The sequence below is a fragment of the Carassius auratus genome, chromosome 19 (genome assembly GCF_003368295.1).
Source record: "Carassius auratus strain Wakin chromosome 19, ASM336829v1, whole genome shotgun sequence".
NCBI classification, from domain to species: domain Eukaryota; kingdom Metazoa; phylum Chordata; class Actinopteri; order Cypriniformes; family Cyprinidae; genus Carassius; species Carassius auratus.
In genome coordinates this window covers 6,888,964-7,177,321 of record NC_039261.1, presented here as the reverse complement: position 1 = coordinate 7,177,321, position 288,358 = coordinate 6,888,964, and the positions used below count along the sequence as shown (strand labels likewise).

Here is a 288,358-nt window from a genome sequence, read left to right as displayed (position 1 = left end):
GTGGAGGACCAGGGATGTTGGTCTCTTATTTAATACACTTTCCCTAAAATATAAGCATTAAAAAATAAAATTAAAAAATCTGCTGCATGGTAAAATATAAACTTTTTGTTTTTAGTCTCTACATTACTGTAGTAGAAAAACATGTTTTACTGCATTTATACTTATCTATAGATTATCTAGCTAGCTAATATGTGCATATTAACAGCGTAAACATGAATTGACCATGCAACCATATAACGTGATACAATTTTAACAAATTAAATGTATTAGCAATCATAAATCAAAGAAGAAATTTATTTTAAATATATTTTACCTAGGTGATTATGATCACTCAAATGCGGTTTCGGGGTTTTTGACCTGCAAATGTGTGCAAATGTGTGCAAATGTGCATTTCGTCCGTCATTTACATTTTCATCAACAGGCTAACTTCGTTAAGCTGTTATGCAGGCTAGGGTTGCCAGGTTTCACACGTTTTAAGGGGAGTCCCCCATTAAAAATTGTGTTCCAGGTGGAAAATATACACGTTTTTTGGCGGGGTTCTTCTGGTAAATTTCACATTCCAGGAGTTAAATATCACGTTGTTGAGGTCGCTTCAATCCACATACTTGGCAACACTGCTGCTGTGGAACTTGGAACCATGAAACGAATTTGAAGTCCATAATATTCTACAGTGAGGATGATTATTCACAAGTGGAAGACATTCAAAACAATCAACAATCCTCCCATGAGTGGATGTACCAGCAAATTCACCCCAACATCAGATCATGTAATCCTCAGAATAATGGCAGACAACCCAAGAACTTCACTGCAGGCTCGACAGTAAAGTTCACTTACAGTGCAATTAATTAGATATGGGACAAGTATTGCATGTTTGGAATGCTTGACAAAGGAAAGCCTCTTCTATCTGAAAAAAAGCACTGCAGCATGGTTTGTTAGCAAAGTTGCATCTGAACAATCCATAAGACTTCGAAAACAATGTACTTTGAACATATGAGACCAGAGTGGAGATGTCTGGCAACAATGCACAGCAGCACATTTGATGAAAACCTAAGAGCATATCAGCACAAACACATCATACCAAAAGTCATCCATGCTGGTGGAGGGCTGTTTATTTTTGGCTTGTTTTGTAGACACAGGACCTGGACACCCCACAGACATTGAATGGACTATGAACTGCTCTGTATACTAAAGTATTCTAGAGTCAAATATGAAGCCATCAGTCTGAAAGCTTAAGTTGGGCCAGTATTGGATCATGCAACAGGACCCCCCATGATCCCAAGCACAGCAGCAAATCTACAACAGAACGGCTGAAAAGAAAAGAATCAAGGTGTTTCAATAGCCCAGTCAAAGTCCGGACCTCATCTTGAATGACAAACTGTGGAGAGGGCTGTGCATAAAATTGCATATAAACTGGAACATTGTTGTGAAGAGTGGGCCAAAATTCCTCCAGAATGATATGAGGGACCGATAAATACATAAAAAAAATAATTAACTCTAGCTATTACTGCTAAAAGTGGATCTATAAGCAACTGAATTATAGGGTGCTCTAACTTTGTCACACATAGCTTTCAATTTTGGCTTTATTTTTGTTAAATAAACAATGACACAGTGCAATATGTCTTGTGTTGGTGTTCATCTGAGGTTTTATTCTCCAAATGTTATGATCTGATAAGGAAAATAATAGGATTCATCAGGGTGTCCCAACTTTTTCCCATGGCTGTATACTGTATGTGTAACCTCCATATTACACAATAAACATCAATTATTCTCTTATTATCAATTTCCATTAGTCAAGTATGACAGTGGATTTTATATATATATATATATATATATATATATATATATATATATATATATATATATATATATATATATATATATATATATATATATATATATATATATATATATATATATATATATATAAACAATTTTAATTTGATTGCTTAATTAAAGAAACTCAGCAACATTTGCAAGGACAAAATAAGGACTTAAAACACCACTCCTAAAGCTCTTTCTGCCCTACGCTGTTGAGACATAAATATACTTCATGAATCAACCTACAAATGGCTAATTTACAGTCTTGGTGGATTGAACTGCAATAGGAGAAAGCATTTCGGCATGGAAAGAATCACACACACTTCACCTTTAAGCTTCTTAACCTTTCCCACTTATTTATTCCGCTTGTGTCTCAGTCTGCTTTAAAAATGCAGTGAGAATACTTTGATATTCATCATGGCAACAGTAATATGTTTCCACATTATTAATTTCTAATAAGGGTGACCCTGGAACGGGCGAGTTACTGAGATCACAGCCCTCCAATCTGAACTGTGCCCTTGAGATAGCCACAAACCTCATGTTGCTTGAAAGGAGCTGTCCATGTAATTAGTTTACTGCAATTTGCTTTGAATGAAAACGGGCAGCTAATGTTTTGAAGACAGAAGCTTTTGTTCCTGCAGTGGTCTTGGTATTCTTTGTCTTGCAGGAACACTTGTTTTTGTGCTGCTTCCTCTGCTAGAAAGGCACGTGGGTGTATCTAGTGTGTAATGAAGGAACTGATCACTCTGTAGCTGCCCTGTGCACACACCATCGCATACAACGCTGAGAGCGCTTTTGTAATTATTGCTTCCAATTTCTGGCAGCTGCACTGGTGTGGAGACAAGCTTTTAAAAGCCACTTGGACATTCTGTTTAAGGAGGAATGTAGCATGAGGACTGCTGGGGATCCCTTTTTTTTCATTTCTTTTTTTTTTTACTTACATTTGTCTGGTCCTATTACATTCTTATTTTCAATATTGTTCTCATTTTGTCTTGCTGCTGGACACCAAATCTCAAATCATATACTATTAATTATGTTTAGACCGCATACAAGAAGAAATATCTTTTAAGTACTGGTCACTGAAAGTTTCTTTAAGCAGCCAAAAAAAATTTTTCTATGACATCACTGTTAAAAAAATTATAAACTATTTTTAAAAGTGCAGTGTAAAATCATTTGTCCAAATTGTAAATAATTTTCAGTGGATCTTCAAAGTATGAATCCAATATACAATTTCAGAACATTCTAACTTTAAATATACTTATGAAGCAAAGCTGAGATACACTCTTAAAAATAAAGGTTCTAAATTGGCATTGATGGTTCTATAAAAGAACCTTTAACATCCATAGAATATTTCCATTGCACACACAAAAAAAACTTCCTTAGATGATTAAAAAAGTTCTTCAAACTAAAGTTTCGGTTAATAAACTGTTCATGGAGGTTCTTTGGGGAACCAAAAAATGTCCTTCAATGGAATTCCTGCAAAGTGAAGAACATTTCCATAGTCTTACCTTTTCCACTGCACACTCAAAAATAAAGATTCCAAAAATGGGTTTTCACAACAACGCTATTGAAGAATCATTTTGGGTTCTCCAAAGAATATTTCAGTGAATAATTTTTCGCAACGGAAAGTTTCCCTACATGGATCAATCAATGGCCAAAAAAGAAAAAAAAAGAAAAACAGTTATAAAGATTTTAAAGGGTTAGGTTTATCTACTAAAATATAAAGTGAAGAATTACTATTGAACACTGAATCAAAATAAGTTGAACATGAAACAATTCTCTGTTCATCCATAACACTGAATGACATCTGGAGAATGAAACCATCACATAAGAACCGAATGAAAAAAGTTTTGGAACAATGTGTTGATGAGTCCCTGACATGCCATCTCCACTGAGATCCACAGGTCACGTCAATAATACAAGAGTGACAAAGAGGCATATTGATCTTTATCTCTCTTCAACTGGCCTCCCCTAACGCTCAGTTTCCATCCTTCCCATATATCAGCTGCTTATATAGGCATATACATCAGGATTGTGCAGCATTTACAACTGCATATAAATAGTCATCCAATATCCACATCCTGACTGTCACCATTTGAAAAAATATGACCAATTCTAAAAATCCCTTTTAAAAGATGTTTACTCACATCTAACCAATACTGCAACAAAAACATCTATAATGCCCTTTATCTATATATCTGTTTATATTCATCTCACAAGCACCAAACAAACATTACAATAAGCCTCATGATCTCAGACTGCAACAATGCCTACGACAGATGCTTGCATAAAAACTCAATTCAGCTCAGTTGTGTAGTGCCATCTCTCCCTGCATTAGCCAGCCGCAGAGTGTTTAAAAAGCCCCAACGCCGCTTGGGTCCCTCCTGCCGCTCTGCTTTGGAATTACTGATATCAGGTGCATATTCATTTCAACTAGAATGAAGGGAGGAGAGATGGAGTGATAACGGCGAGGAAAAGGGGGAAAGAGAGGTAGAGATATGAGGAGAAGTGAATAAAGCGTGCATTCTAATGAAGCGCACAGTAAAACGGTGCGCATCCAGAGAGGTTGACATTTCCTTGACCTTCAGCCCTGGAAACAGCAGCAGACTGAAATGAAGAGAGTGCTAATGAGGATGACACTGAGAGAAATGGCTCCCTTGGGCCACATGCCAAACCCCCAGCACACCACCCCTCAACCCTCATAGCAGGGGACATTGATACGTGGCAACATGTGGAGATGTAATCAATGTTAAGACCTGGATGCTTGAGGAGGCAGCGCTTTATTTGAACTCGGATCAATAATTCTGATTTGAAAGCAAAGTGATTTGTCAAAAAGGATTCAGATTTCTGTTTGAGCTCTTCTTTAGCATTTGATTCAAGTTTGGTTGGCATGGGCCAGTTAGCTCCTGCTGGTAGATGCTGTAAATACACTATCATAATAGCAAAAGGCAGCTTTTTCTAAGGCACTCCAGCTGTGCATTATGATTAAATGATTAACTGTAAGCAATATGTTGCAATTTTGTATTATATCTCTGTGAATGTGTCCAATATTTCTTGAAAGCGTGAACGTGGACTCCCATTTAAGCTGATTACTGTCCACTGTCTTTGATGTCAGAGTGTTAATAGTGAAGTGCTTGGGGGCGTATAGTGGTGCTGTAGACCAATCAGTGTTATCAGGATGTCATTTTCTTACCCAATTATTAGCCACATGGCATTTACATGTCAGGTGACTGGCTCTAACAAAAAAAGTGTCCAGAAGCGAGTGAAGATGAAGCAAAGATGGCAGCATGCAGGTCATGTACTTCTGAGATGAATGGGAATGTTAACAGACAGATCTCAGATATTACAGACCTCCAAAGTTCTAAGAATGATCTGAAAAGCTTTAAGCCTGGCTCATGAATGTAAATTAGGTGATGTAACGTTCCTCTAGTGGTTGTAACTAATTCTCTGAAAAGCAGGTAAGTGGGTGTTAGAAATATCAGAATTACCCCTTACAGACTGATCGCTCAATCGATGATCATGATGATGCAACCGGTTGGAAGAGAACATTATTGGTCTTTTTTGTTCCTTCACACTGAAGCCAAGCAAAATAGAATTAGAACATCATTTAAAAAATAATTTTTGCCTCTGATAAAAGTTACAAATTAAAAGACAAAAATTAAAAACAAAAATGCAAAAACATCAGTGCTACAAGTGAATTTAAACATCATAATAATGAATTAATGGAATGAAATAGTAATGAATGGCATGAAAAATGGATATTGGGCATCACGAATCTGGCGCAACATCATGATGTCTATCAGCCAACTGTGATGGACGATGACATGTCTTTTTTTCTTCACATTTTGAAATCACATTGCAGTCAAGCAAAATGTTATTAAATATTGTTTCAAATATCATTATTGCCTCTGACAAAAAAAAAAAAAAAAAAATTAAAATAACAAATGTGAAAAACTAAACTTTAAACAAACAAACAAGGATCTGTTGGTGGTTCCTTGGTTTAACCTTGACTAGAAAAAGTCTAAAATAAGTTTATTGGAAACTTTAAGAAACTTACATGAATGTATTTGCATCCCTCATTAAGCACATTTACATCGGTACACAACAATGCAATAAATCTGTGATGACAAAATTTTGTTGGTGCTCAGCCCTCCATTGAAACAATGCACTAAGTAAACTAACAGAAAACCATTTCTGTACACACAAGAAATTAGGTTTAACCTAATTGCCTAATCTATGTAAGCCAACCAATCTGGTTTTAAAAATACGCACTTTCATATATAAAATATAAGTTATCTTTATTCACACGCGACTCTACTTGAAATTAGTGACTGATTAGGAAATATGGCTTGCAGTTGCAGAGCAGTACAGAAAACGAAATATGTCATGTGCCAAATTCATCTCCTTATGAAATAGACTCTAGCCTTCAGGCCTCTAGCTGTCAGTTTTCATTACTTTTATCATCTATTATTCACTCTGTTGTATGAAAATACATATTATCAGAGGTCTGAAGCAGGGACCATCATAGCTTCTAGTCTGATGGATTCTATTAGTTAACGAGAAATTGCAACATTTTATCAGTTTATTTTTACTTTTCCCCTCCTTTTAATAGAGAAAAAAATCCTTTGAACTATAACACAGGAACCTTTTAAACCAATTGAACAATGCACATCCACATTCAATTGAAAAGAAACAGGGCAACCAGACATCAACAACACAGCAACCTAAAAAAAGAACTTCCTGTCAACAGTCTGGAGTCGGCAGTGAAAATGCAATACAGACAGTGTCAAATACCATTGCTATTGTTTTGTCCTCGTATCCAATCCATCATCATTATGAGAGAAATAAGAGCAGGGTTGGGGTGAGAGAAAGGGAGAGATGGGAAATATTCCATTATAATTCATCTGAAAACATGCTGATCTCCAAATTTTCCATTTACATCTAGCAAGCGGGCACGCATGTCTGACTCCAAGGATCAACAAATAAAGCCCATGTGGGCAATCTTAAGCCATCACTTGGAGGGGCCCTGCAAGGCATATATGAAGCCAGACATGACAGAAAATCATTTAATTGCCTAAATGCGACACAAGCTCGGTACGCATAAGTGTGTTGGTTTATCACTGACACCATCCATGACAGATGGCATGTTTTATTGTTTGTCACGTAGGGGAATGTATTGTCTGCTTTTGGAAAAACACTCAGGGCTTAAATATACGCCTCTTGCCAGCTTTAAAATCATACAAGAGGCCTGCTTGACCTTGTTATCTGCAATGAGAACATGATCTGGTGTTTCATTGAAGTGGTAATTGCAGTCTTTGTCATAATTTACTACAGATGAACTGTTTTATGTACAATAATGTTCAGTTCATTACCAAGACTTTGAGAAAGGGGTTTCAGCAACACTGCCTGGGGATTTCGCTTAGCTTCGCTTTCTTTTTTTCTTTTGTTATTTATTAAAGCAACTGCACAGTTCACTTCCAAGACCTATTCATTTCAAAAAATGAAAAAAATAAAAACTTTAGACAAAACGGCTAAAACCATGTGGTTAAGTCTAATGTGGTTAAAAATAGTGATAAATACTTTAATTATTAATCAAATATAAATAATTAGTTACATATTATGGCTGCTCTCTGATGAATAGTAAACTCTTCTGTATAAATAAATTAAAAATGAAACTTAAAACAGCTGGTTTAAATTGATGCAAGTTAATTTATTCATCACATAATGATAAAAAGGTTTATGTTTATTCTGATTTGTCAAACATTTAATTGTTATTAAATTATTTGCTTTTAAAGATTAAATTTACATGAGAAATGTATAATGTCGAAGGTAACCAAAACTTTCAAAATGAATGGTATGGGCATGTCCAAAAATTATCCAATATAAACCACAACAGATACATTTACAAGAAAGAAAAAAGGTAATACTGGCCAGTAACCAGGATGATACCAGTATACTCTAAATCCCTAAAACAATGACAGTGCAGATGCAGATGGGCCTCATCCCAACAAACACGCTGACACTTTAATATCTGTTTTCCCTTCGATTCTTTACACTGAGTGGAATGGGTCTCTGCGTTGCCTGGGTAACCAGCTGTCTCCAGCACGGCGCTTCATGAACGGTCCCAAGAGCCGAGACCGGTCAGCCCCAGTCCCATCTTCTCCATGGTTACGTACCCAAGGTCCCCATTTAATGAGAGCCAGCCTCAGCGGAGAGATGGCCTACATGTCACAAATAATCCTATCTGAAGAGCACTGTGTGAGGAAAGGGGAAAAAGCCACATATTCAACTTATGTGATTCTGCCAAGAGAAGCGCACTGTTTCAATCTATACCAGTCCTCTCCTGCACGCCCTCCACATCTGAAGAACAGGGTCTAAACTCACACTGGCATATTCTTAGCTTAAAAAAGTGGGTATCTTTTTAACTATATCAGCAAAAAAACATTTGGCTTCACTTGCTTCTACTTTTTCTTTTTGAGCTTTTGATATTTTTAGAGCAGCAGTGATAAGACAGAACAACAATAGGACTGGAGTACCAATATTAGAACAGTAATAAAACAAAAAAATAGACAGCCAAAAATGTTCTGTGTCTCAGTATAAGACATTATTTTCATTTACATTTATTCATTTAGCAGTTGCTTTTATCCAAAGCGACTTACAGATGAGGACAATGGAAGCAATCAAAATCAATAAACGAGCACTGATATTCAAGTGCTATAACAAGTCTCAGTTAGCTTAACGCAGTACATATGGTAAGTTATTATTATTATTATTATTATATAATAAAAAGAAAATTGATATAATAGAAAAATAATAGAGCAAGCTAGTGTTAAAGGCCTTTTTTTGCTTTTGCTAATTGTATAATAAATAAAATAGAAAACACATAGAAGAAAGATTAGAAAAGCTGGGGTGTTTTTTTTTAAGAAAACAAGCAGCAAATGAATAAAGTGCAAGTCTAAAAGGGAATTTCTTTTTTTTTAAGAATAGAATTTGAATAGAAAGCTCTAGAGTTAGAGGGTCAAATAAAGATGGAAGAGATGTGTTTTAAGCCGATTCTTGACGTCTGTGAAAGAGATTGTGTGCCTCTTTGGGATGGCACAATAAAGTGATGTGCACTTAGCATGCAAGCTTCTAAAGGGCACATAAGTCTGAAGTAATGAAATTATGTAAAAATAAAATATCAAAAATGTATTCTCAGTGAAAACAGAATAGTAAAATTGCCTTTTCGGTTTCACTAACTATATTTTAAGAGTTTTTATATATGTTAATTATTATTATTTATTTTATTTTGTTTGCAGCTGAAGACACTGATGGACACATTATTTGCTGCATTTGCTGATAATATAACATAATACAATGTAATATGTAATATGACGCCGAATGTCTTTAAATGCATTGTTATTCATTTTGTATATCATTTGCTTCGAATGAAAGCATTTTAGTCGCATGAACTGTGTAAAACCATGATCATGAGATTCAGAATTTGAGAAGAGCTTCTTGTGCTTCAAAGGAAGAAAGAACATTTGAATGTCTGTCTGTACAAGGCAGTTCACATGATCAATGTTGAAAATGTATGAAAAGCAACTCAGAAAAAGCACAGAATCTTAAATATTTCCTTTTCATTCTCAACTTATCTTTTGTTTTCAAATTTTCAGAGTGGTTTCAGACTTTTGGCTCCCACTGTATGTGATTATACCTCAAGTAACACAAGAGGAAGGACAAGTTGAGGAAATTTAAGGTAATGACAGTCATTTCACTGAGTGCAGTGCCAGCAAAGTCTAAAATGAGCAGATGGGAGACATGTTTCTGTCATCTATACCTGTTGAAATGAGTAAATGACTGGGTGCAAAGTCTTGCATGGATCATTGGACATCCTTGAAATCAGTCCCTTCCTCTACCTTCATCAAAAATGTTTTAAACACTCTCCAGTTAATATATCTTAGACCTTTATCTCAAGAATCTGTTCATGGGCTCTAAGAATCAGATTTATCTCACAGGTTACAAACCAAATTGAGTTCCGGTTTAACTCGGTTCCCAATAAACAATGATTAAAGCCTAGACAGGTCATGCTAAAACGCCGGTCCAATTTTATGTCAATCCATTCCCTGTCAAGAAATGATTTATCCTTAGTTTGTCTTCAGAAAAAAAAGAAAGTGGCAGTAGGAAAAAGCCTGGTGGCATATTTCACAAAACTGCGTGATAACTTCTTATGGGGGTCATGGACAATCAGGACTTCCAAATTAATTTTGAAAATGTACCATCTTGGCTAACGATGTTCTTTAATCAGTGGAGGAATTTTATTTTATTTATTTATTTATTTTGCATGCAATATTTTTTTGTATGAAAAACTGTGCTCATCAGAGTATGCTAAACACTGCAAGGCATCATTTTTAAACATGAAAAATGTCCAATTCTGCCACAGTTAAACAGACAGTTCATGTCAGTCTCATCACAAATGGTGCACATTTATATCCAGAGGGGACCTCAGCACTGTCACTCTCCCTTTTTATCTTGTAATGGGGAATAAAAATAAACATTTGATTTTACAGCTCTCTGGTAGAGACAAAGACGATTGAGCAAAGGTTCAAATGAAATATGTAGAAATATAGATATATAGGTTTGCACATGCTTATGGGGCTTCAAAGGGTTGAGATGAGTTTGGCATTATAAAACATCCATATCCCATTTTCAGAATGACAGGTTTATTCAATTAAATTTCAAAGCAAATGTTTATGAAACTCATTAGAAGTGACAGTGTGATATTAGAATATGCCAGAATAAAATGACTCATTAGATGAAGCATGACATTATTACACCAGTTCAAAGTGAAGCTGCTGGCTTGAAGCACATTAAACTAGAAGCACACAACAAGGTCCTCATACTGGTGGTCTACAGCCATATACATCATCCAAATGTAGGCAAACTCGTATGGCTGAAGAATTAAGGATTCATTTTGCTAGTTTAAAATATATAAATAATTTATTATTTTTATTAATTTACAAGAAGTGTACAAACATAACACACTAGTAAATGATGCGATTGCTAGATTGTCAAGAGTTTTTAGAACAAAACCAGTTCTCTCCTCATGTAATACGACTTGCTCTCTTTCTCACTCTCATCTAAAATGGCATTTACTCATCACATTAGAGTGCATTACCATGGCTGTCCAACCACCTATTAAATAGAGTCATTCTGACCATTTCATCTAGTACCTATTTTATTTTATTTTACGATAGGCCAGCATTCCTCTCCAATCAGAAAAAAAGGTTCAAGGGTTAAATATCTGGCACATGCTGGGCTCAAATGAAGGAGAGTCCTTAGGGAAGCCAGGCTCATGCTACAATATTCCAATAAAATTCTTCAGCATCCAAGAGAGGACACTGAGGGAAAAAACACAAAGGGATTAAAATGAATGAAAACATATAATGTTTTCCTCAGCATTTATCTGCTTATTTCACAACAGTCTCCAATGTATTCATAACATGTAGGAGACTGCAAAGCCTTCTCAGACCAATTAGGTCAATTTTGTTCAGTTGTCCATGTTTTTTTTTTATCCAGCGTTTATATGTAAGGGTTTTCATCAGATGCAGATACTTGTGGCCAGATACACCAGGTTGACACATTTTAATTCTCTATGGCTAATTTAGAGCTTTACATCAGTCTCTGTTGTTCCGTTCTGTCAGGTTATGACAATTAAAGGCAATCTTGCAAGGTGGATTAAATTTCAGATGACTGCTCTGGCCAGAGGATTCCTCTAATCCTCTATTAAGACCCCTGGAAGAAAAGCTCGTCTTAACAAGGGATTTTCTGCCTCGGGCTCTTAAGATACTTAAACATAGGTTAAACGTTCAGGACTTTCAGTGGTAAATGGGCTATATAAAAAACTAATAAAAAAAAAAAACATACATACTGTAAATACACCACAGCACCTGCAATGACACATCAAGATTGTTCTGGGAACATTTGTTTTTGTTAAAGAAAACAAAACTACAAAAGAACTGGTTAAAAAAAAACTGTCTAGCAAGATTCATGCACTAATGTTGGGAAATGTTCTGTGTTGGTATATATGATCGGTGAGTATCATCTGTGTTTTATGCCAAAATCATTCTACTCCATCACAAACATAACAAGCTAACAGTTTATAATGTCAACTACATGTCAGTAAGAATTCATTACTTGCTAAACAAAATGATTGTTTTAATCCAACTTGAGTTATGTCCAGATCCCATTCCCATTTCTATCACCTCTGCTTTCCTGTCTGTAATCCTTTTCCTTAATAAAAAAAGTAAAAGAGTAAGACTGATTGATGTAATGAATTTGACGACAATCAGAAAGTCTAGTTAAAAATTATTGCAAGACGAATGTGACAGCTAAACATGGAGATGAGAATGACCAATCATTTGTTATAGGATTTCAAACCGTCTGCTGAGAAAACAGGCTGAGCATACATTATCTCTCCTGTGTGAGCTATTCCACAATTCATATTGCGACTGCATCACTATTATATTCTGTTACAGTACAAATATGCATTTAAAACTCAATATATTGTGTCCAGACTACAGACTTTCAAAAAAACACACACTTTTATGTACAGACCACTTTTTATGGATTTGTTTGTGTTTTCGAAGCTTGGCAGAACAAATGTTGGATTCCCTGCATGGTAATCAGAAGCTTTGACATCCTGCCTAAAACAACATAGGGTTGAGAAAAAATGACAATAATATAATAACTAGTGCCCATCATCAAGTACTATTGACTATATTGACTATATTCTTGAAATTTATGGGTAACTATAGTGTTCAATTACTGTTGTCTTCAGTTTTTTTTAATTTAGATACCTTCATGTATCAAAAAAATATCATCATGAAATAAAGTGAGTGTTTCCACATATCAAAACATTAATAAATCAAGACTGTCTCAGATGGACATGTTGCATAAGAAATCACCCACACATGCATGTCTAGTCTGGCACTTCAGTACATTTGCATTCTATCGTAAATGACAAGACATTTAAAACTTCAAACAACAAGCATCATATGCAACACAGACAAAAAGGACACTTTGAAGCTAGCTGGAGCTGTTGTTGATTTTGAAGGTAATCTGTACACAAGGGAGGATGAACACGGATAGAGAGGTATAGAAGGGAAGAAAAGGGACCGGGCTTTTACACAGTTCACCTGGGGGCCAGGAGCATCAGCTGGGGCTCTGTACTGCCTGAAGAGGAACGTGGTGCTTGGCCTTCTGAGGAATCACAGTCCCCAGCACACAGTGACACAAGTGGCTGCTCTCACAAAGAAGATTCTCTCATCTTCTGCCTAGAATGGGGAAAGACAAAAACAAAAACAACAGCAACAACAAAAAGTGTTGATGCTTCAGAGAAAGCAAGTTGAGTCCCAGTGGAATCAGATATACGAACAAACAAACTGCACGACTGTTCACATTTTTAACCTTTTGTTAATTTGCCTTTTGTATATATATATATATATATATATATATATATATATATATATATATATATATATATATATATATATATACATACATACACACACACACACACACACACAGAAGTGCAGAAGAAATGGGAAGGAATGAAGATCTGAGTGACTTTGACGAGGCACGAGGGCAACAAAGGCTACCCCATCTGGTCTGAGCCAACAGAAGACCTGAAGTCACACAAACCTTTAATGATAGTTATAGGAGGAATGTGCCACAAAACACAGCACATCATACTCTGCTGCTTGGCTCCAAACCAAACATAGTGCCTATGATGACCCCTGTCCAACACATTTTGGACCCTCTGTGACCTCTTCTTTAAAAATCCTAGAATTGCTAGTGCTTGAACTGAATGAATGACTTATTGAGCAAAACTTTCTTGGACATTTTTTCCCTGACATTTTATGTGAATATAATTACTTCACTAATTTAAGTCAAGATGACATAATTATGCTCCATTAGAACACTACTCAAATTGTCAAGAACTTTATAATATTTATACCAAACAATACACTGCATATAATACATCTATTTGGATTGCTGGATGGCCGTATGTAGTGTGTGTTTGTTCACACAGAAAGCCTTTTCAGAGTCAAGGGCTTACTCTTCATGTCAATGTGAGTCTCACTTCTCAGTCTGCTAAACTTAATGTCAATGAATTCAGATAAAGACAAACATGCATTTCTAAATGGTTATATAAAGTTATTTTAAGGCATGTATAATGCTAAATATACTATGCTATGAAACTAAAATAAGCGAAAACAGGAGAGACTTGACAGTAGCGGGTGTCAAGAACCTCCATTGCCTCTCAGTCTAATCAAAGCTAATTCATTTACTGTCAAACTCACTACAGCAGTTAGTACATCAATGTCTCATTCAAGTCAGGGAGAGAGAGAGATGAAACTTGGGGTGGGGGGATGAGATAAAACCATCATGATGCTATGCATTTAAAAGTGGATACAAATCTACAAAAAAAAGTAAATTTCTTATCAAAAATGTGGATGAGAAAAGACTATAAAATTAAAATAAGGACTAGACAGATACAAAAAAACAATAAATAATGGCATATACAGATGAAAAGTTATGTAAGATGAGGCATTGATTGGTGGAAAACCCTGTAATGTGAAAACATCCACCTCTTCTATTCACAATTAAAAAAAAAATGGTCTAAACAGGTCTAGATTTTGGAAATGGACAGAAAGTCCCTCACTTTGGTGATATAATCACCATTTGGTCATGTCCAAATCTGAAGATATACGTGGAATGATGTGAACATGAGCTGAGCTGCATCTCTATGTGTGTCCATCGCTACATTTTTGATATTTACAGAACATCTGGTGTTTTGGTTTTCAATAATATTAAAAAAAATTACTGTTTTAATTTATTTTTGATCAAAGTAAAATTTTGAAAACAAAAATATTTTAACAATATCAAACTTTTGAATGTTGTTGCATATGCCTTAACCCTGAAACCATGTAAACAATAAAAGGAACTGGGGCATCAATATAGAATAAAAATCCTAACTGCAGAGAAACACTTTGCTTCTGCATTTCCGAAAACCATAGATCACCAATAACATACAATCACAAAATGGGCAAGGATTCAGCGGTTAATACCGTAAAAAAAAAATTTGTCGGTGCAGTTACTGAAAGCTGTCACGGTGGTGTTTTGCTCCAGAATGCTCTTGATGACAGATTGAGACACTTCACACTATATCAGCAATACCCTCCAAAGCAAAGCACTTACTGCCATACGGTCACCGTTCTCCATGACCCCATGCAATGAATAAATCAGCTGCTAAAGATAAGAAAGCAAGCACACTTGGTGAGGTCAAAGAGTTCTACGCATTAAAGCACAATATAATAATCCTGCTGACCTGCTGCAGATGAATGAAATCAAAACAACAGAAGGAAATAATGTGCACTTATAACTATTATTTTGACATCTATAATTATTGAAAACACTGATGAAAAACATGACAAGGTACATGAAACCTTGACTCACAGAAAACGCACACACATACATGACAATGGCAGCATGCAGTACAGTATACTGATTTCCATTAGAGTCAAGGTTTTTCAATGCATAAAAAGATCTTGAAGGAATAATAAGAAAAAAGGAGCAGGCTTGTGTACTTCATTTCATTCAGCGCCACTCACAGTCATTAGCACGGCTTCTCAACTCTTACTGAGCGTAATTAATGAGGCCGAAGCCGGCGTGTGAATGACGACGCTCTCAGCTTGACGTTCGCTCCTTCCCTGCAGCAGCAGAGGTGCCCATGTCTGTCTCTATTTACACGAGCAAAATGCTAAATTCTAATTAGCTGACAGAGATAATTAGTATATTAAATCATGACGCTTTTTTCACTCTCTGACTCTTTCGACCGCAAAGTACATTTGCAGTAAACACATAAGTCTTTTAATCATGACAGACGTGAAAGGCCAAAAATAAATAAATTAATTAATAAATAAACACTCTATTGACTTCCAAAGCTCTGAAAGTCAGCGTGATGGCCGTCCCTCACACTATTGAGAACAGCTGGAATGCCGATGTCAGCACAGTGTGAGCCACAGGAGACATCACGCTTTAACTGAACACCTGTATTTTGAATATGCATGCCATTCAGACTATTTTTTTTTTATTATTATTTCAAAGTTAGAGAGTTTGCAAATATGCCTATTTTTTATTCTGCTAGAGTGTGACCCTGTTCAACTTAAAACGCATGGGGTTTGTCATTAAATTTGCTTTAATACATAATTTAGTTCTAAATGCACTGTGCTGGCAAGTTGCTCCACTGATAAAAAGCTACTTATTATCCATTTACTGTCAATTTTATTTATTTATGTATTTTTTTTTTTTTTTTTGAAAATCATGCATGTCCTCCTACAAGAGCAAAAACTAAACTTTTGAAAAAAAAAAAAATCCTACAAGTCTCCAGCACTAAATCACTGAAGCCTTTCACAGGATATTTATATAAAAGTATGCACCATGTCTTTTTATTGCCTGATATTTCAGAATTTAGAGGTATCAGTTTATATTGGATATATATATATATATATATATATATATATATATATATATATATATATATATATATATATATATATATATATATATATATATATATATATATATATATACAAACACACTATCAGCAAATATTTTTATGTTTATATATTTTACATATCTAATTTCCCATGTTTAACCCTCTGGAGTCTAAGGGTATTTTTGGGGCCTGGAGAAGTTTTGTCATGCCCTGACATTTGTGCTTTTTTCAGTTTCTTATAAATATCTAAATGGGTAAAGTCTAATCTCACTGTAATCAGAACAAACTGGCCTATAATAATATGTGAAATGCATGTATGTACATGATTGTGTTTTTGAGAAAAAAAATAGTATGCGTGGTTAGTGAAAAACTAAAAATGTTAAAACACTTGAATAAGGCCATAAAACACAAAGAACAATGGTTCCCGGGATTTTCGAGAACTGGAGCTTGTAGCCTAGAATATTTCTTTCTAAATGATGTGAAAATCATCTTGTTTACTCACCCACAGAAAACAATATATTGATTTAAATTTTGTATGTCACTTTTTGTTGGTAAAAGTCATATGCGAGAGGGCGTGAACTATATCATGAATATCATTGTGATTTACACCTGAGAAGACAAAGGCCTGCATAATGAGCTACATAATGAGCCATTCAGTCAGCTATGCCACTGAGAGGGAGGAGTTACAAGAAAGAATGTGAGGACAAAAAAATAAATGTATATATTTTTTGTTTATTATTTAGACCATTTAACTATCACACAAAATAACATTAGAAGTTAGCAAAAACATAGAAGACACAATCAAGGTGAAACTGCAAAAAAAAAAAAAAAGGAAAAGTGCAAAACAGTTAATTTTATAACATGGTTAAATCCAATCTTTAGAAAATGTTAAAATGAATGTACAATTTTCAAACTGTAACCTGATAAAAGTAGAAACTACAATTTTTTTATTTATTTATATTTATTTTTTACAAATAATTACAAAGAAATAACTTTTTTTCAGGTAGAAAGACTGAAGTAGTATTTTCTTGTAAAACATACTCATAATTTTTGTTTTATTTACAACCCCCTTTTTTATATAATGTACATTATAGTATTAGGATGTCTAATTTCAATTGTAGCAAAACAGCTGACAGTTTTACACATTTTAAACATTTAATATAAAAAATTTTTAATAATATATTAAAGAAAGAAAAAAATTAAAGCTTATGGCACCATGCTTTAGGACAAACAAACAAGCTTACATTTAGGTCATATTTTGCTGTAAATGTAGGGCATGTGCTGTCAGAGTGACACCTAAAAACACCATGCAGTTCTGTCCCAGATCACCCTGCACCCATGATAAAAGCACACAAATATCTGCTCTAATGATCCTGTGTCACCAAAGGAACAAGCAGGGAACCTGCACCAGTGCTCCACGGTGTCAGTGGGTTTTATGACAAAGAAATGGAATAGCAAACACGATAGCATATGGAGACAGTCTCATGTAATTAACCTTTTAACACAGCCACAGTCCGTTATTTGTCCAAGCTTCATTTATCTCAATCCTTGATCAGAGATCAAGGCAAATGTGACTTCGGTTTCCCGAGAGACAGTGGATACACAGAGACATGACACATGAAAGCTATAAGCTGACTTGTTAGGGATGCATACAGTACCTCAGGAGAAGAAGAAACCAGGTTAACCATATCAGATCGTGTAGCATTAGATCCCCAGACTAAACACGGAGGCGGATGCGAGCCATTCATCAGAAGTTACAACTTGCAAACAAATAAACGATGAATTTGAGCTTCAGCAGTTTCAGGGAAATAAATAAAGAACAGAATCTTCAAAAAGGGGTCCGTAACTCCTAGGGGGTCCATAGCAGTACTACAGGGGGTCCGCCTGACACAGTTTGATCAAACAAATTTTGGTGAAGAAATTCACGTTTTTTAATGTTTTTAGTTCTGCTCACCAAGTGTGTATTTATTTAATCCAAAATACAGCAAAAACAATAATATTTAAATGTTTTTTACTAAATAATTAAAATAACTGTTTTCTATTTAAATATATTAAAATGTAATTTATTCCTGTGATCTATTTATCTACTGTATCCATCCTCCCAATAACTGAATAGCTTAAAAATACATAAGCATCATAAGCAATTTATATTAACATGCTACATGTACTGTAGTTGTAGGCTATTTATTTTGGTGTAATTTCCAAAATTTGTAGTTTTAAAAGGCGTTTCTGATGAATCTTAACAAGACAGACAAATCCTATGACCCTGAAACTAAAATAATAGTACTGACATTACTCTTCAATCATTATAGCATATCTCACATTGACCAATTCCATTATCCAAAATCAAAAACCCCTGTACCTGCTAATCAAGGCATAAGATAATAGCAAGAAAATGTAGAAGCAGGTGTGTTAAAACAGAGCTAGAATATCCAGGAGCATAATTCATAACCCACATTCCTTAATAAACACACAGCATGGTTTGAAATATGTGAATTAACTGGATTGGGTCTGTTCCTTAGGACCAGAAAACTAGTCTTAAGTGTAAAGATTTATATATCACATGAAAGCTGAATAAATAAGCTTTCCATTGATGCATGGTTTATTAGGATTGTACAATTTTTGAACACAACTATTTGAAAATCTGGAATCTGAGGGTGCAAAAAAATCTAAATACAGAGAAAACACCTTTGAAGTTGTCCAAATGAATTCTTAACAATGCATATTACTAATCAAGAATTACATTTTGATATACTTACGGTAGGACATTTACAAAATATCTTTATGGAACATGATCTTTACTTAATATCCTAATGATTTTTTGGCATAAACATAAAACTGATCATTTTGACCCATACAATGTTTTTTTTGGCTATTGCTAAAAATGAACCCCAGCGACTTAAGACTGGTTTTGTGGTCCAGGGTCACAAATGCTATATTGTACAAAGACAGTCAATGACATCTTCCTTCCAGAGACTTTACAACACAATTTGGGGAGGATCTTTTCCACTCAAGAATTGCAAAGCCTCTGTAAATAATAATAATAATAATAATAATAATAATAATTTTCCTTTTTGGGTGAACTACCTCTAGACATGTGATCTCAATATGTTGGACCCCATGAGGCAAATGATTCTGTATAAAATAACACAGCATTACACACTGTATGGTTCATTTCCATGGCTCTGTCAGCACAGAACTGTACGCATCTCTAAACACCTCAGCGCTTGTAGCAAACTCACAGCACATCTGTTTAAATCCTTATTTAGCTTTACTGAAGTAATAAAAAATGAGTAAACAAATATGTGAAAAACAACTGATGAACCAAAGCACAAACGAATGAGACAAATCATGGAGGATTTGATCAAAGTGCTGACTTGCATATGGAATCAAGTATTTTTCAGAGAAAGCCCAAGAGCAGGATGCACCATCCCAGACCTTGATTTGAGAATGCTTTGACAAGGCAGGGTTTTTACACTCATTGCCCTCCATGTTCTGTCTCCCGAAGAGTGTGGGTAAAGTGATTTATTTCAAATTTAAAACAGCTTCTTCAAACAGCGCTGAAATGAAAATCTGGCTCCTCAGGTCTTTAACCCTGTCTGTTTTGTTCCGCTCAATTGAGGTGAGCCACTCTTCATCTCTATAGTACACTGGACACTATGACATGAAAAGGGACCCCGGCAGCCCTTAATTTCTACTTTATGTGAAAGGAAATTGCAAGAAATTCCCATCAACAGTGCTTCCTGTTGTCTAATGAATAATCAAGTACATTCATAAAGGGAAATAGAATATTTTTCTGGCTTTTTGCCCTCATATTTGAATACAATAATAGTGATGATTGATGGTAAAAAAAAAAAGAAGTACCAAACACTTCTAGTTCATCTCTAGTATTATGTAGTAATTCTAAGGACACAAATGCCAATGTTAATTGTTTTATTTGTTTTTCAATAACAAAATGCATTTATAAAAAAAAAAAAAAAGGATTTGTATACATGCATATGATATGGCTTATCAGATGTACAAATTTTTATGGAAATATGTGCAACTCGAGTGGACTCAGGTAAAATTTCGCCTGAGGGAAGAGCATGAGCAGTTGCTTTAGAGGTGAGAGAGAACGATGCTTTCAGCGTGCAAGTTATGTGAATTATTCACTCTTCACTTACATTTTCACTTACATTTTCACTTACAGTTTATGGCAGTGTTTGCAAGGATAATACAGCTAACTGAACAAGTGAACTACATCTAATTACATTTTTACACCTTTTGTAGCGTCTTAAAGAAATAATTCACCCAGAAATGTTAATTTGCTGAAATTTACAGATTGATCAGTGGAAAAGTGTGATGCAATGTTTGTTGAACGTGTGATGTAATGATACATTCCTCCAAATCTGTTCTGATGAAAAAAATAATAAAGAAAAGCTCATTTTTGCTTGAGGGTGAATACATTTTCAGCAAAATAATTTTTTATTTTTTTTGGTGAACAACAGCTTTAAGAAATAACAATTTCGAAAATGAAATGTATTTTACACAAGGTTATATTATGAACATACTCTAAGCATGCATGTCACTTGCCATGCATGTAATTTGCTTTGATGCTTTCACCCCAAATTAAATTAAAGGCAAGCTGTGGACCGCAAAGTCCAGAAAAAAAAATGCAATGGTCAATTTCCATGACACAAATATGTGGTGATGTATGAGCAGCATGAATATTCTAGAGACTGTGTTCATGGATGAGTAAACACAATCCTCACATCGCATTCCGTACAGCTGCGCTCTAATTGTAGCGATGTTCAACAACATGTGGCTCTATTACAAATTCATGGAGGACTGCTTTATCATACTCAGCATGTGTTATAATTGCTACGTCACATTGTGCAAAGCTTGAAGTGAAATGACCCGAGGTGATTTGAAATGGGTTCACTCTATCTATCGAAGTTTCAAGAGGCATTCAAACCACAAGAATGGGCACCTGTGAGGGTTCTTCAGGAAACTGCACCCAGCCTCTGAAGAGATGTTATATGTGATGCATACTTTAAAATTCTGCTCTCTCTTACCCCAGATTTCATAGTTCAATATAAAAGACAACCCAAACCAGGGCTCAACAATAAATAAAAAAATTCTGCAGACCAAGCTCACATTTTTACATGGCCTGGTGAAATTTTAACTGGCCAGAAAGGAAGAGGGAAAATTGCTTCATTTTATTTATTTATCTACTTATATAATCAATCTTTTTTAGTCCTTGTCTCAAGAAATATTTGCATCAACACAAAACCACAAAACGATGTAGTTTACAATGCCAGACCAGCATGTGGCGCTGTAAATCTGACACAGAGATACACTAAAAACGGAGAAGAAGACATAGACTATGCGCATAAACATTGTGTGTGGTATACAAACGAACATGGAACAATATATTTATTAATTTGTGTTAATGTTAGTTAATAATAAGACAATTGTACAGTGTTTGTTCATGTTTTTGTTGCTGTTACATGACGTAGTGGTGCCTGACTAGGGGTGAGATGTGGGTCGATGACATCATTTCAGAAAATCTATGGATTTGCTGTCAACATGAAAACGTGCATGCATTTAATAGAAACAACATCAGCAGCAGTAGTATTATCAAAAAATTGTTAATAATAAAGAATATTGGTAAAGAGATGTCATTGCACATATTTAAAATATACCATCTTTACCCCTACGTTGTTTCTACATTGATTTGGAGGTTCAGAGTGAAATTATGACAATATACTAATCAGTTAGTCTCGAATAATCACAGAAAATGTGATTACATTTTTTTTTTTGGTTGACAAACAAAAATGTTAACTTTTCTTTAACGTTTCTGTTGGTAATATTAATTCATTTTAATTCAATTCGATTCAAGTTTATTTGTATAGCACTTTTTACGATACAAATGATTGCAAAGCAACTTTACAGAAAATTAAGTTTCTACAATATTTAAGTAGCAGCTTATCAGTGGTGACTGTCAGTTTATGTGCATATGACAGGAATTTTCGTAAAAGTCAATTAAAGACGTAGTCAAATGGACGATTTACACTATTAACAGCAATTATTATATGATGCAATCACACTCATAGCCAAATTTGGTAGTTCTGTATGTTGTTTCAGGGTTAGCATCATCTGTTCTCAGGTGTTCTGGATCCAGACTGAAGCTTGTGTAAATTCTAGTTATAAAACAGAGAAACAAATAGACATAAAGAGACATAATTAGCATAGCTGTTGTTCCAGCCAAGTAAAATTCATTAGTTTAACCCAAGCTAAAGAATAATAATCAGTTTTTGATCAGTTATAACTGCAAAAACTGCTCTAGCTCTAACTCTAACCCTACACATCATTACCCAATGACAGGAAACCTCTGTAGAGGGCAAAGAGGTGGCATGACAGCAACATAGCATTGGCCCATCTGAGCAAGTGGCAGTTCTGTCAACAAGCCCAGCCTCATGCTCATCACTGAGCCCTATGAAAAAAAAAAATCCCCAAAATGCTGACTCCAAGCGTTCATCTTCACTTTATAGATGTGAATGTCATATCCTATCTGCCTAGGTGGGAAGTAAAATAAGACAGGAGCACTGTTCATTCGGCATTCTGCTGCCTTGGCACCTGTGGGAAAAGCAATCTGGCATCCCTCCATCACCACCTCTTCCCTATGGTCCCGGGTGTAAAAAGGTGTTGTCCACTAGTTGAACCTTGCCCACAGCACACAGTCAGAGGTGATGTGACAGATGGAAAAAAGCTGTTTATTTGGCCTGTGCTCAATTTTTGAACTGACAGTTAAAACCTGGCCCTGCTTCCCTGCTCCTGACAGATGTGGCCATTAGTTTTAACACACTAGCATACCAACCAGTTTAGAGTGGCAACATCTCACTGACTGAGGAGTGAGGGAGCTCTGATTGGAGTCAGACTCGCAGAGCTAAACTCCCTCACTGACAACAACAGGAAAAAACTCTAGACTTTCACTGAAACCAATGATTATGCACATTCGCCTGTCTTTTTCAGACTTAATGAATCAATAAATGGATGCAGTATTCTTCTGGAAGGGCAGTGAAGAATTATTTTCTGAAATGCATCCCAGTTCAAAACCATATCTTAAAGGGACATCTCGCCTAAAACTGAAAATACTTTATTCATTCATCTTAAGTTGTGAACCGTTTTTAAAGATTATTTGAATAGATTTAATAGACTCCAGTTATCAGTATAAATGATGAACATTCAAATTTTCGTAACTACAGTATTTAGAATAAAGTATTTTAGTGGCTAAAATATTATTCTTGTGTAGTACAGCTTCCTTTCACACACATATACTGCACATACACACACAGACAATATATATTTTATATATCACCCTGTGGGCATGATATATATCACAGACTAGTCAGACTAAGAAAAAAATAAAATAAAACACCAACAACAACAATGGGGATGAGTGATTCAGTGATTCACATAGATGGTCTACATCAGTGACACAGCACCAGTGGCTAGCAATGCATTAAGCTGACTTTTTATGGTTCAGAGCACAGGGCACCTGCTTCCTACAGAGGTTTCTTCAAGGCATGTTTGTACACAAAGTGACCAGTCGTCTAAAAGAGCACTGGGTGAATCATGAGGTTTAAGAGATCTGAGCGTCCAGGCTACTGCAGCCTTGGACACATCACACAACAAACATGCTCCACTTTCACACTGTCCTCCAACACAAGTAATATCCCATTTTCCTAAGGAAAACATTTATTTAAATAGGCATGTTTTTAAATTTTGTTTAATAGTCTAAAAACTCTTCGCAATTGAGTTTTCACAACTGATTAAAAATGTAGTATAAATTCACATCATTCCCACTAATTGCAGATATAAACTACTTTCTGTTTTTAGAAACAGACCAGACTAATTTCAAAATAGATTCCAATATTTTTTATTTCATCACACATCTGTTCAAATCTTTGTGGAAGTTAACACTGGATCCTGCTGTGAGGAAAATTAGCTTCTTTGACCACATATAAATATCCTGTCAAAAAAATGACTACTGAAGTATTAGAAAAGGTCAATGGAAAATTAAAAATAACAGGAAGTAACATTTCTTCTTCATGTCAAATCTAATTGCCCAAATGTCTAGTGCTTCCCATTGTGTAAGTTTTTATAAAATTTAGAGATACACACACTCAAAACTTTTTACTTTCTTTTTATACTTTTATAAAAAATATAAAGGTATATATGCATTCAAAAAGCAAAGCAAAAAAATACGATTAAAGTAGTAAAGATCTTGTTCCTTGCAGATATTTTGTACGTTTCCTACCATAAATATATCAAAGATTTTCAAATAGTTGTATCTCCGACAAATATACATCCTAACAAACCATAAATCAATGGGAAGCTTATTTATTCAGCTTTCAGGTGATGTATATAAAAAAATAAAAATAATAAATAAATAAATTGACCCTTTAAATTTATAATAAATTTTGTCACCAATTAAGATCAATGTTAATTACCCAATCAAGTTAGACATAGCATCACTAACTCTTAAGGCAGCACAGACAATGCATCCCACAATGCGCCAACCTTAAAAACACCAGGAAGAAACCGGCCTTTGGTTCTTTACACCAGTGTAATTTCCATATCTGTGCAGTTTTGCATGGTCTGCATGTAGTTTAGGCCTAAAGAGGAGTCATTACCACCAAATGAGCAGCGTTTGCATACCAAGAATGGCTTAAGGTGCTTGTTTTTATGCAGTCCTCTATCACTTCCTGTAATTGAAGACAAGCGTGCCATTTTCTTCTCATTTACAAGATAATTTGATGGAAGGCAATGTTATCATTTGGTGGGGGCGCACCACATCTGTTTACTTTTGCACAATTTTCCTGTACGATCCATCGCTTACTACGACACCGAGACCTCTTGCAATAAAAGAAATGTCAATGAAAAGAAAAGTAAAAGAATTAATCTGCCAGTATGCCTGGCTATGTGTCTCTAATTACCTTGGAAATCAAGTCAATATTGAATTAGTATGCAAATAGCCACACAGGATGAGACGCCACTTACACTGGCCTGATCAAAAGCTGGTTGTGTTGCGAAAGTAATTCACATTGAAATGCATATGCAGGAGGTAATCAAGGGCTACTACACCAGCATAAAGCATCAAGAGCAACAATTACAAGCACAGAAGGCTGACGAGGTCTAATTCGACAAAGCAATTGCTACAAGTTTCCTTAATTAACAATCACAAACGAGACACAGAACAGTGAGACAATTGATTTCTAAAGAGGTATTTGAATAGTGATTGTGAATGGGTCGAGGAGGCTTTTATATTTGAATTTGTAAGAAAGATGTCAATGACCCAAGAAGAAGCACTTCAGGATCTTTCAATCTAGCCTGTGTGTTTCTATCTATCTCGAGATTGAAAAATTCTGGATCCATTACTCTACACCAGAGCCAGTGCTCATTTCATTTCTTTGATTGGATATAATGACTCTGAAATCTCAACACGATAAGAAAGGAGAATGTAGCCGCCTCAACTCAGGAGAGAGTGTATGGGGAACTGTTAAGACTGTGATTATTGGTATGTGTTCATGGCAATGAAAAAAATAAAAGTGCCTTTTGTTGTCTAGGTTTATAAAAATCACAATGTCTCATTAACAGTTACAATATGCAACACCAACACAATCTGTGATAACACTCTTACATAATTTAACCATACACAGAATAATTTGTCTGCTTTGCATCTGTTGTGTGCTTAATGACACCACAGGAAACATTATGGACATTGAAATATGCATTGATCCATCAACAGCACTTTCAACAATGTTGATTACCACAAAAAAGTTGATTACCACAAAAAAGTAATCAAAATTATCATAAAATAATTTATTTTAATCTGAGTTACAGTTATTGGCTTGAAGTAAATGGATGGTGTTAATTCATAAACATTGAAATACTCAATAAGTATGTTAACATGATTTTATTGTGATTATAAAAAAAAATTAAATTATATAAATGAAAGAAGCAGAATTACTTCCATAAAAGGTGCCTCACCATAATCCTCATTTTTAAATAAATTATAGAGTCTAAAAATGAACAATCCGTTAATATGCAAGAAAATGGATATTGACAGCCATTCTCCTCACATCCAATAATAATAGAAGGTCTCAAAAGTGGGCTAAAAACATAGTTCAAGGACCTACAGTATGCAGATAACCTTTGAACTGTGGTCAATAACGGTCACCATAATCCCCTGAGCTACTTTAGAAACAGGTCATCAGATTGTAGCTCGCTCAATGCCAGACATCCTGGTATTAAGAGGGTGACGCCAACTCATGCCAACAGCAAACTGTGATGGTGATGATGATAATGCAACAGTGCAGTACTCCGGTAACCCTGTCACTTCTTCCTACATTCATGGTGAATTCCATCTGAACTCTGCCTTCCACTGACTGTGTGCACATATTTGCTGACGTAAGAGGACATGCTTCATACGGTCTCCCTCTCTAAGAGTAAAAAACATGTAATTTTTCACGGGCTGGAAAGCAGACACAGACTTCAAAAGAGCCACCTGGGTGTTTGTTGACCTACATAGGTAACCATATGGTGGGTTTCATACAGTAAATCATATTATGTTCAAAACCATGATGCAATATAGATCAATTCAGACATGTTCTCAGATCATTTTATCTTCTCCAACCTAGAACATCATATTCCCTGTACTCTACCTCTCTCTGTATTTGAAAATCTACAAACAACTTGTCTTATTTTTAGGAATTTGTTAAGGAAATATCCATAATTAACTAACTTACTAGCTATTTATTTAGATCTAGTCTGGAAATAAATTACAGAATTTGAACGCAAATGATCTGCAAAAAGTTTTTTACTTTTTTTGTTTTAGCTCAGGAATCTGAGGGGGCATGTTATTCTCAATAGACTTCTACAAATCAGTTTATAATTGTAAGTCATTACTGGTCTGTTGTAATATGGTCTGACAAATCTTTCTGAGCTGTTACTTATTTAGAAATGGACCCAATTAGAGGACACCGTTATCACAAGTGATGGTGGCTGAAGTGTATATTATTAATCTAGGCACACAGAAATAAATTTGCACGTTATTATTCACCAGACTGTTAATTATACAGAAATAAATAATGTGCATTCACAAGTCTCCACATTTACCGAAAAACAAGGAATTGCTGCACATTAATAATGTTGGAGTTGGGAAGAGCTTCTCGGAAATGATGCAAGGAGGTTGTCATCAGTTCACTGCACATCAGTCAGTATTGTCTGTCTTGTTTTCTGCGTAATGCTGCACGTTTTTATAATTTTTATAATGAGTCAAGCATGTGACAAGTTATGTGTGTTTTAGTTATTTAAAAGTAATACAAACTGAGCAAACATCTGGATTTTGCAGGACTTCAAAAAACGTGATCATTAGTGGGAATTAAAATCAAATAAAAACGACTTTTCGTACTTAAATATAAGAACTGCTATGTAGCATAATTCCTTAGAACAACTGTTAAAAAAATGCAACAAAAATCATGAAATAAAATGTTATGATATATGGGGTGATCATTTTTGGGTGAACTACTGTGTGCCTTTAAGACGCAGAAAACTGAGAAAGACAATGAAATGGTGAGGATGGTCACAAAGGGAAAAGTGAGAAATGGAGTTAGAGTGGAGATAGGCCAAGTGTGACTTGATACTGTTATCAAAATAATGGTACAACAAGATGTCTCACACATGCTTTTTTTCCTGCAAGCTGTGCTTGTAACACAACTATCTCCTGTTGTTATGGTCTTAGAAGACCTGTGGGGGTGACAGCTGTCAATCAAACTTCACCTCACCCAGGAAGAGTTAAGTGTGTTCATGGGTTTATGTGCATTTGAATGCACATGTGGGATAGATGCAGATTTTTTTTCTTTCTTTTTTTATTTATTAATTATCATGATTTGAATCTTGAATACACCAAGAGTAGCCTACTGTCAGGGAGTCAGTAACCACCAACTACGCTCACCAGATCCCAATCCCCCAATCATTAACCAACACCAACTGTGACCACTCATCAAGAGCACCATAGCCTTGCACTCCTCCCGTATAATCTTTAGCTTTATTCGGACGGTAATTGTTTCTCATAGGAACATAAGTGATTTTCACCATTTACAGGGGGTAGTTAGTGATTTAACTGTCGTCTGAATCCAGCAGAAATTTTTCTCTCACTATCCCCTCAAAAATCCCCGGCTGAATTATCTACTGTTTTTTGACAAACACCAAGGGCGTGTGTTAATTGAATTGCCTTCTGAATCTGAGTTTACACAAAGAAATCCTTTCAAAATTCAGTGCTTAAACCCTTTTTGAGCACTCCAGAACACTGTAAGGTACGTTACCTGTTGTACTTCAGTGTAATTTGCATACACGTTTATTTCTCAAATGCTGGAAAGTATTTCAAAGAACCGCCTACTTCATAACTGCTCACAGTGACAGCAGAAAGAAGAAAAGCACAGAAAACATTTGAAATGGGTCTTTATTATGGCAGCAGCAGGTATGCAATACAGTTTTAAAAGTTGTACTAGTATAAACTGATATATGCTACTTGATTATCACGTATAATTATGTACAATTATAGCACATATTTTAAACCCAGGAATTTCAATCGGATAATAAATGGGATTATATATTATACGTATACATTTTACATAAGTGTTTAAGTACATTTCACACAATAATAAGAATCAATTTGGGAAGTTTATTTTATTTACAGCAGACAATTGTGACTGGTCACGTGAGCAGCATGTTCGTAGGATCACAGAACTCACTCCTCCTCTGTGAATAGATTGCCATTCGAATTCATGAGTTTAATCACTCAGGTGATATGTAAACTTATTTTTATAGACGTCCACATGTGAAACAATTACCGTTCGATTCGGGCATTTGTCTGGTCTCAAAAATTGCATGATTAGTTCCCTGACTCTTATAGTACCTGCTATTACTGTTAGCCGCTCCATCTATCCACTCCACGTACCCCTGTGCTCCACTGTCTCCATGCTCCATTCTACTTGGATTCCTAGGATAAGGAAAATGACTCATTAACTCCCAGATAAGAAACAAGAGCCCTTGCAATTCCCTGTATACTACCCGGATTCGTTGTCTTGCTCTCACCTACCTGCCAGTGTTCAATAAACCTGCTGTTGTGTGCACTTGCCTCTGTGTCCCCCCAGTGTGTTTGCTTACAAGTAATCCTTATGGAAAACACACTGTATCAAAAATCTGAACAAATAAAGATAATGTCCTGGCAGAAAATTACCAGAAAATGTTATGGCAAGTTTTAATTATAAAACAAAACAAAATGCATAACTTAAAATGCGTGTAAAACCCCTTTGAGGAAAAAAAAATCCATTATTTTTACATTAATATGGTATATTTGGCCCTATAAAAGTATAAAACAATGTTTCAATTTAATTTGACCATGACTGTCATGAGATTGCTGTAACTGTAAATATACTATGCCAGTTCACAATGCTAAAAACAATCATTGTTCAGAGATTTCCATAGTATAATGTCCTATCAAGTTTTCTTAAATTTTTGCAGCCAGTATCATTATTAGCAATTGCCCCTTGATCTGAAACTCCTGCCGTCTTACTGTCTAATTATCATCCACCTCTAATCCAGCGGAAATGAGCAAAGTCGTAGTGCTCTCATTCTCTTATCACCAGGGCAGCAAAGAGCCAAAACCTATGCTTTAATTAAGGTGAAATTAAGATCAAACCTGTACAGTTCAGTATCATATCCATAAGCCAATTTAGACTGTGTTGGGCAGTAAGAAAGAAAGCTGCGAGCTCAGCAAAGACCAGACATTGTTTACAGGGAGCACCAAAACACATGCTAGGCCACATGGCTCCAAAAACGCTTTCTAACTTATCTCTATAACTATAATTGCTCATAATTCACTTGAGTGCTTTTAATGAAGGAATCAAACCTGCCAGGGTGATCGGAGTGAATTCGGTTACCCCCTCCTGTCGCGAACTTTCCCCGGGTGCCTTAGTAATTCTATCCATGTGCATCTCTTGTGACTGAGGCTCGATACACAAAGCATGACGAAATTCACTGGGTAATTGAAAGAGCACCCTCCGTTCCACAGAGAAGTTTCAGAAGCTTCCAGGATTTAATCAATCGAAGCGTTAAGTGCAATTCAGGTCACGCAGCACGTAGCACATCCTGGCCCACTTCGCCTTTGCCTCACACAACAGCTTTTACACGTGTTCTAGATCTTGTTTCGTGTGGTCAGGGGATCGAGGATACTCTGGGCACATGCCCTTTCTGACTTTCGAGGTCTAAACAATGGGACTGAACATGGATCAGAGGTTACCAGGGTTGGGAAAAATTCTAAATTAAAACAGTTGGCTTCCTGTCAGTTCATGAATTGGAATTGTAATTTATTTGACCACGTTCCAAATGAGTAGAAATTTGAATTGAAATGACAAGAATCCATATAATTAAATAGCATGATAAAATATGCTATAACTAATAACAACAACAATAGCATTCTGTGACATGTTCTATAATATTTTGTGAATTAAATTTTCAGCATCATTACTCCAGTCTTTAGTGTCACATGACCCTTCAGAAATCATTCTAATATGCTGATTTGTTATCAGTGTTGGAAACAGATGTGTTGCTTAATATTTTTTCTGGAACTTGTGATATTTTTTTCAGGATTCTTTGATGAATAAAAAGTAAACAACAAAAACACTTATTCAAAATAGTAATCTTTCCTAACAACATACACTGCCATTCTAAAGTTTGGGGTAAGTAGTTAGTTTTTAAAGAAACTGATATTTTTATACTTTTATTCAGAAAGGATGTAAATTGATAAAACATTAAAGTGCAGACTTCTTATATAGTAAAGATGTATATATTGAAGAAATGCAGTTCTTTATTTATATATACAGTGGGTAAAATAAGCATTGAACACATCACGAATTTTCTCAGTAAATATATTTCCAAAGGTGCTGTTGACATGAAATGTTCACCAGTTGTTGGTAACAATCCAAGAAACCCATATATACAAAGAAAGCAAAACAAATAAGTTCAGAAATTAAGTTCTGTGCAATAAAGTAGAATGATACAGGGAAAAAGTGTTGAACAAATAAAGAAAGGGAGGTGCAAAAAGGCATTGAAAACCAAGACACCATCTGAAATGTTATCAGTAACTAGAAAGCAATCCTGCCCCTTGTCAGTGGAAATCAATATTAGTTGGTTCAGTTCCAACAGATGGCCTATAAAAAGGTGTCTCATGACCAACGTGTTACATACAGTAAGAAATATTTCATGATGGGTAAATTTAAAGAGCTTTCTCAAGACCTCCGCAACCTTATTGTTGCAAAACATACCGATGACATTGTTTACAGAAGGATTTCTATACTTCTGAATGTTACAGTGAGCACTGTTGAGGCCATAATCCAGAAGTGGGAAGAACATAATTTCACCATAAACCGGGCACAACCAGGTGCTCTTTGCAAGATTTCTGACAAAGGAGTGAAAATAATTATCAGAAGAGTTGTCCAAGAATCAAGGATCAGTTGTGGAGAGCTTCAGAAAGATCTGTCATTAACAGGTACAACTGTTTCAAAGAAAACAATAAGTAATGCACTCAGCCACCATGGCCTGTATGCACGCTCACCACGCAAGGCTCTATTGCTGAAGGAAAAGCACGTTGAAGATCGTTTAAAGTTTGCTACAAAACAGTTAGACAAGCCTGTGAACTACTGGGACAATGTAGTCTGGTCAGATGAGACAAACAAAAATTTTACTCTTTGGATGCCACAATACACATCATGTTTGGAGGTCAAATGTCACTGCACATCACTCCAAAATATCATGGTGTAACAATAGCAAAATTCATATAATTGATGGAAGGATGAATGGAAAAATATACAGAGACATTCTTGATAAAAAATCTGCTGCCATCTACCAGGATGATGAAATGAGGGTGGACATTTCAGCAAAACAATGATCCCAAGCACACAGCCAAGGAAACTCTCATTTGGTTTCTGAGAAAGAATGTAAAGCTGCTAGAATGGCCCAGCCAATCACCTGAATCCAACAGAAAATCTATGTAAAGAACTAAACATTAGAGTTCATAGAAGAGGCCCAAGGAACCTTCAAGATTTGAAGACTGTTTGTGTTGAAGAATGGGCCAAAATCATGTCTGTGCAATGCATATGACTAGTTTCTCCATACAGAGGTGTCATGAAGCTGCCATTACCAACAAAGGGTTTTGTATGAAGTATTAAATAAATTTCAATACTTTTTCCTTGGATCATACCATTTTATTGCACAGAACTTAATTTCTAAACTTATTTGCATTGTTTTCTTTGTATGGATGGATTACTTGGGTTGTAACAGACACAATGTCATACCAACAGCACCTTTACACAAATATTTACTGAGAAAAAATGTGATGTGTTCGATAATTATTTTACCCACTGTACGTACATATGTATCACACACAAACCTACTTTATATTCTACTTCAGTACTTCAATTGTATTGCAATTCTGCATCCTCAATTCTCATGCTAATGCTCCGTGTCTAATAGTAGTACAATAAATGTGAGAGCAGAGACATTATACAGAATCTATAATTTTGCTAAGTAATAGCATTATGATTTCTCTACAGTCCTATTATTGTACACTATATTCTGTTGCACCAGTTTTTAAAAACTGAAGGATTACTCACAGAATTTAATTCATTTTTATATCCCACACATGCAGACATCCAATGAGGCTTGACTTGTTGTCTGAAGGTAAAGAACTTCACTGGTCATTTATTCAGGCAAAGACAATCAACCATAAAACTATTATCACACATTCTTGAAAGATATTGATTAAAGGCTGTTGTAAGTCATCCATCTTGATCACAGCCTGAAAATTAAATAATTCCAGTGATGGAGTTAGTGCCATCTACATTATTATACTTTAGAGAACTAATCTTACATTCAGGGAAAACTTTGAGCAACTGGAATGGCCTGTTTACAGTACAGAGCAGGTGACACTTAGAAACATTTTTAACATATTTTGTTGTTGTTGTTTTGGATAGAGTACATTGATTACAAGCAATTGAGAATCATTACAGTAATTATTTTATTACTGTAGTTATAGTGCCAGTAATTATGTAAAAGCTTTTGTTGTGCCATGTTACATCACCCACAAACCCTAAATAATTAAAATGGAAGCTCAATCATGTCTCAGTTCAAAACACTCATTCTCCATCCTTTCATGAAATTACTATTTGTTAATTCAGGGCTGATTCATTTTCATGTGCATTCATATTCATTTATTTTACTACTACAGACGCGTGTTGCGGGTGAAAGGGAATGAGATATGGGTCAGGGATTTACGCAGTGCATTTGAAAAGGAATAGGAGATTGACTCTGTATAGAGAGACAAGCTTTGACATCAATGCCTCCTGTGAAGGAAACTTGGTTAAAAAACATTTCAAAGGAAGGATGTATGTGTGGTGTGTTCACAGTGAGGCTAACAAATGAACATCAAACCCCAACAATTCTAAAAAATGCTCTTTTTGTCTTTTTCTGGTCATGTAGGGTTAACACTTGCTGAGTTTGGGTGAATCATTTGAGGATTTGAATGCCACTCTCTGTGTGTTGCAGCTTAAGGAAGCTTGCTGCAATATGACAGAATTGTTCGAGAAACTGTAAAGTACAATTAAAATTTGTAGTAAGTGCTTCTTGATTGGAGACTTTTTTTTTTTTTTTCACCAAAAGGCATATTTGTCAAATCAAAGTGATTAGAAATGTATGTTGCTCTCTGTGTAAAAAAATAAATAAAAATAAACTGCCTTGTTTTCCAATCTGATGCAAGTCAATGACAAACAAGACTAGTCTCCAGGGGTAATTGCAAGTAAGGAGCTAAAAGTAAAATTACATTAAAAAAGGAACTCAGACAGAAATGGGCTGTTTTCTTGGTGCAATACAGGTGTTTCCTGACTATTCTTCCTGGAGTCAAGGAAAAAAAACTTTTTGGCTAAAAACTTCAGGGAGAAAAATGTCTCCGCCTACGTTTATCTTACATAGATTCTCTCAGAAAGCCACCATTCCATGGGTATTCACTTTAAAGGTCTTTTTTTTCTTTTTTTCCCCCAAGGTATTCAAAGACCTGCTGCTTGGAGCAGGGCAAGCAAAGACGACGTGTGTAAAAGAAGTCTTTCTACCTTGCCAGAATTTGTTGAAAGGCACAAAACACTGGCTCTAATTTGAAAGAGCTCCACTCACTATATTGTTTTTCAAACAGAATTCACAATAATTGTTTTGCAAAGATAAAGTTTACTTCATACCATTTTGAAAATGATACTACTTAGTTACTTAGATACTACCTGTTCAATCGCAGACTGTCCACCTTAAGGACAGTGGAGTAAATTATACATTCTTTTATATTACACTAATGTCAATTATCAGAATTAATTATCTGGTCCTAGGTTTTGAAACTTTTAAATCCCATTCAGGTCTTTTACATCCGTTGATCGTTGAGCTCAAAATCTTTGACAGTAACAATTCCTACCTAGTGTTCATATGATGCGATTACAATTTTTCCTTTCTCTTTGGAGTGTTACAAGCTCGTGGTGCATAAAAAAAGATCTGTAAAGTTGCAAAGACTAAAGTCTCAAATCCAAAGATATATTCTTTCTAAAAGTTAAAAATTGTCCACGCCCTCCTAAAACAGCTCGTTCTAACACGCCCCCACGTCTACATCACTGTGTGGGAAGATTTGCATAACGCCACCCTAATGTTCACGCAAAGAAAGTAGGCTTACCTTTTATTCTTGCTGTTGACTCCGGCGCCATGTTGTGGAGTCGCTATGTGTTTCATTGTGAACGCAAAACTACTTCGTTTGGCCTTCCAAAAGAGGACGATATCCACTTCATCATGCCTAGAGCTGATCCGTGCTGGTCGTTGAGGAAATACATCAACTTTAGGCATTTAGTCTTATAGGCAACGCATAAAAAGACAGTATAAGTCACTATTATCAGTAATTATGTACCCAGTGGATGCAACAGCTGCCTCGTTTGTAATGGGTTTTATTGTTTTTTGTCCTGTGTTCTGAATGGGACACGCCATAACAGTATGGGGCATTACATTTCAGTCACCCGCTTGAGGCATTCGACCAATCACAACACACTGGATAGCTGGCCAATCAGAGCACACTTGGCTTTCCAGAACAATGAGCTTTGTAAAAAAGCTCAGAAAGGTGGGGCATAGATGAGAAACAATAATGTACAGTATATGGAAAATTGTTTTTTACCTTAAACTGTATAAACACATTTCATTTCACAAAATAATGTTATTTTTAACAACATTTTAAGATCCCTTTAAAATAAAAAATTCACTGAGTCCTCTCTGGCTGTCAGAAAAAGCCAAATACAGGGATTGTGAGCCCATGGTTTTGCTGTCAGAATGAGTGGCATTGAACCAGCTGTAAGACACCTTGATAAAACTTCAATTATTCTCACAGAACTGTGGCCTGAGGTGGTACATGCATCAGTTTTATGGTGAGGAATAGAAACTTTAACACCAATGATTTGGACCACAGGTATCTGATCTCAAACTATTGAACATGTCAATAATACACAAAAAGTTATTTATTTCCATGTATGTCACTTAATTTATATATTCACATTTATATATATATATATATATATATATATATATATATATATATATATATATATATATATATATATATATATATATATATTTATTATGTACACATTTCAATTTATCAGACGCTTTTATCCAAAGTGACTTACAAATGAGGACAATGGAAGCAATCAAAATCAACAAAAGAGCAATGACACGCAAGTACTATAACACTTGCAGTATACGTAGTAAGTTTATATATATATATATATATATATATATATATATATATATAGATATAGATATATATAGATATATAGATATATATAGATATAGATATATATAGATATATATAGATATAGATATATATATATATATATATATATATATATATATATATATATATATATATATATATATATATATATATATATATATATATATAATAAATACAAAAAAAAAACAGAAAACAGAAAAAGAATAGAGCAAGCTAGTGTTAGAGGCCTTTTTTGCTTTTGTTAATTGCATAATAAATTAGCAAAACACACGCGCGCACACACACACACAAACACACACACGGTTTAACTGTTATGTTATGTCAAATTATGAATATAGTATTATCAATAGCAATTCAATGCATTCACTGTAGTCAATTTAATCACTGTCAATTCAGAAATATTATAATTATTAAAAATTGTGAAATTATTAAAATTGTGAAATTTGTTCTACTTAGACACTTACAAAGAAAAGTAACCTTTGTGTCACCATGACAGAGAAAAAAATATATATTTTTATTATATGTTTTTACAAAAGGATGATGATGTGTGTATGACTTGAACACCCTCAGTCAATGAATGGGAAACACTGTAGTCTCATCATTGAAGTGGAAAATCTGCAGATTACATCATTCGAATTTCTGTAGGCTGGAATTATTTTAATGATATTCTAATGGGTCTTTTTGTGGCATCACAAAAACCCGGAATCCAAACAAGCTGTTTTTACAAAGATATATATATTTTTTATTTTTTCTTAAAACAAAATATCTCCCTTTGGAGTGGACTTTGAGATTTGGAACTTTGTAGATCTTTTTTATGCCCAAACTTGAACACTACACACGGACTAAAATTCAAAAGTGAAAACGCATAATAGGACCCCTTTAATAAGCAGGCTTTTGATCTTTGAATTCTGTTCTGTTTTAGTTTAAAATCATTCTCACTTTCAAGTGTCAGCCAGCATTTCACTTTGAGGCAAATTATTACACAGGAGAACAATATCTCTAAACAAAAAGCACCTAATCTTCTTCATTTGGCTCTTTAAAAGTGAGTCTTCCACAGGGATGGTGCATTAAGCCAGGTTTGACACAGTGTACAGCTCTGTCTGTGCTTTCGCAGGCTCTGTCTGCATGAGGCTGGCCTTATGCGCCCTCTGTAATTTTAGAGCTTTTCATGGACAGAGATGGTGAACAATGATGAAAAGCCACAGTGGTTTGCTTCCCTCTGCATCACCCCTGACATTCAAAGGTGCATTTTTTTAAGGGTATCAGGTGTTTGAACCCAAAGTGTTCTTAAAAGAAGTGCCGTGCTTTAACTTTGTAGTCACTTTACTAGGTTTGTCTGAATAAAATTTCAAACAATTCACAGATAAACAGTATCTTCTTTGACCAATTATCAATATGTAAAAAAAAAAAGAAAGAAAAAAAAGAAAGTCTGAAAAATCTGAAAAGAATACCATTTTTACCCATTTCTTTTTCATTTTCATGAGAGTGAATGGATACTGTGTTTGTCAAAACAATAATAATAAAAAAGCACCATAAAAGTATTTCAAAAATCCACCTTTGGTTTTCTACAGAAGAAAATCATATTGGTTTAAAATGAGTAAATGACAACAGAAAGTTAATTTGTGGGTGAACTGTTCCTTTAATCTAAGTTTAGGAAGCAACCCAATAAGCCTGTTTAATTAGTAAGTATACCAAAAGAATCTAATTTTTGCTCAATTTGAAATGTTTTATCCAGATATGTTTTTTTGTGCTACCCTCTCACAACCTTTATATGCATCAGTAATGTTTCATTTAGTAATATATTGTTTAAATGATCCAAAGCCCAGAGCTGCCAAATGATTGAATCTATTTTTAGTTCTCCAAGAGAAGGATGACTCACAACTCTTTAAAAACAGCACAGCCAAGGTTTGGTACAAATGCCAGCTCATTTAGTCCCCACAAACATATAATCCCCCAGTATGTATGCAAGTTGTGTCCTTTCTTTTTGATAAGACCATGATTTAACCTCTTATGATGTATTTATGCATGTGATAATATTCTAAATGATTGTATATTGAGAGTACTAAAGTGTGATGGACTGACTCCTATTTCACATAAATGCTCTAAAAGATTTAGAAAATATATTGACAACCAATAGTGCCATACAGTATTTTTTTTTTTTTTTTTTTTTTTTTTTTTTTTGGTGTGGTAGACTAAAAAACACAGAAAACCATTAAAAGTGGCCTAGAGGAATATGCAGAGCAGATAAATCAAATCATAAAAAAAAAAAAACTCTTGAGAGCCATCATTAGATCAACTGTTAATTGTTTCAGTGGCTGAAACCTCTGTTTTTATTCTATTAAGCCCACATTCTCTACAGATTTATTCATATGACACAAATGAGCTACCATCCTCCTCTGCGCTATTATCTGATGGGTGAAATTAAATGTCAGGATGTGTCATGTCACGCAGAATCGCCATCACTCATGACCCCAGACGCGGGCCAGAGTGCATGACCTCGGGGCTTTGATCAAGATAACCAAGTGTCCACTCCCCTTAACACAACAGCTTCAAAGAAAACCCATCCATTTACCCCATTTCGCCATCACTATACAGGAACATTTTGTGGTTCACTTTGAAAAGAGGTTCACCTTTAGGTTTTCTTCAAACCCCCTGAACTCCTATGATTCCTGCATTTATCGGAGCACTAAACATACAAATATAAACAACACTGGCTTCAAGGAAGGCTTTGATAAATCTAGCCCTGAGGGCCTGTTTTCATGTTCTTTTTAAACTCAACATGAAATCAAAATTGAACCTATTTACTTTCTTAACACATGTTCATGGTCATATTGTGCATGATACAACAATATATGGTTGCATGATACACAACAAAAACACTGATACCAATAAGTGTTAACAGCTTTCACATTTAGGCAATACAAGATATATAACATTAAAATGTAAAGAAAACTATTATTTAAAATGAATGTCTAACTTCTGCATAAATTAACAACAAAAGTAGAATATTAGCCAGTAACTGATGATATGGTGCATAAGAAACAGTCCCGCTCAAATGAATATGCTGTTTTACTTGTACATATGCCTTGTGGCCAGATTAAAACATTTAAATGGGTTGCAAACATGCTGACTTTCATAAGTCTGCTACACATGAGCCAAATCTCAAATATAACTTACTGACACTTCTGTTGGCAGTGGACAAACATCTTTGGTGCATGTTCACAAAGTGGCCCATTAATGGGTTTTGTAAAGAACACAAAAAAACTAAAATACTAATAATATGTTTTTAATTATGATACTGGGTTGTGTTCATTAATGATGGTTGCAGTAATGAGGGTCATGAAAGGCAAGACCCAATCTAAAACTCTATTCTTTCTAGGCAATGGCTCAAGGATGACTAAGATGTCATCGAACAACCTGAAAATAATTGAAGACGATGTAACTAATTGAAAATGCCACTCAAAGGGCCTTCCACTGATTAAATAATTACATAAAAAGATCGAGTGCTTGAAAATATTATTCATTATGCAATCTTCAAAGATGAAAGTGAGCTTCAAATGAACTTTTATCATGTACTTGCAGTAGCAGTTTAAATGTAATTTTTTTAATAGTATTTTTTAAATTCTTGTACAATTATCAAATGTTATGATTGCATGATGATGTAGAATATCTAATAAATACAAACAGTTTATGATGTGGTTTACCCAAGGTAATAATTGTTTGTAGACCGTTTTTAATTGTAATTTCACAATACAATGGGCTCATGTGTTTCTCACATAAAAAGAAGGGGTATCTACGCAAAGTAAACAAACTCAAACAGGGACAAATATATTGATTTGCTCATCCCTGATACAATTCCCTTGTAACATTTTGTTGTTTTAATAACTGGGTGACTAACATGCAAATGAAATCGGATGTCTCATTTAGCAGGCAAACACACGTTTGTTTATACACAGTGGTTTGAATGGGGCAGTATGTTGATAATACGATGCTGTGCTGGGAATTTGCACCAACTGGAGGAGGTATAAGAACAAGTGCATAAAGCATAACAAAACGTTTAAAAGATCTCCACAGAAAAAAAAAAAAATGCAAAAAGAAAAGAGAGCCTTGAGGGTATTATATGTGAATGAATTAGAATCAAATCCAGTTATGGCATGCGTGTCATGCCCTTTAACTACAGCAGAAGAAAATACAGTGGAACAACCAAAGACAAATGCTGTTTGTATAAAAGTTATCACACGCCGGTCTGTGAACTTCCCCTTGCCTTTGCCTTTATATAGTGTCAAAATAAAACATGCAAATTTATCTGACAAGTTTTATAGCATATTTTTTAAAAAGTCAAACAAGGCAAGGATGAGCAAATTTCATGTGGGTGGTATTTACTTGAATGAAGGAGTATGAAACCAGCTTCCATCCAAGCACAACGGAAAATGATATTGTAAACCGTAACCTACGACATGGTACAAAGTGTCGTTGCCAAATTTAGATGTTATCTTTTCCATCATCGCACAATTTTCCTGTGCAGTCACAAAGATGATATTTTCAGTAAAAGTATAGTTTCAAGGAATACAAGACTCACTTCTGAACCAATTTGGCATATGGATATCAACAGTTTAACACTTTTTTTTGTGAGTTAGTTAGAAAACAAGGACTAAAACTATGGAATGTGACAACGGTTTCGCTGAAGTAGCTTACTGTACGTATTGTACAGAATATGGATTAATTTGTCCCCTCTTACTCTATTAACCATTTTACTAACCTATATGACTTATAAAAAAGTTTTTGTGATTGTTCGATATGTACCTCCGTTTTGACATCACGGTTCGGTATGGTTTTGGTAAAACAGGGGGAAAAAACTAATCATAAAATTGCTTTTTTATTAAACAGTGGTTTACTGAACAAATTGATCTTTCTTTAAATACAATTATAAATACAATTTTATTTTGGATAAAAAATGTACCTCAGCTTATGCTCTAAACTATAAAGAACCCTTTTACATTACTATGAGGTTATAATTAGCAACAGAGCCCAAACTTAAATTTAACTACTATTTTTTTTATATATATGATTATCAATCAATTTTAAAAACAATTATGCAAAGATGTGAACTGCACATAATGCAGTTTTTAAATTTACTTTTAAATTCTACAATTTATATTTGTTTAAATACATTCATTACACAGTGGTCATCTTAACTTACTTCATAACAGAATTATTTAAAAAAATACTTAAAAATTACACACAAAATGTTTACTTATCACACAATTTGTGAAACCTGATGATCAAACACCACAACACACACCAAATCTGTTAAACCATGCACTAATTCTCAGACTTTGACTCAGTTTTCAATTTCATAAAACACTTTTTCCAAAACACATAACACAATTCTCCATGTAACACACAAAATCTAACAGGAATTGATATTAGTGACGTGACATACAGCCAAGTATGTTAACCCATACTCAGAATTCATGCTCTGCATTTAACCCATCCAAAGTGCATACAGCAGGGAACACACACACACACACACACACACAGAGCAGTAGGCAGCCATTTATGCTGCAGTGTCCAGGGAGCAGTTGGGGTTCGGTGCCTTGCTCAAGGGCACCCAAGTCATAGTAATGCCGGCCCGAGACTCAAACCCACAACCTTAGGGTTAGGAGTAATACTCTCTAACCACTAGGCCACGACTATGGTAAAGGTGTTTGCAAATGTTTGCTTTTGAGATGTGTTTGTGATATTTTGAATGCTTCATTGTGATGTGAGGCATTTTGAGTTTTCTGTGTGCAGTTCTTGGATTTGCAGTGTGTGACAGGGTGACCTGTCCCTGTTGGTTAGCGCAGCGCAGCACAGCACACACGCGCACACAAGCGCAAACACGCACACACACACACCCTCTTACCTCATCCTCCGTTCCCTGCTGGGGCATTGTGGGTACACACGCACGCCATTTGCACGCTGGTCATCATACACGCAAACATAGCCACTCCATTTCCATCCCCTTCAGAATCCCTGCTGCGCATAACAACATGCATACATACCTGAGTTGTGTTTGTTTCTGTTTCTATGTTTTATGTTTCGTCATGTTATGTTAATACATACCTGTGTTCGGTGTTTGTCAGCGTCTGTGTTGCCAGCCTTTCGCGTTGCTTCTCCACCATCGATCGACCGAACCCGAGCGCCACCCAGCGGCCTGGATAAATAGTGCCAGGACCGATGTGTGTGGCTGCATCGGCGCGAAGCAACCGGAAGTCGGCTCGTCCATTGTCTTGGTTCGTTAGGGGGGATAATGGAAATGTGTTATTATTATTATGAAAATGTTTATGTGTCTACATTTGTATTTGTTATTTTTGGTTTGGAGTTTGTTTCTGTAAATATTTTGGCTATTTTTGTGTGTATATATTTTTGTGATGTTGTGAAAAATGTACATACTCACCTGAAATACTTACCCACTAATTTATTCAATGGTTTTAATGGTTTTAACAAAAGGGGCGGGGCTTGGACTATAAAGAGGAGCCCCTAAGAACTTTTGGGGGTCAGTTAACCTGGCTAGCGAGCGTGCAAGTGTGGTGCCATGAGCAGTTTATCATTGGAGGGGTTTGCCTGGATATATATATATATATATATATATATATATATATATATTAGTGCTGTCAAAATTAGCGCGTTAACGCATTCGATTAATTTGAAATATTTAACGCGTTAAAAAAAAATAACGCAATTAACGCGGTTGCAGTTTTTTTTTATTTCCAGTTGTGGCTTATGTGTGTTCAACGTGCAAAGAAATATGGATAAGACCAAGGAAGGACTTTTAGACGGAAAGTTTCAGTATAAAACCGGATTACTCTTCAGTCTGCCACAAGAAACAGCAACATTAAAATCATGAACTCAAATGTCATTGTTTAAAAAAAAAACAATGACTGTAACAGTGCGTAAATCAGACCTTTCTGTAACGCTAACGTTAATAAGCTTAAACGAAAATAATGAAATAATTGTGTAGCGGAGTATTTTTTGTACACAGTGCCGCGAACTGTCAATCACTCCTGTGCGCGTGCATCACTGTCCTCCTCACAGCTGCAGCAACTTGCGCTCTCTCTCTTCATCAAGCTTTAAAACAAAAAGGGGACAAAAAGATCATATTGTCTTTGTGCATAGGCTATAGATTAATTAGATAATTAAATATCTAAATTTGTGCCTTGCCGTCTACGGTATTTTTTTAGAATTTAGAAAAAAGATACTGCAGCCAATGAGCAGCCAGCGGGGGCTGCAGGACGACTCAACCTCCGCAGACAGTTTTTAATGTTTATCAGACAATAAATACTCAAGATTTTGCTTTAGTATAACTCACAACGAGTTTCACACACCTTCTCCGGCCACGTTGAGTTGTTGACACTTAACAGTGGGAAAAGCGACACATGCGCTATTCACTTGTGTAACTTAAGGGTGAATGGGTAATGTAGTTTCTGCTCTGGGTGGGATGAATTAGGAAGCTTGCATTGTGAAGGGCGCTGTGAAAATCGGCAGTGCAGGTAAAAGATTAAAACCTCTATTAAAACAGATGTCCAAATGAGCGAACCGGTACGCTACAAGCACGTTCTGGGCGCATGGAGAGGTGGCAGTAAGCTCAAGAGCTATATTTGGAAGTGGTGGTACTGAGTACCGGTGTGTGCTGGCCCACTTAAAGCACTGGCAATGACTATACTTTGGAATTTTTTTGCAGTCCACTTAGAATTGAACATGGAAATCATTTTTGTTTTTTATTGGCATTGATTGTTTTGAAATTCAAATGGTACTTACATGCCTGTGTTTTTATTTCTGTAATAAATATGGCTTTCAAGCCAACAGTTAATTTGGAGGATATTGATGGTTTATTGCAGGTATGTTGTTTACATGAGAAAATCTGTGTTACAAGTTAAACAAAAATTCCAATAAACAATCATATTTTGAATTTAAATAGTTTCTTTGTCTTGAGTTTACATTAATTATTTACATTTTACATTTACATATCCAAAAAGTTTCAGTCTTTTAATTGCGATTAATCGCGATTAATCGCGATTAATTTAAAAAAATTGTGCGATTAATTAGTTAATTTTTTTTAATCGATTGACAGCACTAATATATATATATATATATATATATATATATAATATTATATATTATATTATATTATATATATATATATATATATATATATATATATATAATATTATATATATATATATATATATATATATATATATATAATATTATATATATATATATATATATATATATATATATATATATATAATATATATATAATATTATATATATATATATATATATATATATATATATATATATATAATATTATTATTATTTTTTTTTTTTTGTTTCCTTTTGTATAGTGTTTATTGTTTCAGTTTTCTTTGTTACTTTTGTATATAGCTTTTGGTCGTTTGTGTACTGGGACTGTTTCACCTCTCGAGCACTGTAAATATACATCACTTTACACCTTACATCTCTGCGAGTATTGCCATATTTTTATTTTTTATTTTTTTGGGGCAGTTTCGCCTGTGAAGACCCGTTGTCCCACACAGTGGTCAAAATAATGCTTTATTTGTTCGATATTCGCACGATACATCCCAAACCAGAAGACCCATACCGAAAAATGTACTGTGTTCCAGTAAATAATGACTGAATATTCATATTTCTTTCAAATTCAGTCTCTCCTTGTTTTCTCTTGCTCATCTTCAGCTGTTCCATTTAGTTGAACTCAGTATTCTAAAATAACTAAGACTTAAAGAGCAAGTAAGATGAAAACTCTAAGCTTCCTATCACTGTTTATGAGTCCTGTACATTAGGTTTAAATCCATCCAAGGTTAAAAAACATTGTCATTTTGTCAAAATATAATTTTAAAATTACCTCAATTCTCAGAGATCCCCAAACGGTTCGCGCGAAGCTGTTCAAAAGATTCAGTTTCCTTAAACCCCACCTTTCAGTAGCATACTGTGTTCTGATTGGTCAACTAACATAAGCAGTTTGGATTGGTTGTTCACACACACCTCCACGGTAAACTATGCGCTAGCATCTGTTTGGGGTGAATTAGGTCTTATTCCTCTCACCGCGAAGCAAACAGTAAAATAAAAAACTTGAACAGTCTCGCTGCTTTTTCTTCTGTGTGGATGTATTCAAACCGCACGCTTCAGTTTGAATATGAATAGCGTGTTCAGCGCGGGGGTGTGGTCACATTAGATATAACAGACATGAAAAACAGATAAGCGTTGTTTTCATATGGATTACTTTATCACAGAATATCTGTTTTCGGCAGCACTTGTTTAGTTTTAAAGTATACATGTCAAGCTTTCTATAGATATCTCATAGACAGCACACATACTGATAAGACGCTCGGGAGAAAACAGACACATAACTTCATAATCATACTTCGCGTTGTGATTCGGAGATGCTCGTTGTTCTAAATAAATTTGGTAATGAACCATCTTTTATGGCCAAATGCTTTGAAAATCCCACTGTACTCAGCGAGATTAGAAAAGCAGTCATCAGTGAAAAAGGGATTTGTTGTACTGCTCTGGTATTGTGGTGAAAATGAATTTTAGCCATTGGTTCTTATGATCTTCATTCTTTGGCAGTGAAAATTAAACAAACGGTCTCCTCGACATGATGCTGTCACACCAACCAGAGCGTCTGTGTGGGGGGTGGGGCAGGTCAGAATTCCGTTTCTCCCAACACGGTAGGCGGAGATTATTATGCAAAGTGTTCCTAGTGACGTACATAGAGATGGGCAAAAGATTTGAAATCTATAACGACTCGTTTCAGCGATTCAGAGTCGACTCCTTACTTTAGAAGTCAATAACTTTATAAATCGTGTACTTTTTGGTTTAATTATTTGCACATTGTTTACACTGATGGACAGCTACATCATACACTGTAATACAGGTAATTTTTGATTTCCCATCTGTGTGGCTCTTTAAATAAACATTTATACAAACTACATATATAAACATACAGTGACAAAAATCATACAACTAATAAAAAAAAAAAGGAAAACACCACAAAATTATGAAAACTTTTACTAAAACTAAAATGTAAACAGAAATTAAATGAATTGTTTAATGAAAACTAGTATCTCAGTCTCAATGATTCTACAATAACACTGTGATAGCCACCAACCCAGAACAGAGGTCATTTTCTTCCCTAGTGGTAACTATAATATTCAGCAAAACGTCTCTGCCAAAGCATATCCTAATTAGCTTCAGAAAACCATTCCGATCAGAACGGCCATGAGGACAAGCTAGAGTGAGACAAACTGAGGTCATTTTGGGTATCATACTCTTTTCAACTGCTGATTAAAATGAAATCTTCACATGCAGTTCCAATGAAGTGGTACTGTTGAGAAATTAAATTCAAGTACTTTCATTTCAATCCACGATAATGGTCCTTTCTTTTCGGCAAAGCTCATTATCGTATGTTAAGCAAACAACAATGCTGTGCGTCTAATCAAGCCGCCTCTGAGCATCAGGCATAAGTGTCATGTGTGCAAGAAGAGGGATGTGCGATTGATTTACTGTCCTCTTAAGGTTGGAACTTTGCATCTTATCTGAGATGCCTGTGGCTCTAAGGTCACTCAATCCATGTTAATCACGTGAATTTCCTGAAATCCCAACAGAGAACATTTTCACTTCAGCTAATCTCAGGCCTTTGGGAAATCTCATCATCAACTCAGTAACAGTGTTCATAGTCAGGAAGTAAATGACTCTGCTGCTCTGATAGCAGCCCCACCGTTGACTTCCTGGAAACACTGTCAATCAATTTCCTGTCCCTATTCAAATGGAAATCGTCCCTGACAGGTCTATTTGTTTATTTTATGAAAACTAAAATGCCAAAGAAAATAAGAAAAAGACCAAGCTAATTCCCCCAAATGGTTCAATAGCATGAACAATATGGGAAGTAACAAAGCAATATGCAGCATATCTGCTACCTATCAGTCCTGACCAAAAATAAACCCAACAAATTGTGCATGCCGGTCAAAAATTACTGGCGTCTATTTTTCCCCTACAACTTGCACACTGTTATTTTTATTTATTTTTAGCTGAAGCTGGTGTTAACTCACAAAAAGTGATGATTAATTAGTGCTTTTCACATAAACATGATGATTGATTTTATATTTAATCTATATGTCCACAGTTAAACCATACATTGATTTTAACTGAATATCAAGACCTCCATATGTCTCTGATTATCCCATTACATTATATTTCCTCTTCATAGACACAAAATGTATATGGGCTGCACAGGAATCTTTATTACCTTGCATTTTACTCATTAATTTGCCTATGACAGCACTGGATCACATCCATCCTGACAAATGAAAATCGATAGCCTGATCAGTCTGGTAATAAAAACCATAAAAGTTCTCTTTTTAATTTCCATATGACCCAGTGACAGCAAACTTTTTTTATCCTGACTCAAATTATCCTTGGTTTTTATAAGCATAAATATTCTGAATACATTTTTAGCATTCAATATATCACGAATAATGTGCCAAACAACAAGTTGGTGAAATTGGTATTGTAACAATGATAATTATGAAGTAAGTTATATAAGAAAATCACTCATCATGGTGAAATGTGTTTTTGTGCTTCTTAAGAACCTTCTTGTTGCCAAGCAGCATTTGAGGTGATGGAAATTTCTATAAAAAATAGTAACTGGGCATATATGAACACACAATGGGTTTGATTTTGCATGAAATGTTAAACCATCACTTAACATTTTGCCAAACTGCTGAGATAAAAAAAAAAAAAAAAAAATGTGCATGACAAGCAACATTAAAAAAGAAACATTACTAATTAAAAATGTTTTAAAAAATGATACAATTACTTGAGAAGTGAAATGTTTAAGACTTGTTTTCAGAGAATATAACATTGTTTTAGGTATGGTTGTTTTGTTCACTCAAGTGGCAAATCATAATACAAATAAATTAATGAAGTTTATAATGCTGCATTAAAGAATACAAAAATTCTTCACTTCCCAACTTGAAATTAAAAAATAATAAAATAAATCACTGAAATGGTAGAGCTCAGAATAACAAGGCAGACTGATCAATGGCAACTTCATCATAACTTTATTATTAGAAAAATATATATTCTAAAAAAAAAATAATAATAAATAATAATAATAAAAATAATAACTAATAATCAAGTCAAATTTACTTGCGTTTTTTTTTTTTACAATACATATTGTTTCAGAGCAACCTGTGACCTTCCTGCCTTAGTCACATTTAGCACATTAAGTAGTTTACATTTTGAGATGATACAAGCAGTTACAGTTACATAATACTCATGTCTTAGACTTAAATGGAAGTTTAGTTATTGTTTCTGGATTTTGTTCTTCTTCCCAGAGGAAAAATCAAATCTCTCAAAGTTTGTTTGTTGGTGCTCTTTATCAGCTTTTTGTTCAGCTGTTTTTGTAAAATTTTCTCTGGACATAATTTGGCTGGAGCTAAGTGCACAAGCAACAATAAGCAGGCTACATTTTCTCGGGTCTCCGTTTACTATTCCTTTACATGCAACATGCAATTTTCTCAGCCAGTGATGTCGGTAAATCGTGGGCTTGTGCAATTCAATAAAGAGCACTTAAAATGCTGAGTGGCTCATGAATTATTCAGAAAACATCAACCTGCATATCCACAGAGCCAAACCCATGTCTCAGAAGCAGAAGCCTGGACGTTCGTCGGAGCGCAGAGGCTCGCTTTCCAAGATCTATATATCTCTGCACACAGCAGCTGATGTGGCATGAAAAAGGTTCTGATCTCTCTACACTCAGGACAACCCCAGTCATCCATTGGACCTGACATGCAGACGAGCTGCTCTTGCTGCTTCAACACAGTTATTGTGAGAAGTGGTCTCCATGAATAAATCAGCAGCGCAGTGATCCTGCTGGCTCAGGACCAGACTCTGACTGAGAACAGGGACAGACTGGGGTTAACAGACAAGGAAGGAGCTCCTGAGAGGGGGAGAAAGTTGACAAAGACAAAGATAGAGATCCCTAATTCCCTCCTGCAAAAAATGTAACTAGGGATCTCAAATGAATAAAGATTTTACATCAAATGAATTGCACGCTAGGCATACTAATTAATTGTAATTACTCCCATATACTCACATATTCGGGGTATAAAATATGTATATAGTTAAATATGTGACCCTGGACCACAATGTTTTGAAACTGAGATTTATACAACAACTGAAAGCTGAATACATAATCTTTCCATTGATGTATTGTTTGTTATTGATAGACAATACTTGGCCAATGTACTATGAATGAACTTTTTGAAAATCAGCTATTTAATTTATTTATTTTTTTATTTATAGTTCTTAGCAACACATAGCTTTGATATTTACAGTAGGAGATGTACAAAACATCTTCATGGAACTTGATCTTAATATCTTGATTTAATATCCTAATAATTTTTGGCATAAAAGAAATATATAATAATTTGGACCCATTCAATGTACTGTTGGCTATTGCTACAAATATAACAGTAACACATAAAGTAAGACTGGTTTTGTGGTCCAGGAGTATTTTTATTTATATAAGCTGTAACTAGTAGAAGTGGGGAATTTTTTTTATAATCATTAAGAGTGTTTACACTAATTTTGTTGTACCTGCATGAATGGTCATGTGACATGCGTTTGTTTTTGTTTGTTTTGTGTGGACACAGATTGTTTCTGCAATGCAGTAAAAACGCCAGTGTAGACAAGAATCGTTTTCCTTTTAAACCATATGGAGAATGTCGTTTCAAAACAAAAATGCACTAGTGTAAACAGGTCCTTACTGATCCTAAGAAAAAAAAAATGTTGATCAGAAATATTGCACATTTAACACAACAATAATATTGTGTTTATTTTAAGGGCCATTTCATAGTCAATGCGAGAAACGCGAGCAAGCAACGCGAGCAACGTGCTTCCTTTCATAGTCTAAACAGTGAACGCAAGCGTGACGGGTGATGCGTGTATACAATAATGTCGCGTATCAAAAACTAGGACGACACATTTGGCTACGCACCGACGCATAATGGCGGCCGAAGCGTAACGATGCGTAGCCTCGGGGACGCGTATGCGTACAGATGCGTTGACTATGAAACGGCCCTAAGAGTGCACTTGGTGTATGTTGTCTGCCACTTTAAATACTTGGGAGCCTTTGACTCTTGGATTCTGGCTGCCTGTGAATGTTTTCATCATTCCTGAAAGTTATTCCAACTAAATGGTTCCTCTTTGTCTTTGTCATTGTTGCAGTGTGGAGCAGGGGCCCGTTCTTCATCGCTTAACAGTAATCTGAGATCATTTGAAAGATGCCAGATTTTCGAATCATGGTAACTGATCTCTGGCTAATTTTGGTTATTCAAACGAATTTGCGTATTTGATTAAAATATCTGGATGAAGTTGTCTAAGATTACTGTGCTTTCTCGTGTTCCCTGCAAAGGGCAGATGTATGGATACTCGAAACCCTGATCAGAAATGCAGTGATTGGTTGGTGTCAAGACAGCAACGCAAAGACATCATATAATTAAAAAAGATGAAAAGCTTGACAAATCTTTGGACCTTTGGAAGGAAACAGCCAAGTGAACGAAACTACATAAAACTTATAATAGATAAATGTCCTCTGTTTATTTATTTATTTATTTTTTTCATGATTCCCAATTATTTATATTCACGATTACTAGTATTTGTACAGGCTTTACAATTTTAGTTGAGTGCTCTTGGATTTTGTGTGACAGCATTAATTAAAGTGGCCAAGTATAGTGACCCATACTCTGAATTAGTGCTCTCAGAGGGTGGAAGAGAGCGCTTTTAGGGTGAAAGAATAATGATCTTCGAAGAACTAGATAATCCGAGATCATGCCTACTGAGGTAACTGAGATAGTGATGTACAAAGCACAGATCCCTGGTTTTCATGACAAAACCCACCCAAACGCTATTCTAGACCAAAACTAGCTCAATCACATCTTGCCTGTAAAAACCATATTCTAGGGGTGAAATATAATTATTTTCGTAGGGGTTCCCCTGGTAAAAATCGCATTCCAGGGGCTGAATATCACGTTTTGGGGGGGTTGCTTCAACACGCGGATATGAAAAACAACTCTCGGCAAACATCTTAAAATTCCCATGCCCAATTCCACGTGGGAAAACCACATACTTGACAACACTGGTGTGGACCCTATTTCTCACAGATTTAGAATGACTATTAAAACAACATAGTTTTTACCCTTGATGTGAACGGACTTTAACTCTGCGGTGCTGGTGTCATTGTCAGCTGCTGCCTATCTAGAGAGTTCAGTCACTTCTCAGTTAGAATGCCTTATAAGCAGTCTGTCAGCTACATTTGTAGGCAGCAAGGCAGCTCAGAAGGTTTTGGAATTGAGCTAAAGTGTCTATATAAAAACAGGAATAAACTGAAAGTTATTTGGTTCAGGAAAGAGAATAAATATCTTAAAGCAATTTATGCATATACATGCAAATGTAATGATGTTTACATACATATTTATGTGTGTACTCTGTATCGTTTACACAATGGAAATAGATTACAGTCATCCATTACAAATACAGTGACATTCAAGAGTAGCTCGCATCAACCAAGGCTTGTTTTTGACTTTATACTCACACAGTAGCCCTTCATTGTCACTTCTGTGACTATGTAAATGGAACACTTGAGGTAACTTTTGGCCAGGCATCCTTCCAGAGACCTTAAAGGTAATATGCCCATGAGAAAATCCATTCATGTAGTAAAACTACTGCTCTTTGATCTACCACTGGTGGATAGAGACATGACAATGCTTTATCTCCACTGCATGCTAAGGAGGCAATGTATCCATGGCAACAGGGAACACGTCAGATGATAAATTGTTTGGCACTATGGTGGTGAGTGCTCTACGACTAGAGCAAAGTTAAACCAAGATTTGTTTTTCTCATGAGACTTTACATATGTCTTTTTATTAAGGATATAGAAAAGTTTTCAAAGACACTGAAGTGGCTGTACTTATTTTTCTCATCTTAGTGTTATTTTAGGCTTATAGACCTCATTCCCTAGTGTCAACCTGGACAGTGCAATAATATAATATAATATAATATAATATAATATAATATAATATAATATAATATAATATAATATAATATAATATAATATAATATAATATAATATAATATAATATAATATAATATAACATAATATAATATAATATAATATAATATAATATAAAGTGAAGTTTTAAAACTAAAATAATACAAAGCAGAGTTGAAGATTCAATGCAGCATTTTTGATGTACTAAAACCACTTGCAATCCCAGAGATGGATCTTAATATCAGGTGTAAACAGTCAAGTCAAGCTCATGTGAAGCTCTCCGATGACCTTCTTCAATGAGTAGTTCACGTGAACTTGACTGCAACGTCAGATCATAAGGTTTGCTACTTTGCTTAAGCTGTCCTCCTATCTAATTCATAATTCAGGACACTTCTGGATGAGGGGCTTAAATAAGGATATTCTTGGAGAAATGAAAGACTCAGACATGACTAAAGGCTGCAACTCCCCTCATGTCAGATGAAGGATTAGAAAGGACCATGGACCTCAATGTATATTGACATGGGATTCCAACTTGTTGGGCATAGTGATAAATGCATACAGGATTAAAGCTGTCTGCGTGTTTGACCACATCTAATGACTAACCTTAATATTCTATATGTTTTAAAGAGACCATTACATTGATTTGCAGAAGAGATTCAAAGCATAAGAGGCATCCTTTGTAGTCTTTGTAAAACTGAACAAAGGAGTGAGAAAAACAGCGGACATGAGAGGACAAGGAAGCGAGCGACTGAAAAGGAAGAAGTCCTCAAAAGTAGAATTGTATGACTCAATGTTGTTTTCATATTATGCCTGCTACCATGTCCTCTGCTAAACTATAGTTCATGAAGGCATTGGGGCTGTTCATCACTGTCAAACATGAACACATTAAGAAACTCAGAAAGGATCACAGGCTCATTTCCATACATTTACAGACACTGACCTGAGCTAAACTGACACTGACAGTGTGCAGAGCATCTTTTCTCAGAGCTGTACACACACACACTCTTCATAGACTGCAACAGAGCAGAGGATGTCATCAGAGTCATTAACAAAGAAAAGGACAGATAAATTGTGTATTTATGAAAGATATCAATACAAATAATTCAGTGCAAATAAATAACCTGTTTGTTTACTCAAAACAGGTAGTTGTGAAATAAAATGTGAATGAGTGAATGAATGAGTGAGTCAGTGAATGAGCGAACAAGCAAAGGGACAAGCAAATTAATGAATGAGTGAATCAATCAATCAATGATCGAGTGAGTGAGTGAATCAATCAATCAGTGAGTGAGTGAATAAATTAATGAGTGAGTGAGTGAATGAATGAGTGAATGAGCAAATTAACAAGTGAATTAATAAGTGACTGAGAGAGTGCATCAATGAATCAATGAGTGAGTGAATGAGTGAATCAATCAATCAATCAATTAGTGAGTGAGTGAGTGAGTGAGTGAATCAATCAATCAGTGAGTGAATTAGTGAGTGAGTGAATCAGTCAATCAATAATAAGTGAGTGAGTGAGTGAGTGAAATAGATCTATTAGGCAATTTTTAGAATTTGGTAAATTTTGGATCAGTATAGAAATCAACATGTCTGTAATAATTACATTGTACTGCAAAAAATGTAAACAATTAAAATGAAGCTAAACATTTGAGTTTTCATCAATGTTTTAATTTATATCGTAAAACTGTTGTGTAGCACTTTATTTGACAAAAAAACGCATGTTTTATTTTAAAGGAATTTATATATTTACATTTGTATTTACAAAGACTGATTGATTGAAGTGGTGTAAATTTGATTATCAATGGTTTTGATGATTAATTAGTATTAACTCACAATAATAATAATAATAAGAAGAAGAAGAAATAAATAAATAAACAGTTTGGAAAAAAATGTAATTGGTAAATAATAATAATAATAATCATAATAATAATACATTTTAATTAATTTAACCTTTAAAAACAGAAGCCAGAAATATTGAATTTGTGAAAAACAAGTTTCACAGCGCCCTTGATGTAAAGTCACTCTTTGAGATATAAAGTCACAGTCATGAACCGATATGCCTCGCAGAGCCTTAGATGTCACTAAACTGAGCAAGACTTCAGTTACAGCAATCAGACCGGCCGTATACTTTAGCTGTACTGTAGAGCCCTAAAAGAGTAAACACTCCTCTCAACAAGACACCACAAGATGAATCAAAATCTTTGGACACCAGAAACACATATAAAACACTCTGCAAAAGACAGGGATTACATCCATGGTGATGATGTTCATAAATACAGCAATCTCACTTCAATAAAATGCGGACATAATTTATGTGCATTAATCCAGTTTACCCCAAGAGATTGTAATGGCACATCAATAAATCATCACATCTAGCGTCTCTTAATATCACCTCAAGAAAGCCTTCACTCTTGGCACTATTCAACATTCATCCACATTTGTAGTTTAGAAAGTAATGTGCTCTATGCTGTTTTCCTCTTTTTCGGTTTCATTGTTTTTTTGTTTTTTTTTTATTCCCCCTAAGGAGAAGCAGTTGGTTTGTCTTCACATGCGTTTAAGAAAATAAACCGTCTGCAAGAGAGCCTCCATTGAAATACATATTGCTTTATTCACTGAATTCACCATAAAAATTTGTGCTTTTTCTTTTGTGGAGCTGAATGCAAGGTTTTCATAGCAAGAATGCACAGAAATGAAATTCACTCAAAAGCCAAAGAAAACATCCTTGAAAAAGAACCAGTCAAAAACCAACATAAAGCTAGTTAACGAAGCAATAACACTGAAAGGGCACTGATTGCTTGACACAGAATCATCAGGTCACAGTTCAGCCAGCGATATACAGAAATGGAGACGATCTTTCAAGTGACAAGTGTAACATTCTCAACCTGTTTTATTAGGACACCAACATGGAAAATATGAAGACATATGTTTGACAATCCTGAAAAGAGTCAAAGCCGTCAAAATGAGCATTACAGTAAGTGCATATTGAAGTTTTCAGTAAATATTATATATATATATATATATATATATATATATATATATTATAAATGCCAGGCTATGAGAACCCATTTATCAGCAGATGCTATATTTGCATTAAAAGAAAACACTTTTTTTTTATTTAATGGGTCTATTTTTACAAAATTCTCACTAAGCTAGTTTGTCTTGACAAGGTCAGACACTTATGAAAACAGAAAAATATGGTTCTGACCTGGCAAACAATTTTTGTTGTTGTTCTTTTTGTTGTTGTTTATGAACATTTACAAGAATAATTGTACATCTTACTAAATGCAGTATAATATACATTTGTGGTGTGACCAGAGACAGGTCCGCTCAGCAAATAAATGGAGTGTAAACTCCTCCCGCGAACAATGCATTGCGAGAAAGACACAAGGGAGCATGAAACCAACCACAAATCACAGCAATTTCTGGAGAAAACACAAACATAGAGATTCAAGCCTGACCCTCTGACTTGTGCCCACCCTCAGATCCATCAACAGACTTCTTACGGGTGACACAGTAAACCTTAACAGCTGGAAACAAAGGTGAAAGATTATAACAAAGCCTTCATTTCATGTGGCAGGTGGGCGGAGTGTCGACAAGTAAATTACTTTAATTTATTCCCCTTTTAATTTGCTGCAACTTCAAGCCGGTTTAATTAGCGCTCCAGGGTCTGATCATGTGATCTCATCGTCCACAACACTTGCTGCTGACTCCGAGCTCCCACAGAGATCCAAAGCTCTAATTCATGCCTTCCGTCAGTTCCAACTTTGCTCTCTGATCTCATACAGAGGAGTCATATTCTTCCAGCGTGTGCGCCTCAGACATGTCAAGCACAACGCACAGATGCTGAGAGGATGTGTGTTTGCGGGGAAAGACTGAACATGTGTAACAACATGTGTTAGATTGCTCACTGAGGGGGTGAGAGGGGAAGGTAAAAGCTACCAACACTAGGTAGAGCAATTAGAAACAGTAGGAAGCTCACTGCTGGGAGAAAGTCATCCCTGACAAAAAAACTAAACAAAAGAAAAGTCAAACAAAACAAAACAAAACAAAACACAGAAACAAAAGAAAGTAAAGCAAAACAATAATAACAAAAACTAAAAAAAACAAAGCAATTTAATAAATAACAAAAAAGGAAAACAAAAACAATGGAAAACAAAACTAAAAAGCAATACGAAAAAAAAACAGAAAATAAAGCAAAAAACAAAACAAAAAGAAAACAAAACAAAAATTAATGGAAAAAAACAAAAACAGAAAAACATTTACATAAATTCAGCTTTGAACATTATTATATTATTTGACACAGGGCTTTACATACTCACTACTCATGGTGTGACTGTCACAGTTGTTGTTTCAACCGCTTACATTTACTGAAAACTGACTGGCCCGGTTACTGGTCTGTTTCTCTCAAACCGAGACTGTATGTTGGCATGTTGACTCATGGCTCTCACTGGGCTGTTGAGGGCTGCTGTCAGGGCTGCTGCTAACACTCCAACAGAGGCAGCACAGCGAATAGAGAATAAACCAAGGATATGAGGCTCAGGGTTATGTAAATATATTTTGGATTTAGCCCTGACTTTAACCCAAGATTTTCAATATCCTTGGTCAACATAATAAAGCATGCAGTTTATGATTTGCTAAAGATTACATTAAACAGTATTATTAAATGACTAGTGTTGTACGGATCAACTTTAAGTCATGACAAGTTACCTCATCTTTATTTATATAGTGCAGATTGTTTCAAAGAAATTTCACAGTATTAAAAAGGGAAGTAACAGAATCAATAATGTAAAATTCAAATACAAGGAAAACCCAAATTCTGATGTAAAGACAAAAGTGTGTTAGTATTCGTCTCTAGTCAGTTTCGTGTTGACTTATTTGCTGTTCAATAACTATGTAAAATTGATCAAATATGAAACAAGTTGAATTCAGAGATATTAAGCAGCTCAACTGAAGAGAGTTAGCTTGAGTCAGTTCAATTTGGATTCAAATCAGTTCAGTAAGTGTCTTGCAAAACTGGATTGAGCTAAGCGGCTCTAAATAAGGCTATCACAATAGCGTCCTTATTTAGATCAATTCAGTTCAAGAGTCATTTAAAAGCAAATATTAGATGATGACAAAAAAAAAAATTAATTAATTCAATTTAAAAAATGTGGGTAATGATTCACATCTATTTTTTTTTTTTTACTTGAGCAAATGAAAAATAAATAACTTGCCCTTAGGGAAGGTAAATGGAAATGTAAAGGACACGAGCATGCAATTAAATATCCAATATTGGATAACACTGTGCATTCCTAAATATTTTATTGATCACTATAGCTATTATTGCATATGGAGTCAAGGTGGAGCAAACGGCAAAAAAATAAATAAATAATAATAATCTGTAATATTAATACTGACACTGTCAAATGCTTTGTTTACACTGTTCTTTTTAGAAATACTAAAAAAAAAAAAAAAAAAAAAACAAGGAGGGGAAAAAATGGAAACCCTAATAAATCCTAAAGACCTGATTGAAATCTACAATAAGCCTGCTCTGATAAACATGTATTTGCATCTGAATGACTGAGAGTGGATCTCTTTTGTGTCACACACATACAGATGAGCTGATTCACTGTTATGGATCACACATTTTGATCACTCGGCTCCAGTCAGATATCATTCAGGTGGTCATCCAGATTTCACGGAGGCTCTGAATGCTGACCAACAATATCATCCTGTAATATAATAGCCTATAAGTGACAACAACTGCAGATAAACTGCAGCAGGCAGGCTCTGAGTGTGAAATAAATTACATCTTTAACCTGCAGTTTGATTTAATCTTGCACTATTGATCTTTTGAGATGCATTACAGAATTTTACACATTCAATCTCTGGTGAATGCAAGCAGATATTACACAAGTGAGAGATGAGGAGAAAACACAAAGAGGGAGATAAATGACCAAAACAGTGTAAAAATCTACAATCTCCCTCCTACGGCAGCTTAACCTCAACTTTCATCCAGCACCAGCCTTTTTAACCATATTGTACTGATTCAGATATTGATTTGCAGTATTGTCTTGATAAATTGCATGTTAGGAACAGAAGATTTCTATCCACGATTCCACAGTTTTGCACTCTGTATGTGGAAGTTTTAGAGGTCAGCAAGACTCTGGGGTGAATTTGGAAAGCAGGCAGGCAGCAAAAAGTATTTCATTTGAAGGAGTTTGTGTGAATTGAACACAGCAGCAATAAATCATCAAATGATGACCAAATAATGGAACAGAACACTGTAACTAGCAAATAACCATATGCATCAGAAAAAAATGTGCATGACAAACTGTCATCAGAAGCTTTTAACATGATATAGGAGGAGAACAAACATCCTCACTTAACCAAAAAAAAGAAAAAAAAAAGATTTCTCTATTTTGTATAGAGAAAAACAATTAAGGGCAAATTAGATGATGAGCAAAACAAAGTGCTGATTTCAAAGAATTCAATTTATTTTTTATTTTTAATACCCAAATATGGAAACGCAGAGCATTGTTCTGTTCAGTGTGTGAGACTCATGTCCTATAAGCGAGTATGGGAATTGGGAAGTCATGCACAAACTTTATTCCATTTTAACAAGTCGAGTCTGCTCACATTATCATTGTTTAGAATGAAACCGTGCCAGAAGAAGACAGCTGAAAGTCAGCACAATGTTATGAGAATCTACAAAGGCAAATCACAGCAAGCTCCAAAAGCAGCCAGCAACGTTTCTGACTAGAGACAAATTAAGTAAATTCAGTGCAAATTTAATATGGCTCATCATTTTCATGTTTTGAGCATAATGTAAACTTACTCATGCCAGAGGGACCAAAGTCAAACTCCACACACGTATTTAAAGAGCCAAGACACAGATAAGGAGAATAATTAGCTTTGGCAGAAACAGGAACTTCATTTTAGCAAGTCAAATTACACAGTCTCCCCCCAACCGTTTATTTGTTGTGCAAATCCAATTCCCTGTTAATTTTGGGCCTACTTGACTTTCATGAGCACATTCTTATAAATGTTTAAAAAAATGTCTGAATTTGATACACAGGATTCTAGATGAAAGACAAAATTAAACCGTCTCAGCGGGACAAATGACTAAGCCTAACATGTGTACATGCATGACTGAATCTTAGAGGAGGTAGACCGAAAATCTGGTTAGCTAATATTATATTATTTGTATTATTATTATTATATATATATATATAAATAACTACTCACCAGCTCTTTAATATTAGGTGTACTGATACATTCAAATTTGGTTTATCTTTGAAGAAAAGCCCCCCAAAATTCTACTAAAATGTATTTAGTAGAAAACAACAATGTTCAGAATTAAATATTTATAATGTTTGCATAATTACACATTACACAACGTCATGTATTCTCAAGTGAGAAACACATAGGATTTTAAGCTTAACACTGGACAAATCTTTATTTTTGAAGCAGAGATACTACTAAAGATTTTTTTATTAATACTATATTTTATTATGTTTATTATGAGTTGAATTGTATTAATATTTTATATAGTCATTTTTATTTTATTTTTTTAATTTAATTTTTAGCCATTTTTGTGTATTTGATCTTTTATACGCACACACACACACACACACACACACGTCAACATCTGAAATGTGTATCAAAACACAACTTTGATGAACGGTTTTGATCCACTCAAAATATTGAGGACAAAGCAAGCTAAAAAATAAAGAGTTTTATTTTTATCTCATTTAACTTTTATTTTATTTTATTTGAAGCAACAAATATTTTGGTAACACTTTAGAATAAGGTTCCATTAGTTAATGTTAGTTAACTACTTTTGTTAACATGAACTAAGCAAGAACAATCCTTCTACAGCATTTATAAGTCTTAGTTCATGTTAATTTCAACATTTACTAATGCATTATTTAAATCAAACGTTGTGCTTGTTAACATTAGTTAATGCACTGTGAATTACCATGAACTAACAATGAATAACTGTACTTTCATTAACTAACATTAACTAAGATGAATAAATACAGTAATAAATGTATTATTCATTGTTTGTTCATGTTAATTAATACATTAACTAACATTAACTAATGGAACCTTATTCTAAAGTGTTACCAATATTTTTTATGGCCTTATTTTTAGTTCCAGTTTTGGCTAACTCTAACCTATACATAGACCAAAACAAAGATAATTATAAATCAATTATATTATATTATATATTATTTTATATTATATTATAATGTATAATACTAGTAATAATTTATCATGCACATTCTATACATATATGTGTTTAAGTATATTCACGTTTATTCTTATATCTTAAAGATGATTTAAATTTTATTTAGTCAAAAGTCTCAAAAAACAAAATAAATCATGGTTATCAGTCATTAAAAACCACATCAGTCGATCACTAATGAATGAAAATAAATGTTCTTTTTTAAAGCATTTGTGTGTTGGTAGTTAATACTAGAGTGGATTAATCGCTCCAGGCAGATCTTTTATTTTTGCTTTAATCTAACATCCTTGGCTCCATTTACCTGTCTATTGTACATGGTGAAGGGAAAAACCCCTCACATGGACTCCAATCAGCAAAGAGATCTATTTGTGCATTGACATCAGCAGCTAGCGCATGAGGTGACTGAGAAGGGACTCACAGAGCAAACAGAAGCTAGCATTAAGCATTTAATTAAACTCCAGCCTGCTGACATTCTGCATTAGTCAGGCTGTCGAGATGCCACGGAGATAAATGAGTTGTGGATTTTTGAAACTTTGTTCATGATAACGTCTCATTAATACTCTGCGTAATTAATGCTGGCATTCAGAGTACGGGAGCCACTAATTACACCACTGCTTCTTTATGCACACCTGATGAAAAATGTGCAGCTGAAACACTCAAAACTGCAAAGCAACATGGGTTTGGTACTGAACATGGGTTACATGGGTCTCCCTCAACACCAAACATGTTAGGAACAGGAGTAAAGATGTTCCATTGCATCTTTAAAGAGTTAAAGAGTTACACTACAAACACGGCTGATGCCTTTACCTTGTTGAATAATCTTGTGGTACATTAAGCGTATAAAGACATTTCCTAGTGGAATGAATATTTCAAAACTTACAACAAAGTCGTTTTGCGTCTGCTTGCTTCATGTTTCTTGTTGTTTCTCTAGTGTAATTGCAACTATTGCTGATGTAACGGGACAAGAAAAATGTGTGGAAATCTGGAACTGCTTTCAGTAATATTGTAACGAAGTGGTTCTCTGAAGTGGTGGTAGTGGTTTTGCTTCAGCTGCGTTAGCCCAGGGCATTGATCACAGGAATACATTGTTTTAAAGTATATTAAAACAGTAAAACGTTATTTGAAACTGCAATAATATTCCATAATATTACTGAAGATTGTTTTCTGTATTTCTGATCAAATAAATGCAACTCTGATGAGCATAAGACACTTTTTTTTTAAAAGAAGTGTCTTATACTTCTTTAAAAAAAAAAAAAAAAAAAAAAAAAAGGTCCTAATACTGTAATTCAAAATGACAATTCAGACCTGAGCTCCAAGAGCAGCATATGAGATGTTACCTGGATAGTATGATTTTATTAGCTTTATAATAAGCAAGATGGGGCAAGTTTTAACAAGCTGTATGTGCAATCAACCTGGACCATGTCTTCTTTCGGCACACCTGAATTTATTGTCATTTGTGTGACAGACTAGTTACGCTTTACAGGGAACAATTAAGTGAAGGGCTGCCATGACAGAAACTGCTACAGGAAATTAACTCCTTGTTTGCGAGCAGACCCATGACTGAAAATATGTCACTTAATAGCTTAATTACATGATAAATTGACATTTGCTGCAAAAAAAAAAAAAAAAAAAAATATTGCTTTGTTAAATCTTGTCCTTTGAAAAGAATGAAAAATAGCACTGGAAATTAGAGTCACTACTTGTATATAAATGAATCGGGGACAGTGTCTCCTTTTACAACTAGACCCTGGCATTGTCAGTGCACTATTTATTAGCTCAGCTCACAAATGTCAAATCTATATACTGTGCAGTGTCACTAGCGCTTCCCAGTCGTTTTTCACTGGTGCGCTCATGGCCTCTGGAATCCCAGATAAACGGGTCATCATCTCATCCGGCCCGGCTCTTTCATCTCTGAGGTCAAAGAGCTTATTACCTCTCTGAGAGCTTTATAAATAACAGTACTCAAAAAGAAACAAATAAATAAAAAGAAAGAACGGAAAATACTGCTTGAGAATGAGTAGACTTCTCCTTCAAAACAGTATCAATTGTTTTTTCTTCTCATGACCTTCCACAAAATTACTGCAGTCAGTAGCAAAGGGATATATACTGAAAAAAAAAATGTTTGTATGGTAACACAAAAAGAATGTATTTCATGAAAGGACAGGCTATGACATCAGGATGCTCTGAGAACACTACCTCACGTGTCTACACTGAAAGCCATTGGGCTATTGCGATACAACAAAACTAGTTTGTAGGTTAAATAAATAGGTTAGTATTTGGACATTACACTCATTTATGGGTATTGTCATCATTTGGGCCAGTCCCAATTCCAACATTTGCTGTCTTGGACACTTGAGAGCACATATACAGAAAGCAAGTGTACAACTGCTCAAGTTGCATCCAGATTGACATACTTTATCATGCACTACATACTCAACCATAAGGGAAGCTGTGACAGTTGAGTGTATGGAAGTGTTCACTTTTTTTTCACTTAGCCTAATTAAGTGTATTTCCTCTGTATTTGAAGTGCACTCCCACATCTGAAAGCACACTAAATCCATTTACATGTTGTATCTAAAAGTACAAAGTATTGAAAATCGAATTGTACAAATAACCCTCAGTAAAAACTCGGACTACACTACAAAGTCATATTAGTTTGTGTCATAAATAATTACATAACATAGGCATTTGATTATTAGCATTATATTTACCAGTATTTATCATAGCTGCATTACTTTCACCTTTTGCTTAGCGTCTCATCTACCTGTGGATTTACAATAGTTATACGAATAACCGCGAACAAATCAAAAGCGGGACTTATAAAAAAAAAAAAATAACCCTTTACTTTCACTTTATGTCCATTTGGTTGAATCTATTTTTCGCCTTATTCACAATAAGAAATAACCCAAACCACAGTTTCAACAACACTGTTTACACCTGAATCATACAAGATTTAATGACACAAATGCGCGACCCAACAAAATAAACAACACACTGTATTATTTAGGCCTATCACCGCAGCAAACTGGCAATGGACACCTACCACAAGAGCACGTTTCAAGTAACAATATAAACAGTATCACGAACATTTAGCTAATTAAAGCGAAAATAGTCTGTGTTGTCTCACCTTGCAATCCGTCCAAGAAAATTGTTGTTTTGTTTTATAACTTGCTGGCTTTTTTTATACAATCATATTTATTTATATTTAATCACGCAATAAAATACTGTTTCTGCAGTGCATTGCACCCCCTGCTGGTCTGGCATTTAATGGTTTTCCCATGTGTTCTTGAACTGGTTTAGAAACTTAGAACAGGTAGAAATAGTTTCTAGATTTTTTTTTTTTTTTTTTTGAGAAGAAGAAGAAAAACAAATCTAAGTGCACATGAATTCGAAGCTGGTTACCTTTCCCAGTCCTCTTCTGTCTAGTGTGCAAACTCCAGCTTAGCTGTCTGACGCCTGTCATTCAGTGTCTGGGAGAGTTCAGGGCGAGTCAGGTCACTCATAAATCATTAATGTGCCGGCGGTGTGGCTGCTCCAACATGTTCAGATGTCTCGGTCTCTGGGGACGATGTGGCCGCTGGTGACTCATGACATCCTCAGATTCTCCTTCCTCTAGGTCACAAGACAACCTGGGGATGTGGCCGTCAGACACCCCAACCTGAAATGGGCTGATTCTCATCACTAATGAGGTGCTAATTACATAACATAGGTAAGGATGAAGAAGAAAGACATCCAGTGACCCAGTGTCACAAAGTTATCTAATTCTTAATTGCACACTGCAAACACATATAAACCTGTATCAAAAATGGAGAATGGTGCCGGGGGCACAATCGCAGCATGCACATTGCACTTGGAGCTATTTTTAAAGTGGTTTGCTGTTCTCTTGGCATGATAATTTTAGTCAAAACAGTGCCGATTAAAAATAAATGATCAGTGGCATGATACATTCTCAGTGTTTTCCCTTTGCGCTTATCCAATTCACAGTGATGTAACAAGCGCTGGAGAATTATTTCCATTACTCATTTTAAGAAATTAGTAAACATTTATGAATCTCTTTGTGCTGCATTATAATGATTTTCATGAATGGCCTATAACTTGTTTCAGCTGTCCTGTTTGTCTTAATTTAATATTTAAGATTCTGCAAAATTGTTACAAGCAGGGGAAAAATACTGACCTAATAATGATGATCTAAATTCAGCTAATGAATCCGAAGTCTCACATAGTCACAAGAAAATGTAATTATATTTTTAATGTAGAGATTCTGATGAATTGTTTAGAGTATACTGATTGTTGGAGAACTCAGTATTCACATAATGAAAATGATACTTTCCTATTTATAAGCATCCTAACACAACTGGAATCACTTATAATGTCACTGATCCAATAATTGTCACAACAATGAGTTAGATTTAGTTCTGTCATGATTAATTGATAGTGATGGCTATTTTATCTTAAAGTAAACAAGCAACTGTACAACTCTGTCCCTCAATATTATAATGGTACAACAGTTATTCCAAACATTTTAGATGTCTGGCAATGACGGAGCACTTAAGTGAAACTTTTTTCTGCTACCCTAGGAAAAAAGGCATCATGGACAGCCACATTTATAATGAAAAACCAGCTTGGTTTCCAGTGTTTCCAGCAGTGCAAATAGCAAAATTTTTCAGCGGAAACATAGAAAACAACCAGATAGTGCACATGCATTTGTTAAGCATGGATTAACCAGGAACCAGACATTGATACATCCTGGTATTCTATTATAGCACAGCAGCAATTACATTATGAATTACTTCACTGAAAGAGAACATTATAAAAAGAATATCTAAATTGTGCAACCAACTATCTCTGTATCTCAGATGACTCTTAAGGGTGCTTTAACAGCTTAAAATAGCTTACAAATCTTCTGTTTGTATATGCTTAAAAGAGATGGTTCCTGTCATTTCTGATCCACTGATGAATATTATGCATTATTCTGTTTCTGTATGCTGCTCTAATCATTACAGTTTTACCATTTCTGTTCTCTACTCACACCGCAAAATCTTAAAACAAACATACAAACTAGTAATGTTGAGTCTTGAAAAAGTGCAGTTGGATGTGGTCAAATTAGCCCATGCATCTGTGAATATGCATTCTTTGTATGAATTTGTTTAAAAATGCGCCAGCCAGAGCATTTAATCCTAATCTACTTTTCTAAAGTTTACGCTTTAGAAAGTCTGTCCTTGCTACAGTCACCTTCAGCTTGTTAACTGGGGCTGCAAAGTGGCTTTGGAACAATATGCATTGTTAAAAGTGCAACACACATCAAATGAATTGAAAAAAATAAAATTCTAATGGAGGTGTTTTAGGCCAAGGCAGCAGCTCTGGCCAAGTTTGTAATAACAATCTTCCAATATATTCACAAAACTAATTGTTGTTCATTCAGTGTTCTACTTCTCCAGACCTGCCTGGTGATGAATACGGCCTGAGTGAAATTAGCTAGTCCTCTGCAAAGAACGTTGATGGAATAAGTACAGCTGAAAAAAAAAAAAAAAAAAAAAAAAACCTGAAGGGCACTGAACAAGGTGCATTGTGTATCAATGAGCAATGGCACTTTAGAACGCCTGCGCAGCCGGACAAAGGTCAGTCGAGTAGCCGTGTTTCACCAAGATAAAGGCCTGTGCACAGCGTACATAATCATCCTGTTATGATAAAGCCCACTGTGTACAATTGTCTATTGTGATTTAAATTATAAAAAGGCAGAAGATAGGAATATCTTCACTTGCACTTGAGGAGGCAAAACACTTACGGATCTCAAAGTTATTTCTTCTTATCGGTGAAAGAGGCAATGTCCTCACCGTCCTGCTAATTGATAGGTATGTACTGACTGAGTTAGGATGTCGACCGAAATAAAAGCAAAAATAAAGAGAAGAATAATATTAGTTGCGATGTTGTTGGCTTACGACAAGATGTGTTTCTTTATTGGTGCTTTGAATAAACTTTGAGTGGGATAATTGCCCACAATCAGAACTTATTGCAGTTTTAGTGTCAAAATGTGCCACAAGGCTGCAGACCAATCTTTAACATTTTGCCCAGGAAAAGTTCTGTTTAACTAATATTTTTTACCTGAAGATAACTTGGAAATAGGACGTAATTCCAGGCAGCTCTCCTGACCGCATTCTCTTGACCGCATTACAGTTCTATATCACTTCGCATAGTTAACTGTAATAACGGTCATGCAGTTTGCACAAAAAGGTATTGTCAGCGCTGCCCTGACGATTTTATCAGTTGGCCTATATAGTGTAGCAACTTAAAAGCTACACATGACCTATCCCACTAGCGAGTGGTAACCGTAGTATAAGCAGAATAATAGACTCCGGGCCGTTAAATTATTAGAAAAATAAAGCACACCCAAGGTGTAATGGCCAATGCAACGGCCTGTCGGCAATTATTCCTTACATATACAGTTTATATATATATATATAAAATGTCCAAACCAGCTTTATCTCCACCCCAGATGACCTGAGGAGACGTATATAGGATAAAGATGTTTGATATTCAAGGACTTCCTCCATCTTTGATGGAATATTGTTTACATGCAAAGCGGCCTGTTTTGGCTGATAGATAATCGAACTGCTCACCAAGGGCACAGCGTTGATGAAAACTAAGCAAGGGAGTGGGGAAAAAAAGCATCATTGGCCTTGGGTGCAATACACTCAAATCAAGGCGTCAAATCAAGTCTTGTAGAGGGTGAAGAAGTGAGTATGTGCAATATATGGAGAAGGTATAAAACTAGTAGCCAGTCTGCAGCTAGAATATGTTGGAAAGTTAATGGGGACTGAGGTTGGTTTAATCGCTTAATTGGGAATAGAAATTGGTTTGTCTATCAATTGATTTGTCCAGAACTGTTATCTACAGAAAGATACACATGCCCAAGGCACAGTCTGAGTACTTGACCACACATGCTGGACAACAGCAGCAAGCAGAGATGAATGATACTGTCTGATCTTTGTGCTGGCGGCCAAGATTAAATTCTGATTGTGATATTCTCACTTTCAGATCATCTGCTACTGGCCTCAAGCAGCCAAACTTACAGTCAGCGAACTTTGACTACCGCTTCCACCATCAATAAAGTTGTATACATACGTTTAGTTTATCATTAAATACTAATATATTCTTAAATATTTATATTATTAATCCAATTATTATTATTTTTTTTTTTCATAAAATGTTTAGTTCCAGACCTTGATTCTGATTGGCCAACATCTGTTTTATTCACGGTAAATCTATGGCCACTTCACCCAATGGTTTTTGTATCACTTCAAACCCTTAGCAACGTAAACAAACAATATAGATTAAAACTGGTCCATGTATTATGTATTTCTGCTAAATTAACTCTGTATTATTCATATAGGCTAATGAATTATAAGTGACCCCTGCTGGCATTATATTGCATCATTCCTTTTTAATGTGAAGGCCACATCTTTCCCGCTGTTAAAGAAACTCTAAATGTCTTAGCAAGCTTCTTCAGCAGGGTTTTATAGAATAAAGTATGTAACTCCAAGAGTCCAGAAACCAGACAACTTCTCTGGCATCAAAGACTTTCTGCCATAAAACCCCAGACTACGAAGCACCTCCATGTGAGTGACAGTTCCTCTGCCAGTATCCCACAGTGAGCAGAGCTGACCAGCTACATGCCCAGAAGATTCCTGTGAGGGTTGCTTTCAAAGATTCACTCTGTCCTGTCTCTTCAACATCCACTGGCCAAGCACACGGAGGTCAGGGACCTTTCCTCGAGGTTTGGTTGGCCTTTGACTTTGAAGGTGAGTAAGGGCAGTTAGTGGGGAAAAAATAAGAAAGCGCAAAGGAAAAATTGCAGCTATGAAGACCTCCATTTGCAGCTGTCACTGCAAGAGAACTTTTGGAGAAAGGGTTATGGCAGTTGTGGATCGCATTCATCCTCACTTTTATCTCAAAGGAGTGTTTTGAAATAGAATCAACTTGCACCGAAAAAGCAAAATCAAAAGAGGAGAAGTCACTGTTCATGTCAGATGGCCTTTTCGACTAGTAACTGAAGGCAAAAATCTTTATCTACCTCATGTGGAAAAGATGATCAATTCTTTGAGTGAAGAAGAGGCAGAAATTCTTCACTATTTACTGAGAGAGATCAAAATCGAATTACCACCTTTACCTTTAAAGGTTTCAATACACGAGTCTTCATTTTAAAACAAATACAAATTATGTAGCTACAAATATTTGTTTTCTCCAGGACTTTAAACTGACATCCTGCTGCCTACAGTCAGCCTTGCCCTGACTGACTGTATGTAATGAACCCTTAACCAACAGTCTTGTAGGACAAGAGACAAAACAATTGGATGGCGATCAATAGCAGTTCCATACAGCACTGCGAGAGGTCAGAGGTTTTTTTGGATTGTATGTAATGTGACACAGCAAGCACAGGGATACTAGAATCCTCCGACTCCAGTTCATCAAGCATCAAAAGGTTAGATCTAGCTCTCCAGATTGAACAGAATAATCAATAGACCTGGGCAGAGCTGGACTGCTGGCCACTGGATTGAAATGCTATCTTAATTGAAATAGAAAACGTTAATGTATATCTAATATATTATCATGTGACACTGGAGTAACGGCTGCAGAAAAAATTCAGCTTTGTCATGAAGGGAATGTATTACCTTTTCAAATGCATTATCACAGAAAACAGTTATTTTATATTGTAATAATATAATATTTCACAATATTGTTGTTTTTATATATTTTTTTCCCTACATCAAATGCAGTTCAAATTGCGGTTAATAAAATCAATGAATCTTAAATTACAAGAAAAAAAAAAACATGACACAAAAAGGTACACAGAAAAGTTGCTAAAATGTTTTATTATTTTATCATCATTATTATTATCATCGTCATCATTATTATTCAAGTTTAGATGTAACAGACATCTTTGCCATCTTTATCGAATCTTTTTGCATGTAAAATCCTACCACACACAAAAAAAGAAAAATAATAATAATAAAAGTTAAGGTGGCAGCTGAAAAAAAAAAAAATCCTAAAATCATCATCTATGCACTTTAAATGCAGCAAGTGTAAAAACAATAACATTCTACGAATAATGGTTAAAACATTTACATATTTATGCCCTTTGCCTTGACCTTGGCTAAACAAGCTTCCAGGCTCCATCAAATACTCCTTGTGTTTCAATATTACTAAGACCTTCAAACATAGGCAAGATCTCTTTCATTAATTATAATGCAGTACCTGTACTTAGCATGCTAATAACACATTTCATCTTTCTTCTTTTGCAACAGAGTAACTGAAGTGCAAGCATTAACATTTTTCAAATTAAAATGAAAATTTAGACAAAAATAAAGAATCTTATGTTATTTAATACCCAACTGTATAAATGGTTTATTGAAAAGCAACGCTCTATAATGATTTCAGTTATTGTAAGAGGCATTTGCAGTTAAGCAGCGTTGTAAGGCTAGTTTCTGAGAAACAGTAAGCGAGAGAGCACAAGTTAGACATTTTGAGTCTCAAGCTCTCCCCCTTTTCCCCAGTTCATATAAATAATGTCTGTATGAAGTCAGACTAGACCCAACTCACTGAACCTTTGACCATGAAAAGGAGCAAGTGTGGAGAAGTACACATGGGAGCACAACAACAACAGCAAAAAAAAAAATAAAAAAAACCCAACAACAACAGACATCTCAACGTTGCTAGCAAACAAAAACAGAATCTGGGAGGTTCAAATATTTGAGCTTTTCCTATTCAAATAAAAAAGAAAACTGTGAAGATGCGTGAACAGCTTTTAAATACATCAAGCGCTTGACTTGATAAGGTATGTTCGGCTCATTTCTGAGCTCATTATTACTTCAAAACATGTTTTTCGGTCACTCAGGTAGACAGTTGTCCACTCCACATGATAAAAGTTGCAAAAGGAGCACAAAAACCAAAGTACAGCTGGGTGAAACAACAATATAAATAACAATGTTATGCCTCTTTGAGACAACAGCCATCGAAAGGCACCAGAAACACCTGCAGTTATTAAGTTTTATCAACAGTACACTGAATAAAATTGTTAAAAAAACAAAAGTCAAAGGTGTTTTCAACTGCTCTTTAGAATTGAAGGTGGAACAGAATGAATTTAGACTGGCGGAAAGTTATTATCTTTAGCACTGGCTCCCATAAAATGACCAAATAAAGCACAGACTCATCAGTTTCCCTTGAATGTTCAGTATCAGAAGAGCAGGAGAAAAATGCAGGAAGACTTCAGTCCAATACAAGCTTCTTCATCAACAACAAAGCACAAGTACATGGTAAGAAGAGGCAACAGGAAATGACAACGCCTGGAATGAATAGTGCCCTTTTGTGGCCAAAAAGAAAGAATGAAAAAAAAAACAGTACTTTTGTTTAATATTCCACCTTTGGAGGAAAGGAAACTGAATTGTCTTACTGTTTTCATGAAAGGTGTTCTTCATTATGACGCTTCCTTATGACGTTTGCTACATTTGCAAATGTAAACGTTTGTCAGAGCCAAACTCAAGGCCCTTATTCAGATGTGAGTTCAATGTTGCATATCAACATCTCATGTAGAAAATACTTTGTACAATATATCAGGCACTGATAATATGGTTTTACTATTAACAACCTAGAAAAAATTATTTTTTTTGTATTCCTTCCCAAATTTCTAGATTAGAGAATTGCATCCCAGAAACTAAGGCAGCAGCTTAAAAGTTTTGATGGAATTCTGTGACTGAAGTTACCTAACCCTATAACTTCAACACACACAAAAAAGACAAAAACTAACAGAAAACCATAAGACATTTAGTATAATGTTAACTGGAGACGGAATATAAACTAATGTTGTCTACTCAGCCATACACATTCCCTGAGGATGCTGGATGTTTGTTTGAGGACAGCAGTCATTTATGCTGTTGCCATAGTGACAGACGTCTGCCACATTTTCCTACACTGAGCCACACATGCAGAAACACATCCTCATTTTATCAGAACCAGGTAAGAGAACTTTCCATAAATCTGCGAATACACACGATGACGAGAAACAAAGCATTAAATTGGAGTATATGTACCTTGCTTGCTGAACTGCCTTGTCGAAAATTAGATATCTGGACTAACGAAAAAATATCTAGATTGAATAGCTACATGTACCGATGTCTTCAAAAAGCAGTCTTTGTTCGATGAAAGTATACGTGTGTGTGTGTGAGCTTTCACAGAAATGCTATGCTGACTGAAGTTTCTTGCATTTTCTGCTTAGGCACCATGATCAGTCTTGGCATATTTTAAGCAAAAAAAAAAGTTAAATGCATTCATTCTTACAAGCGCTCGCTTTCCTCGCTACTCTAGTTGTGCTCGGACTGCAGGTTTGTAAAGCTCATTGGTTTGAGGGGTTGGCGTTCGCCTCGGGGGCGGCCCGATGGAGGCCTCGCTGGATGTGTGTTGTGAAATCGTACTTATCAGCGCATGCATGTAGGCAGATACTGCACTGGAAGGGCCCGCCGTCACCATGGCAACTCATGTGCAGGGCGTACATAACCTCGTCCAGAAAGACAATGCCACAGTGGGCGCATTTGCTCGAGATGTCATCTTGCGTGGCCTGATCAACCATCTCCGTTTGGGCCACTTGCGAAGTAGGGCGCTCCTCTTCGGGTTCTTCTGAGCGTTCCATCTCCTTCTCTCTTTGAGAAGCGGGGCATGCCCATTTCTCCTTGGCGACGAGGGTCCCGTTGGGCGTAGGACTGGGTTTGGAATGTTTCATGGCCAGGTCAAGAGGCGTGTCGTTTTCGGGTCCAGAAGGGGTTGGTGGGGGGAAATGAGGCGGTAAGCCGAAGGTAGGGTAAGGCACAAAGCTTTGGCACGGATTGGGAAGGCCAGCCACGGGGCTCAGGTAGTGGCCCGGGTTGCCCGGCACAGACATCTTGTACTTAGTCCAGAAGCGCAACCAGTCCGCTTCATTTTGCAGGTCATTGTGGAGGAAAGGTAGGCCGAAGAACGGGTACTGGTACTTCTCGATAGGGCTTCCAGGAGGGGAGTAGCTGGCCTGCTTCGATGGACGCATGTACTTCTCAATAGGGCTGCCCCGTTCAGAACCACCCTTGCCATCCCCTCCCTGGTGTCCTGCACTGTGCCCGTTGCCCTCAGCCCCGCCGTCCGCAGGGCTCTTGTGCATATGTAGGGGTGGCATGCGCTTGTGGATCTCCAGCGTCTGGTTGACGAGGAACGCGTGGGTGGAGCGGGGGCTAGGGTGACTTTTGGGTCCTGAGGAGCCGTAGGCCTCGTATTTACCCAACTGCGCTTGGGCCTCAGCACGTGATAAAGACCCATCAGATCCTGCTTCTTCAGTCCTCCTCTCTAAGGGGCTGCCGTTGAGACGCTCCTCACTGTTGACACGCTGCTGCTTGGACCCCACCTGTTCAGATGGTACGGGGTCAGGATTCAGGCGCTTGCGTGTCCGTCGACGGATGATCTGCTCGCCGTTGTTTTGCTTGATAATGTTCAGCGGTCTTGGGGTCTGAAAAAGAGACATGCTAATTATTACAATTTGAAATCACTGACGTGATGCTTATTTATTTATTTAATATAAAGTTTTAGTAATTTTAGTAAAATTAAGTTATTTGCCATTTCTAATTTTTATTTATGCATTTTAAGTTTACATTTTCCAAATAATATTTCTACTTGATTTTATTTAAGATTTATTTCATTAAAAATGGTTTAATATCATGAAGACAAAATATTTGTTAGAATAGAAACCTAGTGGTTTATGGAAGGCATTTTCTGCCAAATTTAAATAAATAAATTAAATGATTAAAATGAAAATTAAAACCAGATTAACGATTTCATTACAGAAAACTGTACGCAAAATATGTGACAAAATTGAGAATTAAATTAAATGATTTCATTTTCACAGTTACATCCCTGTCAAATTGAAATATAAAATGCAATTGGTGATTTCACATTTGATTTTCAATACAGTCTAGAGGCAAGACTGCCAATATTAAAATGAAAAGCCAAACGTGAAAAATAAACTACAAATGCAGTTTTTACAAAACTCTTTATTAACGCTCACGCAATAATGGTGACACAATTCAAATTTAAATGTAAATTTTACTTTTCATTTTAACTCCTCTTTTATTTAAGTTTTCGTTTTCATTTTCAAAGACAACCTGCATGCAAATTATATGTTAATGAGTGGGTGTGGCTCAATTACGCTGTTTCGTGGAGGAGCTCAAATGGCGGTTATGGCCAGTATAGCAGCAGAATTAAACCAGCTAGCAAACATTTCGGATGATGATGACTTCATTTTGCTACGAGTTGAATCTATATTGGATACACTTGGACATTTTGCAGCCGTCACAAACTCCGATGTCGATCCTCGAGTTATAATAGTCTTAGTGAGGTTGTGCATTTTCCGGGGAGTCTCGTCGGCCAGTTTGGTAAAATTGGCAAGATATTCACAGATTCGACTTTTCCGGATCAATAACTCGCGAGCAAAACGTTTTTGGTACACGAATTATGCCTCTTTTTACTCGTAGTGATGTAGTAAACGAGCTACAAGCGAGTTTGCCTGAAACAAGCTTTCTTCCGCTCTGTACAAAATACGTTGATCTCAATGCGCTGGCGTATGAGAGACAAGTCCTAAGGGACCGTCTGCAAAGTGCGAAACGCGAAAAAGGTTACTAATAAAATACTCAATAACTTCACAGTAACACACTGTAGTGTCACCAAATTCAGTTCACACATCACTGCTCTCCTGCTGCTTATACTACAATGTTGGTTTTAAAAATAGTTGCTTTTGCACAATTTTACGATTTTTTTTATTATGAAAACGTCAATAACGTTACTGTAACACACTGTACTTTCACCAAATTCAGTTCACACATCACTGCTCTCCTACTGGTTATACTACAACACTTATATTGAAAATAGTTGCTTTTGCACCATTTATATGATTTTTTTTTATTATGAAAAACAGTTAATAACTTTACTATAACACACTACTTTCACCAAATTCAGTTCATACATCACTGGTCTCCTGCTGGTTATTCTTCAACAATCATTTTGAAATTAAATGATGTTGCACATTTTGTATTATGAAAAATAATTAATAACTTCACCGTTATGGAACATAATAGTTAATAACTTTAATGTAACACACTGTACATTCATCTGATTCAGTTCACACATCACTGCTCTCCTGCTGGTTATACTACAACTTTCATTTTGAAAGTAATTGCTTTGGCACAATTTTCATGCTTTTTTATTATAAAAAATAGTTAATAAATTCACCATTATTGGACATAATAGTTAATAACTTTAATGTAACACACTGTACATTCATCAAATTCAGTTCACACATCACTGCTCTCCGGCTGTTTATACTACAACTTTCATTTTGAAAGTAATTGCTTTGGCACATTTGTTATTACTTTTTATTAAGAAAAAGGTAAATAACTTTACTGTAACACACTGTATATTCTTTAAAATCAGATCACACATCACTGCTCTCCTGCTGGTTATACTACAACACTCAAATTGAAAATTATTGCTTTGACAAATTTTTTTATGATTTTTTTAATTATTAAAAATAGTTAATAACTTTACTGCACTGTATATTCATCAAACTTTTATTAGTGTTTTTATATTCAAAACAAGTGCTGTAGTATAACCAGCAGGAGAGCCGTAATGTGTGAACTGAATTTGGTGAAAGTACAGTGTGTTACAGTAAATTTATTAACTGTTTTGCATAAAAAATCATAAAAAATGTGCCAAAGCAATTACATTCAAAATGAAAGTTGTAGTATAACCAGCAGGAGAGCAGTGATGTGTGAACTGAATTTGGTTGAAATACAGTGGGTTACAGTAAAGTTATTAACTATTATGTTCAATAATGGTGACTTTATTAACTATTTTCCATAATAAAAATCATAAAAATGTGCCAACGCAATTACTTTCAAAATTAAAGTTGTAGCATAACCAGTAGGAGAACCATTATGTGTGAACTGAATTTGGTGGAAGTACAGTGTGTTACAGTACATTTATTAACTATTGTTCATAATTAAAAAAAATTCATCAAAAGTCTGCCAAAGTAATTCCTTTTAAAATCAAAGTTGTGGTATAAACAGCAGTAGAGCAGTGATGTGTGAACTGAATTTGGTGGAAGTACGGTGTGTTACAGTAAAGTTATTAACTATTATGTTCAATAACAGGTGAAGTAATTAATTATTTTAAATAATAAAAAATCATAAAAAATTTGCAAAAGCAAATACTTTCGAAATGAGTGTTGTAGTATAACCAGTAGGAGAGCATTGATGTGTGAACTGAATTTGGTGAAAGTACAGTGTGTTACAGTAACGTTGTTGACGTTTTCATAATTAAAAAAAATGTAAAATTGTGCAAAAGCAACTATTTTTAAAACCAACATTGTAGTATAAGCAGCAGGAGAGCAGTGATGTGTGAACTGAATTTGGTGACACTACAGTGTGTTACTGTGAAGTTGTTGAGTATTTTATTAGTAACCTTTTTCGCGTTTCGCACTTTGCAGACGGTCCCTTAGGACTTGTCTCTCAGACGCCAGCGCATTGAGATCAACGTATTTTGTACAGAGCGGAGGAAAGCTTGTTTTCAGGCAAACTCGCTTGTAGCTCGTTTACTACATCACTACGAGTAAAAATAGGCATAATTCGTGTACCAAAAACGTTTTACTCGCGAGTTATTGATCCGGAAAAGTCGAATCTGTGAATATCTTTGCCAGTTTTACCAAACTGGCCGACGAGACTCCCCGGAAAATGCACAACCTCACTAAGACTATTATAACTCGAGGATCGACATCGGAGTTTGTGACGGCTGCAAAATGTCCAATTGTATCCAATATAGATTCAACTCGTAGCAAAATGAAGTCATCATCATCCGAAATGTTTGCTAGCTGGTTTAATTCTGCTGCTATACTGGCCATAACCGCCATTTGAGCTCCTCCACGAAACAGCGTAATTGAGCCACACCCACTCATTAACATATAATTTGCATGCAGGTTGTCTTTGAAAATGAAAACGAAAATGAAAACTGAAATAAAAGAGGAGTTAAAATGAAAAGTAAAATTTACATTTAAATTTGAATTGTGTCCCCATTATTGCGTGAGCGTTAATAAAGAGCTTTGTAAAAACTGTATTTGTAGTTTATTTTTCACGTTTGGCTTTTCATTTTAATATTGGCAGTCTTGCCTCGAGACTGTATTGAAAATCAAATGTGAAATCACCAATTGCATTTTATATTTCAATTTGACAGGGATGTAACTGTGAAAATGAAATCATTTAATTTAATTCTCAATTTTGTCACATATTTTGCGTACAGTTTTCTGTAATGAAATCGTTAATCTGGTTTTAATTTTCATTTTAATCATTTAATTTATTTATTTAAATTTGGCAGAAAATGCCTTCCATAGTGGTTTGGCATGACTTTGTTTCATAGGAATTAATAATTTGTTTAATATATATATTTTTTTACTTAATATATTTTTGTTGAGAACAATGAACAACTAATATGTATATACTGTATTTAAGATGCAAGTTATTTTTATTATTTACCTAATAGCTAAACCACAGCCATCAAAACCATGTGAAAACAATGCATTTCTAAGGATGTAGACAGGTTTCTGAACAAAATTTTAGTGTTGGTGTTAAATATATACATATATACCCGATTTGGGTATGGTTGGGTACAATAGCCATGTTTGTGATCCAAACAAACAAATATTCATGCGCTCTCCCAAGTGTCGGTGAGACTGGACCTGATCTATTTACTGCCTCATAAAAATGGTCTCTGATCTAATATTGTGATTTCAGTAGAGTGATTCATCCCTTCTGGGACTCAGAGGACACACTCCTGTAATTAGGCTGGTTAGCATAATAATCTCCCATCAAATGGCTATTAATTACTGCTTTATTTTCACAGGACTACGTAAACCTAGCTCAAAAATCAAGACACTACATCGAGTGTACAAATATAAATGAGTGAATTATAGAAGTGACTTTCAGCTAGACTGTTATCAATTGTGCTACTTTACAAGAAAAAGCCAGAAGTAACAATATGCTCCTTCTCATTTCTCATCCTTTAGGTCTACACTAAAATGGAAACTACTGTGGTTGGTGAGATGTGAGATATGCATATTTCCTTAGGTGGCAGACCTGCAACAGGAGGGAAAGAATGGAGCACTTGTCTGTAATCTATTTTTCTGAGCTCAGATTCCATCCGGGTAGGCAGTGGCTCGGGGGGAAACTTCAGTAAGATGATGCAACTCATCTAGCTACACTGCCAGACACATTCTTCCAAGTCCTCGATTGATGCAGAGATCACCCACGACTCACTCGGAGCCAGAGATAATTGGCAGAAGAATCATGTCGCTCCCCTCTACCACCATCTTCCGACTGCTTGTTGACTTTGAGGTAAAGGCACATCGAGGGAATCAATCATGTATGGTAGCCACTGGCCTTAGTAGCACCCAGATCCACCGTCATGTTCCTAGGCTAAGGAAAGCAATCTCTCTCAAAGATGGGGAGGCTTGGGAAACCAGAGTGTTTCAGTATGACAGAAGGAATTTTTTTTCTCTGGCAGCCATTTTTTCCCCATAAAAGCTGGAAAAATTATTTATGCAAAAATATAACTCCACCTCAAACCTAGCCTTCGGCTTCGCACCATACGTTCTGGGGAAGAAACATGAGATGTGCATTTTCAATAATGTTTGGCCACTAGGGACTGGAGTTCAATCTAACACAAATCGTACTGTGTTGCTTAAGTTCAGTTAATGCCTTGTGATAGATGGTGTTAAAATAAATGTGAGCACTCACTCTTTGGAACGTGTCAGGCTGGCTGGCTGTCTAAACAGAGAACGGGGATGAAAGTCACACAAAAAGAAAGAGTGCCCTCTACTGCTGGACCATGTCAGGCCCTCACTGCACACTACAGAAAGAGGGCATTCCTCCCTGTTCTATTTTTTTCATCTTCAGTCTAATTTTGAGAGGATTGTTATTATTTAAAAAAAAAAAAAAAAGAACAGTGCTTGATTTATCAGTTGGCTATGAGTTCTTGACTTTTCTGTTTCAAATATCAAACCAGACAAGAGACATAAAAGTCTTTAAGACTTTGATTATATCTACTCCCTACTACAAAATTACTAGAGGGGATTAAGTTTGGTGGTATACAGTATTTTATAGTACGAAGAAAACCAGAATACGGAGTTAATTCTGAAAGACTTGTCTTTAAAAAAATAATCTATAATATACATAAAAAATAAATGGTACATGGCACTAAATGTGCATGACAACACCAACTCAACTCCCCTCCAAAAATAATACAAATAATAATAATATGATAAATGCACACAGCACAAATGGAAAACTAGTTCTACAAGAAGTAGCAATTCAGCAACTCTGGGTATCTCTCTATGTATTTATATATTCTATTTTTGAAAGTTTGAGCACCTAAGCTAAAGAGTTTTTTTTTTTTTTTTAAACACTGAAATGTATTAAATGCTCAAAGGAGCCTGGAAGACTGTGCTGTCCGTGAATGAAACCTTGTTGCTATTCCAGCTATTTCTTTCAACATTTTGGGCTTTCTTGTTCCAATGGGTGGTCAGAGTTCAGAAGCATCGAGTACTTTTTTGGAGAACGAACGACATATTCTTTCTGCATCCCAAATAAAAAGTTCCACGATGATGAATCTGAAAAACGGAGGCAGCCGCGAGTTTTATGTCGGGCATTGACGCATGGCTACGGCGCATGTCGGGTCCTATTATTAGAAGATAAACTCTGAGAGACATTTATTATTGCAATGTGTTCTGGCACGAGGAGCCCAGACCTCCATTTAGGGCTCTCTACAGTGTGGTTTTATGAGGTGCTATTATGAAATGATTTTTGTACAGCATATAAAACTTTTTATTCAAAAATATAAAAAAATAACTACTGGAAACTGACTGCCAGGCTGACATGAAGGACACAGTCTCCGCTGGCCTGCGTTAGAGCACCATCAGTGAAACAGTCACTCGATTATTTATTAAACCAAGAACCTGAAAGACTGAGATACCTTCTACATAACAACCCCACTGCTTTAACTCGGCTGCCGTAGATGACTCCACATGTTATAACAGAAACCAAAAACAGAAACATCAGGGAAACAAATGCTGGAGCCAATCGGCAGTGATTCGAAGGATCCAGAGGGCTTCATCTTTTTTATTAGCTTCTAGTGGAGTGTGGCATGTACACAACCTGATGGTCCACTGCAGAAGCTACTTTACAGTGAAAGAGCACAGAGAAGAGAGACTCAGTCCACCGCTCGAATGTCTATGCTTTAGATCATCGCACCACACAGCTGTAAGTACCATCAAAGGTGAGCACTGAGCTAGAACTAATAAAATACAGATCTATGCTATTGCTAGTTTTGTATACAATATGAGGGAAATACACATTACACCAGCACTGTAGGCAGTCATTGTACAAATGTTAATAAAGAGATAAGCTCAAGAAGAGTAAAGTTAGCAGTACTCATTAACAGGTTTAAGGTCTTAACAGATTAAATCCAAAATGACCAAAGATTTTCATACATTTCACCAATAGTGATAATGCCACTTTGCCGCTGTTACCTATTTTCTGTCAGCTATCAAGAATAACATTTTAAATGCATGATTCTTTCTTTCCTGTGCTAATAAAGCCCATTTGAACACACCTTTCAGTGGTTTACGTCACTTCTGTATAGCCGGTTAATTGGAAATCTGCACACTTTTTTTTTCCCCACAGACATCAAACGTCGAACTAAATACAAGATACGGGTTTGACAATTAGATAAAATATACATATTCTAACAAACACATAAAGGTAATTACTTCCACTTTTGAAATGACAATTATACAATTAATTTATACTAATAAATATATTTGGCACACAAAATGAGATGAGGGAGAAACTATATTATTTGCCATTTAATTAACAATATGAGAAAGTAGCTGAACAACAAATCATTCTGTCTCTTTTTATAAGTCACATGTGAAAGAAACAAAATAAAGGTAAGTGCGCTTTATTTTTGGCTAAACATTTTATTCATAAACTTTTCTAAAATCCCTTATAGGGTTATGTTAATCAAAACAGTCATGAGCTAGATCAAACCAAACTAAAACTTGAAAAAAAAAATTCCCAAACAGGTTTTATCATTAGCTAGCTCCACACTTGAGAGCTGCTTTATAACAGAAAATCAAGTCATAATTTGAACTGAATGCAACACTGACTGTGTTTAGTATTCATGTCATGTTTAGTACTGTAAAGCTGCTTGATTTAAGGATATCTATTGCATTGTACTGTTATATAAATAAACGTGACATGACTGGACTTTACTGTCGAGTGCCGAACTTCAGAGTTCGTGTAAACATCCGCATCGCTATAATCAAATGTGTTCTTAAGTACTGCTTTCACATCGGGGTCAGTTTTTGTTGTGCTTATTTTGTTATTGAGAGGAAAGTGCACAATATATATTTTCATATTCATCCAAATGCTGCTCAGCAACCTCAGATTTGGATCTGCTCTGTTTGCTCTGAACTGAAGCACTATCTTCTCTTGAATTGCATCGGGAGAGCTGAATTACCGTCTTGCGCTACAGCTCCACACTGGTCAAACCGCGTTATTGCAGGCTCTTAAAAAAAATATATATTTGTAAAAAAAAAAAAAAAAAAATGTTCCCATGTTGTCGATTATGTGGACTATTCATTTATTATATATATATATGTGTGTGTGTGTGTGTGTGTGTGTGTGTGTGTGTGTGTGTGTGTATATATATATATATATATATATATATATATATATATATATATATATATATATTTGTGTGTGTGTGTGTGTATATATATATATATATATATATATATATACACGATTTTTGAATAATTAAGATATAAATATGAAAAGATATGAATACTTTTATCCAGCAAGGCTACATTATATTGATAAAAAACTGCTGTAATTAAAAATGTATATTTCAAATAAATTATGTTCTTTTGAAATGTCTATTCAAAGTATTCTAAAAAGATATCAACAAGAAAATCAGCATATTAGAATAATTTCTGAAGAATCATGTGACATTGAAGACTGCTTTGCCAACACTTTTTTATATATATTTTAAAATAGGACACCATTTTAAATTGTAATAATATTTCACCTGTAACCAGTTATCGCCTGTGTGTCTGATTAGGCCTGAAGAATAACTGAAGCCACTGTGTTCCACTCACATCAAATTCATCACCCCTTGGCTTTTAATATCAGTGTGATCTCAGTAGTAAAACTGTCAAGAATGGTTCCCATTTCCCTTAAAGTCATGGCCACCCCACTTTTTCTGTCCCAGGAAGCCAGAGCCAAGACTGATGCGAGCATCAGTACAGCTGCTGCATCAATGCATGATGGAACTCCCAACATAAATGTCAAAGTTAGAAAAACTTCCAGCGTGAGGAAACTTATTTACTCCAGACAGTGTTTAATGTGGGGCAGTAAATAGAGCATACAGTATTTTAGAAGCTCGGCTGTGAAGCTTCCATTGATTGCAAGCTCTCTGATGAAGCAGTGCAGACAGACGGGCAGATGTGAGAGCCTGTGTCGGGTCAAGTTAGCATGACTCAAGCCACCAGGTGGCATGGCCCCTGAAAGAGCCTCTTGTGGTCTGGGCCCTGTGGTGGCTTAATGCCTTACCCCAACCGACCACACTGATTCAGTTGGCCCCCTGTTTCCAAGCTTGTGCCACCCAGGCACTAGTCCTGATAGCCCGAGGCCACTGAGGCACAGAGCGCTTCCAACATTGCATATCGAGAAAGGAAGAAACGTAACACTCACAGACTTGACCCAATTCTGAAGGAGCTCCAAAGATTAGAATGCAAAATCAACGTTAAGTCCAGCAACAGGCCCGAGCACAATGCTTTTTCTTTATCTCCGGCTTAATTACTCACATGTTGTCGAGACTGTTTACCCATGATGTTTATCCAGACACCATTTCAAAGGAAATAGAGGAACACTAGAACACTTTCAAGGCTGCAGATGAAAAAAAAAAAAAAAATGCTAGTTCAGATCAAAATTAAATTGGGAGAGCGGAGAACTGAGGCGATAAAGCAAATCAAATTAAGTCATTTAGTGGCAGAGTCCAGAAACTAGTAGTTTCATTTCTTTGTGCACATTTCACACAGACTGAAGAGTTAATAAAATGATCATTGTATAGTCACAATTTATGCTTTTATAAATATCATATTTAAATTCTTTTTTTCTTTTTTTTATAGTTGATATTATTCGGATAAACAGAAAGCATGCGTATGTCCAAAAGTAAATGGAACAGTGCCTACTCACTTTTTGCATACAAAATTTTTGCTATTTATGTCTTTAAAGACTTATAAACTATGAATCAAACAAACCAGCTATTAAAGAAATGACAAGATTACTGTTCATATAATGTTCACATAATTCAAAGTGATTTTTGTTTTAGAGCAATTTGCTTATAATGGGTCTTTGAATGATGGACACTTCTTTGCAGAATTATGGGTAATGCAGTTTTTCACAAGGAAATCTCCTGGAAAACTGAATGATTATTTGATTTAAAACCCTGGAGCTCAAAAAATTCTTTAAAGGCGTACAAGTTATCATTTAAAATCAATACCCCTATGGAGAAAATGAATGGGATTTTTACTTTAAGAACCAGAATATTACACTCTATCGAAAAGGAGATTTATATATATATATATATATATATATGTATATAGGGTTGGAATGGTAAAAATTTTTCATGGTTCGGTTTTTTTCACAGTTTTAGAGTCATGGTTTTGGTACGGTTCGTTATGAGTTGTTTATGGAAAACCTATATAAAAAAAAACAAACAAACAAACAAAAATATTATTCTATCTAACTACATGCAACAGCACAAGTAAATACAATAGCGTAAAGACACAAATAAAATAAACAGTGATTTTCTTTTTTTTTTCTTTTTTTGAAGAGGTCTAGCATTACTTTATTCAATTTCTGTACTTAAAAACTAATCAAATGTTAAACAGCATTGCATATCGGACTATACAAAATAAAGATCATTCTTTATTAAAGTTACAAAAGCTTTTCAATCAAGAGCAGTGAGTGATTTCTTTGTTGTTGCTGTTTGATTAATATAAAGACTGTCACTTTAAGAAAATGCTCTGATTAGTGCACTGATACAGTTGGTCTACGTTCAGCCGGCTATGTCTGCTGTGGGATACTTACCAAGACGGGCATTTTGACATAATTGTTTTGTGAATTCGTTCATTTAAACAATTCTTCAGAGAGAGCTTAATATTTGCGCACTTTCCGAGGCGTGGGTTTGCGCACTTTGGATGAGCACACGCACAAATCTTCTCACTGCAGACGCAGGCTTGCGTCCTTTGGCTCTTCATTTTTTTAAGTGACAAAGCTTAAATGAGTTTAGTTTCAACAGATATCAACATGCTGTTCAGGTCTCACCTGTGCACGTGCATTATTGATGACGGAATAAATGACTGCTCATATTCCAGCATTAGACATTTGCACTGAACAAAAGTTCATGGTTTGTCCAAGGTTTTTTTTCTTTTTATCGCTATGTTATAATGTCTAGGATGCCAGAATGTGCATCCATCAACAGAAATGTATATTAGCTGAACCCTGTTTGTTTCTATGTGTTATTTATAGCAAACCATATTACATATGCTTACTAAGGTTTAAGTTGAACCGCGTCCTGGTTTTTAAAAAAAATATAAATATAAAGGAATAGTTTACCCAAAAATGAAATTTCTGTCATAAATGTCTCCCTTTCTCCCTAAATTTATCTTTTTCTCCCTTCCAAGTTTTGACTTTCTGAAACGTATAGGCTTTGGAATACAATAAAAGATATTTAGCAATTCCCAAGCTTCTTTTCTACATACTATGAAAGTGGATGGACACTTAAACAACTATAGTTTCCGCTGACTTTATTGTATAGAAAAAAAGCAGATTACACGTACTTCTAAACATCTCTTTTTGTGTTCCACAGCAGGCTGTTGTTGTAAATAAGAGTGTGTTCTTAAGTGATTTGCTTGGTTAAAGGTTAATAATACTAAGAAATTCATACGGATTTAGAACATGAAGGTGAAAAAATGTTAAAGAAAGACTCCATTTGACTGGGTTTTAAGGTTGTGACAGTAGGCATTGTGTTTCTGGTTTTAAGGTCAAGTGTTTGTTAGGACTGTGGGAAGTGGGGCTCCTAGCTGGTGCAAAATTACTTCCATAGGGCCATTAGCTGGCTGCAGGGCTGAGGAAGGCCAAAAGGGCTCTTCCCCCTGGGTCCTCGCCTGACAGCGTGGAAATGAAACGATCAAACTGGAGCTGCTACGCTGTCACCTCTCCGTTCGTTTTTAACTCGGTTTCTGAGATTTGTGGGTGGGCTGGCGAGGCGTTCTCGCCATCCCTTGCACTGATGTTTTCTTAGTTCCCCCCTTACCGAGTGCAGCTTCTGATAGAGGCCACACGCGTTGCACACGTAGCCGCCGTTGGCATTCTTCCTCCACAGTGAGGTCTTGGTGGTCAGACAGTTGGCGCAGAAGACCCCCGAGCCCCGCCGTCTCTGAAATCATAAAAAAGAAATAGCCAAAATGAGCAAAAAGAAGCAGGCTGTCGAGAAAAAAAGAGGGATGAAGATTCATGCTCAGCATGGAGACGGAAGGTGAATGTAAAGGAGAAAGCAAGAAAAAAAGGTGGAAAAAAACTCTGCAAGGTGTAGCTGGATATGGCAGCTCTGATGGTGAGGGACACAATGTGTCCAATCAGAAAACCAGGATGAGGCACAATTAATAGAACCAAGCTGATTGCAACACTAATTAACCTTCCCGTGATTTAAAGGCCTTGTAAGATAAGATACCATGTCAGTGACACACCACCAACTTCAAACTGGGTCACCAGCACAGACCTGACATACAAATCTTGATCTTTCAATAAATGTCTCATCTCGAACATATGTATGATGTGAACCTTTAAATCCATGGCTGGAGCACAGAATATCTAGTAGCTTGAAATATGGCACTCTACTGTGAGAGAAGGGAAAAAAAATCAACTCAAGTAGGAAAAAAAGGAGAGAGATATAGCCACATGAATCATCCACCGGGAACGGACAGAACTACAAGTGAATCCCGCGAGTCAGCCGGGGCAAATCACAGGAATTATCTCGATTATGGTCCCTGTAAAACTCATTTAGCCTTATAGAATGTGTACGATTTATTTAGCCTAACTTCAGACGGCTTGAGCAGGGAGCACATTTCTCCTGCCAGAAAGGTACAATGCTCCTAATTGTGCTCTAATACATTTAGAATGGAAAGCTTTCTGCAGACATAATTTTGGCTTCGAGTCGGTAGAGCTTTTTTGGCAGGGAAAGGGCACTTGATTCATCGGGTGTTTCACAACGTATCAGTAAAAAGATTTGGGCCGCCGCCAACTTCCTATAGGGTAATTTTTCCATCCAGATGCGCCATTGGAGGGCCCTGCATCAGCTAAACTAATTATGATCTCACCTTCGCTGATGCTTGCTCACTCTATGGTTCGACATCTCCCATTAATCATAGATACGTAGAAAATGAATGTGAAAAGAGAATGAGGGACGGTAGCCTGCACAACCATAAAGAATAAAAATGATGGCAATAACTTAATGAGATGGAGCAATGTTTTCCATGAGCTATCAGCAAATGCAAAGTCACTGCCCTTTGCAACTGCAGAGCATCATTCTGATGCAAGCAGCATTTCAGGCAGAAAGGGAAGGATCTCGCGTCCTTATTGTGCACATAAAATGGTTGGTAAACTCATTGAAGGTGCATAAACACCTTTCTAATGGCTTGCTGCAACAATAATAACACTATCTTTACATTAAGCATTATACTTAACCAAATCAATAGTTTTATTCTTCACAAAAAGTACTGTAGCACTACCATATTATGTTGATGGCTTTAGATGGTAATGCATTTAAATATTATATGGGTACTTCAATTAAATATTTAAATGTGTAATTCTTAATCCGCAGGCCTACGACTTAAAGGGATAGTTTGGAATGGAATTGACTTGAATTTGTCACTTTTAGGTGAACTGTCCCTTTAAGACCGCAAGATGTGTGGCATGTCCCACAACACAAACCCACAATACCTTGCTGGAAGATTATCTCAAAATCGAATTATGGCTCATTTACGTCAGAATCAGTGCTTTCTTACAACCTTTAAGCGAGAATGTATATATTTTCTGATCTCAGTGGGGTTTTTAGAGGGCCACATGCTAGTCCTGACAGTTTAGACATGATTGATGGATTTATTCTTTCCTATCCTGTTCTAGCGTTACAAGCCAAACAAAGTGTCCGTCATCAGCTTTGTGGATTTCTCTCCCTGGCCTTCTGGGCTCCGGAGCCAAATCACTCACACGTGTTCCCTCCGCCTGGCCCGCAGACCTTCATCGTACAACAGCCGCAGAGAATTAATATACATACAACCTACACACTGTGTGAACACAACTGATAATTTATCTTGTTGGTCAAATCATTCATTTGTGCTGGGCCTCCTGTTTAGCCATCCAGAAAGCTTATATGGTTATGTGTACAGTGGGCCAAATGCTTTGGATTTAAAACAATATAAATCAAAAGCTCTGACTCTTAGAGCCGAAACTAAATTGGAATGAAAGGCTGATCATGTGTGCATCTGACTCTGGTGTCCACCAAAATACAGAGCCACACATGTACAAAATTATTATAGAAATTAATATAAAAAAAATTCTAAAAGAAAATTTTATATATATATATATATATATATATATATATATATATATATATATATATATATTTTTTTTTTTTTTTTAATTATTATAAATTTTTTTTTTTTTTTACAAAAACAAAAGCAAAAATATACATTTTTTAATAATAAATCATTTTGGGATTTATGGTTGAAAAAGTTAACTCAGTCTAACATTACCAGGTGTTTTTTTACCCTTGACGGTAAAGAAATAAATAATTAAAAACAAATATAGTTACAATTAGAAAAAACTCCATTAAAATCTGAAACAATTCCAATCAAATGTTCAGTGTCATTAAGTTTATGTTCATTGTAAAGACAAGGCTTCATATATTAGGTTAAATGTACTGAAGGTTTCTTACAGGAAACTCACTAAATAAAATATAAAATGGTGAGGCTGACCATGTCTGCTTGACACTGGTGGCATCTAGTGTGCTGGATAACAGTAAGAGCATGATACCGCGATTCAACTGAACCAGCAACTTACATTAACTACCTACTTGTTAATAAGCAATCAACTATACACATAAACAAGGTACAGAGATTCCAAAAAAAACTTGTTGGACTGATATTAGGCCAAAATGATTTCCAAAACAATCCAAAATTAGGCAACTAAAGGAAAAGTATCTAAAGGAAAAATACACAAAATATGCAAGTTATAGTGACAGCCCATTACATTTCAAGTAGGAAGGCAGGATCAAGTAAAAGAGGGATTGTCAATACTTTGAAATGTGAATGTGTTTGGGAGCAGGTTGTGGGTCAATTACACAGGAAAACCCAGAAATAGTTCTCTCCTGTTGAATGGTGCACAATACCAGACTTCCTTTTCAATTATCACCTGGACCAGTCTGCCATTTGTAAAAACGAATGTGTACCTTGCCCTGCCAGGTTCTGTTTTTTTTTTTTTTTTTTTATCTCTTTCTCCCTCCATTACATCAAAAAAAAAGAAGAAAAAAAAGGACAACTTGGCCAGAGAAAAAAAAAAAGAAAAGAAGAAAACGCACATTTGACTGGCTTGCTGCAGCTGCTTACCAAAGGAAAAGGAGGGGAGGCAAACGAGAGAAAGCCCTGATTGTCTTTGTTTTCCCAAAGTGTGGGGTGATTTTTCTCGCCTGCCATGTCTGGCTGTGCTGTGAGGTGATGCATTGTTTTTTTCCACGGCCTAGAGGGGCCGCAGAGAACCCAGGCCCTGTCTGTTTCCTGGCCTGTTCCAGTTTATCACTGTATCTGCTCTCAGCGCTGCTCCTGCTATCTGGTATCCGTCACTTCGCAAGGTGCCATGCATTATCACGCAGCACCGTCACTGGTTAAAACACCACTAATCATAATCAAAACTTTGTGCTACCTTTCATCTGCAGTCGGGATGAGGTGTAATAATAGGCTGGATTATGTATTTTTTGGGATCATTTATTTCCATATGGCGAGGGCTACAACAAAGGTACACGTACAGTTAGCGCGAGGTTAGAGGTACTTGCAGTAAACAACAAAATGGCTCTTCTTGTTTGCATTGCGGGCTGTGATAAATGACCCTGCTGCACTCTGGTACTTTCTGTGGGTGTAGCCTGTGCATTCTGTTTGTGCGTGATTGATTACGCATGCCTAACACTAGGTGCTCTAGGGAGTTGGACTAATTCCGTCCTGGTGAGAGGAATCTGAAGTAATTAGAGGCAGGACCTAATTACATCTATTTATTTAACGAGCATGTTCCCACAATCCCATAAAGCTCTCCATTAAAAGCTTCTAGTCTCAGGTGAAAGAGGCGGGGAAGAAACATCACACCTTTCTGTCTTAAGCCCATTATGGTAATCAGCTGCTCTCAAGGTTTTTGCAACCGGTTTCACAACCATTGCAGACTCTCGGTTCTAAACAATGCGGCGTCTATGAAAAATGTCAGCGTTAGAGGTGAAAATAATAGCTTTCAGCACCAGGCCTCTGCAACGTCAATCCTATAGTCGGTTCTGGTGAGGTGGACAGCAAAATCATGCCTAAAAGCAGAGACAGTTAAAATGATGAGGGGAAGCAGGGGATGCTTGGAGACTGACACAAATCACAGATGTAATATGTGAAAATAAGGGCTAATAATGCATTTGGCATGCCGTGTGGATGTAAAAGAAAGGATTTTTTGGTTTAAAGGGGGCGATTTGCACACAAAGCCGGTGAAATGAAATTACATGTAATTCACTTAGGCAATCCGCGGGGCCTCCTACATTAAATAAACAATTATTTAATCAGCTGTGGGGAAATTAGGTGAACCCCTACTGACAATTTCAATTTCAGAAATCCTGCATCAACTTTTCAAGGCTCAGGCAGTACCATCGAAATGCCGTTGGCAAACATCTGGATACAATCGCAGACATATCGAACCATCAAGTCCTATCTTTGGTGGATGTTATACCGGGTTTACGCAAATCCGAAGTCTCTTGCTGAAACGGAGTCGTAATTATATAATTGAGTTTGATAAATAAGGTTTAACATATTCTGTGAAAGCTTCATTTCTCCTGGAACCTGGGAGGCCATTGTAACATTCCCACATCGCATTCACATTCACACACTCTTCTTGTTGCTCTCGGAATGCTTCACATCAGGATGAAGTCTTTAAAAAGCAGTAAGGATGGTCTCAAACCATCTGCAGTCAATCGGAAGGTTATTTAAGCAGTTTACGTGTCAGAGAACACTTGTCACATTTCTTTCACTACAGGGAATACTTCTCAGGGTTCTAGTTTTGAAAGTCTATGAAATTAAAATATCTTAAAATTTTAAGTCTGTTTGAGATGAGATACCTCATAGCAGTGGGTCTAAACCAGTGGCCTGAGGCCCGATAGGGGGCCACAGAAAACCCCCAAGGGGGACTTAAGATTACTTATTTAAGACAAGACAAAACAAGCATTAAAATAAGCAAAAACAAGATTTATTTTGATTCACTTCTTTATTTGAACAACCAGGGTTTTAACTGTCTTGGCAGACATTGATGTACTTGTGATTTATAGATTTTTTTGTAGATTTGATAGATTATTGATAGATAATTTTTGTAATGAATACACATTTTTATATGCATTTTTATGCTCTAAAATATTTTACCAGGAAGAAATTGTAAGAACTATATATTTAAAAAAAAATCTTAATGGTTAATCCTTTTCCAGTAAATAATGAACTACTGGAAAAGTTATGTTATTTTTTTATTTCATTGGGTATAAAGTGTAGTCTTAAAACTTCCGGAATTCTGAAATTTGCAGAAACCGTGAGTGCTTGCCTTTCTATATTGTTGCAGACGATGGGAGGTATTGGAATCAAAAAGGTTGAGTACCACTGCCAACTAGCCCCAATATCCCATGTGTTAAATATGTTAGTTGTGAATTGTGCACTGGGAATGCATCTACAGGAAATGAAAGACAGAAATTGAGAAAACTGTCAGCTTGCCAAAGCTGACCAGTTCCCTCTGCCCAATTTTAAGCCACCAGAACTCTCTGAGGAGATGGGCTTCAGCTTTCCGTTCAAAGACAGCCCTTCTGTTATCTCTATCCAAATCCCCATCCACCCTCTTTGTCCTACCCCTGCATCGCAACGCGGCGTACCCCGCTGATACATGAGAGCCTTGGCTTTCTCTCCAAATCAGATTGATTCGAAGGACATGATCAAAGACAGACGGGTATCTATCTGGAAGTGTGAAGCGGAGATATCCATTTGCACTCAGAGGGCTTATGGTTGTAGTCATGAGAGCAGCCTATTGTACTACAAAAATCAAAGGTCTCCCTCCTTCTGGTGCAAATAGAAGGCGGTTTTATGTATTCTGGAATAATCTATTCCAGAGGCCGAACAAAGCCCCGGTCTCCCCTTACTGCTACAAAGGCATTAGGCCTTTTGACACTATCGCTACACCCATATCCCTTATCTACGTCTTCCTTAGATATGTGGTATCCTCTTCTGAGAAACAGTTCCGAGGACACATCCTGTCTCGGTGACAGGAGAGGAAATCCGGATACGTTGCAGCTGGCCTCTAAATGTGTCATCGGTCACCTCCATAAGGTCTTCTTCAATGCTGTTTGTGTCGACTCGTCCTGGGATGTCATAACATGGGGCCAGCTGACCCGAAACAATAGTTAAAGTGACTGACAATGACGGGCAGGAAAGAGAGCAAAGAGTTCAGGCATGACTTTACCAGAACACCTGCTCGTGTGTCACAGAGGCTAGTGGGTTTACTGGCTGATGCTTATCTAGAAGCATTTTCTAGGATCATCAAATCAACATATATTGAGATAAAACAATAAATTCTGGTCTTGGATCAGTATTTCAGTATCAATGATCATCATAAAAATTCAATGACCTACTTTGTGTTCTTCGATGAATTAAATGCTGGTTTTCAAAGTGGGTAAACAATATAAGACAGTTTCTTTGGTAAATTCTTAAGGTTTTTTTGTTATACATGTTTATTCTGATAATGTATGAGGGCATAACGTCAAAAATGTCAGTGGAACGACTGTGCTGCTTTTAAAATTAAGAAAAAATCCCATTAAAATAACTGAATTCTTGAACAATCTTTTGACAAACCCCAAATAGAATAAAAAAATATTGCTAAACAAACTATATTATTTGTAGTTTTATATATATTTTATAACCTTATGAAATATAATGTGAATGTGTGTCCAAATGCCTGTTTCACACCAAGGACGATAACTATAAAGTCATTGTCAATTTTAAAGAATAGCAGAGTTCACACCACAGCTGTAATGATAAAGGCACAGAGAAACAATATCGGTGGACTTGCTTCCAGGACTTTTTTTTTTCCAGCTGATGAACGATAAAATAATTGACACCCAATCAGAATCCATCCCGCTATAACTATCTCGAGTATTTAAAGCATGACACGCGTGTACGCTTAGAATAAACTGACAATATCGTCCACTGGTGTGCATGCTAATATTGTTATCTTTATAGTTCTTGGTGTGAACAGAGCTTTATACCATGCTACATGTTTTAAAGAATATATATCTATCTATTTTTTTTTTTTTTGCGTCTCATAACCACTCAACCACTCATGCATGCTATTGACCTGTATTCATTTTCATTTGACCTTTAGCCAGCTAACAATTTTGATGGATTGAGAGGTATCTTGTAAAATAAGACTTCACCATGGAAAATTTTCCAAATATTTCCTACAGGCCTTGGGACAATAATCATTTTTTCTTCTTCTTCTTTTAATTCTTCCCCAAACTTTGCAAAATAAAGACTGTGGGAACTGCCACTGGCAAAACTCTGGCACACTTTGCTTTAATAGTGTGTGCTGTAATATTGTGTAGAAAGAAGGACATAGAAACCTCAATTCACCTTGCCCTGGAGGGGAAACACAGGCCACAGAGACATGTGAAGCTGTCTATGTGTGGGAGAGAGACAGTCTATACTACACAACACTCGGCACCTGAATGTGAGCCGCTCCGTACACTAACAATGACAGCCTTTTTTCCACTCAACTAATGTTTCTCTGTGTAAATTTCACATAAGCTTGCTAAAGTAAGCTGTGGGCTGCTGTACGTTTGTGGCTATGCAATAAACAAGTTACGAGAATGCACTGTTGAGAATGACTTAAGCTGAAAAGAAGTAAACCACATGCACACTGAGGTAATCACACCTAGCAAAAGCACATATAAACTCTTGCTTTCCATTTATGTGCAATTAAGCCAACTTGAAAATACTCAAAAATATAACCAGAGCTTTTCAGCTCATATCGGTTTCGCTGTCAGACATGGAGCATCACAATAATTGCCCTGTTACTCAGAACCCAATATTTTACTGTGCTCAGAGAAAATATCAAATTCACAAGGATAACACTCATACGCTTCACCTCAGAGAAGTCTGGCAAATGTACCCACTCGAAAGCAGAGAGAAAGAGAGATTATGTTTGAGATTTTGTAGTGTAGGCAGTCACTGTGTGGGATCTGATATAACAGTGACACCATTTCACTTGATAAACATGGCCAGATCTGGTCGAGACAGCTTGCTGCTCTTGGTTCAGATGTTCAGGGTAGGCGACAGACATTACGTTTAATATAAAACTGACTTTTGGAATGATTTTGGAGATTTGAATGAAAACATCAGACTATAATTAACGGCAATATTTGCATTTGTCACTCACCAGATGGTCTCAGTGTAATTTGTAAAATGGTCTTTTATCAGATTTGCATCATTATATTATACAACATTGTATAATGGGACACATTAGAATAAATCTATTTGCCAACTTTTAAGAAATATGTATAATGAACCTTTCCCTGATTGTACTTTAATTACTTAAAAAGCTTTACTTTTATTTGTTCTCTTACTTTTCTGAATTTCATCTCTTGGTAATCATCAACTTTCAAAACTTACAAGAGTTATAAAAGCTATTTTTATAACTATGGAGAGATAATTTTTTCTTTAAATAAATCTCATCATAAGGCAGAACTGAGATGATGTTGAATAAGATATTAACAAATATAGCTTTTTACAGGCATTAACACAAAGTAAACAAAACATATTAAATTTAAAATTTAATAAAAAAAAATTATTTGAAATTCAACTTATGCATTTAGCAGACACTTTTATTCAATTTTTGCCTATCGTATGTTCCCGGGGAATCAAACCCCCAACCTTGCGCTTGTCAACACAATGCTCTACCACTTCAGCTACAGGAACACTAATAAAATAACATATAACTCCTCATTTCATACCAATTAAATGGTAATATTTATACCTTAAATGTAAGGTTTTGTAACAACTAACAGGGAACTTGCGATAAAAGGATCAGCGTTTTTTTCTTGGTGCAGCTAAAATAACTTCTTCATCGTGAGAAATAAACAACTGTTAAAGCAATCTTAATTTTGCCCTTAATTGTCTTTTTGAATTCAGTAGAATATGTAACATTTATTTGAGATCATGACTGCCATATATATTTTTTTCCTTGAGATGAATTCCTACCTCTAATGTTGCAAAACAACATTATGTATGTTTCCATCCAAAGTTGCAAATTAAACTTGCACGCAAAATTGGAATGTCGTAAATTTTTTTGCAAATAAAGCACAGTTTCTATCCAATGAAAATCATCACTTCCTTGATTAACTTGCGCTAAATATCATAAAGAATATGTACATTTGCTGCTGTAGGAGAAAGGACTGTATATAATAGTTTTCGTATACACTAATTTACAAGCTTCAAAGTGTACAGACAAAATGGGGCCATGTTGTTTTCGGAGCCTACGTTGGAGTTAATTATAACGAAGCACTTTGACGAGACTGTGCTCAGGCATTTTAGAATGACAAAATTAGCATTTCAGATGCTGTGCAATAATTTCGATCTGTTGGTTTATCCAGTTTTATGCTGTCCCAAAGCAAAGTCACATGTATTTTGATGCGCATTACATAATTTATCCGGTAAAAGTGTTTCCATCATAGTTTATGTGCATGTTTTCCTTACAGATTTTATGTTTTCTTAACAGCTTTCTTAATTTATCTCACTTAGTTGAGCACATATGTTTTATGCACATTTTTTAAATTTATGAGCATCTTTTCATCCAGCGTTTTTTATGCGACTTCCCAAAGTGTGCATACAAATAGGTGGATGGAAACATAGCTATTGATAAAGCAATGCAAACAACCCCCTCAATAGAACATTTGCAGGAGACAGAAGATGTACTCAAAAATGACAGGAAAAACTGGAGAGAAAAAGGGCTAAAGAAGATGAAAAAATGATGAGCTGCGTGAAGGCAATGCCCCACTAAGCTAAAATTAGCAGTAGCGTGACAAAATCCAAGGGGCTCAGACTGAGATCCTCCATCAGGTTACCCAGAAATCATTCACCCACTCAAAGTACACAGGAAGGAACCATCAGCCAGCAACTAACACTAATGAAGCCTCCATGGAGCTTCCATAGTTCAGTGCCCATCAGCTCAAATCACTATACATCGACACTGAGCTCAGACAAAATGCTCCTGACATTACAGCAGAGCAGGTTTTATAAGAAAACCAAAAAGAACAAAAAGGCATGAGGAAAATTTCAGACATTATTTAATATTGAACGATGTTCATTGACTACACTGAGAAGTTGTTCTCTTTGTCTTTTGTCTGACTGGGTCTAGTGCAGCTTAGCAAAACCACTACGTTGTTTGATAAAACTAACACGATGTGTTCATTGCGCAGCTAGCCTGGGGAATGTTCGGAAAGTCTATTATTCGTGGGACTGGCTTCGCAAGAAGAGTGCCTAAGCAGTTTCATGGGTTGAAATTGCCTAGCAACCCTGGACAAGTGAGCTTTCTACATTAGCTGCTAAAGAGTGGGAGACTTTTGAGCTAGTTGAGTAAATTTCATTGTGCTAAATCTGGATAATTACGGGAGTTTTCAGGCACTACAGTAATGAATGGCACTTTGTTGTATTAAATCTGGGGCTAAATGGCTGGAATATGGCAAAGACCTATTGGAGGATGGGGGCCGACACCTCCGTCAGTCTGCAGGCAATGACTGAGATTCCACTTTAAGAACCTCATGAACCCAATCAAGTCATAATAATGCTCTGATTGAGGGGGAAGTTCCTGGAAGTGTGATTACAGAAATAGGAGGAGGACAAAACAGCCCACAATAGTTATTCCAATGTAGAACATTACCACATTATAATCTGATAATTTGCAATGAGAAAAATGCAACACAAAAAGAAAGAAAAGAAAGAAAAGAATTATGAACTAGAAAATGAAAAGTTAAAAATAATAGGGCTATCAATTTAGTATTTTAATGTGATATAATTAGGAAAGGGCTCAGTAAGGGTTTTTAATGTTTTTGAAAAAAATATTTTATGATCACCCTCTATATGATAATCAAAAATGCTTTTTTTAAGTATAGAAAGTACAACAGAACAGCATTTATTTGAAATATAATTATTTTCTAATGATGCAAAAAGTCTCCATCTGTCGCTTTTAATCGATTTTAATGCATCCTTGCTGAATACAAGTATTTCTTCTATCCAAAAAATAATAAAAAATAAATAAATAAAAATAATTAACAGTAGTGTATAAAACATATTTAGTAATGCATTATATTACATGAATTACTATTATATTATTAAAATGAACAGTGATTAGATTACTATTCAGATATAGTATAAATAAATTATTACAATTTGTCTGGTTAAAAATTATTTTAAGGTCTATTCCTTGCTATTAACAAACCTTTAACTATGACTTTGTATATAAATACACATTGACAAATTAACATTTAATCATACCTCCTGAATATATATTGACATATATTTATAAAATGTATATTAATTTCACAGATAGAAAAAAGAAAAAAGAGGAAATGGAAGTAAAGGAAGGGAAATGGAAATAGAGGATGAAGAAGTAAAGTTGGTCACCGCCTCTTGGCCATGTTCACCTTGACCCCGCTGGCCTGACGAGCTCTGATCATTTCCCAACACTGGGCTCCTTCCCCACCACTGAGCTAATCAGTGCAGGCAGGTCACACAGACCAGCATCCGCCAAACAGGCCAGAAGTGGAGGAGGAGAATCTATTTTAGGACACTATTCTGGGCCTCCACATTCAAAAAGACACATGGAGACATGAACGGTGTAATTTGTTCCCTTCCTTTCAACCATTATGGTTTAACTTTACTAGTAAAATTGAATCAGTCATATGTCCGAAAAGTTACAAAATCTAGGGCCTCTGAGCGGGAAATACTTTAGTTTTCTGTATAGTCACCAAGAATACCAAAAGTTTCAAATGCAATGCCAACCAAACTGTAGAAACAAACTATTAATTCACTGGCTCAAACATACAGATATGATGAAACCAGCTAAATCTGATTTAAAACAATAATACTACTCCATGTGCTGGACTGTTCTCAGGATCCAGATAGCGTTATGTTTTAATGGGTACAAGCAGTGCTAAAGTCCATTACCAATTCCATCTGGAAGAGTGTCGAACTACAGGGCCCCCATCCGCCCTCAGGCGAATTGAATGACTAGCCTGTTTCCAATTTTCACACTAACTTAAATATCTAAAAGACACCTACATTCAATCTCTTTCTCGTCTGGTGCAACCAACCCTCTTAACAAAGAAACAACACATTCAGCTAATTTTTTTCTGTGCCTGTAACATACTTTGTCTTGACCTTTTCCTGTTAGCTAGCATTCACGCAAACCATTGTTAATTACCTCTCCAAATGCTTAAATGCCCTGGTTTGCGCACTTTTAATTAAAGTAGCCACTGTAAATCCCATCTGAGAGCATGAGAGGCAGGAGATGAAGGGGTTTGGTGTGTAGGCATTTTTTGACACTTTGATATTTAAAGTGTTGAAAGTCAAGCACACAGATATTCAACGGTCTAGCACAGATGAGAGTCTTGACCCTTATTTATTCAGTAAATGAAATCCAATATCTATTACATTGAATATACTTTTATGTTTGCACCTTGTCATAAACCTGGCACTGAATAATCAACATATTAACCTCTGAAAAGTTACAAATACAGGATAAATCTCAATAATAGAACCAACAGCCAGTGTGTGAACTGCTGTCAGGTTTCATAAAGTGTGTTACTGACTAAAATAGTAATTTCACTCTCCTTCACTCACCCAGATTCACACGAAGTGACTTCTGCAGTCAGAGGAAGTCAGCGTGAACCATTAAGTGCCTTTCAGTGACACTAACACTCAGTCTAATGTGGCCTGTGGGAGCAGTGATTTTACCATTGAACCCATTGTTTCATTATTAGGGGCTAGTTTAGCTGTGCAGCTGCTGTGTGACCCAACATTGCTGGCTCAGTGTTTATCAGAAAGAGATAGATCACTCAAAAAATATTTTTATGTGTGGCTGGGAGTCACCGCACCCGTGTGGATATTCACTGTACTTCGGAATCACAGAGTCTACATCTTGGAAGTATAACCCCAAATAAGAATTTTCATCGATACTGTCATCTGAACAAGTAGGTAACATGTCTGCCACTTTTGTTCTGACCAACTGAGGGAATAATTAGGGATGCACCATTTACAACCATCATTAGGGATCCACAATTTACAACCATCAGCATATCGGCGACATAAGGAAAAAGGCAGATATAACAAACCAATGGTTTATTAATTAACTGCATGAAGGCACTGAGGTAAATAATGTCTGTTGCATAATCCTAGTGCTGCTGTCTGCACTTTAATGCTAATCAATTAACTAAAGACCAAAGATCGCACATTATTTTTAACTAAATAGCCTTTGTAACTTTGCAAGTGCCATGACCAAGACTTTAATGATGTTTTATTAAGTTTATTGCATCCTGTTTCACTCACAAAAAAACCCCCATACACATATATCAAATTACAACAGTAAACAAATATATAGAGATCTAATGCCTTTTTTTGGGGGGGGGGGGGGGGGGTGTGCTTAATAAACTGACCAAATTTAACCTTAATACCCAGACAGCTCCGCAGAATATAAACCCCCGTCAAAATAAGAGTCCTGCCTTAGTAAAAGAGATCCCATACATATTAAACTTAAAAAATGCGCTACCTAAAATGCGCTGTTTATTTAACATGCATCTTTGTTCTGTTGTATTTATGTAGGTCGTGGAATGTTAAATGATGTTATATCCATGTTCATTAGAAATTATGTGATGATGCAGCAGCAAAACTTCTAGTATAATGTAATGTAGACATTTTTTAATTTTGCTAATTTAAAACATGATCAAAATACGATCTAATTTGATGCCAGAATTTAAAATAAGAGAGGACGTGACAAATATTGGTATTAGAACAGGCCAATAAGTGTTTGTTAAAATCAGTACCGGCCCCAAAAATCCTATTGAATCATACCTAGAAATAGCCATTACAATAAATTGTGCTAACATTGGTGATTAAATCTACTGATTGCTTAGCTCCTATCACATAAAACCATGCAGGTTATTATCATTGTTAAACTTTGTTTTTAAATAGTTAACAACATCAGTAGTGCTACTTCGTGTGTATTATTAAGATAGATTTAAATGTTTTTACAGTATGATCTCTAATTGTCATACCATTCGTATTTAATATAAAGAAATTGTTCTTTTAACTCAAATATTTATTATTGTTCCTTATAACAGGTTCTCTTTATAATACAAATTGTGTTATCCCACGTATAATTAAATTTTAGTTATGAGTTTCAAAAATCCATATTCCTCTATGGATTACGATCAACCATCAAAATGATAAATTTAATTATTCCAGATGCTGTGAGAAAAGGCTGTAGATGATCCACTACTTGCAGCATCCTCACACGTGATATAGCCTACTAGCCAGGACAACTTCACTATGTTTACAGACATGACGTAATGATGCTGCAGCATAGTTGAATTTCCTGCAAAAACCTACTAGTACCACTCAAATTATAAGCTAACATTGGTGAATTGGGCTAAGGTAAAGAGATAGTTTTGAACATTGGCTGGTAATTTACTTGCTCGGAAATGTATTTTGGATCATTTCACGGACTGCGGCTTTAAACTATAACACCTGATTTATAGAAATAATTCTATAAAACAAACCATTTAAATAAATACAAAATCTAACAGGAATACAAAACAAGTTCACAAAGCACAAAATATTTGTGAAAAGTTGAAATTTTTGAAAAATATTTTGAAATTTTTGAAGTTATTTGTAAACACATTTTTATAACTTCAATCCATAAAGTATTTGAAGCTGAACAGCTACATATTTTGAGAATTAAAAGGGGCTATATCATGAGAGATCAAACTTTCCTTGATCTTTTGAAATAATAAAGTTTCATGCAAACAGTAATTTCAGAACTCCAGACGTTTTTGCCTAGTTTAAAAAGACTATGGAAATACAGCTGTAAAATTTAGAATGCATTTATTAAATATTATTACATGCATAAATGAGTGATCAGTCTTTTTATGAAACAGATGGAAGGTCTGAATGTTCTATAGAAGGTAAATCCTGATCGCAAGCTGTTTTCTGTGGTTACTGAATGTCGCTGATGAGAATTATGGGAGATGGCCATTCTCTGAGAATCTCTCCTATAGAGATGAGCACAGCAGCTGTGATCAATACATGAATTACAATTTTGTTATTTTTCTCTGCTCTTGAACACACTCTGTGGGGAGAGCGTGCTCATTGCATGCATGGAGTTGGGCTATGCCAGTGGGCTTACAACAAACAGGCATAGGCTTGAGCATGACCCGGTGCGCGTCGGTGGCTGAGTGGATCGAAGCCTATCTAGCGTGGGCAGTGATCAAAACAGCCGTGAAGGGAATTGATGCAAGTGGAGTGTCGGGTCACAGTGTTCTTTTTCCACAGAAGTCTTATGACAGTGAATCTTTGAACAAAAAGAATAACTGATTACAGAACTAGATTTCTGCTCTAATTATTGAATTCCGATGCATAGGATGACCCTCGATTTGGATGTAGAGGGATTGGGTTACTGATCTATTTCAGTTGGCAGTGCAAAGTGGAAGAAAAGACAATCTGAACTCGCCAGAGACCATTGAATGTGGTAAATGTCATCTAAATATGCAATATGAAAAACTAAGACAAACCCATTCTTTTACAAGTTTCATCTAGAAATCTAGATAATCTAGTTTTCAGTAACGCTTTAGATCAGGGAACACAAGTTCACTATTAACTAAGGGCTTTACCTCAATAAACTCCCAATTTGGTGCTTATTGATAGCCAGTAAGGTAGTTGTAGTAGTAGTTATGTAAAGTTAAGAATGTCAAACAATTTGCAGCGTTTACATGTTATTTTAAAGGTTTTTCCCATTATTTTAATTTTAGTATAACATTACAATACCATTAATATTTAACATTTTTTATAATTTAAAGAAGAAACCAGTTCGATGTATAGTTGATATTTGATACTTAATACTACAGAAAAGCACAAAGTTTTTCAGGTAGTGTTTTCAGCTTGATTATTTTCATATAAAAATATGGCATGCAATTGTATCAAACAATGGTGTAAATGTCATTAGGGCTGGCCCAAATAACATTTTTTGAGCTTCGAAACTTCGGTAGTAATCAACACCGAATATTCTAAGCTTCGGAGGGAGGGGTTGATCATATTCTTCTCTCTAATGAAGGTAAGAATCTGTTTGCATTTATATTATGACAGAACCGTTCATCCAATCGACTTCACGCATTGCAGGTGTGTTGCTGCAGACCCAAGCGAGTGCAGTGTTGCATTTTGGTGCAATATGGATGTGCAGAAGTTCAGAATTGATAAACTTTTAATCAACTACAGAACAGCGCAAGCCAGAAGCTGCGCGCCTCACTCAGGCAGAGCAATACTTAATATAGACAAATTATTATTAGGCTGGGCTACTGTACATTTTTTTTTTTTTATGGCTGCCATTTTCACAAGTATTTTCCAAGCAAATTAAGTGCACGTTTTTATCATGGAAAATTACTGATTAACATGGAGGATAAAAGCAGCTTGTTTTTTTGTTTTTTTTTACACCAATAATATACTATAGGCGTACTACTTACAGAACTCGATTAATTTTTCAAACTTGATATGATGTTGTGGTTGCCCAGTTTCAAATCGCCTTTGTCGTAAAATTTCAAGGGAATAATCAACCATTATGATTTTTGTCATGGTCTTGCAGCCCTACCCTCAAATTATCCAAGATGTTTATAAATTTCTTCTTTCAGACAAATCCGTTTGGAGTTATATTAAAAACTCTCTTTGATCTTTCAAGCTGTTTAATGCCACTCAGCGGGTGTTGCAGTAATTCAGTCTAAAAGAAGTTAAATAAAAATCTCCCATCCATTAAAAAAAGTGTCTCACACAGCTCCAGGGGGTGAACAGTCCTTCTGTAGCAAATCAATGCATTTTTGTAAGAAATATATCCATATTTAAAATGTAATAAACACTTTAATGTACACTGAAGTAGTTCAGGGCTGATGACGTAAAGAGGTCAGCATTCCACATGCGCTGGTGAGTCTCGCAAAAACCAACATTTGTTAACAGGAGCAAAGGATTGCAAAGTTTCCTTGCTTTAGCAAAGGAAAACCAGTCTTATATCGAAATCCTCCAACATTTTTCTTTACAAATCCTTGTTTTGTACTTCTAATTAGCGACCACTGTTTTGTTTTGATCTCTCCCCTGCGCTTCCACATTCATCACTTCTGAGTAGAACTTACACAAAAAAGTCGACCTCATACGTCATCCGCTCAGAACTGTTTCTGTGTGCAACAATGAGTGCAAGCTAGATTAAATTGATTATTACGTTTTAAATGGTTATTTTTCTTACAAAAACACATCAATTCACTACAGGGGGTCTTTGATCACCCCCTGGAGCCGTGTGGGTCACATTTTATTAATGATGGGCGCTTTTTATTTAACTTATTTTGGACTGAAGCAAGTCTGAAAGAAGAAAGTCATATACACCTAGGATGACTTGAGGGCGAGTAATGTATGGCCTAATTTAAAATTGTGTCTGAACTAACCCTTTAGCCTCCATAAAAAAACAAACAAACAAACATAAAAACATTGCAATTCAAGACCTCTATTGAATTCCTCCAAAAGAAATGGCAAGAGTTTTACTTTGTCTGCCAAAATGTCCTTCTACTAAGCAATCCCTTGTTGGATCCATCAACTTAAGTGGCTAATGTATGTGGAATACACAATTCTCTTCAGTCAGATCAATAACAGCTGCTAATAGTCTTAAATACTTTACAAGCTTTATTAACCTAACACCTACTTTATTTCCTTTATGACATGAGCTCTATTTCAGACATCATAAACCCAGCGGACACGTGGTCTGAATGTCTCTGATGCACATTAAGCATTAGGTGGACACGACGGACCAATCAAAACACACGGGACCAGCTCATTTCAGGTGTCACAGCTGTTGAAGTCACTGGTAAGAGACCTTGTGACATCACAGGACTCAAGGGACCTAATTCACCTTTGTAACGAGAGTCTGTCAAAATGCCAAACTTAATCGATAATTGAGTGAAAGGTCAGTGTGGCCTCTGAGCAGGATTCAATACTTAATTACCAGTGCTGACCTGCTGTATGAATTTGAATAGGTATTTAATGCGAGAGGAACATTTGCCACATGACATCAGCAGTAATGAATGAAACTTCCGCTATTTATTAATGCTTAAAGGGATATTGCACCACAAAATGAAAATGTTGTTTTTAATCGCTTACCCCCATGTCGTTCTATTTCCGTAAAAGCTACATTCGTTTTCGTAACACAATTAAGATATTTTGGATGAAAACTGGGAGGCTTGTGACTGTCTAATTTACTGCCAATAAAATACACTGTCAAAGTCCAGAAAAGTATGAAAGACATCATTAGAATAGTCCATCTGCCATCAGTGGCTCAATTGTAACATTATGAAGTGACAAGAATAGTTTTTGTACACGAAAAAACAGTTCAGTTCAATACTTCGTCTCCTCTGTTGTCTCTCCACATCACTGTAGTGCCATTTTGGAGAATATGAGCTGAATGCAAACTGCATACGCTCTCCTGTGTCAGCCGCGCCACAAGGATGTGCTATTTTCATTCAAATCAAAGTGTAAATACAAGTTAAAAACATATCCTTGTTTCACGACTAACATAGAATAGCGTACGCAGTTTGCGCTCAGCTTATATTCTCCAAAATGGCACTACGGTGATGGGTTTGGAAAGACATGGAGGAAAGTGATTAATGAAATTAATTGATTACATTTTCATTTTGGGGTGGAGTATCCCTTTAAGAAAACACAAACATGTGCATCATTAGTCAAATCTGACAAGGTCTATAGAAGGAGCAGGACTTTATGAGGATGTTAAAAGACAAATAAAGGGGTATGCAAAGCTTTAACCATTTATTAATTTGATTCCTGTTATTTTGTTTGGCTCAGATGTGACTTGTGTGTTTTCAATTGCCTTGCTGGATATCCCACTGTGAGCAATTACATGCATGTGTGTCTACTCCAGACAGTTTGACAGACTGGGTAACATAAGTAATTATATTTGGTCTATTTGTTGATGCTGTGTGTATATGTGTGTGTGAGTGAGTGAGTGTGTGTGTGTGTGTGTGTGTGTGTGTGTGTGTGTGTGTGTGTGCAGTATGTACACGGGAAGAGTACAACCTCTTTTAACATTTTTGAGATTTGAGATACTATGACTCGGCATATGTTTTATCAGATCTAGTCAACTTGAGAAAGGTCCGAGCAACATAAAAAAATAAATAAAAATATATTAAATTACATTAAATAATTGTATTGTCACACTTGTATTACTGTGAACATGTTGAAACCCATTTAAACAAAAAAAATAAAATAAAATAAGATTTTTTATTATTATTTTAGAATGTGATGGATTGCAAACTAAAAAAAGTTTGTCATCGGTGCCAAAACAGCTTCACACATTTGAAAGAACCTAACAACTAAACACCTCAAAAGAATACTACATTATAAATTCAGATTAAGATGAATCTTGTTTGAAGCCATTCAAGCATCCTCTCTAAAAGGATGTTTCTAATAAGGAAAACACTGACAACAACTAAGGCCACATTGGCAAAATTCTGATACCTTTTGTGCTGATGTCAGCCAACATCTGACAAAAGGTACGCCCAGTTTCAACAACAGATCACTTCAGAGCATGGTTAGGATGCCAGAGCATAGGCAGAAAACTCGAAAATCAATTTAAGTGTTTGGAGGCCACTGCCCATGCAAGAGTGGAGAGGAGAAATAGATTTTCTGCTTCTTGCAGGTGGCCACCTTGACATTTGCAGCCACTGCGAAACTGTGAGTAAAAGAGACGTGTTCTTAAAAAGTGCCTCAGGAGTGCTAACACCTCATCTTAACGGAATAGTTCACCCAGAACTGAAAATACTCATTGGTTAATCATGCTCATATTGTTCCAAACCCATATAACACATGACTCTCTTTGTAAAAAGTAACTAACACTTGGTGGAACACCTGCTTTTTTTGGTTATATGGAAGAAAGAATGAAGTGAACTTAAGAATGAAGTCAATTTAAGTGAACTTAAATTGTACTTTATGTATTTATATATTTAGCTAACACAAATTTGTCTCTCAAAATTATAATAAATTCTTTTTAAATATTATATAACAAAAACATTTATGTGTGTTTGTGTGTGAGTGTGTGCATTGAAAAATATGTGATATATATTATGATATACTATTATATAAAAATAAGATAAAAAAAAAACGGTATTTCAGCTCAGGCCTCTGTAGCTCAGTTAAATTGTTAAGTAAATTATACAACAGAATTTAACATAACATAACATTTAATAATATGTATTAGATGTTACACATTTTATGTACACATAAGAAATATGCTATTGCATAATATATTATGATTCAAAAATGAATCAGATGCAAAATAAATCATATCTGTATTTCCCAAAGCCTTTTCTGCTTAACGATTAAAGCTCATCTACATGGGTGAGTGACAATTTTCGTTCTTGGTGAACTATGTTAAGTAAAGAATGAAAGTTTTACTCGTTAATTAAACCAAGTGATATAAAAGGAGAGTGAGACAGAAGAGAAAGAGATCTGGCAGAGAGTCTCCGGATTTCAATTCCATTGTTTTATATCCCCTGTGATATATTCTTCATGAGAATAAAGACTGTGCTCAAGCATGAGGAGATGATGAGGGAGAAGAAAAACCCCTTAGAAATGAGAGCTGAGGGTTGCAGCTGCAGCAAAGCTATTTAGAAAGCATTGCGTCACTGCGAGAGGGGGCTTACTAGTATCAGACATGGTAAACCCATCTGATATTAATGTCCTATTCCTACACGCCCTACGCTGGGAAAACAGCAGCACTCGTACAGCATACAAACGCACTGGGATAATGACAAATGATGGGCGAGTGAGCTATGAAGCTCATATGCGCATGCTGCGGCTGTGAGTGACGTCTGACGCAGTGGGATAGCAACTGACACGTCGGAGAAAGGCTTTTATTTAACTCTAAATACAGTTTGTTGGGCTGTGGGCTGGCAGTTAGAGTTCTAAGCATGTAAAAAAAGAGGCTTTTAATGCAGAAGCCACAAGTTTGATTCCTTCATGTGTTATGGATCCATTCCCTTCCTTTTAATTTCTTGTATTTTCTGTTATTGCTTTATTAGCAAAAATAGAGTCCAGTTAAAGTACACACAAAGAGGAAGAAAAGTGTTCATTAGGGTTGGCACTCTTGTCCTTGTCATCACCGCCAGCTGTGTTAGGTCATGCCCTTTTGGTGGCCAACCCACTCCTATCATGTGCCAGAGGTGGGACGAGGGTAACAATGATTTGCCGGTCTTCTAGCCTCACCCCAAACATGGGCACACAGACCCAAAAACACAGAAGTGGTTTCTGCACATCTGCTGATTGACCTTCTAACTGGCAAAATACTTGTAAATATATACGACACAGTTTTGACTGAAAGTAAATGCCTGGACAGGAGGTTACAAGCTTAGTGCTTCACCTCTTCCACGGTGACTCAGCATCTCTGAGAGAGGGGAATCCCCCACACACAGCTTTCTTCTACCTGTTTATTCTCATTTCCATTCTCCAATTCTGTGAAATGGTGAAACTGTGATTCAGTGACTAATTTTCAAGGGGTTTCACACATGTGTGAAAGTTTACAGATGCATGCACACGTGTGCAAACAGTCACACCAAGAGTAGTGTGTCATTCGGAATAGAATCGGCTTGATAGAACTATAGAATCATAAATAGAATGACAGACAGACAGACATACGGATAATGTAATTCCAATTCAAACTCCAATCAAGTCGCCACATTGTCACTTTCCCCATGACACAGCCCTTCCATCTGTTTTGGTAAATGTTAAACTTTGGTAAACTTATTACCAGCTGCATGTTTTTTTTTTAAACGACCTTATCAGCTAATTCCATGACACAACCCAAACACTGAACATTGAAGAGTTTCTTTGCGCAGTGTGGCCCATGGAGAACATCAGAATAGGGATTGGTTCCAGCGATGTGCTCCGGCTGATAACTCTTCTCTGTCTGAAAGTGTTGCGAATGCAGTCTGCAGGCATGAAAGATGACTGACAGCCAGACAGATACATTCACGAGTGGCACGCTAGTTAAGTATAATGTCTGGGAAGATCATGAATCTGCATGGAAATCAAAGATTACCATGCTGATCACTCAGAGAAGCTGGAGCACATGTTGTGGAAAAAGGCCAGTTGGAATATCTGCCAGAACAGAGAGCTAAGTTCCGCGGCCCTCCAGGCGATAGTCAGAGGGGGGCAGAAAGCTGTGCTGTAGATGGAGACTCACAAAGAATACAAGTGTGTTAATACTCTTTTCTTTATCAATGGCTCCAGGCCAGAGAGGGAAGCAAAAGAGAAAAGGTTGGGTTTTGACTGTTTGAGCACATTTATGTGAGTTTTAAAGCCAGAGATAGTGAGCCGTGTCCATGTGAGAGAAAAGCGAGGGAGACAGAGAGTTCAGGACAGGCTCAGTAAGAAAGAAAGGCCCTTTTCTCTTCTTGTCTAGAGACGGCATCTTCGACAGGAAATGAACACAAGCCTTGACTGAATCAGCTGGTGCTCATGCCCACTCTCTGCTTTTCTGTTCTCACAAGAGGATACAAGAGCTCTTTTCCAAAACCTAGTGAGCTGCCTCAATTTTCTACTGCCTCCATAGACAGCATTCTAACCGTCATGGAAGATCATATGTGACTTATTTGGAACACTTCACGTAGGAATTAACTACACAACCGCACCAGAGAAACGGTCCTCTGGAAGGGAGATTAGACTCAATTGATTTCAATGGAAATCATAGACTTCACAATACCTAAATAACCATAAAACACAGTTTCTGTTATCACCATCAATGGAAACGAAATGAAAACTTTTCCATTAACTGAAATATAAAAATGAAACTAATGTGATTGGAAAAGCTGAAACTAAAATACAAGTAATGGCTCCAAAATTTATCCAAAGTTTGATTTGCCATCACTGAAATGAATTACATATTAAAATGCAAAATAATAATAATAATAATAATAATTGTGAAAATTTCCCTACTATGCAGGCAGCTCACTAGGTTTTGCACAAGCGGTAAAGTACTGAGAAATAACTTTTTATCTTTTCCCTCACCTGACAACTCTGTGAACCTGTCTGCCTCTCATTGTCCTCTTCCCTGTACATGAGAATGAGCATCTCTATCTCTCCTGTCACGCGTCATCCCCCCACTTCCTCTCAGAGCTCCTGCAGTGCTATTGAACCCACAACTTGAGGGCTATCAAAAGAAGAATAAAAGTCAGTGAATGCTGCTGATCAGCCAAGCAAAGACGTCCGAGAGCCTCTCGCTCTGCCCCCATCACCTCTCACATTCTCCCTCTCTTTTACTCTCGCCGAGCAATCCTGAGCTGGACACTTTCCAGGATCTGTAATAAAGTGCTAAGCAGAAGACAGGAAATACTGGAGAAGTCGAACAATGTTATGACAATACTTATAACTTTTACAGTTGGGGCCCAGCTGCACATCTGCATAGCATCAGGCTCTCACTGGCCCAGACAAGAGGAAACCATTTTTACTCCTGGCATCCAGCGCCTCCAAACAGATGTTATCACTTTACCAATAGCCTTGTTTTGTTGTCTTTTTTTCTTTAACACAGCACAAAGAAAAACAACACAAAATGGCCATTTTTCAAAAGAGGAAATGGGAGTCGTTGGCGTTCGGGAGGGTAGGGAGGGCAGCATGGAGAAACAGCATGATAGATTAATAATAGTTACCGTAATTGATTTAGCATGAAGGAATCTGGTATGATCTCCAGAGGGGAGGTAAGCGGCATTACCGCATTGCCTCACAGGAAGACGAGCTGTCGTGCTAACAGAACATGCTAAGCAGTGATACGTCTCTATGCACGAGAGCTACTCAACAGCCTGTGAAATTAGCCCGGCCACCCCACAGGTAGTCATCTGTGTGCGAAGATATCGCTGTTTCTTGACCGCAAACTAAAGTCAATAGAAACTTAAACGATATTTCTAGGTTGCAGTTTTGACTTTCTGTCAAACTGTCTTATCTTGTTATGCATGCTACATCCAAATGTACATACAAGTGCTTCCATTTCTACTTAGGGCGAAGCTTGAAATAATCAGGAAATAGCTAAGCCAAAAGCCACAATACAACAGGGAAATAAAGAAAAAAAAAAAAAAAAACAGAGCTCCAGGCTATTGCAGGTGTAAACTCGAGGTGACGGTTTGCTTTTGTCCCATGTGAACAACACAGGCTTCCAACTTTCTGCAAGTCTTTGGAAAGAAAGTTAATTGTTCACAATTTGACAGAGAAATGCGGAAGTCTGTTCCGACTTGGGTATAGTTGTTCTTCTGCTTAAGAAAGTGAATGAAAACAGCCTGGCTGTTGTCGTTATGTGATAATGAGTTTTTGTTAGCATAGCATGCCTAATCACAATCGACACCATGAGCCCATTTAAGAATGTTTTCTTGAACGTTTTTTGGAATAGCACTTTTTTGACTCCCCACGCAACAGTGGATATGCTCCAAATTCCAATTGAACCACAACAGACAGACTTTGCATATCCCTATCGCTTTTCCCTTCGTCTTTTATTTATCATTAAATACAGATTAAGCTTACGTTCACTGGGGATTTGAGTTAATTCTCGCTGCGCCAGCCTTTGCTACGATCTCTGCTATACCTTTCACTGAGCCAACGAGAGGAAATAAATCTAAATTATTCATTTACACCACAAAACTTCCAAGACGCCCTTGGGCTTGTAGGAAGAGACGCACGTCAAGATTGACGCCACTCACCTTTCTGACCTTCATTTACAAGATCTTAATACAGCAGCTCTACTGTGGACATACACAAGCTGTCAACTTCCTCTCTGGTTTAACTGCCGCCATCCGAGGAGGATTACAGGCTTAAACCCAAAAGAAGTCGCTTCTCCCTCCTGGTAGACACAAACCTGAGTGAACGGCTGCAACAAACCGACATTAAATGAAAAACAGTCCTTTGAGAAGCAAACTTGGATTGTGGAATCAATGAGAATGAGCCGATCTGAATGCTGATGGACAGCAGCTACTGTGTTGTTGTCCATATTTTGTTTCATCACTGGGAATAAGGCTTGTTATTTGAATTTTATCCTATTTTAAAGTATAACCCGCCATTTCCACAGAGGCGAGGCAAAAAGAGGGCTTATTTCACATGCAGAGCATAACTGTTTCATACGGACGGCAGGTTTTACAGCTCAATTTGAGAACAAGTGTTTCATTAGTAGAAAACAAAAAGCAGACAGCCTCCCTCAGTTTGTGAGGAACGGCAGCCAAATCAAAAATTGGGGTTAAAGAAGTTCTGCATAGCTGTCCAAAAAAGAAAAGAAAAAAGAAAAGAAAGAAAAGAGAACAAACTAGAAAAAAGAGAGGGAAATGAGGGGAGATGGAGAAAGCGATAAATGTGGCTACTTTTAACAAGACCTCCCAGCACCACATGCTTTAAAGTCCATTGTATAGTTTAGCCTATACTACGCCACAGTAGAACAACTGAACGCAGAAGTTCTCAGTGGGTGTTGCTTACATGCCCTACAAAGACAATCAGGCAACGTACATGTTGAGAAAAAATAAAAAATAAAAACCTAATGTAAGTAGTTTACACAAGAAAAGCCTGCTGCCATGATGCTGGAGTGTTGCTTTTCGCTTGCTAAGGTGTAGTTTAAAAACCATCTATAACCGAGATTATTATATATATTTTTAAAGCCATTCTAAAGCTAATTTTTTAAAGCTAATGTCAAAATTCAAGATCTTTACTGTCATAAAAAGATGCTGTATGCAAATTCACAATAAAACACTAATTTCAAGTAGATAAATATATTTAGGAAGCATAATCTTTTCTCTCTATCTATCTATCTATATTATTATATGTATTGTATACAAATACAGTGTAAAATACACCCAATATATTACATTGTAAAAATTACACAAATAATTTTGATATTTATTTAAATTCTGGGCATAACAATTTTTATGTTGTTAATTCATTAATTGATTATCTTTTTCTGAAAGCGTACACAAGCAATAATAATATTAATACCCCTAAAGCAAAAGCACAAGCACAGCTATTTAATTCAATATCACATTACATTATAACACATGAATCCAGTAATGCACATTGAAGGGGTTAGCAGGGTACACTCGTGTGTGTGTGTGTTCTGTCCTTTCACATGGTTTTAGGAAATGATGACGGCCTGGAGGAACCCCGAGTAAAGCAGACAGAACAAGAAAAAGCATCTAGGTGATAACGCACAGCTGTTTCATGTGCACACAAAGATCCTCGCAAACACTAGGAAGCTGCTGGCTTGCACACTTTTCAGTCTGCGTGACCAGACTACAGCAAAAACTGCTTACGACATCTGGTGACGGCTGAGGGACATCTGCTTAACATGAAATCCAGGGTGTGAGAGCCGAAACAAGGGAATGAATAGTGAGAGAGAAGGGAATGAATAGTGAGAGAGAGACTGAACGTCCGTCGAGTCCATTTGCCACCCTTAGTTTTTGAATACAATGGTCCTTTTTCTGTATTTGAACGTGAAAAGGGACAATGCTTCCTGCAGTTTACTTTGACAGACTGGAAAAGAACAAAGAAAAAAAAGGAAAACGGGACCAAAAAGAAAAATGACGAGGAAAAAAAAAAAGAGGAAGAAAAGTAGTAGTATGTAAGCCTATTAACTTCCATCCATCTGTGGGCTGTACATTACCCTCAGCTGCCCTGCAGGCACCACATCTACACACAGGAGCTTAAAGAGAAAAAAATGAGCCAGGCGGAACGCCGGAGAGCAAGCGTACAGTCTTTCCATTGAGCGAGGGCCTTCCCAATTTCCAGTCAGAGCTCATACACACATGTATCATTTCTCTGCTGATTAGGGAAGAGGGATGGTTTCACATTGAAGAGTTTAAGTGCAACGAACTTCCAGCTGTAGAGCCGATAAAGGATGATATAAAAATGCTGAAGCATGTTTTTCCCTGTGTTTTAATCTTCTCCTTCTTGTAATGTAACACTGGCTATGGGGCTTTCCCTTGAAGCTTTTATTTAAAACACATGTTCCCAGCTCTCCTCTTAAAAAAGCCTCCCTTATCTCTCCATCAATCTACAGACACTGGCAGATGCATTCTGAGCATGATGGAGGCCAGCTTTTACATTTGTGCGTGAGCGTGTGGGTGAGCATAAAGGACTTTGCGACTATGTAGGCACTCTATACCATATTAATTATTTTGTTGTGTTTGTGTGTAAATATTAACATGTAAACCCATACAATAAAATAATGGAATATTGTGCAGTGTGTCTAAATATACACTTACAGTAGGCACACAAAAAGTTAGGAATATATTTTTTTTTTAAGTTGAAAATAGTGTATTCTCCCTTTTATAATAAAATAAATTAAAAATGCAGTCAAATAAAATAAAATATTTAGAAATAATATTAAAATTATACAACAAATGATTTCTTAAAGATCATGTGACACTGAAATCTGAAAAGGCTGGTGAAAATTTTGCCATCAGCTTTGCCATTTCAGGAATAAATTAAATTGTATAATATATTAAAATAAAATAAAAATAAAAACGTTTTATACTATAATAATATTTCATATTTGTTTTAATTGAATTTTTGATCAAATAAATAAAATACTTATTTTAAAAACAAAAATTAGCTCTGCTTGTTTCATGAATGAGGCCCAATGTCCGTTCTTACAACAAAATTTCTTCTAGATTTTGTAGTTTTTGGTTTATTTTGTTCTATAATTGCCTCCATCCATCATATCCACCTTATTTTTCAACACAGAAATGTGTTACAGTACTTCCTGTAAATGTGCAAGGCTTCCAATTCATTAGCTGCCATAAATAATTAGAGTAACAAGGTGCAGAAAACAGTAAAAAATTATTTACCCTACAAACCAGTGTATGCCATGATACTACTTAAATAATAAAATGTTGTTCAAGTAAGCAAGCAAGACAATGGGTTATGAGCCACAGCCTCTGAATGCAGAAGTGTATGTAAGTTACTAGAATCAGTGACATTTAAATATTTGACACGTTGACACAAATGATTAAAACAAAGGAAACATGACTGTCAGCATGGCCTGTATGAAACAGGTATATTATTTAATAAGAAAACATTCAAAAAAAGAAGTTGATAAATATTGAGATCAAGAATTGATTGTGCAAATATGTTGTGACATTACCTGTGGACTGCACTCATAAAACTTCAATATTACTGAAGCAACCCGAGTCTCCAGGAAAGAGAAGGCAGTGGAAAAAAGAAAGAAACAAGCTCTAGGCAAGAAGAATAATTTCAGCTCTCCTCTTCAATTATTCATTTGTTCATTTTCCCCTCTGAACGTGTGTAGATAGACTGGGAAAGGGGCGGTAGGGCATGAGTGAAACAGAAAGAAAAAAACAGAAAAAAAAAACAGATATTATTTTAGAATTGCCTTAAGTACATTGCTATAGGATTATTATTGTAATCCAGGGCCAAGCATGAACCAAAAAAAAAGAAAAATCTTTACTGCCACAATGCTGGGATGCTGTGGATTGTTGCCAGGGTGTTGCGTCTGTGCGGTTGCATTGAATTTATACAAAATTATCAAGACTCCCACTTGAGTGGAACACATTAACGTCTACCATATATTTACAGCCAGTTACAAAAATATTAATGAAAGACGAACAGAGGCGAAGAACAGAATCAAATCTTTAAAACATACATTTCAACTGAAGACTGGAAGCCTGGAGAGAAATAAATAAGAGAAAGAAAGGCTCTTGACATGTCAAACGCATCCTCTGAAGAAACAGACACAGAGAACTTTAAAATGAGAAAATAATACGTAATATATCCTGCTCGAGAGGTCTGACAAAAGCAGTATTTCACTCAAATACCCATAATGCTTCTGGGCTCATGGGAGAGAGAACTCATTCAGTACTGCGTTAAAGGGATCACACAGTAAAAAGGTTTCATTATGTATCTTCCAGCACTTTGCTACAGACCCTTCAATTGTTAAAACTAAAAGAAATGAGATTCAGAATTATTATTGGTATCATTTATTAGTAAGTTAAATATTCAAGAAATTAATTACAATTAAATGCTACAGATAAATAGTTAATTATAGAATAAAAACATTTAGTTACTGTAACAATTCATATTTAAATTTTGTGTATATATTAAATATAGTGTATTAATTGAATATTAAATATCTGACGAAATATACAATGTATATACATCATATTTATATACGTGTAATATCTAATCTTCTAACTGATTTTGAATCAGTTGAGACAGAATCATTGATATATGTGTGATAGATGTATCTGGAGGATGTGATTGACTACAGTGGGCATTTTCATTCTGACAATGTTATGAGTGAGTTTAAACACCTCCAGATCAGAGCGCAGGGAGAGAATGGCCTCATCTGATTTCTTAGGGGAATGTAAACAGCGTTTTCAACAGCTAGCCTCGTCTGGTATCAATCAAGTTCAGACTTCATGACTAAAGGCTGCTTTTCGGTACTGATAAAATATGGCTGTAAGTTAATGTTGTGTGTGACAGTTGCGGTCAGAAATGTTGGGAGAAAAATGGGAGAGAGAGAAAAGAGAGACTGGAAAGAAATTGGACAGAGAGAAACAAAGATAGACAGTCAGAGCAAGGAAGAAAGGAAGAAAGCGAGAAATAAACAGACAAGCAAAGTAAGATGTTTCTCAGTTAATTGGACACAGATAACAGTATGGCTTTGGGAAGAGGAATACAGAGATATGTGTGTGTGTACATAGCCAGATGAGAGTAATGAAAGCAGTCAGAGTCTTGGTGCTGCTCGGCTGCTCTTTGTGCTCACTTTGAGCCCACACCACTGGCCTGATAATCCACCCGTTGCCATGGTGCTGGCCTTGAGGACCACCATTATTTCCCTCCTGCAGAATTTACCGCTTTGCACAAAGATGCACGCTCGGTCCCTCATCATAATGATTCCTCGCTAAACCAGCGATAGGAAAAAGCATACTGGGAACGAATGCTCATCAACGACTGGTGCTGCTGTTCGACAGCATAACGTCACACATCCCTGTGCTCTTTAAAAGCTCAGGGGTAAACACAGGAACTACACAGAGGGAGGATACAGAGAACAGCCAGGGGGGAAAGAAAACTGGTGCCAGAGACACGAGTTACTGTAAACGGATTTTATTTGGGCTGCAAATTGAATAAAATTGAATGTATGATTTAAAAACAACAGGGAAATATATGATATGAAATGATTCAAATGAATTCTATTTGAAAGTTTTGAACTAAAATAAAGAACTGAAGCATATCATTGAACAGAAGCTTATCACTGACCTACAGTTCATAATATATATATATAGTCTCTTATGCTAACCAAGGAAGCATTTATTTTATCAAAAGATTTTAAAAAACGGTAATATTTTGAAGAACTGCAATTTAAAACAGCTTCTGTTTGAATATATTTTTAAATGTTTTTATTCCTGTGATGGCATTTTGAATTTTCAACAGCCATTACTTGAGTATTCAGTGTCACATGACCTTTCATATGCTGATTTTCTGCTCAAGAAACATTTTTTTTTCCTTTCTAAACTGTCATGCATTTTTTTCTTTCACAATTCTTTGATGAATAGACAGTAAAAAAAAAAAATGAAATCTAAACCTTTTGCAACAGTATAAATGTATTTACTGTTACATGTGATCAATTTAATGCATCCCAAAAAATATTCATTTTTTTTTTTTTACTAAAAAAAAAAAAGATGTATGTGTGTTGTTTTATTTGTCATTTACTCAACTTTCAGCACAGTTGAATTGCATATATATCTTCAGTTTAATCCAGTGTTTGCTCTAGGGAACTTGCAGGAAATTGCATTTAACTGCCAGCAACTGCTGCTCCATACTGTATTGATGTCCATTTGATAAACAAAACTTGGATCTTAACACTTGAATGAGAGTATATGGAAGAAGAGACTATGATTTTGTTAGCACAGAATTGCTGATGCTTTAAATAGTCATGTATATGTATGCACTGTGAAAAAAAAAAAAAATCTGAAAATGACAAGACCACTTTGTCATATACCCTATAAATATAAAAAGGCTGCATATAAGTACTAAGATAATAATTTACACAATTTAAGGGGTAGATACAAAAGTAGATCAGATTTTTTGCACTTTTTTTCAGTTTTCCAAAAAGAATGCTACAATGAGAGTCAGAATGTAGAGAGGGAAGAGCGATCTTTCTAGCTGTGTGGCTAGTTGTGCAGAAACAGATCACAGTTTCTGACTCATCGAAAGCAAGGACAGACGTACTACCAAAGCCCACCGGTACATCCGTACACAGCAGCTCTCGCAAACCATCATATAGCTGAACTCCTGCTGGACATACCTATACCTGTCCTTGGGGAGCAGGATGGACCTGCTTCCAAAGCTAAAGAAGTCTCATCACATTCTGTCCCCATGCTGACCTGTGCTCCCCGGGCTCCCAAATGAGAGCATAACAAAGCTGCTAGAGGATGATTCACTGACCCCGAGCCTCTGGGAATGAGTGGGCACATGCCACATCGCAGATACTGAAGAAGAAAAAGGTCAGAAGGATAACGGACGTAAACGTAACCATTAGTGCTGACAGTTTTTGGAAGGGAGACATGCAAGGGTTTAAAATATAAAGGGTCTCTAATGATTGGAGAAAGCAATCTGTTAGCATTTCCATTCAACTTAATGACAGGTAAAAATGGGCTCTCTGGATACAAGCCAATCGCCTGAGGCATAGTGGCTAATTACTCTGGATTCATATTCATATCAGAATATTCAGCTACATTCAAACAGGATTTTTTTGGAATTAAATTATGTATTCACAGTATCTACCAGTCAAACAGTGAAAAAGCCTACCAAAAAAAAAAATAATAATTGATGAAAAATCATTAAAAACCATCTTATAGAGTTCCATTTTTCCCCTCTATTTTTTAAAGATAATTTCAGTGATAAGTCCTGTTATGCATGCATCTCATGACTGTTTATTGGATCACGTTTACATTGATCGTTGACGACTTGTGCTTATTCAGTTGTTAAGTGATGACTGTGGCGAGGGGGGCGTGGTTTAGCGGAATCCGCAACGGGAGAGAGACGGAGGGAGCAGAGCGAGGCGTAAGTAGGTCAAATGCAATTAACGAACACGTGTGTTTGATTGCAGTAATTGGCGTGGAGAGACCGGATATAAGCCGAGTCACCGCAGAGAGAAGGAGAGAGAGACACGCTGGGACCTCGTTCTGCACTAGGGAAGCTACAACAGTGCTTTAAAGTTATTGAAGTTATTGACCGTGTTTAAGCAATCGTTTGCTGTCTACGCCCAGAGGGCATCGTGTTTTTCTTATTTTGTATTACTGAATAAACGAGTGTCCCAGCAACAAGCCGACCCCTGCCTTCTTCCTTCCTATTGAGACTGTGTTGAACCTTGTTACAGTGGTTCCGAAACCCGGGAAGGAAGAAGAGCATCGCCGCCATGCAATCTCCGTCAGGTACGCCATTTGCGGACATCATCCAGTCGCTCGCCGGTCTTCATCAGGAACAACATCAACACATGCTGGCGATCAAGGAGGAGCAGGACAAACGCTTCGAGGCGCTCCTCCGGGCCCAGCATGAAGACCGCGAGCTATTCCGGAGCTGGGTAGACCGGGAGGCCCGGGCCACCCCTTCGTTTAAAGACCAGACATCTCCTCTGCCGCTCAACAAGATGGGGCCTCAGGATGACCCGGAGGCCTTCCTGGACCTGTTTGAAAAATCGGCAGAGGCTCGAGGGTGGCCCCCTGCGGACTGGCCCCTGCGGCTCATTCCCCTGCTGTCCGGGGAAGCGCAGGTGGCCGCTCACCAACTGCCAGTCCAAAACCTCCTGGCCTACCAGGACCTCAAGCGTGCCATCCTCCAGCGGGTCGGTCGGACTCCGGAGCAACATCGCCAGAGGTTCAGGACTCTAACCCTGGAAGAGTCTGGCCGGCCCTTCGTGATGGCACAGCAGCTCCGGGATTCCTGCCGCAAGTGGTTGATGGCCGACAGTAGCGACGTCGAGGACGTGATCGATCGTGTGGTACTGGAGCAGTTCGTGGCCAAGCTGCCAAGGAAGACAGCGCAGTGGGTCCAGTGCCACCGCCCGACGTCGCTGAACCAGGCCATCCAGCTGGCGGAAGACCAAATGGTGGCGTGTCCAGGGGTCGGCGACCCCTTACCATCTGCTTCTCTCTCTTCTTCTCTCTCCTCCCCTCCCCTCTCTCTCCCTAAATCTGTCCCTCTCCCCAGGTCCCGTGGGGGGCTTCCGTCGAAGCTAGCCCCGAGGTGGAGGACGAATTACGGGGCTGAGTCACCAGCAGGTCCCAGGGCTCCTCCCAGGGGTGGGACCTCGCCCATGGGATCCGTTCCCCAGGCCCCGGCCTCTCCGCTCTCTCCTCGCCAATCGCTTGACCTACTTCCTGCCGCCAGGGTGGCGGTAAAGTCTGGGCCGGCCTGTTGGCGTTGCGGGGACCCAGGGCATTTTATCGATAGGTGTCCGGTGATGGAAGTGGGGACGTTGATCCGGGTCCCCGACGCGCCAAAGGCTGCCCTCGATCAGGCTGGCTTATACCAAATACCAGTGAGTATCAGGGGGGGTACGAATTGGCCCGCGTTTAATGAATTATTGGGGTATTTATGTTCGGATGGCTCTTGGGGGAAACAAGGGAGGGATGGAGTAGCGGTTGCGCAGGTGGGAGAGGCTGAACCGGAACCACCGGAACCTGTTGCAGGGGAACCGAGTGCTCCCGAGCGGAACATCCTCCCGGAGCGCGATGATTTTCCCCTGGAACAGTCCCGCGATGAGACGCTAAAAAATGCTTTTGACCAGGTTCGCTCGATCGACGGACAGCTTCTCCTCCCTGACCAACCGCTCTCTTATCCTTACTTTTCAATTTTAAAAGATAGGTTGTATCGGGTGACCCAAGACGCCCAGACAAAGCAAGATACAACCCAGTTGTTGATACCTAAAAGCCGCCGGGAAATGCTTTTCCAGGCGGCTCATTGTAATCCAATGGCCGGGCATTTAGGGCAAGCGGCTACACTAAACCGTCTCATGGCCCGCTTCTTCTGGCCGGGCATTCACGAGAATGTGCGCAGATGGTGCGCGGCTTGTCGTGAATGTCAGCTGGTGAATCCACCGGCCACCCCAAAAGCACCATTGTGCCCCCTTCCATTAATGCAGGTCCCCTTCGAACGAATTGGCATGGACCTCATCGGGCCATTAGAGCGGTCAGCACGAGGACACCGCTTTGCATTAGTTCTGGTGGACTATGCAACGCGATATCCTGAGGCAGTGCCTCTCCGCTCTATTTCCGCGAAGAGTGTGGCGAGTGCACTGTTTCAATTAATCTCCCGGGTGGGGATCCCAAAGGAGATCCTCACCGATCAAGGCACGGCGTTTATGTCACGTACTATTCGCGAGCTTTATGAATTATTGGGCATTAGATCGATTCGAACAAGCGTCTATCACCCACAAACAGACGGGCTGGTCGAGCGATTTAATCGCACATTAAAATCCATGATTCGTAAGTTCGTTCAGGAAGACGCCAAAAATTGGGATAGGTGGCTAGAACCCCTCTTGTTCGCTGTACGGGAGGTCCCGCAAGCCTCCACGGGGTTTTCCCCCTTCGAGCTTCTTTATGGGCGCCAGCCCCGCGGGGTCCTTGACGTCCTTAAAGAAACTTGGGAGGACGGACCTTCTGCTAGTAAAAACGAAATTCAATATGTCATGGACCTGAGAACAAAACTCCACACGTTGGGGCGGCTATCCATGGAGAATTTGTTGCAGGCTCAAGACAAACAGAGTCGGTTGTACAACAGGGGGGCTAGGCTACGTCAATTTGCACCGGGGGATAAAGTGCTTGTATTACTCCCTACCTCTAGTTCAAAGTTACTCGCGAAGTGGCAAGGACCCTTTGAGGTCACACGGCGGGTTGGGGATCTTAACTATGAGGTAGCTCGAACGGATAGGGGCGGGGCACATCAAATATACCACCTCAACCTATTAAAAAAATGGTCTGAGGCGGAATCAGTGTTGCTGGCGACGGTAGTGAGTGGGGAGGAGGATCTCGGTCCAGAAGCGAGTTCAAAATCCCAATCTCTCGCTCTGGCCCCTGGAGGAGACCACCTCTCACCATCGCAGCTCACTGATATCAAGTCCATTCAAGCAGCCTTTGCTGATGTGTTCTCGCCCCTGCCTGGTCGAACGAATCTCATTCAGCACCATGTTGAGACCGAGCCGGGCGTGGTAGTTCGCAGCCGGCCGTATAGATTACCTGAACATAAAAAAAAGGTGGTTCAGGGGGAGTTAGAGGCAATGCTAGAGATGGGAGTAATAGAAGAATCCAACAGTGACTGGGCGAGCCCGATCGTCTTAGTACCTAAAACAGACGGCTCCGTGCGGTTCTGTGTGGATTATAGAAAGGTGAATGCTGTGTCAAAATTTGACGCATATCCAATGCCCCGGGTGGACGAATTGCTTGATCGGCTAGGCTCGGCTCGCTTTTACTCGACGCTGGATTTAACTAAAGGTTATTGGCAGATCCCCTTGTCTCCCATGACCAAAGAAAAAACAGCTTTCACCACGCCGTTCGGGTTACACCAATTTGTCACTCTTCCGTTCGGGCTATTCGGGGCTCCAGCCACGTTTCAGCGTCTCATGGACAAAATTCTCCGTCCGCATGCTGCATATGCCGCCGCCTACCTGGATGACATCATCATCTACAGTGGGGATTGGCAGCGACATATGCAGCATTTGCGAGCGGTCCTGAAGACGCTGAGGAGGGCTGGGCTCACGGCTAATCCGAGGAAGTGTGCAATTGGGCGGGTGGAAGTAAGATATCTGGGTTTCCACTTGGGTCATGGACAGGTGCGTCCCCAAATTGATAAGACGGCAGCAGTTGCAACTTGTCCAAGGCCTAAGACCAAAAAGGAGGTTAGACAGTTCCTGGGGCTGGCAGGGTATTATAGAAGGTTTGTACCTAATTTTTCGGATACTGCTAGCCCGCTGACTGATTTAACTAAAAAGGAGGCACCAGATACGGTCCAGTGGACGGAGCAGTGCCAGCAGGCTTTCACCCAGTTAAAAGCTGCCCTGTGTGGCGGACCGCTCCTGAATGCACCTAACTTTTCTCTCCCCTTTATCTTGCAGACAGACGCGTCGAACAGAGGGTTGGGCGCAGTCCTGTCCCAGGAGGTGGAGGGGGAAGAACGGCCGGTGCTGTACATCAGTCGGAAGCTCTCTAAGAGAGAGACGATGTACAGCACCATAGAAAAAGAATGTCTAGCGATCAGGTGGGCTGTTCTTACCCTCCGTTATTACCTCCTGGGGCGGGAGTTCACCCTCTGTTCGGACCACGCTCCTCTGCAGTGGCTCCACCGCATGAAAGATACCAACGCGCGGATCACCCGGTGGTATCTAGCTTTACAACCATTTAAATTTCAGGTGATCCACAGGCCGGGTGTACAGATGGCTGTGGCTGACTTCCTCTCCAGGAGGGGGGGGGGGAGGCTGCAGGCCGGACGGCTCCCCGGCCTGAGTCGGGCGGTGGGGGTATGTGGCGAGGGGGGCGTGGTTTAGCGGAATCCGCAACGGGAGAGAGACGGAGGGAGCAGAGCGAGGCGTAAGTAGGTCAAATGCAATTAACGAACACGTGTGTTTGATTGCAGTAATTGGCGTGGAGAGACCGGATATAAGCCGAGTCACCGCAGAGAGAAGGAGAGAGAGACACGCTGGGACCTCGTTCTGCACTAGGGAAGCTACAACAGTGCTTTAAAGTTATTGAAGTTATTGACCGTGTTTAAGCAATCGTTTGCTGTCTACGCCCAGAGGGCATCGTGTTTTTCTTATTTTGTATTACTGAATAAACGAGTGTCCCAGCAACAAGCTGACCCCTGCCTTCTTCCTTCCTATTGAGACTGTGTTGAACCTTGTTACAATGACGTAAGAAGCGCTGTTTCCGGGTCCAAGCCTCAACTCACTTCACTTGAGAATACGACCTCAGCAGCCGTTTATGAGCACTGTTTATTCATATTAATCATTTAAGCTAAACGCTTTCAAACTTAAGGTTTACACTACAGTCTCCCTGCTCACAGCGTCCCAAACACAAATAATTTTTTAATATTTTTTTTATATTTATATTTTCATTGTCTGGCTATCTGGGACTTCGGTATGGAGTTAAAGGTTAAGATTATAAATTTTTCGCTAATATTCTATCACATTGTGAGTTTATATTAGCACCTTTTGTTGTTTTCTCATGGTAACTGATAGAGCGTTTGGACACGGAAGCGCTACTACGTGACGTCAGACTTAACAAGCGAATACCTAGAGGCAGTAATATTATCTGTAGCTACTGTTATGTATTGCAATGCTTTTTTGTAACAACCCAACACATTTCTTAAACATCTTCACTTTGGGGATTTAAGCCCAGTAGGAGGTTGGAGGTTAACTTTAATAACGATGATTTTTTTGAACGTTCTCTTCAGGAATTCAAATTTCGTCTTTAGAAAAGAATGCAAGACACATCCATGAGAAATGTTTGCCAGGCATGCATGCATAATAAATCGCATTGTACCTTTCCTGTCGAAAAGCCATTCATTAATGATGTACACCTTTCTTTCAATAAATAACCTTTGCTTTCCAAACACAAACCGTTCTGGGATGAAATCTGGTCTACGAGAGTACCCAGAAACAGAGGGACAGTCCCAGCGGTGCTTTCTGAAGAGGGCAGCGGCACAGCTGCTAATCAATAGCAGTCACAAGGTTTAAAAAGGCTACAGTGGCGGAGTCACTTTGACCAGAGTCCGGCTGCGACAGAACCTTTTGTTTGAGATTTATCAGTGGGTAGCACGCGTCTGCGACCTCCAGTCACTTTTCCATGCAGGAAGGGAGACGGCAGAGGGACATCTGTAGGGAGTTAGCATTGAGAAAGAGGAGAGATGAGGATTTAGCCAAATTTCATTTCAGGATTTGTTGCTTTCCAGGCGATCTTTCTCCCTCTTGTGGAGAGAAATCTCTTGCTGGACTTCAATTCTATATGTTTTGGAGTATTAAAAAGGAAGGGCGGTCTATTAAATGCACAGCAAAAATACTTTTTTTTTGTAGCGTGGCTAAAAGTGCAGTTGTTTTGCAAAGCTCTTGGAGGTATTTTTCATCTGAAAAGGGCCGGGGAGATAAAAGTGCAGCTGGCAGGAGGGCTGCCAGCGCTGATCCTCCTTTCTACAACAATGAAGTTAAAAATAAAAAGCCAAGGACCAGGAGGGGCCGAGCAAAACCGGACTTATTTTTTCCTGCCGGATTTGCCAAGGGTCCCATTAACTGCAGGCCCATCTCCGTAACAAAACATTAAGCAACTCGCAGACACCAACCCACATGCATTTCATGAATTATCTATGATGTATCATAAAAATATAATCTATAACTTTATGCACACAAAAGAAAGAGACAAGCATGCTGAAACAGCAATCTGCTAGCCAAGCAGGAAGTTATCCCTGAGCAAATAGTCTGCGGTAGCCCAGGCCTACGGGCCAAGCTCAGCAAACACAGAGGAAGCTTAACATCTGTAGCCATGAACAACCTGTTTGTGAAAACACACAAATCCCTAATTAGGCCTCCATAAAAGTGAATATGAACACCACGTTTCCAACTTTCGTACTTTCCAGTGCTGCCCGATTCAGCGGGAGAGGAATGCTGAGAATCGTGCGCACATTTGTTCAGGAATGGGTTTTACAAGCTCTCTGAGAACTTCTGTTGGACGGCACCAATCTGCCTGCTGCAAGTGTGGGACTGTTAAAGCTGGCTTCCGGTATCTTGAAACACAGAGACAAAACTAGTTCACTGCAGTGTCTGTTAAGCAGCACACACTACATTTGAGGGCAGATCCCATGTCTAAAAGACAAAAAGCATAAAAAGTTTACAGTGCACATTAGGTCAACCAAAAAATAAAACTAAAGGAGAGCTCAAGTGAAAATGCTTCTAACTGAAATGAAATGCATTTATAATTTAATGCTAAATATTTGAAGTATTTTAGTAGCACAAAAATTGGCCAAAAATAAACTAATCTGGCATAATATATATATATATATATATATATATATATATATATATATATATATATATATATATATATATATATTTTTTTTTTTTTTTTTTTTCCAAATCTGAGTAAAATCAAATAGATTCAACTGTGCATTCAGACTTCTCCACTGCACACTATGGTACTGAATAATTTGCATACTTAAGTGCCATGGTATTTACAAATGATTTCAAAAGAATACCATGTTATTTTTTCATAAAATAGAAATAAATAAAAACTTTTGTTTTTGGACAGAGTAAAGAAACCGTAATATATTTTTTACCCTCAGTAAGTATAGGGTTAAAAAAATAATTTACTGAATGCATTATTGCATTGTTTTCTTAAAATCAGTTTAAACAGAAAGCAAATTAACTCTTGATGCGTCAAGTGTCACGCACAAGTAGAACAATATCCTTCAAGGACAGCTGCGTCTCTATTGTGATAGTTTGTTGTGTCCTTGACAGCACAAATCACTATTAAACCACCATCTCCACTTCACTCATGATCTCAAACAATACATGCAACGAAAGCATGCTGACATTCTCCCTCTCTCTAAGGTGTTTTCAGTCTTCCGAAGGTGAGGGCACAAGTTCTGCTTGGTCAGCCAAGGGTGTTGCCACGTCACAGACCGGCCTGCCAGTGTCATGGATTTCAGGGTTTCTATGGCAGCACTGGTTAATTCCCCAGGCCCTGCATGGTCTCTTTCTCATCAAGGCTGACACTTTCTCTCTCTCTCTCCCTCTCTCTCTGGAAAAAAAGCTTCAGCCAGGCCCTTAGCCAAAAGCCTCAGAGATAAGCTGCTAATAGGAAACATTCTACAGCTAATGCACACATTCCTCATTGAAAGCATCTTTTAATAACAAAAACGGAGTGCTTCCCCTCTTCTCGGTTTCTTTCGCCTTTCTCCTGTCTCCATGGCCCCTTTCTAAACAAAGCTACCGAGCGAGCGAGATAGCAGGAGATAAAAAGAGAACGGGCTATTTTCCTGATGTTGAGAAACGCACAGGAAGACAATCAGAGCATGCTGCTACCTGAAGAAGAATTGGTAGAAAAGCGTAGGTGTGGCACCTCGGCCCCGAGGCTGCGAGCGGTTAAATGATTACAGAGGGCAATGAAAGAGAAAGGAGCGGAGAGCAGGCAGCGATCTGCAACAAACGGGCAGAAAGTCAGGCCCCCGGCGTACGCAGACGCACACGCTCAACGGCGGCTTGTTTGTTTGATGCCCCGCTGCCACGTTTTTCCTGCAGATGCCAGGAGCGATCCCAGAAGCCGCCACTGCGCAGCGAACGGTCTCCACCGCAATCTGTGATTCAGCTCACAGATGTGCGGACAAGTATGAGTGAGAATGAGAAGTCATGAGAGCCGGGCGCCTGCAGGTCCATCTTGCTGTGATTATAGCTGCAGTCAGGTCTGACGTTGTAATTGCAACTGGCTGCGAGCTGTTTATGGGTAGAGAATCACACATATGGACTTGCCCCTTTCATTTTAGGGCTGCTGCACATTCTCCTGATTACGTCTCCTCCTCTCTCGCGCCCGTTCCATCACTGACACCATCAGCGCAGCCAAGCCCTTGATGGACGGCTGTGCTGCGCAGGAGCCGTTGCCGAGCGACGCCTGTAAACAATGGGAATGTTTCTGTGCTTTGTTTATTCATATAATGCTGAGAATCGTCGTGCCAAATCAGCTTGTGTTTTCTCTAAACAATCTTGGTGTGCTGTCATATCATGATACCTGGAAAAGCTGTCAGCGGATTCGCTTAAGATTACCTTACAATGCGACTGCCAAATAGTCTGCAGGCAAACCGCCCCCCCCCCCACCCTTACAAAGGCAGCATTTATGGCCCTTAATGAAGCATAACAGCCACCGTCAGCACTCGTGCTAACATTATGCCACACTTGCCTTAAATGCCACCTGCGCTGAGTAATATGACAAATGACACGACCAGGCATAAACATTTCTACAGTCCTTTTTTAGCAAAGCTCAGAACTGAAATGACTGCGCAAAGCTTTTTGTCTTGATTGACTGAAGGGATGGTTCACCCAAAAAAAAACTGTCATGTCAATCTAAACCAATATTAGTTAGTTTCTTCTGCCAAACACAATAAAGTGATTTTTTTTTTTAATGCATACAAGTCAATGGGGTTTTGTTTTGTATTTGTTTTTCCTTTTGACAAAAATGGTTGAAGGATTATTCACAATACTTTCTTTTCTGTTCAATGGAAGATTATTAAATAAAAGAATTAAATAATGCTAATTATTTAATTACAATATGTAATGTACCTTGAAGCTCAGTCCATACATGCGGAGCATAATCAGGAAAAAAAAAAATGCATAATCATTAAAAAGATGCATTTCAATTTTAATTAAATTGTTATGAATTGCATTTCGTATTTATTTACATTATTTTGTAAAATTTGCTTCTCTTTTTTTTTCAAAATAAAGCTGTACGTGTTTAGGTTTCTTTTATCTCTCAAGTGGCACAGATATAAAGTGGCCATTTTGAGCCTGGAAGTCTGTCTATCTGTCTATCTATCCGAGGATAAATATCTTTGGTAAATAGCTCCGAGGCTTCACTAAGGAATATAGTTTGGATCAAAGAAGCCATGTCTTCCTGTATAAAAAGCCTAGGCCACAAGCTTGCTTGTTTGTCTAAAACAATTAAGGTCGTTATGAGGGGGGTTCCTGACAAATAGCTACCAGCTGATAGTGCTTTGGCAAACTCCAGAGGAGGTTGGCGGGGTAGTAAAAAGCAGGGGGCCAGATCCTGAGACGGGGTTCTAAATTAATGATCGGTCAGGGTCTGAAGCCCGCCTAATCTTGGCCAATTGCTCCTTAATTATGTAAGGTACTGCCAATTTGAACTGTCGAGCAAATCAGGATCAGCATGCACTCATCTCCTCCCCTTGAATACTGATTGAGTCTGGTCATTATTCGGACGGATCTCATTTTCACACATGGAACCAATATGCCGGCCAGATGTTCATTTGCAGTCGGGTTCAGAGCACAACGACTCATCTACACGCAACGGCAGTTCCCCTCAACGCTATGGCTGTCGTCTCACACTCTAGACAGGAGTGAAGGACATGAAAGAGAAGGAGGGAGAGATTGACTGAGAAATAGGAGGAAAAAAATGTCTGGTAAATCCACTGTCAGGTCAATGACTTTTGTCGTGCACAGTTAAAACAGATGTCTCATTGCAGTCGGCCGGCTCTGGAGTTGGACCTTTGTGATCAAAAAAGCAAGCTTTGGTCAGCAAATCAAAAGCATAATTCATATAAACATTCAAATTATGCAGTACCGTTTTTTCTTCCTCTGTAGGTCATAAATAGCTCTGCTCGGATTCTGGTTTCAGGCTCCGCCTGCATTATTAGGGCCACCTGGCTGTTTCTGGCACCATCCAATGAGTGAAGCAGGTTTATCGAATGATGCCGCATATTCAGTTGATTCAGAAATTATCTGTAGTGACGTATTGCCAATCCAAATTTAGATATGCTCTTATTTTGGGTGATTAAGATATAAATGACAATGTTCACGATACAGGATGAAAGAGGAATTTTTTATAATCCCTTCAAGTCACCCTAAAACAGAAGGCCATGTGGTTTGCATTGCTGTTATTTTTAAGTAAAAAAAAAAAAAAAAAAAAGTTAATTGAAACAATGCTAAATTAAAATTAGTTAAAAAAATTAAGATATAAATGATGTATTGGCAACTAAGTTAGAGTAATAAAATTAATCAAACTGAAATAATCAAATATAGCTAAATAAAAAAATAAAGGCCCATTAAATAAAAAAATAATAAAAAAACACAAATTTTTTTTTACAAAAGCTATACATAGAAAGTTGTGCCATCAATTTAGTGCAATTAAACAACAAAAACAAACAAACAAAAAAAAAATACAAATGAGGAAAGAGGTTGAAAAAAGATTAAAAATTATAATATTGATTGACAGTCCTAGTTTTAACAGCTCAGGTGGCTCAGAGTTGAGAAATGGCCAACTTTGTACAATATCAGCTGAGATTCAAACAGCTGATGATACAAACTTACAGGTGTCTTATCTGTGTTTACCTCAAATTCAACGACAGAATGTTGCATCTATCTTAGAAACACCAGTTACCGCTGCATTATTTAGGGTGGAAAAGGATGAGACATGATTGAAAGTGGGTGTATGTGGGGTTTCCACCATGAGAAACTAGTGGAATCAGGACAGATGAGACAGATCACCTAACAGACCACCCCAAAACCAGATGTTTGAATACTGAGGGATGTTTACATTCGAGTATTTCATCCCACCTCAGCTTTCTGCACATTTGATCTATAAGACGGACATAATAAAAAAAATAAAAAAAAAATAAAAAAGGATTGGAAACATATCCGTCATGGGGCTGCAGATTTTAATGAGTGATTCATATAAAAAAAACGACGCATTACACAATTAAAGAATAAAAATAACTCTAACCGCCATCCTGTCAGTGAACAAATTATGCTTGTCGACGACATTATGGGCGCGCTCATGTGGTGCATAGCCTCTCCAAACCCAGATAGCGTTACACCCTCTCATTTTATATTTTGTTTGGGTTCAAATGTAAATGACGTTGTGGAAAGGTGGAGCTGGGGAGTGGGGGGGGGGGGGGCATGCAAAGTTTTATTATCACTGACATTTATAATCATTATAAAGTTTTTTTTTTTTGGTGAATGAAAGCAGACGTGGGTGGTAAGGAGGCATGTTTCTGGCACTGTTTAAGAAGGTGATTCGCTGCAGCTGTGGCTCCAACGTTTGAAGGGTGGGCACACAAAACAGCGAACACACTCCAACCTGCTACCACATATAGCAACATAAAGAGAACCACATTTGAATCTGGGCTTTCGTTAGAAAGATAGTTTCGCATAACATCAGGTTTAAATATCAATTCAGAACAGAAAGCCTTTTCTTTGCAGCCTACACGGCATACAGGTTCTGTGTGAATACACTAAACGAGGCGTGCGACCAAACATAACAGAAGGTGCAGTGTGCTTGACATAAGTGCCATTCAGACTCAAAGTCGATAAATTAATCGGTCATTGAAAAAAAGTTAAAAATGGCATGGAAATTCATATGGAGCATGGAACCAACGCTGGGTAAACATGTTATGAGCAGCTGGCCGTAACTGAAAGGACTTGATTTAGGATGGTGGAGAAGGATGTAATCACTGCAGACAGACACATGAGTGAATTACCGCCGATTATGTCTTGCTTCAACTTTAAACACAATCTGACCATTATGGGCCACGGAACAGCAAACTTTGCTCACAGCCTCGCCATCATTTCCATTCTACCTCCTGCTCAGTGCAGCCAAACCCCAAAAACAGGACGAATACACACACGCACACCGGCCTGGGCTGGCGTGGCCGGCTGGCTGCACAAGGGTGTCAGTTTGTTTCTGCAGCAGTCAAATTTCCCATCATTCCATAGACAAAAATAAACAGGGGCGTCCTGGAAGACTGTTGAAACGGCTCAGTGTATTCCGCCCCCTCAGACGGTGAGGTCATGCATGGCTCTCCGCTTGCCCACAGACTGTAGACTGCAGCAGGTAGTCGCATTCCCTCCCCTCTTTTTTTTTCTTCCCTCCCGTCCTTGCTCATAAAATGTGGCACTCTGTTACAGAATTCGTCTGCGAGATGCGGAGGAAGGTTTTCCACTTCCTGTCCCAGCAGCATTAGCACGGCTCTCGAACACAAATGGATGTGGAAACATAAACACACACTTGTTCGATGACAAACAAGCACTGACATAAACAAAAACTTGCTGAGAACAGCAATTAGAGAACAAAAGTCTCGATATTTTCTGTGTAAGCAGACCAATCAACCCATAAACTGAAACATTCAGTGTCGACAAACGCCAAACAGAGCACAAGCAGCCGAGATGCTGTCGGAGACTGATGTGTGCCTCTGACATTTCCACAGTGCAGGTTAGGAAGTGTGTCTTATCCTTGAATCAAACTTCACTGCAAACACTCACCTTCCTCTACAAGAGCGGCATGGCCACAAGTGGCCACTTGGGGATGTTGCAAAGACAAAAAGTGCAAAGCATTGCACGTGCGTTGAGTTAAAAAGCACAGAGATATCATGAGAAGATAATGAGGGATCTTATTACAAATGTAAAAAAAATGAGGAAACAATACAGCTATAAAAGTTAAACGGTCTAATTAGTAGTTCAGAGATGATTAGTTTTAATATTTGTAAAAAATACTCTTTTTCCTTTCGTTTATTCCACTGACGTCTCTAAGTACAGCATGTTCTCTTCTTTCTCTTTTCTGGCCAGCAGATTGTCACTCCGTTGCATCTCGCCCAGAACTCTGATCCACTCAGCACTGAGCGATGAGGAAATTAAGTGCTGCTGCGGCTGATACAGCGAAAAGAATGTTAGAGTAATGAGATGCAGGGAGGAATTTGTGATTAGAGCTCACTGATCTTTATAAGCTATTACTTATTATCACCAAAGGAAAATAACCTTGGTCATCTTTCTGCCAGCGAGGCCGACTTCCTGAAAGGGCAACCTACCCATAAGCCTGCCAAGCTTCCATTCTGCTATGAACAACTGGGCATAGAAAGCCTAGCCCAGTTAAATAAGATGGAAGGAAAAGAGCTCATGTGTTCATTATGTGTTGCCGACTAGAAATAATCTACAAAATGTTTTTTGATTGGCAAGATACGGAAACACTAAAATATAGTAAACTATGTGTTGTGCTTCTAATCTTTTGAGGTAAACTGCAACCTCACAAGCTCTCTAGTAACCCACGATCTTGTGGCATAAAAAAACAGCAGTGTTACAGGAATCTGAAGACTTCCAAAAAAAAGGTACACTTTGATGTCTGACAAGTTTGAAGCATTAAAAGCACAATTTTAGTTTTTTGTGCTAGAACTACAAGATATGTAAATAAATAAATAAAAAATAAACTAGTATTTAGAATAATATAAACTTGGCACAAAAAAAAAAAACGTTTAAACGCATAACTTCTAAAATGTTGATTTTGACCTTCTCAACTGTATCCAAAATAAATAAATAAATTAATTAATAAAAAAATATATACATATCACGGTTCGGTTCGGTACGTTTTAGATACAGCAAAAATTTGAAACATCTCAACTTTTCAGAATGCCGCAAGCGCACCACGGGTAATGTAACAAGAACTAACCAATCAGCTTCATCCTTTCCCGTAACAACGTTGAAAGCTCAGCCAAGATGAAGGAACAGCTGATCATAGTTGTATATGGATTGCAATTTTGAAATAAATTTAGTAGCAGAGCTAGCCTTTTAGATTTTTTAGCCTCTAGATTTTTAGGATTTAGGATCCATTTATCCTTTGCTGAAATTTCCGAGTCTTCATGGAGAGTGCACGTCATGGTTGCTTAGCAAAGGCAGACGCCTCAGGGGCGCTTCTGTCCGAGCGCTTTGGAAAGGAGGAGAATCACGCGCATAGCGTTCTCCTCGCATTTTTAGGCGCAATATGTGAACGGCCCCTAGTTCTCAGCGTGTACTGAGTGAGCGAGCGCGCGCCTGACTTGAGTAGCCTAACATAAACATATAAGTTTGTGTTTTTTTCTTGTTCGGGGTTGTCAGGGGCGTTGCCTGTTACTTCTTTTGGGTTACTGGGCTACCTTGTTGAACGCATATCATTATAGTTCACTTCTTTTTTTTTTTTTATATATAATTAATTAGTCCAACGAACGGTTCAATACGAATACGCGTATCGTTACACCCCTAATATATATATATATATATATATATATATATATATATATATATATATATATACTTTAAGTAATGTTTTTGACATTATCTGTTGAACTTCTATTTGACTGTTATACATCCAAACTGCTATTTATTGCCACTTTATCATTCTAATTATCAAAAACTAAATATTCAATTTTGTCCAATTTGTGCAAATATATATATATATATATATATATATATATATATATATATATATATATATATATATATATATATATATATATATATATGTACTTTAAATATTGTCAGTTCATGATACCTAATTCCTTAACTACTGTTATAAATTGAGAAGTCCTTTATTTATTTATTTTTTTACAAAACAAATAAATGAATACAAATAAATTTTCATTTAATGTTTATTTAATTTTCATTTAAAGTTTTATTCTGTATTTAGACCAATATTTTGGTAAAAAAGGTTGTAAAAACTACAAGGCTCAAATAAAATGAATAGAAAAAGCAGCTCATTTAATATTTAGTTTGACCTCCTTAGGTGCACGATCAGCACTTTTTAAAGGTTAAGTACCTAATTTCACTGACCATTTGATGAAAAAGAAAAAAGATAATGACTCTATTTTGTACCTTCTTTATGGAAAGAGTCCTATATGCCAGGTTGGTCTAAAGATTCTCCCTGTATCCTGTGGTGAGCACTCTAAAATGACAGACAGTGAACAAATTAAAAAAGAAAAGAAAGATGTTCTGGCTTCCTGCGCTGAAACTCACACAGCTGAAGGATCATGACAGGTCATGCAGGGAGGGCAGGTAGGGCTTCAACGACGACTCCTGGCCGAAGAGAAAGATTAGAGGGCCTAGTCATTTGTAAAATGTCATCAGTAATTACGGACTTATGATAATGATGATGATAAGCAGAAAAGATAATTCATCATTCGCCCTTTTTTTTTTTCTTCTTTTTTTTCTCCCAGTCCCACCCATCCCAATCATCTGCACCGGTGGGGTGGAACTACGTCTATGTAATATTCCTTCTCAGGACTGACTCCACACCATTACAAAGGGGATAGAGTAAAAGAAAAAGAAAAGGCTATAGAGAAGAAAATGAAACGCATTAAGAAAGAAATCCCAATGGAAATTCAATACATTGGAGTCCCAGAAACATACAGTGCGGCTTGTCAAAGCAGCTGTCACTAAATATAATTTGAGGCGAGCAAGCGAGCGGAAATGTAAACGATGGCAGACCTAATGAATTTCTTTTCAGGCCTGCCCAAAGTAGACGTACTGCTTATCACAACCCTTTCTCCTTGCAATGACTCATTTACGCTGTGCTTGCATTTGCCCGTACTTCCAGGCCTTTTTTGAACCTTTCGCAGTGAATTGAGTGCTATGGTTAAAGAACTTAAGGTGTATTTTTCACATAATAAATACACAAATGGGAAACACAACACAGAGATTTCTCTTCACTAGATGACTAGCTGCAGAAGAAACATGTGTTTGCAACAGTAAAGAGTAGCAAGGAACGAGCAATACTGAAAATGCAATGCTAATCTAGTGCTGCTTTATACAGGAATGGAGGAACCACAGCGGATCGGATGCAATTGTAAAGAACTAAACTTCCTCAATAACACACAAAATATGTGCAGTAGAATTCTTTTTGCAAAAAATAAAATAAAATAAAATAAAATAAAAAAGGTGATTACATGTGATTAACTATAGTGAGTATATTGTACACATTGATGCCAATTGTTTTGGAACCACAATGGTCAAATCAATGTTTTTGAACCACAGCCTCGAATGATCACAGACTGAATCACTTAATAGACTGGATGATTCAATGACTCACTCACAGACAGACTCTTGTCGCCACCTACTGGCATAAAGATTCACAAGTGGATCAATACAAACACTGTAAATTCCCAGTAATGGATACAATTCAAATAATTATAATCTTTGTAATAGGTTTTTTTTTTGTCTGTTTGTTTTTTGTTTTGTTTTTTTGCAGTAAACGCATTATTACTGATAGCTAAAGAAATTACTTTTAAATATTTTAAATAAACGTTAATAAAATACATTTTTAAAAACCAATGTTACACTTACACATACTTATTCCTTTCTAGTAAATGTAAAAATCTAACTCTAAAATATGAAATAAAGTCCTGCTTAATGTAAATATGATCACACTTTGTCTAGTTTTACCGCATAAATTATGAAACACCTTGATACTCCAAAAAATATTTAAGTTGAAAAAACCCTTCCCCTTCTGTTCTCGTATTAAGAACCATCTTATAAAAACAAGAATGTTATCCAAACAAGCCTTTGACCTAGATATGCAAAAAATATCCATGTGCAACATAAATATGCAAAACAGAATCTAATAGATCCTTATTGAAGAACATGTTTGTTGTAATCAAAGCATACTGCTCCTAAGATATAATCGCTCTTTGATTCTCAGAGAGTAATCGTGCATTCAGGGACATGTGGACACAATGTGCTAGGCGAAATGAATTGCTAGTTCCTTCAGTTATGTGCAGGTGCAGGGAAACCTGACTGAGAGAAATGAATTGGTATTTTGGGGATCAGCAGGAGAAAATGACACCGGTTGCTTGGCTGTTCTCACCTGGAGTGTTGAAAACCTCAGGGGGCTGGAAATGGCACGTCTGGCCAGGGGCTGAGACGGGCAGATTGGGCGACACTTCTTCACGTTGAAGGGGCTGCCGCGTCAGCACGATACCCAGAGAGAAGCCTTACAGTGCAGAAACAGCGCAGAAAGGTGAGGGAGGGAGGCTCCCCGGGGAGAAACCATCTGTCTACAGAACGGTACAAAGCATCTCACCCTCCTCACCTGTGCCACCAACCCCTCCGATTTCTGCAACTCCATGTCATGGATACACCAAAACAGCCATTCATTTATAATCTCCCACATTTAACCACACAACAGCTCCTCAAACACACCAACAACTTCACAGAACAGGTTTGGTAAACCCTGCTTAATGAAGGGGATGTCTGGCCCTTGGGTAATACAGCAGCTGTTGGATTTCATGTCATTGTGCACTTCCGCGCGTCACCTGCCTGATGTGCATGCTGCATTCCATAAGGTAATCACACATTTGTTAGCTGCCAGGCGCAGCTGTTTTGTGTTTGTGTGTTTGTTTAGAGGCCTCTGGCTCCTCCCCCTTATCCCTCGCTCTTGAATCGCAACCGGATGAGAGTCTTCGAATGTATTTCTGAACCAGAGACGTTTCCTAAATCCCAAAGCCTGGCACCTGGATTCAGCAGACTAATAGGTAAGCCGTCTCTTCATTAGGCTGTAAAGTAAAGCTAATCAGAAGCTACCCAGACTCCTCCTCCTTTCGTCCCTCTCTCCACCGTGTTCCCTCTCCTGCTGTCTATCCGTACGGCATGCTAAATGTGAACTAAATGCCTGGCTGAACTTAGCTGAACTACAGAGTGGGGGGAACTAGAGGTAGGGAAAAGCATGTGAAAAAAATGGGGAAAGGAAGGGAGAAAACAGTGAATGTCACCTTCCTCAAAGGCCCGATTAATCCGACACCCCACACAAATTAAACGGCAGATTGTATTCGTTAAGGAACAAAAAGGGGCTCCTGTCTCTTTGATGTGGGCCAGGCAGCACTGGACACTGGAATCCACAGTCAGACTTGGTGTCAGATTGGAATCAACACGGTCAGACTCACATCTAAATAGGAATCTGGGATGGAAACAGTTCCAGGGAAGGTGACCACACATGAAGAGAAACAAAAGGAAATGGGTGAAAGAAGAAAAAAAAACAGAACCGAAAGCCAAACGTTTGGTTTCACATACAGGCTTTCTCTCACATAATATGAGATCAAGCAGATCCTCACTGACCCTGTACTAGAGTTTTAAGATTTGGGTTATCGCTTCATTTGTACAGTATGTAATATAGCTTAGACTACATAAATGTGTGTGTAAAAAATCCATAAATTATTTGTATCTACTTCTTAATTAAAAATATATAATAAATAAACTAAATACATAAAATAAAATAAGGCAGTAGTAAAACAGCTACCAAGTAAAATCAGTGATACATTTGTTTACTCCTCAAAATCTAAACATATTCAAATAAAACAAAAGGTAATGAAGGCTAGACCAATGCAAATCACATCAATCACTATTCTATTCTATAGATCTTCATGCAACACTAGCATCCAATGCTATTCAGCGCTACAAAAATAGAGAATGAAGTCTGTAAGTCTAAGTACAGCCCACTGGGAGCAAAGTTCAGTATAATCCTCAGGGTTGTGGCTGGAGGCTTAATTAGGTAATAACAATATGACTATATTTAGAGATACTGAAGGGCAAAAAGAGGCAACATAAAATGATAACCGCATGATTAGTCTTCACAGATGAAAAAACATATTTGTTTGCTCCAGGGGTTGACCAATGCCAGCAACCAAGCACAGCGGGATATCAATCTGGGGCAATTAACGTGACCTGCAACTGGCAAGGGGTCAGCTGCAAGAAAAAGCGTCCCTTTTGAACACAAGCCTAAACAATGATTGTGGGTCAGGGTGTAGCCACAATGCACCGGGGGTGAGGGAGGGGGGTTAATTGCTGATCGCTGGACAGGCTGGAGAAGGCGCCAGCAGGCAGATTCTGGGTAGCATACAGGAGAACATTGGAGCAGGAGTAATGAGCTCTGACATGAGGCGACGCCGGTAACGGGCCAGCAGGCCGAATTCTGCCACAGGGGGAGAACGCCTCTCTATGGGTATGCGGCAAGACTAGAGGAAGCTGGAATTCAGAGTCAAGGGCAAACAGGCATTTTAGAAATAGGGAGGCATGCTGTTTTATCACAAAGTTAGACGTCAGAGAAAAGGAGAGTACTAGAGACTGCTTAAAATACAATGACCTTCTTAACATTAATGTACAGATGCATAAAGATTAGATTTAGTATTAATATTTAGATACAGAATTGAACAGTGCTTTGATATGCATTAAATACAATGGTTTCTATGTCTCACAACGGACAAAAATGATACAAAATTCTGCTCCACAAGAAAAGCTGGCATCCAGATTCCTTACCATTATTGCTCAATGAAGTGTTTTGAGGGAAAATTGTTTAAACATTAATGTCAAATATTCTTAAGGTTAGCCCAGTGTAGATTAAATCAATAACTATCAGATTTGGACACAAAACTGTAATAAAGTAAAAAATATATTAAAAAACATCTTTCATTTTCATTCTGATTTAAAGGCTAATTTTGTTTGGCATTTTAAAAGCCAAGTCAAGAGTACATGAATAAAAAACTGAATTCCAACTTTATCCGATTCTATCTACATTTACAAAGTTGTGGTAACTTAGTCATTAAGTGGGAGACTGGAAGAAGATGACAACAAGGTACATGATGTCGTAGGCGAAGCAGATTCTTTAATAATTTTAACTTTTTTTAATTAATGCAAACAACTTACATATGTTGGCCAAAAGCTAGAAACTAAAAGCAACTGTATGGAATATAATTTGAACTTTTAACTTTTGATCTAAAAGATGATGATGAACCAAAAATGTTTCATTGTTATGTGTTATTGTTAAGTCCAGACATCAAAATATTTTTTTTTTCTCCCACACAAGACGACGGATGATGTTCATGTCACTAAATAGATATTAAATTATCAAAATTGCAACAAAAACCAAGAAGAGCATGAAAGAAACAAGCTGTTTTCTGGTTTCTTCAAAAAAAAAAAAAAAAAAGGCAACTCCCAAGCCACACCCCTTCATCAGCACGTCTCCGTCAGAGTTATCAATCCTCTCTCGGAGACCGAGTGCTGAAACAGGTCTGTGTGAGGCTTGGCTCCAGACTGGGTTCTTCGGGTTCTTTGGTAAGGATCCCCTCCCTGGCTGAGCCGGGTTTCATAATACGATAGATGACTCACACGCCAAGTCATGGTAACTCAAAAAATATTGTGACGGACTTCAGATCCCTTCTGAGTCCCATTAAGCCCTAGCAGTCCCAAAAAAATGTTCTGATTCAACATTTCCTGAGGGCTAAAGCGAGGCTTCCACCTCCACCCCGGAGTTTTCATACACTCACTGACACGCCTAGCCTAATGACTTAACCACCGAGCGTACCACGCCCGGGTCTCTTCTCCTGCCAACCGTTTTCCAGAAACATCCAAGGAGGACGTACGGCTCGCAAACCCCCGTTCCCCTTCCTTTTCTTTTCTGGGCCAACGCGTTGCATCAGTGATGCCTTTTGGACGGGAGATGCACAGGAAGGAACAATTCCCAGCAAGGGCCTCTTGTTACTCAGAGCTCCACTTAGTATGTAGGCAGACAAGGAGGCTAGTGAGCGGAAATTATGTCAGAAAATTGCGGAAGAGCCACTCCTTCTTCTCGCTGTCAGCCAACGTGAAGATCAAAGAGGAACGTGGAGCTTTAACATACACATAAATATACAGAACACATTGCCAAGCTGTTGAATCCACACCATCGCACGACCTTGGCTTGGGAGAAAGACATGTAACCGCAGCCCAATTCTGCTCCAAATGTCAGACAGTGAATACATTACATAAAAAAGCCTTTGTAGATCTCTTGTTTTTACTAGCTGTGTGTCTTTAAGTAGTCTCTGCCTGTCATTTTTCCGCCTGCTCACCTTTAACAACTGCATGAAGAAATCCGGATTGCTACTCATATCATAGCGACACTAAAGACAATATATGTCCTGATTTTAATACACTCTTAACACATGCTTCTGTGCAGGCAAAGCCAGTGTGTCAGATTCACCATGTTATCCCACTGATGTGCCTGACAGAGACTGTGGCATATGGGAAGCCAGGTGGCACAAGCACAAATACATTGTTATAGATATAAGACAGCCGTTACGTACAGATCATTGTGTTATGTTTACTGTAACCAACAAGCATTTCATGATGTGTTTTCATCTTCTGAAACTGATGCAGATGGAAATTGACAGGAATTTTTAACCAGATTTGCATTTTCTGAATGCAATATTGATGCTTGAAAGGCTGCAGAAAGAATATGTAAACATTTGGAATCATTTGTGAATTGAATGTCACAGAGCCTCTTTGACAGTGTTATGATATTTCACCTTTGCCATTAAGGGTTAAATGTGTAGAAGGGCAATTAAAATTCTTATGCAAACTGAGTACTTGCAATGGAACTAAACATTACGATCACTGAATACTGAAATGTCAATGTAAATCAATAGGGGATTTTCAACTTTTTAAACTTTAAGGCTGAAGTATAAATGTGAAAACAAAATTAAGAAATAAAGATAACGAGTTTCAAAAATAGATATACAAAGTACAAAAAAAGGTGTGAGATATTGCAATGATTTCACTCAATCTTGAAAACTCCATGTAAAACAATTTGATTTTTTTAAAAGGCTTTAAAAACTAGAAATAAATAAATAGCCAAAAAAGTATTTTACAGAGATAATTTCTAATGGTGAAATTATTTATGAAGTTCAAATAAAGTCTGCAAATCAGACTAAAATAATTGTTTAAATTCATCACACAAAAAAAGAAGACAAAATGCAAACAAACTCAGGACAAACACCTTACTAGAATTTTTGAGTGGTGTCAATATAGTGACGAAAGAGAAGTAACAAGCTCTTATGTGAGTATTTAACTGAAATAATCCACCAGGCCAGATTAGGCAGTGCACTGCTTCCACACAAGGACTGTATCGGTCTTAACATCCATCAATGAGGTGTGCAGTGCAATCTGAATTCTGAGGATAAAGGGCACAACGCCAGCTGACATTCATTATTCATGAATCCAGGATCATGGGAAGAGGGCAGAGGTCTTGTTACCTTGTTTGTTTAAACAATCTTGTACTCCCCATTATATCTTTAAATTGGATTTGAGTGTTTAGTCCACGACGCAAAAAGTATATTTTCCAGTTTTTTGTTTGTCTCCTAGCATTGAGGTCCACAATGACTCTGTTATTGTGTCTGCAGCTCTCTGGGAAACTACCTCAATTAGTTTGGCCAGGCTTTTGAGCTGCAGAGGGTCTCTGCACATGCTGACTTCATTAAAACCTAAGTAAGGATGATCACACACACACACACACACACACACCCCAGCTTGCCGCTCAGTATGATAGTCACGCAGAAGTAATTGATAGCTCTTCACTGTCATGGACACTGCTTCTCCACCTTAAGAGAAACCCTGGAAGATGTTCTCAGGTCAAGGATGGCAACGCGAGAGAATTTTAGAACAGGTCAGTGTTACCAAAGTCCCTTTAAGGCGAGTCATGTCACTCAACTGCCATCTTTAAAACGCTTCTTAAAACGCATGCAAGTGCAGCTCAAATCTCTTTGAATGGGAAAACATCAAATTCTCTAAAACTGTTTCCCAAGCTTTCGATAAAATGTCATATTTGAAATCACCAATGAAATCTGACAACGACTACATGACAGATTAGGGCTGTGCAATAAAATCCCCTTCGATTGTGATGGGCATCTCGTCAGTAAAGATGGTCCTGTGATTAGTAGTAAATCACCATCACCTGCTTTCAGATTGAGCGTCATTCACTACAAAGAGTCGGAGTTCACTGACAAGCTAGACGATATCACTTTCAAAATCTAATGTGATTAATATGCGATTATGAACGAGATTAATTGCACAGCACTATCACAGATGTTGTTTATTTTGCTCAAATAGCATTAAAAAAAGACCAGCCAGTGTGCATGCACAGTCCTAGGCGCAGACCTCAGAAAGCTTACTGTAGCTATAGCAACAGTAATTATTCTGAGGTTGCAAAGCGGCCATATTGAGTGTTGCATTTTTCCCCATTCAAACCAATACGAGTGACACGTCTTGGGTATTCTATATTCTTTGTTGTTACGCAGTCAATACATCTCACAATCGTTGATCATGTTCATTAAGTTATTTGCTATTGTTATTTAATCAGCTATATATATATATATATATATATATATATATATATATATATATATATATATATATATATATATATATATATATATATATATATATATATATATACACACACACACACACACACACACACACAACATTTTGCTTAAAACATTTGAATATTAAATATATATTTTTTTATATTATTATTATTATTATTATTATTATTATTATATTTTACATAGTTTATATATAAATAAAATAGTACATAAAATAATAACAACATTCGCCATCTTCATTTACTATTATTATTATTATTATTATTATTATTAATAATAATAATATTAAGTAATACTTATAATAATTACATTATTTGATTATATAAATTGTATATTTAATTCTAATTATTATTGTAATATTTTATAAAAATATATATATATATATATATATTTAATAATGTACATAATTTGTTTGTTAGTTTGTGTAGTGAGGCAAGTAAAAATATTAGCAGAGCAAGTAAAAAAAAAAAAAAAAGACCTTGCAAGCAGAAAATAAATCCTTATTGTTCAGCTCGGTCACGTGGCTTAATAACTGGAAAGGATATTCATACATTTCTAAGAAGATTAAAAAAAAAAAACAGAAGTCCAAACAGAATGGACAGAAATAGACCATGACTTACCCGTAAGAGAGACTGTGACTCTTCCTTGGCACTCTTGCCCTCGGTAGAAGTTGGGTACTGCTGCCCGGCTTTCTCCACACCACTCGTCGGCGTCCCTGGCAGGTAGCCTTTAGCATCTGCACTAAGGCTGAAGATCAGTCCCGATGAGTCTCTAAGCATGGTCGCCCCCTTCTGCTGCTGCTGGTCTTTTACCCCAGCTGCCACAGCGTTCAGCAGACCCAGTGTGGCCTGGGGGAACGGGGCTGGGCTTCCTCTAAGGATCTCTCCTGCACGTTCTTTGGGCACCCACACCAGGCTCTGCACATGTTGCTCCCCACCTCTGACTGCACCGCCAGTCACAGGGCCAAGCGCTTCAACCCAGCCTTTTTCCTTCTCATCCTGGGCCTCACTCTTTACACCCTCTGAGCCGGGAAGCGGCTCGGCTCTGCTGGCCTCTAGAGGCACCAGGCTATAGAGTTTCAGATCACCTTTGCTCTCCTCTTTGATGCGGAGGGTTGAAGGGGCAGGGCAGCCGTTGGCCGGAGCAGAGGCTGGATCCACAGAGTCCTGGCAGTGGGCGGAGTTGAAGTGGTCCAGCAGCGCTGTGGTGTCCGTGGCAGTGAAACTACAATGCCGACAACGACAGCAGCCGTGAACTCTCCTGCACAAAGGATAAGAGATAGTCTCATCAATCATGACTTTTATCATTCTTCATGGATCAAACATTCTTTTCATATACTGCCATGCTATTTGGCCCCTAGAGAGCCATCTGAGAGACAAAACCCTAATCCACATCCTGAGTGTGTGTACTTTCTCCTTATCTGACGTCTCTGCCCCACTGAGCTTGGTCTGAATCTCTGTAATGTTGTGTAATTACAGTTTAGTCAGCTATTTTCGTCTGCATAATGCCTCTTTGTTCCGTTCCAAATACAGGAAACAAAGATCTGCCTCAAACTCTCCGCAAAGGAAAGCTAAATGTACAATCTGCTAACCTTTAGGTAAATAAATGTGACATTTTCTCCAGAAACACCAATGATTTTCTATAAGCTTGTACTTCCTGTTTGAAATCGACCACCGTCAAAGAAGTACGGGCGAGAGTACCCCACCCAAAAAACTATGTTTATTTTACATGCATCAGCAGACGTGCTTGGACAATGGCCATTCATTGATAGGTTAGGCTGTAAGTGCTAACTGTACCGCAATGGAGTATTTACACAGATTGAGAGGTTTCAAAAGCAAAAAAAAGTCCTTCGTGTTTAATGTTCAAGGGCAAATTAAGTTATAAATATCATTTGCCAAGATCATCTGTAAATTAAATAACTATAACAAAAATAATTTAAAAACACGCTAACATGCTCATCAAGTATCAGGATTTCAAATGAAGTTGTATAACTTTAACACAACGATTCCTCAAATCTAAGCAGCATTTCAAAAGTACTGTTACTAAGTCCACCAGAACTTTAATATTTGGAAATGGAAAAACATATACAACGTTTACAAGCTTTTGAAATTCGGGTTATGGTCGGGTTAAGGTCACTATTTGGTTTTCTGAAACATTCGGGATAACACGTTTACATGCGTGGGCAGAGAGAGTTACTCCTGTATACATGGAATGTTTAATCAGTCGCCAATATCCCGATGTAAACAGCGACGCACGGTTAGCGTCTGGACGTAAGACACAATATGCGTCATTTCCGATTCTTCTTCCTGTATCCAAAGACTCAAAAGACCAAGATTCCTTGCGAATAGAACATGCGCAGAACACACGAAATGCGTTTACAAGACCAAATATTCGGGTTAGAAAAGGGGTACCCCAGGTATATTAAAAACCGGGATATGAGCATATCCGGGTTTGGTAACACTTTAGTATAGGGTCCAATTCACACTAATAACTAGTTGTTTATTAGCATGTCTATTATTAACATATTGGCTGTTTATTGGTGCTTATAAAGTACATATAATGCATAACATCCATAATCCTACCCAATACCCTAAACTTAACAACTACCTTATAAACTATTAATAAACAGCAAATAAAGGGTTAATTGAGGCAAAAGTCATAGTTAATGGTTAGTTAATAGTGAGAATTGGACCCTAAAATAAAGTGTGACCCCGGGTTTTTGCCAGTGTTTACATGGCCGTGCGCGACCGGGTTATTGCTAATATCCCGGTTTTGAACGGGTTATTGGCTGCATGTAAACGTAGTCATTGTGATTATGCACTGCTTGATGCTTTGGCTTCTTTTATAATTATTATTATAATTATTATATAAAATCTGCCATTTAAGTTCAATAGTATTAACTTCTTATTTATAGAACCACTGCATAAAAGCACATTGTGCTCCTGTAATATTCCTTAAATACAAAACTAAGACTAGCCCAATAAAATAAAAATACAAATGACTTTAGACACAGGGTTAAAAGTATTCTGTGTATCTAGGATGATATATGAACACCGGTTCAAAAGTTTGTGGAAAGTCTTTTTTTTCTTCGTTTTGTTTTTTTTCCTGCAGGTATACCTTTGATTGATCAAAAACAATAAAAGACAGTGAGGGTAAATATATCTATAATGTTTCAAAAGATTTCTATTTCAAATAAATGCTGTTTTAAACTTTCTATTCATCATCCTGACAAAAAAAAAAATATTTTTTTTTCCTCAAAAATAAACAAAACAACAAACAGGTCACACATAAAATAGGATATTCAAAACTGACAAATGTAAATTTTCACAAATCCAGAATTCTAGAATAGTGACTAAACCTAATAAATGTGGCATCTAGCGGTTTTGCTCTTTCTTCTTACACTTTTTATCCATCCCAGTTTGACACAAAAGTGTCTTTGGGAAACAAAGCGGTGTCTGGTTGTATCATAAATGCCCACTAGAGCCCTATCCTTCAAGCTGAATCTCAGTGTAAGATTTTCCTTACTGTGAAAAAGACAAAGAAAAATTAAATTCAAGATCTGTTGCCCAGTAAACAGCCTCTCACGATCTGGCACTGTATCGAACCAGGATGAACAAAAAGCAAGAGAAGAAGAAAGAGAGCAAAACCGCTAGATGCCATCCTCCAGGCCCCAAACGAGGGACAGAGTGGGAAAGTACTTTTCATCATTGCTGCTGCCTGACTTTCCCAGCATGCAGTTCTGTAATTTGTTCCTCTTAGGTACACGAAGGCAGGAGCAGATCAAACATTGGTGCATTCCAGCGACCGGTGAGGTGTGAGAAAGTGTACCATCCCTTGCATGTACCCCTGATTACACACAACAATATCTCAAGAAAAAAAAAAACATTAGATACTCACATACAAATATTACTTTGGAAAGTCCCCCTCAAACAATTGCATAACTGCACATTTCTTTTGCTATATTTTAGGTCAAATTAATTTAAAGAAAAACATCTAAACATCTAGAAATAAATGAACATCTGAAGACCATATAACTTCTGTGAAGTTGTTTTATATGGACCAGTTACCGTAAGCGACAGACACACAGATACATTCAGTTATCATTAATCAGTACCAGACAAAACTAGCTCTCCCCCCAAACACCTCCAACCAAGACTCAACTGTTTTCCAACAAAGCAGGGGCTGCTTCCAAAACAAATCGTATTCTTTGGTCACTGACACGGAGCATAAATACATTTGTCAAAGCCTGCAACCCAGAACTGATTGTTTTCTGGCAACAATTCTGTAAGTAGAGAAGTTTTTAAACGGTGTAGTTGATGTGAAACTTTATTCTTCTATTCTTCTGCCTATGAAATGAAATAGTTCTGAATGATCATGTGTCAAAGACATTTAAAAATTCTAATTCAAAAAATCTAATTTTGCCATATTAATAACAATATAATAATAAATTGCATTTTAAAAAATATTGCATTTGCATAATTGCATTTTAGAAATAGAAAAATATTTGTTTTGTTTGTAAGTCTGCTGAATGATTAAATGGAAATATTTATACTTAAAATTAATGTTAAGATACGAAAAAAGAAAGTGGTAACAAAAAACACACAGTGAATGTAACAATACTCTTACTGAAGCTCATTTAAACACTAAGTAAATAATTAAATAAGCATACCTGATTTCTGTCAAACATCTGTTAATGTCAATCACAAATACAGTGCATTACTACAGTAATTATGACAGTTTCCTCAAAATGAGTTTTAATTAGCGCTGACAGGTTGTCATATTTCCTGTGATGTTAAGAAAAACACATTAAGGCCATTAACAAAATAAAGTGTTAATCCCAGCTGCATCTGCTTGATAATGAGGTACATGTAGCACCACTGAAAAACAGCAGACTAGATCAGTATGTTCAAGCTGAAATTCAAAAGTTGTCAATAGCAGTGTTGTGGGTAACGCGTTACAAAGTAACGCGTTAGAGTACTCTAATTACTTTTTTCCTGAAATGTGTAACTTAACGCGTTAGTTTCGTGCGGAAGTAATCAGTAACTTCGTTATTTTTTAAAAAAAGTAATCCGTTATTTTAAGGAAAGGAAAATCCCGACTGCAGCCTGCTTTTTGTCAGACAGTAGTCCTGTGCCACCTGCGGATGTACAGTATCAGCGGAGCCGAAGCTCTGTGATCGTAAAGTCAATGGCTGTGATGCGTCTGTGCCCTGCGCCTGACCCTGTGTGTGTGTGTGTGTGGGGTTTTTTTTTCGAACTCCCGGCTAGATAGCAGAGAGGACAGCGTTTGGTTTATGGAAGTACGCACATTATTTTCAATTTGTCAACGAAAAAGAAAAGAACATAGCGGTAAAATGCACACTCTGTGAGTGACACTTTAATAATAATTAGTTCGGCTATTAAGCGATTTGTCATTTGCCTGTGTGGCAGTGAAGGATTTAATTCGGTTTGTTATCATTTTTGTTTGACAGGCAGCTGTTAATTTCTGTTAGATCGTTGGCTGGCTGGTTGTTCATCATTTCTAATTGGATTTAAATCTGCAAGCCTGTTTAAAGTTGTGTTTACAAGTAAGCATACCTGTACTTTGATAACTGCATTATTTAAAGTTAAGGAAAAATCAGGAGTTATCTTGTGGTGCTCATAATATACAGTAGCTAGACTACCCGGGCTGGGTAGGTGAACATTTTGATTAATAATATGTTCTGTGATAATAAATAAATAAAACGCCATGTGGAATAGCCTATTGCTGACTGTCTATCCTGTTATGTTATTCTGCAGTGTTAATTTAGTCGGATGACTGACGTTATTCATTGTCGGGAGTCACGACTTCTAGGTGCATTTAAAGGGGCCGGGGGCTGTATCTGTCGTGTGTGAGCCGCTGCAAACAGCTTTTAATTTTTGGTAACGCATGAGTACTCTAACGCGTTACTTTTATGAATAGGTAACGCTGTATCATAACTGATTACTTTTAATTGATGGTAACGTTTTAACCTAACTAACTACTTTCCAAAGTAACTATACCCAACACTGGTCAATAGAACCAAAAAAAAAAAAAAAAATGTAAAGACGAACCGTAGAATTTTTGGGGGTTAAAAATGAAGAAAAAAAAATTATATGATGATAATAATAATAATAATAATAATAATGTTCAAATGATCCTGCTTTACCCAGATTTACAACGGCAAGTTTAAAATAATTATTTATAATTTAAGCTGTCAGGTCAGATTTTGTGGAATATGTCAGTCTTGCGTCATTTGTCTTTGTGAAATTACGTCACCCTGGGAGGTATGTTAATAGTTCTGACAGCATGTAACCGCAACAAATGAGCAACATTATAATACAATGGATCATTCAAAAAGGCAAACATCTGAGGAATCATTTGTTGTTAAAAAAAAAAAAAAAAAAAAACAACACTTTTACAAGCATAAAGAAAAGTGACCGAGCCTGTAACATCAGACTGGCATTTCAGAGACGCTGACAACATCATGGCGATGGTGAGAAGACTTCAAATGATTTAAATCAGCCTAGACATGGCCTTTTCTTGCTGACTTTTTCCCCTTGATTCCCAACTTTAAATACCAGGCTTTCAGTCATTCATTTGACTGGGTCACAAGAAACGGTAGCAAGAAATTTGTCTTTCACCGCTCTCAGACTGAAGCAGTGCAGTAATCACTGTATAAGGGCTCAGCATTCACCTGCACGGTCGGCAAAAATCATATCATCTTTCAAAACTGTATGAGCATAAGTACACTATCATTTCCTGAATGCTTTCAATTTAGTTGCAAACAGGTTATAGATGAACTTTTTTTTTCCAGTTTCAATTTGCAAAGCATCAAAACAACATCATCGATTTAGTGGGGAAATACTTGAAAACATGAAAACATGGGTGAGAACCTATATCGATGTCAATAACAGCACTGAGTGGCAGTCATTTGCGCTTGTGAAAATAAAGCCCTTTAGCTATGCACCAGCACACCCACTCAATAGTACCATTTTACAGGACACGGAGCAGAGCAGAAGCGTTAGCGTCACTGTCCCCATGACATTACACAGGAAATGGAAAAATAGGTACAGAGCGGGCTGCTACTTACCTGAACAAATGACAGAAAAACTGGTTGGAGAAAAATCACAGCGGGGGTTAAAGTGCGAGCTCATCGGCTCATTCACTTTCAAAAAGGAAACAATGAGCTCTCATTACCAAAAAAAAAAAACTAAAACAAAAGGAGATGTGAAGACTTGTTCAGAGGACTGTTGCTCGTTACAAATAAACAAATGCACTTGCACAGTAAAAATTCACGCAGCTATTTATTTCAATGCGAATTATGGATGCATTGTATGATTTTTACATTTATCAGTGTCCTTCCACACTCAAAAATGTATATTATGCTGTAATGGCAGGAGAAAATATAAAATTTCTGGTTTTAGTCTAATTAGTGTCATGTAAACAAGCTACAACACATTAACATGTGACCAAAAATGATACAGGTGGAAATATGGCAAATTTGTTTGGCTGAAATCTCAATTTTAGACTTTATTTTGACTGGTTTAATTTATCACCTGAGAACATGATAACCTAAAAAGCATACCAAGTTTAATTACCCAAATTCAAATTAAGATTTTCATTTCAGTTTTCAGCTAAAATTCACTTCAGAATATCACTATATCAGATGTTTAATTCTGTAAAGGTGAAGTGTGTAACTTTTGTAAAAATGTACATTTGGGGTGGGACCTTTTATTAAAGCAATGCATCAAAATACGTGCAGACATTACACACTTCACCTTTCAAAGTGACTCCCACAATCAGGTGACACAAAGTTTGTGACACAACCAGCATGTCCAAAATCCAATACAGTGTTCTTGCCATTTCAGCTCCTGCACGTAAAAGGTCTCCCTTTCCCGAACTGGAGGGCAGCGAGATATATTGAGTGTGCACTGGATCGGGTGGGCACGAGGTGTGGGAGGCTACGGCATCAATATCAGGTTCACGTTCGTGGTGGGTGGGTTGCTGTTTGGAGACTAGAGGGTAGGATTCTGCTCATAAATCTACACTATAGCAAAGTATTCAGGAGAGACACACACTGGAAATATTATGTATCAGTGATTCCTCGGACCACACAATCGTTCGCACGCACTCACAGAGGTCACCGAACGATTCCACACAATGAAACCAGATACCATGACACAGATGTTCATACAATAACACAGAAGACACAATGCTGAAAACATGCATGCAGTAGCCACACATTCAAATCTGGTGTACTTCAAATGTTTACAATATTCTCAGGCTGCCCGTAAGCTCGGTGAGAAAGAAGTGTATGAGGGGAAAAGTAGTTTAAAAACCAAATCTGACATGCATATTTTCGATCACACAGACACACACACACACACAGTTTGGTCTGAGCTGAGAAGCAGGAGCTCTCCAGGGAGGTCATACAGGTCTGATTTCGGCTCTCTCCTCGCCGGGTTCCAGGCTGTGGGCTCGGAATACAAACAGCGCCTTATTCAGAAAGGCCGCACGCACAGGCTGAAAACACTCTGCTCCACGTCCACCTGAAACAACCAGCCCCGGGCAGCTGGATCATGATGGACGTCACTCAAGGCTCAAACGCATAAAAACCTTCACACATGTTCCCTAGGGGACAGGTGGGTGTATGAAGTCTGAAAATTCAGTGTTTCCTGACAAGAGCGCCAACTTGACAAATGATTACTCTGCCAAGATCTTTGACAAGGCAGATTAGATCGTCGATCATTTAACAACATGTGAAACTGTGCAATTACTGAAAAGGTTTAAATAGCAGAAAAACATGAGTGCAGTTATGCACGAAGTCTTTGTACTATGACTACGTATGTGTGTTATTTTATGCATTTAGACTAAAATACGGATTGGATAAATTTATTCTTAATCAAAATAGGTTTGCATAAAAAAAAAAAAAAATATTCAAATATTTTAATGAATTGATTTTCATTACATTTGGTTCCACTGACTTCTAAAATAACGGCATTCTTTAACAGATGTGGATGAAAAGATGTGGAAAAAAAAACTCACTAAATCACAAGGTTGGTTAAAGTTTTTTTTTTTTTTTTACTATTGATTTCTAATATGTTTTTTTCTGTTCTGCTGCTTGAAATCTAAAAATGATCTGATCACTTGCAACAGGTTGCTTGGAGTAAAGAATGCAATAGAAAATTCAGATTATTGTTAATAAAACACAATCATTAAAGTTAAACAAGCATGGCAGCATTTTAATGTCACAGTAAAATAAAACTAAATTGAGAATACAGTCATAATGTTATGAATGTTATGAGAATATGTATGAAATAAAATTTATTGGGAAGAAAAATTCAGACAGACGTGATTCAGTTTACTGTTCTCCATCACACTGAGGTTACATTATCTATGACTTTTTCTCTGGAACTAAAACACTATCATAATTTAGGAACCATAATCATTAAATTAAATTTGGTACCAGAATTAATACTTGTAAAATTTTAATAAATAAATATTTATAGAATTTGTCAGTGGATTTTATTAAGCATAAAATACTTTTAAATACATATAAACGCAAAATTTATTGGATTTGCAAGATGCTGCCGTATTAAAGTTTTGTTATTGGGTTCATTTTGCCATGTAAACACCAGTAGTAAAATTGCTCCGAAGAGGTTCTTGCAAATAATATGGCAGAATATACTATAATATCAAACATATGTGGCATTGAGGTGGTTTGGTGTATTTACACAACACTTCTATTAGATTTAGCAAAGTGCCTTTCTGTTCTCTTTCTACTGTGCCAAACTCAAGCGGACATATGGATTTCAGTGGTGCGGTAAACTCATTTTTATCAATAAATTCAAACCAGCACATGTAGACATGCCTGTAAACTCTGGCAGAAAATGGAGAGTAATTGAGATCTTATGTGAAGGTAAAGCAGAGCCATACTCATCCGCGCCGTACATAGTACACAGCTGGTGAAAGAAAGAATACGGAAAGGTATAATAGTTTCCCACATGTACACACTTAAGTGCACACACACATGCAAACAAACACTAAAGTGCACAAATTTACATGCGCACCTGGCCTGAAGACAAGCTAAATCAAAACCAATGAGGGACTGCTGTAAGAAAAGTTACTCCCTGACATTTAGCATTTTCAGTTTATTCAGCTGTGCAGCTCGACTTCAAGTAAAGTGAAAAGAAAAAAAAAGGAAAACCTGTTATCTATCAATGTGAAAGCAAAACCGCCAACACAGACACAAATGTGTAACACAAGCTTGCAGGCTATAATCAACAGCTGCTTTTACTGTCCAATGCTATGTCTTTTGCTACAATAAAAAAATATGAAAATATATATATAATATCAGTGTTATTTTAGTGTCATTGAGATACTATTATACTTTTAATTAATATTTTGAATCCGTTTTTATTTTTATATTTTCCATTTTCATTTTAAAGTTTATTTAATTTAATTTATTTTTATTGTTAGTAGTTTATGTTTCTATAATGTTTTTTTTTTTGTGAATTGAATGAATTGGATTGAAAAATCGTGAAAGCAAAGCTTTCTGTTTAACAGTTCACTCTGTCCAATGGTCATTAGCTACAATATAGTAAATTTAACTAAAATATCAAAATATTAAATAATTGAAAATATTATAAAAGGCTCAATATTATGTTTAAAATTGTGAGTTAAAATGATGCATTAGTTAATCCAGTGCAAAATATTTTTTTTTTTTTTTTTTTTTTTATAAATACACATCCCACCCTTAAGACCTCTAGATATGGTTCAGGACCCTCCAAAAATTGAGATCTACCTCTCCTCAACAAGCAACAGAATTTGAGGTATCATTCATGTTTGTAGCAAAAACAATGCAGAATGATTCACATATTACATATAGTTTTAAAAATGTTAGCAATAAATCCAGTAAAGGAGCTCAAAAAATAAAGTGATTTGTTATGCGATTTTACCTGTAGTGACGAAAGATGTCCTCCTCCACTTCAGTGAAGAAATGGCACTTAGTGCAGGCGTACTCTCCAGGATGGTCCCGTCCTGTCCCTGGCCCTGCATCCCCTGATCCCTCCTCCTCTGGTTTGACTTCCAGTAAGGTGTGCGAGGTGTGGGTGCTGTCATAGTGCAAGAGAAGCAAGTCAATATCAGTCGAGGCGAACGGGCACTGGTCACACTGATGGGTGACGGACGCTCGGGGAGCTGGCGGGGATGGCGTAGTGGTCCCTCCGGCTGTTAGCTGCAGCAGAAGTAGAGCACAATGTGAGCAGGAGCTCTTACGGCAAGCGAAGGGATAGGAAATCTCCCCCAGGTGCTTCTCAGGAGTGCAGAGCCCACGGGGACAGAAGGGGCAATGTTTGATGGTGCACTTGTGAATGCTGTGAGCCCGTTGGTAGTGATGCAAAAGCGGAGCCACGACGATGACATCCGGCCCGTGAGTCATGGAGTAGCGGAAGTCGCAGAACTGGCAGTTGTAACTTGTTACTACCGTTTCCTGGTCACCCGCTGCTCCAGTCTTCTCCTTTTTCTGTAATTGGGAGTCTCCGTCTCGGGCCTTTCTGTCCCTTTCCCCTGGACTTCCCTCCCTGATGGCCGCCTGGCCGTGTCTCTTCTCATAGTGCTCCAGAAGCCTGGAAGCACTGGTAGCTTCACAACTAAAACTGCAATATTTGCACCAGTAATAGGAGGCAGGGGTGTCACCTCCAGTGCGGCTAGGAGAATCTGACGCCCTAATTGGTACAGAGTACCCAGCCACAGAGTCATTTTCGGCCCGCACCGCCACCCGATCGGCCCACTTCCCTTGCTCGTCTGCCCCGATGCGCGATACACAGTTCCCCTTCCGTTCAGATGAGGACTTCTCCTCGAGGCTGGTGTTGGACGGAGGTGGACTTTTCATCTTGTTGGGATGGGTGGCCAGGAAATGCTGTTCTAGATCTACAGAAGAGCTTCCCATGTAGGTGAAGTTGCAGAACTTGCAGCGGAAGTACTTGGTGTTGCCCTGACAGTCCTGTGTCTTCCTCCCGATTCCGATGAAGGTGCCGGCTAACATTACCTGTGAAAGAAGGGAAGTCAAGATGGGAGAGGAATGGATGACAAAGAAAGAAAATGACAGAAAGGGAAAGAACAATCATCAGTGAGTTACAGAGAATTACAGAGAAATAGAAGTCTGATATAATAAAGCAGACAACAGACTTTCAATAACCCTCCCAGTCTCTAAGACAAGGAAGGCAGCAGTTGTCACCAGACAAAGGCAAATCACATTTTATGTTCTTATTACTTCTCAGCACTGAGAATTAGAAAATCCTTCTGTGAGCAGATGGGGAACATGTGAAACCTGCTGAAGAGTCAAAGAGTAAAGCAACCATGCATGCAGTGACCAAATTGATCTTTTCTGATTATTATCATCCAGGTGTAACTTAAGTTCTTATATTTTTGAAATTGAATTCTGGATTAAAAAAAAAAAAAAAAGACTAACATAAACATAACTAACAAAATATTTCTTAATTGTATGTACATTAAAATATAGAGATGCAGATTTATGTTATAAGATGCTATAGATGTCAGGCCTATAGAAAGCATATGGAATATTTAGCTGGCAGTTCTAGAGCCGAAAGAGAGTGTGAGTGGGAGGTCTTGAGCTACATAAGCTCTGTGGGGAATACAACGTCATGCTCCAGACAAAACACTCAAGGAATGTCACAGCACAGACAGGCCCTTTCCCCTGAGCAGCCCCTGGGCTGTATGTTGAAGCAATGATTAAATAAACACTCACTGCTTAGTGTATGTAATATGTGCTTGATTACAATTCTTACACAAGCATATTATAGATACAAAATGGACTAAACTGAAGCCTCAGCTGGTCGCTCTGTATCACCTGTCAGAAGAATTGTGCACTTGTGACACAGACTACATAAACCGTTTCTTAAGAAATATATATTTTTTATGTTATGGTTAAAAAAAAGCAAGCAAAAAAGAAAGAGAAAAATAAACATCCTCTGTAACAACTGAACATCACATCTATGGTGACTTGGCAAAATAAATGCGATGTTCATCAAATTATGTGCAGTTATTATTTATTGTTAATCATTAAATATCTTACGTTACAATAAATCAAGTAAATTACATAATAAAATGAATAATAATACAATTTAATGTAAAAAAATATATAATTTTTTTAAATACCTAAAAACTCACTGTTGTCCAAAAAATGAGTGCTATTTATATTTAAGCATATTGGAGTATGTACTTAAATCAAGTTACCAATATAAATATGAATAAATAGTTAGTCCATAATATTAAATAGATAATTTATAATTGTATATAAATGCTAAATATAAAATAAATAAAATGTATGTTATCATATTATACAAATAAAAAAAAAATACTTTTTGAATATTCCTTTTACAAACCAAAGAAATACAAGTGAGCGCAATAACATCAGTGATTTAGCAATAATTCAAATCATAACATCTGGCTGGTAAACCGGGCGAAATCACCCTTGCACTGACTAAACGCTTCCAAACTTGGCTCATTTCGCAAGAACCAAACTTAAATATGCCGCTTAAATTGTAAACATGACATTGTTGAAGTGAAGAGTGAAATCGTGGTGAAAGTTAGGCAGATAAATGACTATGACATCTGTTCATTGCCCATCGTTTAAAATAAATCGACTCCTGTGTTTTCACTGGCTCCCCTCACCAGCTTCCCTACGCTCTTTTTCCCCCCTTTTTTCATTGGGAAAATGAGAAATCGCAGTCGTCGATATTACTGCATGGAAAATTCCACTAGGAATGAATTCTGAATAGACCCATTATTCAAACTTTTTTCCTAAGAATTTATACGGTATTGCGACAATTTGTAGACAGGCTGATGTTGAATTGAAAAAGATTGTGGCCGGTGTTATTAGAAGAAAAAAAACATCAGGTACTCTAAGCTGCGTTGTGTGCTTGCTTGATTGAGTACATGCACATGTGCAAAGCAGGCAACTGTTCATAATGGTCCATTTAAACATGATACACTGAGGCTAGCGCTACGATAAATCAGCCAAAGTCACAGAACAAAGCCAAATACAGTGTGCCAGCATGATCCAGACTAATCTCCTTCACTTTTTTTTTGTTTGTTTGTTTTCATAAATCAGAAATCACCAAGGTGACATGACATATGATGCTTGCATATGAATTTGAATGGAGCAGCTTGATCGCTAATTCATGACGTTATTTTATAACACATGCATGAACAAATACAGACTCTATGAGGGCTAGTCAACATTTTGAAACTAATGCAGCCAATATTCATCAGTGTGTGAGTTTGTTCGTGTGCATGACTTTGCATGCATCATGTACAGTTGCCATCCATCTAGTGGTTTTACTTATGTGACATAAATTTTAAGTTTCACAGCTGCATGTGCATGCATCATTTTTAAGCCTTAATGACCCATGGGTCTGACTACAGCACTGCTCCAAAACTATAAGGCCAACTTGCTTCCTACATAGGCAGCTGCCTTCCGAGGCAGAATCTTAACTAAAACGAGCCTTCACAATTCACTGACTTGGAACGCTCCAAAGAAGTCCATGTATCATTAAATATCATTTCACAGGCAAAGCAGAGGAGTGATTAATCTGATTTCAATACAGGTGATACAATACACATAATATGCACACTACCATTTAAAAGTTTGGGGCTGGTAAGTGTTTTTAATGTTTTTGAAAGAAAAGTCTCTTATGCTTACCAAGGATACATTTACTTTATCAAAAATAAAGTAAAACATTATTATTTTAAAATATGGATAATTGTAATAATACTTTTTCTGTTTTAATTCTGTTGCAATTCTGAACTTTCGGCAACTATTACTTCGCTCTTCAGTGTCACATGCTCCTTCAGAAATCATTCTAATATGTAGATTTAGTACTCAAGAAACATTTCTTTTATTTGTGCTGCTTAATATTTTTGTGGAAACTGTGCTTTCAAGATTCTTTAAGAATAGAAATCTGAAAAGAACAGCATTTTAATTTAAATTATGAATGTGGTAAGCCTTTATTTTAGGGTCTCTTAACTAGTTGCTTATTAGCATGCATATTACTAGAATAATAGCTATTTATAAGTAGTAATTAAGCACATATTAATGCCTTATTCTACACCCCTAATCCTACCCAATACCTAAACTTATCAAATACCTTTCTAACTATTAATAAGCAGCAAATTAGGAATTTATTGAGGAAAAAGTCATAGTTAATAGTGAATAAGTGTTCCCCATTCTAAAGTGTTACCATAAATATTTTACTCACCTTGCCAGACAGAAAACAATATCTGATCCCAAAATTTTGAATAGTTCATATTTTCAGAAAGATTTTATTTTTTTTCACTACTTATTAGTACATTTGGTCACACTTTATTTTAAGATCCAATTATCACAATTAACAACCAATTAACTACGACTTTTGCCTCAATAAACTCCTAATTTGCTGCATATTAATCCTTAGTAAGGTAGTTGTTAAGTTTAGGTTTTGGGTAGTGGGATTAAGGATGTGGAATATGGTCATGCAGAATGTGCGTTTGATAAGTACTAATAAACAGAAAATATGTTAATAATAGGCATGCTAATAAGCAACTAGTTAATAGTGAGAATTGGTCCCTTTATTAAAGTGTCACTGTACTTTTATTATAATATTTAATGAACATGTATCCTGCAAACATGTAAACAACATTTCTCCCCTCTCTTCTGCTTTGTGATTACCTGTACGTCGTAGGTGCCGTTAAGTACAGAGGATCTGGGTGACCCTGCTTCCGCCGCAGAGCTGCTCTGAGTTGATTGGCCGAGGAGGCGCGTTGAATCTTTGGCCTGTGTTTGAGCTGTGAACTGCACCATGTTGTGTAGTGCCAGAATCTTATTGTCCAGCTCTGCGTCCTGCCGTGTCCGGTTGTGCAGGCCCAAATGGTACTTACGAAAGTGTTTGATCAGGTCCGTGGGGTCATTGCCGTAATAACCGTACCCACAAATGTTGCACTTAAAGTCTTGTAGTTTGGGTGAGGTGGGTGGAGGTGCTCCAGTCTCAGCTCCCAGAGGGCTAGGGGCGTCCTCCGCTCCCCCAATGGGCCTCTGTGGATGAAGTGTAACAGGAGGAACTTTAGAGCCTTCGACAGCTGCACCACGAGGGCTGTCAGAGCCCAGCAATGCTAGGGGGCTGTGTGTGGCGTCCCGCTCCTCTCCGTTACTGGTGCAGCCCTGTACGATGACGCCGCCTGACTGGGTGCTGGGTTTTAGACCACTCCGGTCATCCTCACAGTCTCCTCTCTCATCTGGATCAGAGTTCGTTGGGGAGGCGGTAGAGTCCAGCGGTTCGGTATCGGTGCCCTCGTGGCTGGAGTAAGATGCTGCCAGGTTGTGGCTTGAGAAATGCAAGTCAGGCCTGTCTGGTTTGATGGGGCCAGGGGAGGACGGTTCCTCCTGTTCTTCACCCACAGCCCGGTCGGGCTCTGAAGCCTGGCTCACTGCGTTCCCGCTCTCTGGGCCCGTGGCCTCGGCCGCCACCGCCTCGCCCTCCTCTTCTTCACCGCCGAAGCTTCTCAAAGGGGGATTCTTTTTCCGCACCATATCTGGAACCCAGAAAAGAGAAGAGCGATGTTAGAAGTAACTCGCTCAATGTGTGGTTCCGACTGCTCACATGCTAAAAACAATTTTGGAGCCAATGGCGTGCGTCTATTCTGCTATAAAAGCTTCTCAGTTGTTCTTTGATTTTTGACAATCATAGACGGAATGCCCTAGAAACGGTTCTGCTGTTCCAGCTCAATCCATAAACAGCACAGCAATGAGGTTCTAATATCAGTGACTATGTCGGCGCCGGCCTTTGTTGATGATGTTTTAATGAATAAAATCTGCGCACTTATGTCACTGATGTGGCTTAGAGACACACATTTTAATCAGTTAGCAAAATCAAAGATGATAGGGAGAGAGAGAGAAAAAAAAATGTGGAATTTATAAAGTGATTCATAGCGAAAAATTTCCATCAGAACTCAATGAGGTCATGCGTGTTTGTTCATAGCAGGCAAATCGCACTATTAACTAGACTTTCCCTTGGCACAAACTCCTGCTATCACAAGTGAATTTCTATGAAAGGTTTAGCACTGTGCTAAGTTAAACATCATTTTGCATTTGCAAGATGGTGTGCGTGTTGGCCAATTTCAATTTAGGGCAATTACAGTTTCTCATGATTTAACAAAACAGGGGCCTGTCTTATTTCGACAGACCGTCGAGAGCAATTTCCTCATTTAGTCCGTGATGCAAATGGATATTAAATAAAGCAATTCATGCTTTGCAGAGGGGCCACACCTTAACCAGAGCTAAGTTAATAAAAACCTCGAAAATTGAATCATAAATATAACCACACCCTATCATATCATTGACAGCATCTCTAACACTCTCACCCTCCACACTCTGCGATTTCTGAGGCTTCACAGCATCTAAACCCACTACAGCGGGATGCCTGTCTGTGTCATATTACTACCCCTAAAAGAGATTGTGTTTTATAGAAATGTATTCAAGTATCAGTGGTGTCTGAATCGAGTGTGACTGGCGGTAGAAAAGATGCAACTAATGGCTGATGCCGGTTCTTGAAAGCCTACATTCTTAATCTGTCACAATACATCCAAAAACGGCACATCATTATTTAATCATATCAAGAAACGCAATCAACGTTATAACGGATCTGAAACATGTTGATGAGAATGACAAATAAACTAAATGCTAATTACACACCACACAGCAAGATTAGGCATTTGTTGATCCTGTACATGTGATTTGATGCATTGCAAACAGGTCCCAATGTCATGAAAAACTTTTAAAACTGTATTTTCCAGGCTACAAAAGTCATAGATATATAAATGATGATGATGATGATGATGATAAAGTGCTTTAAAATGAGAACAGAGCACATCACACACTGAATTAATTGAATTGGATTTATTTTTTGCCACCTATAATAAGTCCATGAAATGTCATTAAAAAGTCTGTTGAAACACAGTTACCATAACTCCTCAAATCAAAACCGGTAGTCAAATAAACTGAACCGAACTGATTCTTTTGGTGATTGATTCTGAACTGAATTCTGTGCTAATGTTATGATCTCTGTCCACTGGAACGCTAAAAAATAAAGGCCTGCCTTCAAATAAAAGCCTGTTAACTTCTGCAGTTCAGGTAAATAAAGGCCCCGGCTTTTATTTGAGGAATTACGGTATATATATCTGTGCTGTTGAAATCTTACATGATCCCGATATTTGACTAATTAAAGTTATATAAATTACTTTCCTTAGCACCCAAAAATTCTTCCTCAAAAATTACTAAAAGAATCATTAAAGGAGAAAAATCAGAACCAGAATTATAAAATATGCAATTCACATCCGTCATGAATATACACTTTTTTTTATTTATGCTGTGCTATAAAATGTTTCATCTGCTGGTTATTACTTTTGTGTACAGCCGGTGAGTAAACATGCCCACAAGCCACTAAAATAACAGATTTGTGAGCAATTCTTTTTTTCAACGATTCAGTCAAATCAGTTCAAGGTAAAAGCAGTTCAAGTCTAAACAACTTGATCCCTGCTACTAAACTGCAGATCAAAATAACTTCATGTAAAATTTGTATAGCATATAAGGCTACAGGACGTATTTAGAAAGCTATTGATCTACTACTGAACAGACACACTTTCCAATTCACATTTTCCTTTTACTGTCTCTCAATTTCTGAGAATAAAAGGTACAGCCCTGCTTTCAGGATTGAATACTAAGGAACATCTTAACCAACATGGAACGAAAGAAAAAAAAAAGAATGGAGTGGGAGGACAAGAAAAGTTTTTAATACCTGATATGGTGCACAATTACATTAAAACTTGCAGAGGAAGCGGTGAGACATTACCATTCCAGGCTGCCATCAGAAACCGAATAATCTGCTTTTATAGCTCCCAGGCATTTGCTGCGTTCCCGTACCAGTCAATTCAAATCACTAGTTCACTATCCACCCCCACCTTCTTTTCCTTTCCTATATTAAACTGCTTCTCTTCTGTTATTGTGCCTACTCAAGAACTTACTTAATAAAAAGTATAATATGCTTTTTGAAAAGGACAGGACAATCAATTTTCTTAATTAAAAAAAGCGAGGAGGGGGTGAATGGATCGACGGCGGCCTCTGTCTGCATACAGAGCAGAAGATGGAGCAGGGCTGTCCCTCGAGCGCTCTATGACACTTCAGCTAATGCAATCTAATGACAGGAGTCAAAGCTCAGTCATCGGGCTCTGATAAGCGCCATTACTACAACTAGCTTACAAACGGTGTACGGGAGTGTTAACTAAGTGAAGAATTCCAGGGGGTCTTAGAGATGTGAATAAACAAAATGCTGTCAATTGCTTTCATCAGCCACATGATTTAAAGCTACTATATTATGTTTTGACATTTGTTTTTTTATCAGAGAAATCTACCTGTCGACAGGCGTTTCATCACTGTCACTGTGACAAGGTGATGAAAAAGCTTGGTGTGATTTAATCACACACACACGCACACACAAACACAGTGTATACACGATCAAAACTGACAATGCTGCGATGCAACATTCCTGTGGAGAAAAACGCTCTAATGACAAGTGTGACACATCAGGATCGTTCAATTAACATGCCAGCTGATGCTAATTTTGCATGCTGAAGAACAGAATGAGTCATTTGCATGTGTGCAAAGTTATATATATATATAAAGTTTCAATATTTAAAAATATTCTGTATATGGTTAAACAGGCTAAACAGACCCATATTTTGTCTCAATTTTGGGGAATTATTATATTTTTCCGTAAGAAATATTAATCAATTATCAAATTCATTCAGAAATTAAAAACATTCTTATGCATAAAATTATTATATGTGATAATATATACAATGAATATATTTAATTCAATTAATATATTAATATAAATAATTATACAGATATGCATATCGATGCACAAATGTCATGTCACACATTTATTAAACTTCCAGCATCTGCAAGCACTTAAAGGCACTACAGACACTTAACAATTCAACTCAAAACAGTTCGTATCTGATGGATGTTTCACAACATCACAATGATCCAAAATGAACTACAGATAAAAAGCGGATGGCTGAGTTGCAAACTTACGCTGTGACGGCCACTTGCCATGGTTTTACATCCACACAAACTCCACTAACATCGCACAGGCAGCTATCACTGAAAAAGTCAGCACTGGCTGGCTTCCTGTCGGCCCATCTCTGGTATCAAAATGGCCGGCCACATACTCACAGAGCCTCATTTGTGAAGAGGCAATGTGACTCCAAATATGTCATCTTCCTTGTCAAACTCATTTAGCAGATCTTGTTTCAAACACAACAACAAATACAGGGGATTTCCTCAGCGATCCGGCACAATCTGGTCAGCGCGGATGAGATTTTTAGTGGTAGGGTTTAACTTCTGGCTCTAAGTCGTTCCCACTAGGAAGAAGATTTGTGGAGTCCAGACAATGTCCAGGTGGTTAAAGTTAGAACTGGCGGTGGCGGTAGTAAATGTACAAATTATTTCTACATATGTTTGTGTTTTGCGCATTTCTTTACCGTGTGTGCTCATTACAGTTGCTTGGGTTTAGTTCAGTGTGTCAAGGTGTTGCGTAGCAAGAGATTACTGCTTAATGAGTCTGCTTGAAAAAAACACACCTACACACACAAACACAAACACACCGGGAAGATGATAAAACCCTTTCTTTAACGATAAGAAATGTTCTGTACAGTTAAACATGACAGTTCAGTATATACATTATTATTTTCAGCTTTTGACAGTATTTATAAAGCATGTTGACAGAAATTAAAATGATTGAATGAATGATTTGAACTGATAGGCCTGTGTATTAAACTTTGCAAATCTAACTTAAGTTTAAATTCTGCCTCAAGCCTCAGCTTGGCAATTAGTCACTTATAGGCAAATAAAAGCACTTTAAAAACATTGCATTATTTACTATGTTGCATTCGTTTAAACTGTCATCAAATTCATCACAAACAGACGATACTGCTTATATTCAATATATCACCAAACACGTTAAATAATATACAACTGAAATCTATATTATTTAATAATCTGACAATTAAATCTGCATTGAACAATCTCTAGCTGAAACTTTGTACACACAGGCCAAAGGAATGACTTTAACTCTCAGTTTGTTGTTCAAACTATCATATGGTTTATAATACATTTATAGAGTTTCCTTTTTTTTTTTTTTTTTTTATAAAAGATTCAATGCCTATTCAGCCAGATGAAAAATAGTGATCAGTACAATCTTTAACATTTCTCTGTTCATGTTTTGAGAAAGAAACTTGTTCTGTTTTGGAACAACATTCATTGCCGAATTTTCATTTCCGAACGAGCCATTCCTGACTAAACTGAACAAACTGTCAATTACTCGAGACAGCCCATAGCTACTTTATTTTGGCCCCAGACTTGTGTCCCTCCATATTTCACTGTGAGTTCAGATGTAATCCTCTCTACATCGCGGTCCCAGGAGGATCACATGGGAGCGGAGATACACACACAGCTGGAGGACCCCATGGAGCGCTGCAGCCTGGGTCACTCCGAGCTCTCCACCCAGAAAGTCAGTTTATTAAGAATACATTACCCAAACCTCCCCTCATAATTCAGCCCTGCGCTTTCAATCCGTCAGGGGTGGATCGGAGTGAAGTCTTAAATAACAAACCCTATACAAACAAACACACACACGCATGCTAACGCTCCCTCATATAAATACTAAAGCAGTTGTGCGGGCACACGCGCCACTGATCAGTCAGGCGGAATATTGAGTTCCCAAGATCTAAAATGATGAGACTCATTTTGCATCCTTTATTTACCGGCATCATAAATTGAAGCAATAGACATAAAAAAAAAAAAAGAGAGAGACAAACTATACGCTCAAATTGCTTTCTTTCATGGGTCAAAGACAGTGTGGAGGAATTCATTTATACATGAGTAACTGGTACGATCACAGCAACGGCAGAGCTAAAGAACTGTGGTTCTGTTTGATTTTACTTGCATGTTCTGGGATTTGCCAATAATCAAGTTTTCGGGGCTACAAAAGGAGAATGACATGGAAAAAAAAACTAGAAGAACGTCACTTTAAAATGAAACAGGCCCTGCTTTCCATTCTAACAATGGTATATTCAACAGCACACATGGCAATTAGCCACGACTCGGATCCGTCAGGCATACCATGTGTGTGCGGTCACGTCTAAGAGCGAGTCGTCATAAAAGTGTTCCCCTAGCCATCCCACAATCCCACCTTGTACCGTCTCCTTTATTATTCCTCCCATCCTTTATGATGTCACCACCGCAGTCTTTTGCGGTGAGAAAGGACTCAAAGGACCCAGATCCATCTTGCAGAGGAGTTTAATCTCGTTTGTAACATTAGGAATAAATCACATTACTGTCTGTGAAGCAGAGTTTCAAGTATGTGGAGGGTCTATGGAAAACACATATGTGAGATGCTAGATAGAAGCAGTGCAATTAATTATCATTAAGGCAAAATGTCAGGAGAAGGAACTGGGCTCTGAGTCAGTGGCCCCCCACACCACATCACCCTTATCCACCCTTCAAATTGGGTGATACACACACTTTCACATATGAACCATACAGCTGTGTGGCACATTCATTTGACCCTGGGCTAAAACATGGCAAAGAAATAATTGCCTCTAAAACAAGATAACTAGCAAGTTGTGTGACACTGAGTCAATTTCATTTAAGTGCTCTATTTTTTCCTCTAACATACATCTGAAAATGGATTTTCTTTCCTTGAATTATACTGATTAAGAGAAACCCGACAGCATTAGATAAAAGCATAGTAAGCTGTGGAAGAAATTCTATCAACCTTACTTTTTAATTAAATTCAATTTACTTTATTTGCATCCGCTTTTGTTAGTCCGTTAGCAAAACACTGAAATCTCCTGTGCAATCTGGAAAAGCCAATCAAGCAAGCAGGCATTTCCATAGAAACTGAGAGAAAGAGTAGCTCTCGTGCCGTGAATAAGTGACTTTGAGGATGCAACAGGCAGCTAGAGACAGCAGGGCCACTCTGTCTTCATGGCATCATGACAGCAAGCCTCAGGGCTCTTACTGCATACCAAAATGCATCATATCCATTATATTAAAAAAAAAAAAAAAGTGAAAAATAAAAAAATAAATAATATATATTATATATATATATATTATATATATATATATATATATATATATATATATATATATATATATATATATATATATATAATTTTAATAAATTATATAAAGAAAGAAATTCATATAAAAAAACAAACAACAAAACAAAAATCTAACAAATTCTAAACAAGACAAAAATCTAAACAAAGCACCCTAAAGACAGGTTAAGAATAACAATAAGAAAGAAAGAAAGAAAGAAAGAAAGAAAGAAAGAGTGAGAAAGAAAGAAAGAAAGAAAGAGTGAGAAAGAAAGAGTGAGAGAGAAAGAAAGAAAGAAAGAAAAAAGAGCATATCTAAGCAAAGCAAAATAAATCAAAACAAAAAATAATTCTAAATAAAACACCCTAAAGAAAGGTTAAGAAACAAACAATATCAAAGCAAAGCAAACAAAAAACAAGCAACAAAACAAAAATCAAAATAAAATGCTGTAAAGAAAGGTTAAGAAAGAAAGAAAGAAAAAAAGAGCATATCAAAGCAAAGCAAAAACATCAAAAAACAAGCAACAAAACAAAAATCTAACAAAATCTAAACAAAACAATACACAAAAAACTACATAAAACACCCTTAAGTCAGGTTAAGAATAAGAAAGAAAGAAAGAAAGAAAGAAAGAAAGAAAGAAAGAAAGAAAGAAAGAAAGAAAGAAAGAGTCTTTGTAGTTCAGGTTGAGTCAACAATATTTGTTGGTCAGTTATCTTGCGGGAAAAAAAATATGTAAGCTAACACGGAGGGACTTAAACCCAGTTCGCATGTTCACATGGTCTTTAACACAATGAAACAATTATGTATTTTCTATAAGAAACGGCTGTATAATAACACACATTTCCGGTTTGGCACCATATCCTGCACTCCCAGTTAACTTTTAAGTCTGATATTGCTAATGTTGCTGTCCAGTGGCGAAAACATTACGTTTCTGTGTCATACACAAATAAAGAAAATGTTATCACCATAGCAACCATAATCTCTTTTGGATGATCTCATCTTTTGAGTTCCTCTTAAGCAGCATCTAGTCATCAACAGAAAGCAAAATATCAGGATACAGATTCTACAAGGAAGAGCTGAATATCAAACGAAAAAGTGTGGAACGTAGGCAGCCTCTCAACAAGGGATTCAACCTTTAATGTAAACAAGAAGTGAGGAGACATCTTTAGAGACTGAAATAACTCAACAGGCCTGCCAGAACACAGGGCTTTCTTCAGAGGGTGTGTGTGTGTGTGCGCTTGTATGGAGCGGCATACTAATCTCCTCCCATCCTCAAAGTGCGAGAGGAAGAAGATAAAAAAAAAAACGAATACTGCCACTGCAACACGAAGGCCTTTGAAGGAGGCGTGGACTGCCAAAATCTGTCTCCATACAGATGTCCGGGAACGCCGATCTGTGCTACGCCCAATATTCCACTGACTTTGAAATATCAGCATGCAAAATGGAAAAAATAGGGAAAAATAACAGCAAAGAGCAGACTATGGTGTCCTTCATTAAAACCTGTGGAGATAGCCAGGTTTTATGATTCTGGAGTTACAACAGATTTGAAAAGCTCTACATAAAATCACAAAAGTGCATTTCAGCTTTCATTAATAGTTTGCTGTACCTCATTGCATCTTTTATCTTCATACAAAACTACTGTTGTGTGTTAAACAGAAGGTTTAAAGTTGACAGACCTGCAGGGGATGATTTCATTCCTACGTGTTTGTGGTGGAGTCATCCAGCCTGGAAACATACAACTCATTTACAACTCTGAGACAGGAAGTCCCCTCACCTTAAGCGATGTGTCATTTCAGTATGTGAGAGGGAGAAAGTACAAAACGTCAGAAAGAGAGAGAGTGTGTTTGTGGAGTAAGGAGAGAGGAGGGGTTGGCATGTCAAAAATAAAGAGCTTTTCCCATAATTCTCTTCACCCCCTGTTTTCCTTCCATGATGCAGCTTGTGAAAGGGTGTCGTGCTCAATAAGAAGGGCCCGTGACTAACTGCCTCTCTGTGACTTTTTCTTCCCTTTTTTACGTGGCATGTCAACGGTACACAATACAACCAACACAACCCCCTTCATGTTTATTCATGAGAACTCATTCACATCAAAGAAACAACACCAAAAACTGTTGCCTTCGGCGATGTTGGCAAGGTTTTAACCCCCCACCCTCCACTTCTTCTCTTAATCAACTGAACTAAAGTCAAACTGCAGAACATGTGGACCTGTTGCACTCGACCAAAACATGCTTGACAGATAGTCCAATATTTCATCATATTATTTCATCACAAGTTTCACATAATTTCAATATAGAGGAAACCGCTACAAGGTTTCATGTACCAGCACTAGTGATTTACTAGTAGATGCTTTTGTTTTCAAAAAAAAAAATATTTAATACTTGATCATATTACTTACATTACCATTTGGTTGTTTTGGATCATTAATTAATTCTTATTTTTTTCAGCAAGGATACATAAAAATTTATCAAAAGGGACAGTAAAGACAGTAATTATAAAACATAAGATTTCCATTTCAAATATATTCTGTCCTATTCCTCAAAGCATCCTTTAAAACTAGCATGGTTTTCACAAAAACTTTTTAACATTAATAATACTAAGAAATGTTTCTTGGTCACTTAATAAGCATATTACAATGATTAAAAAAAAAAAAAAAAATCATGTGACACTGGAGTAATGGCTCAAAAACTCAAAATCCAGCTGTCTTTTTATAGGAATAAATTACATTTTGAAGTAGAATAGTAAAACAGACATTTTTTTAATTGTAATAATATCTCAAAATATTACTGTTATTCCTGCATTTTTAAACAAATAAATGCAGCCTCTGAGAGCATAAGAGAAAAATCTAAAAATCTTACCGCCCCCATACATTTAAGCAGTAAGTGCAGAAGAAACACAAAAGCACAATAAATCACATCAGAACAGCATAATATTCATGTGTATGATGGACAAATAATATTCAAAATGCCATGACAAAAAAAGGCAAAAAGATTTGAGTTGAGTTTATTTCTGTTCCTTTTTATATATTTCAAATCATGTGAAAACAGAAGTCAGTAGTGATGAACCACATTGAATTTATTTGAACAATATTTTGCCATTTTTTTTTAAGGTTAAGTCATTATTGTTAAGTTTGTAAGGAAGTGCAGCACTAATAAATAAAACTTTAACATAGAATGAAACATTTCTACAAAACACAGCTAAACTACAAAATTGCTTCTCAGCTAATATCGGCCAACCTCTAACCAGAAACCTTTGAATTTCCCAAAAAAAGCTGTGATCAGACTCCATTTCAAATTAGCACGTGACCATCCAGCACACAGACGCCTTGTTCACAACTACCTGCTTAATTTGCAAGACGCAGAACCTTCTGGTCAGAGTGTCATTATACCAAAACAGAAAAAAGAACTTTCTACCAAGCCTTGCCCAAATCTCTCCCCAGTCGGGCTTCCAGTCAGGCAGCGGGGAGGGGGAGGAGCAGAGGCCCCTGTCTGAATGACCTGGCCTCTGTGCACTCAATCAGCGCACGCTAGAACCGGAGACAACAGAGAACAACTGCTTCCCTTAAGCTTCCTGTGATCACAGGCCCCGAGCTGCCAGAGAGGGGCAGGGATCACGCGCTCTAGAGAGAACTGCAGATAACAGGCTTCCGCCAACGCCACCGTGTGTGAGAGTGTGCGTGTACGCGTGCGTGTGAAAAGAAAGAGAGAAAGGAAGGAGAGACAGATGGGAAAAAAGACCTTGTGGAACTTAAAGGACCTGAGAAATGGCTGCTTTTTTTACGTTTACGTGAACTGCCGGTCGCAACACGCTTTACATCCAGAATGTGACATGTCTGAGCGAAACGTTTAATGAAGAAAAAAAAAGTAGGGCAGGACTAATGTACTGGGAACTCCGTGGATAGAGAACAGTGGGCATTGTATACCAGAAATTACCCAGATTAAATGAGGATATGCAAAAACATTGCCTAACTAACTTTTGTGCTATTGCTTCACATGGCTCAAGAGACATCAGCAGAAAAGGACCTTTTTTTTTTTTTTTTAGATGAAGAGCAAGCTAAGCATTTCGATTAAAGATTATGGAGATTAAAAATATGTTTTGGAAACGAGAAATATTTTTTGCCATTTTTTCAAGACAACGTACATTATCCTCAAATTCTCATGCTGTTACAAAAAAATACAAATAATTTTTAAATGTAAATTAATTCATATAATATATTCTTTAATATAATAAGTAATACATTCTTTCTGCAAAATATAATCTCTTTTTTTGCATTTTGATTTTGGAACGCGAGTTGAGAAACTTTATGGATTGCTGAATAATCTTCATTAAAAGTGCCACGTCAATTCAACAATCAAAAAGAAATAAAGGTCATCATAAAAACAGCCCCACCAATTAACTCCCAAACCATGCAAGCAGTATTTCGCAATCTCAAGTGAAATTCAAAATTCTGCCGTTCAGAACGCAAGTCACACCACATGTGTAACACTTCCAGCAGTGCTGTAGTACCAAGCTAAAAATATATATTTATTAAGCAACAGGAAAAGTCAAGACGTGATTGTTCATTGCACAATGTGCTAGCAGAGGCACTGATTCTACTCGGGTTCCTCTGCTCTCCCCCCTGCTCTGCTTGCGGTGGGCTGCTCTCCTCTTTTCACACTCCTCCGTTTATGGAGTAGCAGAAACAGCTCCTGCTCTGCTGTGTTTTTTAACTTTCCCATGAAGGACTAGCAGACAGTTAAAACAGCCCTGTAGGCAGAACAATAGCTTTAATTTCCTACTCTGCACCTTGATGATTGAAATGGTTATGAGGTTTTTACGAGCTGACATCTCCCCGATGTCCTACCCAGGAGGAAACGGCTGATTGCAGCCCACCAACGTGGAGTCACTCTGAGACGCACCTGAAGAGAAGATACCCAGAGATTTCAGACGAGTTGAGATGACTGAACATCAAGTTTAACAAAGAAAGTTGAACAGATAGAAAGTTTTAAATAAAGTTGGTCCTCCTCCTGTGCTGCAATGATATTCTTTACTATTCAAAGCAAGCCGTTGCAGCTACAGTGTGAAACCAACAGTAAACCACAGCCTGAGATGCATTTCCCCTCGAAGTTAAAAGCACAAAACGTTGCGACATACCTCAGGCTTCTCTAAAGCGACACTCACGATCTCATTAGGACTCGAGCCATTTTAAACCCACTACTTGACTTTCCACAAAACAAACAGAAAAGGCTGAGGGACTCTGACTAAATAAAAAACAAGGCTGAGAGTTTACATGTTGTATCACACGGAAATAGCAATATCTTGCATGCAAGTCTGAAAATAAACTTCAAAGCTTGGGGTCTTTGTTCGAGTCAAAGTTAAAGGAATGTTCCGGGTTCAAGTCAAGTTAAGCTCTGTCTACAGAAAATAATTCTGATTTGTCTCTCAGTTTAAAAATACTGAAAAGAACATCCACAAGTTGATGCATGAAGTTATGTGTACTTTTATAACGATTATGTAAAATCTGTGAACTTTCACAAGATACATGGAAAAAACATTTTAGATAAATCGACATTTTTAACTGCATTTGTGGGACCACAATTCATTTTTTTTTATTACAAAAAAAAAAAAAAATGAAAATTTGGATTTATTAGTTCTTTTTCAAACAGATACTGTATATTTTATTTATTAACTTTTCTGTAGTAACAAACATGAATATATAGACGCATAAAACAAGTTAACTTGTAATGAAACTGGAACATCCCTTTAAGAAACTGACACTGGTTCGGCTGAATGTGAAAGGCCAAAGGTTGGCGTCTGCCACATCGTTTACAAAATGTCACTTGCTGAGGAAATCTCTTCTAGCCACTATAGGATAAATAAAAACCATTATCTTTATCTCATTGCCCAGAGAACCACAACCAGAAGCAGATCCTGGTGACAGCGAGACCTGTTGTATTAGAGTCTCTCTGCTGCCTCTCTGGAGAGATTCCAAAACGTGATCAGAAGTGATTAGCCACAGTTAAGCACCCTTAGAGGAACTCAGGTATGTCACCTGGCATCTGCGAGAAAATATTTGCACATAATCGTGTGGAAAGACTTGCTTAACATACCGATGAGGCTTTAACCTTGAGATTTGCCTTGGTGAACGTTACAGAAGCTGCTGAAGCTTAGCGTTAAGGTACAGGCAGGGCCTTTGAATGCGTAGCTCACAAATAGTTCAAATAAACCTTCTCCACACAGACAATATTCTTTGTTAGTTGCTACTTCTTTGTATCTCCACCCTTGCACACACACTAGGCTACCTGGGACACTACGAACTGCCTAAATAAAACACATTCAGCTTTTTCACCACTGCCAAGACTAAAAAAGGACCAACAACCTACAAGAGCATCAAGTCATAGTGCTGGGTGGTATTTTCTATGTAAAGGGAAGCAGTTTAACCACACTGGTTGTACAAGATTCCTCTATTTGCTTAGTACAATAATTCTCCTTTCAAATGCCGTATAGCCTTAGGACGGATTGGTCATCCGAGCTGTTTGATAAAAACAACCACACCCTCCGATACCATCTGTGATCCTTATGCAAAGACGTATCTGCCTGTCTCTCTCAGCATGGGAACTCTGCCTCATTCTACGCTTAATGAAGCAGAAAAAAATCCTGTGTAGCAATGCACTAACATTTACCTGTTGTGACTGAAAAAGTACAGTTACTTCTCAAATAAATAAAAAAACATCCGAAAGCTGGAGTGAGATGTCCTGAAGGTGGAAAAATATGCCACCTCATTTGCTCTGGACTTGGTCTTGAGCTATTCGTACTATTAGCAGAAAGGGCACCCCAAACAAGACGGCTGAAGTAAACTGAGGACGGAGATGATACTTTAGACATGCAGAGGTCTGAAGTCACCGCTATCTATAACACAAACTGTCTGTCACACTGCCTTTTTACCATGAGAAGTAGGCCACATATCATTAGGCTGGGTGAACGTGGCCTGCTCCAGACAGGAACACTCCTGCAGGATTTGAACGCTTGATCACCTGTTATGTGAGAGATAGTAACAATACTGTGAGATAGGGATGTCGAAAGAGCTGAAGTACTGACTAAAATAGGCAAATCAAGTCTCTCTAGCAATTATAACATTCAGTTTGGTACAGAACACAAAGTAGCCGAGTTTCTGCCCACATAGTTGTTTGCAAATGTTGGGAAATTGCATTAAAATGGAAAAGCAAAGATTTGAATGGTTTACAAAATGTGCATAAAAAGCTTACAGGCTCACTGAAGGTGGATACATTTTTATTCAATAAAACCCACACACACATACCACGATGGAAACACATTTACCAAATAAATTCCAGTCATGTGACAAAAAATTTGCTAAGGGAGAAAAACTAAATATAATTTTACAGCATCTCAATTTTTAATTATACTAAATTAAAATTAGCCCAACAAGTCTATAAGTCATCATTTATATTTACAAATATTTTCATATATATTTTGATGTTTGATGTCAGTGTGTGCTATAGGAGGCTATATTTAATTTCTTCACATTAACGTACAAAATTGCTAAAGAATCATGAAAATTTCAACAGGGCTCTAGACTCGTTCTTCCCCCGATCACTCTTTTGCGAATAACTTTCGCAGCTGGTCGCACAAGCACAACATTTGGTCACAATTTTTATTTTATTTTTGCTACAACGTGGTATTAATCAATGCATGCTGATGGACTTTTATCATAGTTTATAGTTATATGGTAACTTTTTCACCAGGATTATTTATTTGAATTTTGGGAATTCCTCTTTTGCTGTGTTATAAGCTGAGCTTTGTGTGCTTTTACTATCACCTTTGCAATCTTGGTGTCACGTTTTATAAGAAAAGAAAATTGTTTGTATTGCTTATATATCTAGACACCTTTCACTTTTTAAGACTAAAACAAAACTAGTTAACAAGTTAACAACAATAAAACATTAGGCTATATGACAAACTAGCTTACATAACGTTTATTACCAAAACAAATAAGACGAGGCATGGCATACACCACATGCTGTATTATATACCAACTAATAAATTACAGAATGCTTAACAAACACTGAGGAATGTTAGCCTCCATAGCGTAACGCGAGGTAAAAGATAACAAGCTTTTTAAATCAAAAACAAAAAGAAAAGTAAAACTCAACTGGCTGTCGGAGAAAGGACTTGAATTTTTAATTTCCTTTTTTTTTTTTTTCAGAAGAATACCAACATGTTCACCTTCTCTGGTTCAAGAAGCGGTCTTTAACTTTACTTTAGTGTGAAAACCAAATCCTCCGTCAGTCATCATTAACTCAATATTCACATCATTTTTGCCGCACGCTGCACACACCTTAGCACTCGTGCTGACGCAGCCAGACTATAGTCGGTGTTAAAAACCAGGCTCTACACCTGAAGCGACTGCCCTGGGAGCGCCTCTCTTCACGTGAATACTAAGATCTGACTGCTGCTATATATCATGGCTCTCCAATGCTTGCTGTATGGAGCAGACACTTTGGAGCAGCGCAGACCATGCACTCGCTCTGATGCGACCAGGTCAAATTTGTACTAGCACATTTTCAAAAAATTGTCACAGTCTAGAGCCCTGTTCAATAATACGGATATAATTTCAACCCTATGGGCTCTTGCAACCTGTTTCCCACATGATCTGTGGGTTTTGTCTGAAAAGGTGAAATGTTGCTTTCTACCTCCATAGCAAAGGCTTTGTCAGAGAAAAGGTCAGGTAATAATGCCTGTATGCACGTATGTGTGGTTTCCACTGCGCTAGAGTGCCATAATTGGTCTCACTGCAATTGTGTACCTGTATAAGAGCAAATATTACACATTTCCTCTCAATATAATGACTGTAAAGCCTGTACATGCAAGTACATGTGAGTGCACGCAAGAGTTTGCTAGAGAGGTTTTACATTTTAGCCTCTGTACAATAACTCTCTACCTAAAGTGGAGCGCTTGGGGCTCGGATCACCCTCAACATATCAGCACAATTGACAAATCCAATCCCGACGCCTACACAAGCGCCTGGCTCTCTGCTCAACAGCTTCCTATAGAGTCATCACCTCAGTTAGCTATAGCATGCACACACTCGGAGCACGCAGATTTATGGCATAGCTATACTGCATGGGAAATCTGAGCGCCGTTTAGTGCCAGAAAAGTGGTAACGTAGGGTGTCAGATTTGGTCACGCAGTGTGAATTTAGAGTAGTCGAGGTCTCCAAATGAGATAGAGAAGATCATTTGAAATAGATCTGAAATTTTGTTTTACAGTTGGTAAATAAGAAGAAATATGAGCAAAAAAGTGGGCCTGAAATAAGGCTGTTGCCAGCTACCTCAAGATACATTCAAAACTGCCAAATAGGCGAGAAAGACCCAGGTGATTCATAGGTGCAGTTTAAGAACAAGAAATGACTGCCCAAATAACGGCATATAATAGACTGGATTGAAGTTTAGGTAGCAGGACTCAGGACGTTGTATTGTTACCACATTCTTTCCAGCCTGGTGTCACTGGATCGGTCCTCCGCCATCCAACTGTCCGCTTAAATCTTTCCCCCATGCCGCAATTGGCAAAGCCGAGCCGAAGGAGCACTTAAAGCTGCTTGGCTCCAGTTCGGCCGTCCTGACCGCCTCCAAGTCAACTGGCCCCGACATATAAATAAGAACAATATCAGATAAGTCTTGCAGGAAGCCTATAAACATTTACATTCTCTTTCAAGTGCTGTTTATGGATATTTTATCTCCTATCTGGAAGTCGAAGACATGGTGAAAAAGAAGGCGACCTGGGGAGGAATCCGAGGCAAGTGGTGAATCAAAAAGGCAGCAGGCCCTGACAGGGACCCAGGCCCATTGACCATAATAGGTGTTGAGAGTGGCGGCCTCCACAGATGAGGAACCAGCTCCTTAGGCCTGCCAGAAGAGTTATGAGATGGTGCGGGTAGTGATGGGGAGGGGAGGGATGCCTGGTAAGCTACTAATTCTATATCTTCTTCTGACAAAGACAAAGTGTAGCCAGCAGAGTTCAGTCTGGGAGACGGGGAGAGGGAGCTTGTAGTTCTCACTAGTGTTGTGTTTAACAGAGTAGACCCACTCCATTCTTCCTGTCCTCCAGCCTGATGCCTATCTGAGGCCAAAGTCTGACCACAGACAGTTAGCATCTGGTCTACTATGCCTGAAAGATATGTGAAAAATCTTCTGATTACTTTTTTGCACCCATTAACCATAGATTGCTTTTTAAGGTCTGTCAACGAGCAAAAGCATGCAATAATGGGATGGTTACTAAATGAGTAGTATTTAACTGGTCATATGAACACAACATAACAGGGCTCATGAGGTGAACGAATACATGTAAAATAAAGCTTAACACATGCTTTTAAACACATTTCGCCTAAAAAATAAGATTTTGTTTTTTTTTATTTTACAAAACTTCTCTAATACTTGAAAGAACTACCCTAACCTTTTCATAATTTTAGACATGCCAGCATTAACAGCCTTGAACCTAATGCTTTTAGTCCTTTTAGTTTATGGAGTTTGGCAACAAATCTGAGGCAAAACCACTGCTCATTCATGCAAGTGACGATCCCAATGTTTGCATTATCAAAGATGCAATCTGAAAGAAGTGATGATGCGTCACTGATGCCTGAGTGATAGTTAGCAGGTTTAAGATCTAGACGTGTCTGCCAGTTAAGTGTTAAATCTGTTTTGACTGAAACCGACATTGGCAATGACAGACAGCTGTGTGAAAAGGACAGCAATCCAATGACTATGAAACATATGAGTGGCAATACAGGTATAATACATCCAAAAATTATAATAATTCACTTACCCTCATGCTGTTAAATATTGTATAACTTTTTCTTCTCAACACAAAGAGGATATTTTAAAGAACGCTGCAACAAAACACTCGGGCATTTATCAAAATATCTTCTATTGTGTTCCACAGAAAAAGTTAAGTCATACACTATTGGAAAGACACGAGGGGGAGTAAACGACAAAAACATTTCAATTTTCCCTTTCAATTTCGCAGTCAAACAATACTGTGATGCAGCACTATAACAGCCAATCAGAACACACTTGTCATTGTCCATGAGCAGTGGAAAATGTATTGCTTAAAACATGAAATCAAAAATAAAATCTGCTTAAGGAAGATTAAAAAGTTATCAAAAACTACAAAAAAAAGATAAAAAGATACCATCTTTTATCATTTGATCATAACCCTACAAGAAAATCTCAACAGCATAATTTGAAGTTTGATTATGTGACATCTAAAGCTATCTTAGATCATCAAAGACAAGAGTCTGGACATGCGAGAGACCTGAACTTCAGTCCGAACGGAGGGAACCAAATCACAGCAAACAGTAGCTGTGCCACTCTGGACGGCCTCAGTCCTCCCCTCAACATGAAACTAAGAGAAGCTCCCACATTCACCTGAACCCTTCTAATCTGCAAGATAATGGAGCTCTTACACTGAGGTGCATCCTTGCCTAACGTGACGCCTTTTGTCTCCTCCTGTGTTGTGACAACACTTACATTTGTAAATTGCCCTCCTTGTAGAGGATAAACATCTGATAGCCACAAGAGAAGGGGGTTGGGGAGCGTAACAAGCCTCTGGGACTTCCTCTAAACAAATGGAGAGATCTTTAGAAGGCTACTGTTTGTGTTTGCCAAAGACACGGCCAGGATACATGAGGCTCCTGTCAATGGCCTCCAGGCGCCATTCAACTACGTTAAAGCTGGCCAACAGGGTGTATCTGAGAGGGTCTGAGGGAAGAAGATCGCCAATGTTGCAGAGAGTTATTGCAGGTTAAAGCAGCTGCATTATTGTATCTGAAACAAGTAATACGATCTGTATTACACTACTCAACTGAACCTGGGCTTTGAACCAAAAGCATAATATTGCTGTGCACTGACGCTGTGCAGGCATCACTCAATGTGTGAACAATGTGGTCAGGAGCACTCTGTCAAAACTGCTCATTGGATTGGCAATTACTTTAAAAAAGAAAGAGAGAGAAAAAAAAAGAAGAATGGCGGGGAGGGAAAAACAGCAGATTAATCATGCTGTTAGCGATGAAGATGAAGACGTTGATTAATGCAGTTTGGCTTTTTAAACAAACAACTCCTGAGTGTGCGGTGTGCTTGGCATTACCCTTTAATTTAGAGAGGGTTGACTGGAGAAGTTTTGTTTTTGCAGCTTCGCTGAAGCTCTCTGCCCCTTGTTCTTTACCCCCTTCTTTTTTCCCCCCTCTCCGACACCATATGGAGCAGGCCTCGCGGAAACAATCCGCTAAAAACAACAGGCCTGCACTCAACCGTTCCCTCCTTTTTTAACACCATGTGAGAATAAATTGCTCCCTTATTGTGCGTTCTGCCAGTGGTCCGGGATCATTTTTGTGTTCTCGATCTAATTAGATTATTCTGGTGCCGGTTCGGGGTTACTGCAAGGAGGTGCCATACAAGTGGAGAATATTGGGCTAATTGGCAGGAGGATACGGCCCATTCCTCGCCGTTCGCCAGCAGGTTCGCTCCTCGGTCCTCTCTCATTACTGCCGTTTTTGCAACTATCTCAAAAGTCTGTAATAGCCCGGCTTACCATATTCTTACAGGGCAGAAATAGGAGTCAAACTAGCGAGTCTCATTAGGCGCGCTCACGACCAACACCTCTCAGTCCGTAAAGGCTCTGCTGTTTATCTAGCAGGCCTGAAACCCATAGAGATGTGGAATTTCCACTGCAGTGGCAACCAGTTCATGCTCGCATGCTAATTCCACGTCTGGAAAAACAAAATCAATGACTGTATTACAGCGAGTTCCTAAATGCAATTTTACCTGCAAATGAAAAGCCTTTTTCTTAGAGCCATTATATTCGTCAACAGTAACTAACTGATTGAGTACTTTACAGCTGCTGATGAACTTCTTGCTGCGTCAAATATTTCTATATGCGCTGCAAAAGCGAGAAACGGTGGAAGCGAATGATCAGACTTTTAAATGAACATTATGAAAACATTTGGCGGTCTGCCTCCCTCGGCACACTGGCACGCCATACATCACGCAGGCACCTACTGGAGAACTATGCAGACCATTTAAATTTCCCCACCATAACTCAACCAAATTATACAAAGCAAGGTACAAGTAATAAGCATAAGCTTTAACTCACGGCATAAATCCATGTTTATACCCAAAAACGGGCATGCGAGTCAAAGAGATGTTCCAGTGCATAATAGCAGAACCTATAAGGATACGAGCATAAATAAAGCCCATGCTGTAGGTTAGATGCAATTAAAAGAGGGCTGAAATCAGAAAGTTCTAATTTTGAAAATATGAAGTACTTTAGTGCAAACACACCACATGCTGCTTAATGCATAATATCAGTAAATCATAGTGAAGAATCATCAGCTGGACCAAATAACAGCCATGAATTAGCATTTATGGGTTTAGACTGGGTCGCTTCGCACACATGGTTTTAAAGAAAATACACACATTTTCAAAGCAAATTAAAATTTAGCAAAATGAGGTGGGCATTTCTAAATATGGGTCTTATTAAAAAAAAAAAAAAAGTATTTTAAGTCTTTAAATTACTGAATTAAAATTTTTAATAAAAAAATATATATACTAAAAACATCAAAATTCAATCTGTATTAGAAAAATTACACATTACAATCCCGTAAACTTCATCAGGGGCCCCTGAAACCCCGTATTAGCACTCAGGGATCTCAGGTGACCCTTGACCTACAAGCCTGTGTTGTCGGAGTTCTAGGTGAAGGATCCATGGGGTTAATCTCGCCATTCAGAATCACCCCCACATCTACGCATTAAAACACCAACCAAAAAACAACAAAAATCAAGCACAGGCACATTTTAACCATCCCAGTGTGGTGTGCATTCACACACGAGCAGGTTTTCCCCTGAAATCCAGACTGGAGAAGATGGCATATGTTTAACATTACGCAAATCTGCTGAAACGGCAGGGCACACGAGAGAAACCTCCACTGTGGCAACGTTCACAAAGGCAGGATCCCCTAATCACTGGCCGTTACAGGTCGTTTATTATATTTCGGCACAGGAGAAAACAGTCCACTACGACACACACTCTCAGATTACCTCATTTAAGATCGACTACTGCTCGCAACCCAGACCGCAAAGAACGCGGCCGCTCTCAGAATTCAGATTATTGCATTTCTACCCTTCATTAGTTCGATACTTAAAATCATGTGCAGTACAGAGCAAGTGGGCAAACCACTTTTAAAAATAAAATCTCAGCGAAAAGTAGTATTAACAATATTTCCTAATAACACTTAATGCTGCTATAACGATTTATGACGTATGTAAATAACCAAGCATCGTAATAACTTTAAAAAACAAAAAACAACTAATGCAAAAACATTTTTTTTTAACTATCAGTGTTTGACCGGAGCTTCTGGATGACATAATCGATCACCATTTATAAGACTATACTACAAAAACAGACTTCTTTTTATCTGTGTGCTACTATGCATATTTTTTATAAGCGATGCAGAAATATCTCCTGAGAGGAAGTCTGTTGAGTCCAGCTTTTCACATACACAGTGGCAGAGAAGAACACCAGACCACAGTATCACCTGGTCCACAAATGTACAGCTCAAAGAAAGCGCCCCCCAGACTAAAAAAATACTGCTTGTGTGGCCTCTCTTATTACCCTTGAGAGAACCCACAGATAGTCAAAAAAAGTCAGGGGAAAGAAAGTCAGTAAATTCTACTGTTCCACGTAATAAACGGCAAAGCAGGGGATGATGGCCTTATAGAAGATCAAAGCACTTTAAAAGCTTGAGCTATCTAGCGGTGTAGATTACTGCCCTGAACTACAGGAAGACTGGGTTAAAAGTTACCATAAATAAAGTTTTAAAGCTACATCGCCCTAACACAACACCATCAAAAACCTCACAACAAGAATCACGTCCTTCTCTGTTAATCCTACGTATTAGTTTAGACGATGTGCAACATGAATTGCATCAAAAACCACAACGCCAGAAATCCCTGCGTTGTTGTAACACACAATCACACGCATACATACCTCTGTTAAGCATTGGGTTATAGCATTATCACACTCAAATCCAACAGGGAGGCAGATATCAAAGCTGGCAGAGTATCCAAAGACCCTTCCCCGAGGAGCCCTCCGAGGTATCCTTTATTCCACATCCATTCTGGCCTGGGAATCATTCCATTTTTTCCCCACAGTGTTCACAAAGTTTACTCGCTCTACGTGCGCTGCTTGTGAAATGCGCTGTCCCGTACTTCCTTTTCTCAGAAGACCTCACAGGTGCAGATGATCCTGGGTGCGAGGGGTGACCACACCACGCCGTTCTTCTCGATCACTGTAACGAAACAAAAATGCACATGCTTAGCAATAAGGAAGTGCTTGAAGTTAACAGTACTTTTTGAGTCATTATTAAGAGGGAAAGTCAAACACATCACCACACATTAACACTCGCAGGATAAAATTGCAAAAACGAAGAAAAAAAAAAAAAAACCTATGAACAATAAAAAGAAAGCATGATCTACCAAAATACTTGGAATCTTGGAAAAAGCTCAACATGGACACCGCAATGCACGCAAAGAGAGCAGAGAGAAATCCTGTGTCATGTACTCAGGCAGTCTGACAGCAGGTTTCATGAATGGGAGTTCTGACAGTACAGGCCTGCTGGCCAACCAAATTGGAAACAGGAAAACAAACATTCTCAAGGAAAACTCCCCCCCTCCACCACTGTAAGGCCTCCCCCCCACAAACCTTTTCTTTCGACTCATTCTGTCCAACCTGCGTCAGGTTAGCAATAGTCAACCGCACCAGCCTCCAGACCACACAGATGGAGAACGTGCAGACACCGTGAGATGGAGAGAGAGAAAGAGAAAAAAAAAAAGAGGAAAAAAGCGAAGCAAAAACCTGTTTGCGAGGTAAAAGAACACACACCGCGATAGAAAGGAAAAGAGAGAAAGAAGAAGAAGGCTAAACTGACTCATCAACGTTCCAGAGGGGCCGGCGGACGCACTAAACTCAGCTCGTCGGAATGGGGAGGAGAGGAAGTGGGCAATGCTGGAAGATCTAAACTGAAAACTTTCAGAAAGTTTCTGATATGAAGCCGAGCACGGAGGCTTGTAACGGGATAAAGCTAGGCTAGCAAGACGAGTGTTTTTTATCAAACAAGTACTTACTGACGCTCTAATTTTAGTATAAAAGTTCAGGAAAGTCAGTTCAGATGAAAAGCTAACTGAACGGGAACCTTTAGCTTTGAAAAACCACATGTAGTCAAAACGTCAACACATCCCACCAATAAAAGGTTTATCGGCACACATCACTTTAACTTGCATATTCAAAACAAATGTAAGTTATTTTATATTCTCAGTAAAAAAAAAAAAGTATGTTTTTGTCAATGAGTAAGATTGAAGATTCAGGGGAACTTCGATTTCTATTTCTTCGTTTGCAGTGCAACCTACCACTCTACTGGGAATACGAGAGTTTTCTGTCAGCAAACTTTACCAGATGTACGCTAACCACTAAAATATTACACGCCACATAATTAGCCTAACAAGTGATGTCAAACAGCTCTGACAGAGTTAGAGACCCAAACCGTCTCTTATCTGGAGGAGTTGTTAAACACACTTTAGCTGCATTTGTGACATGTTAAAATAAGCCATCAAAATATAATATTAATAAATACATGGAGAAGCTAAACCTAAACTCTATAACAGGATAAAGGAGGTTGCTATGACACCACAGGTCAAAGGTCCTCGTGTTTCTTCCCCACACAGAGTGTGAGAAAATAAAAAGGGAAGAGAACAAGATTTCTTCTAACAAAAGAAACACTTACATTTAAAGCACTTAATCTGGATAATAAAAAATGCCTTGATGTCACACTCATACACAACTCTAAGTGACTGTCTTCACTCAAATAAAACTGCACATTTCTAGTTATTTCTCTTTAAATTCATTTATACTGCATGAAAGTTTAGTGAGAGAATCCATGACGATGGCAAGTCTTTACAATATATCTGCTATAACTCACCATAACAAGTCTATAGCACACATCCAGAGCCATTTAGTGACTTCAAAACACTGCTAGAAACAGGATGAAAAGCATATGACGAGACAAGGGACGACCTCTGTGAACTGCGACTCTTTTATTCTTGAAAATCCGGAGGAAAAAAGACTAGCTATTCATACGCAGGCTAAATCAAACATATGTTATAAAAGCTTTTAAGGCGAACAATTATTAGAAGCTGTCTCTGTGTAAACCTTGGCATTTCATCAGGCGGGGACACACACACACACACACAAAAAAAAAAAAAGAAATTCTCAGTTTTCATGTCTCCTATGTTTGGAGATTTCGAACCACGAAAAACAAAACAAAAAAGAATTTCTATTAAGTCATTGATGCGTCATTTCAAAACACAAGCAGTGATGGTACTTTGCAGACTTCCCTGCCGCTCGTATAGAGAGTAGAAAAAATACCATGCCGTTCCATAAAACACAATTTTTAAAAAGAAAAAGAAGAGAGAGAAACTTTTAAGAAGTTTAAAAAAAAAGTTATTCAGTCTATGTAAAAAAAAAAAAAAGTTTTGGTTTGTATTTAAGTACTACTATATGTCCTTTGCAACATGAACATCTTTGAGATTGGTGTTTAAAAGATTGTGTTAACTTTTGATCAGCAATAAATACAAATATACACAAATAAAATCATCTGGTCTGAGTTGATTTTCTAACAAATGAGGCAAGTAAAAAACTTACAATATTTTAAATTATCAACTAGTTACAATATGTTCTTTGCGAGCAAACACCTGGATTTAATATGGTAGCGCGATCCATTCTCTTTCACTGTCATTAAAAAAAATAAAAATCCCCTACAATTTATTTTCTCTGCAGGCTTCTTATTCAACGGCACCAACGCCACATGAATCTGCCGCAGGGACACAAGTGGCAAATCAAAGTGCGGCAAGAAGTTAGCCCAAAAAGAAGTTGTGCAAACTCTGAAGCCACGAAGAACAAATGGAAGACCCCCACTGCTGCTTTCTCCCTCCACCAAGGCCCAAATTCATTTGTCAGCCGTAAAGTTCCTGACTATACAGCGCTGATCTATTGCCTCTCTCCAAAGAGCTCACAGATGTGGAGTCATTTACATTTCAAATACACCTCAAGCTTTTCAATCACTTCAAACGCGTCTTATCAGACAACTCATGTGGATCTTATTCTTCTGTGCCGACTGAGAACTGAATCTAGTAAACCACTGAACGGATATAGCGAGAACAAATTCATTTTAGTTTACGATGCACAAGGAATTAAATCATATTCCAAGCAGATGGAGATTTTTCTTCTGATCTCCAGGTTGTTATACATGTAAAATGACAATGAGCTATTTCACGCGTGACAATAAAGCGGGGAAAAGTTCTTTAAATCTTCGCAGAATAAAAATAGTCATGTAACTGCAAGAAGAGTTAAGATAACAAATTGTAACTGCAAAAGCCTGATGATGACAGAGGTTCCTTGTTGACTGTATCTGAAACTATGTTTACAGTTGTGAGTTTCTCTGTTTCTCTAAATGATGAGCCGCATTTACCTGCACAGGCTTTGTCATTAAGAAACTTTTACCGACAAACTATTTCAGAAAAAAAAGAGAGCATATCATTTCCAGACTGCCCGAGTGTGGCAACTTTCACAGTTTACAGGAAACAGCGCAACTCATCTACTGGAACCAACATGGGATTTTGTATCATAACAATCAGATACAGGTTACGCTTCAGTACAGCACATTTAAGTGAAGTGTGGGTGATTTTATCAGTTTGAAGATAAATATGAGTTTCCACCCACTTGAACGTACTAATGATATTCTAATGTGAAAGTGATTGTAAAACCAAATTCAACCAGAAACGTTACCAGAAGTTGCAGAAGTGAGGAACCCTTGCAACAACTCAAACTCAAAATCTAAACAATGTTACAAAATGTATAGGATATGAACATGTATACACCGAACTTGTTAGAAATAAACAGAACACTGGAAGTGTGTTCCTGTCCTCTGTACAAAAGTTTCTATCGGTGAATAACATCAACAAGAAAAGAAGGAGAAAACGACTACTGTACACGCCAACAAAAAAAATAAAAAAAGTACAATTTCTATACACATGCCTTCATTTTAGAAGATTAACACAGAGTTATTTAAATTCCTTGAACTTCTGTTGAAAAGTTTTTTTGAAAAGTGATAAGCTCCATCACGCCACTTTGGTCACGCCACAAGAAACTTTTTTGTGAACTGCAGCCCCCACAAACACACCTCAGTGCGAAAGCTGTCCACACAGTTGCTAAAACAAATAAAAAGCTTGCCCATTACTTATATATTCACAAAAACACACATCCAAATGAAACAATAGTATTCGTATAGTCGGGAGCTCGTTGCCGCTATTCAGAAACTTTTCCTCAGAAACTTACATCACGTCTCCATCGCCTCGAAGAACGCAATGAAGCAGAAAAACGTCTTTTCGCTACCTGCCTTCGAATAAAACCGCAAAATAGCAATAAAAGCACCGTTAAGATCCGTAGACTATCATGTAAACAACCTGAGACTCTTTGTATGTGGAAAATTAAGTGTAACGTTCAGCGCGTTGCCATGCCTACGCGTTTTCTTATCGTACATCAGTTACGGAAAGTTTTAGAAGTTTGTGTGGAAAGCGCCATTCAGCTTGAAGCATCATTTACGCAAAAACAGTAGCCTACACACTAATGAAACTTTCTACAACTTGAGCTATGCACCGTTTAGCTACTTTAGCGCGCAGTGCAACCGGTTCACACATAAACAATGCACATAAAAGACGCCTCGCGGCTTAAATGTACGAAAGAAATAAACGATATTACTACATTCGGGATATTATCTTGCGCAAAACGCATTGCAACACAGAACGAAATAGCTGAAAAGAAATGGGAAGGAAAAAGTAATCCAAAAACCTCTTCGTGTGTTTTCTCTCAACTACTGGGAGCTCACAAGTCGTCAATTTCAATTTGCAATTTAGCCTCAAAACCCAAATGGCACGGCGAAATCCGAAGAACCGTGCTCTTATTTTCATTGCAAAGTAGCACTCAACTGATTCATCACCAAATCCCTTCGCCCTACTCAACATTACATAACATTCTCCCCCTAAAAGCCATCAGGAACTACAGCTAAAATTCACATCGTTCTTCTGTCGTGATCGCAATGCTCATTGATTCGCTTTCTCCTTACCTGTTGATTAAATTGTAATAGTCTTTGCAGTCTGAAAGATGGTGGAGCTTTGGCGTGAGCCATGAAGCGTCTTTGTGTTGTTTGTTTGTTGATCTCGGGGAATGATTTCTTTTTTATGGGGATGTAAGATAGCGAATTGCTCCTGTACACGTGAAATCTTGGGAGACTGTGTTTAATAGTAAAAACGCCTGAGTCTGGGATTGAAAAAAGGAGGCTGGTTTTTGCAGTGATCTCAGTTCTTTATCAGAAATGTTATCGCTTGTCAGGACCTCAGACTCCAAGCATTACGTCAGTTTCAAGACACCAACACTATTAATATCAAGAAGCCCTTGCGGAGGAAAGCGCCACCCTAGAGCGCGCTCTCTTAAAGGGACAGTGACCACTAAAACAGCTCCAGCGCCACTGCAACTTCGCCATAGACTGCTGAAGAAACCCGGTCAGATAAGTCATCTAAATTAGAATCGGTTCTCATCCAGTGGTTCGCACTTCTTTTCCGAGCAGAGAAAAAAAAAAAAACAACAACAACAATGCGAAATGCAATGGAAATGTTATTTAAGAATTATTTCTAGTTTTTATCTGCTGTCAATCCTTCTCATGGAAAGCTGTATGACACAAAACCCTGGGCAAACATTTGGGCAGATATATACATATAATACACGCAAACCAGAATATTTTTACAGATATTATGGGGTAAGAACATATTAATAAATATATAAATAAATTTCGTTTTTGATTTTAGGGACATATTTGTTTATTCAAAACTTTCTCAGTGCTCAGCAATGTAGAACTGAAACCAAATAAGTGAAATGAAACACTCTGTCATTCTGTGAGCATTTACTGACAGGTGGTAATTTCTGCGTGGAATAATTAGCAGAACACAGTAGTTGATGTTTTTGACAACGAGTTATGAGTGTAGCTGACATGAAACACTTTTGGGAAGTTGACATGTCCTGTGGTGTACTTCATCTAAAATTACTGTAAACAGCATTTCATGATTATTCTTGTATAATTATCATATCGGCAGCATTTATGATCTTATTGACTGAATGCAAAATCTGTAAAACCACTGGATAATTTAACATGAAATTTAAACACCTAGCTGTCATAAACTTTTCATTATACATTCATATAAATATTATAACCTGAAAATATTGATGTAAAGTCCCTTGTAGAATGTGTCATTCTGTGTCATTATAAAAAATAATAATAATAAAAAAAAACCTTTAAATTAAATTTAAATTTTTGTAAGCAAGTGAATATATTTTATGCTACGTACTATATAAGTACATGTATAGTCTTATGATAATACAGAGTGCATCATATTTACAATGTTAACATGGTTTTGGATTCCAGGTGCTTTACTTGTACTTGTAGAATCCAACCATGAAGTTTTAAATGTTCTGTTCTCATCCGTGACAAACCATAAACCATAAGTCCAACGGTCCATAATTACTAGTCCTGTCCACAATAACAACTTTAAGATGAACCAGCCACTTGTTGTCAAACACACACACACACACACACATACACACAAATAAAGAAAATACAAAATAAACTTGGCAGTAGTGTCTCCAAATGACTGCCTAGAACATTACTGTCTGTGTAACGCATTTTATTTTCTATCTATAAAAAAAAATTGTTACACCTATTTATCACTTGTATTGTGCTAGCTGTATAAAATGTGAATCAAACATATGAATCTACAGCAGAAGATGAATACATATAGTTTCAAGGTAAATGTTTACAATAATAGACTTTCAGTTGCTAAGAAAATACATGAACATTTGGCAAAGCTTTCTCAGCTAGAGAGTAATTATTTATTTAGAAAAAGAATTTATCAATTTAAGAAAACAAAATTAGATTCAACACATAACCTATATACTTTCCATGTTTAAACGAAAGGAAAGGGTTGTTCAAAATGTATTATGTTCATGTTTTCCTTTTTTATGTTTTCTTTTCCTTTCTCTGAATTTTTCTAATAAAAACAGCATAAATAAGCTGTCAAAAAAGAAAATGGATTTGATTGCCAACATTTGCAATATTGGTTTCCTGGTGATTTACATTATTTGAAAATAGCATTGCATGAAAATAGCATAAGAACTGTTTTCCAAGAATACACATATTATGTTTTTCTTTTCTTTTTTTTTTAAGATGAAGTAATGGTGGGCCAATTACACATAGAGAAAAAATCACTCATGTTCCACCCAGCGATTCAAAAAAATATAATACATATAAAAGCATGTTAAAAAAAATAATAATACTGCACGTTTCCATGAACTTATTTAAGAAGTACTAACGAGGGATACTCTATTTTATTTAAATAAAAATAAAAAAGATTTTGTTTCACATGCGTTCTCTGCCAAAGCACCACCATCGTGAGGTACACTGATGAAACTTTTTTAGAGATGAAACCTGAGAAGAGAAGTCAGCGTTGTTTATTTCACATAGAGATATCATGCCATGAGGTGGTCGTCACTGAAATATTTTTAGTCCCGGTGGTTACATTCTACTAGACATATTACATACTCGGAAGTTGGCACCAATGCTGTCCCCTATCTGAGCTTGATACTGTTTCAGTGTAGCCTTTCCTCTGTCCATGCTAACAGCCAGATTCATCATGTGTCATATTTAGAACTCCTCATGCGTAGGAGACAGCCCTTCATTGAGCTATTGAACGCCTCCTGCAGTACATGCGTTACAATAAAACACACTGCTACAATATCTGTATTCATCCGTATTCACAGTGACGACATGTGTTTAACAGTATAGGCACATCTGTAGGCAATCTAATGACTTGCATATTACATTTAAATCACTAATCTGAGAAAAGTTAAGGAATAACTTATTTTTAGTGATTGGGTTTGGTTAGTGGTCTGACTTTTTTCCCCCAAAGCACCATATATTTTTGACGTAAAGGCTTGAATATCCACTTCTGTAGCCTTTTTATGTGCATTTTAATGGTCTCCCCTAATTATTTTAGTATGTTATAGTATAATGTAGCATTATTAAAATACACTCCCCCTAAAAAAGAAAAGGAAAAAAAGTTGCTCACTCAAGTATCCATTCTTTACTTTTTTCATATTGTTAGAGTTAACATATAAGTGCATATACATTTTTTAGAGCTGCTATATATATATATATATATATATATATAAAAAATTTAATGTGACAACTTTTAAATCAAACTGCATTTTTAATTAAAAATTGATTCTTCGCATGCAGAGTGAACACAGACTAATGGATTTGATCGAAAACATCTGAAGAACAAAAACAGAATTTTTGATTATGAGAAAAATCCTTTTTTGCCAATGTCTTGTACCATCACAGTCCCTAAAGATATCTCCTGTGAGCAACAGAATTGCATATGTGGCACGAAAAACAGTTTTCAATTTTACCATTCGGTTCAACCATGCAGCGTAAACGGAATTTGCAGAGTGTAACTTCTGAATAAAAGGGGAATTTGCACTGGAAGAACGACTCAAGGTGATTCTTCTACATTACTTTTGCACTCCAAGGAGCAAAATAAGTGATTCATGGAGGGCCAGAATAAAAACAATTTTACACTTGAGTAAAACATTTTTCAGATACATCTCTGCATGAATAATTATATTATTTTTTCCTCTCCTCCAAAAAAAAAAAAAAAAAATAGAAGATGGAAGCAAAACACTTTCACAGCATCAAATGAAGAAGACCTGGTATTTGCGTTGAAAATCGAGTCTCTAGAACATTTTTTGTTTCTTAAAATATTGGAAAAGATGTTGTGATTAAAATGAGCCTAGCAGAGAGGAGTAAATAATGAAGATAGAGGAGAGGAGCCGGAACTGACACAAAACTAGACAATGAACAAGTGTAACAAGAAAAAAAGACAAAATACATTATATATAAATATTCACTGTCTGTGCCTCATCACTAATTAGATGATTAGCTAAAAATGTAGATAGTCCAGAGGTGAGAACATTTCCACAAATAAAGTCTGAAACAGAAGCGTTAATAGAAAGGACAATGTGTGTGTGTGTGTGTGTGTGTGTGTTTTGTAAATTCCATTTTTACTGAAATAATAGCACATATAGAGCTCATTAATTTAATCTGGGTAACAAACTGTGTATATATGTGTGTTTGATTTTCAAATTATTTTAGCATTTAGCCATAATGAGAATTTCTTGCATGGATGTTTCTGTTTGACTAATAGTTGGCATACTATTCATTTACTATTCGATCATGCTGGAAAGAGCCTCTGTTTATTGCTTGACCTGAAAAATTATTTTGTTCATACCGGCTTCGGCATTAGCTTTATCACTAAAGGAATTGTTCATCTAAAAATGAAAATTCGGTCCTCATTCAATCTCATGTTGTCCCAAACCTGTATGACTTTATTCCACAGTCCACAAACTGTGACTGTGCTGGCTGATCTTTCCCATTCTACAACAATGAAAGGGCAACAACAACAAAAAAAGTATCATAAAAATGGTCAATACGACTCATTTTCCAAGCATGTACCAGATCAATGAGTCAGTGTTAAAAAAGGATAAGTCTGATTCATGAATGAATCACCAAAGACAGATTTGGTTTTGTTTGGTTATGGCTAATCACATTTTGCATGGAAAATAGTTTTTAAAATTCCTTTTCAGTTTCTCCTGCTTTATACTGTTCCACACGACCATTCTCTCCACTGCTATGGTCTTCAATTAAGTGCCTTCCACATTATTAACAGGTCTATGTGGCCTCACTCCAGTAGTTTCTCTCTCAAAGATTTCCTAATGTAAACCTACATGACTCCAACAAACTTATTATTCCTTGAAGTGCTCCTTTTCTCTCCTTTTTTTCTTTCTTTCTCTGTCCCTTTTACTCACCCACTCACAGAAGTTCATACACATCCAGTAGATGTTCCCTTCATTACACACACACACAGGCAATAACAGAGGATACTAATGGATTTTGCAGCACTTTAAGTGATGAGAAGTGGCTGTGCAGTGAATGTCCATTCTATCTTGGGAAAAGATGAGCAAGACTTCAAAAGAAAGTAGTAGAATAAATATTCTGAGAGGTTCAGATCTGTAACTGATTAAGCGCTATGGAATACCTCTTAGGTTATCACCAATCCGTGCAGATGAAGGGTGTAATCACCATCTTTTTGATTAGCTAGCAGGTACAGTGTTTCTCGAATGTTACTGAGCGATCTATACGGCCGCCCAGCGATAGATGCTGACAAAGCGTCTTATCTACTGGAGACTGTGACAATCTGTGTCTCCTACTCTATTCTCAGCAACACAGCGTGTGCACTCACATGAAAGTAAAAAGCTTGTCACGCAATTTCACGCGATTGTGATTATTCAAAATGTGACTCAATCATATACATTGCCTTATCTTGAAAATATATCAGGAGATAACAGGATAAGGAAAAGTAGATTGAAAATAAAGAAAGTGAGATTGCTCCATGATTCTGAACAAGTATTGAACATAAAATGCTGTCAAATATATATTTATGAAACTACTGGTGATATTTCTACCTGTAGCTCAAACAGTACAGCATGGCACTAATAACACAAAAGGGTTTGATTCCCAGGAAAAGCAAGAAGTGATAAAATATCTTAAACTTGCTGTAAGTTGCTTTGGATAAAAGCTGCTGCCAAATCCACAAATTTAAATTTCTCTCCTGAAGTAGCCTGCATTTCTAAGGAGGATTATAACTTACAGTTATTTAGTTATAAGATTTAATATGTAATCTACAGCCATAAAAAATGTTTCTCAGAAAACATTATTTAAAAAAGATAAGAAAACATGAAGCTCAAATTTCCTTTAAATATTCTGTGGTTAGCCATACACATAAAATATTTCTGTAATTTACATTGCTTTACTTATTCAGATTTAACTTTAAAAAAATGTTTTAAGTTAAATGAACTTATTTAATTTAGTGAATTTCACTGTTAGGTTTTACAGTGATGAAGTGCTAAAATATATTTGAGCTGGTCTTGCTGGTTTCTTAAAGCTATTTTTATTATTATTATTAAATTATTATTTACTCACCCTCATTTTAGTCTTACCCTGGAGCACAAAAGAAGATATTATTAAAAACTTCAAAATGGTAAGTCGGTAAACTTCGAGAATGATTAATAGAAACTACATCAAACATATTTTTTTGCTGTGAGAACAAAAAATAACGTGTCATCACAGTCCATCTTGAAACAGTTTTGATCCCAACATTCTTGAAAATTTCTTATTTTGTGTTTCACAGAGTATAGAAGAAAGTGATAAAGGGTTTGTTAGTAATTAAGGTAATTAATGTCAAAATCTTCATATTTGAAGTTACCTATCCCTTTGACTGGTCATCAGACCACACTGTACCCAGATGCAGTCTGGCCAGTTTGGTTTAATAAGACTGAATTGCGTTGTTCAAAGAAAAAAAAAATGGCTCCAGGGGAACTCTTACAAACAAACCCCTCTGTTTTTAGTATCACAGGTCATTATTTCTATGTGCCCTGCTCAGTTTTATACATTGTCGGTGTCCTAAACACCCCTTCATCCCTGTTCAGCAATGACTTCCTCATTTGTTGCCTGTAGGAAGTAGACCTGCTGCTTTAGTGGCAGATCTGTTTCTAAGAGAAAGAAAGAAGGAAAACAAGAGGAAAAGGTGTGCATTGTGTCCGCATTTGTAGCGGTTTCTTTCTCCTGCATGCCAGTGAAAACAGGAACTGGTTATGCTGCAGGTGACTCATCATTTCCACCACGCTAATGATACAGAACTGCTGATATGAACATCCAGCCAGACACATTTATCATCCATGCCGCACCTTCCCTTTAATCATTCATATGTAAAAAGGCAACGATAAATTACATGTTCATGCAACAGCAACAGATCAAATAAAACACATTAGCCAGGAATTTGTTCAAGTGAATTAATCTGGTTCTCTCTTTAACTATTAATGATTTGCTTTCATTTATATACAAAACCCACAGCGCACTGTATGGAATAAAATTAAAACCAATGAACAAAGAGAGTGAGTCACCAAAAAGAATGTGATTCAGTCAGGGACAGCACTGGTCAATTCGTTTCTGGCATTGTACCAATAACAATGAAGAAGTGATTTGCTGCATTAAGTATTTGAATGCAATAACAACACATGTGTCAAGGCATTTCAAATACCTGCACCATGCACATATCGTTTTTACCGCAGAAAGACAAGAAAAAATGCCAGTGACTATAATGACTCGACTTTACTGAGTTGCAGTAAAGGGTGAGAGATGACAGTGCAACTGAGAGTCTGAGTCATACTTCCTGTTATTGTGGTGGTGGTGGTCTCATATTAAAGCGATAGTTCACCCAAAAATGAGACTTAAAGGGGTCATATGATGCTGCTAAAAAGAATTTTTTTTTGTGTATTTGGTGTAATGCAATGTGTTTATGCAAACACCCTTCTCTCAGGCCAGCAGCACAAGAATCTGTCCAGCTGCTCTGCCACATCCCATCATCGGTTCTCTTTTAGCAGTTCAGTCAACGTTCTGTTAGGATTAACTGAATAACTCGGGATATTGGTTTATTTCACGTCAGAGGGAGTGTAAGGCACGTTTATAAACCGAATAACTTAATTTGTGGATTAGTGCATACTGGAGACGCGAACCATTGCAAACGATTCAGTTCGATTTGGTGAACTGGTTTAAAGATCCAGTTAAATAGAATGATTCGTTGGCGATCAGGGCTTCACTAGACAAAACCAATAGAACCCATTACAAATTAGGCATTTGTTGCATCCAGTGGGGACATAATTACTGATTATAATGACTTATACTTTCTTTTTACACGTTGCATTGTGTATTTTGCTGCGTAATAGGGGTGCTCCGATCACGATCGGCCGATCGTTATGCGTATCTCGTCAGTAAAGCCGGTTCTCTAATCAGCCGTTAATTCCATCAGGTGCGCGATTTCACATAGAGCAGCTGTTACTACACAAAGCCGTTGTTAATAGAGAAGATGCGCAAATCACGTTAATTTTCAGCGTTTATTGGCCCATCTTCTCAGTTAACAACGGCTCTGTGAAGTAACAGCTGCTCTATGTGAAATCACGCACCTGATGGAATTAATCGCTGATTAGAAAACCGGCTTTACTGACGAGATGCGCATTAATGATCGGCCGATCGTGATCGGAGCACCCCTACTGCGTAAACATAAAATGCAGGCCACTGGTTCAGGAAACAGTCCTCAACCTCACACATCTGAATATTTGGGTTGAACTGTTCTGGAACAGTGTTGAAATACAACATAAACACTGATTTCTGGTCGTGTCCTCTTTAGAAAGCCAAACAAGTTGTTTCGCTTGCACCATAAAACACTTAGCGACTCCACGACATGGCAGCAGCAGCAACAGTGAGAATAAAAGTTACGCCTTCTTACTTTTGCGTGAACTTTTGGGCAGCATTATGTAAATCTTCCCACATAGTGATGTAGAGATGTGGGGGCGTGTTTGAATGAGCCGTTTTGGGGGTTGTGGTTGACTGTTAACGTTTATAAAGAAGATCTCTTTGGATTTAAGACTTTAGTCTTTGGAACGTTACAGATCTTCTTTATGCACCAAGTGTGTGTCTAAACAATGATCCAATCCCCCCAAAAAATCATATCAATTCATATCTAAATTGAATTGATGCTGATTTTAAACAACAGTTCAACAAACAAGAAGTTAATATTCAGTAATTTACATTAAAAACAACATCTTGCTACAATTTCCTTAGACAAATTTCCAAACGAAGCCAAAGCAGTTCCCTTTCAAACAACACATTGTGTTTCGATCCTGACTGAATCAGTGTTTCAACGAATCAGTTGACTGATTCCTATAATGGCTTAATCCTTAAAAACCATCACTTTTCGCCGTCTACACTCTTAAAAATAGATGCTTCAAAAAGGGGCTTCCATTTTTGGTTCCACAAAGAACCATTCAGTCAAAGGTTCTTTAAATAACCATCTCTTTCTTACCTTTTTGTAAAATGAAAAACCTTCTTTCTCCTTTTGTTAAACAGAAAGGTTCTTCAAATGTAAAAGGTTCTTAATAGAACCATTTAGACAAAAAAGTTCTTCTATGACATCGTGGAGCACCTTTATTTAGAGTGTACTGGTGTAACTATGTGTGCCGTGTTTCCACCGAATTCAGAAAAGTGTGCTTTATACATACCCTTTTTTATACTTTGCATTCCACTGAACTGCTTCCATTGTTTTTCTATGTTGACCGCTTTATAGTGACACACTTCCAGAGTGAGGCAGCCTGAGAATCCTGATCGGTGGCGGAGGCACACGTCTGTACTAATGTACAAAATATGCTCTTAGCCGCCTGCTGCACACGATGAAGCTGAGAAGGGAATTGGAGGGGCGTCTTAAGTAGCTGCCAGGCCAGCGATGCAAGACCCTTTCCAACAGTAACCGAGTTAGAGAGGTGATCTGGGACAACTGATATGCCCTCTGATAATTCTCAGCATTACAAGCCATTCTCTCTCCAATTGCTCTATATTAGTGAGAAGAGAGGGGACTTTTATGTTAAATAAAGATGGAAAAGGAGAGCCAAGATCCATTTAAGATGACACAGTCAGTTTTAAAGCTAAATTGTATAATCTTCTTCTGTTAAAATACTTATTTCAAATTAATATGACATCAATACGTAGGCTAAGTCATTTATAGGTTTAAAGCTGTTTCTGTGTGCTTCAGTGTTGCTCTGTTCAACAAATTGGATGAGTTTAGGGCTAGAGTTCCCACCATAAGCAAACAGCAAGCAATTCGGAAACCTGTTTGATAACAGTCATTATTTAAAATGTATATATAAATTACATCTGTGTTACATATTTACATATTAAACTCTTTAATATATATATAGATTTAAAATATTTATGTGTATTAATTTATGGAACTGCCATTCGAAAATTTGCTTAATCTAAACATTCTTAAGAATAAAAACACTTTATTATCAATGTTAAATAATGAAAACTATATTTTTATTACCTATAATATTGCCATATAAATAAAAATATCGTCAGAATTTCTAATCCACAATGTGCATAGTCTTCTGTAAGAGTGTGTTTATATGGCATCCCAAATCTTTTTTACTTTATTTTATTTTTTTATCCAATTGCACTCTGATTATTTTGTCATCTAAACATCAAAAAACACCCATGAACATTTAATTTTCACAATTCGATCCCAACCAGATTCATGGACAGTTTGAAATCCAATTCAAATCAGATTCCTGGAGATGCATTTCATGCAATTCAGAATTGAATTGTTTTATTGTCACTCTGTATGTGAAACATATTTGATGTCATACACTTCACACAATAATTATAAAGGCACACATTCCAAAGCAGCCAAAACCCTCCTGCCTATTCCACATTCGATCATGATGTAAACATGACAAATTTCCTGCTCGCTGCACTCAACTGCTGTGGAAGTCACTTGGGAGCTTGTCGATGCCAACCAATATGTATATTTGTCATAAAATTACTTCTCTGCCCTAAACACACAGACATGATTTCCTCACTAGCCAGTAACATTGTGGCCAAACATCAGTTTTGCAACAGAAAAATAATCAGCCCTGTTTCACAGCCCATGAGACAAAATCAACTTTGAGGGACGTGTCAGAAACTTTTCTGCAACAATAAAATTTTCAGCATCTGCTGCTTCCTGTCACCTGCAGATATTTCCCCTTGCTTTTCATTCTAGAGGAAGGAAGGATTTGACCTCTCAGCCTGAGCAGACAAAGGCTATTGCACATATATTTCACACAGATTTGTCTGCAGTAACATCTTCCTTTTTTTTTTTTTTTTTGTGCGTCATCGCCCAGATTATTTCTCATTCTCACTTAATTTGATAGAGAGTATCAACTGCTGATGTTACTCCTAACCCCAATCTACTTTTTATTTTATGTCACCTGTTATTGGCTGAAGCCCACCGCCCAGGTGATTGATTTGTGTGCTAGCCTACCCCGTCAATGCTCTCAGCACTCTCTCCTCTCAACGGCCAGAGATTTCCTCAGAGGCAGTTTCCGGCTGTTCGGCTGGCCGCTTGAATATTCCTCATTGCTGTAATTGAAACAGGTTTTCTTGGCCTGCCTCCATTAAATCATGTCTGAGTGAATTCCTTTGTTCTTTGATCCCTGCAATTAGCTCCAGTACTTCATGTCCTGTCAGGAGGTGGAGAATTATTTGATGTCTTACTCTGCCTTCGCCCGCTTCTGTATTGGTCTTGTGGCCGGTTTTGCAATCGCTTCAGCCCTCTTTTCGCTTTCACTGTTAGCTCTGCGTCTCAGAAGGTAATAGGAAAGAAACTAAACATGGGCTTGTTTTCCAGGCAGGGCGATTGAAAGAAATATCATCTTTGCTGTGAGTGCCAGTGAAAATGGATGCTCTCCAGTATCAATCACAAGCCACGTTCGAGAGGGAGAATTGCCATCATCAGTGTTATATAATGCAGTGCTGCACATTGATGAGAGCGATCTGTTCTCTGGACATCGTGGACTGTGGTATAGGACGGACCAGGAACATATTGGTCAGTGACACAAAAGAGTGTCTACAAGAAGTAAAGAAAAGGAAAAATGGGTTTAAAACGTGCAATATGATTTTGGAAAACTTTAAAATGACATTTTCCATTTACCTTGAACTAATTTAGTGCTAAAATGAAAATGTAATTTATTTTTTATGAAATTGTATTATCTGATATATTTTAATAAGGTTATATTACCAAATATTTCCTTGAAAACCCATGTATAAAGGTTGTAAGGAAATATGTTATTTAACTATTATTATTATTTCCTCTTTTTTTCTAAGAAAGAATAATAAAAGATTATGCCAAACTATATAATATGGTTTTTCTTTAGTCCTTTATCTTCATTTCATGACTTTACATCTCCAAAAACAAATAACTTCGTAAAAAAAAAAAGGAAAAAACATGCGCATCATGGAAGAAGTGTATTCATTTTGAATGTATTTTTAAATAAATGGCTAGATGAGCGTCATGTCACTGACCCATGTGTCATAGATCTGCTGGCTGGCAGACCTCAAAAAGACAGTGTAATCTCCCAGAGAAGAGGGGGGGAAGAGGGGGCTCGCGGAAATGTGTCCTGCACAGCTGTAGCAGGCAGGCGTGCGGCCAAGCCAAATATGCAGACCTGCCAAAGTGAATTACGCCCATGAAGCGGAGGATTGTCTTTGCTAGTCCCGCTAGTTACTTGGTCAAAGCATAATTGATTTGAGGCGGGAGAACCTGATTGTTTCGAAAAACACTCAACCACACATCCAGAATGAATCATAAATTCAGCATCTCATGCGGTGATACTTCGCCCACATTCAGCAGAAGCGGAGATAAGGACGGTGACAGAAACTGAGCAACTAATAAAAAAACGACACGTTTCTTAATGGAAGTTATCTTGATGAATATCTCGCCGAGCTCTGAGACTTTTAGCGCGCTCTGAGACGCATCTCTTCTGATCTATGGCCGGCTTTCTGAGGCGACGCGTACTGGTGGCTGCCAGAATCCTCCGCTGGCAGACAGGCCAATCGCTCGGAGGAAGCGCCGCATCTGACAAACCCTGCTGACTTATCTCTGCTATGGCTCTTCCCCTCCCTTCAAAACACTGGAGATGGATTTTCTGTTTTTAAGAGCTGTGGTCACAGTAAGGCAATACTCTCAGGCACGCAGAGCCTAGCCGCTAGTCATGTCTGCCCTGCTCGCAAATGTCGTTCAATCTTTTGAGACCCTGCTGGAAAACTGAAAGCGGCCAATTAAAGAGAACACAGGGAGGAGATGGCAAAACCTCATCAAACAAGAGCCGTTCAAAGTCGGGTATTAAAATGTAAAAGAACAGAGCGAGGTGGGGATGTCCGCACATGAAAAGGCAGCGGGAAACAACAACAACGAGAAAAGAGGCCGATATTTGTTCCCATAAATGCCGAGGCGTCTTTGCACGCCCCGCGTGGACCGGCTGGTCACGGTCATAGCTATTCCCAGCTAATGTCTTTTACAGCGTGCTTCTCGTTGGCCCGTTTGAACCTGCATTGTTTTGTGCTGGCAGGCCACAGGCTTCATGAGAAGGCAGGGGAACCCTGGGCCGACTGATGTCTCTGTGGTCAGCCTGTCTGACCGTGAAGCCCTCTTTTTTTAGATTTAGGAGCGGGCTGACTCAAACTTGGCGCGCATCGGGAACCCACAACTTTCCAGCCTAAGGCGACAGGGCTGACCACTACAACGTTTGCTCGGTCACAGCAGAGCCAGTGGTAGCCATTTGGTGACCGAATGGTGTACTCGACACAGTGTCGCTGTTGTAATAATTACAGTCCGGCAGTTTGTTTCGGAGATGGAAGATGATAAAGTTATAAAAGTTTCCGAAATGACATTTTTTAAAATCATTTTCTGTTGTTGTCGGAGTCACTCAAACAACACGTACTGCACCCTGTCGTCTCACAAAGAAAGAGCCGTTAGGGGTTCGTGTGCTTTGTGCCCAAGAACACAAAGCACAGGAACTGAAGCCACAATGTAATAACTAATTCAATTGTTCAGAACATTGGAACTCTTATGTGACTCAAAAATACATACAAGAATCAAAGTTAACCGTTAACACTTAGAAGCCTGTATGACCTTCACAAAACTGTCACAACAGTCTGTTTTATAGCAACAGTGTCTAAAATGTGTTGAAGCAATTCAACTTTTAACCATGTTTCTTTAGCAAAATAATCCCTGAAATGCCTTTTCATGCTCTCACTACAGTAGTTTTTCTACACAGGTCACTAACAATAGCATCTGTAGAATATTGTCACTTTTTCTTTACTTTTTTTTTTTTTTTTTTTTTACATAATTTGACAAAAAAAAAAATTCTTTGATTTTTAAAAAAAAAAAAGATTTGAATTGATGTTTTTTTTTTTTTTTTTTTTTTTGGTGTGATTGACCTTGTAATGTTTAATCAAAGTTATGACAACTTTCTAGTGAATCAAAAGACTTCTCTCTGGCATTCATTTACCGCACTTAAAACTTCCAATCTGTTGCTACAGTACTTCCGTTTCATCATGATATTAACCAGGCTGGCTTAGCTGATCTGTCTATTAGCAAATAAAAGCTGTCAATTAGCTGGTTGACAAATGAATTCTTGCTGTTAAGAAGGTTTAAAAGTCTGGAAGTATAATATATTTCGAAATGTCTCTGTGGGTCTTTTTTCTTATCTTCCTATGTCCTTGATTAGCATGACTTCTCTGGGCTTGTTTGGAAAATCAGCCTTCAATGAGATGGCTTATGAATAGCTCTGATCTACATTCAGCATGTGAAGAATGAGCACTCAGGTCTGGTCACCAGCAAAGAGTAATGAACTGCACATACCAGTGGAGCAGTAGGATGCCCCAGGGATACTTTCATGGAGGGATGGGTTGCAGAAAAAGCAGATGACAGCGTTTCACTGAGGTAAATATGCTTGTTGATTGCAAAATAATCTAGAGCACATGAAGTGGCAAATTTTCAACTCCTTTAACATTTATCAAACACACAGCAATGTGTCTTGAGCCTTGCTCCCGTCTCACACACACACAACGCTCCAGCAGAGGGATTCACCTGCATTTACACTGCAGCTAGAGAACCAGTTTAAAGTTAAGTATACAGCTGCATTAGATCAGTGCAATGTCTTTCAGCAGGAAAATGTTTGATGCATTACTTTTCACCAAAAGTAATGCATCGAACATTCATCAAAATTGAGACAAACCTTTTCTTGTTTTGTGATCACATTTCTACTATCATTCAAAAGTAAAAATAAATAAATCATACTTTTATTTTAGCAAGAATGCATTAAATTGATTTATAATGACAATAAGGAAATTTGTAATATTACAAAATATTATTATTTCAAATAAATCTTAAAAATCCAGAGAAAAAAATGCACTGTGGTTTCCAAAAAAAAAAAAAAAAAATAATAATAATAATAATAATAATGCAGCACAAATGTTTAAAACATTTAAACATTGTAAGAAATTTTTAATTTCAGCATATTAATGAAGGATCATGTGACACTGAAGACTGAATAAATTCTAAAACTATTACAATTTTTAAATTATACCAACTGTAATATTCATCAGTTATTTTGAATTGTAATAATACTTTATAATAGTATTGTTTTTTGCTGTAAATATGATTAAATGAATGCAGCCTTGGTAAGCATAAGATAATTATTTCAAAAACATTTTGAAAATCTTACTGTATTTTTAAATTATGATGAATTTTCATAAAGCCCATGTACAGTATACTGCATGAGGAAAAATATTAAATAACAACAAACTTAAATATTTGTGTCCATAGTCAAATAACTAGCATTTGTCATTGTACTAAATGTATTTGTTTTATATATATATATATATATATATATATATATATATATATATATATATATATATATATATATATATCAATTTTAAGTTCCTGCATTAACTTGAAGAACCCAAAAGAAACCAAACACTTCCACTGTACCTTGTCCGAACCATGGGCCAAAAATACCTCCAATCCAAGACCTGATATAATCAGTAATGCACTGCCTGTACATCATGTACCACTCTATTATACAGCCCAGACAAGTTGTCATAGCATAATGTCCATCATTCAAAACATGCTGTACTTTAAGTCATTTCTACCCACATCAGGTTCATGTCGTCTTTTATCAGTTCAACTACCAGGGAATCAATAGCCTGAACTAAAAAGTCTGTGAACTTTAATGACTGTTGACTTTAATAAATGAATGAATCAATGGCGAACAAGATATTGATCAGCCATCATCTTATGATTCTTGTTTGAATCTGCAATGAATCAACATAGCGAACGTTACTCAGTCACGACTAAGCAATCTGACTCATGAATTTGCAGGGTCAAAACATGGATTAAGACTGCCTTGTATCTACGAACATGCCCAAAAGATGATCAGAAATGAAAGGGGATTTTTGCCCAAGTGCATTTCCTTTCTGAATATATACATCAGCATACCCTACTGAAAACATAAGAGTGAATAAAGTAGCTCAGACAAGAGAGACTTGAGGAACTGTGATGTTTTCATTTATAAATGTTGATGTGCTACATGATCAGGCTATTTTATGTGCCAGACATCAATCTGAGATGTTGCCTCAAGCTGTTGAGGGAGGAGGAGTCATTTCTACATCATTTGTAGATTTTGACGGCACAAGTTTTGGGATTCATTTCCTCTCAACGCAAGTAAACATACACAGCTCATTTTTTTCCAACACCTGCTCTCCCATCTATCTCTTTTGGCTTTCAAATGTTTTAGATTTGAAAATAAATCCTCTAGGGAAGCCAAAAGTTTTTTTTTTTTTTTTTTTTTTTTACCAATGAAACTTTAGCCACAACACCATAAGTGGGCTTAATCCATTAAAATACTGTTGCTTTTAAGAACAACATATACTCTCAGTGCTCGCATAAGGTCATCTCCCTACCAAACAGACACGAGTGGTCAGCTTCTGCCTTTTATTTTTGAAAGAAACGGGTTGCTTTATATCTACTCACTTGTTACCGTTGAAAATAACACCATTGCAGTAGGTTTCGGGACATTTCCAAACTTCTTATTAGAGTATGTTTTATAACAAAAAACTATTTCTACTTCAGAATTTCCAGTTTAATTCAATGTGTTACTTGCCATTTCTTAGTAATGGTTTGTGAAACTATTGACAAGTCCAATGAGCGTTATAAATAAATTGCATTTATAATCAAAGGAAACCAATGAAACAGTCCAGATTTTTTTTGGCTGCTGAATCACTGTTGCATTACCAGACTGAATAAACAATCACAGCAGGCTTTCTAAACAGTTTAGAAAACAGAATACAATAATGCTATAATGGACGGACACTAAAATATGTAGTAACCCACACTTGGTCAACATGATCAAAGTATGTCGGTTGACCAGCTAAACCAGCAGCAAACAAGCACTAACCATCTTGGACTTGCTTGGAAATCCCTTGACAAGGTTTCTAAAAGGAACTTGAGGAAACGTGAGGAAAAGTGCAACACAATTAGTCAATGGCATTAAAAGTACTGCACTTCAAAGTTACAAAGTAGCCCAGAAGAGTACACGCAGCTTTTCAGGTCACATATAAATCAAATATGATCTGAAAGATGTGCAAAGACAGTACAGAGGACATATTTACTGAGCTGAGTGAAATATATAATAATGACAAATATGGATTTGCAACACCCAATATGCACTTTTCCATCTCTGTAGTGAAAGTAGTGAGATATGCAGATAGTTTTCTACCTCGATTTAAAATATCAAAGGTGATTCATCCATCCATCAAACGTTCTTCAAGCTGCTTTGAATTGTAAAAACTTGGGTTTGTTATATTTACAGATAAACATAATTTCATCCTTTGAGCTAAATGGCTCCTTTTCATCTTCAAATGTATATGTTTGAGAGCTGACACTGATGAATGGTTTAGCAGGGCATTTGTAACTCACAGGAGCACATGGCTTTCTGAAGGAGTGAGGCTGGGGCCTCTTTAGAGGAAATTCCAGCAAGGTTCACAAACTGTCATTAACTTCATCCATCTCTGCCCATTCGCCGCGACCCACCATTGCAAGCAGTCACGACAACAATGCCAATGTGGCTTTCTCATAAAATGACATAAAACAGAGAAAAAGCGGGGGAGAGAGCGGGAGGGAGAAAGAAGAGAGAAAAAAAGACATAGCGGGCCTCGAATTAAAGCCCAGAGCAAAACTGATTGTGCTCAGATCTAAAGGGAGCTTGAGGCCAAACTTCATCTTTAACTTATTATGTATCCAAGAGGAAAACCACATCTCAGAATGCCAATGTTGGGCTCTGACATTTGCTTCTGTCTTTATTTACATTCTAGCTTTGACGGAGAAAAAAAAAAAGAAATCTTTTGCAGGCAATCCAGTTTCCCACTACAGTTTAAATGTAAAGAGCTGAAGACAAGGAATCCAGAAATCAATAATAACAATTTACAAAACAACAATTTTAGACAGACTCTGTGGCATTTGCTTTGAGCACAGCATCAAAACTGATTAATTTTTTTCAGATTTTGATCAATAGCAGGGGCCTGTGGATAATGTTCCTCAAATCCAAGCGCAGCTTCAGAGGCGTTTGGTGAGCTTTAAAGTAAAGCTGTTGGCATCCAGCCAAATGCATGTAAAACTATGACGTTATAAATAAATTGATTTAATCCAATTGTATTTTCATTTATATGTCTTGAACAGTGAGCTGTAGATAATGTACAGTATATCAAATTCAAAGTTACTTAAAACAATACAATAATTTATTTAAAATGAAAAAACAAATAAACTTGGTTTTAAATAAATCTACATTTAATTTATTTTACATTGTTTTAATTAATTTTATTCTTAATCTTAATTAACATAGCAGACTGTAGATAGCAGGCTGTTGAATTTTTATAGCCAATATAATGTTAAATTATTTAAAACTATTGATTGATTGATTGATTGATTAAAGAATAAATAAATAATTAAAATTATACATTTTATTTCATTTATATAACTATTTATTACTTTATTTAATTCATGAATAAATAAATAAAAATGATTTAACTTCTGTTTAATATATATATATATTTATTTTAATTTACGTATTTATTAATTTGTTTGTTTTATCTTAATCAGTACAGCAGAGCTTAATGAATCTCAAATGCAAGATCTAATTCAGATGTCTTTGAATGTTTTAAAATGAAACCCGAAACGTCTTTTATTCAATGCAAATTAAAATTATTAAATTGATCTATTAACATCAATAAAAATAAAAATAAAAATCATTATGTAAATAAATCCATAATGAAATGTTATAACAATTATTTTTCATTTATCTGTAATGTCTTTAACAATATACCGCAGGCTAATGCATCTCAAATCCAAAGAGCAACTTCAGAGACTTCTGAGAGCTCAAAACCAAAACGTTTCGCATTCAGCCAGTGTAACTTAAAACTATGACATTTCCCTCTGCAAAATAATCCAATTTTCAAGCATTCTCTTCTCATAAGGGTTAATAGGTCCCGCTTGGATGTAATTGCATGGCAGCGGCGATCCACTTGGATGCAGAGAAAGTACAGTGGGGAAGAGAGTGCTGGCGGTTATTTGATTACAGCTTTCAAATATGAATCAAGCCCATTTACCTATTCACCACCTAATGGAGGAAAGCACTGCTTCATTCAAAGCTAAACAAAGAGTGCTGCCGAGTTCATCCTCTTGTGTAATGACTCCCTCAGAGCAGACACACTCAACGGACCTCTGAGAGACTAATTTAACCTCACGAGTCAAATGAATCCATCCCGCCCCGTCAAACCTGCAATAATTGTATGCATATAGCCAAAATGATTGTGAAGCTATATTGCATCATCTGCAGCGATATTATAGTGGGATCCAGACAAAACAGTCTTCATTTTGTAATCTTGCTAATGTGAGTTCTAACCACAAATGAGGTAGGTGAGCACTCACTGAAGCTCATGAGGTAATTTTGCGTCCTGAAAAGCACAAAAAGAGATTTATTCCTTCTTTCGTGGCTATATGCCTTCCAACACAGCTACCCTGAGTGGAGATGGATTAACCCACGCGTTGGAAAGCGTGAAGTCATTAGGAAATGCCCGGTTTTCTCTGCTAATGACTGGAGGAGTAAAACCCAGTGGTTTTGGGCTCACACAAGGGCTCGCTTTCTCTCCGACTCGAGTCGCCCGTGCCAAACAAAACAGCCTCACTTTCTGAGGCGAGACACATGAGCGCCCTCAGGCCTGTCCCACAGACTCATTTGGAGAGGAAAGTCTAATTGTGTCAGAATTTTTAGGCCTCATATTATGCAAATTGCAGCTGCCGAAACAGTGGGACGTCAATAAAAGCCGCCATTTTGACTGGTGCGGAGGCATAAGAAAAATGGTCGTCAGATCCCTTAGACTTTCCATGAAAAGCTTTCATTTGCCGGTTGTGCATGAGCATGTATTAAAAGAGCACAATAAGGTCAGTGTTTGATTTTTCGGAATGTTCCTGATTAGTGTATAAACATGTAACCCGCTGACAACTAATTGCACTTCATTGACCTCTAGGTAGGAGGCAGCACTGTGTTCAACAAACTCAAAGAGTTTCAGCTGTTTACACCATTTTTGAAACAGTGTGTGCGCGCAATGCCATACATTAAAAAAAAAAAAAAAAAAAAAAAAGATGTAATTTTCTCTTAGGAATTGTATATCAACTGCTTTTTTTATAGACTTGCTTCTATAATCACAAAAAAATAAATAAAATAAAAATAAGAAAATAAAATAAAATTTTCTGAAGAATAAATGGAAATGGTTCAATAAGAACTATATGTTTTAATAAAAATACAACCTTCTCTTTTCTCCTTTAAAGAGAGAGAGAGAGAGAGAGAGAGAGAGAGAGAGAGAGTACCATGGTATTCCGTATAAGGATAGTAAAGTCAGTTTACATAAGTTTGAAATGAATAAAAAAAAAATTTGGGTTAGGGTAAGAGGATAGAAAACACATTTACTTTTTATTTCTAAACCATGATTATACTCTATGTTTGTTTAGTGTGTGAGCTGCATTCAAAGTCTACTTCGCACCAAAAGAGCAGAAACATAAAACTGAGGGATATTTGATGGACATTAGTTGAACTTGACTGATTGAACTGGACGGTCACTGATAGGATATCAGTCATGTTTTTGCCTCTACACAACACCATAATCCTGTCAGTCAGTCAGTCAGCTCGTGAAAAATGGCCGGAGATACTTCACACACCTGAGATTGCTTACTGAACGGATTTCTTCTCTCGGTTTTCATTCACATTCCATATCATGTGTCCTCTCTTTTGTCATTCTCTCCCGTTCCACAGTCTGCATACAAGGCTTCTCTGCGGGTCTGCATTAAACCGTAATCGCCCCGCAGTCGTTCGCTATTGATGGAAGCTCAGCGTGTTCACAGGTAGAGGGCGGCTGAGGTTGACACAGCGCTCATTACTCAAAGATGTGACTGATTGCTGCTGCTCGTGTCACTCACAGTAAGTGTGAGGAGAATGGGAATTCAGGAGAATTGCTAGGAACAAAAGGAAACACATCATATCGCACACATAAATGCACATGCAAGTAGATCTTCAAATGTCCTCTAGGTAGCAGTTCTGTATTTGAAGCAACGCACAATAACTGAAATGATTTTATTTTAAATAAATTATTTTTTTGTGGAAATTCTGACTTTTATTCCTGGCTTCCGTGTTCCTGACTGTTCTGGAAATCTGATGAGAGTTCTCAATGACCATGATGTTTTCTTTAAGCTTTGTTTCAGTTTTAAACCATTAATGCCAAGACCTCACTCAAGCATGAGAACAAAGCAGAAAAACAGAAACCCCCCCAAAATGGCAACACTCTGTGCCAAATAGATATTCTGATACTCATTCATTTGCTGTGAGGTATTTAGTGCTCTACACAGCCAAAGCTGAACACAGCATGTGACCCTCTAAATGTGGATTTTTTTTTCTTTTTTCAGAAATTCCCCATACTGCTGCAGCTATTCAATACAGTATATTGAGGATGTTAAGTAGTCATTTAGCAGATGCTTTCATCCAAAGCGATTTACAGTAGACTTATTACAGAGACAGCCTCCATGGAGCAATCTGGGGTTAAGTGCCTTGCTCAGTGGAGAGGTTTGTAGGCTACCAGTTCGAATCAACAACGATCTACCTCAGCCTCATGCCATTTCAACATTGTTTAAACATCTTTTAAAGGCTCTTTTAGAGAAAAATATTCTGAAACAACACAAAATGTTCATTCAGAAACAGATGCAGCGCAGACCAGGCCTGCGTGTCCCTGCTTTCCTCCAAACACACATTCATTCTCACTCTACTACTGCCCCATTTAAGTCATACAGTCCATTTCCATTCCTGGACAAAGAAATGGGACGTCTTTATGGTCGTCAGGGGCAGAGTGAGGTTTTTGCTTCAAAACAGGGCTTAACAATAAGGATTTTGTATTAATAATACTACATTTAACGTGTACATTTAACTTTTTTCATTAAACTTTACATTTGAATCTAATAATAATAATAATACAACATATTTTTTATAAATGTATTGCTCTTTTTTAAAACAAGCATAAATTCACATAAATTCTTTTACTATCATTGAGATTATATTGCAGTTTTCATTAATATTTTTATCTTATTATATCTATTAAATTCAATTAATTTTTTTTAATTATTTTTTCTAGCCCAATTCAGAATATATATTGTTTCAAAAGCAGCTTCACAGAAAATGATTGTTTCTACATTTAGGAGTGATTGTTTGTGACTTGTCTGTATGGCATAAATGTACAATTCTGCGATTATAAAAATCACACAGTTATTTTACATCACTTATCTTTGAATGGGCATCCCAAAGTAGAAAAAGAAAAGCAAATTGAGCATAATTTGCAGAACTGTATTTTTTCTTTAATACAATGACATATAAAGAGGACAGTTGTATACAAATATTAGTAAAGGTCAAAGGTCACCTCTAGGGGTTTCAATGTAATGTTCCACCATGAACAGAGAACAATGGCTTTAAAAAATCTCTACTATATACTGGACATCATGCATCAGAGGATTAAAGGCCTGAGACAGACAAATATTTAATATCTTGGCAAGTATTCTGGGTAACTTTTCAGATACAATATACTGCATTTCCATGAATGAGTATTGGAGTGGGATTTCATTTGGTGTATTTGCAGTTCTCTTAAATCTGCCCATGAAAATATTTGTACAGTCATGAGAGCTTCAAATAAATCACCGAAACTTTGTGAGGTAAACCTGTGATGCACAGCAATTAATGCGGCACACAAATCAAACATCATCAGGAGATTAATTATCTCAACCAGATTAGGACAAGATTAATTATCCCAGTTCGAAAGGTTTTATCCCCTAAACATATCTAAGATTACTTCATCTGAAAGGGAAGTAAACATGTTTTACAGACGCACGGTGAAGAGTTCACGAAGAGAAATCAATTAAATCACCTTAGCAGACACCTGAGGACAAAAGTCACGTCGAAATGTCAAATAATTTGTCAGTGCATCACGCTGCACATCTTTCCTGTGGCTGTGCCTAATTAAGTCAAATAATTAGATATCAGTAACTAATGTTACGCTGTCTAATTAGACTTTCCATTAGTGCGTAACGGGTGCATCTGAATGTTCTAGACACAAAAAGCACAGTAATTGCTCCAAATCACCTGCCTCATTTTTTCTCTGTCAAGGCAATTATCACCTCTAGTTCATGGCACGGGATGTCAATTAGAGTGTCAACTCAGCGCCCATTGGGAGGGAACTGTTTGCTGTTTTTTTCATATTTGCATTAACGCCATTATATTTGCCTAAGGCTTTCATTTTTGGCTTTTTCAAGAGTATTTTTACTTGGCCCTCACACAAAGGTGATGTGAAGATTGCTTCTGTTTCAATAGACAGTAAAACTATACTGACCATGTATTTTGTGTATTTAAATTCCACTTAGACTGTTTAAATAGATAAATTAAAGATTATAAAGAAAATATAACCCCCATCCCCCCATGCAATTACAAAAATGTCCTAAAATTGACATGTTCCACATACAAAGATATCACATGGCTATATATATAATAATGTACCATGTCATACGGACCACTTTAATGCCACGTTAATGGTGTTTAAAAGCTTAATTGACAAAAATTAGCTGGAAAGGAGCATCTCCTGTTGTCCTCTCACATCAAAATACTGTTACCTCAACTGACATAATATTATAATAACATAAGTTTGTAAGGATGAATACTATGTGTAGCTTCAAGAATTTTTTAAGTTCACAAAATGCAAAGCTGAATTTTAGATTGGAGGGATGACACATCCTCCTGGCAAATCAGTCATAATGATTACCTTTCAGCCCATCTCAAAAGACTGCTGTGCAGCCTGGGTAATCCTATCAGTGCTTAAGCATGTTCTAGATATTATACTATTCTATACTATTACTAAGTAATATATAAAATAAATATGTTATTAAAAGAATATGTGTCTCTCCCATCAGCTGCTAACTGGAACCCAACATGCCCTCTCTCTTTCCCCCATCCTGTCTCACGCAAGCAAGTTATAACAAATTATGTTCATCCCTTGATGCAGTCCTCGCAAACAAGGAACAAAGCTTCCCTGTCATGACTGTATTCCATTTCCTCATTAAATTATATTCTTGCTTTTCCTGCATCAACGTTAAAAGCTTGATCTTTTTCAGATAATGAGCTTCCCAACCTTTTGCCAGTTTCTGAGGTCCCAGTCAATTAAATTAGAGAGGTTTGGGCACCAACACTCTCACTTCCCAAACTTGAGCGGTCATGGGAAATCGGACCGTCAGGAGCATCCCAACACAGGTTTAACCAGTGGAAGACTGGGAGTCTTCAGGAAGCCATTTGAAAGCAAGAATTATTTTTCCAATTGACAATAATGAATCAAATTGCATACTTGAGCTCTCATGAAATCCAAACTGTCTGTAAAGACATACATGCTAATGCATCTTAGGATAAAGTGCTTTGTTCAAGGGCATTAAAGCGATAAGGGCTTCTTCTGCCATCCAAGAATTTCAGTTCATTTAAAGTAATTTTAGGTTATTTATTGGTGACACACCATCAGTTACGACGACAAACCTTTTGAAATTGTTCCTCAGATTGAGAAAAAACGCAGCAATAGACTTATAATGGAGGCTTACCTGCCAGGAGAAATAGAGGATTTAAAGCAGAAATGTCAAGCTTTTATTTACGTTAAAGCACTTACATGTATTTTTCAGGGGGAAAAAAAGTGATTTTCAGGTGCAATTTCTTTTGAACTTCTGTGTAATAATCGCATTTTTAAACTTCCATTGCAAACCTTTTACTGTTGAGCAAATTATTTCCTGTTCCTAAATACAATTTTGCATTAAAACACAATAATGCATTACATTTTTTACACTGAGAGGGCCATTTCTAGCCAATAAATTATTAAGAACCAGAAATGTATAAAATTCATACTTACTGTACTAAAGAAATATTTATGACTTTAGATGGTTTAAGATGATTTTCCCCCAAAAAACAAAAGTTGTGTCACCATTTAATCACCTCCATGTCGTTCCAGATCAGACTGATTTTCTTTGCTCTGTGGAACATAAAAGGAGATATTTTAAAGAATGCTGGCAACCAAACAGATTTGGCTACCATTGATTTTCAGTCTATCGACCCCCCCCCCCAAAAAAAAAAACACCTAGGAATTTCTCCAAATATCATCTTCTATTTTACAAAGGAGAAAGAAAGACATACAGATTTGGATTGACATGACGATCTTTAAAACACACACAAGTTTTATTTTCCACGGCCATGTGAATCAAGCTGTATCATAAACTTGTAAAACCGAAATATTCTTTTGACACTTCACCACCACCATTCAATTAATTTGAGACTAGTTTTTAAAACTCCATGTTATTTAGCAAAGTTTCAGTGCACACAGAATGATGATCTAATGAATGTGTTCTGTGCAATCCTAATTCAGGATGTGCACATATTGAACAAGTAGTGTCTTTGCAGCAAATCAGATATTAGTCTATCTGAGGCAGAAAGCAGCCTCAATGAGCAGAAGCATGCATCAGAGAAGAGAAATCCCTGCTGGAGACACACTCACTCTTTCATCCCCGACACATTTAATGAAATATGGAATCGCTGAATGTCTCAAGAGGGGAGGGGTGAAGATAGAACCTAGAGTTTCCTTAAAAGTGTCTTTCTCAGTTTCTTTCTTTCTATGTGTCGGAATATATAGGTCTCAGTCTGTCTGTCTGTCACTCTCTCTCTCTCTTTCTCTCTCTCTCCTTCAAATTGTGCATTTAGCATGGTCCAGGTTGCAAAGAAATGGCTTTGATCTCCTTTGCTGTTGCAGACCTCTGCTTTTCACCATTGTAATGGCTAATCCCACGGAGACCTGCAAAATGTGAGGACTTGCCTACAACAGCCTGGGGTCCAAATGGAAAAGCCTGTTGCTGCTGTGCTGAATTACCCTGGGTTCCACTTTCCTTTCAACTCTCCTTCACCAGATTAGAAATTGCCCCGTGCTCTCGTATCAAGATGCGTCCCAGTTCTTCTGCTCCGGACCACTGCTGTGGGTCCAATCAGGACCATGACTGCTGTCTGATTGGTTCTTCACGTGGGCTCCTCTTAGATACCTTATGCCAGACCTGTCCATTAACATTTCACAAACAGAAATCACAGTGGGCACTGAGGTTATGAAATGGGCATGCAGGGATATACCAGAACCAAGCAACTCCGACTCAACTGAAAGAAATAAACAAACAAAAAAAGCATTTAACCATGTTTCAAAGAAAAAAAAAAATTGTCCAATAAAACATTCATTTCATTTCTTAGACACCCAAATATGATGGTCCCTTTCAGATGGACCCTCTTCCTTGCTGAAAAAAAAAAAAAAAACGTACCTGAAATGGTTCAATATATATATATATATATATATATATATATATATATATATATATATATATATATATATATATATATATATAAATTATTATTTTTGTAACTATTTGTTTTAAAAAATATTTTGGAATTATACTGAAACTTCAAGCTTTAAAGAGCTTTAAGATATTTTTTCCTCAAAACTACATTATGCAGTTTGTTTTAACTGCTAATAAGTTGTGTTGTAAATGCAAAAAAAAAAAAAAAGAATTAAAATGATTACATTTTTCTTTTACTTTTTCTGTTTTTTATTCATTGTTATGGATACAGTGAATATGTAAACATATCTAGTGTATTGCATATTTCACACTACGTATGTTCTAAAATTTTTCACCAAAAAAAAGCAAGCGACATGAAATAATAATGTCAAAATTGCAATCTGAATGTAGTAAATCATTGCACAAAACATCTTTCAATAATTTCGTTTACATTTAAATTTTCATAGCTCTAAAAAATAAATTTGTTTTAGTTTTTGCCACATTTGTTTTGGACCCTGTAAGACCCCCGTGCGGCCCACTAAGGGCCCCCAGAACTCCAGTTTGTATTGAACGTGTTGATGTATTCAACATATCTACTCTTTTAGCAAGACGATAAAAAGCATTCAAGCAGAAATGCATCAGACAGGAAAAACTGTAAATGGTAACTGTAGATAAAATGGCATATTTGAACAGCCAGTGCAGAAGTATAAAAATGCAGCTTGATTTATTTTTCTCTACTGAGAATTGCATTTTATCCCATTTGCATTTTCACCAATCCGACTGCATCCATGCAGCACATTTTCAACACATTTTCAGGCACGCATTCACATCCACCAGTGACCCCAGGCTTTTGGTAATGCTTCACTTGAGGTAGTGTGGACATGAGTTCAACCACCCTCCCTGTAAACGTGACCCCAAAGGCCAACAAGGGTGATTTTACATGTGTGAAAACAGACAGATTTATGGGAACAGTAGAGCTTCACTGCCTCACATTCTCAGAAAGAAATAAAGAAACACGGTCTCTGAAATGAATTAGTAGCATAACAATTCCAAAAGAATGTTACATGGGTCACATCTTAATATAGGACACGTGTAATATGTGTTAATTTAAGATTAAATCAGATGCAGCATATAGTAGCTTGTTGCTGTGTGGTAATATTCCTATGGGATCTGTGCAGGTTTTGTTCATAAGCTCACTTACATTGTGTTTGCTTTAAACTGTCTCACCTTACAAAGTGAATCCGAGAAAAAAAAGTTTAGTTACATACACTTCAGCATTGGTGAAAACGAATAAAACAACACACAAGCTTCACATTTTCCCAGGCGATCGAGATTTATCTTCTATTCTGTTTAAAAAATCTATAACAGAACTTTAACTGTAAACCAACATCTGCAGTCTGCCAGTCACTAGGATGGAGAAATGTGTTGCCAGCTATTGTGGTGTAGCTATTTTTCATTTGTTGCCCACTTCATGAGTGCAGAGGATTTTTTGCGATAATGGAAGAAAGGACGGGAAAAAAGCATCTTTGTCAATGTCAGCTGGAATTTTCATGCACAAACTTTCCTCATATTTCCATATATCAATCAAATTGGCAAAACATCGTTTGCTTATTGGTTCACAGTATATTGTGTAACCAGCAGATTATGCACCGCATTAGTAGGGCCTTTGTAGAGAGAATTTCCACTAAATTGGATTCACATGCATTCGAAATCACAAGGAAAATGATTGATGATCTTGGCCGTCATACAAAAAGAACATTTTCAGCCACTCTCTCGAATTAAAGCGATCCTCCGGGACTCTAAAGCAATGAAACTCGGAGGCATCTCCCCTCTTTTATGTGAATGAGGACAAGGAAAAGACATCTGTTTGAGTCTAACTCTCAGGACATACAGTAACAAGTATCAGTAGTCAGAAACATAAGCAAAGGTGTCAAGCCAAAGCAATGAGGCGGGGGAACTTGCTGCTTTCAACAGCTGTAAAAAAAAAAAAAAAAGAAATAAAGGATTGTCGGTGTCATGTCAGTCTGTATTCAGAGTACTATGAATGTTGGCCTAAGGAGTACCATACCCATTACCGTAAGTAAGAGGGCAAGCTTAGCAGGGGGCCCGAACACAGAGCACAGAGAGAAAAATATGAAGCCAGCAGCTGGATGATAAGACATAAATCAGAAAAATGAATAAATGTGTAGTGAGAGATCTTTAATCAGTGGTGGAGGAATGCAGGGTCTATCAGCACCGCAGGACGTTTATGGACCAAGTGTTTCTGTGATGCCACATCCACTGAGAATCAAGATGACGAGGCAAGATGCAATGAGATCAGAAGAGAAGATAGATGATGAGACCAGACGAGACCAAGTGAGATGGGATGAGATGATGGGGAGAAAACTGTGACAAGATGGCAGGAGATGAGAAGAGATGGGATGAAATGAGATGATAATCTAAGAGATGAGAGTAAACGAGACAAGATGACAGAATAATTCAGAAGAAGACAAGATGAGATGACAAGTTTAGACGAATAAAATGAGATAAGAGAAGACAATAATGAGACTTTGAGAGGACTTGTGTTGCTGAGATTGAGACGGAGAAGAAAAAGAAAACTCAAGATGAGAGGAAATGAAACAAGATGTACCATTCTTCTTCTCCTTCTTATTATTCTCCCAAAATCAATAATAAGAACAAATTTTTAGTGAGCACTAAATAAGGGTCACATGATCATCACAGGAAGAATTCACATTTTAAAATATATCTAAATAAAAAAAGCTATTTTAAAATGTAGTTTTGAAAAATGAAAGGCAGAATTCATCCAAAGATATTTGTGTGTGTGACATATACCTTATTTTCTCAGGTTTTCCAGATCGACCACCTTGCAGTGACCCCAACATAACAGAGAAGAGAAGAGAAGAGAAGAGAAGAGAAGAGAAGAGAAGAGAAGAGAAGAGAAGAGAAGAGAAGAGAAGAGAAGAGAAGAGAAGAGAAGAGAAGAGAAGAGATCAATGGTATGTTATGGCCTTCAGTCTGTGACACTATACATCATAGACAAGGCTGGAGTGGAAAAGTGGGTGATAAGTGGGAACACTTGATATGGAATATCATTTGTTCATCACACTCAAATTGTCATGGGTTCATAGTTGCACTTAGAGAAGGTCTGATCTCATGCAGACCTGAAGTAGAAAAGTCTCTGAAGTGGTTTCAGCTCTCAGGCTTCCTCTGAACTCGCTCTATATTCAGAGACACCAAGGTTTGTCCCTCTACACAGCATGAGATCTTGCAAGCGCTCTGATTATTTTATTTATTTATTTCAAGCTGTAGAGGCCAAAATAAGACAAAGTGGAAACTGAACCTGCTCATTTGAAACTCTTTCCTCTCTGACGAAAAGTATACATTTTGCATTTGCTTTTCATAGCAACACATTAAATGTTGAGAACATCTACACTCCTTCTCTGAAGAGGAGGGTATTTATTGCTTTTTTAAAAGTCATGTATTAAATTCAGCCAATTTTAGAGCCACCAAGAGAGGAAGACAACTCACTGAGCATGTTCAGTCTTTGAGTATTTCAACCTTTGATACGTGCATAGAAATGAGATGAAATCATCCCCTCAGGTTTGTAGGGGGGATAAAGCACATACTTCCAGAACATGCTTTCAGGAGTTTTATCTGCCATTCACTTTTCAGTATAAAAAACCCCTCAGATGACCCGTTGCAGATTCCCCGTCATGTCTCAGCCATGAAAGCTCAGTGAAAGCAGGATAATTGATATTCCATAAAAGTCTTGTGTCTTTCTCCTGTCACTGGCGTCTGTTCCATCTAAAGGAACTGATGAGAAAATGTTTCTGTCGATACTTCAGCCTCCAATCATCCCTGATCACTCGGGCATGAAGTTTTCCACGCTGTCACCTCCCCTCACACCCACACTCTTAGCTATTTTATCAGCTAAATTGCAGGATTATAGATTATAGGTTGCATTTCAGTTCACTTTGACGGAATCATTCATGTCTACAGCTATTAACATCCAATTAATGCACTAGAAGTTTCCAAAATGTTCTAGTGGTAATTAAGAGCTATAAGAGGTTTCATTACCCAACAGATCACTGAGAGTCAAAGATATTTTTTTCACATGCATGAGAATTTTGAATGAAGCCAGTATTTAGTTGCAGAACTTAACATTTAACAAAAAAAAGATATATATTAATAATAATAATAACAACAAGTAACTACTCCGAATAGCAATGATTCCAGCATTTAGTTGTTAAACTTCACGTTGATTATTAATATTATTAATAATTATAATAGTTATTATATTTGCTGTTGTTGTTTTTAGTATTTTAATTAATTATTAAATAATATGATATGCTTGAAATATAATAATATATATTATTAAAAAAAGTATATATATATATATATATATATATATATATATATATTCCTTATTTTTATATTATTTTTTATATTATATATATATATATTCCTTATTTTTATGTTGGGGCAAGTAAAATCTGGTCTGAAATCCTTATAGTTGAGATGTGTTATATTAAAAGTTATATTCATCTAATTAATATTCTGTAATGAAACATTCAGAAGTCGTCTCAACCCACAGGTGTTCATGCATTAAAACACATATGCGCCAATTTTAAGGGATAGTTAATCCAAACATGAAAATGTACTAATCCTCATGTTGTTCCCAATTAAATAAAAAAAATTTCTACAAAAAATCGGAACAATGGGCAGTTAAAAAAATAAGTTATGAGTTTAGAACAATATTGGGGCATTTCATTTTTGAGTGAACTTTGCCTTTAATGCCACCCTCACCTCCATGAGATCATTCTACTGAGCCCACAGGTTCTCGACGCAAAAGTTTCAAAAATACCAAAAAGTTCATGAAATGATGGTGAATAAACACACATTGACAACAGGCCTACAATTTGGGACACTGGCAAGTGATTATGGTTTTCATTAACACATGTGATCACATTTCACCAACGTCTGTCCTTGGTAATGTAAGAAAAGGAGGTCTCATTATTACAGTGTTTGGAGCCCCGAAGCATATATTTTCCTCACGGTACGTGACCCCAATCAGCTTAGAATTGATGAGATACTGTAGACGCAGGCCTGCAGCTGGCTAACCAGCACACAGTCTATGGAAAGTTCCAGACAATCCATGACGACTTTCTTTGAACTCCTGTAATGAGGTTATTTATCAGACTTCCATCTTCTACAATGTAACAGACTGTGAAAGGGTTTACGTGAAGCGCTGGAGACAGAATATTTCCACCGACTCACTGATGAAAGAGGCACTGTGTGGCGTCTTTAAAATGACCGTGTAAGTTGCTAACCACCAAAGCCCCGCTTTTTAATAAGATCAGGCTACAAAACACAGGGCTTCAAACAACCAAAAACTCCAGAACATAAATAAAAATAATGTAAAATATTATGTTGATTATGGTTCAAATATGACATGTGAATCTGACTGACTCATTAAAAAGAATCAGTTCATAAGAATAGTTTTCTTGCTAAATCACAAATGGATGCACAATGCTTCATCATATAGATTTTAAAATAATTGTTGCATATTTTTTTATTTTATTCTGTTTTCATGACCAACACTTGATTTGTAAATTAAAAGGCTGTTTTGCAGGTTAATAATTCAGAGTGTCCTGGCTGTGAGAGGAGTTGCTCTGATGGTGAAAAATTCACATAATTATCTAATCTTTGGACTTTATAATTTGGCGAACTTGCAAAAATGTCAAAAATATGTGTGTGTGTGTGTGTGTGTGTGTGTGTATGTATGTATGTACGTATGTATTGATCAAATAAATGCAGGCTTGATGAGCAGAAGAAACTTCTTTCAAAAACATTAAAAATAGTAATGTTTCCAAACTTTTGGTCTGTACTGTATATATATATATGTGTGTGTGTGTGTTCTTGTTTTTGTGACATATCAAGACACAACTCTGTATAATGACATGGGTATGACACAGGTATTACAAGGAGAGGGTGATTTATGAGGACAAAACCCATGTCCACATTTTTCAAAACGCTTATAAATCATACAGAATGAGTTTTTTTGAGAAAGTAAAAATGCACAAAGTTTCCTGTTAGGGTTAGGGGTAGGGTTGGTGTAGGGCCATATAATATACAGTTTGTACAGTATAAAATGATAAAAAAGTATAAAATGGGTGTGTGTGTGTGTGTTTATATTGCTAATATATAAATATACACATACTGTATATACATAATATTATTATATACTGTCAGTTATGTGTCATTTTATGACATCTTTTTGCTATACAAAACAAAGACCACAAAGTTCGAATGCTTTTCATCTATTCTTATGCTTTCTTTGCATGAAAAGGAAAATATGCTAATAACATCAAGTTGAAAAGTTTGCAATATTTTGCATTTGCAGAAGCTTAAACTATCAACAAAATTGAATCTTTACATGAGTTGCATCAACATCGTCTATGGAGGTCCTTCATAAAGCGATGTCATGCTTTTGTAGTCTAGTTTTGATTGAGAAAACCTCAATCAATTTGTGTTTATAGCGGTTTGCATGTGTGCTAATTGGTGCCAAAACAGTTCAGATATGTTTGTTGTCATGATGACTTGGAGAGGCCATGAGGGCTACAGAAGTTTACCATCACTGAACAGTGCACAGCAGGCCAATGTTAATAAAAGTGTTCTGGCTCACTGTACCTCAGTTTGCTTGCTTAACTAAGAAGAAAGTCTAAAAGAGAATGAAGAAAGAGACACAACAAAGAGAATCCAATTCTCTCAGAACACGCCCTTCTCCAGTGAGACTATGAAGGTCATGAATGCTCGGGGGATATAATCCTCTGCAGAAGAGACAGTGTTGCCCTCACTGCAGTCTGTAGGAGAGAGAGAGAGAGAGAAAACATGTTTTAGATGTTCTTTGAGGTTTCTGGGAAACGCGATAGGGCTGGCAAACATGCTCCCCTGAAGCAACCCCCCTCAAACTGGGCCGAACAAAGCGGAGGAGTCTCACAGTGGAGCAGTGGCAGATGGAGAACGTCTACTGCATTCAGATTTCCTTCTTCAGTCTACCTCCGTTTTACTGCAATTCTATTGGAAAACACAACTTCTAAAGTTGTCTTATGGCCCATGGAAAAACATATTACTGCTGTCACTTTTCATTTGTTGTTACTGTGTTTGCAAAGCAGCCTTGTGCTGATATTCCTCAAACTGCTTCACATACACAACCCACTCAAAGTTTTCTGGATGTCTTCAGTCTTATGGTCCTTTGAAACTAAACCTGAATATGCAGAACAATTTCAATTTTTTTTTTCGTCCATTAAAAAACACCAAACCGAAAAGATCATATGTCCAAAGCTGCTGCAACCACACATTGTAATTTTATTAAAAATATGATTTCTATTAATGTACACAGCACATACATTACTAAGACTTTATTTTAAAAGAAAATGATACTTTTATTTAGGATGGTGCATTACACTGCAAAAGTGGTAGTGACTTTTAAATTGTTACTGATGTTTGTTTAAACTTTCTATTCATTAAATAAACCTAAAAATCAAAATGTATCAACTGATTTGAACATTGATGATAATAACAATGTTTCTTGAGCACCAAATCAGTATATTAGAATGTTTTCTGAAGGAGCATATCACACTGAAGACTGGAGTAATTATGCTCAAAATTCAGCTTTGCTATTACAAGAATAAATTTGACTTTAAATATATAAAAGCAGTTATTTTAAATTATAATGATTTTTCATAATATTACTATTCTTACTGTATTCTTGTAAATGCAACAGGTGGTCAGTATAATACATTTTCCAAAAAAAAAAAAAAAATTACCAACCTTACTCTTTTAAACAGTAGTGTGTATGCAAAAGAATATATAAATCTATATGTCACTTACATTAATATATGAATGTAATTTATAGTATAGTTTAATTATACTAGAATGCATTAAACTAATACTAAACTACTTAAACGTAGCAAGGAGATCGTGCTAAAATAATCAATGTGACATCAGGGATTTACCTGTAATTTTATGAAGTTACAAGAATACTTTTTGTATGCAAAGAAAACAAAAATAACAACTTTATTCAACAATTTATCTCCTTCGCGTTACCCTAGCTCCATTTTGTAGAGTATCCACTGAATGTGAACAGTGAATGCTGTTCTGTGTCAGCTGTGCAATGCAGATGCGATGTTTTCGATCAAATCAAAGCCTAAACAAAGTAGAAAACATATTTTTTTGTTTTTCTTTATATACAAAAAGGATTCTTGTGGCTTCATAAAATTACGGTTGAACCCCTGATGTCACATGAATTATTTTACCGATCTCTGTGCTACTTTTCTGGATGTTGATCATGTTATTTACATGCTGTCTATGGGAGGGACAGAGAGCTCTCAGAATTCATAAAAAATAGCTTAATTTTTGTTCTGAAGATGAACGAAGGTCTTTTGAGTCAGGCCCGTGCACAGACCTTTTGAGGGGCATGTGCTGAAACTGAAAAAGGGCACCCCCCCCCCCCTTTATATATCAAGATTATTTAGTAAGCCTGCATAAAAGGAAGAAATGGTCACATCTTCATGACAAATTCAGTAACACAAAATAATAGTCTCAAAAGCTTTAGATTTATTCACGATTAATAACGTCCATAATAATAATATTAGATAATTAGATAATATAGATAAACAGGGTTTTAAGGGCTTCTTTAAACCTAATACAACAGCAACCTTCTGTGAGCCATGTATCTGGCAAAAATTTGATACTGTGGTGGACCAGGGATGTTGGTCTCTTGAAGGTCTCTTATTCACTACACTTTCCCTAAAATAAGCCAGCAATGAAAAAATAAATAAAAATAGTGAAAAGTACAGTTGCAGTGAAAAGCATTTCTGAAGGATCATGTGACACTGAAGAGTACTGAACTGGAGTAATGATGCTGAAAATTCAGCTTTGATCACAAAAATAAATTACATTTTAAAATATTCAAATAGAAAACAGTTATTTAAAATTGTAAAAATATTACACAATATTACTGATTTTGCTGTATTTTGGATCAAATAAATGAAGCCTTGGAATGAATCATGAATTACATTCTGCATGATAAAATATAAAGATTTCAGTGATCTTCTGTAATTTTAAATTTTTTTTTTTGTTACTACTAAATTACTGTAGTAAAACAATGTTTTACAACATTTTATACATGTGAGGACGAGCGGAGAGTATACCATAACATGATTAGCCTAAATGTTAATAAATTAAGTGTATCAGCAATCATAAATCAAAAAAGAAATTTATTATCAGGTGACGAGGATCACTCGTCGCTTTGTGTAAGTTCCAGTACGAAACAGCGCGGGGGGCGCACCTGTTATGATTTTCCGATGGTAAAAACAAATTATATGTTGTTGTATTACTTATCAATTTATCGTTTTTGACCAGCGAATGTGTGCAAATGTTATTGTTTTTCTGTCCGTCATTAAAACGGCGACGGCGCCTGACGCTGCCGGGATCACATTACATTTTCTTCTAGGTTACAAATTAGTTTTTGTAGCTATATAGACGGAGCGCTCAGTTTTTCCTGTGGTAAAATGCATTTGGCCAAAATAGCATTTTATTAAAGATGAAATGCAACTGTATGCACAGGCTATTTAAGTGTTGGCTATGACTAGATGGCAAATGCTAGCCCTGTCTCTCAGGCGACATCCCACATCGTCTCAGTCAGTGAGTCAGTCAGACATCAAATAAATAAAATATGAGCCTTTATAGACATAGTGTTTAGTACTACTTATTCAAACAACAAGATATTTATTTACCCTTCGCAAAACTGTGTTCAGCGCAGCTGGTGTCTACTGTGCGGCTGCTGTGGAACTTCAGTTGATTCAATGAATATAGAGGGGGCGGAGTTATCAGCTTACTGACAGCTTGAGGATCGAATAAGATTTACACAAGCTCGTTTTAAGAACTTTCATTTGCTAAATATTTGTAAAACAGACAGACAGACGTAAAGGGTGACCAATAGCATTGATAAAAAAAAAAAAAAAAAAAAAAAAAAAAAAAAACACCAAAAAAAGGGCACTTCGGAGTGTAAGGGCAAAAAGGGCATGTGCTCTGCACAGGTTGAGCCCTACCTGTGCACGTGCCTGTTTTGAGTTTACAACGACATGAGGGCAAGTAATTAATGACAGAATTTTCATTTTTAGGTGAACAAACCCTTTGATGTAATCTGTGACTCTGGATATGTCAAATGCATTAATACAGAAATAAAATGATTGTATTTTAAATGATTGCGAAGTATTACTTGATTTCCCAAAGAGTGAAGAAATGCTTAATTATTTGCTTGTTTAAGACATTGCTCCATAGATTTACACAATTTCAAAACAATATCTTAATTTCTAACCACAAATTCTTACCATGGTTCAACAGTTCAGGCAAATCCCTCATTGCCCAGTGAGAGACATTCGACAATGGAACATGGAACCTCAGAAATAAACCAAATTTTAAAAACAATATTAAAATGGAAAGACATAAATAGTTGTAGAATGTTAGGTATTTTATATTTAAATGACAAGAGTGTGGTAAAGCCGAGTGCACAAGCTGAACTGAAACTCTACTGAGTATACCTGCAGGACTTCCAGACAGCTCAGGAGAAGGAAGAGGCCTTCCAAGGTAACCCCATTGTGTATTCTGGGACTTTATTAGCATTCACACACATTAACTGTTTGATTTCAACTAATACAGCCTTACTGGGAAAGAATCCTCATCTTTATTCATAGCCATTCTTGTTCCTCCAGTCACATTGAGAAACATCATTTCAGCCAATTCTTACGATAAAGAAAAACCTGCTATATCACTTCTGTCATGCCATTGTGTCTCTATTACACACATTTTTTCTTCTCTCATATTCTCCGGTTTTACAGAAAGCTGATGCAAAACATCTTAATCCCAAGCTTTCCAGCCAAACAGATCTCACATCTCAAAAGATACAGCTCTCTATGCAAAGTCTTTAATTACTTTCTAGCAATGCTCACAGAGCTAAATTACTTTGGAGGTTCTTTTTTGCTTTTGTTATTGGACTGGCTGCAGTAATTAGACAATTATTTTATCTGCTGGTTATGGATGGACAGAATGGACCAATTCCAAATGGCACTTTTGTGCCCCAGAAAGGGCACTGCAGAACTTCAAATGAAAATAAGCAACTGGATACCTTAACATAGAACCTATAAGGAGATAAGTGAAGTATGACTCCAGATTACTGCACATTTTAAATAATAAACCTACTTGTATTTATTATATCTATAATTTTCATTAATATTTATTTTAGTTATATTTATTTTAATTTAAATGTACTTAATTTACATTGCAATCATATTAAATTTAAAACCATTAGGACCATTATCAGCATTTATTAAAGATGGTCACTCAAAGGTTTAAATGAAGCATTTGTGTGAAAATGCAAATGCAAAAATTACTGTAAGCATTCCTGACTTGTGACACAAACTGTACAAATATTAATGAAAACTGACATGCTGCACCGCAAACAATGAGAAAACTACTTGAAATCGAGATCTGATTGTTCAGACTGAATCACGCTTCCAAAATTAGATTTTAAACCACAGAAAAACGGATTCCATGTGTAATTTTGCTTTTCAGACTGTAAACAACTAAACAGATTTGAGTCAGATAGTCTTAAATCTTTTTTTTTAAGCCAATTTAAAGCTTTGTAAGTGCTAAAGTGAAATGTTGAAGGGTGGCCAAAAAACCCATCCAAATGTATAATATTCCTTGACATTAAAACAGACATCAATAAAACACAAATACAGTAAGACAATGATCCTTTCTCTTTGTATTGCATAAGCCAGTGACCTCTCCTTGGCAATGTCCATCATCACTGAAATAGTCAATGAAGAGATTTCCAGCTCCATGTGACCTATGAACAAACAAATAAATAACTGCAGACCCCCAGGTTGCCCTTTTCACTAACACTTATTCTACATACTAGTCATATCGATTATCTCCAAATATGCTGACAGATACGGCACAGATCTGCTTCTGCTGAATATTCAAAATCATATTCAGCAGCCTGCAGGAATAACCTCATTGTTTTCAGACAGTAACTGCTTATGAAAGATAAGGAATTATTTCAAAAGCACATCATTACAGATTTTGGGTTCAATTTGCTGATCTGCACATGAAAGTAGGAGCTGCACGCTGATAGTCCGGCGTAAAACCCCGAGTCAGAGTGTGTGATGTACCTCCGCGGTATTAATCACACTATTACAAGCACAAATACAGATGGCGCATTACTGTAAGACCCAAATAGGACACACATGCTCACTGATGCTCACTGAGATCTCTCGGTAGAGGCCCCACGACGGCCCACACTTGCGTGTAAAGACATAAAAGTGTTTCATTTCTGGAATAAATTGAGTGGGACTGAATGAAGACAGATTTCTGTGTTTTTTTTTCATCCTCAAATCTTCGCAAAAAGCAAAGTATTTTTAGGGGGAGTCTCCATGTGATCTCAACAGTTCTACATTAGGGTAATTTGTGAGAGGATTTCTGGTTTTCTGTTTACCACGGCTAAAAGTTGACCTACATTTAGATACAGTTTCACTGGATTTATTGAGTGTCAAAAATATTTTAAAGAGTTATGCAGTTTCATACAACAGATGGGCATTATAAAGTGTAGACTAGTTACCAGATGATGGGGGGAAAGAGTATGTTTTAGTTTCCATCCATATTGCTTTTGTTTCCAAGACTGTCATGTCCATCATTTTGAAGTAATATTCATCCTGTAAACAAAATACAACAATAAAAGAAACTGGGGCATCTGTTTATGATAAACAAAGAATTGATTTAGAACATTCCGGAACGCAATAAAATAAATAATTGGAATAAGCAAACATTTGAAATTAATAAAATGTACATTAACACAAAAAAGATTACTTTGAAATCCAAGTTTTACAGAACTAAAGATGTATCATGCATGAGATTTGGTAAATATCTCATGAACACGTGCACTTTTTGGTCTTTTTTTCCTAAAACATATATTCATCTTTTATTTTAAATAAGTTACATTATTTGAATTCATTTTATTTTTAAATATTTGTATTTATTTAAACTAAAATGATCATGTTAAACATAAAAATGTTTAAAGAAGTGAGACATCACTGTTTTCATTCACAATTACATTGAAACAGATGGTAGCTTATCAAAGAGTTTTCTGAAATTTTAAGAAGTTTATGTGGGACTGATTATTCTTTTTCTTGTGCAATAGGCTGTGACACTTTTACGGTTAATTCACGTGGTTCTTGCTGTCTCTGTTCCGTTCTGCTTTTACAAGCTCATCAAATACAAAGGCATTACAGAACACCAGATGTGCTGGACGTGACCCTCTGTACCTGCTGCTGCATACGCACAGACAAAATGTATCTCCGTATGAGATATATGTATGTATGTATACAGTATGTCGGCTTGCAGGTGTTCAGACCCATTTATACATATACACTTACATGCATACACTAAACAACCCATATATGAAGGGAGCTGTGTTCTATCACTGTCATGCTGTGGAGCGGTTGATGCAATATTATGATTTTCCCCTTCTTCTCCGCTAAATGGCACAAACCCGGGCTAAAAATGTATGCTCATGCGTGAAATCTCCCACAGACTGTTACGCTTAGGTGGACATAAATTATTCACAGTTGCCCCCTGCCCCTATTCAAAAAGCTTGGGGGATAATCTTAATACTAGATTTTCATACGCAATAAAACCTACTGTCTCGATTATGTCAATTAAAAACAATATAGGAACATAAACCCCCACTTTTACAAAAACTAAAGTCATTCTGCATTCTTAGCAGTAACGGCACAGAAATTATCACATAGAGTTAACAATTTCAAACCCTATTTATTTATTTCAAAGCCCTGCCTCCAATGCATTTCAGGCTGGGTTTAGTACAGAGGATCAATCTGTCGCAGGCCTTTGAAGCAGACACTGCTCTTAATGAGTTGCAGCACAGCATATGGTGTAATGCATTTCAGTTTCCAAAGAGCGTCAGACAATATGCCACATGAAAGCTCTGTGTCCAAACTAAAAGCAGAGGGAAGCAGAGCCGAGCAGGCATGTAGATTAAGACTGGGCACAATTACTAAACAGAGAGAGGCAGATTAGAAGTGATTTTCTGTGAGGGAGTGTTTACATTAGGAGTATAGGGATTCAGATTTAGAATAGTTTGCATGGCTGCAGTATGACAAAGCCCAAGAAACATGTGGAACTTGCCACAGAAAACATGTTATTGTACTCGTGCAACACCTATTATGGAACGATGGTCAGATTTACAGCCTCACGCAAGATTCTATGGGGTGTAAAACATTTATGAAGTTTTGTACTGTGTATGCGCAATTGTACTGCACTGTGCCTTTCAAATATTTACAGTGCTTGAAACGCCATGCATTATGCAGGGAAAAAAAAACATTAAAAAAAAGTTTATTATACAACAGGTGTTTATATGTATTAACATCTATATATTTTTTCCAGAGAAATAACAGTGTAAATGTTTTGTTAAATAGTTTGTGTGTGTGTGTGTGTGTTTGTTTTTGTTTTTAGTTCTTCATTTCATTTTATTTCATACAAAACTTTAAAGTATGTCTTAAAACAAACAAACATGTAAAACAAACAAATACAGTATTATTATACAACATGTCATTTATCTTTTTTTTCAGATAAATTACAGTGTAAATGTTTAGTTGATTTGATTAGGTTTTTTTGTTTGTTTTGTTTGTTTCTCATTTCATTTTGTTTCATACTAAAGTATGCAGTCTCCACAGAATCTTTAAAAAACAAAAACATAAAAAACATTTACCTGAGTAAAAAAAAAAAAGGTGTCAACCACAGTCACCCAACTTGATACTCAAATCACAACCCAAAACAAGCATCAGTGAAATCACTATCATGACTAAGTTAATTTACCTATTTTACAGTCGTTTTTACAGTATGTTTGAAAAATATATATTTCATGCTTTTTATGTGCTCCTGAAATATATGTAAAAAAATAAATGCACCAAATCACATGCATCTATCTGTCCTCTAAAAACAAAAGTTGTGTTACACAATGTTACACTAACATCAAATTAAGATGATACTTCTCCTATGTGCTGTAAGGCATAAAAACTAAACTTAATGTGTTAAGCTGTCTTGCTGTAAAAACAGCTTTATTTTATACTTAGTTTATGCACTGTATATCAATTTAATGTCTTTGCTGATTGATATCAATAATGGTACAGTAACTATAGCTTTATGAGATTTCTAAATTTGTAATAGCTGCACACATCTTTTCCTGGAAAACTGCAGTCACCCTGCTAATAAGTTACTATACTGTAATGTGGCAGAGCTGCTGCAAATGCCTCCTTGCAAGAGACAAGCAAACATACACATACACACAATAAACACTGCCATTTAACAAACTGCATGAGTGAAAAGAAAAGAAAATCGTATGGAGATTAAGCCGATCCTGGAATCCCTTCCCACCCACATTGACTTTTAAAACTAGTCAAATGGATTTCTGAAGTGGATGTGACGAAATTCGGAAAAGGAGTTCTCATTGTTTATCGTGGGATATGTTTGTTTTTCATTCCAGTAGATTATCTTAAATTATTTTACACATGTAAGAAATTTAGGGAAAAATAGTGCAGGTTTGAGCCAGATTCAAACCTCAGATGTTTTCTGAGAATAGACTTGCACTGGTGAATAGGCTTGCACTTGCCTTCAATTCATTTTATCTCCAGACCTCTTACGGCTGAATATTTGTCACGGTAGATTTCTGTAAAAAGCCCACGGTGGACTTAAAACACTACTGCTGCTCAGCCGAGTCTCCCCAGCCCTGTTTATTGGGCATTCGCCCGTTCCTTTATGAAACAGTAGTGCCCTTTGTGGTACAGAAACTCATACTGGATTTGTCTGGCAAGACATGTCCAGCACACGCCCCATCAAGGGGAGCGCTGTGGAAAATCCATCTGGCATTTTCTGTGCTCATAACAACATCAAGCCAAGTGCAAATTATCTGAAAAAAAGGGGGGCCTCAGTGCAAACTGTTTGACTTTGGTTGCATGTGCACGCCGAGGGCCCTTTCCTGCTCTCCTTATTAAGTGGAATGAGACGTATGAAGGGAAAAACGCTAATCAGTGAATCCGAATCTTGCGGATTTTTGCAACGTCTGGAAAAAGCCCCGTGAATAGCCATCTTGAAAGTCTAACTTCACACATTGGCCAGATTGTAAAACGGATAAATCGGCTGCCAACCCAACAGACCCTCCCCCTTTTCCCTCCCCCTCAATATCGCTCAGACCGGCTGAAATAGGTTAGGCATGGAAGTCATTTCCCCTCTAGGTGCTCCAGCCCTGCTGTCCAGACTCAACAAGGTCCTGAAATATCATTAACATCTGATTTTTGCCACTGCCGCACAAGCGGCTCTTTGTTCCTCTCGCACCAGACGGGGGGAGCGCCTCTACATTACCATATCACCAATGTAATTACACCTATTAGAGTGGAGGAATATAGAATTTATTCCTTCTTTTCCTCCATCCCCACTCTTGCGCAGAAAAACGGTGTGTGAATATACCTATTGTGCGCATTTCAATTTCAGAAAGTGGTGCCGTATAATGCTATATAAACATTACCTCACCTTAACTCATAGCAGAGACCATTTGAGGCAAAATAGACTAGTTAACTTAATGACCCGCACAATCAAGCCTTTGTGCCTCTGCCATTTCGGGTCGAAAAATGTTCCCATCTTTCTGTGGTCAGAAGTTGCTGTGATGAAACAGGAGGCAGCGATGACTGGTGAATAGCTGCGGCTCGTTCCAAAAGTCCAGTTAAGTGTCACTTGTGATTATTTTCACTTATTGCCGCTGTCACTTTGTGCCCCTTGTGCCATTATGCTCCAGGGTACACGCAAACAGCAGCCGCATTTATGTTTCCTCTGACTTAATGCGTCACAAAACTAATAAACCTGTTGTGTATTTCTCCGCTGTCACTGCGTGTGCGCTTTGGGAATGATTCACGGCAGATGAGTGCCGATGCCAGCCTTATAAAAACCTACATCCTGTTTAAACATTCCTTCATAATGTTGAGCAACAATACATCTTTCTTTTCCCCCGTAAACAAGAAGCATTTCTCTAAACGAGTTAAAGAGAAACGTAGTGTGTACCGACACCGGATTTGACATTACATAATTAAAATGACATTTGCAGAAAAGCGGTTTAGAAACATCACAGCAAATTCCTGTGGTCGCCTTATTTTAGTTCAACATACCCGAGCCTTGGAAAAAGAAATGAGCAGGTACCAACAGACCCTGTTAAACTGACATGGATTTCATATATATGTTTATATGCAATTTAATGTCCACATTTGTTCACTGGTTATCATCAACCTGCTTCACTTGTTATTTGACAAAGAGAATGTGATCAATATTTAATTGTAATTGGTGCAACTAAAAGGCATCTGGTTTAATTCTGCCTAATATTTCACAGGAATTTCCTGACTGGCTTCAGAAATATCTGCTTGCCATAATGCAGAGCTGCTGTAGTTTGCTAGCAGCATGCAGATGAGACACAAGACATCTCAGCTGGAAAAGTGATTGTCAGTCCCAAATTACTTTTATATATGCCCTGTAGGGGGAGCAATTCATGAGTTTGTACCTCTTGACCCCAACTTGTGTTCAGTAGATACAACAGCTGCAGACAGCTATATATATATGAATAATGTATAATATAAATGTAATAGTAATGTATCCTGTCCATAGCTGAGCCCTAAAGTTCTTAGTCTGCAGCACCACAGCAGCAAGAAAAGCAGGAATAAAATGCATTTTATAACACCATATTTCATAAATACCAAAACTTTTAATCTTTTTTATTTTGTGCAATATTTATATTGTCTTTCACTTATTAATTTGACTTATTATCCTCTATTCTAGCTTTCCCAGATCCAGATATAACGCATATAAGATGTGGATCCCCCATAAGGATGGCTAGAGTCGCAGGCATCATCCTTATTGCATACATGTGGAAGTGTGACAGCACTAGGTTGAGTCACTGCACTAATGGCTTTTGACAGCCCAGGCAACGAGCACTAAACTGTGGCCTCATTCAATAATGGTAATACAAACTACAGTATATCATAAAAAACGAGCTCGATCCCAGGCGGAATAAAACGGTCATAAATGCAGTCTGCCGTGTCATGGCACAATTTAGGGGACTGAATGCAAACTTACCTCTCAGAGTCATTAGCCTGAAGTTGGCTGCCTTGACTTGTGTAAAGTGGGTGTACAGAGAGTCTGCATGGGTCAGGATGGATTGTGAAGGGTGAGGGCGGTCGGGCCAGAGGTGAGAGTGGGCCAAAGAAACACCAGCTGAACTAACAGAGACACGGTAGATAGGACAAAAAAAAAGCATTGCAGGTTTATGCTAAATTCTATCCATGCACCTTATAGACCTCGAAAAGCTCGAGTCCTACAACTCATAGTCAGATTGATGCAGTGAATGTGTGTGTGTGTGTGTGTGTGTTATATTCACTACTGTTCAAAAGTTTCGGCACTAAGTTATTTTTAAAGAAGGAAATTAATACTTTAATTCAGAAAGGATGCATTAAATCGATTGGAAGTGACAGTAAAGACTTAAGATTTTGATTTGAAATAAATGTAATATATAAAAATAATAATAATAATAATAATAATAAAAGCACTTGCTGTAAAACCAGCTTTGTATAACAGGAATAAATGACACTTTAAAATATATTGCAATAGAAAACAGAAGTAAAATTAACTTTGGTAACTTAAATTGTAATAATATTACTGTTTTTACACAATATTAGTGATTTTAGTGATTAGTGTTTTTGATTAAATAAATGCAGACAGACAGACAGACAGACAGACAGATAGATAGACTGTAACAAGGATACTTTAAAATAAAGTGCAACCGATGGACCTTTTTTAGTTCAGTGAAGACAATCTTTCACAGTTGAAGAGAGTGAGTGTGTGAAGAAAGAAAGACAGAGAGATGAGCTGGATCTCATTCAGCTCTCATTGCAAGTCTCACATCAATCGACCTGTGAGACTGTCGACTGCTGGATCCCACCTCTGAGCGATCAATACATTTCTCAATTAACCATGAACATTAGGATACCTGTAACTTGCGAAGTATTATTCAGTGTTGTAGATATCCAGCTAATGAATGTGGTGATGGCCTAAAGAGCTGCGCTGCTGCATTGCCGGTGGGGGAAAAGGCTGGTAATGTAACTATTGTCTACTGAGTTATGGAGCAACGGTTTGGAGGGAAATTGATTCTTTAAGAAACAACCAACACAAGTCTCATTCTTCCCCTCAGACTGCAGGCAAATCAATGTGACGGTTTGCTCTCAAAAAAGAAGCCATCCAATGAAAGCCAGATAAAAAAGAGAGAGAGAGAAATGCTTCAGTGTTCTTTATCTCAATGGTTTGGTGACCAACAATCTTCTACAAAATTGTTTCCGTTATGTTCCACAGAAGTCATAAAGTCATACCGGTTTGGAACGGCATGAGGATGAGTAAATGACTTCAATTTCATATTTGGGTGAACAAATGTTTTAGTTTATTTATACTACTTTAAAATAGTTTTTTGTCTTATTATTATTTCAAAAACATCCTGGGTTAAAAATAATTGTAAAATAGGGTCCTAAAATAATAAACAGTACAACACAAGCATTGCAAAAATGCAAGCCATTGCCAAAGAACCCACATACTGAAAAAAAAGGACCATGCAAATTGTTATGGATAAAAGCATCTGCTAAATGCACAAACGCCAACAGACAATATTGAATAGCTGCAAAACTACCATCTGTTGAAGTCCTAAAGAATATGCATAAATTAAAATGATATTGTCCATTATGAGTAACAAAACACATCTTTGGGCTATGAAAGAAAACAATGTGAAATTTGTGCATTCTATTCTACGGTTCGTTGGTGAAAGACTAACTGTTGTTTTTGTAGCAGCAACTATGAGAAGCAACAATTAAGCTTAAGTATGTTTTCATGTGGTTAAGTAGTAAATAAAACAAAATGGGTGAAGAAAATTGCACATTTTAAAAATGTCTGCTTCAGTTCAGTTGCACTAAACCTTAAACACCCTACATGGATTAAATGTCTTCGTCTGATGTAATTACCCCTGACTATCTTCCCACGAGAAGGATTTGTCAGCTAGCAAAGATGGTGGGCACATTCGGACATGTGCTGTCAATTTATCACAACTTTGTTTGACGTTTTTCCCCTGCACACACTTAGAAGGCTGAAGTTCTATTTACAAAGATGACTATTCATCAGCCATCTCAGATTACCCAGCATCCATTTCACCTGCAAAAATTGGACCCGATTCTTTTCTCCTTTTCATTAAACTGTCCTGCCTCTGTCAATCAATTGACATCATATGATACCTTTTATTCCTCCACTCCAGGTTTCAACCGACTGCTTCAGCTGTCTGCAAAAGAGTAACGGAACCAAGTGGAATAAAGTCTACAGAACGGGGGAAGGGGGTATATACAGAATATACTGTACATACACACACACACACACACACACACACACAGCTAGACACACAGTCTGCTTACAAAACTATTCCCGAAGACTTGAGCCAGATATAATGTGCACACACTGAACCGATATGTTTCTGGAGAGCCCTGCTGCTCACTTTCTCCCCGTGAGCCCCTCTCACACATTTTTATAGATCACTATTAAATCGTCAAATTGTTGGGACTTGGAAAAGTTTCATCCGGCAGACTTAATGGGTCTAGCAGGTGCGCATTTAGACGGTACGTATTGCATATTAAGAGACCTTGAAACATTAATACCATTCGGTGGCTGGTATCTGACTAGCTTTAACTCAGTTGCGACAGAATGTCGCGTTATTAATGCACCAATAATTTTCATTCGAGAAAAATAAGAGCCAGGTTCTCTTTCAGTCACATCTGAAGTGTTATTCTGGAGAGACAAAATTAAGTCCACTGTCTGCTGTGAAATAAAATAGGCCTATACAAAATCTCTTACAAATATAGCAACTCAGTAAGTGACAATTCAATCACTTGTTGCATATATTTGTCAAAGGCCCCCAAAATGACCCTATTCAAGTCATTAGATACAAATGAGATAGCAATGAAATCAGAACAGTTCCTTTCTATGCTTCACAGATTTATTTAATAGGACAGCTATTTATTCAAACTGAACAGAATAACATTATATTTACTGCTGAAATGTAATTCAAACAGATGAGATTACAGATTTTAAAGAGGATTTGTGGATTTACTACAGGCAAAGTGCTGATAAATGATGTAAAAATATATAGTATATGTAACAGGAAACATTTTTATTGCCACGGCTATGAGCCTTAAAGGGATAGTTCACCCAGAAATCGGTAATTATCACATAATTTACTCACTCTTGTGTAGCTCAAAACCCACATGTATTTCTTTCCTTGGTGAAACATAAATAATTATTAATTTTATTCCGGTGTTCAACATTGGGTACATACTATGGAAAGCATTATGTCCATATTTCTTTCACTGGATGATGAAATTAAGACATGCAGAGAAAGTTGGTAAAGATGATCCGAAAAATTGACATTCTCCATTATTTGAATTGTTATGGATATTTACATATTTAAAAATAAAAACACTGGAGAAAATACAATTCTGGAATATTATTTATACTTATTAATACGTATTATAAATAATAAAAACAATGAAAACATACATTAAGCCACATTATTTTGTATCAGTATATGCATCGATACAAGAGAGAATTCACTGATAAAGAGAATGGCAAGAGCATTGGCAAAGTACTAAACTTGTTCAAAATAACTCTAGAATACAGAGACTCGTGTGCTTACTTTTAACAACTGTTCTATCCATTTTCACCGCTAAGGTACAGATGTCTCAATAATCAAATATTAATTATCCCCTAACCATTTTACCCTCATGGAATTCAGCATGTAAACAGATGCTTGTAAAGACAGGTACTTTTTACTTACTACAAAAATATGAAATTCACTATCTTATACATTCAGGGGGAAATCCAAATCACTAGCGTCAATAAATATTTCACAACCCATCTCCACTCAAGGTCTATATTTGCAGAGCAAGTTATGTAGCATAACTTACAGTGCAGAAGAAAAATCTTTAAATAAACAATGACCCTGCGCTTAAGTCCAATGCAATGCCTAATTAACCGACGAGATATAAATGATACCATTTGGAGATGCTCTATTATGAAGAAAACAGGGGAAAGAAAGACTACAACTGTTTGTGCAGAAGATATCCCAACTGTGTGTGTGATATTTGCAAGATTCAATTAAGCTAATGTGAGTTTGAGGTACAAAACTAAAAGGATAATTAATCCATGAGCAGCCAACCAACCAGAAAGTGATAAACACTCACTAGAGTCATCAGCATCACGCTGTGTTTGCTGTGCGCCGCTCATGACGTTGATGGTATCTCTTATCAGGCTCTTGAAGTAATTGTTGTGATATGCTAGCATCAAAGATACACAGTAAAAAAAAAAAAAAAAAAAAAAGAGGCAAAAGCACATTTAGGATATCCAGAGAGCCAATTAACAGATATGTGGATGCACTTAGACACTACAGCGAGCATCTTCACACCCTCCTGCAAGCCAAGCAAATGTGCCTGCCATTGATATTCTTCAGCCGCTAATTAATCAGAACAAGTCCGTTTGGGACACAGGAAGAAAAATGGAGTTAACACAAAAGGAAATGTATAACGCCATAGGTGCATCATGCAGTAGAATGATTCCATCAATTAGTCTTTTTAAAAAAGTAAGAGTAATGCACTTTTTAGGGTTAGTTTAATTAGCATTTAGAGTGTACTAACAGAAATTATTTTCTACTCAAAAAATGCTTTAGCAACATTACATTGACGTGATGAAGAGGGACTCCGGTTACACATTTTGGCCAAATAACGAGAATTTTGGAAAAATCATCACGTCTACAGACGCAGAATAAATCAGTGTGGAATGGCAGGGACAGACGTTTCTGAGGCATTCATAGTGACATTTTTCCCATAATAATGTTTTTTTTTTTTTTTTTTTTTTTACTGGAGCTACACTTCAGGCTTATTATAAATAGTCTTCTGGAAAATGCATCTGTGTATCACAAGGAGTACATTTGAGACTGCTAATTCAGAGACAAAACAACAACCCGGCCAAGAGACATCATCGGTGAGAGGGACTGATCTGGCAGAAAACTCTACTGAATAATAAAATTAGCACATTTATGAGCTCAACCATGTGTGCAGACGTTTACTGTATGTTGAGCATTATTTTAAGCACATTTGTGTGAAAAAATACATTTTATTAACCTCGTCACAACATAGGCCAAACCTAACCCACACACACATTTTGTGATGGAGATCAAGATTAAATGTGTTTTACATCTAATCCTTCAACACCTCCTTCTGTTCTCCACACAAATTCCACCTTTCTTCATATATATATGTCCCCTGCAATCCCATCATCCACTCTATCTCCAGTTAAAACCTTTAGCTCTGTAGCAAACGTGGCCTCTCCTTGCGATTTATGCCAGTAATAACGGAAAATATGTTTCAGTGATTGTTTTTTTTTTCTTTCGCTGTTTGCCTCAACAAATGGTCTTCTCCCCTGAAACCTGCTATTAAATCTATGAAACCAAACTGACGTCAAACGTCAAAAAGTTATTCGAAAGCTGTACAAGCAAATGACTTTCCCCAGTTTTTATCGTATTGTGCAGGGGCTTTTGTAATTGTAGCTTTTCACCTTTTTGACAGATCAATAAGAGCTGAGAGTCTTGGTGTTTGGATTTGTGGTTGTAATGTTCCATATAGTGAGCAGGACCATGACAGCAGCTAGTCAGCACATTCACAACGGCTCAAAACAAACAACAGAAGAAACACAAACTCCAGTGGCGTAGCGATTCAGCTCTGAGCCCATATGCAAATAAATTTGTACGGGAAATACAAACTGGAAATTATGTTTCAAATTTTCAGGTCGATTCTTTATTTGTAGCACGTAAGCCACTCTATTATCAAAGCTTTGTGCTTTGTTACTACGCAGTCTAAGTCTTTAAACATCAAACAATAAACATGTTTTTACTCTTTTTAATGTGAGATAATTCGCCTCAGTTCAAACTGCATATGAATCGCTGATATTTTCCTCTTTAATATTTGCAGCATGAAATAAACATGAATATTTGAATGCATGTTGAAAAAAATCTGAAAAATTTAATACAAATGAATCTCTCGTAAATATATCAATCAGAATTTAAAAAATATATAAAATCTAAAGAATGACAGATGCTACAGACTTTTTTTTTTTTTTTTTTTGAGGAGTAGGCCTATAGTTGGAATTTTCACATTATTAACTGCATGCAATAGAACATGATTTTACTATAGTAATTTTTACTTTATTCTTAAAATATTATGATGTCAGTCTTGTTTTTAATCTTATTTTTCAATGTCCTGCTGTATAGGCTACTGAATGCAAACACAATTTTGACACAGCAGGCCAAAAAGCAAAAAAACAAAAAAAAATAGTGAAGGGATATATTTTAATGAATTTGTTAATAAACTAATGTTTTCTGAGTTAATGTTGCAAAAATTAATTTGATGAACCTGACTTGCCATCTCCTCATTAGACGTGCCTTTAGAGAGAAATGCATCTCACGAATTACATATTGAAAGAATTTTTGTTTTCAATATGAATTATTTAGTTTTAAAATAGTGATTTTAAAACGGCGGGTCCATGCAGGGCTCTATTTGTTCCCTCGTTTCAATTAAAAGTTCCCCCAGCTCGGCCACTGACAAACTCATTGTTAAAAGAAACCAGATTTGGGCAACAAAATGATTAAGTATTTTAAATAGCGTATCCTTAAACCTGAAGGGTAATAAACCCTTTTTTTTTTTGTGAACAAAATTTTATGAGAACATAACGGGACAACAAAAACGTTTTGTAAAAAAATTTACATTTGCTAAGATTTGTCTGACTTTGTACAACTTTGTCAATTTGTGTCAAACTTTTGATGTATTATATACTGTCCCTAAATTCCTATATTAAAAAATACATTTATTTCATACCAAGATCAACTCTATTAACATATTTACTGACATATCACTCGAGACTTGAAGGTAAATTGATGGTGTTAATTAATCCAGTTAATTCATCTCTCATTTTGTAGCCATGCATATAGTTTCGTAGCTGTAACTTTTTACAGACAGCTTGCTTTTGTATAACACTAAACAGAAAGCCAGTTAGTGTTACTGGAACATATTCTGTGAAACCCCTGTGAGCTAACTGACAGCTTTCCTCATGTCGATTGTCATTTCCACCCTCAGTCCAAGCTGCATCAGAAACAAACTGAGTGAAGAATTCATCTTTAATTTAGGAATATGGCCTCATTAGACCCAAAGAGGGGGTATACTTTGCATGTGAAGTGTTTCAGACAGGGTTAAAATTGTACTGCCACTCCACCCCATGCAGGTCCATCACCCTGGTCCAAGATCATGTGGTAGGCCGCCCCATGTCACATCCGTGGCCTGGCATTTCTCAGACAAATGTTAACATGTCAGTGGGCGGCGGGCGGAAGGGCACGGGTGGCAGCGTGACGGCTGACATCGGTTCCAAGAGCACCGTGGAGCCGCGCTGCGACGTGGACAAATTAACAATATGCAAACAAGGACCTGCCAGTGTTGTGTTTACTCACAGAGCACAGACATTGTCATGGGGAATTTATTCACAGCCTCACCGCAGAAACACGACTGTAAAGCAGCATTCAGCAATTAAGTTTTTATCACCCCACAGCCAGCAGCCCCTTGGCCCCCTCCCAGCACGCACAGCATGTGTGGGCCGATGATTTCAATCTTATTCTGCTTCGCTTCTCTTGATGCACGGATCACTAAATACCACAAAGACAAAGCAGAGGGGGGAAAAAGTGATTCATCATTTTGCGTTACATTGGGCTGTCACTCTGTCACGCATAGGTAAATGATCTGATTAGGCTGATGATGTCATTTTAACATCAACGTTGAATCGAAACTAATCTTATATCAAATTCACATGCTATTTTGCCATTCATTTTCATGTCTGTAATTTCATATATTTTATGAAAAATACATTCTCGTCTGTAAATCACCTCCAGAGTTTTCCTCTACCATCAGTGGTTTTCGCTTAGCTTAGCATAGATCATGATATAACACAATGATATTACGCAGCACCTGAAAATAGTCTCCAGCAAATCTGCAACTACACTAACTAGCTAGGGACTAGTATCATTGTGCTGCTACGCCCATGGTACAGCAGCAAAGTTCCTTGATTATCACGCCGGAATGAGAGTATAGTCCCATTATTCTGCAAAGGCTGGACTGCATAGTTGCACAAAGTTGCCAAATAAGTGTTGACAACAACAGGTACAGTAACTACGCCTCCCTGTGGTTCCTATGGCAAAGTTGGACATGAAAATCAATACCCCCCACTGCTTCCCTCAGTCCAATCCATCACCACCCCCGTAACACCCTAGGGACCCTGACAGAAAGATGACAAATGGACCCATCATGTCCTCTATGTCCACCATAGCTGGAGTCCATGAGTCCATGGTGCCGTCACTTAGGCAGTGACATATATATATTATGACATGGGCCCCTACCACTTTAGACAGAATGTTGGTTGAATGAGAGTGTGTCTAAGCAAACGTGTGTGCAGTCGTGCCAGGGGTCTGGATGAACTCTCCAGGGACTCTTGTCAGCTCATAGCCGGTTGGTCCTGTCACCTGGGATGGGCCGCAGCATTCATCAGCTGCACATGTCTGCCCTCACTCCAGGTGTATGAACACACAACACCACATTATGTTCCACTGCTAACCTCAGAGCTCAGACAGAAACTGGTTTAAAACAACAACAACACATATACACTTTTGTCTGTAAATAAGATATTAATATAATTATTTTCTTAGTTTCTCTCTGAGCTCTGGGGTTAGCAGTGGAAACTAATGCACCAGTGCATGCTCATACTGCAATATTTATTATTTGTCGAACATAAGTTCAGATTATTTCTGATGTGTGCAACCATAGAAATTAATTTCAAACTTTATGACAGTCCTCTTGATGGAGACTACAGAAATAAATTATTCCTTTCATAAAAAAGTGAGGTTCTCTACTAAATCAACCAATGTGGCATTGTAAATTATTAGCTTATATTTAAGGTGACACTCTATTTTAAATTGTCCTTGTTACACGTTACATGTACTTACTATTATAATAACAAATTAATTATGAATAATTACATGCAAGTAACTCTAAATCAAACCCTAATCCTAACCCTAACTATATATAAGTACATGTAGTTAATTGATATTACTCAGTACTATCTAAGTACTATCAGTTCTGGGAAATAAATTCAGTGTACTTAATTATTTTATTATACTTTCATAAAATGCATATTCAGTAAGGAAGCATTAAATTGTTCAAAAGTGAATGTGAAGATGTAAAGGTAACACTTTATTTTAAGGACCACATTTAAATTTTTCACAATATTACAGCTTTTACTGTTTTTGATCATAGAAATACAGGCTTGGAGAGCATAAAAGACTTCTGAAAAGTAGTATATAGAAAAAACAGAATATATTACATAGAAAAGTAGTATATGTGTAAATGAGAAGAGGTGCATTTGTTAAGAATAAAGCATCTCTAAAATACATTTAATTGTTTGAACAAATGTCTAAAAAAAAGTAACCAAATTGCAACAATGTTAGTAACACAATTATAGTAGCTGTGCTAAGCCCTATGACCCATTCATTGAAATGAACTGACTCGCGCGAGTGAATTATTCATGAATCAGATATCTCAGATATCACAGCTAACAGAAAAGGTTTGATTGCTGAGATATTGTCATGCAAAATGTAGTTTAATAGTGAGAGGCAACACATACCATGCTATGAAATCAATAAACCACATCCAAAATAGCACCTTTCTACTGAGAAATATAGAGTGAAAGAACTAACAGCTTCACTATTTGTAGCTACGTTTCTGTGTTCATGTGGAGGTCACAGTACAGTATTAGTACCAAAGTCTTATTGGCTACTCAAGAATCCATTCTCTGACATTTGACAGACCTCTGTTTTAAACTCTAGAGATGACAAGTCAGCCTTTACTCTACTAGATTGTGAACAAATGGTTTCATGAAGGGGTGGGCCCACACGTCTGCCTCCATACAGACACCTGCAGCCAAAGGTTAGCCTGCTTTCTGTGAATTCACTCACATGTACACCCACCTTCCCTTTTTCTTCTGCAAAAGAGACTTGAGATGTCATTTCAGCAATGTGTCACACACACGGATGCTCTGTTCGCAGCTTTACGCTGTCCTTTAAATGTCAGCTGTGAATGTGTGAGGTCCTAACGTTGCCGAGTGTTCATGTTCAAAGCCGTGTCAATGAACATGTCACAGTCGCACGGCCCTAAGAAGACGCATCTGTTATGCTTTTAAAGACTGGAAACAATTTTAGACCTCAGACATGCCTGTGCTGCAGAGATACCAGAAACAACCATGTATTCATGAAAATGTCCAGAATGTCAACATGACGAACTAGCAATAATTTCAACTTGCTTCTAGAAATGATTATTTCTCCTCCTATGCAACAGCACCACTATTTGGTAAAAATTGCATATACTGTATACATAAATTTGGCTCATATAAGTACAGTTATTACATGTCTGTATTTCTCATGGAAAAAATAAAACAAAATGATGCTACTAGATTGAGTTATTTTCAAAGAGCATGAATGATTAATCTGTTCTGATCATGAATGGCAGTGAACATGGTGGTGGAAATGTTCGGGATGGAGGTTTTTACCTCTCAATGAGGTCGACTATCAATTTGGGAGTTAAAAAAAAAAACTACTTTCAGTTTCTGTACTTTTACAAATGGTCCCTAACCAAGCAATTCTTGGCAATATCTGGTTCCTAATTCTGAATCTATCCCCGGAGGAAAAGACATTCCTTGTTTATTGCTGTTCTAGCAGAAACTATGCCGCATAGCAAAAATATCATTTTAGAAGTCTCATTAAAATTTCATTAGTCTTGGTCTATTGACATTTTGAAAAAACATTGTTTTCATAGACCTCATCTGAACCGGATTCATTCATGATGACAGGCCATCCTATTAAACAGTAACTGACTTCTGTATGGAGCTGCTCAGACGATAGCTACATAAATGCATTATATTCACTGGGTAGGTGCTTGTTAAGAGGATTTCTAGCATTTCATATTACCACACACACACACACACACACACTGTTTACAAGTCTGTTTAAGTATAAGAAGTGAATTTTAATTAAAATGTCAAATTAAAACTTATTTCTTGATGTAATGTGGGAAAACACATTAAAACTAAACTAAAACTTTACAAATGTAATATCTCTTTTTATTTCATAAAAAAAATAGAAATTAAAGTTTTGCTAATATTTATTGCATAAGCATGATTTAGAATTTTTTTACAAACGTTATGTCTGATTTTCAACTGTGGAATTAGTTGAGGTTTACCTTGAAACCACTTTTATTCGTAAATTACGTAAATTTTACTAATAATTACATAGAAACAGGAAGAAACATTTAATTAAACATGACATTTTGAAGTAGAAAGAAAGAAATTTTATTTTCTTGCAAAATGCAAGAAATATGATTTGTTTACAACTTTGAATTTTTTTTTCTAAAGTTAGTTGCTTACCAAGGAGACAACGGTGTCAGTGAAGAGCCTGTCTGAGATGAAATATGAGGCATGATGTATGACGAAAAAAGAAAATCAGGATATATATCACAGAATATTTTACACCGTCACTTCTATCAATCATTGTCAAATTATGCAAAAAGTATGAAAATATGATTTAATTGTGATGACAAAAAAAATCTAACAAGGATAGCCTTGTGAAAGACAGATGAGTAGGCCATGTTATTCCAAAAATGCTAAAAATGTAAGAATGTTGTTGAGATGTTATGGTAATGTTCAAAGGGGTGAAAGACAATTCTTCAGCAATGTGTACATAAACTTGAATTGAATTGAATAAACACTGTTTAAGAAAACATATGAATATCTAGTGTAAATATATATATATAGAATTTCTTTTCTAAAAAGTGCAGGGTCACAGTGCTCACATATTTGGTGTAAATGCATGGAATCTCGCATTTCTCTCCACACACACACACAGAAATAAGGTGGTTCTTAAGTCTTCCTGACCCACATTTGCGCATAGGGAATCATCACCAGCTAAACTGACAGTGTAATCCCTATTACTAAATGTGCTTACTCATAAACCCTGACCCACCACGCTCCTCTCTCACGCTAGCTCTCCTCTTCGCTCTTAAAGTAAAAGAAAAGGGCCCACTGACACTCATGCCTCAAAGCAAAAACGAACGCAGAGCGAAAAGACATGCCCAACAGTCAGCTCGCAAGCTGTGGGTCGTATGTCTTTTATCACCCTGTCTTTTCAGAACCATCATAAGAATTTCTAATTATTTTCACTCTCCAACCTCATAAAACATGTCGTCCAACAGAGAGACCATATTTTCAGTCTCCGCATTAGCCATAGATCTCAACGATCCTGTTTGTAATTATCAATTCATTTGGGAATATGGGATTTTCTTTAAAAATAAAAGATTGTTTTTCTCTCGGACGAAACCACATCACACAGTATCAGACATAGGGCTTTATTGTAGCTTCAAAACCAAGAGAATGGAAACTGAACAATAAGGCGCCACTGATGAAGTCTGTGAGTCCCCGAGGAAGAAAGTTTGCCGTTTGAAGATAACGGGTTTTTTTTTTTTTTCTCTTGCACTCAAAGGAAGAGAAGTTTTGTCGGAGCATCTCAAATGACACATGAAGTCTGGGCAAATCATTTATGAAACACATTTCACAGGAAAACATTACATGGTGTGGGAAGAAAAAAACGTCATACGCCCATAATGGAATTCAGAGAAAAAAACACAATACTAATACAATAAGCTGGCTCTCACTTCAGCCTGTATGGGACAGACAGTTTAGGACTTTCTCGACTGCGTCAGAACTGGTTTAGGAGGCCATTTATCACGGTTATGTCTGTGTTTCGTGGTTTGGACACTGTGATATCTATGCGTGATTTCCAAGAACCCACCAAAGCAACAAGAGAGCAGTCAAAAGCAAAAAAAATAGCATGGCATTAAGTTTATGTAAAATGTTCCATTGATTCCCTGACAGCTTTACCCAAACTGGGGAAAATATTTGAAGAAAATTCCAAACCAAAAAGCAAAACCATGGCATGCTATATGATTCACTAAATTCACTAAAGAGATTTAAGCTTTGAATCAAACATTTCAGCTCTGAGATTAATCACAACATTACATCTTCTGATTCAAGTCAACTTTACTATGAAGCGTGAGTGTGAATACTTTCTTAAACAAATAATTAATATCGTATCAACAAGAGAGTGATATTTTCAAAACACAAATAATTTGAAGGCTCGTTCAAAACCAATACTTCGTTCCATTCCTGAATTAATCAGTTTTTAAAGAATTGTTTGATTTAATTACTTCTAAAAATAGTCAATTAGTGGCTATATAGAAGATGAAACAACCTCACCGAAAGTAGCATCTGTAGCATTTAACTCTAATAATCAACACTCAGATTTAAAAATTGTATGCAAACAGGTATATGGCACTCAATGTATTTATAAATAAACTTATAAATTGTAGGCTACAGTTTCTAGTTGTTGTTGAAATATAATAATTTACACCGTGTCTGACAGTTACTTATTTATATATAGCCTACATTAAATAATTAAGACATCTCTTACAGGTAAGTATAAAATATAATGAGTATATAGTCTAATATTTTGTGACATGCTCTTCTCTAGACTTCATTTCTCTGGTGAACAGGCTAGCTGTTGACACTGATGACTTGCCTGAGGTAAAGAAATCGAAAGACCCATACCAAACATTTTCGGTATGAATACGTGTAACGTTACACCCCTAATTCATACTAAACACATTCATACTGTACACAACATTTGTGAAGCAATAACTTATTTAAAAGTTTTATTCCTGAATAATTCAATCATTTGACTGTACGATTCATAAAGACAATTACTTGATTCATTTCTGAATAAACACTTTTGGAATAAATTATTAGAGTGAACAATTTAAAAAACTGAATTCACACTTGTTTCATTCCTGAATGTTACGACACAATCTACCTCTGATATAACAAACCAAAAATATATCTCACTACAGCCGTCCAGGAGTTTTATTTTGGTTGCAATTTTATTGTTTATTTTGGTTTATCGATCCAAATCACCAATCAACTTTCCCTACATGATGCGAAATACCATAGGGGGCAGTCAAGATGTAGGGATGCAAGGGTGTGTGTATATGTCAGCTAACAGCCGCCCAGAGAGAGATCACTCACCTGTCCAGTCCAAGCATGAATATGTTTTTTTATTTATTTTTTATTAAAACACAGTGATAATCACAGTCCTAAAACAAACAATCAAACAAAAAACTGGCTAACACAAGGAGAGTACACGATTTGAGCCGAGAGCTTTTCTTTCACCTCTTCACACACAGGCAACCTTATCATTCACAGGTAAATGACATCATCTGGGCTCTTAATTTTCGTGTTAGTCAGTACTATCCCTGCTTAAATACCTAACACTGAACGAATTAGTGCTTTGAACAAATCATTTGTCTGAATGATTCAATCACTCACTCATAAAGACAACTACATGATTCATTCTTGAATGAATCAGAGTTTTGAACACATCATTTGACTGAATGATACGTCTCACTCAGAAGGACAGTTTTTGATATTTTATTAGTGTATTGATGTAACCTGCAGAAAGTGTCAAGAAATAAAATTCAGATGCATGATTGTGACACTTCATTAGCCAGTAAACAAACCTTCCTTGCCTCTCAAATTTACACTTATGTCCTTATTATTAAAACGCAGAAGGGAATTCGATTTTTCAATACTTTGAACTCTTATTAACCTTAACTCTAATTTGGATCGAGATCAGTGTTTTATATGAATCCAAAATTATGTTAATCTTTGCTTGCAGCATTAATAATTAGCCACGTCTGTTCATGTAAAGATGAACTCATTACTATAAACAGAGAGGGCACATCATAGCAGAGAGCTCTGTCGACTGCTGTGAGTGCTTACAGAGCATGGCAATACAGATGACGCTCATTGTCATCCTAATCGCAATCAACACAAGGCGTTCTTTGATGATAATACAACTCAACTATGAGCTTCATTATTGCTTAGAGCAAGTCAGGTCATGGGCCGCTGCTCGTGCACATGCAAATGCCAGATGCTCTTGTGGAGAACGTCCCTCTAAAATCAGTTCTGAGACACATTTGACCAGCATGCTGTTCCCCTCTCTTCACCTCTACTGTCTGATGGATCTGATCTGAACAGAGCAGTCCATTAAATGTCGTTCCCACCTCCCACTCCATTGTAAAACCAGTGAGTAACTTACAAGAACTCTGAGCCGATGAAGATGAGCCAGCACAAATGAGCATTCTGGAAGAAGAGGTCTTTCATTTTTTTCTGTTTTCTTTTTTTCCCCCATGCTTTTCTTTATGTTGGGCTCCCTGTTTTCTGAGCACAAAGCAGATGGATGGAAGCTGAGTGCCCACTCGTATGATAAATGAAATTCACATTACTCGGCTCCAGTGAGCTGAGAAGAGGACACTATGTTGAAATGTTTGGACAAATGAAGGCATAGCCCTGCAAAAAGGAAATGTAACATTTTTTCCTTTTGTCTTTTCCTTTCTTTTTATATTCCTTTTGTCCATTTTAGACAGTACTGGCAGGTCTATGCAGGGACCCACAAAAGGTCTTTGGCATTGAAGCTGCTTCGAAATTGTAGTGTGCCAGGTGACAAGCTACTCACAATTCAACAGAAGTCAAGCTACTCTTTTGAAACATTACTAAAGCTATTTTGAGGCTATTTATGGAGAAATATCTACTAATACACAACCACTCAAAAGTTTAGGGTCAGTAAGATGTAAAGATGCATTAAATTGATCAGAAGTGACAAATGTATCGCTATTTTTGCAGAAATATAAAAAAGATAAATATTAACTGTTTTTAGTGCTGATAAATAATAAGACCTGGTTCTTAAGAACCATATCAGCACATTTTTTTTCTGAGGGATCATGTGACACTGAAATGTGAAGTAATCAACGCTGAAAAATCTGATTTGCATCACGTTTTAAAAATATATTACAATACAAACTGCGGTATTTACTTTATACAGTCATTTACTGTATTTGTAATAAATAAATGCAAATTGGCGAGCAAGCTTCATTTAACTTCAAAACCATAAAAAAACAAACTTTCAAACCCAAAAACTTTGAGTAGTAGTTTACAAGAAATGAATCCAAAATTATATAATTAATTTGTGACATCATTAAACAGGTACTCTTAGTTGTCAAACACAGCTAATAAAATAAGAAATCTCACTATAACTTCCTACTCCCAGTGATTAGATGGCTCTTTTTTTTCCAAAATCACATCCTGCAAAGACACCATTGATACAGGAGATATCTATATGCAAAAACCCCGTTCATCTGATCCAGAGAGGTCAACTAGAATTCATTATATGGTCAACATTTCAGAGGCCAATAGGAATATCCACTAATGAGAAATAACTCAGAAACTATCAAAAAAGGAAACAAAAATGGTCAGAACAACTAAATTAATGAAACGGACTAAAAACTACTGTTAAATTTTGCTGCAAAAAAAAATATAGAACAGGGGTACAAGGATGAATCAAATCAATCAGAGAATCATTTATAAATCATTTGATTCAGATAAACTGTTCGGTTCACTGAAAGGAAACAGAATTCCTAATGTTACATAAAAGAAAGTGTTTTTGATAATTGCCTCAGCTTGCTTGGGTGTAAAGCTGCAGGTGCAATGCAATGTGACATAAAAAAAACGGTGTATAGTCACAGTAAACCACTACCACTAACAAACGCTTGTTAAAAAAAAATAGCTGGAAAAGCTACACTGCTATGTAACCAGCAGACTGTCCCACATGCACAGAAAGATAGAGCAGCATCACTACTTTAAGTTAGTTACCAATACTAGAATAACTGTGATGGTAGCAGATCTGTAATAATGGACATATACCTTTCACTTGTATATGCGCTGCACTGGTGTAGGCACTGAAGAACCAGCCACGTTTACAGGTTCCATAAAGCAGCTGGGTGCTAGTATTGTTAATGTGAAATACAGATCCACAACCAGCATGGCATTAACATGGCTTCTGGGACACAAGTAAAACAGAAAGCAGCACTAGTCTAGTCTACACTCAGCCTGCCAGTTATAAATAAATAAATAGAGACATGAATAAATAATACAAATTATAATAATGGTAATAATAAAAAGCCAGTGTGCATTCTCGCAAAAGCCAAGTACGATGCAGAGGTGGTTGACATGTTGTGATAATTTAGTCCCCAGGTGCCAGGCCATGTGTGTGTGAAGTTATGTTGCACCCACTGTGAACATAACAGAGGAAGGAGTGCAGAGGAAACCCGATGTCATTATATGAGGATTTTGAGACTGTAAGGTATGGTGAGGCTAGGCCCCCGTGAATATGAAATGTGCTTCTCATCTGAAAGGCTGGCATGACTATATTCTATCCGTACCTCAGGAGACGTCCCAGCTCATCCGCAGTTTGGATCCAGCATAGCCATCCAGAATATTTTTTTCTGTACACTGCTGGAAGTAGATAACATGTTTTTATTGTAAATACCTCACTGTGTCCATTTTAAAGGATTAGTTTAGGGATAAAATGAAATTTAGCTATTATTTATGCTACCATTCCAAAGTTTAAGGTCGGTAAGGTTCACTGAACGCTGCATTCATTTATGAAATATCATTAAAACTTTAAATACCATTTCTATTTTAATATATTTTGAAATGTAATTTATTCCTGTGTCGTCACTCCAGTCTGTTACACGGTCCTTCAGAAATCAGTCTAATATGCTCAAGTGGTGCTCGAGAAACATTTTTATTACCATATTATTATCTCATTATTATCAAAACTTTAGAATAGAACTGTATATGTCCTAATTTTATTCAAAACCAACTTCCTTGCAAATAAATCAGGACTGAAGTTTTTTTAAGACCCGAACGCACCATAAAAATATTATAAAAGTGGCCCAACTCATGCTATATTAAGACTTCTAAAGCCATATAACAGAAATATTAGCATCCAATTTGTGAAGAAATCATTCGAGATGGATCTTTTCAATGAATCTGCTGCTTTAGTTATTAACAAAAATGTTTCAGTGATCCATTCAGGAGTCGACTGATCCAGGATTCAATGAGTATTTTGAGTGAGTAAGGAAAGATTATCGGTAAACAACTTCTAGTTCACTCTCACTATGGCTCCTGACACAAATCTACTGTATTGTTTCAGATATCCTATAAACTACTTTTATGGTACTTTTGGATACTTTATGAAGCTTGAACATGTCAAACTCCATGTAGACTCAATTCATGCAAAAGAGAGACAAGCTTCACAAAAGAAATGAAGCCACATCTGTAATGAAATGGAGGACAGAATGATAAATTTTCTGCCAACTATTCAATGAGGCCATGATAACTCCGATACAATTACTGCTAAAAAGGCATTATTGTCCATAATCAAAATTCTCTCCTCACACTAGCTTTTGTTGCCAAAGCCTTATGGTGATAGATTACACTCTCAAAGCAATATCTCAGCCCAAGGCGATCCCAGTAATAGTAAATCTCATACATACTCTACAACATCCATTTTATAACATTACGCATTTATAAACATTGTGTTAAAATAGTTTACATTCCTCACATTACAAACTTCTCTTTAAGTGGTTGGTTTATAGTATCGCAGAGCCTAGTCATTTTCCAGCATGTTTCTGAAGCTCCCTAAGCCACATAAAAAGACATATGGTTTCTCAAATGTCAAAAAACTCAATTAGTCACTTTATTGCAGGGTCATTTATATGTAAAGCAGATAATTAAAACTACAGCTCCAGAACAACACTGCTACAAAACGGCAATTAATAATGCAAAACAACGGGAAACAATGGAGATCAGTCAGGATCCTCACGCGATTTAGTTCATGTTCGGAGGCAATGCAGCTCTGCGTGAAACACATCAAAGGCACTGAACATTAAACAAAGCTAAATTTACCGCATGCTTGGCCCTGCATTTACTAAACATGGCAATAACATTCAACAGTCAGATGTTGACTGCAAACATATTGCTCAGCTCTTTCATACAGCGCGCAAAATATAACAGTGATGTAAATATCTTTGAATTTGAGTTCAGAAGATCGTCCAAATATCTTTGACGGAATCAAGTTTGTAAAACTAATACAATAAAAATAAAAAAGAAATCCTTCAGTGATTCAAAACATGGTCCTAGCAATCATATGGGTTTGATTATGATGATACTGTAAAGGCTTGGAAAACCAGGTCTGGACCACAAGGAAAGTATTCTGAAATTGTGACTTCAATTTGTGGTTTCATTATAGAAAACGGAGACACTTCCTCAACTGCCCTAATGTGCTTTTCTCTAAGTGCACTAGAAAATCATTAGTGACCTTAGAATACTTCCCTGCCTCTCAGTTTGTTTTTCAGCCGGTCATAAAACACAGAGAAACAAACATCATACAAGTATTTTTATTTCAGCATACGATATTTGATCGTATAATCATAGGCTGGTCACAACCAGAGAGACCTCTGTACACTGAAAGCAATGATTTAGAGACATCGGGTTCTGGATCATCCATCAAAGACAGCTGATCCAATGTTATCGCCAAAGCTGATACTTCTGAAATGCAGCACATCTTGACCTGACAGACTGATTGGAGCTGAGAAAAGACTGAATTTAAATGCTATATTACATCATGACTTATAACAATAATAATAAAATGACATGTTCAATCATGACTATGAAGAAAAATGTCAAGCCCTGGTTTAAAATGGTAGCTTAGAAGATACTCAGAACTGAAAGTGAATTTCAGAGAAAACCTGAAAAGAAGAAAAAGTGCATTACACACCTGAATTGAGTGCTAAAGAGGAGCATGGACTAAAAAAGTAAATAGAATCCAATCAAGTTGAGTTTATAAAGTCAAGCTCCTTTAAGTAGCAAAATAGAAAAATGCTTTAAAGTGACAATAGGGAAAAGTGTCTTTATTAATTATAAATATCAAATGTAATCACTTCTATATTTTCTTGTCAAAAACTATTTTTTTGAATGATAAACGAGCATGGCGACATGAACACACTACTACTAATTAATAAACAGAAAATATAGTATTATAGTATTCCAATTTATATAATTCATACACACAAACAAGCCAAATGAACCAATTCACAAGAATGAATCAGAGTTTCCAATGCTACACACTGTATGAACGTTAACACTTTGAGTTGTTCTTCCCCAGTGATTAAATAATAAATGTTCTGGTCTACATAAATAAGTAGGATTTGACAACAAGCATGTTGGATTAAAACTAGATATAATCTAAAACAGCTGTGCAAGTGTCAATTAATTTGAAGCAGGCCTACCTTTCTACAACAAAACCCTTGGCTGGAATGAATGACGCTGTGGCCTTGACGTCACCAATCTTTCAAGAACTGAGTCTGTCCTTCCTGAAGCTAATTCTCAGTGTATACCTATAAAAAGTCTGCTTATTTGTGCAGATGGCTGTTTTTTACAGGAGCATAATGTGTAAGAGAACACAGTGTTGATTCAGAAAGTCTGCCAGGGGCCCTGAGCTGAGTTCAGGGGCAAGTGCTCTAGTAACACAGCCGTCCTGCACCTGCCTCCCAAACACTTTAACAGGCAATTATCCCACCAAGCAGGACCTATCAAACCACCGGCCAACTCCACACAGAGAAGTACATGTACAGACTGACAGACAGAGGGAGAGGCTTTAAAACCTTACTCAAAAAGTAATTTAATAATTGCTTTACTTTTTATATATATATATATATACAGATAAACAAAAATTTATTTAGACAACTTCAATATTTCTAACATTCGAAAATGGTAATAAAATATAACAAGAACTCAGAGTTAAACTGTGTCAGAACAAATTCATCTTGATAATGTCAGATGACTTTGATAGAAAGGTACGGTACTGTCCTGTATGTAATGGATTACAATAAAAAACAAAAATTCAGTTGTTAAATTTAAGTACACAATTAGACAATACCAGTTCATGTCAACCAGTTTCCAAGCAATTCTTCATTTTGTTCAGTCTGTGGCGTAAAAATGCAGCATTAGCAATTAAAGAAAAAACACTTGGTCAAAACATGGCCAGGTCAAAGTGTCTGAATAATTTTGTTCCCCAATTTTGATCAATTTTACTGGTAGTCCACTGTATGAACAATATTTGGGTATAATGGGTCACAGTTTACTTTATTTTGCTATCCTCCCTAAAATAAATGAACTATAGAGCCCTGCACCCACTAGTAAAAAAAAAAATATCAAAAATGATATCTGGTGTTTTAATATTTTTATTGTTTTACACATATACATATATACACACATATATATATCCATCTAAACACATACACTGCACTTTACATGAACATGACCGGAGGAGAATAGCTTAACTAATTTTGTTAACTGTTAATCACTTGTTGGCCACAAAACAAATGACGATTTTCAAGAAGACAACAGGGAGCAACTTTTAACATATAAACAACAAATCACCATCTAAGATCAGGCACTTCCCATGAAAGATAAGCTGATTAAAATGATTAAAGGTTAAAGGAGGATCTGTCTCCTGCAAGTAATTAAAAGAGAGAGAGAGAGAGAGAGAGAGAAAGACCAAGAGTCACTGCAGGACAGTTTCTTTCTTTTCTTCTTCTTTTTATTCTTCAATGCAAATCAAAAGCATATTCATTAGCATTACAAAACCAACATGCAAATATCCACCACTTGAAACGCTATGACTAAATATGTACAAGAACATGAACAGAGGAGCCATCTGGATCCACATTTCTCTTTCCTGTGTTTTTTTTTTTTTTTTTCATTCTGGAAACCATTCTCTGTTGCCTTTCCTTTTACGCCTGGCTGCTTGAAAGCTGTGGAGAGTCAGATTAAGCCACTAGTTAAGGATGACATCCAACGATAAGCCAAGTTCTCAATGCATTTACATTCTCTTTAGGTTCAAACAGCACTGACATTAAATAACACGTCTTACAGTGCAAAAATTGAACATAGGAAATGAGGGTCTGTCTGGAGAAAAGCAAATCTCTCAACAGGGAAAAGACAGAGGGAGTACACATGTAAAAATATGCAGTCTTTTATCTTTCCTAATACAAACTTGTTAGTAAAATTAGAGCACAGAATTATTTAAGAACAAATATAAAATTGTTAGGTTTTTCAATTAAGTGTGCAAGTGATCAAGAGCATCTGATTAGTAGCACTTTAATTTATTTTTATTTTAACTTTGAACCTAACCTTAACCATCACTCCTTAAAATGAAGGTTTTTCTTACGAGAACCATTTTGGGCTTCACAGGTTCCTGTAAGTTGCTATAAGCTTCTCTGGAGACTAAAAGTTCTTCATAGATTCTGTGTTCATTGAAACTTTCTTGTTAGCTGGCTGATGCTACAAAAATGAGTGTATATAACTGATTGTAAGCTAGAGAGAGCACAGAGAAAATTAAATAGGAGTACAAACAAGATTCATTTCAGTGTTCAACTACATTAATCACAAAGAATAAACAGAATGAGGATAATATACTAGACATGTGTAACATTAACAGAATGAATATACTAACCAAAAGCGAGAACGAGAAATGTTATATCATGTCCACTATATTATATATTTACAAAGAAATGGCATAATTACAAAAACAGTGTCTTTCTGTATCAGAAAGTATATACTTATTAGAGAAATATGGATTCATGTACACGCATTTGAAGAAATGGTTATTCACCCGAGTATTTGGACAGTTGACATGTAACACGAGACATAAGAGAAACCTTTTAAGATCACATTTTTATGTTAATAAAAGGAACACACACATATACACACACAAACACACACACATAGAGAGGAAGAGAGAGAAAGCAATACATATTTAGCAAGTGTTTTAAAAAATGTAGTGGCATTTTTATTAATTAGTTAATTTAAACAGTTCTGCAGTGTGTCAGATGAATTTTTTAAATATAAATAAATGTTCTGTGCACTTGCTAAATTAAGTTGGGACTAAAAACTATTCAATAAAAAAAACTTCAAAACTTGTTTTAAATAAAGTATTGAAAGATCCTTAAATTGTTTCATGCCAGTATGATGCATGTCTACATGATCTGAATCACATGGCCATCTGAACGCTAACAGAAGATATGGTTTCAATCATTTAATGGAGTCTCATCAGATGAGGAGTCTGTGCCCAAATTAGGTGTCGGTCCGTGCACGAGAGAAAGAAGAATGCGTTACATCACAGACGGTGACAACGTGGGCACGGCTGGTGGAGTCTGGCTGCTGTGAGTCTCCAGAGAGAGATTTACTCTGTGTCTGGCACGAGCACAGCAGAACTGGATGATCTGCCTTTCCCATAAACGTCTCCTCCCACCCGCTCTCCCTCCCAGTGCCGGACAGCGGGGGTGTCAGGGATGGCACGTATCTCATCAGTCACGCTGAGCTCGGTCTGCCAAGATTGCGCCCGATGGAGACGCAACCTTTTTTCTCTTCCTCCACCCTAACACCCTCTTTCCCTCTCGCTTTCCTCCCTCATCCAACCAGCTTCGCTTTTTTAATGTTGATGTGTTCCCATACTGTCTATTGTCTGCCAGGTCACGTGTGATAGCAAGAGGGAGAGTGAAAGAAATAGAGAAGGGAAAAGGATATGTTATACCCAGTATGTTAAATTCATCTTTCTTCATTCTCATTTTGGAGCTGCAGACGGCCAAAAATCGCACTCAGCTACTTTTGGCTTCCTTTTAACCCTGGCCAACTGGGCTGGGCCTACAGGCATCAAGAGGAATCAGATGGAGTGGAAAGCCGTCGCTCAGCCCCTAATTTGTTTACGTGCACATTTTACTCATACAAGGGCTGAAAACACCAGGGCTCGGACTTTACCACAGACGGCCTGTAGTTTTCAACAGCCGCGGTTACTTGTGCCGTAAACACACACACACATCTTATAGCATCAGAGACAGAGATAGACAAACCACTAGGCACTGTCTGCCAGAAACAAACTGTCAGGGAGCTCGAGAGACTTCAACAGTATTATATGACACAAACAGACGCCTGACGCATATACGGTGGTCTCAAAATAATCTAAACACAATGTAAAAATTTAGAAACATCACTGCATTTTATATAAAGAAATACATTTATATCAGAATTAACTTAACTGTCCTGATCCATTTTTTCACGTATTTTTAATCAAGTGGTGGTTGAATTTTAGTGACCACAGGTGTAGTTCATCATTAGTTTATCACATTAACTATCAACATGTTTGACAAGTTTAACAGCTATAAAGTCTATAACACCTTTTGTTTTCATAGTGAAAACCATATCTATTGCTTTATAACTGCAAATTTAACAACTTCTTTTTGCTTAATGTTAAACAAATATTTTGCTTAGAAACTAGTCTTTTTACATTGTTGCAATAAAAGTAAATGCAGTTCTTTTGAACTTTTTGAATCCACAATTCAACACTGATAACAATATATCCTTATTAGAACCCTTTCTAAAAGATCATGTGACACTGAAAATTCAGCTATGCCATCATAGGCATAAATTACATTTTAAAATGTATTTTAAATTGTAATAATATTTCACCGTATTGCTGTTTTACTGCATTTTTAATAACATATATGCAGCATCGGTGAGCATAAGAGACGTATTTAATTTTTTTTTTGAAAATATACATTTTAAATCAATATAGAGAGAAACAAAAACAAATCATAACATGAACACAACCAAAAGATTGCGTCATTTATGATGTAATGACTTCTTGTCTCTTCTAATTCATGGCTCATCTGCATCTGAGCTAACAAACATAGTAACTTACGCTGACGTTTGAATCATCTTCGCTGCATTCCTATGCACCCATGGGGACTGCTGTGGGGGAGTGTGCCTTTTGTAATGTCTTAGACTTACAAAAACAGTTCCAAAAGACTGGCCGTGCATCACAGTGCCCATGGGCATCACTCTAAACCGCTTCCAGCTATTGAATGCACCCTAAGAGCTAAAAGCTAATAGTGATCAAATGAAAAGGCACACATAGAAATAGTCCCTCAAGGACTGTCAGCTAAGGCAGAACAAATGCTGTTCTCCAGTCAAGGACGTTAATATGATGTATGTAAAGGTAGAAGTTAATCTGAGAGCATAAGGAACATTTCAACAACGGTACAGCCTTGTACTGCTTTATTTTAACAGGTTTGTGTGTGTGAAATACTGTCTGAGAGCATGATAAAAGGAAGTTGGAAGATAAACGTTTTCTTCAGATTCTTTAGATTATTTTAGGCAAGTATAGCTAATTATTATTAGCAAAATAAAAAACTGAAATTAAAGTAAAAATAATGATTTAGTATGTTACACAATATAGATGTATATGCAAATCCAGCAATATTATGCTGCAGTAATCACATCTATTTTAACATGCAAGCACAACTACGCAAGAAACTAGTAATTATTATTATTATTATTACTATAACCATTGTTTTTGTATGCAGTTAAACAGTAAAAAGGCTGAAGTATAAAATGTATTACACACCCCTGTCTCCTGTAGCTATATATGCTGTTTATTCTGTGATACAACATTCCTGTGAGGTAAAATGCTTTGCTTTGTCTAGTTCACTCTTTAAAACAGCAGTCTACTATTTTCGCAAATCCGTTACAGCAAACAATAATTGTGCATTACTAAACATCCTAAATCCTTGTTTCTACGACAGCATGATTCAATTTCGCAAGCACATTACTCCATAATTTCTTTCTTTTCTTTTTTTTCCAAGTGATCCACTCAACTCCACACATGTTTCTTCAATTTGATTATTTCAAACAATAAATAATAAGCACAGGAAGACCAAAAATGGCAAGTCCACATGGCAAATGATGAAGCAATTATATTTGTTTGCAGATATCCTCACGATACGTGCCTCTTCTCTACAAACAAGGCTCAATCACAAAGACGAAATGATTGGATAAAGGCATGCCAAGAAGATCTATCGCTAAACAATCTTCAAAAAAATAGAAAACAAAATCAAAAAATAAAATTATATTAAAATATTATAAAAATTAAATTAGATCAAAAAAATAAAATAAAATCTTTTTTATATATATAGTCAACAACACAAGAAAAAAATGCTTTTAAAAAATTTTTTCCTTGCTTTCCACAACCCATCAAAACAGACGTGCATGGGTCTCATTTTTGAGCTGCGATCCAACCACTGTACTAAATCCCTACGCACATTAAAGCAATGACATCACCCCTCTTCCTGTGCAAATGACCAGCACTTCCTTTAATGGGCCAGATCTCTTATATCGCAATGCATGACAGTTGTTATGATCCGACGGGTGAGCTGAGCCACTGTAATAGCTTGGCTCCTCATGTGATCCCACATGACAGTGAAGATGGGAAAATTCCCTCGGGGCTCCCCTCTCTCATGTGGATTTTGGGTGTAATCTCTTCATCTGGATGTGTCAGTGATGTACAGTAAGACATGTCGTGAAAGCCCTGAACACTGCAGACTTGGAAAAAATAAAAAAGGTACATTTCAAAAAGCTTTGTGTGGATAAATCCAGAGATGATGGGTTCTCCCCGCCAATTGAAAGGTATTTTCCTCATTGATACCATTCCTCTCATGTGCACACACACACACACTCGGAGATGAAACGGCAAGTAAAGCTCCGAATGAAATAGTCTTGTCTGTATCTTTGACATGGTAAGTTATTTAGTGACACATCTTACCGTACCCAGCGCAAACACAGAAAAAAACGTGCTTATAAATCTCTCCGCTTGACATCTAGAAAAAGAGAGAGACTTTGCCTCAGGAAACTTGGGATGGAGAACTGAAGGAAAATTCTATTTCGGTCCTTCCAAAAAGGGGAGTTTGCAAAACAGAGACAGTAAGATACTGTGTGCAATAAAAACCCAGAGGAATTTTGGTCAAACATTGTTCCATTCTGTTTAATTATCCACAAAATGACAATGCCACTGGCTAATTTAGTTTCATTTGCTACAAAATCTGATTAATTCTATATTCCAGTGAATTAAACACTCCTTAGAGGCAGAGTTTTCTATAAAAAGTCCCTCTGTGACGTTTATCTCCCAAATGTGGGCTTCAATAGACAGTAAACATTAAGTTTTGACCAATTCAGCTTTAACCAAATATTATAAGAACAGCTGACAGCCAAAAGAAACAATACCTAACCAGCCAATAATCATTTTTTCTCCACATCAAATAGCCTCCGGCGGGGTTAGCAACACTTCCAAATTCTGTACAGTTGAACAAATAGTCTACTAGTTGGTCTGGGCCTGCTGTGCTTCTGTCTGCTCAGATTACCAGCTCAAGAGTCAGTAAGGCATGACCCATCTGTTCAGTTATACTGACCCCAGAACTGTAGTTAACGGAGACGTTGTCTGTCTGACTGCAATGCTTTTACACTACAGAGATTGTCAAAAACACTATGGAGTCTTTATAGCACCCCCTTGTGGACACATTATTGCTCTGCTATTCTTATGAAACATCAATGTCTACTTATTTGCCTTTATCACTTCAGGACTTCACAGAAAGGCATATTCACCCCAGGTTAAATGGAAGCGAGTTAGAATTGACTGTGATTGCAATAGTGCATCATAAGCATAATTTTCCTGAATGACCCAGACTACAGTGATAACAAAAGCAGTTGCCTGAAGTGAAAGGCAGATCTTTCATAATGACAGCGAAAGGAAAATAAAAGAATAAACGCAGTTATTGTCTGATCTAGTCAAAATATATAATCACATACATTGAAATCGTTTCAAAATATATCGCATAGTAGCTTTAGGGGTCTCCTGAGGGAAGAGTATAGCTGCAGGGAAATTATGCTAATTCTTCATTACATTTTTTCATACTGTCAAAGTAATGTTGATGAATACATGTGATGCTACTTATTACTTATTTTCTGCTTCAACAGGTTCCACAAAACCAAGCTCAATGTGTCACCTTCCACTAAAGCAACCTGCTTAACACACACACACACAAAACAAAACACTTGTTTCCTATCATGGCAGGGACCTTCCATTGAGTTCTATAGTTTTTTTTTAACTGATTAGATGCATTATATTATTAGATCATATATTATATTATTTATACAGGTTATTTAGAATATAAATTACAATATAATCATTTGTTGTGTCATTTTCTATGCCCTATTCGTAACCCAATCTAATTTTCAATTTTCATTCATCTTTATATTTATAATATAGCACATATATAGTGTGAAGACATTTAAGCTATTTTGCTCATGCGTTTTCAGTTTTTGCTCTCCTTGCGGGGACATTTGGTCCCCATAATGTAAGCAAACAAGTCTGTGAGGGAACTTTAAAGCATGGAAAATCAAACAGTTGATGTTACGGCTAGCGTTATTTGTGGATCAATGGCAGTCCTTCATGAAATACAGTAGAAAAGTCTGCATTTATTTTGTACAGTACGTTACATAAAGGAGGAAGGTGACAGGTGGCAATTTGGTGGCTCAGTTTATTTACTTTCCAGACTTGAAGATTAATTTAATAGGTTATTTTTTTCATGATTCATGTGAGTTTGAATTCAGAACATCCACTGGCTTCACTCTCAAGGAGTGATCTTTCAGTAGAGTTATGATCATATAAAATTATTATTGTGCACTATAACTAATAATATATGCTAAACATCATGATATGTTCTACAGGCTCTAAACATGAGATTTAGATGAGATGGAACTGGAATGATACATATAAAGCAATCAAATAAAACGTATACGACATCATCTGATCATAATCGGCCCCCGAATTGTGATCGTAATAAATTGTTTAATCATTCATGGGTTTTTGATTCATCTTGCTTGCACATTCTCTAGCTTTATTTTTCCTCATCAAAAAAGCAATTCACTGAGACCGAAGATGAGTAATGATGGTACATTACGTTTTTTAACCAGTACTTTGCATGAAAGATGGATTTTTTTAAAGACATATGAGAATATATCACCTCTTGAAACGTTTGCGGCAGCTAAGTGGAACACCTTAGCAAGCGTGATTAATTATCAAACTAAAAGATAGCTGAATAAATCAACAAACACCTTAAATGTAAGTACACACTACAAAACTTATAGCGCACATAGACAATATGTGAAAACAAAATGGACATAATATGAGTCCTGGGTCCCGGCGGTGGAGGAAAGCCCAAATCATTAAAATGGAACTGGCTATAACACACCGTAACCAACACAGCACTACATTTTTTCCCTTGTCAGAGACGCTGAGCTCGAATGTATCATATAATGTACAAGGTGTGCTTTTATACCCTGGCACGGATGCAAAAATAACAATCTCTCAGGTTCGACTGAGCCTAATCACATTGCTCATTGGCATGTTCCAGGAGAGCAGCTGAAATAAATGAGCGACGTTCAGTTCTATGTTTAGGAAGGAAAGAAAAACCCTTCTGAATGGACTAAATGCGGTATCTTTAAAGGCAGGACTATAGCCGGAGAGTCAGGTCTGTAATGCACTTACAGTCAGGGGTTCATCGCTCAATCTGTGATGAAGGGACGCAGGAGTGTGTCCAAAACCATGTGCTGGATCCATTACCTGCGAGGAGGCCCACACCACACAAGGGATGAGTAATATATTCCTATACATCGCTGTGTATATTATGTATTTCCTGGCAATGGCACTCCATTGCCAGTATAATAAACATATTATTCTATCCAGCGTAGACAACTGTACTACTATTCAGTTGGCTTTTTTAACAGTCACAGCAGCTGCTGGTTTTGATTTGATGATGGAGTCCACATATATGTAACATATGGGCAACAGGTTCGCAGCGTTCCAGTTTGGATTTATTAATAAAATCATCGCAGCAGTTTTCATCATATTAACAGGCACAAGACAAAAGCATGACAGGAGGGTTGAGAGGCGATGTGTAACTGCATTTGCAAACAGATGCTGAAGAGCTTTCAGTACCTTTGCAGCTGTGTGTCTTTTTTAACTTGTGCAACTAAGAATACTTTTATAACGCATTTCCTATATTTTTCCCTTATATTTTTTTTATTTTATTTATTTTTACAGATTTAGTGGCTGTAAAAAGTAGTTAAGACACTTTATGAATTTCACAGCATCAGATGACAAAATACAAAGTTATCCGTAAAAAAATAAATAAAATAAAAATAAGAAAAGATGCTTTTATGAACTTTAAATCAAGTGATAAATCATGATTTTAAGTGGGTTTATAAAGTAATTTGCCATCACGTTCTCACAGGTGTCCTAGCAGAGTTACTACAGATGTAGTTCCTCTCATTAACATGTTCTACTAACATTCGAAACCAAAACATGTCTAAATATTTTTTTTTTGAATTCATTAAATTGATCAAAAGTGATAGTGAAGATGTTTACTGTGTTTACGTTTTTTACTTTCTATTAATCAAAGAATAATGAAAAAAGTATGGTTTCCACACACAAAAAAACAACAAATCTCAACAAATCTCAACAAATTTCTTGAACAACAAATAGCTTATTATAATGAGTTTTGAAGGATTATGTGACTCTGAAAATTAATGTAATGGCTCATGAAAATTATTCTTTGCCATCACAAGAATAAATTGAAGAAAAACAGACTTTATTAAATTGTGATAATATTTCCCAGTATAAACTTTTTTCTATATATTTGATCAAATAAAAGCAGTCCTGGCGAACACAAGACTTTTCTTTCAAATCATTTAGAAAATCTTACCAAACTTTGTTTTACTCCAAAAATGTATGCATATACTATATTTCTTATTTTCTTAAATATAACTTATTTCCTTAAATAAAAATCTAATTACATTATTTTTTAAATATGAAATAAATGTGATACATTTTTGAAGGGCAATATCATAATATTTTAAAGTTCCTATAGAAGTATGACAGAAATGATTTCAAAGTACCAAAGCATCTTATACTATCATATCATACCACAGTACTTATGATACTGCAAAGGCTTTTTGGATGTGTACCACAAAATTCTTGAGTTAGTTCTAAATGTCACGGTATGAATTTTAGTTTCCAAATACCATATTTGTACTATTACCATCTGAGATCATCACTGTACTTACTTTTAATGGTACAGTATACATGTCTTGTACTAATCATTCAGTATTACCAATGAATGCCATTACTGTGCTGCCACTCTAAAAATGTTTGGTTTTTATGCAGTATAAAGGTTTTCTCTAGAAATATTACAAACACAGAGATCCTACTACAATCCTATAAACAGCCATCTTTTTGTTTGTGCGTGTCCCTCAGGTGCGTCTGTGTTCATTGTTCATTGCATTCAGGTTTTTAGAGCCTGCTTCTGTGTTTTAAATTGGTCACAGCACGGAGGTGTTAGGCTATGTTTGTTGTCTTTCTCTGGGTCGCTCTTCATTGGGCAGTGTCAGGGCAGCCCTGTCTTATCAGCAGGGCCCTGAAGCAGCAGCAGGCTAACCCTCTCACACAGGGAGCAGCAGGGTCACCACCGGCCCACTACCTCAGAGAGAAAAATCCGACGGAGCCAAATATACACACATCGCTTAGGTAAATAAATACATCTCCCAGCCCCAGAGTCATCCCAGTGCTGCTGCCTGACTGCCCCTTTCTTTCAAAATACACTTATACTCACCATTGTTTATCATCAGCGGAGGAGACGTCTTGGTTTATGTCAGGATCACTGAAAAAGAAACAAAAAGCTTAAACCTTACTTTTTTTCCCCTCTCTCTCTCTCTCTCACACACAGACACATCCTGATGAACTACTCACATCCCTGAATAGCCTGCTGTTTTCATTACTGAAACTGGTAATGAAATTTGTTACACATTCGGGAAAGACTAGCGAGATTCAGCAAGTTATTCCTAAGATCTATGCTTTCAATATGTGACTATTGATTAGCCATAGAGCTAAGGAAAATATAAACTTAACAGACAGCCATAAAGTGAAAAAAAAAACAGAGGGCGGTCACAAACCGCTAGGGCATCAGGTAATAAATACACCACACGCCTAACCATCTTCAGTTAGTTTAAAAGCATATTTATGGCATGACTGTCTAGGTGAAAGCAACACCTCTGTTAACCCTGCATGTTATTATGAGGTTTATTGGGCTTGTCTTTGCCTGTGGAAATTGCAAATCTGTATACTTCATCACAAGCACCAGGGCCACAGAAAACCAACGTGCTATTTACCCCCGTCAATTTATTTTATGGGCTCTGCAACCTTTTTCACTCCTGTTTATTTGTCAAGCAGTCAATTATTTTCCAATGTAACTTTTTGCCTTTTTTTCCCCCTTCACTGTTTTTTGGAAATTGGATTTTTTTTTGACCCAGGCAAGAGAATAAATACAAGTTGAGGGGTTTCCATTTATTGAGGCCAACTTGTTATTTAGCACTGACTGGAAGAGGGAAATGAAAGCCCAGCTCTTGTCCCAATTGTTCATGGTTAAAATGTGTGGGCAGATGGAAGGACTAAAAGCATTGTATAGACGTTGAGTGTCTATAAAAGCTGCTTCTCGGGCCTGGTGGCCTAGGAAAGCTCTATGGACACAGGTAAGTAGGCTAGTAAGTGCTGTTTTCATTCAAAGGACTGGCAGGTACTGTTCGTGATGTTACCTTCTAGAACTTCCGCCAGACTTTAAACACCCCCTCTCTTTCTACAACCTCCACACTTCGACGTAACAACAGCGTTCAAGCAGTATATTTACCTATCAAAAAGAAACAACGCAACTTCGGCGTCTCTTTTCAAGCGTTTGCAGTTGTTTGCTCTTTCCAGCTATGAAAGGCTTTGTTCGTGTCCTCTTGCATCCATCCCCTTCTTGAGCTGATATTCGTTTTAGGACATTTTTGATCATTCAAACTCATGAAAAAGCTGCGTGTTCATGTGTCGCGTGCTCAGTTTCCGGCTTCCCATATACGGTCTGGCGGCTGTGAACGCGACGCCTAAAATGATTGCGAAAGATTGAAAGCGGCTCAATTCTGCTGCTGCGCGGGCACTTTTATTTTATTATACAGCCAGCAATGAGAAAAAAAGAGTAAATAGTTTTAAGAATTAGTATGAGTACAGAACATAAAATGCACTCACTGAAATACCATGATTGGGGGCAACTTGAAATGAATGGAACTGGCTGCTTTATGACATTTCAAAAGTAAAAAATAAATAAATAAGGCACTTATTTTAAAGGGGGGGGGGGTGGAATGCTCATTTTTACTCAATCTCCTGTTAATCTTGAGTACCTATGGAGTAGTACTGCATCCTTCATATCTCCAAAAAGTCTTTAGTTTTATTATGTTTTTAAGAGAAAAATAGTCTGCTGATTTTTTTTGGAAAAACACGGGCAGGAGGCGTGACGTGTGGGCGGAGCTAAAAAATCAATAAGCAGTAGGCTTTTGCATTGAGAGCGTTTGGAAGTTGTGACATTACCTTGAGGAAAAAAAAGCATCATCCCAATCAAACCATGGCTCACAGTCAGATTCAGCATATATTTATGATCCAGAATCAGATCCCGAGGCTGAAACTGAACGAGAGCAGCAGCAGCAATGACTACAGCAGGACGTCTCTATGTGGTATGTATTGAAACTGTATGTATGTGCTTAGCGGTTTTGGAAAATGACTAAGTTCCACTTTATGTCGTCCTTTTTTTTTTTAAAGGTGTACAAGATTTACTTGATGTGCTTACGTGCCGATAGCTAAGTTAACAACACAGAGATATTTGAAGCAGTTTTACTCACCGCATGCGGTTCCAACACACGATCGTGACCCTTTTTCGTTGGGACTGCATTATCCTTAAGAAATAAACTATATGCAAATCCAGCGTCAAACTGGGCCTTGTTTGTAAAAACAAGCATCTTCTAAATGCAGGGAACAAACAAAAACACTTGCACAACTCCGTCGATGCTCTGTAAAAAAAACTCCATCCACTGGTCCCTTAATGTGTTTTTTTTTTTTTTTGGTAATCTGTGTAGGGTTGTCTTGCCCTTGCAACCAAAAACACACTTCTTTTGTGACAATTCGGTCTCTCGCTCTGATCAGTGAATGTCTCTGCTCCGCTTTACGGGAGCGCGCTCGTCCGGGAGAAGTGCCCTTATAAGGAAATTCCGCTCCATTTAACGTCACACAGACCCATACTCAAAAAAAACTTTCCAAAACTTGTGACAAACCGGAAGGAGTATTTTTGGAACAAAAATACTCCTTCAAACGTACAACTTAATTTTTGAAATTTTGTCCATGTTTAGCATGGGAATCCAACTCTTTAACAGTGTAAAAAACTCAGTATGCATGAAATAGAATTTCACCCCCCTCCCCCCCTTTAAGCAGATGTATATTCAAATAAAAAGTCATTTTTTAGATATATTTATAGAAGTATTATGTAGCATTATTTGAATATTTTAGGCTCGTCAAAAACTTCAATATTACAAACAAAATAAAACATTTGTGTATAAATCAAACAGGTGTAGCAGAAATGAGTCAAATCAGACAAATCAAAGAGTCTATCAGAGCTGTGTGCATTGAAACATGAGCTGAATTCCTCAGGAAGTCATAAATCAGTTCTAGTGCCACAGGAACCAAGCAAGATAACCAACCAACCAACTTGTTCACACAACAGCTTTCAACATTAACACCAATAGAACAATTATTGACAATTTTAATTCGAAGAAGAGATTGTCAAATTTATTGTTCGTGATTGGAATGCAACGCTGGACATCACATGTAAACCCAGGAGATCAAGTTAAATACTTGCATTGACTTCCCCCCCCAGCCAGTGAAACCAGACTGAAATTCCTAAGGGGGAAGGGCTTTAAACCTTTGTCTTCACAGAAAAGTCTTTTGCCAGAGAATGGCAAAGAAACCCTTTTTATACATTATATATGGACCAGAATGAACTCAAAAAAAGACTTATGAATGAATCATTCCATTGCTTAACTCCATATTCATTTACGTGTAACCCACACATTTGACTATAATGTATAATCACTTATTGTGTATGTCTTTTGATAACTATAGGATACCTAGTCATGTCTAGTATTCAAATAATCGCATTTTCTTGCTTGATATTGTCCTGACAATCATTTATTTGTAAAATATATCATAATCATGTTATAGGAATCATGTCCAAAATTAGACCCTGTGAGGCAAGAACCACATGCTTGGTAAGATAAACAATGATTTATGATACCCCAGACCCCAGGACCATATCTGATTGGTCAAGGCAACATTTGAGGGGTGGCCAACAAGGAAGTTTAAAAACTTTGGACACGATTAAATCTTGCTTTTAGTTCTAGTCTGCCTGCTGCTATTAGCCATGTCGGCTTTTAGTCTGCTTTTAGTTCCAGCCTTGCTCGTGCTATCAGTCATGCCTGCTCTTAGCTTGTAGCTTTGCTACCTAGCTTTAGCTTGTAGCATCTAGCCATGCGGTAGTCATCATTGTTCTTTGAGCGCGGTTCCAGCGTGCCTGCCTGCTGCTACTATGAGAAGGAACACAACCTAGTCTCGTCAAACTTTATTTCTTTTCTTTTCCGTTTGAGAGTTTCGTGTTCTGAGTTAAGTTTTGTAACGTCCATTCAACTTCAACCAGCGAACACGACTCTGCACTTTCAGCCAACGCCCAACAACCACGGGCTTCCCAAGACGTCACTTCAGAGACTGAACTTCCAGCCAATCAACGACCTCGGGATAGCCCTTTCACCGAGGCTCCTTCTTCACAGGAGATGCAAGTAACTTTACCTCCAGACTGTGACCTTTACTGGTGTATCTAATATAATTTTAACCTCATTGAGGAACTCAATGCGAGCGCTAATTACGTGATTGATGGTTGTTCATGTTTATGCAATTTAACGTATTGCTGTTAACTTGGGATTCCATATTTCCATTCTCTTAAACTCATCTTTCCCTAACTTTCGACCTTCCTGCAACTTGTGTGAATGTGTGTGTGCGTGCGTTTATGTGTTAGATTAGTTTATATGTCTTAGATTTATCTAATAAAGCCTTATTCATATTGAAAAGAGAAGTATCTTGTGTTTTGTGCTTACAAGTTAATGTCTTAAACTGCCGATCTTGTTACTGTGCTAATTGATAGTGTTTTCACTATAGTTTGGATATTAGTATCCAGCGCAGATTTGATGTTAAACGGCTCGTTCACTGAACCGCAGGCGCGTCTCCGTGAACAGCCGTGAAACAGTGATTCTGTTCAAATTCCCTTTAAAATCTTAAATTATTCCCTTTGAGCTAAATTGACCTGTTTCCCTTACATTTATAATGGTGGAGAATGATTGCGGGCAGTTTAATCTAAATTGTGAGCATAAACCAAGCTATTTAATCTTTGATTTTGCTAAAGGAATGAAAGATGAGAAGCATGCGAGACCTGAGTATGTGTGTGTGTTTGCGTGACGTAAGCAGCGCGCGCCCTCCCGCTTGAATGAAAGGAACTAGAGGAGACTTTAACTCGAGTCCGTCTCCCCGTTGTTAACAGCAGTAAGTGAACTTAAAAGTAAACATCTGAGAACGTACAATAAGGTAGAAATTGAGCGTGTTCCTCATTTGTGTAATGCCTTGTTTTATAGCTGATTTGATTTCACTGCGTGTTCCAGTGTCTCAAACGCTATCTCAGTCACTGTTTGCTGAACGGAGCTAAACTGTTAGTGTTTCAAAAGGGATATAAATCGGTGAATAAAGAATAGTTTTGAGCGGGTTCCTCAATCTATTTATGCGTGTTCCACTGCCGAATCAAATTTGATATTCGACTCCCCTAAGTTAACGTTAAACATTAGAGAACAATGTTTGCCCATTTGTATCCGTTCACAAAGTGAATGCAATCTCGCGTAACACTGCGTGTGTCCGAGAGTAATTTGAATGGGAGTGTTTTAAAAGCTTGATCAAGTAAATTTTAACTGTGTACCAACAGCGAAGGAAAACTTTTATGTTTGTGTCCAGAAAAACTGGCACGGAGATTCAAATTGCTGAGATTGATATAACTGTGTTCCCTTAACTACAGCAGGAAGCTGCTATTTGAATTAAGATAAATTTAACTCTATACAAACTGAGAGTTTAAGTGCCACATCGCAAAACCAACTGAAAGGCGGTGTTGTTATTTGTACAGTGTTGAAATGAGCCGACATTTCATGTAACATGCTTAACTGTATTTGCAACAATGCAACGATTCATGTGCTAATCCACTAGAATGTGTTTTGGTTGCCATAGTGACGACCGTGACCCGGAAGCCTAACGTACTTCCGGAGCAACTCTGAACTGTGCACGCGCAGCGCACAAACTCCGAGGTGTCGCTAAGCTTACGAAACCATTGCATTTACATTGAAGTCTATACTAAAGCCACTAGCCTCAAAGGTTAGCCGTTAGCATTACCATCCAGTGGTAGAATAATGTGTGTTTGGGCAACGCTGACGTGATTTAACCATTTTAAACATCTTAACTAACACTTGTTAGTCTCTTTCTTTTTATCGCTCTCTTTTCTCACTAGACCACTTATTTTCATTTTACTAGAAAGGGAAATACTGACTCACAATTATTAATTGTCAAATTGAAATTTAATTGAAACATTTAATTTATTTTGAATCATTTAAAATTTCCCTCTCAGATCATTTCATATGATCTTTTATTTCTAGTATTCTCTTTTGGGTCTAATTATTTTAGGAATGAATAAGCCTTGAACTTTGGAAGTTAAAGTAAACTTATTCTTCCTAATTTATTTATTACCCATCTGAATATATGCTATTCAGACCTTTACTTATTTGAATGCGTTTTACCCCTCTTCCTGTTTTGGTTATACACTTAACCACTATTGTTTTACGTATTGATTTCCTCTTTTTAATTTCATTTTTGCATATTTTGCCCATTTATTAATTTTTTTTAATTTTCCTATTTCTTACCATTTCTTTTGTGTATCCTAGCCTGGGAACGACAAACCTGAGCCCTAAAAGGAGACATTGTTATCCCTCACTACGAGTTCAAATAAATTAGAAAGACAACTCTCTTTCACTTAAAGTTTATTTTGTTTGATTAGTTGTGCAGCAACTAACACAACGCTCTCCTTGTAGTTGAGATAACCGCTACTGAGACTTACCATCTCCGTCCTCTCTCTCCTTTACTTTCCTCTTCTCTTTTTACATTTGTAGGACATGTAAGAACCATCAATCAATTCTAAGTGAAGTAAATACCGTGCCAAAGACGACGAATCATCCTTATGAATTTGATTGTAATCATCCTCTCATTTGTTCTTCCTAACCTCCCTACATTTGGAAACGCAATCCAAGTTTTAGCATCTCATCCAACGTTGAGATCGATTTAATAGAGATACGTGCTGAGCAACTGTCGCCTTCGCTGACTCCCTGGTGAGCCGTCCAACTGAAAGGTGTACGGTGTCAATCCTGTCAGACTAAGAAAAGAGATATCAGAATTATTATTGTATTCTTTTGTCCAAAGCAAGAAATATAATAATATTGTTTATGTTTTTGATAACATTTAATTGAAAAAAAATTTTTCCTCATTTGAAAAACAGAAATTTTGCTTGTCATTTGAATTTGTTTTTCACCTCTGTCTCTCTTTTCCTCTTCCTCATTAGAGTGAGAAAGTCTTCGCATCTCTAGTCTACTTAGACACCCTGAGACCAACACAGTCATCACCACATTTCACTAGTGGTTCACAATCACTGATACAACACTTAGTTGTCCCACCACACATAGGCTTTTACTCCACATAGATCTGTGTCAGTCTCTCTTCTCCCCAGCGTGCCAACATGCCGCAGACTGCAGACCCCATTGCCCATGGGGAAGATGTGAACATTTGGCTGAGAGGCATGACAGACAGCCTCACTCCAAAGACATTTGAACTGTTATTATTTTTAATAATAATCCTAATCCTGAGAAGATTCCTGACACAAGATTCAAGCCAGAACAACAACCACGAGGAGCTAGTCAAGATCACGAGCTCACTAAGCTATGCCTTCACAACCCAGCTGAAACTGAGCGACAAGCACATCACCCACCTTCAAGAGGAGCTGACACGTGCTGAACGTCGCATAGACAAGCTGGAAGTGAAAGTTCAAGATCAACTCAAAGCACCCAGCGAGAGGGAGCAGGATACAACAGAACAAGTTATGAAGCTCCAAGCAGCCCTGGCAGCAGCTCAGCTCGACCAGCAACATGCAACGGCTGCTCAGAAAGACCTGGTAAACAGACTCCAGTATGCCGAACAGCTACTAGAGAAAGCCAAGATAGACATCAGAAACAAGAATTCTGAAATCAGTGCTTTGAAAGACCACCTTGAAAGGTACAGAACTGAAATGGACAATCTGACCCAACAACTAGGTGATACCAACGATGAGCTCTACCTGGTCAGAAAAGAACTCCAAAATGCTTACAAGCACAAACTAGAGCCAAGGAAAGAGAAACATCTCTCAACCTCATCACTGCTGAGCAGAGCAGAGTCCCACGTCCAAGAACTGGCATATGACGAAAGGAGCGAAGGGCCACAACCCAAAACCTCACCTGCCTTCGCCACACAACCCTTTCCTGCCAACGAAAGAAAACCTCCCGTCCAAGGCCTTGAAGCTGCACACGGGATGACAATCAAAGACCTCAACAAGCTGTCTAAAAACATCAGCAGGTTCAACCCGAACTCCACAGAGAGCCCCGACATCCAAGCTTACCTGCGAGATATCGAATTTCACCTGGAAGTGAGACCTCATGTGACTGACAGAGACTGGTTATACCTCCTTAGAGCCACGTCCAGTTCCGAGGTACGAAACTTTCTAGATCGACAGCCCAGTCAAACCAAGTCAAACTACCAGCGACTTCGTGAGGTCCTGATTAAAGAGTTTACGGACCCAAAGTCTGAACATGGATTGTTAACTGCCTTGGAAACCAAACAAGGTCGTCAAGAGACTCCACAAGCTTATTACAACCGACTCCGACAAGCCTACTTTGGTGCACACAACAGCCCTGACCTTGAAGAGGATGTGAACTTCAAAACCCTCTTCCTAAAGAATCTGCACCCTGGAGTCAGTCACCACCTAGGTGTCATGGCCTGTCCGAACTCCATGACCATCCAACAGTTGCGTGACCTAACACAGAAGGCCTATTACAAGCAGAAGTTGGCCTCAAAGAAAGGTAACAAAACATCCACACTCTTGAACTCTGTCAACAAAGACTCAAGCCTTGCACTGGACACCACCCAGTGGCATCACAACACCAGAGTCTTCCATCAAGAGCACAGAGAACGTGACGCCCATATCCACGACCGCTTTCAGCCCAACTGCTGGAAAAATCCATGGGACCAGCCACGCTTCTCAAGAAACCAAAAGGATAAGAACATCTGGAAACCTAACCAGATATCCAAAGGTAATCATCTGACTCATCCAAGAGCAACTCGTGTGGGTAAGCGACATCAAAACCCACCTCAGCACCACTCAGACATGCACAGTGCTGAGTATGCACAAGAACATAACCGCTTACCATTAGAAGACACGGAACAAGTCATGGAACAACTAAGAGAGTTCCTTCAAGACAATTTACATGCAGGTGACCACAAAGTTGAGTCATGCTCGCTGTGACCAGCGACAGAACGGAAGGCCGGTGATCACCTGGTGCACCGCATCAGAGATGACAAGCACCTGTTCAACAACAACCCAGAATGAACAAGTCTTTAACGGCCAACTGTTGATGAAAAATCTGAGGTACTAAAGGACATCACCTCAGTCACTAACAAACTGTCAAATGAACTCCAACTCCAAGTTCCAAATTCCCTGTCTGTGCAACAGCAACCACCAAAGCACAGAAGGTCAGAAAGTCTGCTACAGCCAGAAGGCATCACAAGAAGAATGCAACATAGGAGACAAGTTTTGCAACTCAGCTTCACACAGCCATGCCAAACTGCCTCCGACTGTCTGCTAAAGAACTTCCTGCCTTGCTGGACTGACCCCTCATTAGACCATGGACACGCCCTCATCCAAGCCAAGGATGCTGAGAGCCAGTCTTCAGTGACATGCTAGGAAAAGGGGGAGACAACACAGATTTGAACAGATCTGACCACACATGCACTACACCAGTAACACACAACATTACCTACACCCAGAGGTAAACACATCTACTGATAACACAGTCAACAAACATATTCTTCCCACAGGTAGAATATCCAACTTTTAGCGTAACCAAGTTACACATACCATCCATGAAGAAACGTGCAGCCATCCTCACAATAGGTAGAACACCTGACACTAAGTTAAGGTTCACGACACACTAGCTGCACCTGACATCCTAGCTCAATAGTAGTTGTAACACATGCTAGGAAAACCCACAGCAGCCTTGTTTTGTTTTGTTCTTCTTTTACCTATCCTTCTCCTTCCCCTCTTTCCTGAGTAGGTGAAATGCCTAGACACCCTGCGAGGGTCGAAGGTCTGATATTAGGATTGACTCGCAACACCTAATATCCGCCAGCCACTCTAAACTGAATGGAAGCCAGAGAGCTCCATGCATGATAGGTCAATTCATTGAATTGAAATTACTAGAAAACTAATGGTAAACATGTAAAGTAAGACAACCTAGAAGAACCAAACAAAGTTAACCACAAATTTGATTGATGAATCAAAATAAAAACAATTTCCAAGACGATCTAAACTATCCTCAATGTGCTAAACTACATTGACTAATTGAACTTAACCACGTGTACCTAAATAACCTGATGCCTGCACCAGTACAGTAACTGTCATGGAGGTGTTGTCTTGCTGTTTGCTGTGTTTGTCTGCTTCTTCTGCCTTTGTTTCTCCAGCGATCGACGATGTCTTCACCTAAACACCTCGCCGATCGAAAGGGGGATATATGTAGCAGAAATGAGTCAAATCAGACAAATCAAAGAGTCTATCAGAGCTGTGTGCATTGAAACATGAGCTGAATTCCTCAGGAAGTCATAAATCAGTTCTAGTGCCACAGGAACCAAGCAAGATAACCAACCAACCAACTTGTTCACACAACAGCTTTCAACATTAACACCAATAGAACAATTATTGACAATTTTAATTCGAAGAAGAGATTGTCAAATTTATTGTTCGTGATTGGAATGCAACGCTGGACATCACATGTAAACCCAGGAGATCAAGTTAAATACTTGCATTGACTTCCCCCCCCAGCCAGTGAAACCAGACTGAAATTCCTAAGGGGGAAGGGCTTTAAACCTTTGTCTTCACAGAAAAGTCTTTTGCCAGAGAATGGCAAAGAAACCCTTTTTATACATTATATATGGACCAGAATGAACTCAAAAAAAGACTTATGAATGAATCATTCCATTGCTTAACTCCATATTCATTTACGTGTAACCCACACATTTGACTATAATGTATAATCACTTATTGTGTATGTCTTTTGATAACTATAGGATACCTAGTCATGTCTAGTATTCAAATAATCGCATTTTCTTGCTTGATATTGTCCTGACAATCATTTATTTGTAAAATATATCATAATCATGTTATAGGAATCATGTCCAAAATTAGACCCTGTGAGGCAAGAACCACATGCTTGGTAAGATAAACAATGATTTATGATACCCCAGACCCCAGGACCATATCTGATTGGTCAAGGCAACATTTGAGGGGTGGCCAACAAGGAAGTTTAAAAACTTTGGACACGATTAAATCTTGCTTTTAGTTCTAGTCTGCCTGCTGCTATTAGCCATGTCGGCTTTTAGTCTGCTTTTAGTTCCAGCCTTGCTCGTGCTATCAGTCATGCCTGCTCTTAGCTTGTAGCTTTGCTACCTAGCTTTAGCTTGTAGCATCTAGCCATGCGGTAGTCATCATTGTTCTTTGAGCGCGGTTCCAGCGTGCCTGCCTGCTGCTACTATGAGAAGGAACACAACCTAGTCTCGTCAAACTTTATTTCTTTTCTTTTCCGTTTGAGAGTTTCGTGTTCTGAGTTAAGTTTTGTAACGTCCATTCAACTTCAACCAGCGAACACGACTCTGCACTTTCAGCCAACGCCCAACAACCACGGGCTTCCCAAGACGTCACTTCAGAGACTGAACTTCCAGCCAATCAACGACCTCGGGATAGCCCTTTCACCGAGGCTCCTTCTTCACAGGAGATGCAAGTAACTTTACCTCCAGACTGTGACCTTTACTGGTGTATCTAATATAATTTTAACCTCATTGAGGAACTCAATGCGAGCGCTAATTACGTGATTGATGGTTGTTCATGTTTATGCAATTTAACGTATTGCTGTTAACTTGGGATTCCATATTTCCATTCTCTTAAACTCATCTTTCCCTAACTTTCGACCTTCCTGCAACTTGTGTGAATGTGTGTGTGCGTGCGTTTATGTGTTAGATTAGTTTATATGTCTTAGATTTATCTAATAAAGCCTTATTCATATTGAAAAGAGAAGTATCTTGTGTTTTGTGCTTACAAGTTAATGTCTTAAACTGCCGATCTTGTTACTGTGCTAATTGATAGTGTTTTCACTATAGTTTGGATATTAGTATCCAGCGCAGATTTGATGTTAAACGGCTCGTTCACTGAACCGCAGGCGCGTCTCCGTGAACAGCCGTGAAACAGTGATTCTGTTCAAATTCCCTTTAAAATCTTAAATTATTCCCTTTGAGCTAAATTGACCTGTTTCCCTTACACAGGTAACTTCGGATCCGCCACAAAGCCATACATCTTAGTGCAGAGTAATTCAATTCTCTTAAAAAGCAATGCTGGACCTCCTTTAACTCTATGTAGTGCATTTATCTCGATTAACAGTTCCCTCCTCTTTTCTCCTCCATTTGTCGTGGTTGCACTGTCAGAACTGTTTAGACGAACAAAAAGCCTGCTTGTTTTGACATATGGTTTCTCGGTTTTGTTTTTGTTGATAATGAGAAACATGTTTCTTGGCTTGCAGCACTGAAGCCTGAGGGTTTGCAGTTGTGGAGCGCCTGAAAGAAACTGTAAGGGAATTACCTGAGGCACATGCCTCTTTTTTTTCAGTGCTAGCTTGGCTATCGTGGCCTAAATCCTTGCAGAACTGAAAATGTTGAGATGTGGGATGCAGATTGGACCACTAATGTCGCCTCATTATATTGCAGGTATTATACTAGATTTTATGACTATAGGCTAATGGCTAGGATTGTCGTGAATGTTTATCTTCTCCTCATGGGCTTTCACAAGCTCCTGTGTGGCTAAGCATGCTTCATTTTGTCAGCTAGCTTAAAACTCTGATGCTGCCATGGTTGACAGTGGATGTAGAGTAATTTAAATAGGTCTTTAAAACTGTGTGCACAATTTCCAGTGCAAACTTTGAAACACACTGACTTGTACAGGAGTTCTTTTGACGCTGATATTATGTGACACTAGTAGAGACCCAGATAATTAAACTAAATGCTATAAAGATGCAGTTTGCATCACCAAATTCAACAGTCACAATCCCAAAAAGCAATTTGCAGGGAGCTCGGGTTTTACAAATGTTATCGGTGCAATCAACTACACTCATGTTGTAAGGCGCCGGCCGAGATTGAATTCACTTTCATCAGCACAAGTCACATTGGTTTCATCAGTGCGCAATAAACCTGTGATGAGCAAATGGCTCTGGCCAGCATGCATTTCTTTATTTTATCAAATAGTGGATTGTTGGTAAGTTGAGCATGATTCTTGTCTCATGGTGAGAAGCTTATGTGAGATGCCGTTTCATCTGTATTCTACGAGGGTGACCTTGTATAATTTTTTATTCATTCTCCACTCAGGCAAGAATGGGTACCCTCTCAAAGCCCCGATTGACCTCAGGGTCAATCAGGTGATAATCACCCTGTTCACAAGGCCATAGATCTGGTGAGAGCTGAACAGACTGAAATAGAGAAGAAGAAAAAAAGGAGAGGAGTCAAATTTAACAAGGAAAGTTGAGTGTTCATGTTCCGCAAGTTTAATTAGATTCTGAGAATCTGTTCATAATCTGAATTCTAGTCAAATTATTTTCATATATGGTGTAAATATTAAAACATAATCTTTAAACAGTGAATATAATTTTTTCATACTGTATATATATAACTTTGAAATTGTCTGGCTGAAACTGTCTTAGTGTCAGTGGTCTCTCATAGTTTTAAAATCGGTTAAGTTTTGAAAATCATCTAGTGTGCAACCAGCTTTAGGAGCCATTCTTGTCTACAACTGCTCCGGCATTGAAACAATGATGAACTGATGACAGCTCACTCAAGGCGGAGCTGTGATAAAACCAAAGACTGATGCCACTGTCAATCAACAATCGTGGGAGGGGCCTACCAGTGTGATGTCACACAGCCAGGAATCTGAGAACAGCTTGATATGGGAAAGGTGTTTGAATTTATTAAGATTTAAAAAAAAAAAAAAAACAATGGGTGGATTTTTTTTTGTATTATAGGGTGGCTGTGTACACATTACCAAGACACATTTCAGATCAAACAACATGTAAAAGTGAATTTTGTATCCAATGGCCCCTTTTTCAACATTTAAAATCATTACATTGCCAGAATTTTCCCCCTTATACTGTAGCAATAAAGATCTCTTTACTTATCATGCTTCTGGTGGTTGCCTTCATGAAGTTAATGTAGAGTTTTTGGGCTGTGAACTCGAGTGTGTTTACATTTTGCTTGCTGGTTAAGAAGCCGATAAATTATCCACAAACTCGAGGCCAGGCGGAATAAGAGACTGAGAGAAATAGGGCAATTTTCTATGAATAAGGCTGCGAGGAGAGCTGACATCAGCAGTCTAATGTTGTGTTCTAGTGCCGACGCCTAGACTAAAACACCCTCATAACACACTCACTGCACCAAGCACTGCTTTCTAATGAATCGAGACCAGAATAGCTATCACACTTTTTACTCAAGGTGGGTTTATTTTTGTAGTCAATTTCTGTATCTTACGTTAAAATTGTCATAATTTTTCTCAGGAAATAAACACATACACCATATTACAACATGCCTCAATATCGTTGCCACAATAGAACCTTTTTAGTTAAACAGCAACACAAAACAAATAAAACAGTAAATCCAAAAATAACAAACCATTGGCCAACTAATGTTATAATTAATAATGTGACATATTTATCCAATACATTTCAAGCTTTCATTTATAGCCAACCTCTGTGCCATTCCAGATTCAATGTCTTTCAAATATCTTTGTTACGGTTAGGACAATTAAAATATATTGCAGTATAAACATAAAGGACCATCTGAGCACATAAAACAATTCTGCACTTAAAAACATGCCTCATATGCCAACAGCCATCCAAGAGGAAATCGGCAGAGTAAATTCTGAAAAGCTCCATAGAAATCCACATCAGATAAGACCGTAGAGAGCAGATGCCAGCACAGAGGACCAATCATCTCGTGCTGTCCCACATTATGCATTTGCCATTCAGACACAAATCATTATGGCTACAGAGCCTCAGTTAAGTGGCTCCATGAGCGACTCTCTGCAGGCATGCCAAAACTGCATGATTATAAACAAAGACTTGATATTAAAGCCTTCCATTCATGTATGCATAAAGTAAACATGAACGGAGGAAAAAGTCTATTTTGAAAAAAAAAACATTATACTGCCCATTGCGGAGGAGGAGAAGGGCTGGGAACATTTTTCCATCTCTTGGTCCCGAATTGGTGTCTAATTATCGCATCATAATGAGATGTTAAAATAACTTTGTTCATTCCTGGCCAAGAACCAATAAGAAGACGCAAGTCTTTCCATAACCAACTGCCTTTGTGACTTCTGGATTGTTCCCGCTGTCCACGATTGGACGGCCTCTACACTGCAAGGCAAGCTGCAGTTTACTGAGCCAGCTTGTGCCTGATATGTGTGTATGTATATATATATATAATTTTTTTTTTTTTTTACACAATGTCATCCACACAAATTGATTGAACATATTACACAAATACCTACTATTTATTTGTCTTTCCACTAAAATTAACTAAATGTGGTGATAAGTCCTAAATGATGTGTGATTAAATATTTGAACCGATTGACAGCCCTTGTGCCAACACATGAAATATTTGTGAAATTGCAAATATCCTACTTACTCTATTCAAAGGTTTGCTGGGCTAGTAATTCATGTCACAATTTTATAGTTTGAAAGCAGATTAAAATATGCCACAGGTGGATTTTAACACTTTCAATTAGACATACGAAGGTCACTGGAATAGTTGAGCACACATACACATTCCCACAAACTCTCTCTCTTACACACACTTAACATGACAAAGCACAGAGTGAAGGACAGCTTAAGTTGACCCAATACTAAAGGTGGAAATTGCACGAGAATTCTCTTCTATTCCATCATTAAAGTTCTGGGGAGTGGAATGAAGTTTCCTTTGTGCTGGCCTTGAGTTGACAAGAATGAAGGAGTTAAGAGCCAGATCTCCACTCTACAGGTTATATCACTATATGATATTAACATTTAGCACTTGTTTGCAATGACTGAAGTATGATTTAGCATTACCATGGAGAGACCAAAATGTACTGTTTGAATGTTCACATAAATAATGTGGATCATTCTCCAAAATGAGCTCAAATTGTATTGCTGAACTAGTGCTACTTAATATTTAATATTAATTATGAAATGTTAACAAATTTTAATTACATTTTAAAATAGTAGCCAGTTGCAGTGCTTTTCTAAATCAGAAAGATATGTTCTGTATTTAAAATGTATTTACAATTTTAATAAAGAATACATAAAAAATAAATAATATAAATATATATTAATAACATGTTAAACACTATATTTCAAATTGTTAGTCAAATGAAATTGATGAATGAAATGTAATCTAGAGTCGCTATTCTAAATCAAAAAGATATTTAATGATAAGAAGATTATCTTTAAAACATTTTACTTAATAAATAAATTACTTCATTAACAACATATTATTAATTGTTGGCAAAGGTTTATAGATACAGTGAACATTGTAAATTAATAAAAAAATATATGTAAACACAAACTGTTGTCAGTCTACTCATGTTCAAAGCCATTTCAAGATTTAGTACTTAATGTGCTTGAAAATCATTTTCAATATGTCAACATCCAATACGAAGGAGTAATTGCAATCGTTTACTTTATGGGGCCTCATGCTAGGTGACACCTCATCATTTCAGCTGCACTTTCTTCACAAGTTACAGCCATGAAGTGACACATTTTACAGTCCTCTAAAGGAGCCTGTTGTGTACAGGCTTCGCTGGCATCATGGAAAACATAAAATGGGAATAATGTTGACAGATTCCAGAACCACCCCATATGTATGGCTTTTTCAAAAGAAGCGGTGCTTCTCAGATTCCAAAGAAACCAGGCCTTTCACCCTGACACCCACTGGACGCAGCCGTAAAAAGGCACAGAGAGGCAGCCATTGATCATTTTGCTGATAAAATACCTTCCACAAGGACCTGGCAAGAGCTGGGTCCATTTGGCAAGCCCTCCCACTATGGAACAAATGTGTATGTACACTGAATGCATATGGCTTTCAGAGATAAAGACCAGATACAAGAGAAAAACACAAGCTGAAATCAGAGTGGCCAGGATGGATGTGCATCACCAGAAAAGCTTTTAAGGGTCCCGTCCTGCCTCATGATCCATTAGAGGTTTACAACTTGTAAATGTCAATAAGTTCAGTTAAAATACGTTATTTAGGTTTGTAACATTTAATCTGTTTATTTAGCAGTCATTAGTCATTGAATCTGTGGTCTTTAACGATTTGGAAAAGAATAACCAGTTAAGTAAACTTATTAAACTTACAACTGAAATTTGCTATTTAAATACTGTTTTCACTCAACAATTTCCATTGAATTTAATAAAAAATAATTATATTACAGCATTTGATAAGAAAAAAGGCGATTGATTTTACACTGTATAAACTTTGCTTAAACAAACATGCATACAAACAATATATAAATAAAATCATAATAACAAATATTAGATGTTTTTACTTAGCACAAAAAATAATATAAATAATATAAACTAAATATATTTAATATATTAAATATATCCTTATAAAGATGAATGACCTATCATTAAAAAATAACAATGTGCAAAAATTTGACATAAATAAATATCCTTCTTTTTTTTTTTACATAAATACAGAAATATTGGTAACTCCTAAAATAATAATAGGCAATAAATTGGTGTATTTATTAACCTTAAAGTTTTCCACATTGATTTTAATTTCAGGTGTTTTACTTGTATTTGTATTTGTATTGCACATTTTATTGTGTTTTGTTTTAGAGTTGAAGAAAATGTCTGTAAATTTAATTGAAATACATTTTTTCCCCAGGACATTATCCGTTTTTATTTATTTATTTATTTTTAATTGAATTTAATTAATAATCTAATTATTATTAGTTGCAGTCCATAACTTTTCTGTGTTCAAAATTTACAAAAAACTGTGTTTTTGGCTTTTATGAAATACTACGGTATTCTTATATTATATGAGTATATTCTGACTATTTTAAACTGGTTCTGGTAGAACCTCTGCGGAGTAGCTCGGTACCTGCATGATTTGTCATAGACATTAACAGAGAGAAGTAGCTCCGGCTACGATGTTCTTCCACAAGACGCACACAGTTCTTTTTATTAACCGCTAGAGCGCCAAAAGTTACAGACTGCAGCTTTAAATAGATTTTTTTACAGTGTACATAAATAAATAGTAAATAGGGCCGGCAGCCATATCACCCTGGAGCCCAAGACCGGTTTCCCACCGAAGCTAAGCAGGGCTGAGCCTGGTCAGTACCTGGATGGGAGAACTCCTGGGAAAACTAGGTTGCTGCTGGAAGAGGTGCTAGTGAGGCCAGCAGTGTGGGACCTAGCACCCCAGTGTAGTGATGGGGACACTATACTGTCAATAAGCACCGTCCTTCGAATGAGACGTTAGACCGAGGTCCTGACTCTCTGTGGTCATTAAAAATCCTAGGATGTCTTTCGAAAAGAGTAGAGGTGTGACCTCGGCATCCTGGATAAATTCGCCCATTGGCCTCTGACCATCATGGCCTCCTAACAATCCCCATATTCGCCGATTGTCTTCATCACTCCATCTCCTCTCCATCACTCCATCTCCTCTCCATCAGTAAGCTGGCGTGTGGTGGGCGTTCTGGAGCAACATGGCTGCCGTCGCATCATCCAGGTGGATGCTGCACACTGGTGGTGGATGAGGAGATGACTATGTAAGCGCTTTGAGTGTCTAGAAAAGCGCTATATAAATGTAAGGAATTAGTAACTCCTGGATATTATGAAATAACAACAAGCAACTTGGTACAGTATTTACTGAACTAGGTTAATGTGAATTTTAGATAGAAAGAAAGGCGTAGATAAATCAATGAATAAAAAAAACACATTTTTAAATAAATATATGAGGCATTAAAACATAAAAAAAAAACCTATGGATTTTGAATTCAAATAAGGAAAATAGGAATAGATTATGATTCCAAAGCATGACAAAGTTTTTCTCAGGACCAGTTGATAGTATCTTATCATTGATGATAGGGCTTAAGGTGAAATTGGAGGCAGATAAATGGTACATACTGGGAAAAAAACATTTATAGCCTGAATGCATTTTAGCGTCTGCTAAATGCATAAATGTAAATGAACATTTCTGCAAACAGTTTTGTAATGTCGAACACCCACTGCCTCCTGCTCCGGTCGCCCACTCTGCCATCCGTCTGTCCCTCCCACCCTCCCCCATCACTTCTCCTCACCCAGCCTTTCATGGGGGTACGGTCCAATTAATCCAGATGCATGAGGAAGCACCGTCAAGCGGCATTGCAACAAGAAGTCTTCAAAGCCAAAGACAGGGAAGGGCAGGCAACAGAGGAAAGTATAATGAAAAGAATGCACATGTAGGTGGCTGGTGACTCAGATGTGTCTTTAAAGCCTCAAACTTTAGTCTATAGGAGGCAAGATGTCCTCAATACGCTCAGATCTGAAAGCCATTCTTTATGTTGCTATGGCCACTGCTGTGCTGCTGCCCAGGCTTTGATTTGTTTATTCATTATAAAAAGGTCAAAGAAAGTTACAGTAGGGTCACAAAGTCAAAGATTTATTTGATGAACAGAGAACAGATTACAGTTAGATTTATTTTGTAATTAAATTGCATAATTCCTTAGCATCTTACTACTTACTCTGCAAAACACTACAAAAAAAATATTTAGCTGGTAACAAAACAGGTAACAGTAGCCAAAGAGTATTGACAACAAACACCATCCTTCGGATGAGACGTTAAACGAGATCCTGACTCTCTGTGGTCATTAAAAATCCCAGGATGTCTTTCAAAAAAGAGTAGAGGTGTGACTTCGGCATCCTCTGACCACCATGGCCTCCTAACAATCCCCATATCCGCTGATTGGCTTCATCACTCTGTCTCCTCTCCACCAATAAGCTGATGTGTGGTGGGCGATCTGGAGCAATATGGCTGCCGTCGCATCATCCAGGTGGATGCTGCACACTGGTGGTGGATGAGGTGACCCCCTCAATATTTATTCATTTATTTTTTGCAACTGTTTGGTAAATTAAACATGTTTGGAACAACCTAAGGGTGAGTAAATTATTATTAAAAATGTATTTTTAGGTGAACTATGCATTTAATAATTTAGGATTTTTTTTATTTATTATTATTTCATTATTTTCCCCATATACATTTTTTAGTTGTTATGCAAATAAAACTGTATAAATTGTAATAAAGTACCAAATTAGAGAAAAAATGCAAAATAGAAGAATTTTCAGTTGTGGCCTTTGACCCCAATGGATGTTCATTAGAGCTTTTTTATGTCATTAGTGCTATGAAAAGGTCAAAACAGTTCAAAAGTGAATCGGAGGAGCAAAATTTACATGCAAGTTACTTTGCTGCAACTCTAATATATACATGTGTATCTAAGGGAGACGTTCATGGTCTTAAATTGATCCATACTGCATGGACTAGAGCCACAAATTACACTCCCAACTCTCTAACTGAATACATAATACAAAGAGGACCTCCTGGCATCAGTGTGAATTTACAATTTCCTCTGCTGTGATGTCCTGACCTGAGAAAAACTCTCATGTTGAGCAGATATTGAGGTTGTATCTCTCCCCTGTGGCCGTCTCGCTAACCTTGAGTACAAAGATTTAGTTTAAACATGCGTAACCATGGTTTCCTTTGCCCATTAGATCACGAGGCCTCTCTCTCGCCTAGCAGTCAATAGTTTGCAGGTTTTGGGATATTTAGATGTGAGGGGGCTGCTTTCACATTACTCACACCGAACAACCCCCAGACCCTCTAAGCTCAGAGTTTTGCAGTTTCCATGGTAATGTGCATGCCACTGAAAAAAGAAAATCGAGAGTAATGGAAGGAAGACAGACGTTATATATGCATATACATGTGAGAGAAACCAGCAGAAGAGGTGAAAGCAAGAAAGCTAGAACTAAAAAGAAGTATCCAAGTGCTAGAGGCAGGCAAGGTGAGGCCTGTATCATTCACTTGTCCTCACTGACGATGAAATGCTGCTCTCTTTCATCAAACCTGTGACAGACTGACACAGCATACTGATAGACTACAGATGAGCCGTGGTCTTGAGAGAGTCTTCCAAAGTGGCGGAGAATGAATAATGTCTTATGGAAAGGGAATAGTGTGTATGTCTGTCTGACTGAATGAATGAGTGAATGCCATAGCAATGGATAAAATATCCAAACCAAGCGGGTTGTAACATTTCACCGAAGGATGTTTATTTTAGAAGGTTTTAAATGATAAAACTGGAAATGGTCCTCAGATTTCATCGGCTGAATATTTAGTCGATATCTGATGTAAGATATCTGAGCATTAGTGGATTTTTGGTGACGCTTCCTGCAAGTTTACATTGTTAAGTTGCAGTCATATTGTGGGCAAAAATTGTCTTTGTCTAGTGTAAATAGATATATAGCAATGAACACAACTCACACTGAAGTCACTTTCAAACCAAGCTGCATTCTGTTGGTCAACGCTGTGAAACTTCTGTTGCAAAATCTTTGTGGGGAAATCCTACTGAAATTACTGGTTTTCTCAGTAAAAATGATACGCCTAGGTGGTGACAATTGACCCTTTCGCAAAAAACCAGCCCCCAGTTACTGAAGCTTCGTCCAACAAGCATGTTGCTCTCATGCCACACATCGTGTTCATGATGTAATACAAATTCAAACAATAAACACTGTTTTGTGGCTCTTTTATGTGTCGTGACAGATCGCTGTAGCAGCTCAGTTCATGCAGCATGTGAACCGAGCATCCTCTTTATTAGTTAAAGCATGACGTAAACATGAATGAACATCAGAAGGTATCTTGTTTCAAGCACGGAAAGATATCAATACACACTATTTTTCAAGCTCAAGTCAACCAACGGTAAATCTTCTCTCTTTAATGGTTTGTTGGTCGAGCAAGAAGGGTAGATCCACATTATGATTGGTCAGATCGCCTGTCAATCAAACTCCTTGCGAAGGGTCAATTTGAGTGTCATTTGAAAGCAGTCACTCAATAGATTCATTCAACAACACTAATTCATTTAGTAATGAAAAGAGCTTGGTAATTAAATGAACTTGGATGCGAAATCAAATAGGCTTACTGTCTGAGTAGGTACATCTGATTTACTTCGCAAAGTAGGTTCATATGGGGTAGTATGAATGAAACTGAAATTAGACATCCTCAGTGACAGATACGGCCAAAATTGCAAGCTCCAGGGGGTGAAGCCTTCAAAATGAGACCCAGACAATGTAACATTCATTCAACTGATTTATTCTAAAACACCTTTACTGTGCATTGCTCGGAGATTCTTCTGTGGCTTTGTTTGAATCTAATTTAGTCGGTGGAGCAAAAACAGACAAAGTGGCAATATTGTGTTTAAAATAGGCCACTAACCTATTTTTATTGAAATGCTTTTGTAAAAGCTTGAGGGGATATTACACGATGCATCTGCTAAATTCACATTCATTTAAAATAGTTTTTGTCATTTTTATTAATTAGGCTACAGTCAAATAAATACATTTGAAGTGCATAAATAGACCTACCTTTTGAGTCCTCTGTATAAGGAATAACTTCAAGATCTAGTTTTTTTTTACTTAATCAGATTTTTGCACTTGACTTGGTACTACTGTGAAAATTACTCAGCTTCATAAAATAAATTTTAAAGAGTGGTTTAATGTAGTTTTAACTGAACTACAGCGTGTCACACCACAGGAGACTGCTGACATGGCTTGAAATTTCATGTGGACCACCCGCACGCATCGATAAAGATTTTTTTTTTTCTCTTTAAAGAAGCTCAGAAGCACATCCACGTACACACAGGAGACTTGGCTCGTTAATTCCATCCTCCCCTGTATCATCCTCTTAAAACAAATTGCATGGGCTTATTTCAATATCGACAGCACTTTGCCTGCAGAGGACTTAGAGAGAGTGTGTGAGTCTGTATAAGCAGCGTGTTGTGCATGAGAGGTCAGAGGCGTTTCCACTGCCTCTGCTCAAAATTCACGGTCCGCCAGCTAATTCTGAACCAAGGTTATCAGGCGCTCGGTCTTAGGCGGCATTGATTTGAAGTAATGCTTTCCTCTCCTCCACACATAAGTCTTCATTAGCTGATCCTTCTGACCTGCACTAAACCCTATGTTATTACCCTGCGAGCCATCATCAATATCCTCCCCCGTCCTAAAGGCAGGCCCCTGCTCTTCCACCTTCTGCCCAGCTTTAATCTCAGCCCTGTCAGGTGGCATTAACATTGGCCAAGCTCAATGCCATTCTCAGCACAGAATCCTCCCTTTCTTCCATTACAGATGAAGTTTCCTTACTCAAAAGCAAGGGAACGGAGGTACGCTTCCCTGCCGCCAGTGTCATTTCACAATTATCAAGAAGACCAAGTGAAAGGGGATAAGAAAAGAAAAATCGATTACAATAAAATACATGTTTGGTAAAAAGCAAATCGGCATAGTAGAATGATTTCTAAAGGATTCGCTGAAAACTAGAGTAATTGGTGCGGAAATTTCAGCTTTGCCATCACAGGAACCAATTACTGTACATTTTAAAAATATATTCAAATGGAAATCTTGATCAAATACATGGAGCAATGGTGAAAATATACGATTTTTGTTGAAAAGCAACAATACCACAAAAAAAAAAAAATAATAATAATAATAAAAAACCTTTAGACCAGTAGCATTGGGAGATTAGGAAATTTTATGAAAGTATAAGGTAAAATCTTAGTTTTAAATAAATCACCCTTTCTGATGTACATCTCTAAAATAAAACAATTGTGCAATTCCCTGCTGATGCACAATTGCCACATGCAACCCCAGTTTTCCTCATTCAGTGCTTATGTAAAAATTGTTCTCTTCTTTTAAACATACACTAAAGAAATAGGCAATAGAGTTCATTTCCTGCTCAGTATGAAAGTAGGTAATTGCAGCTATTGCAAATAGATTCAGCTTCAAATCGTGTATCTGAACTAAACTTTTCCAATACAGAGCCTTGGCTATAAATTGAAATTTTCTGCTCAATACAGACTTTTTTAAGGTACAATTTTCAAAACCAGTCACGGTATAAGAAAATTACAGCTGTAATAGTTTCCTACAGTTTTCCAACATAGGTGATTCTAGACCCTATTCAGTCACCCTAAAACTAAAAGCAATTATTTCAAGTTTTAAGTCTGAAACATCAAAAATGATCTTGCCCTTCAAAGGTCAACCAAAACAATTTCTGCTGCACTGAGCCTGAAATCTAAAAATCAGCCGTTTTCCAGCATAATGTTATATGCAAATTCTTCCAACTAAAGAGTCACACATGGTTTGAACATCTAGCAACCTTATGCCAAACCTTCTAAGCCATTTAAATGTACAGTTCCAGTCATATAAGAACTTCTTTCTTTTATCTTTGGTTCCGTATAGAACTTTTAACATTCATGAATCCTTTTCAATGCACTAAAGCTTCTTTAGATTATAAAATGTTCACACTGATGCTTTTAGAAAATTGCACACATACACAATTTGTGAGAAGAAAAAAGAGAAGCACAATTTACGATGATGATTAAAATGCGATTTATCATGCAGCCATACCTGAACTTAACTGAGCCCACTGACTTGAATTAAATAATAACACTATTGTCTTTTAGAGCTGCACTGTCACTATAGTTGAGATGCCATAACCGTATTTTAGTGTTTATCACTGTTCAACTGTTTTGCCACAATCTGTATTTTATAAAGCACTATCAAAATAAGGGTGAATTGACATCTGTATGTATCATGCCATGTGTTTCTGCTGTAATTCATAGAAGTGTATTTAAATTAGAACTACTATGAGCTCATAACTGTCTCCCTGTAACTAGTAAGTGGCTTTACCAGCAAACCCTTCACTTCTTATTACCTTGAACCCAACCAGTAGCACAGGATTCTCCAAACCACTCTTTATTACATTTACAGTAATACACCCCATTTTTACAAAAATACCTAAATGTGCTTGAGAAATTCATTTTTTCTTTAAGAATAAGATGAATCCATTGAGTTTAAAACATTTGCTTGAATCATCAAGGGCCTTTATTTTTACATCCATTTTATTTCATCTCATGCAATGTCTGAATTCCACTGGAATTTTGGTTTTACTCACACACACAGACATGAGAGAGAATTTCAGGAAAATTAAGACAAGAGTCTGCGAGATCATTTGAAAACCACTGGATTTTTTTTATTTTTAATTGAACTATAAAGTACATTCAGCTTTCTGAAAGTTGTAGAAAATTGCATTTAAAATATATTGAGTTGTTGAGGAAAACACAAATGACTAATAAATTATCTGATCAACAACTGCAGGTGTTGACAGGTTTGATTACAACTTTACTTCACAAACACATTAGAACACATTTATTAATGTGAAGCACATATGAAGGCAGGGAACAGGGGACAAAAAAATAAAACCACATAGATAGACAGAATCTGTCACTGACATGTCAATAAAAGGAGGGCAGCAGCGGCAATGCAGAGGACGAGCTCTAATGAATTAACAGTAGAAATATCTGCAGGGTTGACTGGGAGTCATTTAGCATTACTGTATCAATTTATAGTGAGTGCACTATTAGTAAGAGTTTAAATGGGTTTCTTGTTAATAGCATTTGCAATTATTTATCATAGACCATGAATTCTGACCTTAGTCTGTATTCAGCCCGCTACTATTTCAAGGCTATTGAGGGCTTTTCTTTTTCTATGTTATTTGATTTTAAATAATAAGGTCTTTTAATAGTGGGTTATTAAATGCAGGTGTTCTCCGATAACAAGCACTCAATTAATGGGAAATGACATTTACGAGCACACATAATTTGTTAAATTCACGTAACAAGTTTAAAATTACCTTAATGAGAAACACCTGACAAAAAGAACATTTTCCAAGCATATTGAAGCATTGGTTAACATAAGCATAGTATTGTTGCATCCGAATTTATTAGCCAATAATTTCCTGTATATATATATATATATATATATATATATATATATATATATATATATATATATATATATGTAGTTACATTTTGTTTTATTCTATAGTTTTTAAAATGGAATCTTAAAGTTTACTTTTTGTAATTAAGTAATTTTAAAAAAAGTTGTTTTCAAAATAACAGCTATTAATTTTTTCTTAATTAACATCTTAAATATTTTTTATAAAAGAAAAGGGCCACTTTATATTTGTTTATAACTTTCTACTGCCTATACTAAGTACATTTTGGTACATTATAGTGCCTCTAACCAATCCCGTAAAAAATGCTTAAAAGAAGTTGTGCTAGTGGGACACCACAGTGTATTCCTAAAAAGTGCCAGGAACTGTTTAATTGAAGCACAGGCATCTTTAAAAACAGGTGCAACTAAAACAAACATCAAACAACAACTTCTGCTGGCTTGTGTAGAGCAACGTCCTCAAAAAGTGTGGAAACAAGTGGGACTTCATCAATAATAGAACAAAAGCTGTAGCACCTCTGGCTTACCAGCCTAAAACAAACACAATGAAAGTGTTCAAAGAAAGCTCCTAATGAGCCAACCCCGCTACTACTGCTTCTCAAATCAATGTCTTCTAAGCTGCCCGCTCGCTCACACACACACACACACACACAGATCAATGAGGCTTTAGGGAGAAATTCATCCCTCCATTATTGCAATTCAAACACAGCTCATCACCTGTGAGGAGTCAGTTTAGCTAAACTCTAGATTAACCGTCAGGGAAAAACAACTGGCCTTTAAATGGACTGAAATCCTGAAGTAGGTTAAATCTGGGAAGATATCAATTCCCATACAAAAGTTAGACTTGTATAACTGGAAAACATCAAATGAATACTGAAATAAGCATTTATGGAAGAAAAACATGGAATTTGTCTTCTAAAGATTGAGAACGGCTCTGATCCTGGAAAATGTTTGATTTTGTTTCAAAAGTTTTTTTTTTTATCTACAGTATTTAATATAACAATTTTAAGATAATGGCATATATATATATATATATATATATATATATATATATATATATATATATATATATATATATATATATATATATATATATATATATATATATATATATATATATATATATATATATATATATATATATATATATATAAATGTGTGTCTGTGTTCAACATTTTAAAACAAGCATTTATGGAAGAAAAACATGGGGTTATTTACATTATATAAACAATTATATAGAATTTTTTATAGATTTGAAAGCAAATTTCAAAATCTGAAATCCTCTTTCTGAGTGAATTGTACTAATCTAAAGTATATAAGATCAAAAATATAAGCATAATATCAATATTATATGTGATAATATATAATTATAGCCAAAATTAATTCTAAGACGAGCATTTAAAGGGGTTGATGCGATAAAAAAAAAATGTATTTCTCGTTGGAGAGTTACAAGCTCTTGGTGCATAAAAAAGATCTGTAAAGTTGAAAAGACTAAAGTCTCAAATCCAAAGAGATATTCTTTCTAAAAGTTAAGAGTTGTCAAGTCCCTCCTAAAACAGCTCGTTCTAACACGCCCCCACGTCTACGTCACTGTGTGCAGAACATTT

At 37.0% G+C, this 288,358-nt stretch overlaps 2 protein-coding genes and 2 long non-coding RNA genes across 10 annotated transcripts; 1 reads left to right on the top strand and 3 right to left on the bottom strand.

Moving 5' to 3' along the window:
* Positions 1–12,609: 12,609 nt before the first annotated feature.
* On the bottom strand, positions 12,610–42,598 carry LOC113120260 (uncharacterized). Of its 3 annotated transcripts, XR_003294564.1 has the most exons (4): positions 42,178–42,598; positions 29,508–29,583; positions 29,325–29,408; positions 29,006–29,167 (listed from the first exon to the last, which is right to left on the bottom strand). It is a non-coding gene; the product is annotated as an uncharacterized LOC113120260 (long non-coding RNA). The 3 variants fall into 3 exon arrangements; XR_003294563.1 differs by lacking the exons at positions 29,006–29,167; positions 29,508–29,583 and adding an exon at positions 12,610–13,133 and having other exon boundaries at positions 42,178–42,597; XR_003294562.1 differs by lacking the exon at positions 29,508–29,583 and having other exon boundaries at positions 42,178–42,597.
* A 26,861-nt stretch (positions 42,599–69,459) lies between these two features.
* On the bottom strand, positions 69,460–185,018 carry trps1 (trichorhinophalangeal syndrome I). Of its 5 annotated transcripts, none has more exons than XM_026288592.1 (7): positions 184,604–185,018; positions 179,416–179,716; positions 156,895–157,754; positions 152,123–153,213; positions 141,785–142,424; positions 85,115–85,237; positions 69,460–73,139 (listed from the first exon to the last, which is right to left on the bottom strand). In XM_026288592.1, exons 2-7 carry the CDS (start codon positions 179,426–179,428, stop codon positions 72,003–72,005), a joined length of 3,864 nt encoding a protein of 1,287 aa, XP_026144377.1. In that variant the 5' UTR covers positions 179,429–179,716; positions 184,604–185,018; the 3' UTR covers positions 69,460–72,002. The 5 variants fall into 5 exon arrangements, with proteins under 5 accessions (XP_026144377.1, XP_026144381.1, XP_026144380.1 ...); XM_026288596.1 differs by lacking the exon at positions 184,604–185,018 and adding an exon at positions 184,330–184,572; XM_026288595.1 differs by lacking the exon at positions 184,604–185,018 and adding an exon at positions 183,817–184,264.
* Positions 117,843–122,160, top strand: LOC113119273 (putative SCAN domain-containing protein SCAND2P). The gene is made up of 2 exons (XM_026288597.1): positions 117,843–119,013; positions 122,103–122,160. The coding sequence occupies exons 1-2, from the start codon at positions 117,892–117,894 to the stop codon at positions 122,103–122,105; spliced, it is 1,125 nt and encodes a 374-aa protein (XP_026144382.1). The 5' UTR covers positions 117,843–117,891; the 3' UTR covers positions 122,106–122,160.
* Positions 185,019–250,991: 65,973 nt separating the features above from the next.
* LOC113120259 (uncharacterized) lies at positions 250,992–262,294 on the bottom strand. Its single transcript, XR_003294561.1, has 4 exons — positions 262,046–262,294; positions 260,975–261,022; positions 258,853–258,927; positions 250,992–251,227 (listed from the first exon to the last, which is right to left on the bottom strand). It is a non-coding gene; the product is annotated as an uncharacterized LOC113120259 (long non-coding RNA).
* Positions 262,295–288,358: the final 26,064 nt, after the last annotated feature.

What these genes read in the sequence shown, in the direction of transcription:
- trps1 (XM_026288591.1), bottom strand. An exon ending in GACATCTTTCGTCACTACAG is followed by an intron (nt 142,425 to 152,122) that starts GTAAAATCGCAT and finishes TCCTTTGTGCAG; the next exon opens with GAGAGTTCACGGCTGCTGTC. An exon ending in TCTATCAGAAGCTGCACTCG is followed by an intron (nt 73,140 to 85,114) that starts GTAAGGGGGGAA and finishes TCTCTTTTTCAG; the next exon opens with ACCCCAAGACCGCTGAACAT.
- LOC113119273 (XM_026288597.1), top strand. Translation starts at nt 117,892, where the DNA reads ATGCAATCTCCGTCAGGTACGCCATTTGCGGACATCATCCAGTCGCTC.